General features: G+C 45.5%; 2 protein-coding genes, 1 long non-coding RNA gene and 1 pseudogene across 23 annotated transcripts; all 4 read left to right on the top strand.

Annotated features, from left to right (window-relative positions):
* The first annotated feature begins 20,787 nt into the window (after positions 1-20,787).
* LOC144581323 (ATP-dependent RNA helicase DDX3X-like) lies at positions 20,788-32,542 on the top strand. The gene is made up of 17 exons (XM_078364507.1): positions 20,788-20,881; positions 22,584-22,644; positions 23,631-23,678; positions 25,889-26,003; positions 27,284-27,439; positions 27,520-27,619; positions 28,257-28,392; positions 29,109-29,194; positions 29,424-29,522; positions 29,607-29,767; positions 30,175-30,319; positions 30,424-30,568; positions 30,804-30,985; positions 31,062-31,179; positions 31,465-31,618; positions 31,977-32,110; positions 32,317-32,542. The coding sequence occupies exons 1-17, from the start codon at positions 20,846-20,848 to the stop codon at positions 32,394-32,396; spliced, it is 1,956 nt and encodes a 651-aa protein (XP_078220633.1). The 5' UTR covers positions 20,788-20,845; the 3' UTR covers positions 32,397-32,542.
* A 65,230-nt stretch (positions 32,543-97,772) lies between these two features.
* Positions 97,773-186,231, top strand: LOC118150887 (uncharacterized). Of its 19 annotated transcripts, none has more exons than XR_013531852.1 (11): positions 97,773-98,159; positions 148,304-148,343; positions 148,963-149,018; positions 149,761-149,784; positions 154,502-154,564; positions 157,213-157,260; positions 161,790-161,841; positions 162,469-162,504; positions 165,549-165,665; positions 181,898-182,013; positions 182,401-186,231. XR_013531852.1 is itself a non-coding variant. In XM_078364426.1 (10 exons), the coding sequence occupies exons 1-10, from the start codon at positions 97,788-97,790 to the stop codon at positions 181,933-181,935; spliced, it is 852 nt and encodes a 283-aa protein (XP_078220552.1). In that variant the 5' UTR covers positions 97,773-97,787; the 3' UTR covers positions 181,936-186,231. The 19 variants fall into 19 exon arrangements, 13 of the variants coding, with proteins under 13 accessions (XP_078220552.1, XP_078220555.1, XP_078220554.1 ...); XR_013531850.1 differs by having other exon boundaries at positions 181,892-182,013; XR_013531851.1 differs by lacking the exons at positions 161,790-161,841; positions 181,898-182,013; positions 182,401-186,231 and adding exons at positions 160,143-160,240; positions 162,812-163,035; positions 169,371-169,392.
* LOC118150957 (small nucleolar RNA U13) lies at positions 166,081-166,194 on the top strand (annotated as a pseudogene).
* A 2,896-nt stretch (positions 186,232-189,127) lies between the features above and the next one.
* Positions 189,128-232,571, top strand: LOC118150894 (uncharacterized). 3 transcript variants are annotated; one of them, XR_013531929.1, is made up of 6 exons: positions 189,128-190,277; positions 196,234-196,660; positions 197,225-197,340; positions 200,012-200,167; positions 216,556-216,656; positions 231,009-232,571. It is a non-coding gene; the product is annotated as an uncharacterized LOC118150894 (long non-coding RNA). The 3 variants fall into 3 exon arrangements; XR_008479032.2 differs by having other exon boundaries at positions 215,584-216,656; XR_013531928.1 differs by lacking the exon at positions 231,009-232,571 and having other exon boundaries at positions 216,556-222,131.
* The last annotated feature ends 24,031 nt before the right edge of the window (positions 232,572-256,602 follow it).

Here is a 256,602-nt window from a genome sequence, read left to right as displayed (position 1 = left end):
GAGTGAACAAGGGAATTCATGCGTGCCTGCGTGAGTGAGTGAATGCATTCATGCATGCAGGATTGAATGAGCACGTGAAGGCATGCATTTATAAAACAATGAATGTGTGTGAGTGCATGAACAGGATACATGACAAGTGAATACGTGGATGAATGAGTGAGTGAATGAATATGTATGAGTACCTGAGTGAGCTCAACCAACTAGCATGTGTGTTAATGCATACACACATGACTGAATGAGTGAAGATTGCATACATGTCATGAATTAATGTATTATGCATCAGTGAATAAATAAATTGAATGCATGGACAAGTTAATGGTGGACGAATGAATGAATAAGTAAAAGTGTGAATGCATGCATCCGAGCATCAGTGAATTAAGTGAATGAATACGTGAATGTGTGAATGCAGGCCCGTATGGGTTGAATGAGTGAATGAATGTGTGAATGCATGCCTGTATGGGTTGAATGAGTGAATGAATGCGTGAATGCATGCCTGCATGAGTTGAATGAGTGAACGAATGTGGGAATGCATGCATGTATGAGTGCATGAATTCAGTGAGTGAATGAATGTGTGAATGCATGCCTGTATGAGTTGAACGAGTGAATGAATGCATGAGTGCATGCCTGTATGAGTTGAATGAGTGAATGAATGCGTGAGTGCATGCCTCTATGGGTTGAATGAGTGAATGAATGTGTGAGTGCATGCCTGTATGAGTTGAATGAGTGAATGAAGGTGTGAATGCATGCCTGTATGAGTTGAATGAGTGAATGAATGCGTGAGTGCATGCCTGTATGGGTTGAATGAGTGAATGAATGTGTGAGTGCATGCCTGTATGAGTTAAATGAGTGAATGAATGTGTGAATGCATGCCTGTATGAGTTGAAGGAGTGAATGAATGTGTCAATGCATGCCTGTATGGGTTGAATGAGTGAATGAATGTGTGAGTGCATGTCTGTATTAGTTGAATGAGTGAATGAATGCGTGAGTGCATGCCTGTATGGGTTGAATGAGTAAATGAATGTGTGAATGCATGCCTGTATGAGTTAAATGAGTGAATGAATGTGTGAGTGCATGCCTGTATGAGTTGAAGGAGTGAATGAATGTGTCAATGCATGCCTGTATGGGTTGAATGAGTGAATGAATGTGTGAGTGCATGCCTGTATGAGTTGAATGAGTGAATGAAGGTGTGAATGCATGCCTGTATGAGTTGAATGAGTGAATGAATGTGTGAATGTATGTCTGTATGAGTGCATGAGTTGAATGAGTGAACTTACTTGGAGAAGAAGAGCCTTCGTGTGACCATCAGAAAGAGACAGCAAAGGAAACCAGATTCTTCCCCAAACTGTCAATGGCGATCAATGCAAGCTACAGCCAGGCCTTCCCGATTTAGATTAATACCTAGGATGATCCATGGTCTGTGGGTACCAGGCACTGTGCTGAGGGCTGCCCCTGCATCAGCTCAGCCTTGGGGACAGGTATTGGTGGTGTTTTTACCTCCACTTCATAGATGGGCCGAGAGCTGTTAATAAACAGTGGAGGCTATCTCTGACCTCCCACAGGCTACGTGCAAGAATTTAACTCATGACTACTGGGGCTTTGTAAGATATCTGCAGGACATAGTAAGCCTCAGGAAGGCACATTCATTGATTTTTTTACATGTTATGCAAAGGAAAAAAACAACATGATTTTTTTCTGCATTTGTATTAAACAGGTTTATATGTCAAATTTTATTGATTGATATACTTTATTTTATTTGTATAAATTTATGGGGTACAAGTGCAATTTTGTTACATGGATATACTGAGTTGTGGTGAAGTCTGGGCTTTCAGCATCACCATCCCCTGAATAGTGTACATGGAACCTATTAAGTCACTGCTCATTCCCCACCATCCTCCCAGTCTCTCACCCTTCTGAATCTCCAAGGTCTATTAGTCCACTCTCTGTGTCCATGTGGACATATTATTCCACTCCCACTTATGAGTGAAAACATGTGGACTGCTGTGCTCTTGCGCTGGGTAAGGGAACCATCCTATGGGAAAGGGTCTTACCAGTGTTCTAACAAGCGATGCGCTGACAAAGGACTCAGACAGCTCCTGCCTGCTGAACTGTTGAGAATGACGTGCTTGTCAACCTGATCCCTTCCCCACGGTTAGATGGAAGTTACTACTGGAGTTTTTCACCAAGGCATTTGTGGCATCGGGGCTGGACTCTCTAGGATGTTGAGCAGCCTCCCTGGGCTCCATTTGCCAGATGCATCAGCACACTTTCCCAGTAGTGACAGTTAAAACTGACCTCAAACACGGCAAAGTGTTCCCTGGTGGGGGCAAGGGCAGAATTATTCTTATGCTGTGAGCCACTGTTTAGATAGATGATAAGTAAATGGATAGATGATGGATAGAGAAATAGGTCAGTAGATGCATGATAGATGATACACAGATAGATGATAGACAGATGAGATAGATAGGCTGGACAGATAGATGATAGATAGAATGAAAAGAGAGATAGGTGATAAATAGGTGATTGATATATAGATAATTGATAGATACATAGATGGAGATAGAGATAGATGATAGATAGGATGGAGAGGTAGATAGGTGATAAATAGGTGATTGATAGATATATAGATAATTGATAGATACATAGATGGAGATAGAGATAGATGATAGATAGGATGGAGAGATGGATAGGTGATAAATAGGTGATTGATAGGTACATAGTTGATAGATACATAGATGGGGATAGAGATAGATGATAGATAGGATGGAGAGATAGATAGGTGATAGATAAATAGATGACAGATATATAGATAATAGTAGTACGAGATGGAGATAGATAAAATAAGTAGATCGCTGATAGGAAGATAGATAACAGATAAACATGATAGGTTGATAGAGATAGATACATACATGAGACATAGATGGAGATGATAGACAGATGATAGATTGATGGAGGTGATAGATAAATAGACTATAGCTCTGTCTCTGTGGTGGACCCATCCTGTGCACTGTAGGATGTGGAGCAGCGTCCCTGGGCTCCACCCACCAGATGCCAGGAGCTCCCACCCCCTCCCAGTTGTCACAACTAGGAAGACTTCCAGACTTTGCCCAATGACCCCTAAGGGTGAAATTATCCCCTTTGAGAAACCCTGCTGAGTAACAAGAGAGCAGCTTCTGGGTGGGAGCAACTTGGGACTGCAGCAAGCAGAGCCCCTTCTATGCCCTGAGGAAAGACACGAGAATGCTTCCCCTTCCTCAACCTTCCCACGGCATCTTCACCTTGTGTTTCCAAGTATTCCCAGAGAAGAGTGGCAGGTGAAACTCAGTGAACACCACCCCAGGCCGGCCTCCTCAAGATAGATTCTCTCTGCTGTCAAGCAGCTCATTGGCAGGGTAGACAGGCAGGGGGCTGCCTCCTGCCTCCCTCTAAGCAGCTGTTATCTCCAATGCCTGTGAACACACTTTTCTCCCCATGAGGAGCAGAAGCCTCTGAGCTCCTTAACACACATCATGCACCCCGGACATCTTATCCAGAGCAAAAGTTGGGCAACACCCAGTTTCACCTTGGAGTCCCCATCCTGATGGAATTGAGGTCTTTGCTGTGGCATCATCCTGTGCACCGCAGGCTGCTGAGCAGCATCCCTGGGCCTCACCCACCTGACACCTGGAGCACCTCCACACAGTGGCGATGTCCAAAAGCGGCAGCAGACATCACCGAGTGTCTCCCCACAGAGCAAAAACGTGGGCTTCTATTTCCTTGTGACGTTTCTAATGCACACCCTAAATTAACAAAGCAAACTAAACAGAGCTTTCCTGTGCTTTAGCAAGGGTGTGTAAAACTTCAAAGCACACTAGTGGTTTCTTTAGCCTGTGGCCGGCTTTCTCAGACTCTTCACTGTGGATATATGGGGCTAGAGGTCCTGTGCACTGTACATAGTTTAGCAGACCCCTGGGCTCCACTCTCTGCATGCAGTAGCACAGCCCAGCTAACAAGTGTTCTCTGGCGTCAAAATCACCCAGGTGACAACCACTGCCAAGATTCGATTTAGAGAGATGGATGATAGATAATAGAAAATAGATTGTAGATAATCAATAGCTATAGATAAATCGATCATAAGTAGATGGTAGAAAAACTATGATAAACATAGATGGATGACAGGTAGACAGATGACAGATACAGAGTTAGACAGATTAAAGATTATAAATAAATGATGTTTGATAGGTTACAATAGATACAGATAGAAAATAATAGATAAATGATGATTATAGACAGAGAATAGACAAATGATGAAGACGACAGATAGATAATAGGTAAATGATGATGATGGTGGGTAGATAGGCAGACAGACACATAACAGACAGATGTAGAAAGATAAATGATGGATAATAAATGATCATGGATGGATGAATAGATAGATGGATTAATTGATGATAGATGAATAACAGGTAGACAATGCATAGATAAACGATGATGTTAGATCAGTTCGAGAGACAGAAAGATCAGTTGGAGAGACAGAAAGACAGGCAGGAAGACTGACAGATAGATAATAAATAGGTAGATTGATGAGGATGGTGAGGATAGGAAGACAGATAAATGATAGATAATAGATAAATAATGATGACGGATGGATAGATGAAGATAAATAGATAGATAACAGATAAATGATGATGACAGATGAATGGATGAATGATTCTCTGTGGGGGGCCGTCCTGAGCACGGCAGGCTGTTTGAGCAGTGTCCTGGGCCCCACCCACCGGCTGTCAGGAGCATTGGTCTTCTCTCAAGAACACGGGGTCTCCAAAACAGAATCCCAGGCTGCGTTTTGCTGAACACCCTGGCCCCATCTTTTGATTTGGAACTCGGGGTGAGATGCACAGGCTCAGTCCTGGTCCAGCAGCACTAGCATCACCTGGGAAACTGTGTCATGCACATTCTCAGACGTCTGCGGGCTTCCCCCGACAGCCCTTTGTGAGCCGGGCCTTCCCGAGTTCCTAAAGTGCAGCCAGGCTTGAGAGGCACTGCTTACGTTTCTGAGATTTGAGGGTCATGGGGAGGGGTAGCTGGCACCAGGAGGACTGAAAAGGGTGGGGCGCGGATTTGGCAGAGATAGAAAGGGGTTGAGGCAGCCAGAGAGCAAGAGAGGTTGGCGAAATCGCAGGGATGTTTAAACAGCATGTTTTTAGCTCATGCAGGAGGCCTCGGTCTCCCAGCACAAACAAGCATAGGTGTTGCACCATTCTCTGCCCCATAAATCACCCCACTCCTCCTCACCCGACCTTTCTGCCATTCCACTGAGAATCTGTGCTCTGAAAGCAGAGCACAAGGCACTAGGGCACAAGGCAACACTCATGATCCCCGGGCAAAAGGATAGCTCCGTTTTTAAACCCGGAGGAGGCATCTTCCCCCGGGCGTCGTGGGGCTCCTGTTCCTGTGTGTGTTGGTCTCCAGGAAGCCACGGAGAGCTTGGAAGCGGGTGAGCTCTGTCATGGGCGCATTCGGAGTAAATCTTTCTCTCCTCCCTGATGCCAGGGAATAGGTGTGTGCCAGTTTTCCTCGGTAGGCATTTGCAGAAAACATCAAGATGTTTTTACGCCTGGGACAATGTTATGGAGAGGTAGTTATAGGACCTTTTTAGAGTTCCATGTGTGTTCAGAAAGGGAGGATTGAAACCCAGAAGGCAGCCAGGCATGGTGGCTGCCACCCGTCATCCCAGCACTTTGGGGGTCAAGGCAGGAGGATTGCCTGAGCTCAGGAGTTCAAGACCAGGCTGGCCAATATAGTGACATCCCTCTGCCTTTAGAAAACATTAAAAAATATATAGCCAACAGTGTTGGTACACACCTGTTGTCCTAGCTACTCAGGAGGCTGAAGTGGGAGGATCGTCTGAGCTCAGGAGTTCAAGACCAGCCTGGCCAATATAGTGAGGTCTACTTCACCAAAAAACACAAAAAACCCTTATCTGGGTGTGTTGGCACATACCTGTAGTCCCCGCTACTCAGGAGGGCAAAGTGGATGGACTGCTTGAGCCAGCGAGGTCAAGGCTGCAGTGAGCCATGATCACCCTATGGCGCTCCAGCCTGGGAGACAGAGCAAGCCTTTGTCTCAAAAAAAAAACACGAAACTCAGAAGCACAGAACAGATGTTTGCGCCAAGCTCTTTGATTGCCCAACATGATTGTTCCACCACCTGCTCCTCCTCCTCTGCCACCACCTCCTCCTCTTCCTCCTCCTCCTCCACCTCCTCCTCCTCCACCTCCTCCTTCTCCTCCACCTCCTCCTTCTCTTCCTCTTTTTAAGATGGGAAACTGAGCACTCTTTCACTCAGGCTGGAGTGCAGTGGTGTGATCTCTGTTCACTGCAACCTCTGCTTCCTGGGATCAAGTGATTCTTCTGCCTCAGTCTCTCGAGTAGCTGGGACTACAGGTACCCACCACCATGCCTGGCTAAATTTTGTATTTTTAGTAGAAATGGGCTTTTACCATATTGTTCAGGCTCATCTCAAGCTCCTGATTTCAGGTGATCTGCCCGCCTCGGCCTCCCGATATGCTGGGATTACAGGCGTAAGCCACCATGCCCGGACAGTTTTTAGTCTAAAAACGCAGGTATGCTTCAACATACACAAATCGATAAGTGTGATTCACTACATAAGCAAAATTAAAAGCAAAAATTCTGTGGTCACCTCAATAGATGAAGAAAAAGTGCTTGATAAAATTCAGCATGACTGCATGATAAAAACCCTTAACAAAATATGCATAGTCAGATTTTGAAGATGACACAAAAAATGGAGAAATAATTCCTGCTTTGAATTGAAAATAAAAATCAATATTTAAATGATCATCCTGCCCAAAGCATTATACAGATTGAGTGCAATTTCCATCAGGGTTTCTTTGTTAACTACCTGCCTCTTTGATTTGCCTAGTGATGTCAGTGGGATACTGAAGTTCCCCTTAATTACTCCATTCCAAGCCCCCCACTATTTCTCCATTGTTATCAGTGTGTTTTCTTAGAACTGCAAAACTAGAATACCTAGAAAAAAAAGGATGAATTTCTGGAAACAAGCAATTTCCTATGATTGAAACAGGAAGAAGAAATCCTGACAGACTAATAATGGGTAGGGAACTATCAGTAATAAAACTGTCTTCCAATAAAAATACTCAGGACCATACTGAGTACTTGTCTTTGTTGTCTTTAATAGTATTTGTCTTATGAATTTGGATGCTTTAGTGTTGGGTACATATATATTTAAGATGATTGAATCTTGGATTGAATCCCTTAATGTTATACAAAGCCCTTGGTTTTTGTTGTTATTGTTGTTGTTTCTACTGTTGTTGGTTTAACAAATCTGTTTTATCGGATACTCTTTTCTGTTTTTACTTTCCATATGAAGAATTTATATTTTCCTGTTCCTTTACTATGACTCTGTAGCTGCCTTTAGCCATCAGTGTAGGTCTTTTGTAGACAGGAGATGGTTGGGTCTTACTTTCCCCATCCAATTTGACATTTTATCTTTTAAATGGAGCACTTAGGCTATTTACATTCAAGATTACTATAGGTATGCAAGGTTTTGTTCTTGTCACAGTGTTAGCTAGTTGTCTTGGAGTGTCAACCATGTGTGGCTGCTTTAAAGGATCTCTGAGATTTGTACTTATGTATCTTTTTATGATAGTATCATTCTTTCATTTCCAGGTTTAGAACTTCTTTGATCATTTCTTATTGACCTTTTCTACTGGAGATAAACTCCTAAGCATTTGTTTGTCTGGGAAAGACTTTATTTTTCTTTCATTTATGAAACTTAGTTTGGCAGAATATAAAACTCTTGATGGGGTATTGTCTTTTTTATTAAGGAAGATTAAAATAGGCCCTTTTGCTTCTGGCTTTTAGGGTTTCTGTTCAGTAGCCTGTTGTTAGTCTGATGAGATATCCTTTATGGAAGATTGAGGCTTCTCTCTTGCCGCCCTTAGGAATTTTTCCTTCCTATTTATGTTGAATAGTCTCATGACTAAATGACTTGGTGAGGTTCTTCTTGGAATTTATCTTCCAGAAATTATCTGGGCTTCTTGTAGTCAGATGTCTAAATCTCTCCCTAAGCCAGAGATGCCAGAGATTTTGTGAGTTATTATCTTAATTAGGTTTTCCATGTATTTTGCTTTTTATTCTTCTCCCTGTATAATATCTAAAAGTCCTATGTCTTAATGCTTTACATAATCCCATTTTCTAAAGGTTTCGCTCATTTTTAAAAATTATTTTTTGTTAACTTTGATCTGACTAGGTTAATTTGAAAGACCTGTCTTCCAGCTCTGAAATTTGTTTTCCCACGTCATCTGGCCTATTGTTGTTTATCAACTCTATTTAGTAATTTCTTTGATTAATATCCTGAGTTGTCTTCATGATTTCTTTGTGTCACTTTTTAGATTTCTGTTGCATCTCTTTGAGCTTTATTTATTTATGTTTTTATTTATTGAGACAGGGTCTCACTCTGTTGCCCATGCTGGAGTGCAGTGGCATAATCTCGGCACGCTGCAACCCCTACCCTCTGGGTTCAAGCAATTTTCCTGCCTCAGCCGCCTGAGTAGCTGAGATTACAGGTGTGCATCACCATGGCTGGCCTCTCATTGAGCTTTAAGATGAGTATTTTGAATTATCTGGTATTTCAAAGGTTTCATTTTGGTTAAAATTAACCGCTGGAGAGTTAGTGTGATTCTTTGGGAGTGCTTTAACAATCTTCTAAATACACTTTTGGAGTTTTTCTCTGCTTGTCATCAGGATAATTTCTTTCTTTTTATTTATTGTTTCTAGTCTTGTTTGCTCACCTGTGTCCCACACCCATCCCACCCGGATCGCACATACACCCCTTGGGGAGGCGTCTATGATGTACAATGTTGTCTTTGACTTTGGTACGGTGTGCTTTCAGTGGCAAAGGGTCTACACAAGTAGTTGCAAGAGTACGACTCACTGTTCAAGTTAGGTGGCACGGATAATAGCTGTTGCTAATGCGGATGTGTATATACTCGATGCCTGTTTATTCAGAGAAACTCTACTGCCTAAGGCAATCGGCTGATCTGTGAAATGCACTGTGGTCTGAGCTCCCTGCTTAGCCCCACATGTCAGGATGGCTGGGACAACATGGGCAGGGCTGAACCGGGAAGGGCCACCTAAAAGTCCCCTAATAACAGGCAAAAGTGTAGGTTCTGAGGGAATAGGGGTCTACTGTACAGCTGCCAAGTGCCCAGAGGTGTGTCTAGGCATGGAGTTGTTAAACCTCTGCTGCCCCAAGTTCTGCCAACAGGAAGTGGGAGCAGCCTAAATTTTGTAATCTAGGAGTGGGTGCTCCAAGTGCCTGAGGATATATGAGGGTATCAAATGAAGAGAGTTTTTCTGCACTGAGATCTTTGCAGCAGAGGGAAGGTTTGGCCCACGCTTCTGAGCCAGGCAAGCAGAAGTAGGGTCTGCCTCCCTTCTTCCCACACCACTTCAAGTGGTGAGGCATGCTTCACCAACAAGCCAGGGAAGAAGGGTGGGCCATCCAGCAACATGAACAGACAGGTTTTGGGTCACAAAGCCGAGGTTTCTCCGGGGCTGCAAGTCGCTGCCCCTGACAAACCTTGGCTTTAGGCACTCTTTGCCTGCTTCAGTTCTGCAATGATGTCTTCCTCTCAGTTCCGGATCTGGAAAAAGGCCTATAGTTTTTCCTGGTGTCTTTCTCCCTCACTGTCTCTCAGCCTCTCCACAAGTTGCTCTCTGGCTTGGGAGAAACAAGGTGGTGTTGTCCCTTGGTCTGAGTTCCACAGATCCACAATGGAACAGTGAGTCACAGAGTGGACTCTCTGCCTTTCTCACACACTGGGGCTTCACTCACTTTATTTCAGCTGAATTCTCTCATTGGGTTTGCTTACACACCTTCTCCTACGCAGGATCTCTGGTGTCCTTCAGTGTACCCTATGCTGGTGAATTCTCATTTTCTATATCATATTAAAGCTTGTGGAATTTGTCTTTCTTTACACATGATTTTTGTTATTTCCAAATGGCTGAGGCACATTAGAAGCCTCTAATCTGCCATTATGGAAAAAATCTATTTTTCAAATTTTAAGAGTTTTAGAAGTGTCAACGTTAATATTTCTTTAAATATTTGGTTACATTCATTAGTGAAGCCACCTAGGCCTGAGCTTTTCTTATTGGGAGTTTTTGATTTTCGATTCGTTATTGAATTCACTGAAGGACACCACAGGTCCTGCAGAGGAGAAAGTTGGTAAGCAAACCCAATGACAATAACCTCCTTTCTGTTACTCTGTTTTTCTAGGCACGGTGGCTCACACCTGTAATCCCAGCACAGTGGTAGGCTTAGGCAGGAGGATGACCTGAGCTCAGGAGTTCCACAGCGGCTTGAACATGTCAAACCCCGTCTTTATAAAAATTAGCCTGGCGTGTGCCTAAGCTTATGACTTCATCCTTCAATCTTGATACTTTATATGTTTATATAAATGTATCAATTCTTTTGTTATCTAGTCTATTGGCAAATAATTGCTCATTGTAGTCCCCTTTGATCCCTTTTGTATCTCAGCCATTCATTGTGATGTCTTCTCTTTTATTTCTTGTTATTTGAGTGTATTGTTTCTTGGTGTAGCTCAGAATTATTTCTCCTTTTCAAAAGGTTAACTTTGTTTTGTTGATTCCTTCTATTCTTCTATTCTCTAATTGATTTCTGTGACAATCTCTGTTATTTTGATTTATAATTGCTTCACTTGGCTATGTTTGAACTTTGTTTCCTTTCCAGTTACTCTGTATGTTGTATTTTCATTTTCATCTGAGTTTCATTTTCTTTGTTTTTCCCTTGTGACAGGGTCCTGCTGTGCCTCCCAGGCTGGACTGCGGTGGTGTGATCTCTGTTCACTGCAACCTTTGCTTCCTGGGTTCAAGTGTTTTTCCTGCCTCAGCCTTCCAAGTAGCTGGAAATTTCAGGAGTGCTACCACATCTGGCTAATTTTGGTATTTTTAGTAGAGATGGAATTTCACCATGTTGGCCAGGCTAGTCTTGAACTCCTGACCTCAAGTGATCCACCCACCTTGGCCTTTCAAAGTGCTAGGATTACAGGCACCGGGCCTTGCCTGTTTTGAGGTATTTTTAAATTGCCATTTTAATTTATTCTTGTTCTAGTCATTTCTTTTTAAAAAGAGTGTATTATCTTAAATATATTTGTGAATTTTCTACGTGTCCTTTGTTATTGATCTTTTATTTCTCTTATGCTCAGAAAATCTATCTGATTATATTCTCAATCTTCCCACAGTTTAAGACTTTTTTGTCAAGTCTTTCTAAAAATTATTCTGTGTAAATGTCAAACCCATTCTTGAGGGATACTAAAGTCTACTATTACTGGTGTTTTGTCCAATTTTCCTTCTGCTCTCTCATCACTTGCTTTATGTTTAGATGCTGTACACACATACACACACCCTGACACACATATATACATACATACATATATATATACACACACATATACATACACACATACATATATAAAGAAATATGTATGTAGATGCATCTATATATCTGTATGTATATATATAGGGATACAGACATATGTCTATATATGTAGATCTATGTATGTAGATGCTAGATATAGATGCTTCTTCATATATAAAGGTTTCTTTCTTAAAAAACATCATGAACTATAACCCAAATAAAACTGTAAAGACTGTAGCCTATTCTTGTGCCAGTCAGTGAGTTTTGGCTCATAAAAGGCAGCCACTGTACAAACTGTGTTCCAATGGGGAAAACGCTGAGCTGTGACCATTCCAGCTGTTTCCATACCTCACTTCTGTTTTCTGTAAGTCACTTTCTTTTTCTGTCCATAAATCTTCTTCCACCAAGTAGCTTCACTGGAGCATCAGAGGCTACACTAGCTAAAGAGACTATCCAACTTATGAATGAATTATTCTTTGCTCAGTTAATTCTTTTTCTTTTAACACATAGGTAGGGACTTGTATTGCTGTTTTGTTTTCTATTTTATAGTCCTTTTGACCCTCTCCTCTGGGTATCTTTGTACTTGCTGATTTTTGGTGTGTATGTTTAGTGACATGACGTTAATTCTTTTCCCCTTGTTCTTTCTGCATTTACTATCGGTATTTTCTTCACAGTTATTCTGGAGGCTTATATAAAACACCTTATAAGTCTGTCTTAAGCTGGTAACTGACCTACGGTTGCATTACCACGTTTACCTTCCCTCCCCTTTTGTTACATTTTTATATGGTGTGTTCATTTATTATTCTGATTTATATAAGAACATTAAAGTATTCTATATATTTACCCTTATCACACAGTTCTTTTAGTGATACCATTTACTATCACTGTTTTTGACCTAACTTTCTTTCGCATTCCCTGTAAGGTAGTTTCGTTTGTGAATACCCTTAGCTTTTGTCTGGAACCTCTTTGTTTTGCTTTTGTTTCAGAAGAACAGTTTTTCTGGGCTTGACATTATTGGTTGGCATTTTTCTCCCAGCACTTTAAATAAATAATTCCGCTGACTTCTGGCCTGCAAGATTTCAGCTGACAATTCTTTCAATAGTTTTATGAAGACTTCCCATGTGTGACAAATTGCATTTTTCTTTCTGCTTTCAAATTTCCATTTGCGTAGGACTTTTGACCATTTAATGATAATGTATTCTAGCGTAGATTTGGTGTGGTTCACCTGATTTAGCATCTGTTGAGTATCGTGAATCTGGGTCCATTTCCCTCCCCGGAATGAGGAGTTTTTTTTTTTTTTTTTTTTTTTTGAGACGGAGTTTCGCTCTTGTTACCCAGGCTGGAGTGCAATGGCGCAATCTCGGCTCACCGCAACCTCCGCCTCCTGGGTTCAGGCAATTCTCCTGCCTCAGCCTCCCGAGTAGCTGGGATTACAGGCAAGCACCACCGTGCCCAGCTAATTTTTTGTATTTTTTTAGTAGAGACGGGGTTTCACCATGTTGACCAGGATGGTCTTGATCTCTTGACCTCGTGATCCACCCGCCTCGGCCTCCCAAAGTGCTGGGATTACAGGCTTGAGCCACCGCGCCCGGCCCGAATGAGGAGTTTTGAGCCATTAGTCCTTCAAATAAAGTATCTTTTTTCTTTCTCCTTTCCCCTGAAATTCTCATAATGTGCTATGTTGACTTGCAACATAAGTGGTGTTCATCAGTCAATTATGCTTTCCTTAGTCTCTTCATCCTTTATTCCTTTTGTTCTTGGGTGGCTGATTTCAAATTTTATGTTCTAGAGTTCACATTTCTTTATTCTCTGTGTTCTGTTGCTCACGCTATTGAATTTTTAAAATTTCAATTGTCGTATTTTTCAGTTTCAGAATTTGTTTTGTTCTTCCTCACATCCATCTCTGTGCCATTCTTTTTGTGTATCACTTTCCTGATTTCACTTAATCATGTGTGGGTCCTCTTGTAACTTACTAAACTTTTTGACAGTGACTTTTAAATTCTGTCAGGCAATACACAGATCTTCATTTCTTTATTGTCGGTTTCTAGAGATACGTTCTCATTATTTTATTTTTTTGAGACGGAGTCTTGTACTGTCTTCCAGGCTGTAGTGCAGTGGCACGATCTCAGCTCACTGCAATCTCTGCCTCTTGGGTTCAAGCAATTCTCCTGCCTCAGCCTCCTGAGTAGCTGGCACTACAGGAGTGCACCACCACACCTAGCTAATTTTTAGGTGTTTTCCATAGAGACGAGATTTCACCGTGTTGACCCAGGTGATCTTGATCTGCTGACCTCGTGACCCACTCGCCTCCTGATCCGCTTGCCTCGGCCTCCCCAAGTGCTGGGATTACAGGCATGAGCCATGGCACTGGGCCTGTTTTCTTCTTTTTATCGTGTCTTATTTTCCTGAATCTTCATGTTCTGTTGAGCTTTGTGTTTGTGTCTGTGCATTTGAAGAAACAGTCTGTCTCAGTCTTTTCAGACTGGCTTTCACTAGGAAATATATTTGCAAGTCATCCTAATGAGAACTCTGGATCTTTATTCCTATCTGCCCTGGACAGTTTTGTTTTGTTAGTTGTTTTAAAAAACCTGTAATATCCTGCTTCTAAAAACAAGTGTGACTGTGTTATACCTGTCTGATGTGTGCAGTAAGACAGAAACGGAACTTTCGGTTGGCACACAGGAATGCTGTGGGAGTGAATATATACACTGCTCTTTCCCCTTTCCTGCAGAAGAAACCTCAGGCATGCATCATTTAAAAATTTTATGTACTTACACTGGTCACAAAAACATGCCTGTCTCCTTAGCAGCCCTGGGCATCCATACTGTGCCAATTCTTTCTGTGTTCTCTCTGAGAAAAGACAGAAGCTAGAGCCTTAAGAAAGTGTACTGAATGTCCAGGGACACTGAATTTTTGCCACCCTCTCTCTTTTCCTTCACCCATCGCCTTTTGCTATGAGCTGTGCTGGAAGCTGGATAAGAAGCTAAACTAGGTAAAAGAACACTGTCCTGCTGGGCCAGGTGCGGTGGCTCACACCTGTAATCCCACCACTCTGGGAGGCTTAGGCACATGTATCACTTGATGCTGGCAGTTCGAGACCAGCCTGATCAATGTACAAAAATACAAAGTTAGGCAGGCACGGTGGTGCACCCCTGTCTCTAAGAAAAACACAAAATTAGGCAGGCACAGTGGTGCATGCTTATGTAATCCTACCTACTCAAGAGGGTGAGGCAGGAGAATTGCTTGAACCAGGGAGGCAGAGCTTGTGGTAAGCCAAGATTGTGCCACTGCACTCTAGCCTGGGCAACAAGAGCAAAATTCCATCTGAAAAAATAAGAAAAAGAAAAGTAAAGTAAAGAATACTGTTCTTACTGTTCATTTTAGTGCAGCTGTTCTCAGTTTGTGATTATCCAGGATATTGCAAATGCTGAAAGGACTCTGAGCTTCTCAAAAGGCAATTCTGATATATTATTTTAAATCTGTGTTTATGTGGTGAAACAATATCTGAGACTTCTATATTACTGCCTGGCTGATTTGGCAATAATTTAAAGTAAGTTACTATATAAATATGTTAGCAAGCAATTACAAATTTCTTAAAATTATTAATAAATTTCAGCAAAGAAATGAGTAATAGACACGAAATGTTAGCTACAGAAATAAAAAATACAGGAATCAGAACAAAAGATAGTGTATTGGCTCAATAGTAGAATGTATAAGACACAGAAAAAAAAAATTCATTGACAAAGAGAATTTCCTCTTTATTGTATCTGACCATGAAAGAGAAAATAAGCTGAAAAAAGTGAACAGAGTTGCAGAGACCTGTTGTTTCAGGATCCTAAGGGTGTTGCTTTTCTGGCCAAAAACCTCTGTGGGTGGTGGTGCTTTTGCCCAGGTTTTGCTCAGGCCTACTGTGCTTGCTCCACCCACTCAGCTTGGCAGGCTGCGCTTGGCTCACATCACTGGCTTGGGTCCCATGCTTGCCACGGGCCAGCCAGATGTAGAGGGGCGAGGGTTGTGTGAACAAGTGAATGCAGGATCTGGCTACTGCACACAGCACGCTGGCTGCTGCACAAGGGTGGCTAGCTCCAGGTGCTGGGACAGGCACCAGCTCTCTGTGAGGCTTCAGGTGAATCAGGCACACGACAAGCAGCTTCCACAACTGCCACTGAGGAACACAGTGGTAACCGGAAGCCTGGAACCTCCAGAAACCACAAGGCCCCAAAGAGGGACTCACAATCCTGGCTCAGGGAGCTCCCAGTTCTGGGATCCCTGAAAAGCTGCAGCTCTTCTCTCCTCTTCACTCACAAAGTGGTGAGCAAGGGGCAGGTGTTACCCCTGTTTGTTTTAGAGCTCTTTCAGCCCCACCATGCAGCAGGTTTCAAGTTCCTGTCCTGTGTCCGGGAAGAATGAAGCATGCAGACGGAGGGTTAGCAAGACCAAGAGCAGCTTTACTGAGCAACACAACAGTCCTGGAGTGGGAAGATCCTCTCTGGATGCAGGCTGTCCTGTCATTTCTGCAGCTCTAAGCTACTGTTCCTGGCTGAAAACAGTTTATGGGGGGAAGAAAAATCAATAAAACTTCACAAAAAAACAGTAGAAGACACAAATAAAATATAATTTTGCTTAAAAAACAAACTGGTGAGTGAAATCACAAAATAGCAATAAGAAAACATGTTACTGCAGATACTAAACTACTGAATAGATAATAAACATTCTATGAGGAATTTTGTAACTTAAAAGAAACAACACTTCTTCAAAACTCAAAAACTGGCAACTCAATCAAGATGAACAAGGTAATCTGAATAATTCTGTGGCAATTACAGAAATTGAATTTGTACATGAAAAGTCCAAAAAAGAAGACCCAGAATATTACTGGATCATCGAACCAAAGATTTTTAGGAATTTACATCAAGTTTACACAATGTCTCCAGAAACTGGGCAGAACACTTAAATTCAAAATAAGACCATTCATACGCTGATACAAAACTAGAAAAGGACAATATTAAAACAGAAATTACTAATGTATTCATGTATATAGGTGTTAAAATCAACAACATTTTAGCAACGTAAGCTAAGCAAATACAAAATGAAATGTGCATACAACGCAAAGAGTGGGGTTAAGTCTCATCTATGCAGAGCTACCTCAACACTGATACTTCAACACTGAAAATCAGTTAATGTAATCTGTAAAAAAGAAAAGTAATATGCTTTATATCAACAGATGCAGAAAAGTGACAGCACCTGAAAATTTCAACACTCAATAGTAGAACCTGCTAGGAAACTAAGAATGAAGGAGAACTTATTCTTAATAGAGAGCATTTCCTAATAAATCCAGAATGTACAAAGAACTAAAACAGATTTACAAGAAGAAAACAAACAAGCCCATTCAAAAGTGGGCAAAGGATATGAACAGACACTTTACAAAAGAAGACATATATGAGGCCAACAAACATATAAAAAAATGCTCATCATTATTGGTCATTAGAGAAATGCAAATCAAAACCACATTGAGATACCATCTCACGCAAGTTAGAATGGTGATCATTAAAAAATCTGGAGACAACAGATGCTGGAGAGGATGTGGAGAAATAGAAACACGTTTACACTGCTGGTGGGAGTGAAAATTAGTTCAATCATTGTGGAAGACAGTGTGGTGATCCCTCAAAGACCTGGAAATAGAAATTCCATTTGACCCAGCAATCCCATAACTGGGTAGATATCCAGAGGATGATAAATTGTTCTACTATAAGGACACATGCACACAAATGTTTATGGCAGCATTATTTACAATAGCAAAGACCTGGAACCAAGCCAAATGCCCATTGATGATAGACTGGACAGAGAAAATGTGGCACATATACACCATGAACTATTATGCAGCTGTCAAAAAAGATGAGTTCATGTCCTTTGCTGGGACATGGATGAACCTGGAGACCACCATTCTCGGTAAACTGACACAAGAACAGAAAATGAAATGCTGCATGTCCTCACTCATAGGCGGGTGTTGAACAATGAGAGCACCTGGTCACAGGGAGGGGAGCACAACACACTGGGGTCTGTTTCAGGGAATAGGAGAGGGACGGTGGCAGGGGTGGGGGATTAGAAAGAGAGCATGGGAAGAAATGCCAGATATAAGTGAAGTGGAGGAAGGCAGCAAATCACACTGCCATGTGTGTTCCTATGCAACTATCTTGCATGTCCTTCAAATGTACCCCAAAACCTAAAATGCAATAAAAGATATTTAAAAATTAGAAAAATATTATTTTGGGACCACAAGTGTAATCATCACGTCCTCAAAACACACAAAAAGCATAAAGCTTCCTAATTGTTCACATTGGAAAAGAAAAGTTGATTGAGAAGAGACTTAGATTTGCTATCTTACAAAGAATTGACCAACTAGGAAAGCGTTTTTAACCAAGGAAAATTCTGCAGGGTTATAACACAAATGAAAATTAAATCATCAGCCCAGAAAGAGAGAAACATAAAAAAAAGGCCATCTTCAAGTCTGTTCTGTGTCACTTTGACCGTTTTGTCATGTATACACAAAACATGCTTAATATTATTTTTCTGAAGGACAGCTGGGTCAGCATGTAAGTCCCGAAGTAGAGGCAGTACCCTCTGTGTCCAGTTGCTTGACACACTATTCTTGAAAGGTTGCATAGACAGAGCTTTTAGTTAACAGCTTTATGAAACGGCTACAAATCCAGTGGTGCAGAAGTTTTGAATTTCTGAAGAGCAGAAACGATCTCATTTAATAGTCACGGAACGATATCAAGATGAGGATGATAATGAAAGAGCCTAGAAATAAAAATAAGTTAAGATTTTGTTATATAAATCCTGAACAGTGCTCACTAGCTCATGACTGTAAAGGACAGCCACTTTGTGGTGTGGGTTGACAAGAAACACGAAAGCTGAAGTTTTCTGAGATGCTTGCTTTCTCCATTAGAATTAGCTCTCTAAGACTGCTGTACAATTTCTTCCATTTTCCATCATTTAGTCAATAATATTTGGAATACTGTTAAAAGTTTACCAGTTTTTTAGACTGCTAAAAGAGAAGTTGTGTGGAAAAATAATTGTAAACGTTAATTAAAATTTCACTAGCTATTGGCTTATGGAAATGCCACAGCTAGATGACATGTAACACATTTTTCATGAGTCTTACGTATCATATCATCTAGTCAAGCTCCATTAAAAGTGTTAGCCTTTCCGGTTAACACTTCCAGGAATCTTTAAAACCACAGAGTATATGAAAATGCCCCGCACAACTTTCAGATCATTACCACAGAAGCATTAAGTAACCTACACACACAAGGGTTTTATAAGTTATGTAAAGTGGCAGAGAACTATGAAAATATTCTAAAAACATGCAGATTTACAATGTAATTACTGTACCTTCTTTGGGGGTATTATCAGTAAGCAAAAATGCTAATAAACATCAGTTTCACACAGAAAAATTAACATCAAGTATGAGGAAGGCTACATACATTTTTCATTATGCAGTGTGTATTGCACCTGTGGAAAATTTAAGTATCTTCTTAAAACGTATTTTTCAGTTAGCAAAGTGAAAGATCATTGTTTTAAACCCCCCTAAGTGTACTCACGTATCGTTCACTTCCCAGTTTAAACCGATCATAGACTTGGATTAGGTCCTCCGTTTTGTACTGTTCTAGCACCACAAAATTTTCCAAACTTCTGCTTGTTTTTCGTGCACAATCTTGGCAATGTACTATGTAGGTTTTTTGAGTATTGCTTTCAATAGTGACCAAAAGCAGATTGAAAACCTCCACCTATATTACATAAATAAATACATACATACATACATACATACATACATGCATGCATACATACATACATACATACATAGTAGTGGACAGTGGTATCTGAATTTACTTTAGCACTATAACGATGGGAAATCTACTTCACGTGGAACTGGATGGTGATTTTTGGTTAAATGTAAGTACTTAAGAAAACAAAACAAGACTATGGTTGTGGGTTTGAGACACCAACGTTTCTTTTGTAGCACATCCAGAGAAAGAATTATGTGGTATGTTCAGACATTGTCACGAAAGCTCAATTCAAGGTTAGATGAACATCAGTATAATTTTATTTTACCCAAAATACCCGTGTACCACCAGACAAAAGTGACCGTAATTTGTTTTTCACTTTTTTGTGAGACTATTCACAGAACCTGTTCTGTGTCAGGTTTGTGTTCCCCCAGTGACTGAGCTCCACAACGACTACGTTTCATTTTTTGGATGTCTGGAGCACTTCATTGTGCTTAATTTTCAGCAAAGCTAAAACTGTAATTTAAAAAACCTTGGAATATGCCCATAATCCGATTTTTTCAAGGGAAGAAAACTGAATAACAAAAAGGGTTGTTTTAAGTCTCATATTAAAAAGTATAAAAGTGTATTCGTTAACACGCGCGTAACAGGAGAAAGAAATGTACATCTTATCGACAAAGACGCGTTGCAAAAGCTCAGCAAGAGTAATAGACAATATTGAGGAATACAACGGTTGTTTTGAAGTTCCAGAGAGAGAGATAGATTCACTTTTCGGAAGGCAAACACCTAACTGAAATCTACTTGAGCTCACAATAATATACTTCGGTGAGTTTGCACAATTTGAAAGCTGCCAATGAATTTAGTAAGTTTATCTCAGAATTACAAATTTAAAGGTTCAGAGTGAACTTTTACTTTCTTAGCCAAGCATCCCTGCTCGGACTCTGGGGAAATGGGAAAGAAACTGTGTGAGACCATGACAGCCCACGTACGGGAGACCGGACGGTGGCCACAGCGTGAAGGGTGGTGTTTACGCGGTATTCTCCTAGGGTAGTGGGCCGCCCGCAATGGCGGCTTCTGGGCGTGCATGAGCGGTCCCGCGGAGACGCGCATGTGCGACCACTGACCGGTTAGTCAACAGGGGCGGGGAAGGCGGCGGTTCGCAAAAAAGGGACTTTTTTTTTCCAGTCTAGCGGTTAGACCTTCACGAGGCGCCCGTGACATATGCACGGAAGTCTCGTTTAGGCAGAAAGTGCATGCAGGCCACCCAGTCACTGTGTGTAGCGAGGACAAAGAGTATGGTGTTGGCTCCGGCGAGTGGCCACAGTCTTGGATGCGGTTGTATGAGTTGAGTAGCGCTGTGGTCCTTGCAGGGGCCGGGCCTATGGAATTCTTGAAGGCGAGTGACTATGAAGCCCAGGGAAACAAGCGTCCTGTATCTTGTTTTGCCCGCTTCCCTTACGGATGGAGCAACCGCTGACCGGATGCTGAGCGTGCCGGGTCCGCGTTTCCGGTGTGGCAGTTTTGTGACGTAGAAGAACCTGAAACCGACAGCGGCGAGGGGAGGGCGAATGGCCGCCACCTGCTTCTCTTGACCTGCCTTAGAAAGAATGGAAAGCAGAGGCCAGCGGGAAGACACCTTGAAGGTTAGGGATCCAGGATTGCGCTACACCCCTTTCTTAACTCGGAGAGCCACTGGATAGCCGGCTAGCCGAAAACTGTGCGCCTTTTGTGTAGTATTGTGCCTTTGCGTTAGGCGATACGGGAACTAGGCCCGTAGGAGATTAACCGGTTGATTCGCGGGACAGGTTATTTGTGGTTTACTCTCTTTTTACCGCAGAAGGAATGTTGATATAGGTCTAACTCTGTTTCCATTAAGGGCAGATCCTTTACCTTTGAAGTCTGCCCGACGACGGGGCAGGATATGTGGTGTACGTGTGAGATCAGGCTCCTATACCGTGTCAGGAACCTACTGCAGTTTGCACTGCAGTGCTTCGGACCCTTATGCCTGCATTTTTGCCTCCCACGCCTGGGGGAGAGAATGAATAAAGGATAAAGCTTAGGTGCGGTTTGAGGGATTTAACGGTCTGCCTTTTGAGATAGTTTTTCACTGCGTCGTATTAAGGCCTGCAACTTACTGATTCTTAATATGTTAAATAGACCGTAGAAACAGAGAACTAAGGAATAGAGAATTCGGCGGTACGAGTTTACAATGTTTTCTATGTAACTGGCAACACTTAACTCTTGATAAAGCGTACTGTCTACTTCGCTAGAATTAAGTAGTAACCAGATTCAGATGGCGAAGTTTTAAAATACAGTATCTTAATCGATGATGCATTTAATTTGATAGTATCTTGAACTTTCAATACATATGTAAGCGTGTTATGGCGTAGAAGGTTTGTTCAGAGAGGTGACAAAGTTGCTCTGGGCGTTGCACTTGTTTCTTGCAACCTATTTTGACGTAGGTGATTGTCCGCCCCCCCCACCGCCACGCCCCCCCCACCGCCACGCCCCCCCACCGCCCGCCGCTACTGAGTACTTCTTGGTAAAGCATTATGCTGCAAGCCCATAAAGCGAAATCACCTTTTCCCCCTATAGTTTTAAAATCTAGCCGTATAAGGAGGCAGGAGTTAAGAATGGGTATGTCATTTTAGAAGCATTAAAGAAAAGATGTGTCGCTTTTTAACTTTGTCACCAAAGACCTCTGAAGTTGATGTTTAAAATGGGAGAAATGAATACTGCCACCTTCATAGAGCGTCAAACATGAAATGACAGCTGTGTAAAGCTGCACAGTACTCAAAACATAGTGAAGTTGGTTTATTATTTTAACTTTTGATGTCTAGGAATTTATCTGCCTTAAAAATAGTTGCACAGTCTTTGGCGCCAGTCGACCGTAAGGAATCTTCAAATGTTCCGGTGTCCATTTATTTTTAGGTTTAGGATATCAAGAAAACCACTGTCTTTGGGAACATTTTACTATTAACGACTGTAGCTAAATTGAATGTTTGTTTAAGTTACTGAGAAATGGATGGTAGATTTTTTTTTTTTTTTTTTTTTTTTTTGTTTGGAAAGCTTTTACCATGGTAAATTGTTCAAGAAAATTTGTTTGGAGTGAATGAATTTGAACTTTGTTGGTATGAAACTGCCGGTATTCAGGTGGTGCCATTTGCATTTGTCATGGTTGATAGACTTAAGCATCTTTAAAATCTTGTCGGGTAATGCCAGGCAGTCCCAGCAGCCAAGTGTATGGTACAGGATAAGATTGGAATCCAGGTCTTCTTATTTGTCGCTTGTGATCTTATCTGTTCTTGTGTGTCAGCATGTGAGCTATTGATACCTCTTTTCTAGCTTGCGGATCTGGACCTGAACTCCTCTGAGAAACAGAGTGGAGGAGCAAGTACAGCAAGCAGTAAGTAAAACCTTTGTTTTTGGCCCAGCCTCGCTCTGTAGCCGAGGCTAGAGTGCAGAGATGCCATCTCGGCTCCCTGCAGCCTCCGCCTCCCTGGTTCAAGCGATTGTGCTGCCTCATCATCCCGAGTAGCATGGATTACGGGCGCGCCACGCCTGGCTAATATTATGAGGAGAGAGACGGGGTTTCCCCACGTTAGCCAGGATGGCCTGGATCTCAGATCTCCTGACCTGCCCACGTCGGCCTCCCAGACGACTGGGATTAGAGGGTGAGCCCATCGCTCCCCCGGCCCGAAAACTCTTTTTTAAAAACGGAGCCTTGGGCTGGGCTCGGTGGCTCAGGCCAGTAATCACAGCACTTGGGAAGGACGAGGCGGGTAGAGCCTGAGGTCAGGAGATCGAGACCAGCCTGGCCAAGGACGGTGAAACGCCGGCTCTACTAAAAATACAAAAAAATTAGCCCGGCGTGGTGGCTCGTCTCTGCACTCCCAGCTGCCTTCGGAGGTTGAGGCAGGAGGATCCCTTGACCTGGGATTCAGAAATTTCCAGAAAATTTTCACTCTCCAACTTTTCATGTGTTTTTATGGTATCTCCACTTTAATCTTTGGACATTTTAAAAAAGCCTCTTCCTGGGTAGATGATTTAGTATAGCACATAGAACCTTTTTTTCCTCTCTCTCTACGACACTGTTACGTTGGAGTAATGGCCGCGTTTAATGATCAGTGTTGATTTCATGTAGCAGTTATCTGAAATAGAGCCTTTTAAAACATGGTTATTAAATAACCACTACTAGCTACTGAAATACATTTGGTTCTCAGCGTATTTTCGAGTAAGCATTTTTTCCCCTTCATCTTGCAAAGTAGTTTCCTGTATGAAATACAGGTTTTAGAAGTTTGTTTTCCAGGACCTATCTTTTCATAGACGTTTTCTGAATAGGCAGCGTCGTGGTGATGTCATAGGCTTCTAATTTTACATTTTCTCTTTTAGAAGGACGCTATATACCTCCTCACTTACGGAACAGAGAAGCGTCTAAAGGTATGTATTTAAGGCAAGTTTGTAGATGTAACCTTTAGCAGCTCATCAAAGCCTAGGGAAAAAGAGTGACTTGAGGAAGTCTGTGAACACTTTTTGTCCCCTCCTGTGCCTCTTTTGGACTGTCTTTAGGAACTAGCACTTTCTGTCCTCGGAAAAGTTCCTCGAATGTTGAATGATGGATACTTATTGTGTCCTGTGGCAGACTGAGCCCAAAGAATTTGGGTTTGTGTCGTTAACCTACCAAGTAGGTTAACTATGGTACTGTATCTGTTGGTAACATTTATGGTGTGGTTTGAATTTGAAAGTGGCATATTTTTGCGAATGCCTTATGTCAAAGAAACTGTCTGGTGGTAAAGTTTCTGCTTGCTGCTGTCTTGAAAAGTTGCCACAGTGAAATGGTGTTTTGTTTTTCTGGACTAGTTAACAGTTGTAAAATTATCACTTTGGGCCACATTCAATGAGCTGGGGATATGTTTCAACCCAGACAACTTCATTGGAAAGGTGTTGTATGAAATGCATTAAAACACCTAGGGTTGTTTCCTATCAAATTTGTAAGGTAGAAGAGTTCATTAGAAAAGTTTAATTGGGGTGATGTTTTGAGTGCCTCACGCACATCAAAAAATTTCTAGGAGAAGGAAATGTCAGGAAAAATATTTAAAACCAAAAGGAAAGAAGCTAATGATAAAGGGGTGTGGAGTGGGTAGAGTACTTGCAGTTGACTTTGTTTTTCTCTGTTTAGTCTGTACCCTGTTTTTAAGTCTGTATGTGTTTATCAGAAGACCACTTTGCTAAGGATTGTTTTCTTTTTTCAGAGTAACTGCAGAGTTTCTTTTATCACAAGCATGCTAAGTGTTGTATCTGGCTGGAATTGCACCCGAGGTGTCTTAAGTGCCTTAAGAAGAGTTGGCAATATTTTAGTATTTGCGGGGATGGAAGAGACGTTAACCATCTAACTTCCTTAATGTGGGAAGTACTATGGGTCATTTGTCTAATACTGGATTTTTAAAAGCAGGGGAGAATGAAAAGTGACAACTTTATAAACTTGTAACTTTAAACATTTAATTAAAAGTTTGGATTAGGGAAGCCCTCCAGCAAGTTTGCTCTTGTCATTCCTTTGTCAGTTTGTAGACAATGAAAGTAGGTAATAATGAGGGTTTTTAAAACTCAAGTATAGGTTTATTCTCACTGAGGGTATTAAGATGACACAATTATGTTTGGACTCTTGGTAGGCCAGTAGTGTGTGTATGAGCGTAGCACACAGTGATGTTTGTAACAACTTAGTTTTAGTTGTTAACAGTAAAATAGAAAGTCTTGACCATCTCTGAATGCGAGATTGTGTTAAAATAACTTTATGTGAATAGTTCGAGAAACGTTGTTTTTAGGTGGTAGGATGCCATAGTGACTTAAGAAATGGGTTGTGATGTTCAAAGTTAGAGCAGTGTCAATGGGAAAACCTAATTTGCTGTATCTTTACTGTCCCCTGCCTGAAATTTTCAAAGAGTAATTAGAAATTCTCTGTCTTAATAGGCCTGACATATTTTTATCTGATTATGTAGATCTCTTCTCTTAGTTCAAGGTAATCCACAGTCCCTGAGGTAGTCTTTAGCTGGGCCTTTCCAAAATGTGTATTATACATAGCTTACGTTAAATGTTTAGGTTTAACACCTTTTGCGTTACGTTATTCAGGATTTGTCAAAGATGTCAGGATCATAGCTAGGAAACTAACAGAAGCATCGCTTGCACTAGCTACAAGTTGAGCTTAAAAGTGAGGGAGTTGGAATCCCTCCTAATCAGTCATAGCTTAAAAAAAGACATCGTAAATAATTGCATTGGAGTAGGTTTACGTGTTGGACACATAACATTTATACTTAGGGGGTGAATGAAAACAATTACTATTGTGGTGATAGTATCATAGCTGTGTTACATGCAGGCTACGTTGTTCTCAGGTCATGAGATTACTTTGCCTCATTTAATCATCTCTGGTAGAAGAACACATTAACGCTTGTAAAAATTCTGCTTATGGGACCTGTTGGTTGACCTTTGTTCCCACAAGGATAAGATAAAGGAAGACTACATGTGAAGCACCTGTTGACCTTTGTTCCCAGCAGGATAAGATAAAGGAAGACTACATGTGAAGGACTTCGTATTTGGGAAGATGGAAATCGTGTAAACGTCTCATCAGCTTTCAATTTTTGCTTTTTTTATTGAAGGATTCTCTGATAAAGACAGTTCAGGTTGGAGTTGCAGCAGAGATAAGGATGCATATAGCAGTTTTGGGTCTCGAGAATCAAGAGGAAGGTCTGGTTATTTCAGTGATCGTGGAAGGTAAATCCCAGCTTGTGTGTTTATACAGTAGCAGTTTAGGAATCTTAATTTGGCAAGTTCTCATTCTTCATACTTACACTGGTCCTTGAGCATATCTTTAAGAGACTACTCATGGATTTAAAGCAGAGTGATGGTTTATCATTGCTCTGTTGGCACTGAGAGTTCTTTACTAAAAGTAGTTTATTAATTTAGACGAATATACTATTTGACACAATGAAGTCTGTTTCAACTTAAATGATACAGTCTGCGACAGCTTTAAATGCTTCGTGTGTGTGCGTGCATGCGTGCGTGCGTGTTTCTTGAGACAGAGTCTTGCTCTGCTGCCCAGGCTGGAGTGCAGTGGCACGATCTGGGCTCATTGCAGCCTCCACCTTCTGGGTTCAAGTGATTCTCCTGCGTCAGTCTCCCAAGTACCTGGGACTACAGGCGCCCACCACCTGGCCGGCTAATTATTCTTTTCTTGGTAGAGACGGGACCGGGTGGGTTGGCTTATGCCTGTAATCACAGCACTTTGGGAGGGCGAGGTGGCAGGATCACAAGGTCAGGAGTTCGAGACCAGCCTGACCAACACGGTGAAACCCCATCTCTACTAAAAATAGAATGATTGGATGGGTATGGTGGAATGTGCCTGTAGTCCCAGCTACTCAGAAGGCTGAGGTAGGAGAGTCACTTGAACCCAGGAGACAAAGGCTGCTCTGAGTTGAGACGGCACCACTGCACTCCAGCCTGGGTGGCAGAGCAAGACTCCATCTCAAAACAAACAAACAAACAAACAAACAAACCCTAATAATTGAATTTGATCCTGTCTTGTTTTTCAGAAACAGGAATAAAACTCTAAGAAAAATGTTCTCTTGTCACGTGTCTTCTACTTTTTTATATCTAAAAATGTTATATCTAAAAAATTTCATGTGTTATTCCTGCTTTCCTGCCAGTAAATATATTTAGATGATACCAGTAAATATGTTTAGATGGTACTGTCTTAAATGAAGATGTAAAGTATGCACTAGTTGTAAGTATCTAAACCTAATTCTTAGCATGAGATGTCTAAGCTGTGTAATTTTATAAAAATTTTTATAATTTTCTTAAGAACGAAGACACAGATTACACATAAGCGCTGGTTAATTAGAGGGGCTTATTTCACACGAGGTAAACACTGAGTTGCTGACATCGTTTAAGGGTGGTTGTGTTCAGTAAGTCAGCTGATACCCAAGGACATTTCTAGAGGGGTGATAATCCGATATCGGCTAAATCGTGTATTTTTGATTGCTCGTGCCATTCAGATTTGATGATCGTGGACGGAGTGAATATGATGGTATTGGCAGTCGTGACAGAACTGGCTTTGGTAGATACGAACGGAGTGGACACAGTCGTTGGTGTGACAAGTCGGATGAAGATGATTGGTCAAAACCACTTCCACCAAGTGAACGCCTAGAGCGGTAAGTTTTTGAACAACATGTTATACTAAGCCATAAGTTTCGTAACAATTTATATACATGTAATAATTGTCTGATTTCAGGGAACTGTTTTCTGGAGGAAACACGGGGATTAACTTTGAGAAATACGATGAAATACCAGTAGAGGCAACCGGCAGTAACTGTCCACCACATATTGAAAACGTAAGTTTTTGTTTGACTCTTAAAGTTCTTAATGCAAACCCATTGGATTATGAAACATTAATGCCACTATTAAGAATAGTCTCGGAATTGGCCGGGCACGATGGCTGACGCCTGTAATCCCAGGACTTTGGGAGGCTGAGGCGGGCAGATCATGAGGTCAGGAGATAGAGGCCATTGTGGCCAACGTGGTGAAACCCCGTGTTTACTAAAAACACTCAGGTGAGCTGGGCATGGTGCCACGCACCTGTAATCTGAGCTATGCAGGAGGCTGAGGCAGGAGAGTCCCTTCAACCCAGGCATCGGAGGTTAAGGTGAGCCAAGATTGCGCCCCTGCACTCCAGCCTGGCCACAGAGTGAGATTCTGTCTGAAAAAGAAGAAGGACGACAGGCACGAGCCACCATGCCTGCCTCCAAATGCTGTTTCAATTTTTTAAACCCAGGAGTCCATTTTGTTAAAAAATGCCACGATTCTTTAACTGAAATCATAGCATCTGTAAACCAAATCACAGACAGTTTGGTTACTTCCATTAATATGGTAGTGTAAAACAGAAATTGCAAAAGATACAGCATTTTATATCTGTCATGTTTACTTCTATATTTACTTGTATTTGATTAACCCGGCTACATTTCCTGACAGTTCAGTGATATTGACATGGGAGAAATTATCTTGGGGAACATTGAGCTTACTCGCTATACTCGTCCTACTCCAGTGCAAAAACATGCCATTCCTATCATTAAGGGAAAAAGAGACTTAATGGCTTGTGCCCAGACAGGTAAGCTTAGTTGATAAAAAGCAAAAGTTAAGACTATCTAATTGGGCTTACTTTAAAAGTAGTATGTTCTGAAGGGATGTCTGAGTCCTGTGTTTAGCATTTGAGAGAGCTTGGGGATGTGCCTTTTTGTCTGTACCTCTGGATCCTTGGGATGTATCTGGGCATCTTGAGGAAGCGCATGGCAAATTGTCAGCTTGAATACCTTCTTTAAGAAACAGAACTGCATCTTTTTCGGTTAACTCCACGGGAGTTAGCAGACTGCAGCCTGATCTGAAACCTAGCACTTGTGTATTTTTCAACAGCCATATTCGAATATAAATACCCATTTGTTATGTCTGTGCTGTAGAGGTTAGCCAGAGATTTGGCACAGATAAAAAGTGTTCTCTTGTAGAGACTGGCCTGCAAGAGCCATGTACTGTTAGCTCTTTACAGAAAGTTTACTGATTCCTGCTTTACCTTCCAACACTATAGAGCCACTACAAAGAAATGTTGCACTTTTCAGACAAAATGGTTGTGTTTTGTACAAATTAAAATGTACTGTTTGAAAGTAGAGCACAGAAGTCGCTTTACTCCTTAGGTTTGCCGTATAAATTTACTGTACGTCCTAGAAAATTGGAAATGGAGTAAGAAAAAATTTCCTGTAATTCTCGAGAGCATCGAGAACACTTTATCAACGATTAATATTCAGAAATGATAAGTCAGTGTTTTGTCTTCAGGTTCTGGGAAAACGGCAGCATTTCTTTTGCCCATACTGAGTCAGATATATACAGATGGTCCAGGAGAAGCTTTGAAGGCCGTGAAGGTAAAGGTATTGCTGTAAAATGAGACATTTTTGTTTTAAAAAGGCTTTGCAAATGCCTGTTGACTTTTCTAAACAAGGCCAGCTACACCTTATTTTTATTTTTTCACCCCGTTCACCCAATGAAAATAAGTCTGTAGGTGTAGTCTGCACATTATAAAAGGAAACTGGTAAGTTTTAAAAAAGAATTACAGTTTTTGGCCAGAAAGTGTAAATTATTTTCATTTTTTAGGGAAACGGAAGGTGTGGGCGCCGCAAGCAATATCCAGTTTCCTTGGTTTTAGCCCCAACGAGAGAATTGGCTGTACAGATCTATGAGGAAGCCAGAAAAGTAAAATACTCATTTTAGTGATTGTTGCTTTTCTCCTTGATCAAACGATGTTTTTATGGCCACTGACATGTTCTTTGCTTACAGTTTTCATACCGATCTAGAGTTCGTCCTTGTGTAGTCTATGGTGGTGCTGATATTGGTCAGCAGATTCGGGACTTAGAACGTGGATGCCACTTGTTAGTAGCCACTCCAGGACGTCTAGTGTATATGATGGAAAGAGGAAAGATTGCGTTAGACTTCTGCAAGTACGTCAGTTTTTACATATGGGATGCGCCTCTTTTTGTATTAGAAGTTGATTACTTCTGTAGTATTTTTACTAGGGCTGCCTGAGCTTCGATAATTTAATTTTCCACATAGTTTTGAAAATTGCAGTTAACCTTTTTGTTTAAAGAGTAAGTGAAATTTTAATTGAGGCTCTAAGCTTTATTTTAACAATCAACATGTGGCTAATTTGGTTGTAATCTTGAGCCATTTTGTCTCTGTGTGTGTGCGTGCGCGCATGTGTGCATGCATGCGTGTGTGTATCTGTTTGTGGCACTGGAATATTCCCTTATGGAGGGGAGTACATTAGTGTAATTAGTTAGGCAACATACCGAGTAATTAGTGTGTCAGATCTAATGATCCAGGATCAACTGAGGGTTTTTCATAACAGGTACTTAGTGTTGGATGAAGCTGATAAGATGTTGGATATGGGATTTGAACCTCAGATACGTCGCATCGTTGAACAAGATACCATGCCACCAAAGGGCGTTCGTCACACCATGATGTTTAGTGCTACTTTTCCTAAAGAAATACAGGTATTGTTGGATGTTTTCGTTTTTGATTAGAGCATATGTGTTTATTATATTTAGATAATTTGTGTACTAAAGTAGGCAATTGAGTATTTTTCTCACTTTTTCAGATGCTTGCTCGTGACTTTTTGGATGAATATATCTTTTTAGCTGTCGGCAGAGTAGGCTCTACCTCTGAGAACATCACACAGAAAGTAATTTGGGTGGAAGACTTAGATAAACGGTCGTTTCTGCTTGATATCTTGGGAGCAACAGGTAAAATTATGAATAATAATAATAATAGTGTCAGTTACATGTAAGGAGAATCTCTTTACATCTCTTCTGTTCCTTCCCTTGCCTTTTCCTCATTCTAAACATAGTTATAACAATGTTTACATTAATTGCTTCCAAGATTTATTCTAGCAGAAGGACTAGAATTAACCCAGTTAATATTTAGATTAACCAGCGATGCTAATTCATTATGAGTAAACAAAGCCTTCTGATTTTTCAGGGAGGGATTCACTGACTTTGGTGTTTGTAGAGACCAAAAAGGGAGCAGATTCCCTGGAGGATTTCTTATACCATGAAGGACATGCTTGTACTAGTATTCATGGAGACCGATCACAGAGAGATCGAGAGGAGGCCCTTCGCCAGTTTCGCTCGGGGAGAAGCCCAATTCTTGTGGCTACAGCTGTATGTAAACGTTATTTTTTAATTAATCATGTTTGTACAGTGCTTTTTTTTTTTTAAAATAAAAGTTATTTTTCAGGTTGCAGCACGAGGACTAGACATTTCAAATGTGAGACACGTTATCAATTTTGATCTGCCGAGTGATATTGAAGAATATGTGCATCGTATTGGCCGTACAGGACGTGTAGGAAACCTGGGTAATAATTTTGTTAGGGAGTTTTATTTATTTTGGTTTTATTATTGTGATGCACCCAGCAAAGATTTGACAAAGGACCTTAAAAATAGAACGTTTATATCTGAGGAAAAATTTTAGATTAATCAGCCAACTAAATTTTTTTTTCCGTCCGTTTGATTTGGTTGTACTGCAAATCACAATGTCACGTTTTAGTTTTGGACTTACAATATTTTACATAGGGATATAGGAATGTAAGAACAGCATGCTGCTTTATGGAAACTTCATGTGCTTTTTTTGATCTATGTAGGCCTTGCCACCTCATTCTTTAACGAAAAAAATGTGAATATTGCAAAGGATTTGTTGGATCTTCTTGTAGAAGCTAAACAAGAAGTGCCTTCTTGGTTGGAAAGTATGGCTTACGAACACCACTACAAGGGTGGCAATCGTGGACGATCTAAAAGGTACGCACTGTTGTGAGCCTTCCCTCTTGGTATTACCTATTGGGGGCAGTAAGCTTTCAGAGTTAGCTTTTCCCCGAGTAACGGGTTAAACAGTTATTTTCAACTATAATACATAAACGTTTGGGCAAGGGGTAATTATTAGAAAGGTTGACATGGCGTTAGGTGTCAGTTCTTCACTACTGAGTACTTTAGAAACTCTGCTAGAACACCTGGGACATTAATGGTACAGTTCCCATGAGAACATAATGGCACTGAACTGAAAACTTAAATGGGGAACTGTGAACTTGAAGCAGGAATTTGCTGTTTAATCCAACTTTGGACTTACAGTGCCATGCTATATTTTTGCTTTCAATAATAGATTCAGCAGAGGATTTGGTGCTAGAGACTGTCGACAGAGTAGTGGCTCCAGCAGTTCTGGCTTCAGTAGTAGTCGTGCAGGCAGCAGCCGCGGTGGTGGAGGTGGTTACGGCAACAGCAGAGGATTTGGTAGAGGTAATGTTAATTTTTCCTTGAGGAAGGGCTTTTTCTTTTTCTTGTGAGTCCTGTTTTTCATACCATAATTCATTGGGGAAATTTAATTTCTGAGGGACACAAACTCTTAACACTAGATTTCTTTTGTTGGGTTTACGTTAGAGTACTTGAGAAAAAAAAAAGAAAGGTGACTTAATGTTTCTCTCTTTAAACATTTTTCTTGATAGGTGGCTATGGAGGCTTCTACAATAGTGATGGATATGGAGGAAATTATGACTTCCAGCGGGTTGACTGGTGGGGCAACTGAATCTGCTTCACAGCAAAGTCACCCTTACAAACAAGCTAATATGCAAACCACATGTAACTGAGCCAGACTGTGTCGTGTCACCTCAAGAACTTGCAGGACGTTACCAGCAGTGATTGTCCTGAAAATTCAAGGGAGCTCAAAGTCACAAGAAGAAGAATGAAAGGAAATAAAACAGCAGCCCTATTCAGAAATTGGTTTGAAGACTTAATTGCTGTGATTTGGATTTAACTCTCCCCTCCTGCTTCAGTCCCACCCCAAACTGCATTTATAAGTTCGTGGCTAAGGATCGTTTTGTTTGTTAACATACTGTGACTTTAACTTTAGACAGCTTCCTACTTTGATGTCCTGTTGGATCAGTCATGCTCACGATACCCACTGTTTTGACAAAATAAATTTACTAACCTCGGCCTAAAATCAAACCGTGGCACACAGGTGTGATACAACTTCAACAGGAATCATCAATTCATCCGTGAATATAAACGGGGAGAAAACAAAACAAAACATCTTCAGACAGTAGCCTGCATTCGGACCGCTTGACTCTTGCAGTCTTGGGGGGTGGGGGATCATCTTAAAGCATTAAAGCATAGTTTGTTTGTTTTTTTTATGTGGCCAACCTATAGTAAGTTCTGATTTTCTCAGTGTATCCTGGAGGGGCGCTTAGAAACTTACCCTCTTTAAATAAGCCATTCCAGTGGTGAGGAGGTGGAATGTATCACCATACCCATTAATATTTTTGAAAGAGCTCTTAAAGTTAACTGAAATAAACACAGCAGTTTCTCTTCTAAAAAAGTTTGAGAAGTTTATTCTAAGCTAGGCAAATGTGGCACTATTATGCAGCCGTCAAAAATGATGAGTTCGTGTCCTTTGTTGGGACATGGAGGAACCTGGAGACCATCATTCTTGGCAAACTGACACAAGAATAGAAAATGAAATGCTGCATGTTCTCACTCATAGGCGTGTGTTGAACAATGAGAACACCTGGTCACAGGGAGGGCAGCACTACACACTGGGGTCTGTTTCTGGGAATAGGGGAGGGACGGTGATGGGGGTGGGGAATTTGGGAGAGAGAGCATGGGAAAAAATGCCAGATATAGGTGAAGGGGAGGAAGGCAGCAAATCACACTGCCACGTGTGTTCCTATGCAACTATCTTGCATGTTTTTCAAATGTACCCCAAAACCTAAAATGCAATGAAAAATACTGAAAAATTTAAAAATTTATTTTGGAACCGCAAGTGTAATCATCATGTCCTCAAAACGCGCAAAAAAAAAAAAATAAATAAATAAAAATAAAAATAAAAAGGATAAATTCCTGGACGCTTGCGTTTTTCCAAACCTAAACTAGGAAAATGTTGAAACCATGAATAGCACAATAACGGAGGTTGCAGTGAGCAGAGATTGCGCCATGGCACTCCAGCTTGGGTGACAGAGCAAGACTGTCTCAAAATTTAAAAATTCCCAAACTGTCCCTCCATACCAGCACCATAACTTTCTCAAAAGACAGACATACCAAGAAGATTCCATGGTTTTATCAACTTGACATTTAACAACAATTTTTCTTTTTTTTGAGATGGAGTCTTGCTGTGTCTCCCAGACTGGAATGCAGTGGCCTGATCTCAGCTCACCACAACCTCTGCCTCCTGTGTTCACGTGATTCTTCTGACAGCCTCCCCGGTAGCTAGGATTACAGGCACCCACCACCATGCCCAGCTGATTTTTGTATTTTTAATAGAGACAGTGTTTCACCACGTTGACCGGGCTGGGCTGGAACTCCTGACATCACAATCTGCCCATGTTAGCATCTATTCTTGTAACAATCATGTGCCTTGATTTAAGAATTCCCATGTGGTCAGCCTTCGTGACCATCAGAGCGATTATAAGATCGGGTAAGCAAGCGCGATACACCATGAGGTCTCAGTGGGGCCAGGGGGGATGTTTGGGAAAAACCAAAATCAAAAATAGGCCTTGTGGGTTGGTCACCGACCCTTTCCTGGTGTTTCCTGAGTGTTAGGACATTTTACACAGAGCCACTGTCTCTCAGCTAGGTATGACTATGTCCCATTTACAGATGAAACAGTGAGGCCAGGAAGGTCAAATCACCCGTGTGAGGGAGAAGTGTTGGCATAATTTAGTGTCAATAGAAGAAGGAACACGTTCTGTCTCTAGAAGGGTATAAAGATACTGGCCTGGCGTGGCAGCTCACGCCGGTAATCTCAGCACTTTTTGGGGCCGAGGCAGGTGGATCACCTGAGGCCAGGGGTTCGAGACCAGCCTGGCCAACATGGTGAAAGCCCACCTCTACTAAAAATACAAAAATTAGCTGGGCACGGTGGCAGGCACCTATAATCCCAGCTACTTGGGAGGCTGAGGCAGGAGAATCGCTAGAACCTCGGGGGCGGAGGTTGCAGTGAGCCGTGATTGCACCAAAACACTCCAGCCTGGAGGACAGGGGGAGACTCTGTCTCAAGTATATATATATGTACATGCATGTGTATATATGGATAAGTGTGTATATATGTATGCATATGTGTATATGCATGTGTATGTATGTATATGTGTATATATGTATGCATATGACTGTGTGTATGTATGTGTATGTGTGCGCACATATGTATGCATGTAAGTGTATATATGCACGTATATGTATGTATATATGTGTATGTATATATGTATGTATATATGTGTATGTATATATGTATGTGTATGCATGCATGCACACATGTATATGCATGTGTATGTGTGCGCACATGCATGTATATGCATGTGTGTTGTGTGTATATGTGTGTGCATCTATGTATGTGTATCATATACATATGTATATGTATTTAAGTCAAACATAAACGCGCTGTTTGTGATGTCCTCTTTCTTTAACACGAATCTTAATTTCTCAAGTGTAACTCCAGATGTTGATGCTCATTCGCAGTGTCCAAGCCCTCATTATCCCAAAGTGCTTCATAGTGCTGCCTGCAGAAATGTAAATATTTACTCTGTAATCATCCTTTAATTTTTTTCCTGCCTCACAGAGTTTTTGACTGGCTGTTTTGGAAGACTATGTCTTAGTGTCCCTTAACAGTGGGGGAACCTGTGTGTGTGTGTGCAGACCTGACAAAATTCTCAGGCTTGGGGTTATCTTCTAGGTGAAGCTACTGATGGGGAGAGGGAGCTTTGATTTAGTTAAGGCTTGTCTGACTGCTCCACCTACCGGCTATGAAGGCAATATGCTACCCGCCTTTGAGGTTTTCAGCGTGGCTGGCTGCGAACACCCAATAAAAGTCGGGCATGGCGCATACCTGTCATCGGAGCACTTTGGGAGGCGGAGGCGGGCGGATCACCTGAGGTCAGGGGTACGAGACCAGACTGGCTTACATGGTGAAACCCAGTCTCTACTAAAAATACAAAAATTAGGTCTGGTGCGGTGGCTCACGCCTGTAATCCCAGCACTTTGGGAGACCGAGGCTGGCAGATCACCTGAGGTCACGAGTTCGAGACCAGCCTGGCCAACATGGTGAAACCCCGTCTCTGCTAAAAACGCAAAATTAGCCGGGCGTGGTGGCGGGCACCTGTAATTCCACCTAACTGGGAGGCTGAGGCAGGAGAATCACTTGTACCCGGGAGGCTCAGGTTGCAGTGAGCCGAGATCATGCTGTTGCACTCTAGACTGGGCAACAAGAGCGAAACGCCATCTCAAAGAACAAAAGAGTGTTTGTGCTCCTGGGTCCCTGTACATGGACGTTATGTGAGACGTGGGTTACTACCTGCAGAAGTCCGTCCTGCAGACCCCAAGTCAGCGACAGACCAACGAATGCACTCACATCATTCAGTGAATCAGGTGGGCTGGGGCTGGCCTTGAGGCTTTGAGAGACAAAATGCAGCCCATCCACCAAGACCCTCTGTGCATCCAGACTTTTATTCATACAGAGTTCTAAGTCAACACACTTGTGGATAATTAACATGGTGAAGAGAATGGTTCTCTAAACATTTTCCATAATAGTTTGCCAACCACCCCACGTGAATTCCAAGAGCTATCCACCATAGCCACTTGTCATAGTTTTCAAATCTGAGTAAAGTAACCCCTCCCCCCCACCAAAAATGCTCTTACTGTGTTCAGATGGATTTTAGAGTTTTCAAACTGGCTTGCTGTGGGAGACTTTTCAGCATTCAAACTTTTATATATTAAGTATCTTTTTTTTTTTTTTCAGAAGGAATCTTGCTCTGTCACCCAGGCTGGAGTGCAGTGGCTCAATTTTGGCTCACTGCAACCTCCACCTCTGAGGTTCAAGCGATTCTCCTGCCTCAGCCTGCCAGGTAGGTGGGATTATAGGTTCACACCATTATGCCTGCTAATTTTTTGTATTTTTAGTAGAGATGGGGTTTCACCATGCTGGTCAGGCTGGTCTTGAACTCCTGATCTCATAATCTGCCCCACCTCGGGGTCCGAAAGTGCTGGGATTACAGGGGTGAGCCACTCTGCCCAGCCCTTTAGTACAATTTTTTTTTTTGAGATGGTGGGTCTTGCCCTGTCACCCAGGCTAGAATGAAATAGTAATATTATAGCTCACTGCAGTCTTGACTTCCTGGTTCCAACACTCCTCCTACCTAAGCCTCCAGATTGGCTCAAATCACAGGCTCGTGCAAACACACCCAGCTAATATTTTCATTTGTTTGTTCTATAGAGACAAGGTATCACTATGTTATCCAGGGTGGTCTTGAACTCTTGGACTCAAGGAATCCTTCTGCATTAGTCTCCCAAAGTGCTAACACAGCATGTTACCAGGTGCAAGGTGATATTTTACCTTAGAAGAGTAGGGAGAGGAGAGAAGAGTGAGGAAGGGGGAGATGGGGACACAAAGGAAAGGAATGCAGAGAGAGATAAAGAGACAGAGAGGAGAGAGACAGAGACAGAGACAGAGACAGAGAGAGAGAGAGAGAGAGAGAGAGAGAGAGAAAGGGATAGAGACCCCCACACACACAGAAAGAAAGAGAGACTGATGGAAACTCTTTTTCCACCAGCCAAGAAGAGAACCAGCACCCCAGAAGAGGGGTTTGATTGAAACCATCAACTGTATTACATCATGAGAACTGACTGGCTGTGTGACTATATATATATATATATATATATATATATATATATATATACACCGTGTGACTCTATTGTGGCTTAACAATTAAATAATTATTTCCCAGTTATTCATTTGTCCAGTGAGGTATCCAGGAAACCCCGAGAAGACCACCAGCTCTCAGCACAGACAGCACAATACCAGGGATGGGTGGCAGGCATTTTGGTGCATGGCCAGCTGGTTCCCCTGCACCTGCCCAGGGATGCTGCTCTCCAGGCTACTGGTTTCCCAGCCTCAGCACAGATGCCTTCATCCCCAGAATTTTAAGGGAGGGGATGCTGGAAGCTGGGGCAGGAGATGGGGGTGAGAATGAAGGTTTTCAGAGCAGAGACCATGACGGACCAATTTTCAGACTGCCTGAAAATGGAGCGTAACCCAAATTCTTAGGAGACTCTAGGGAAGAGTCAGAACCATGGCAATAGCCAAGATTGCATTTCCCGGGGCAGGAGTCTAAGAGTCAGAGTTAGATCTGTTTAGACTGAAACTTGAAAAATACAGGGATGGGAAAGTCTGATCTTTCCTCAAAGGGTGAACCGAAGACCATATGTATTAGTCTGTTTTCACACTGCTGATAGAAACATATCCAAACGGGGCGAATTACAGAGGAAAGAGAGATTTAACAGACTCACAGTTCCACATGCCTGGGGAGGCCTCAGAATCATGGCAGAAGGCAGGAAGGCGCAAGTCACATCTTACATGGGTGGTAGCAGGCAAAGAGAGAGAGCCGTGCAGCGGAACTCTCCTTCTTTAAAAAGATTGTATTTATTCATTATTATACTTTAGGTTCTGGGGTACACAGGCAGATTATGCAGGATTGTTTCACAGGTCTATATATGCCATGGTGGTTTGCTGCATGCATCCCCCCATTGTCTACATTAGGTAATTATATACATAATATTATATCATAATGATTATATGTAATATTATATTATAATTATATTATATACTTCTATAACATTCATATATAATTATATAATACAAGTACCCTGTCCCTCAGGCTGGAATGCAGTGGTGTGATCCCAGCTCAGTGCAGTCTCCACTTCCCAGGTTCAAGCCATCCTCCTGCCTCAGCCTCCTGAGTAGCTGTGATTACAGGCTCCCGCCATGGCATGCAGCGAATTCTTGGATTTTTGTAGAGACAAGGATTTTCCAGGTTGGCCAGGCTGGTCTGGAATGTCTGACTCAAGGGATCCACCTGCCTCAGCCTCCCAAATATTTTTATATTTTTTAATTATGATTTTTTTTATTTCCATAGGTTATTGGGAACAGGTGGTGTCTGGTTGAAGGAGCGAGCTCATTGGTGATGATTTGTGAGATTTTGGTGCACCCATCACCTTAGAAGTATACACTGCACCCTGCTTGTAGTCTTTCATCCCTCAGCCACTCCCACCCTGTCTCTGCCATTCCCCAAGTCCATTGTGTCATCCTTATGCCTTTGTATCCTCATAGCTTAGCTCCCACTTGTAAGTGGGAACACACGATGTTTGGTTTTTTCATTTCTCTTTACTTCTCTTAGCATAATAGTCTCCAATCCCATCCAGGTTGCTGAGAATGCCATTAATTCATTCCTTTTCATGGCTGAGTAGTATTCTTTCATATATATAGCCACAGTTTCTTTTTCTTTCCTTTTTTTAAGACAGTCATGCTCTGTCGCCCAGGCTGGAGTGCAGTTACATGATCCTGGCTCACTGCACCCTCTGCCCACTGGGTTCAAGTGATTCTTCTGCTTCAGCCTCCAGACTAGCTGGGATTACAGGTGCTCACCACCATGCCTGGCTATTTTTTGTATTTTTTATTAGAGACGGGGTTTCACCATGTTGGTCAGGCTGGTGTCAAACTCTTGACCTTGTGATCCGCGCCGTCAGTCTCCCAACGTGCTGGGAAGTCATGAGGTTGTTAAGTGGAATTCATGCCTCCTGCAGGAAGGGGTTAGCTACTGTGGGAGTGTGGCCTCCTTATTTCTTTTGGGCGTGTTCCTTCTCACCTCTTTCACTTTCTCTCCATGATATGAACTACACTGAGGCCCTCACCAGATCAGCTGGGCATCTTGGGCTTCCCAGCCACCACAACTGCAAGGTAAAAATACCCTCTTTTAATTTTTATTTATTTATTTAGAGACAGAATCTGGCCCTGTTGCCCATGCTGGAGTTCAGTGGCGTGATCTTGGCTCACTGCAACCTCCTCCTCCTGGGTTCAAGCAATTCTCTGCCTCAGCCTCCTGAGTAGCTGGAATTACAGGTGCTTACCACCATAGCAGGCTAATTTTTTTGTGGGTTAATAGTAAAGATGGGGTTTCATCATTTTGTCTAGGCTGGTCTTGAACTCATGACCTTGTGATCCACCCACCTCGGCCTACCAAAGTGCTGGGATTACAAGCGTAAGCCACCACACCCAGCCATCAACCTCTATTTTAAATAAGTGTCTCCGTGTGTGGTATTCTGTGATAGCAACAGAAAACATACTAAAACATACCCTTTCTGCTCCTGGTGCTAATCTACACTGTCCCCTTCTCACAAAGGCCTGATCTGACACCCTCAGGGAGGGAGAGGTCTCCTCTTTGTTAAATATGGTTGTGATCAGGCCAGACGCTGTGACTCATGTCTGTAATCCCAGCACTTTAGGAGGCCAAAGCAGGTGGATCACTTGAGATCAGAGATTGAGACCAGCCTGGCCAACATGGTGAAACCTCGTCTCCACTAAAAGTACAGAAATTAGATGGGCATGGTGGTGCATGCCTGTAATCCCAGCTACTCAGAAGGTGGAGGCAGGAGAGTAGTTTGAATCTGAGAGGTGGAGGTTGCAGTGAGCCTAGATCGCACCACTGCACTGCAGCCTGGCAACAGAGCAAGACTCTGTCAAAAAAAAAAAAAAAAAAAAAGACAGAACTAATAGTAGAACTCCCATTTGATCCAGCAATCTCACTACTGAGTGTTTTCTCTTTTCTTCCTAAGTGTTTTTCCTTCTTGCCAGCAGGCCGCCACTGCGGACAGCATGTCTGTAGGGTTTGATCAGCTGCATTTGCTCCCAAGGCACCTGATGAAAGGGGTTTTCCCTCGTCTTTCTGCTAATGCATTTCTTCATCCTTCACGCATTCCTTCCCTCCTTTGCACCTACTGTGTTCTTGTGGTCAGGGAAGTATGTGCAAGGGAGTTCTGATGGCCGAAGCATTCCGGTTCCTGGAGAAGAGAGGCATCGAAATAGGCAGACAGCATGAAAGGCACCGCCATGCTTGCATCAGGAGAGATGGTTTGCAGGAGTGCTGGTTTCTATGGCACCCCTCAGATTTCTTTCATTGAAGCCTCCTTGTTCGGCCTTTCCTATTGAAAAGTGCCTCAAATGTAGCTGGGGTTTGAAAAGCTTGAAACCAGAAGGCACCTCTGACATCGTGGTGAATGGTCAGGTCAGTGTGTGGGGCACATGTGGGCTGGGAAAGCCACGTCTTAGACGCCCTCCAGCCCACATCTGCTCACAGTAATCTGTTTGCACATCTTAGGGTCTCCCTCACAACAGCTGTTGGGAACATAGGAGGAGAGGATGGTGGGTGAGGGTTTGGCAGGAGACACTTGCCAGCAGGTAGAGCTGGCATTCCAGCCTGGGACTGGTGCACCATTGATTTGTAAATTATTTTTTCCTGTACCCCCCTTTTCTCTCTCTCTGTCTCCCCTCTTTCACCTCTCTCTCACCTCTTTCCTTCTCTGTCTCTTCTCTCTCTCTCCCATCTCTCTCTTCTCCCTCTCTCTTTCTCTGTCTCTCTTACCCTCTCTCTTACTCTTACTCTCTTATTCCCTCTCATACTCATGTTTTACTGTTTTCACCTGAGGGAAGAGTGATGTGAAACTAGAACTTCGCTTTTTCTGGGGTATTTAGGAATGTGGGGCCGTGGGGTTTTCTCCACCTGTTTTGGGTCATTGCTTCCTGATTTCTCAGAGCTTTGCTATTAACAGCTCATTTCCCTCCCTTGGGGGCTGACTTTGACTTTCCTGGTGGAGAAAACAGTGAATAACTTTTCAAAGTCTCTTGTGTTGCTGACCTGGTTATTGTCATCAAATTCTTATGATTTCTGAGACATCTCTTTGGCATGTTAAGCAGATTGAGTTTGGACAGTGGGAACATAGAAAGTGTAAGTATTGCTTGTTTTTGTTTTTGTTGGACTTTTGGTTCTTTTTATTTGAAACAGAGTTTCACTCTTGTTCCCCAGGCTGGAGTGCAGTGGTGCAAACTCAGCTCCCTATAACCTCCACCTCCCGGGTTCAAACCTGCCTCAGCTTCCTGAGTAGCTGGGATTATAGGCATGCATCTGCAGGCCCAGCTAATTTTTGTATTTTTAATAGAGTCAGGGTTTCTCTATGTTGGTCAGGCTGGTCTTGAACTTCTGACTTCATGATCTGTCTGCCTCGGCTTCCCATGGGGGATATTGTAGTACTTCCTGGTCATACATATAATAGTAGCACTTCCTGTTCACAGGGACAGTGCAACACTTCCTAGTTCATTCGGATAATTATAGGACTTTTTGGATTGCAGGGACATTGTCATACTTTCTGGTTCATATGGATAATTATAGAACTTCCTGGATCCTAAAGATATTTGCAACCCTCTGATTCATAGGGGTAATTGTAGCACTTCCTGTTTTACATTGTAGTACTTCCTGGTTCATACGGATAATAGTAGTACTTCCTGGTTCCCAGGGACATTGCAACACTTCCAGTTCATACAGATAATTGTAGCACTTCCTGCTTTGCAGGGACATTGCAATACTTTTTGGTTCATAGGGAATATTGTAGCACTTTCTGTTTCTTATGAATACTGTAATACTTTCTGGTTCATAGGGATATTGCAGTACTTTCTGGTACATATATATAATGGTAGTGGTTCCTGGTTCATATGGATAATAGTGGTACTTCCTGGTTCACAGCGGCATTACAAAACTTCCTAGTTCATTCAGATAATTGTAGACTTCCTGGTTTTCAGGGATATTGCTACACTTTCTGGTTCATATCTATCATTGTAGAAATTTCTGGTTCATTAGACATTTGCCACCCTCTCGTTCCTAGAAGTAATTGTAGCACTTCCTGTTTCATAGGCACGTTGTAATACTTCCTGGATCATATGGATAATTGTAGCACTTCCTGGTTCATATGAATAATAGTAGCACTTCCTGGTTCACAGGAACATTGCAACACTTCTGGTTCAGACAGATAATTGTAGCACTTCCTGCTCTGCATAGACATTGCAAAACTTTTTGGTTCATTGGGAATATTGTAACACTTCCTGTTTCATACGAACATTGTACTTCTTCCTGGTTCATAGGGACATTGTAGTACTTCCTGGTTCATACGGTTAATGGTAGTACTTCTTGGTTCGCAGGGTCATTGCAACAATTCCTAGTTCATTCAGGTAATTGTAGACTTTCTGGTTTGCAGGTATATTGTCACACTTTCTGGTTTATATCGATAATTGTAGAGCTTTCTGGATCATAAAGATATTTGCAACCCTCTCGTTTCTAGGGGTAATTGTAGCACTTCCTGTTTCATAGGAACATCGTAATACTTCCTGGTTCATATGGATAATTGTAGCACTTCCTGGTTCATGTGAATAATAGTAGCACTTCCTGATTCACAGGGACATTGCAATATTTTGGGTTCATACAGATAATTGTAGTGCTTCCTGCTTTGCAGGGACATTGCAATACCTTTTTGGTTCATAGGGAATGTTGTAACACTTTCTGTTTCATATGGACATTGTAATACTTTCTGGTTCATAGGGACATTGTAGTACTTCCTGGTTCCCACAGATAATGGTAGTACTTCCTGGTTAACAGAGACATTGCAACAATTCCTAGTTCATTCAGATAATTGTAGAACTTCCTGGTTTTCAGGGCTATTGTCACAGCTTCTGGTTCATATGGATAACTGTAGCACTTCCTGGTTCATAAAGACATTTGCAACCCTCTGGTTCCTAGTGGTAATTGTAGCATTTCCTGTTTCATAGGGATATTGTAATACTTCCTGGTTCATATGAGTAATTGTAGCACTTCTTGGTTTATACAGATAGTAGTAGCACTTCCTGGTTCACAGGAACATAGCAACACTTCCTGGTTCATTCGGATAATTGTAGAACTTTTTGGTTTGCAGGGACATTGTCACACTCTCTGGTTCATAGGGATAATTGTAGCACTTCCTGGCACATAGGGGAATTGCGACACTTACTGGTTCATAGTGACAGTGCAACACTTCCTGGTTTATATGGATAATTGTGTCACTTCCTGGTTCATAAGGACATTGCAACACTTCTTGGTTCATCCTGATAATGGTAGCACTTCACGGATCATAGGGATATTGCAACAATTTCTGGTTCACGTGAATAATAGTAGTCCTCTTTGTTTCATAGGAACATTGCAACACTTCCTGTTTCATCATCCCCTATTCTGCCATTTGCCTCAGACCTAGGAAGTTACTCACAAATCTATTTCCTATCCCATGGATTTGACTATTAGGGGCATTTTGAAGAAATGGTATCCCACACCATGCAGTTTTGTGCTTGGCTTCTTTCACTCAGCATCACATTTTTGAGGTCCGTCGATGTACTATGCATCTGAATTCCATTCCTTTTGATGGCTGAATGACATTCCATTGTATGAGGAGACCACATTTTGTTTATCTGCACCTGTTGATGGGCAGTGAGTTCTTTCCACTGTGCAACTACCATAAATAATGTTTAGCACTTAGTGTACAGTTAGGACGTCTATGTATGTAGTTGTCGGAGTGCGTGTCTTCAATTTTTTGGGTAAATACCCAGCAGGGGAATGGCTGGGTCGTATGAAAACTCTGTTTAACCACTGAAGGATCCACCAAGCTGCTTTTCAAAGCAGCTGCACCATTGCACCATCCCACAAACAATACGAGAGAGTTCCAGTTTCTGCACATCTGAGCCCACAGTTGTCCCTGTCCATCTTTGTCATTAGAGCCATCCTAGTGTGTAAAATGGGCTATCTCACTGTGGTTTCGATGTTCATTTCCCTGATGACCAAATAGGTTGGTTTTCAAGTTTTCTTGGTCTTTCTTTTTCTTTATCAAGGAGATGACTAATGAGTAATACATAAATAAATGTTTCTTACCCACCGTTTTGATGAATTTTATTCATCGTCATAATAATGCTTGACCTTATTTGCTTCTCTGTCAGCTATGGGTATCTAAATGTTAGTTTCAGGAATGAACTGTGCTTTCTCTAACCCCCAAAACCCCAGATCTATCCAGGACACTGCCTGAAACACAGAAAGCATTAAACAAATACAGATTAAATATAATAGCAAACGCATGTTTTATTTTAAAATATCAACAGTTGTTCCATTTGCAGTGGCTCACACCTGTAATTCCAGCACCTTGGGAGGCTGAGGTGTGCGGATCACCTGAGGTCAGGAGTGTAAGACCAGCCTGGCCAACCTGGAGGAGCCCCATCAGTACTAAATATACAAAAATTAGCCTAGTGTGGTGGCAGGCACCTGAAATCGTAGCTGCGCAAAAAGCTGAGGCAGGAGAATTGCTTGAACTCTGGAGGCAGAGGTTGCAGTGAGCCTAGATCCCACCATTGCACTCCAGCCTGGGTGACAGAGTGAGACTCTGTCTCAAAAAAAAAAAAAAAAAAATTCAACGTGAAGACTAAGATACTGTTGACAATTTATGCGTGTATACTTATATATGTGTATATACACATATATACGTGTGTGTATATATGTACGTATATATATATACACACACATACACACATACAAGCGTAAATATATATACAACCATTTATATACATATATAAGCATACCCACATTATATACATACATATAATAGAGACACACACACATACGCACATATAGTTACACATGTCTTTATGAAACGCAGACCTAGGATATCTTCCCCAGAATCAGGTCCAAGGCAGATAGTTGAAAATGCCTTATTTCTAATTTGTGGTTAAAATAAAACTGAGAAGATTTCATTATTTTTGTCAGAGACCTTTTTCAGTGTTTGTTTTAGACTAGGGGGTTCGTACACAGGTGTGTTACCTGGATGTACTGTCTGGTGCTGAAGTTTGGGGTGTGATGGATCCCATTACACAGGGAGTGAGCATAGCACCCAATAGGTAGTTTCCAGTTCTTACCCCGTCCCTCCCTCCCACCTCTAGAAGTCCCCAGTGTGTGTTCCCATGTTTGTGTCCATGAGTAACCAATACGTAGATCCACTTGCAAATGAGAACATGCAATATTTGGTTTTCTGCGAAGACCAGCTCGGTCGTAGAGACCCCAACCCAGGCGGCACTGGAGGAATTAAGAAACGGACACAAAGATAGAGTGAAAAAGTGGGGTCAGAGTGGGGGTCAGAGTGGGACGTCAGGGGACTGACAGCGTTTCCTAGCTGAAAGCCCAGAGCGACTCTGACCCACGTATTTATTTGTGAACAAGTGATTATTTTGAATAAGCAGGTGCGCAGTGTTTCTTCATAGAATAAAGATAGACTCAACAGGCAGATAGTTCCTGTTCTCTACTAAGATAGAAATAACCTGGAAAGCACTCGTTGCGACTTAACAATGGGGACAAGTTTATGTATTCAGTGTTTTGGGGGCTGGCTTAACTTGTGTGTGACCAGTATGCACTGCTTGCTGATTCTAGCAGTTTTCTGCCTGGGGATGGCTTCGTGTTCCTTGCCATCACCTCTCAGCAAACAACATATATTCCATCACACACATGTAAAGAGCTCCTCCTAACAGTTTTCTGTTTCTGGATGAGTTTGATGATGATAAGAAGCTCCAGCTCCATCCATGTCACTGCAGAGGACGTGGTTTTGTTCTTTTCTATGGCTGTATCATATTTACGTCACGGTGTCTGTGGTCTATGTTTTTTTTATCCAATCCACCAGTGATGGACATTTAGGTTGATTCCATGTCTTTGCTATTGGGAATAGTACTGTGGTAAACATATGTGTGCAGGAGTCTTTTTGGGAGGGCAATTTATTTTTCTTTATGTATAGACCCAGGAATCGGATTGCTGAACTAAATGGTAGTTCTCTTATTAGTTCTTTGAGAAATCTGGAAGATATGTTTTGCAATGAACTTCTTGCAGCTTTTCACTGCCTCCCTTTTAAAGTACATCCAGAAGGGTGACCCTACTTTGGTGCACAGAACCTGGGTAAAAAATAAATGTGACCAGCTGGGTGTGGTGACTCACACATGTAATCTCAGCATGTTAGGAGGCCAAGGCAGATGGATCATCTGAAGTCGGCAGTTTAAGACCAGCCTGGCCAACATGGAGAAACCCCATCTCTATTAAAAATACAAAAAAATTAGCCAGGTGCGGTGACAGGCGCCTGTCATCCAAGCTACTCGGGAGGCTGAGGCACAGGAGAATTGCTTGAACCTGGGAGCCAGAGTTTGCAGTGAGTTGCGATGGTGCCTCTGCACTCCAGCCTGGCCACAGAACGAGACTCCATCTCAAATAAATAAATAAATAAACAAACATGACCTGCTGCGGCCACCTCCAAGGGTCCTGGATAGGAGCAGAAGGAAGTGAAAAGAAGGAGATGAAAATTTCAAACCTTGCAAGCTGGAAATGTTCTTCCTGATATTACCGATGCTTGTGTAGTCAGGCACGTTGAAAGCGACTCTAAGGCTTCCTGCCGTCCTTATGTTCTGAATATGTACAAGGTAGAAAATTATCCTGCACTTTTTTCCCAGCTCATTGAAACATTTTAGGAAGGAACATTTCCACATGGACAGCAGGTTTAAATACTTAATTAGTTAGTACTATGAACAAACAGAAGAATCTCTGAGGCAGAAGGGAAATAAAAAGGAAACTTGGTCTCCGTTTAGTTATGTTTCTCATAAACGTTTTCCCGAGAGCAAAGATGTTCTCTTTTATATTAAAAATACAGAGAAACACTTGATTTCTCATTAGCCCAAGGAAATACTGTGGACATTTTTATTACCCTAAAAAGGCACATTTTCCAAAGACACCAAACAGAGATGGAACATTGTGTTTGCCTGTTTCTGGCTAGCATGTCTGGCTACTGACTGGATTTAATTAATTAATTAATTTTCTTGAGACAGAGTCTCACTCTGTCACCCAGGCTGGAGTGCAATGGCATGATCTCGGCTCACTGCAACCTCTGTATTCTCAGTTCAAGTGATTCTCCTGCCTGAGCCTCCCTAGTAGCTGGGATTACAGGCTCCTGCCACCATGTTCAGCTAATTTTTTGTATTTTCAGTAGAGACCGGGTTCTGCTATGTTGACCAGGCTGGTCTCAAACTCCTGACCTCAGGTATTACACTGGAAGCTTTGCCTTCCACTTTGTCTGGGAATTTATTTTTCAATGACTAAAATAATATATTAACTTACTGGTAAAATTCATATTCAGCAAGGGCTTGTGGGCACCTGAGGCTTTTGGCTGGCTCAGTCACCTCTGCCAGTGAAGAAAGCAAAGAGATAGGGTATTCCACTCAGGGACAGCTTGAAAAGAGAGATGTCAGAGAGCTTCCTGGTTCCGTTAGCGGAGTGGGATTTTGGCTGTCACTCTTCAAGGATGAAAAGGTGGAGAGGACACTGGGCTACAGATAGGACACTCATTTAAATGATTTTAAAAGTTCCCATTTGGCTGGACACAGTGGCTCACCCCCTGTCATCCCAGCACTCTGGAGGCAGACATGGGATGATCACTTGAGGTCAGGAGTTCGAGACCAGCCTGACCACCATGGTGAAACTCTATCTTGACTAAAAATACAAAAATTATTTTTATATTTTTGAATATAAAAATATTTATATTAAATTTCAAGGTGTAAGTAGCAGGGATTTCAGGCATGGTGGCGAGCCGCCCATCATCCCCACTACTTGGGAGCCTGAGGCAGGAGCATCACTTGAATCCGGGAGGCAGAGTTTACAGTGAGCCAAGATCACACCTCTGCATCACAGCCTGGATCACACAGTGAGACTCCATCTCAAAAAAAAAAAAAAAAGAAAGACAGAAAGGAAAAAAGGAAGGAAGGAAGGAAGGAAGGAAGGAAGGAAGGAAGGAAGGAAGGAAGGAAGGAAAGAAGGAATAAAAAGAAAAGGTTCCATCTTAGCGAGCTCTGCTGGTTCTCCCCACCTGTGACCTTAGCCTCCGAAGTCAGCCTGGCTTTGCCCCTTGGTGCTGCTTTGCAGCCATACTGTTGGGTGAACGTCTCTATGAGACCTGTGGCTAGTCACTACTAAATCCGAGTCTGCGAGGTGGTTCACACCTGTCACCCCAGCACTTTGGGAGAATGAGGCCAGCAGATCACGAGGTCAAGAGATCAAGACCAGTCTGGCCAACATAGTGAAACCCTGGATGTTGTTACTGGTCAGGGACGGCTTTTTCATGAGTCAGGTTCATGAGTCAGGACCTGTCAAGCGCTTTACTGCCCGGGTCCAGGAGAGGGACTGAATGTCTCTGTCCCGGCATCCTCTAATTTACTTGACATGTATGCATGTTCTCCAGTGTCAGAGTTATTTTTTTTTTGTTTGTTTCTTGTGGGGTTTTTGTTGTTGTTTGGTATTTTATTTTATTTTATTTTTTTGAGATGGACTCTCACTCTGAAGCCCAGGCTGGGGTGCAGTGGCACGATCTCAGCTCACTGAAACCTCCGCCTCCTGGGTTCAAGTGACTCTCCTGCCTCAGCTTCACAAGTACCTGGGATTACAGGTGTCCGCCATCATGACTGGATAATTTTTGTATTTTTGTAGAGATGGGGTTTCACCATGTTGGCCAGGCTGGTCTTGAACTCCCGACCTCAGGTGATCCGCCCACCTCAGCCTCTCAAATTGCTGGGATTACAAGCATGAGCCACCATGCCCAGCCAGGTATATATTCTTTTTCTCAGCTCAAGAATGAACTTTTCTTAGAATCCTCTAGCTAAAATGGTGCTTCTCCACTTTTATTTATTAAAAATACCTAATGCTAGTGATCACACTTTTGGGCTCAAACATCCTAGTTATGGAAAGAGGAGATGCCACAATGAATGCCACACTAAAAATGTGCCCTGGAGAGTTTCACAAGGGAAGAAAGTGTCATCTCAGGGAGGGCAAACTAGACATGCTTTGCACACACTGGTCATTCATGGGTATGATTAGAAGAAATCCCACACGGTGGCTTAATGTGCCTTTCCCTGATGATTCATGATGTTCACACACACAATAAAGAAGTCCCACACAGACCTCAGAATAGACACAGACGGGGTCTCCAATACTCTAATGCCAGTATTAGACTCTAATACTCCAATGCCATCTGACATAAGAATTTATCACATTACCCTAAGAATTTTACACATTACAAAGGAAATTTGTGTTGTCACAGTTCCAGACCCCAGAAGTCTGAGATCTAACTGAGCAGGACTGTGCTCCCTCACGAGGGTCATTCCTGCCTCTCTCAGCTCCTGGGGACTCCAGGTGTCCTGGGCTTGCAGCCACATCACTCCATTCCCTGCCTCATCTCCACAAGACCTTCTCCTCTGTGTCTACAAATCTCTCTCTCCTTATAAGGACACTAGTTATTGGATTTAGAGCCCCCCTCCACCTCTAAGATGATCTCATCTCAAGAACCGTCACTTAAATATGTCTGCCAGGACCTTTCTTCTAAATAAGATCCTTTTGCTAGCTTTTCAGGGTGAGGGCATGCACATCGCCTTTTATGACTCACAACGATATGCAGCCCTGGCATGCAGTCATGCAAGTGGAATACTTAGGTAGACTCTCCAGGCCTGCGTGGGAAGGGAGTGTGTGGTGGGGGGATCATACCACAGCAAAGAGGAGGAAGGAAAACCCCTGTCCTCCTCCAGCTTTTTGAGGTCCCAGGAAAGAGCAAACACAGCTATTCAAGGGCAATGGTCAAAGTTTGTAAGTATAGATCATGAGAAGCCATGAGCACAGAAGCTGGTGCTGAAGGGGGCACAGACGTGGTAACGGACACTGGGGATATTAGGGGATCACCTGAGGTGGGGCCGACCATCATGGGGGGAATGGCAGAAAGTAAAGGTGATTGAAAGGGAGGATGGGCACCTGTAACATCAGCTCCAGCTCAGGAAAGTCGAGACGTGGGTCCCAGCACCTGAGGAAGTCTGCCCTGCAGACCCTGAGTCAAGGACAGATGATTGAATGCATTCTCACACCGTTACAGTGATACAAGTGAGCTGGGGATGGCCACTGGCTGCTTTCAGAGGGCAAAATGCAACCCATAGACCCAGACCCTCTGTGCATCCACACGTTTATTTATAACAGAGGCTCTAAGTCAATACACTTGTGGATAATTCACGTGGTTAAAAGAGTGAGTTTTTTAAAATTGCATTTTAGGTTTTGGGGTACATGTGAAGAACATGCAAGATAGTTGCATAGGTACACACGTGGCAGTGTGATTTGCTGCCTTCCTCCCCTTCACCTATATCTGGCATTTCTCCCCATGCTATCTCTCCCCTGCTCCCCACCCCGCACTGTCCCTCCCCTACTTCCCCCCAAGAGACCGCAGTGTGTAGTGCTCCCCTCCCTGTGTCCATGTGTTCTCATTATTCAACACCCGCCTATGACTGAGAACATGCGGTGTTTGATTTTCTGCTCTTGTGTCAGTTTGCTGAGAAAGATGGTTTCCAGGTTCATCCATGTCCCTACAAAGGACATGAACTCATTGTTTTTAATGTCTGCATAATATTCCATGGTGTATATGTGCAACATTTTCCCTGTCCAGTCTATCATCGACGGGCATTTGGGTTGGTTCCAGGTCTTTGCTATTGTAAACAGTGCTGCAATGAACATTCATGTGCATGTGTCCTTAGAGTAGAACGATTTATAATCCTTTGGATATATACCCAGCTCATCATTTTTGATGGCTGCATAGTATTCCCTGGTGTATATGTGTCACATTTTCCCTGTCCAGTCTATCATCGACGGGCATTTGGGTTGGTTTCAGGTCTTTGCTATTGTAAACAGTGCTGCAATGAACATTCATGTGCATGTGTCCTTAGAGTAGAACGATTTATAAGCCTTTGGATATATACCCAGTAATGATTTTACAAACAATAGAAGCTTTAGGTTCTGGGGCTCAGAGTAAACACTATTAACGGGTAATTCCCCTTTGACCTTCCCCAGAGGGGAGCACCCAGCACAAAATTCACATGAGTGACCAGTGAGAGTGGAGAGAAATGCATGGGGTGTGAGGTCTTTGATCGGCTCTCTCTCTTTCCTATGCTAACGTTAATGAGCAGCTGCCTTCAGCCTGCCCCAATAAAACCTTCTCGGCCTTCCAACATGTTTGAGACTATCAGTTATAACTTTCCCTAAATATTTTCTGTGACATGCTTGCCCGTCCCCCCGCCCCGAATGCATAACAACAGAAAGTGTAGATGGGAGCTCCGTTTCCATCCAAGACTGAGCCTCATTCACACTTTGGTGCATGGTTGCTGACACTCTCATAGAAAGGGTGAAGCATGGGGGGGGTGGAAAAAAAGGAGGAGGAGGAGGATAGGGGCTGTGGGGAAAGGAGTGAGCAGAATCACAGAAACAGACCACTAACTTACTTCTAGGAAGTATTCAAAGGCCAGGTGCAGTGGCTCATGTCTGGAACCCCAGCTACTCAAGGGACTGAGAGAGGAGGATCGCTTGGGACCAGGACTTTGACATTAGCCTGAGCTAACATGGTGAAACCCTGTCTCTACTGAAAATACAAAAATTGGCCGGGTGTGCTGGCAGGCACTTACAATCCAGCTACTTGGGAGGCCAAAGCAAGAAAATTGCTTGAACTCAGAAGGCGGAGGTTGCAGTGAGCTGAAATCATGGCATCGCACTCCAGCCTGGGCAACAGAGTGAGATTGTTTCATAAAAAAAAAAAAAAAGAAGACACAGGTTGTCAAAGAAAAAAAAAAAAAAGATATAGGGCGGGGACACTTGCTCATGCCTGTAATTCTAGCACTTTGGGAGGTTAAGGCAGGAGGATTGCTTGAGACCAAAAATTCAAAGCCAGACGGGGCAACATAGTGAGACCCCATCTCTAAAAACAACAGCAACAACAAAAAAACCAGAAATATACATGGTGACACCTGTATTCACGCTCGTCACATGCTGCAGATACATGCTGTTTAGAAGGGAGGGAGCCTCGTTCCTGAGTGGGCTGTGAGGATGTGTGTGTTGTTGTGGCAACAAATGGCCAACACTGAAAACAACAGGTTTATTTTCTTACCTGTATTTCTGTAGGTCAGGAGTCTGAAATGGATTGCAGTTTTCATAACAAGGTGTTGGCAGGATTGCAGTGTCTGCAAAATCTCTAGCAGAGCATTCATCCTTGCTTTTGAGGTTTTAGAAGGTACCTGCCGTTTTTATCTCATTGGCTGTGACCCCACCATTAAGGCATATCACTCTGAGCTCTGCTTCCAGCCTCACATTCCCTATTTCTGTGGTCGAATATCTCCCTTCTCCTCATAAAAGCCCTGTGACCCCATTGTGATTCCGTGGAGAATTCAAACAATGTCTTAAGATCCGTACCTGGATCCCATCTGCAAATTGCTCTTTGTCCTAAGAATTAGAACATCTCCAGGGATCAGGATCATACCTGCCACATCGGGTTTGGACACTTGATGGGATCAGGGAGCCTGATGAGGGAGGGTGTCATCTCTGAGGGTCTGGGTCAAAGTGAGCCAAGTAGCTGGAACAGGTGGACACAGGACACCATTTTGGCAGAAGTAAGAAAGGCAGCTGGGGACATCTCTACCTCTAGGGTCATAGATTGGGACACAGGCACTGAGAACCTCCCACCAGGAGAGGGAACCATCTACATATAAAGAGAAAGACAGGCAGAGTCCAAGGGGAGCACTTTGGGAGGCTGAGGTGGGCAGGTCACATGAGGTCATGAGTTCAAGACCAGCCCGGCCAAACCAGCTTAAAGATGATGAAACCCCATCTCTACTAAGAATACAAAAATTAGCCAGGCGTGGTGGCATGTTCCTATAATCCCAGCTGCTCGCAAGGCTGAGGCACAAGAATTGCTTGAAGCTGTAAGGCAGAGGTTGTAGTCAGCTGAGGTTGTGCCACTGAGCTTCAACCTCCGCAATAAAACAAAACTTAGTCTTAAAAATAAAGATACAAAAACTAGCTGGGCGTGGTAGCACATGCTTGTGATCCCAGCTACTTGGGAGGCTGAGGCAGGAGAATTTCTTGTACCCAGGAGGTGGAGGTGGTTGCAGTGAGCCGAGATCACATCGCTGCACTCCAGCCTGGATGACAGAGCAAGGCTCTGTCTTAAAAAAAAAAGACAAAAATTAGCCGAGAGTGGTGGCACACACCTGTAATCCCAGCTACTTGGGAGGCTGAGGCATGAGGTCAGGAGTTTGAGACCAGTCTGGCCAACACAGTGAAAACCCATTTTCACTAAAAATACAAAAATTAGCTGGGCATGGGGGTGTGCGCCTGTAATCCCAGCTATGCAGGAGGCTGCGGCAGGACAATCATTTGAACCTGGGAGGTGGAGGTTGTAGAGCTGACGTCACACCATTGCACTCCCGTCTGGGTGATAAAGTGAGACTCAGTCTTAAAAAAATTTAGCCAAGTGTGGTAGCACATGCTTGTAATCCCAGCTACTTGGGAGGCTGAGGCACAGAATCGCTTGAACTCGGGAAGCAGAAGTTGCAGTGAGTTGAGATGGAGCCACTGCACTGCAGCCTGGATGACGGAAGGAGACTTCATCTCTAAAAAAGAAAAAGCAAAGAGAAAGATACACATTGTTTATGCAGCAGGACCATGCCTACAAGCAGCTAAGACTAACAGAGAAGCTATCCAGCCTCAGAGAGATGGACCCAGGTCGTGTCACTGGATTCTTTTCAAGGAAAGATTTGGTTTTTAGTTCCTTTAGCTACCCTCTTTGGGGCAACCCAGCAGACTCTTATAAACTCAGATGGAATAAATGTTGCAATTAATCACTCCGAGAAACAATTCCATTAGCAATGGGTACCTAAGTGGAAGCAACAGCACTGTGGGATCAGAGCCAGGATCTGAGAGATGCAGAGCTGGGAGGCAGGAGGGAGCTCTCTGGGAGCAAGCAGAGGCACCCGGTACAAGGCACATGGCAAGCAAGGCTGGCTCCTGGGGATGGTCAAAGGGAACTTTTCTTTTCTTTTTTGAGACGGAGTTTTGCTCTCGTTACCCAGGCTGGAGTGCAATGGTGCGATCTCGGCTCACCGCAAACTCCGCCTCCCGGGTTCAGGTAATTCTTTTGCCTCAGCCTCCTGAGTAGCTGGGATTACAGGCACGTGCCTCCATGCCCAGCTAATTTTTTGCATTTTTAGTACAGATGGGGTTCCACCATGTTGACCAAGATGGTCTCGATCTCTTGACCTCATGATCCACCCACCTCAGCGTCCGAAAGTGCTGGGATTACAGGTGTGAGCCACCAAAAGGGCCCTTTTCAAGGTTGAGGGTTGACTGTTTCCTCACTTCATTCCCCTCCATGCCACACCCTGCCTGATTTTCTCTTTCCCTCCTCACTGGGCCCTCTGGGATGCTCAGTTCCATTGACCACAGGCCCTTTGCACGTGCCACACTTGCTACACAAACCTCCTTCTGCCTGCACTTTGTGCTGCTGTCATTATTCTTCAGCTGCCAGCTCACCTGTCACTTCCCCTTAAGGATTCACATCTGTGTCCCTGCCTGATGCAAGCTGATCACATTGTAAGCCTCTAGAAGCCTCACCTGCTCACCACTGCTCCGACCACAGCACTGCTTTTAGGTCACAGTTTTGTTTAAATTTCTGCTTTCCCTGTTAGACGCTAAGTAACATGAGAGTGAGTGTCTGGCCATGGTTTGCCCATCTGTGCATCTCCAGGACTGGATGGGTTCCGGGACATGCAATAGTGTTCAAAGCTGGGTGACCTGGCTTTGAAGAAGGAGAGCTTCACACACATGGGTGAACGTGTGCTTATTCTCACCACTACACTGCCTAGATTTTATTTTATTTATTTATTTATTTATTTATTTATTTATTTAGACACTCTCACTCTGTCCCCCAGGCTGGAGTGCAATGGTGTGATCTTGGCTCACCTCAACCTCCACCTCCTGAGTTAAGCAATTTTCCTGCTTCAGCTTCCCGAGTAGCTGGGATTACAGGCACATGCCACCATGCCTGGCTAATTTTTGTATTTTCAGTAGAGATGGGGTTTCACCATGTTGGTCAGGCTGGTGTTGAACTATTGGCCTTGTGATTTATCTGCCTCGGCCTGCCAAAGTGCTGGGATGACAGGCATAAGCCACCACGGTTGGCCTTGTTCCCTTCCTCTCACCTGGAATGCTTACTGTGTACTTCGCTGCAGTGCTTACTGTGTGCTTCTCTGCAGTGCTTACCGAGTACTTCTCTGCAGTGCCAGCATTGTCATTCACCACCTGTTCAGCTCCCAGGCATCCTGGAAGCCTTTCCCACCCACAGGAACAGTTTTGCTGTGTGGGCACTCTCACTTGCTACCATGACTTTGCCATTAGGATATTGAAAAAAGATAGCCCAGTGCAGTGGCTCACACCTGTCATCCCAGCACTTTGGGAGTCTGAGGCGGTTTAGCTCACCTGAGGTCGGGAGTTCAAGACAGGCCTGATCAACATGGAGAAACCCCATCTCTACTAAAAACAAAGTTGGCCCAGCATGGTGGCCCACACCTGTAATGACAGCTACTCAGGAGGCTGAGGCAGGAGAATCGCTTGAACCCAGAATGCGGAGGTTGCGGTGAGCCGAGATCGAACCATTGCACTCCAGCATGGGCAACAAGAACGAAACTCCATCTCAAAAAAAGCAACAAAAAAAGATATTGAAAAAGACATGAAAACACACACAGCTTCCTATCATTAAATTATTCAGTTGCAGGCACATCACCCGATGCTAAGAATGTGCTGTGTTTTAAATCAACACCTGCTGGCTCTTCAGCTTCTGGGCAGGGTTTCTTACGTTCCCTTTCAGCTCTGAATCATGTTCCTCCTAATCTTGGTAACTCTTGTGGCTTTTGCACCAGCCAAAATCAGGTCCTGGGTCTTGAGCAAAACCAAGAGCACGGGAAAAAATCCCCCATGAGAATCTGAGACATCACTCAGTAATGGGATCGCTGGGTCAAATGGAATTTCTATTTCTAGGGACCTTGAGGAATCACCACACTGTCTTCCACAATGGCTGAACTAATTTACACTCCCACCAACAGTGTCAAATTGTTCCTGTTTCTCCACATCCTCTCCAGCATCTGTTGTCTCTAGACCTTTTGTTTTAATTCTTGCATAGGTTCAGAATTTAGTTCCAGGTACATGAGAGGTCTTTGTAGATCTTTTTCGTGGTGAGTCAGCTGGCTTAGTAGACCTCATCTGGCTTCTCTGGCTTTATCTCCCCAACAGCTCAGCACCTTGGTGCAGTGCAGGGTCCCAGTGGCGGGTCTTATTTCCCACCACTTACTGGACATCGGCAGGCTCAGTGCACCAGTCAGGGACTGGGGTGTCTTGCCAAGAATTCCCTCTTTAGGGGCAGGAATGAAATTTACAATAACAGCCATGCTGCTTGGTAGAGCCCTTTCCACGTGGAAGGTGCTTTGCAGGCACTTTAAAAAAATCTGCGCCAGCCAGGCGCAGTGACTCACACTTGTAATCTCAGGACTTTGGGAGGCCAAGGAAGGCGGATTGCCTGAGATCAGGAGTAGAAGACCAGCCTGGCCAACATGGCGAAATCTGTCTCTACTGAAAATACAAAAATCAGCCAGCCGTGGTGGTGGGTGGCTACTATTATCCCAGCTACGCAGGAGGCTGAGGCAGGAGAATTAATTGCTTGAGCACAGGAGGCAGAGGTTTCAGGGACTGAGATCAAGCCTCTGTGCTCCAGCCAGGAAGAAAGAGACAGAGCAAGACTGTCTCAAAACCAAATCTGTCCCCAACCTCATAGTAAGAATGAGCGCTGTCATTGTACAAGAAACTGTCAATCAGATTGGTGACATGTTCACCAATGCACTGCTAATAAACAGCAGAAGTGAAATTCAGATATCAAGACATTCATCCTCAAAGTCTATGCTTGACTTGAACTAGATATATGGCCCTGATATTCTAGGGATGAATCAGCTTCAGTTTCCCCTCCTGGATCCCCAGCAAGTAGCACATTGGAATTATTCTAGTCCAGCATAGTGGGGAGCAGTGTGAATACATAAGGTTTTCTGGGGTCCCGGTTTGGGCACATAAATCTGCATCATTATCTGGCTTCTTCAAGCAGACCTCAGACTTGGTCTTGCTTTCTAGATTTTATTCTGCCCAATGGAAAATAGTGTTTGTATCTTTAGAAAACATAATATGCAATTTTCACCTCTCAATATGTTGCAGGGCAGAGATATTGCTTTGATCTATTTTCACATAATAATTATTATTTAAGGTCTCAATTAAGACCAGTGTCTTAATCTGTGTGTGGCTCTGAGTTAAAGGCTTTCCACAGACTCACTGCTGAAGTTTATCCTAACTCCCTTGAGCAGAGGCCAGCATCAGAGAGACTTGATAAATAATGCAGGTGCTGCAATCCCTGAGTCCTCTAAGAAATGAAACACAAATGAAGGACTCCAGGGACATTCCCACAAATGTGCCCAATTCCAGTGGGTCTAGGTTTCCCACCCTGCTGTAGGTACTCTGCCACCCATTCATGATTATCTGGCTACAAAACAGCAAGCTGTGCATGACTGATATGGGCTCATGGCCCCACGGATGTCTAGAGATGGCTAGGTGTCCATCTGCAGGACTGAGGGAAAGTGAGAAGGAGGGAGGGAGGGGCAGGTGAATAGATGGATAGATAAATGGATGGAAAGGTGGACAAATGGATAGATGCATGGATGGATGGTGAATTGGCAGATGATACGGAGGGATAGATGGGTGTTTGGATGGATATTTGGGTGGATGGGTAGATGGATAGATGGATGGATAGGTGGATGCGTGGATGGATAGATGAGTGAATGGCTGAGTAGATGGGTACTCAGGTGCATGGATGGAGAGATGGATGAGTAGATGCATACATGGATGCACAGGTGTTTGGGTGGATGTATAGGTGGAAAGGTAGATAGATAGACAGATTGATGGATAGATAGGGAGATGGACAGATGAACCAGTGAATAGATGTGTTGATGAATAGCTGGGTATGTAGATGGGAGGGTGGATGAATGGTTTGGTGGATGAGTGAATGGATGGCCAGATAGTTGGATGGATAGATGCTTGAATAGATGGATGGATGGTAATGTGGATGAGTACGTGAGTAGGTGGATGGATGGATTGATGGATGGATAGACGGAGGGATAAGTGGATGATTGAATGGCTGGCTGGCTGGCTAAATGGATAGATGGATGCTTGAATAAATGGATGGATATTTATGTGGATGAGTACATGAGTAGGTGGATGGATGGATTGATGAATGGATAGATGGATGGTTAAGTAGATGATTGAATGGATGGATGGAAGAATGCTTGAATAGATGAATGGAAGAATGCTTGAAGGGATGAATGGAAGAATGCTTGAAGGGATGGATCGATGGTTAGGTAGATGAGTAGGTGAGTAGGTGGATGGATGGATAGATGGATAGGTGGATAAGTGGATACTTGAATTGATGGATGCATGCAAGCATATATACCTTCATGGATGGGTGGATAAGTGCATAGATGGATAGATGGGTGGATGGATGTGGTTAGATATGTAGATAAATGCAAAGGTGAATGCAAAGAGAAGTGTAGATATATGAAACCCTGCCTGCTTCCTGTCCTGTGTGACCACCAAATCTGCAACCTTGTTTTTCAAACTGTGGCTTCAAGGCTTTTCCTTGTCTCTGTGTGTGTTTGTCTGTCATCCACCAAGCCTCCCAGGGAACCCCTTCCTGCCTCCCCTCTGCCCCTTTGACCTGCTCTCCAGACCCAAGATTGGCCTCAGGGTTCATCTGTGGAAGTCATTTATGGGAGCCCACACTGGAAATGCCTTCACTCTTTATTCCACCCTCTCATCTCTGCCAAGTGAGCTGCCCCTGCTGGCGGCAGTGACCTCCTGACACGGGGATGGCTGTTCCGGGCATACTGAGTAGGCACTGTCTCCTGAGTGGGAATCGGCTTTGCAGAGGCGACCGCATGCCATTTTTTTCAAAAGTCATTCAAATTCTTTGTCTTTTACATCCTGTCTATAAACACATTTATACATTCCCTCCTCCCACCACCTCCTGCCACTGGGCAGGCTCTTACCCTTGCCCTGCGGTTCTGGTGCTAGGAGCTGTCTGTGCTGTCCACTGGGTGGACTGAAATGTCTCCCCCATGAAAAGGGGAATCCGGGTCTTCATAGATCTCTGAGGAGCCAGGCATTTGGCACTGGGGATCATGACCAGCTGATTTCCGAAGGGTTCCCGGGAGAAGCTAAGTTGGTTACTGATAAGAAGATGGTCTGGGATAAGAAGAATTGGGATAGTGAGGCATCAATTTCCTTGCCCAGAAGATCCAACCCCTGGATCTCCTGAGGCCCTGGGGCCTCTTTTTCCTCTTTCTTATTTATTTATTTATTTATTTATTTATTTATTTGAGACAGAGGTTTTTTTTTTTTTTTTTTTTTTTTTTTTTTTTTTTGAGACCTAGTTTCGCTCTTGTTACCCAGGCTAAAGTGCAATGGCGGGATCTCGGCTCACCGCAACCTCTGCCTCCCGAGTTCAGGCAATTCTCCTGCCTCAGCCTCCCGAGTAGCTGGGATTACAGACACGCGCCACCATGCCCAGCTAATTTTTTGTATCTTTAGTAGAGACGGGGTTTGACCATGTTGACCTGGATGGTCTCCACCTCTTAACCTCGTGATCCACCCGCCTAGGCCTCCCAAAGTGCTGGGATTACAGGTTTTAGCCACCGGACCCGGCCCCTTTTTTCTTTATATATTATCCACTCCTAGTTATTTCTTTATAGCAATGTAAGAACTAACTAGTGATACTGGTTTCCTCAAGGAAACCCCCACTCCCATCTTCCCACCACCCCCCTCTTTCTCTCTCTCTCATCTTTTTGTGACAGAGTCTTGCTCTGTCACCCAGGCTGGAGTGTGGTGGCACGATCTTGGCTCACTGCAATCTCCACCTCCAGGGTTCAAGCAATTCTCCTGCCTCAGTCTCCTGAGTAACTGGGATTTCAGGCACTTGTCACTATCCCCAGCTAAGTTTTGTATTCTTAGTAGAGACGGGGTTTCTCCATGTTGGCCAGGCTGGTCTCAAACCCCTGACCTCAGGTTATTTGCCTGCCTTGACCTCCCAAAGTGCTGGGATTATAGGAATGAGCCACCACACCTGGCTTTTATCTCTGGTGGACAACAAAGTGTATTTTCCTTTTGCTGGTCCACGGGGATGTCACTTAACTATGCACAGAGAGTGTAATGGCACGATCTCAGCTGACTGCAACCTCTGCCTCCCAGGTTCAAACAATTCTCCTGCCTCAGCCTCCTGAGTAGCTGGATTATAGGTGCCTGCCACCAAACCCAGCAAAGTTTTGTATTTTTGGTCAAGAAGGGCTTCACTATGTTTGCCAGGCTAGTCTTGAACTCCTGACCTCAAGAGATCCACCTGCCTTGACTTCCCAAAGTGCTGGGATTATAGGCATGAGCCACCGCACCTGACTTGGGATTCTATTTTATCTCTGGTGGACAATGAGGTGTTTTTTCCTCTTGCTTGTTCAGGGAAATGCCACTCAAGTGAGATAGGGCAGCAGATGGAAAAGGAGACTCAAGTGCTTGGGGGACTGCGTGTGTGTTCTTCCTCACCCGCCATGGTACCTGCTGTGGGAACTCACATAATACAGATGTATAATGATGGCACAGAGCACATCCTGGTTGGTGGACTCTCCTACTTCAAATGCACTGCCCATTAAAATGATTATAACAGGCTCTGGCTGGGCACGGTGGCTCACCTTTGTAATCCAGTACTTTGGGAGTCTGAGACGGGCTGATCATGAGGTCAGGAGTTCAAAACCAGCCTGACCAACATGGTGAAACCCCGTCTCTACTAAAAATACCAAAATATGCCAGGCGTGGTGGCACATACCTGTAATCCCAGCTACTGAGGAAGCTGAGGCAGGAGAAACGCTTGAACCTAGGAGGCAGAGGTTGGGGTGAACCAGATCACGCCACTGCACTCCAGCCTGGGTGACAGAGTGAGACTCGGTCTCAAAACAAATGAACAAACAAAAAACCATGAGTATGTAGCTAATATGTTACTTGTAGTTAGCCATCCCACAATGGCTACATATTTCAAACGTGATGTTGTATTGACGAAAAGAAAAGCTTCGTCAACACTGACTGGCTTAGGCTACAACAGATACACTAAACACACACACAGCCTACTTTTATTTCTGCAGTTACTCTTTTGTGCTATGTCTTAAAATGATCCATTGCAATGGCATGTAGCTTTGAAGATACAAACTCACCAGCTGATCTAAGACTTTCCAGCTCTGGAAGAATTGCAAATGTAAAGAGAGAGAGAGAGAGAGAGAGAGAGTTGATCATGTTTGCTTGCTTTTGCATATTATGTCTGGTCATCACAATAAGCGAATATAGTCTGAAATGTCCCCCCAACTTTGCAAGTGTTTTCATCCAAGCATAGTTTTTAAAACAGCCACAAGACAACAGCCTCAACTTCACTGCCTCATCCTTGGTCTAAGGCAAATTTAGAGAACAGCAGAAGGAAACATCAGCCAAGAAGCCGAAAACAAAAGCAACTGGCAAATGCAAAAACCCACTGGAAAATGCCTGAGCCCAGTGATCTGCAGAGTCAGCTCTGCTCCCAAAGCAGTCAGCTGGAAGGGGACAGGGCTGGGAGACAGCGTGGGTGTGTTTTATCTGCTTCTTTTGTAAATTCACTGCAGGATGTGTTTGCTTCTTAGAGGTCCCAAAGCAAAGAAACAAAGTCCCACAGAGTTCACCCAGGAGGAGAGCCTTCGCTGGGCCAGGCTGTAAGACAAGGATTCTCCCCTGAGAAAGATAAATACATATTTCAGCTCCCATGTTTACAGAAGAAGGAAGAACTAAGCCTTTCCTGTAGAAACACTTACTTATTTCATGATTTGAAAATGGACTTTTATGTCTTAGGAATTATGTGGATGGGATGTTTTCTTGGGTGATAGGATTTGAAAAAACAGAAAGGACCAGGTGCCCTGTGCTAGTAATTGTTTTCTTTTTTTCTTCCTTCCTCTCTGCCTTCTCTCTCTCTCTCTTTCTCTCTTTCTTTCTTTCTTTCTTTCGTTCTTTCTTTCTTCTTTCCTTCCTTCTTTCTCATTCTTTCATTTCCTTCCTTCTTTTTTTCTTCCTTATTTTTCCTTCCTTCGTTTCTTTTTTCTTTCTTTCTCTCTTTTTTCTCTCTCTCTCTTTCTACTTTGCTAACTTGTGTGTATTTTGTTTGCTTTCTTGTGTGAGAGGAAAGAGGAGGAGAAACACAGTTTTAGGGTTTTTTTTTTTGTGCCTTTATTATAAGGAGAGAGTGAGAATATCGTGATAGGCAGATGCAGGGTTCTGAGAAGACAGCCCCACCCTGCTTAGTTCTAAAGGCATCTAGACTTTATCCTGAGCACCTAGATTTTATCCTGAAAGCCACAGAGATGCCCACATCTTGAAATAGCCTCTCAGAAGAGGATAGAATGGGTTGCCACTGTAGGAGGGAGAGACATCTAACTTAGCTGACTCCATCTTGCTTCTGACTCCTCAAGCTAACTGCCCTCAGGCACTTCTGTACAGCCTCCACGTTAGTCATAGAAAGAACTTAGATTTCAGTTTAACTCAAAAGCAAGGATGATAGTTCCTTTCCTAAACTAACCCCCGAGGCGATAAGAAGGGTCCGCACACAACCAACAGTGTTATGTTGAAGATTTGTAGAGCACTGTGACCTGACCAAGGACAGAGAAGTTTTGCAATCTCCTTGGGCCCCTGCTGATACCCGAGTGTCTGCGATCACCAGTCATCCCTCCCCTCATTCTCCTCCCTCTTCCCCCTTCTCAATGTCAAAAACAAACACTTGAGATTCGTGACTTTAAAGATGGTTCCTTAGCACATGGGCCTGCTATCTTCTTGGCTTGCTGGCTCTCCAAGTAAACATGTTTTCCTTTTCTTTTCTTTTTTTCTTTTTGACACAGCCTCTCACTCTGTCATCTCAGGCTGGAGTGCAGTGGCACGATCTGTGCTCATTGCAACCTCTGTCCCCTGGGTTCAAGCGATTCTCCTGCCTCAGTCTCCCGAGTAGCTGGGATTACAGGCACCTGCCACTATGCCCAGCTAATTTTGTATTTTTAGTAGAGATGAGGTTTCTCCATGTTAGCCAGGCTGGTCTCAAACTCCTGACCTCAGGTGATCCACCTGCCTCGGCCTCCCAGAGTGCTGGAATTACAGGTGTGAGCCACTGCGCCCGGCCATAAAGATGCTTTTCTTGGTCCAACTTCTTGTCTCTCGAGTGATTGGCTGTTACTCAGTGAGCGTCAGCAACTTTGGACTCCACAGCAGCAGGATGACTCTCAGGATTCCTAGTCTATTCTGGGTGCAGGAATCACTGGGGAATCTGGCTGAAATGCAGACTCTGATGGAATAGGCCTGGGGCACACAGCCTGAGATTCTGCGTCTCCAGTCAGCACCCAGGGGTGCTGATGCTGCTGATCCAGAATGCATACCTTGGAGAGCAGTGCTGAGAAGATGGTGGAAGAGCCCAAGCTGATGAGGATCTGAATAGGGTCCATAGCAGGGAGGTTAGGAAAATGAGATAAAGTGTTAAAAATGGCAGAACTGGCCGGGCACGGTGGATCAGGCCTGTGATCCCATCACTTTGGGAGGCCAAGGAGGGAGGATCACCTGAGTTCAGGAGTTCGAGACCAGCCTGGCCAATGTGGAGAAACCCTGTCTCTACTAAAAATACAAAAAAATTAGCCATGCATGCTGGCAGGCATCGGCAATCCCAGCTGCTTGGGAGGCTGAGGCAGGAGAATCGCTTGAACCTGGGAGGTGGAGTTTGCGGTGAGCTGAGATTGCGCCATTTCACTGCAGCCTGGGCAACAAGAGTGGAACTCTGTCTCAAAAAAAAAAAAATACATAAATAAAATAAAATGGCAGAGTTACCTTCCTTGGGGAGAAACAAATGGCTTTTCCATTCCTTGTTACTCTCATTTCCTTGGGCGCTACCCCCGGTGTTCTCCTTTCTGTTATATGTTCTCTACCTGCGGTTTCCATGTTCTCATGAAGGAAGAATTTCAAATATCAAAAAACAGAGAGAGAGGAAGAGAAAGTTGAGCATGTTTCATTGCTTTTGGTCATGTTCATTCATCACAAGAAGTAAATAAAATCTGAAATTTCCCCCGACTTTGCAAGTGTTTTCTTCCAAGGAGAGCAATAGGAAGACATGTGCCCACCTTGTGGGATTTCTTTGGTTCCCAAATTGCCTCCCATGAGGTATGAAGAACACATGATGTATTATGTAATGGATGAGAACCAATGTCTTCCAGATGTTGGGTGTCTCATCCCAGTGTGAGCAGTGTGAGGATATGCTTTTAAAACTTAATGTCCCTTTAGAAAAGAGAAGTTAACATACATGTTAGATATTTTAATTCACCTTGAGTAAAAGTTATCTTTTCTAATATGAATTTATAAAGTTATTAATTGGTTCAAACATTTTTGTGTGATACACCTCTAAATGTTTTCAGCAGAGGGAGCAGCAAGGAAAAAAGGCCATTTTAAAGGCAAATGAGAGAGATGACTTGAGTCACGGTATTTATTCTCCATGCATGGTTGTTAACCAATGTTTCCTGACTTCTTACCTGTCAAAACACTGGAAAGGAAGAATGTGTGGTCCCAGGACGTGACAAAATTCCATTTTACTTTTTTCCCCTTTCTAATCATACTTTAAGTTCTGGGGTATGTGTGCAGGATGTGCAGGTGTGTTACATAGGTATACACATGCCATGGTGGTTGCTGCACCCATCAACCCATCAGCCACATTAGGTATTTCTCCTAATGCTATTGGTGGGGGATTCCTCCCCTATCCCGCCACCAAAACCCCTGACAGGCCCCAGTGTGATGTTCCCTCCCTGTGTCCATGTGTTTTCATTGTTCAACACCCACTTATGACTGAAAGCATGCAAATCTCTTTCTTATTTTAAAGGAAATATTAGAAAACAGATTACATGCCCAGGTCAAAGGGCTGACAGACAAAGAATTTCATGGGAGTTCAGCGATCTTTTTCTTCCCTCAAATATAGTGATTGTAAGGCTTTTACGAAATAGCATGTAAAGTCCACTGTGCTCTCAATGTTTGTATCTCCCCAAAATTTCTGTTTTGATGTCCTCACCTCCCAGGTGATGGTGTTCAGAGGTGGGAGCTTTGGGAGGTGATGAGGTCACGAGGGTGGGGCCTCATGAATGGGATGAGTGCCCTTATAAAAGGGGCCCCAGAGAGCTCCCGCACCCCTTCCACCATTTGAAGTCACAGCCAGAAGGCATCGTGTATGAACCAGGAGGTGGGTCTCCACCAGACACTGTCTTGAGCTTCCAGCCTCCAGGACCATGAGCAGTAAATCCCCAATGTTGTTAAAGGGCTTTCTCCTTGATCACAATAAGCCAAGTGTTTGTTTCCCCTAAATTTCTGTTTCTGTGTGGAAACCCTAACCCGCAAAGTGAGGGCGCTAGGAGGTGGAGCCTTTGGAAGGTGCGTGATCATGAGGGTGGAGCCTCATGAATGGGATCAGTGCTCTTCTCAAAGGGGCCCCAGCAAGCTGGTCCCTCACCCCTTCCTCCTCATAAGGACTCAGCCAGAAGGCACCATTTAAGCAGCAGGAAATCCTCAGCAGACACTGAATCCACCACACCTTGACCTTGAACGTGAGAAACACATTTCTGCTGTACGCAGGGTGCACTTTTCATGGTGTTTTGCTACGGCAGTTTGAATGGACTTACAAAGCCACCCTCTCAGGTTGAGTTGCAGAGGATCTGAACAATCTTTCCCTGTAGGGGACATCCTATGCTCTAGGGACCCGGGTGCAGAAACAACATCGTATATTTGAGAGTCAGATTCCCTAGTAGCCAGGGGGAAGCCCATCAGACATCGGTACCCAGATGTTCTTCCCCCAGGCTTTCCATGGGGAGGTCAGGCCATAGTTGAGTAGTGACTGGGAGAAGTCTGTCTGGAGGTGCAGACGGCACAGCAGGACTGAGTTCCTGGGGTACTGAGTAGTGATGACTGGGACAAATCTCTCTGGAGGTGGAGACAGCACAGCAGCACTGAGTTCCTGGGGTACTGAGTAGTGACTGGGAGAAGTCTCTCTGGAGGTGGAGACGGCACAGCAGCACTGAGTTCCCAGGGTACTGAGTGGAGCTGGTGTGTGAGGAACACATGATCATGCTTAGCAGTCACCAGACAGGTGTCCTTGCAGATGATTCTTATTATTCTCTAAAATCAGGTTTGATTTTAGAGCTTGGCCGCAAAATCCCAAGCCTGGTCCTTCAGCTGTGTTATTTTTCTGTTGATGCGTAGTGCGTTGCAACAAACATAGCATCTTGAAAATGTTGTGCATTGACTGACTGATGGATTGACTGATGGATTGCTGTCTCTGTGGGCCAACAGCCCAAGCATGGCTTATCTGGGTGCTCTGTGTCAGGGTCTCAGTTGCAATCTCATCGGAGGCTCAACTCGGGTGAGACCCATTTCCAAACTTCTTGAGGTTGTTGAAGGAAATTTTGTATTTTTAGTTGTGTGTGTGTGTGTTTTGTTTTGTTTGTTTGTTTTTTGCAACTTCAGGAGTGAGGCTTTAGGGTTTTTTTCCAGATGAGGTGTGAGGCTTTAGGGTTTTTTTTGCAGATACAGGAGTGAGGCTTTAGGGTTTTTCCAGAGGAGGAGTAAGGCTTTAGGGTTTTTTTTGCAGATGCAGGAGTGAGGCTTTAGGGGTTTTTTGCAGATGCAGGAGTGAGCCTTTAGGGTTTTTTTGCAAATGAGGAGTGAGGCTTTAGGGTTTTTTGCAGATGCAGGAGTGAGGCTTTAGGGTTTTTTTGCAAATGCAGGAGTGAGCCTTTAGGGTTTTTTTTGCAGATGCAGGAGTGAGGCTTTAGGGTTTTTTTGCAGATGCAGGAGTGAGCCTTTAGGGTTTTTTTGCAAATGAGGAGTGAGGCTTTAGGGTTTTTTGCAGATGCAGGAGTGAGGCTTTGGGGTTTTTTTGCAGATGCAGGAGTGAGGCTTTAGGGTTTTTTCCAGATGCAGGAGTGAGGCTTCAGGGTTTTTAGCAGATGCAGGAGTGAGGCTTTAGGGTTTTTTGCAGATGCAGGAGTGAGCCTTTACTGTTTTTTGCAGATGCAGGAGTGAGGCTTCAGGGTTTTTAGCAGATGCAGGAGTGAGGCTTTAGTTTCTTGCTGGAGACAGTCCTCAGCTTCAGAGTTTTTGTGTAAACTTCTACAAGCTGATCACTTATTCATGGAAGGTTGTTTCTCCAGTGCTAGCAAGAGAGAGGGGAGCAGGGTGGAAGAGAAAGAGACTAGGGTGTTTTTGCTAACAAAACTATGTTTTCTCAAATCAGTTCAGGCTGCTATAGCAGAATGCCATAGTCTTGGATGCTTATAAACAGCAGACACTTACTCCTCACAGTGCAAGAGGCTGGAAGTTCAAGGTCAAGGTGGGGCAGATTTGGTGTCTGGTGAGGGCTTCCTGGTTTGTAGTCAGTGCCTTCTGCCTGTGTCCTCACTTGGTTGAAGGGGAGAGGGAGCTCTCTGGGGTCCCTATTATGAAGGTATTGATCCCATTCATAAGGCTTCACCTCATGACCTCATCTCTTCCCAAAAACTCCACCTCCTGACACCATCACTTTGGGAGTGATAGATAATTCCTCTCTCTCTGTCAGATAAATCATTCCTATCTATGCACATAGCAATTTTGAGGGTACACATTCATTGATGGTGCATCATATTACATCATGTTCTGTAATCACAGGCGTGATAGCCATTCTCCTTTTCTGTAGCCTCAGGGCTAGAAACAAGTCACTCCGAAGAGAGGGTATAAATGATTCAGGGTCTGTGCTCCAGACCAGCAGTCCTAGAAATCCTGCCTGTGCCCAAATGTCCTTTCAATAAATTCTCCTTCTTTTTTTCATTTAAAATTATTTAGAACCGTATTGTGCTGCTTACACTTAGGAAATGTGATTAAGAAAGAGGGCAGTTCCAAACCAAGCTGGAAACCATCATTTTCAGCAAACTAACACAAGAACAGAAAACTGAACACCGCATGTTCTCACTTGCAAGTGTGAGTTGAACAATGAGAACACATGGACACAGGAAGGGGAACATCACACACTGCAGCCTGTTGTGGAGTGGGGGATTGGGGAGGGAGAGAAGGGGTTGGGGGATTGGGGAGGGAGAGCAGAGGGTGGGGGATTTGTAGGGAGAGCGGGGTGGTGGGGGATTGGGATGGAGAGCAGGGGTGGGGGATTGGGATGGAGAGCAGGGGATGGGGGATTGGGATGGAGAGAAGGGTGTGGGGGATTGGGAGGGAAAGCAGGGGGTGAGGGATTGGGGAGGGAGAGCAGGGGGTGGGGGATTGGGGAGAGAGAGTTAGGGGTTGGGGATTAGAGAGGGAGGGCATGGGGTGGGGCATTGGGGAGGGAGAGAAGAGGGTGGGGGATTGGGGATAGAGAGCAGGGGGTGGGGATTGGGGAGGGATAGCAGGGGGTGGATAATTGGGGAGGGATAGCAGGGGGTAGGGGATTGAGAAGTGAGAACAGGGGATGTGGGATTGGAGAGAGATAGCAGGAGGTAGGAGATTGGGAAGGGAGAGCAGGGGGTGGGGGATTGGGGAGGGATAATAGGGCATTGGGGGATTGTGGAGGGAGAGCATGGGGAGAAATACCTTACATAAATGATGGGGGATGTGTGCAGCAAACCACCACCCTGGTGCATGTATACCTATGTAACACACCTGCACAAGCCGCACATGTACCCTAGAACTTAAAAGTATAATAATAATAATAATAATAATAATAAGAAGAAGAAGAAGAAGAAGGTGGGTGCAGGCAACACGTCATCAAGAACAGCACTCAGACTGGCTTTTCTGGAAAGCACATTCGAATGTGTTGCACCCGCCTGTCTCTGTGTCCCGGGGATGCCGTAGGTGGCTTAAAAGTGGGATTCCTGCTGTGGCAGTTTTGGAAGCAGAAGTCCGAGATCAAGGTGTGGGCAGGGTGGGCTCCTCCTAGAGGCTCTAGTGGGAAATCTGTTACTGACTGCAGCCCTGAGCATAGTCCCATGGCCTCAAAGGCCTCCCAGGCAGTGCCCAGGATGGCCTCACCTCAGAGAATGATTCAGACTCAAATGTCCACAAGACTGAGGCCAAGAAATCCTGTCTTAGCTTCAAACACGCACACCCTCTCTCTGTCTCTGTCTCTGTCTCTGTCTCTGTCTCTGTGTCGCCCCCGCCCCCCCCACTGGCTTTCTGTCCCATCTTTTTTTTTTTTCTTTTTTTTAGACAGACTCTCTCTCTGTTGCCAGGCACCAGGCTGGAGTCTCTCACTGCAGCCTCCACCTCCCGGGTTCAAGCGATTCTCCTGCCTCAACCTCCCAAATAGCAGTGACCATAGGTGTACACCACCATGTCCTGCTGGTTTTTAAATTTTTTGTAGAGATAGGATCTTGCTATATTGCCCAGGCTAGTTTCAAATTCCTGGGCTCAAGCAATTCATTTGCCTTGGCCTCCCAATATGCTGGGATTACAGGACTGAGCCATAGCACTTGTATTGCCATGTATTTGTGTCTCTGTCTGATCTCTGTATCTATCTGCTCACCCATCTATTTTATTTATCTATATCTATCATCAATCTATCTGTCCATATCTGTAATCCAACCACCTACCTATCCATTTGTCTACTCTCTCTCTCTCTCAATCTATGTACCTGTCTGTGTATCTGTCGGTCTATCTCCATCCATCCATCTACTGACCTACCTATCTGTCTGCCTATTCATCCATGTATCTACCTCTATCCATGATTTATTTAGCCATGAATCCACTTCTATCTATGTATCTATATTTCTATCTATATATTGATACATGTATCTATATCTATTTATGTATCAATCATATACCCATGTATCTACTTGGATCTCTTTATCACTCCATTTATCTATATTATGTGTCTATGCATTCATGTACCTATGTCTATATCCACTTATTCGTGTATCTAGCTCTATGTGTCTCTGCATTTAACATGAATGTGCACTTCTTATATATGCTATGTCTCAAACATGTGCACACTCACACATGCAGTCTGGATGTATACACATACACACATATATATAGTCATGGTATATACACATATATATTTAGCGATGCAATATACTGCACACACATGCAATCTGGATTCATATATACACACTTGTATATATAGTGATGGCATACGCACACATATATTTAGTAATGTATATACACAGACACACACATATGTAATCTAGATGTATACACACGTGTATATATAGTGATGGTATACACACATATATTTAGTGATGTATATACACTGCACACACATGCAATCTGGATGCATACATACACACTTATATATATAGTGATGGCATACACACATATATTTAGTGATGTATATACACTGCGCACACATGCAATCTGGATGCATACATACACACTTGTATATATAGTGATGGCATACACACATATTTAGTGATGTATATACACTGCGCACACATGCAATCTGGATGCATACATACACACTTGTATATATAGTGATGGTATACACACATATATTTAGTGGTGTATATACACAGACACACACATATGTAACCTGGATGTGTACACATCTGTATATATATAGCAATGGTATACACACATATATTTAGTGATGTATATACACTGTGCACACATGTAATCTGGATGTATACACACACAGGTATATATAGTGATGGTATACACACATATGTTTAGTGATGTATATACACTGCACACACATGTAATCTGAATGTATACACACACAGCTATATATAGTGATGGTATACACACATATATTTAGTGATGTCTATACACTGCACACACATGTAATCTGGGTGTATACACACAGGTATATATAGTGATGGTATACACACATATATTTAGTGGTGTATATACACTGTGCACACATGTAATCTGGATGTATACACACACAGGTATATATAGTGATGGTATACACACATATATTTAGTGATGTGTATACACTGCACACACATGTAATCTGGATGTATACACACAGGTATATATAGTGATGGTACACACATATATTTAGTGATGTATATACACAGATACACACATGCAGTCTGGATGTACACACACACAGGTATATATAGTGATGGTAAACACACACACATATATTTAGTGATGTACACACACACACGCACACACTTCGTGAAGGGGCATCCTGACTTGATTCGTACATATCTCAGCGCTGACACTCATCAGCAAGAAGCGTCCCCGAACCCGGGCTGACCGCGTGCTTCCCAGGCCCCAGCCCGAGTCCCAGCCATTGCTGCGGAGGCTCACAGAGGAGTCGGCCCAGCCAAGGCCGCCCCCGAGACTCTCCTCACTGAAGGCGCCTCCTTCCTTTGGCTTCCGTTTCTGTCCAAACGTCACAGTAAACAACCACACTCCTGACGTGGCCTCCGAACATAAAATCAACCACGGCGGCTGGCCCTGTGGGTACCACGAGAAATGAGGCAGTTTCTACTTCCCGTCATTTCCACGCAGTGGCATCTGAAACGGAAATGGTTTCCATCGCTAAACATTTTCTGTGACTTTTGGCTGCAATATCTTGCTTCTTACGCTCCTTTTTCCCCTCATATTTCTCCTCCCTGCTTACATTTCTTTACACTAAAATTTTTCTGTACATTAAAAGTGTCCTTTATATGCCAAGTATAAAGAATATTTCAAACACCCTTCTATAAATTAAACAAAAAATAAGCTGAATTTTCCAATAGAAACCTGCACTACAACAGCATCACCGCAGACAGACGAGAAAAAAGTTATTTCTCCCGACAGAAAATGCCGACGGTAAGAAAGTACGCCCGTGTTTTTATGTGAAAACTCCCAGTTCAAAACCGCACACATGAAACCTCATGTGAGGAGAACTGTCCACCAAGTTCATCTCTCTATTGTATTTGCCCTTCTGGAGGATAATGTGGAATACAATCTGCCCTCTGCCAGGATAATTTTTATTTATTTCTGTATTTATCTATTCTCACTCTATTTATTCCAAAGCATGTGAGAAGCCTTCAGATGAGACGGCTTTAATTTGACCTTTAAAGCAGAAGAGCAACATTCTAGGATTCAGGGCCAGAAATCAGTGCCTTTTATAGCTATCTGTTTTCAAGGGTTGAATTTTCCCAGCCCAACACGTCTGGAGGATAGAACCCCCAATGAAGGGGCTTTTCATTCTTAGTCCCGTGACCTTCAAGCAGGGACAGCCCTTGCCATGTGGCCTGGCATATTTAATTTTTGTGCTGAATCTGCATCCCTGGATGGTGGTTCTGCTTTCACCCTTCCACGTCCTCTTTCCACCCTGGGAGTTGATTTTTTGAGACTGTTTTCGAGGGGCTCATGCCTGCGAGTTTCTAAGCAATGTTGGCCAATCTGGGGGACTGTAGTTTGACAGTAAAACCTGAGATGGAGCGAGACTCCATCTCAAAACAACAACAACAACAAGAATGGTGCATAGGGTGAAACCTACATTCAGTGAAAGGTGCCTTCTTAGGAGACAGAAGAAGACACACAGGTGCAGAGAAGAAAGCCACATGGAGTTGGTGGCAGAGGCAGGAGTGATGCAGCCGCAAGCCATGGGATGCTGGAGCCCCCAGCAGCTGGGAGAGGCAAAAAGAAACCAGCCTGGCCAACATGGTGAAACCCAGTCTCTGCTAAAAATACAAAAATGAGTCAGGTGTGGTGGTAGTCACCTGTAGTCCCAGCTACTTGGGAGGCTAAAGTAGGAGAATTGCTTGAACCCAGGAGGTGGAGGTTGCTTTGAGGTGAGATCATGTCACTGAACTTCAGCCTGGGCAACAGAGCAAGACTCCATCTTAATGCAGGTGAAGAGGGGATGGATGTGGCAAACTACCGTGGCATGTGTATATCCATGTAAAAGTCCTGCATGATCTGCACATGTGCCCCAGAACTTACAGCATAAAAAAAAAATCAAGATGGAATCATAATGCCATAACCCAAACTCTACATTCAATGACAGGTATCTTTCTAAGAGACACAGATGCAGAGGAGAAGCCCATGTGCAGACAGAGGCAGAGACTGCAGGGATGCAGCCACAAGCCCAGGGATGCCGGAGCCCCCAGGAGCTGGGAAGGGCAGAGGGAGTTTCCCCGGAGGGAGCTCCAGTCTGCGTCTCAATGTCTTCTTCTGAAAAGGACAGTAATCATATCAGATTAGGGTGCACCGTAATGACCTCATTTTACATGAATCACCTCTTCAAAGATCTTATCTCCAATGGCACATATACACCATGGAATACTATGCAGCCATGAAAAACGATGAGTTCATGTCCTTTGTAGGGATATGGATGAACCTGGAAACCATCATTCTCAGCAAGTGACTCTAGAACAGAAAATCAAACACCACATGTTCTCACTCATTGGCGGGTGTTGAAAAATGAGAACACATGGATACAGGGAGGGGAGCATCACACGCCGAGGTCCGAGAGTGGGAACTAGGGGAGGGACAGTGGGGGGTGGGGAGAGAGAACATGGGGAGAAATGCCAGATATAGGTGATTGGGAGGAAGGCAGCAAACCACATTGCCATGTAGGTACCTATGCAGCAATACTGCATGTTCTTCACATGTACCCCAAAACCTAAAATGCAATTATATATATATATATATTTGTAAAATATATATATAAAATAAAAAAGATTTTATCTCCAAACACATTCATACCCTGAAGTCCTGGGAGTTAGGGCTTCAACTGATAAGAGTTGGATAGAATTCGGCTCACAGGTCTTTTCAGTTGAGGTCACTAAGGTGGGTCCTGATTTAGTGACTCCTGTATTTATAACAAGAGGAGATGAAGACACAGACACAGAAGAGAAGGTCAGGTGGAGATGGAGGCAGACACTGGAGTAATGGGGCCACAAGCCCAGGGATACTGGAGCCCCCAAGAGCTGGGAGGAGCAGGAAGGGTCCTCCTCTAGACCCTCCTGAGGGAGCACAGCCCTGCTCACATCTTGATCTCAGCCTGCTGCTCTCCAGAAGTGGGACAGAATAAATTTCTGGTTTTGTTTTGTTGAGACAGAATCTTGCTCTGTCACTCAGGCTGGCATACAGTGGCACAGTATCAGCTCACAGCAACCTCTGCCTCCTGGATTCAAGTGATTCTGCTGCCTCAGTCTCCCAAGTAGCTGGGATTACAAAAGTGCGCCACACCAGGTTAATTTTTGTATTTTTAGTAGAGACGGGTTTCATCATGTTGGCCAGGGTGGTCTCGAACTCCTGACCTCGTGATCTACCCACCTCAGCCTCCCAAAGTACTGGGATTACTAGAGTGAGACACTGTGCCCAGCCCCCAAATTCCATAATATTATCCTTATGCCTTTGCATTCTCATAGCACAGGTTCCTACTTAGAGATGAGAAAATACTGTATTTGGCTCTCCATCCCCCGAGTTACTTCACTTTGAATAATGGCCTCCAGCACCATCCAACTAGCCGCAAAAGACACTGCTTCATTTCTCTCTATGGCTGAACAGTAGTATTCCATGGTGTATATGCCGCATTTGTTTATACACTTATTGGTTGCTGGTCACTTAGACTGGTTTCTTATCATTGCAGTTGTGAATTGTGCTGCTATAAATGTGTGCACAAAAAGTGTCTTCTTCCTAAAGTGACTTTTTTTGTTTTATTTTGAGGTGGAGTTTTGCTCTTGTCGCCCAGGCTGGAGTGCAGTGGTGTGATCTCAGCTCACTGCAACCTCCGCCTCCTGGGTTCAAGTGATTGTCCTGCCTCAGCCTCCTGAGTAGGTGGGATTACAGGCATGTGCCACCACACCCGGCTAATTTTGAATTTTTTAGTAGAGACTAGATTTTATCATGTTGGCTAGGCTGGTCTCAAACTCTTGACCTCAGGTGATCCACCGCCTCAGCCTTCCAAAGTGCTGGGATTACAGGTGTGAGCTGCTGTGCCCAGCCCCAGCACAGCTTTTTAATATTACTCATGCATGGAGCAACAAGACTCTTCAGCATTGGCCTACAAAAACTCCTTCGGCCCTCAAGATGGAAGACGTTGCAACACGACCCTATAAAACAATTTCTGGGTATGTCAGAACCCAATAGAGCACTGGCCGGTCCATAAATAGTTCTGGATTGGTTGATAAATAATCCTCTGTAATGCTTTGTGTATACTGGAGTTGATGAAGATGTGTTGATTTAAAGCAGATTACACTTGTGACAACTGATGGATGTCCATAGCCTTGTTATCAGAAATGCACCTGTGCTTTTTTCTTGTAAATCTGCTTTAGTTCTTTGTAGATTCTGGATAGTAACCCTTTGTCAGATGGGTGAAGGATATGAACAGACACTTTTCAAAAGAAGACATTTATGTGGCCAAAAAACATATGAAAAAATACTCATCGTCACTGGTCATTAGAGAAATGCAAATCAAGTCCACATTGAGATACCATCTCATGGCAGTAAGAATGGTGAGCATTAAAAAATCTGGAGACAACAGATGCTGGAGAGGATGTGGAGACATAGGAACAGTTTTACGCTGCTGGTGGGAGTGTAAATTAGTTCAACCATTGTGGAAGACAGTGTGGCCATTCCTCAAGGACCTAGAAATAGAAATTCCATTTGACCCAGCAATCCCATTACTGGGTATATATCCAAAGGACTATAAATCGTTCTACTATAAGGACACATGCACACGAATGCTCATTGCAGCACTGTTTACAATAGCAAAGACCTGGAACCAACCCAAATGCCCATCCATGATAGACTGGACAAGGAAAATGTGGCACATACACTATGAAATACTATACAGTCATAAAAACAAGAAGTTTGTTTCCTTTGTAGGGACATGGATGCATCTGGAAACCATCATTCTCAGCAAACTGACACAAGAGCATAAAACCAAACACCGCATGTTCTGACGCATAGGTGGGTATTGAACAATGAGAACACATGGACACAGGGAGGGGAGCATCACATACTGGGGTAGGTTGAGGGTTGTGGGGGCTAGGGGAGGGACATTGCAGGGGCAGGGAGGCTGGGAAGGGAAAATGCTGGGAGCAATGCCTGATGTAGGCAACAGCGGGACGTAGACTACAAACCACCATGGCATGTGTGTACCCGTGTAACAACCCTGTGGGATGTGCACGTGTACCCCAGGGCTTAAAGTACGGTAAAAATGAAATAAGCACGTGCACCTGCGTTGGTGATCTGGCTTGGATATTGCACTCCAGGCATGATAGAACATGAAGTTGGGTTAAGGGCAAATGAAACTCTGCGTGTGGGTTTTATGTCCTTAGACTCTTAGCATCTTCCTTAGACTCTTTAATCATTTCAAAAGGAAATTTAAAAAAATATATATATAATTATAATTTATAGTAATTATACAGAAAACTAATTTGGAAAAGTGGTACATTTGACCATTTCTTGTTATATTTCAAAATCTAAATTTCCTTGGGTGTCATGAAATTATCCTGTCTGGAACCAAAAGCTTTCCCACCTTTATTATTTATTTATTTATTTATTTTTGCGATGTAGTCCCATTCTGTCGGCTGAGATGGAGTGCAGTGGTGCTATCTCTGCTCACTGCAACCTCTGCCTCCCGGGGTAAAGCGATTCTCCTGCCTCAACCTCCCAAATAACTGGTATGACAGGCACCTGCCACCACGTCCATCTAATTTTTGTGTTTTTAGTACAGATGGGGGTTTTACCATGTTGACCAAGCTGGTCTTGAACTCGTGACCTCAAATGATCCACCTGTCTGTTTCTGCCTCCCAAAGTCCTGGGATTATAGGCGTGAGCCACCACGCCCAGCCCCATTTTTACCTTTGAAGTTGACTTAACATTTCCTGTAGAGAAGAGGTAGTTTTTTTTTTTTTTTAAATTTTTTATTGGATTATAGGTTTTGGGGTACATGAGCAGAGCATGCAAGACAGTTGCGTAGGTACACACATGGCAGTGTGCTTTGCTTTTCTTCTCCCCTTCACCCACATTTGGCATTTCTCCCCAGGCTATCCCTCCCCACCTCCCCCTCCCACTGGCCCTCCCCTTTTCCTCCCAATAGACCCCAGTGTTTAGTACTCCCCTTTCTGTGTCCATGTGTTCTCATTTTTCATCACCCACCTATGAGTGAGAATATGCGGTGTTTCATTTTCTGTTCTTGTGTCAGTTTGCTGAGGATGATGTTTTCCAGATTCATCCATGTCCCTACAAACGACACGAACTCATCATTTCTGATTGCTGCATAATATTCCATGGTGTATATGTGCCACATTTTTCCAATCCAGTCTATTATCAATGGGCATTTGGGTTGATTCCAGGTCTTTGCTATTGTAAACAGTGCTGCAATGAACATTCGTGTACATGTGTCCTTATAGTAGAACGATTTATAGTCTTTTGGATATATACCCAGTAATGGGATTGCTGGGTCAAATGGAATTTCTATTTCTAAGGCCTTGAGGAATTGCCACACTGTCTTCCACAATGGTTGAACTAATTTACACTCCCACCAACAGTGTAAAAGTGTTCCTTTTTCTCCACATCCTCTCCAGCATCTGTTGTCTCCAGATTTTTTAATGATCGCCATTCTAACTGGCGTGAGATGGTATCTCAATGTGGTTTTGATTTGCATCTCTCTGATGACCAGTGACGATGAGCATTTTTTCATATGATTGTTGGCCTCATATATGTCTTCTTTCGTAAAGTATCTGTTCATATCCTTTGCCCACTTTTGAATGGGCTTGTTTGTTTTTTTCCTGTAAATCTGCTTGAGTTCTTTGTAAATTCTGGATATCAGCCCTTTGTCAGATGGGTAGACTGCGAAAATTTTTTCCCATTCTGTTGGTTGCCGATCCACTCTAGTGACTGTGTCTTTTGCCGTGCAGAAGCTGTGGAGTTTCATTAGGTCCCATTTGTCTATTTTGGCTTTTGTTGCCAAGGCTCTTTGTGTTTTGTTCATGAAGTCCTTGCCTACTCCTATGTCCTGGATAGTTTTGCCTAGATTTCCTTCTAGGGTTTTTATCGTGCCAGGTCTTATGTTTAAGTCTTTAATCCATCTGGAGTTAATTTTAGTGTAAGGTGTCAGGAAGGGGTCCAGTTTCTGCTTTCTGCACATGGCTAGCCAGTTTTCCCAACACCATTTGTTAAACATGGAATCCTTGCCCCATTGCTTGTTTTTGTCAGGTTTATCAAAGATTGTATAGTTGTATGTATGTTGTGTTGCCTCCGGTGCCTCTGTTCTGTTCCATTGGTCTATATCTCTGTTTTGGTACCAGTACCATGCTGTTTTGATTACTGTAGCCTTGTAGTATAGTTTGAAATCCGGTAGTGTGATGCCCCCCACTGTGTTCTTTTTGCTTAGAATTGACTTGGCTATGTGGGCTCTCTTTTGGTTCCATATGAAGTTCATGGTGGTTTTTTCCAGTTCTGTGAAGAAAGTCAGTGGTAGCTTGATGGGGATAGCGTTGATTCTGTAAATTACTTTGGGCAGTATAGCCATTTTCACGATATTAATTCTTCCTAACCATGAACATGGAATGTTTCTCCATCTGTTTGTGACCTCTCTGATTTCGTTGAACAGTGGTTTGTAGTTCTCCTTGAAGAGGTCCCTTACGTTCCTTGTGAGTTGTATTCCAAGGTATTTTATTCTTTTTGTAGCAATTGCGAATGGCAGTTCGCTCTTGATTTGGCTTTCTTTAAGTCTGTTATTGGTGTAGACGAATGCTTGTGATTTTTGCACATTGATTTTATATCCTGAGACTTTGCTGAAGTTGTTTATCAGTCAGGAGTTTTTGAGCTGAGGCGATGGGGTCTTCTAGGTATACTATCATGTCGTCTGCAAATAGAGACAATTTGGCTTCCACCTTTCCTATTTGAATACCCTTTATTTCCTTTTCTTGCCTGATTGCTCTGGCTAGAACTTCCAGTACTATATTGAATAGGAGTGGTGAGAGAGGGCATCCTTGTCTAGTACCAGATTTCAAAGGGAATGCTTCCAGTTTTTGCCCATTCAGTATGATATTGGCTGTTGGTTTGTCATAAATAGCTTTTATTACTTTGAGATACGTTCCATCGATACCGAGTTTATTGAGGGTTTTTAGCATAAAGGGCTGTTGAATTTTGTCAAATGCCTTCTCTGCGTCAATTGAGATAATCATGTGGTTTTTGTTTTTGGTTCTGTTTATGTGGTGAATTACGTTGATAGACTTGCGTATGTTGAACCAGCCTTGCATCCCCGGGATGAATCCTACTTGATCATGATGAATAAGTTTTTTGATTTGCTGTTGCAATCGGCTTGCCAATATTTTATTGAAGATTTTTGCATCTATGTTCATCATGGATATTGGCCTGAAGTTTTCCTTTCTCGATAGTTTTTTTTTTTACATTGAGTAACAAATCCGTTAACTTTTTTGAAATCAGGGTTCAGTATTTCCTAGAACCCATGACCGAGTTAAAGTGCTGGATGCATAAACACACACACACATACAGACATGCGTGTACACCTGCAGCCACACACGTCAACTGAAACTCCATTTATTTATTTGCTGATGAAGAGAACCTGCAAATAGAATGTGCAGGTGTCCTTATCTGACCCTGGAAGGGAGAAAAACGTTCAAAGATGAGCTCTTTTAATTTCAAATTATGTGTCAACTGCCTTGGATTCACTTTCTTGCTTTTTCTTTCTTTTTTTTTTTTTTAAGTATTAAGGCTGTCAGTGACTTCCTCGTAAGTTGGTGAGCAGAGGTAGATGGTTTGAAATGTATTGTCAGTGTGGTATTAAAATGTGTATTATACATTTGAACTACTGGGCTCAAACGATCATCCCGCCTCATTCTCCCAGGCAGCTGAGACTACAGGCGTGCACCCCTACGTCCTGCTATTTTTTAAAATAGAAATACAGTGTATTTCTTACTGCTCATTTAAGGTTCTAGGGAAACAGAAATAAACAATACATGGCTTATAATTCAAGCAGCTGTACGTGTGATCCTGTTGGGTGTCTGTCTGCACATACATGGCCAACCAGGACTGAATAAGATGTTCCTATAATGTTGGGAGAATCTGCGGACCACAGCCAGTTTGGCCTTAGGCTCCAGAAGATGATTAAACATGGAAATGAAAGCCAGATAAACAGTTGATGATAATGAAGTGAACATGTGTGTGTGTACCTCCTTTTCTCCAACCCCCCAAAAGACTGTAAAGCCCTTGAGGATGCTTTATTTTGTGTCCCCCAAGGTGCCTTGAAGAGTGTTGAAAATTTGGCAAATTCTCAATAACGTCTGGAATGGGGAAGCAGGGGCCTTGGGAAAGTCATTAGATACACAGCGATTAGCTTTTGCAGCTAATCCACCCCAAAACGTGGTGGTTTAAAACAAAACACAGAGCTGGGCATGGTGCCTCATGCCTATTATCCCAGCGCTTTGGGAGGCCGAGGTGTGTGGATCACCTGAGGTCGGGACTTCGAGACCAACCTCACCAACATGGAGAAACCCAGTCTCTACTAAAAATACAAAATTAGCCAGGCATGGTGGCCCATGCCTGTAGTCCCAGCTACTCGGGATGCTGAGGCAGGGGCATTGCTTGAACCCACTAGGAGGAGGTTGCATTGAGCAGAGACCACTCCATTGCACTCCAGTCTGGACAACAAGAGCGAAACTCTGTCTAAAAAAAAAATACCCATTTCATTAATCACGAGTCTGTGCCTCAGCTACTTGGGTTTGGCTCAGTGAGGCAGCTCTGGTGTCAGCTGGATTTACTTGTGAGTCCGTGCTCAGCTTCCAGGAGGCCAGGAGTGGACTGCTTTGGATGACTCAGCTGGGGTGGCTCGGTATAGCTCCAAATGGTCTCTCAGCCTTTATGGAGGCAGCTCAGGCTTATGCATATGCAGCCAGGAAGGTTTCCAAGCCACAGAGCTAAGGGGTGAACAGCCTCTAAAAGCTCCAGTGCAGAATTAAAAAAATATATATGTGGGCTAGGCCCAATGGCTCCTGCCTGTAATATCAGCACTTTGGGAGACCAAGGTGGGAGAATCATGAGGTCTGAAGTTCAAGATCCATCCTGGACAACATGGTGAAACCCTGTCTCTACTAAAAATACCAAAAATTAGCCAGCCGTGCTGGCAGGTTTCTGTAATCCAGGCTTTTTGAGCAGCTGAGGCAAGGAATTGCTTGAACCCGGGAGGCGAAGGTTGCAGTTAGCCGAGATTGCGCCACTGCACTTCAGCCTGGGTGACTGAGAGGGACTCTGTCTCAAAAAAAAAAAAAACTCATTTGTTTTTAGCAACAAGATCTCACTCTGTCACCCAGGCTGGAGTGCAGTGACACAATCACAGCTCACTGGAACTTTGAACTCCTGGACTGAAGTGATCTTTTCACGTCAGCCTCCCAAGTAGCAGAGACTACAGTGTGCACCACTATGTCCTGCTAATTTTTTTTTTTTTTGAAACGGAGTCTTGCTCTGTTGCCCAGGCTGGAGTGCAATGGTGTGATCTGAGATCACCACATCCTCTACCTCCCCGGTTTTAAGCAATTCTCTGCCTCAGCCTCCCGAGTAGCTCAGATTACAGGTGCCCGCCACCACGCCTCCCTGATTTTTGTATTATTACTAATGACGGGGTTTCACCAACTTGGCCAGGCTGGTCTTGAACTCCTGACCTCATGATCCACCCACCTCGGCCTCCCAAAGTGTTGGGATGACAGGCGTGAGCCACTGCACCCAGCCTGTCCAGCTAATTTTTAAAAAATAGACATAGGGTGTCATGTTGCCCAGGGTGGTCTCAAACTTCTGGCCACAAGAGATCCTCCCCCTTAGACTTCACAAGTGCTGGATTTATAGGAGTGAACCACGGAAAGCACAATCATGTTGACCTATTTTCACTGCATTCCTCTGGCCAGAGCAAGAGGTGACATCAGTGCAGATACAAGGGTCCCACATATGGCTGAACCTCTTCAGCAGAGCTGATTCACAGAAAGAACTAACAGTCTTCATAACACCCAAGAGAGCTTCAGAGCACCCTGTGCTTCTGAAGGGCAGACCTGGTTGATGGCATTCAACCTCGGTTAGAGCTCAAGTTTCTGCGATGACATTAGCCTTATCTAGGGCAAACTTTACCTTTATGAGTGTAGGAGTTTGGGAGAATGAGGCAGGTGGATCACCTGAGGTTGGGAGTTCAAGATCAGCCTGACCAACATGGAGAAACCCTGTCTCTGCTAAAATACAAAATCAGCAGGGCGTGGTGGCGCATGCCTGTATTCCCATCTTCTCAGGAGGCTGGGGCAGGAGAATCGCTTGAACCTGGGATGCAGAGGTTGTGGTGAGCTGAGCTCATGCCACTGCACTCCAGCCTGGGCAACAAGAGTGAAACTCCATCTCAAAAGGAAAAGAAAAGAGTATCGGAGTGGGATGGAGTGTGACAGTTTAATCAACAAATCCTCCTGAGTTGACTCTCCACTATAATGAATTTGGTCTTGCTTCAAGCTCCTCTGGTGAGGTCTGGCAGACGTGAATGAGAAGGGGCTGCAAAGGTATCCAGGGTCCTTGGTTCTGGTCATGCGGCTGCAAGCACAGATGCTGCAGAGAGGGGCTGTCAAAACCCTGAACTAGGAAGCTATCTGAAGGGGGCCGTTACAGGGGTGGGAGCTGTCTTTCCTGAGGACTCCTGCAAAAATCTTTCAGGTCACAAGGCACATCCCATGGAACCACCCACCTTTGAAAATGGCTTATGGCCACCGTCTTGGGTAGAGCTATTCTCCCTGCAGCACCATTCTCCAAGCTCTCACCAGCCGGTATTCCAAGTGGGGCATAGTCAGGAATAGGCTCACTACTCTGGCAAGTTCCGGAAAACCCAGAAGAACTGGCAGGACCAAGTGGGAATTTCACTTTCTGCAGAAAGAAGAAAAAGTTCTACAAAGTCAAAGAGACAGAGAAAAGACCTCCTGGCTTGTTAGGGTGTCTGCTTTGTCCATAAACAACTAGGATTCGAATAATCGTGATAATAATAATAGTACATCGTCTTCTTCCAGAAGTCCCTGGCATTGGTCTTCTCCTGCTCCTGACCCCTACACCTTTGCCTAACACTCAGAGAATCTCTCTCCGGATAGAAACAGGGACAGACACTTCCTAGATTTTCCCCTTTCCTCTTTCCCTCCATAAAGCCACGGATATTACTTAGGACTTTCTGGAGAAAGAGAACCAGTAAACTTTGGGACAGCTAGTTATACAGAATAACTCAAACAATCGGGCATTTTAGAACACATATGTAAAAGCTAACTTTTGCTGTGTAGCATTTTCACTCATATCCCTATAAAATGTGTGTGTTTGTGGTGTGTGTGTGTATTTGTCTTTGTGTGTTTGTGTCTGTGTGTTTGTGTGTGTGTGTTTGTGGTGTGTGTGTATTTGTATTTCTGTGTTTGTGTGTGTGTATTTGTGTTTCTGTTTGTGTGTGTTTGTGTGTATTTGTTTCTTTGTGTGTGTTTGTGTTTGTGTGTGTGTATTTGTGTTTCTGTGTTTGTGTTTGTGGTGTGTGTATTTATGTTTCTGTGTTTGTGTCTGTGTGTGTGTGTGTTTGTGTGTGTGTGTGTGTGTGCGCACACACATGCAAAAGAAAAGAGAGAAGGAGCTTCCTTACTGCATAGTCTTTTGTGGTCAGCTCACTTTTGCGTTGCCGGCACTCGGCAGAGGAATTAAGCACTTAAAGTTCCCAGTCTGTACATGGGGCTGTCTGCCAGGTACCACGTTAAAACACAGAGATGAGCCTACTCCCAGCTTGTTGCAAAGCTCAGATAAACACAAATAAACAGCCGCAAATTCGGACAGCTCTCCTGTCAGAGTCTGTGTTTAGGGACACCCTAGGATGCCTTTCCCAGATTCAGCACTGTGACCCACACAGTCATCGTTCGTCATAATCAAGACTCAACCTCGGGTCTTGGATATGGTCCTAAGGTGCCACTGGTTCTAACTCAAAAGGTTGATTATCTATCTAAGCAGACTTAGGGGTAAGCAGGGTTCCTGTTTCAAATACAGGATTCTGGGAAGTTGATGCTTTCTTGACTCGGAGCCAAACTAAACGCCAGCATAGGCTTCATCACCAGAGCAGCTGTTTGTATATTATGCAACTTCCTTAATGCCTTTAAATTCCTGCTGAAGACTCAACCAATGCTACAGATAAGAAAAGTTAAAAGACACACAGACATAGCATCACACATCGAGATTTTGCCAAATTAAATTACTGTTTTAAAAATGATTTTCACCACTGATGGGTGCAAACCATAAAATTTCCAGTATATGAACTCGGGGCTACAAGACACTGTTTATCTTTGGCTGCTGTGAACACTGAGGGAAATTCCAGGGGTTTTGAAGCAGTCACAAGGCAATGTTCTGCAAATGGCCTGGACTCAGAGTCAAAGGGCTCTTGCTTTTAATCCCAGCCCTCTGCCCAACAGCTCAGTGGCCCCAGGATGGTTCTTCATCTGCAGAGGTGGGCTAATGAATCCAGAATCCCTGTTTCACAGTTGTACCTCCATAAATGAACACCTAGAAAGTTATACAACAATACAAAAATATCAGGTAAAAATTTACTTGTTTGTAAATCTATCAGTCCATCCATCCACTCACCATCGATCTGCTCATCCATCTATTTTTCTAGCCACCCATCCATCTATCCATGCACCTATTTATCCATCCATCCAATTATCCATTCACCTATCCACATATCCATCCACTCACCCACCACCCATCTACCCATCCATCCATTCATCGATACATTCATTCATCCACACATCCACCCACAAATTCACCAAACTCTTCATCCATCCATCCATCCATCTCTGAATATGTCCACTCACTTGTCCATGCATTCACCCACCCATTTATCCATCCGTCCATCCATCCATCCATCCACCCATCCATCCATCCATCCATCCACCCATCCATCCATCCATCCATCCATCCATCCTTCCATCCATCCATCCATCCATCCATCCATCTGTCCATCTACCCACCCACCCATTGCCCCATTCATCCATCCATTTATTCATCCATCCACACATTCAGCCACCCATTTACCAAAGCCCTTAACTATCCATCCATCCATCCCTTTATACACCCATCCACTCATCCATCCATGCACCCACCTACCCATGTTTTTATCCATCCATTCGTCCATCCATCCACACATCCACCCACCCATTTATCCAACCCTCCATCTGTCCACTCCTCCATCCACCCACCCATCCCTCAATCCATTCAGCCACACATCTACCCATCTACCCATCCATTCATCATCCATCTATCCACTTACCCACCCATTTGTCCGCACATACATTCATCCAGCCATTTATTCATTCAGCTACCCATTTATATCTCAATCAATCCATGCGTCGAGCTGTCTGTCCATTTATTTATATATCCACAACCCCCAAGCATCCACCCATCTGTACATCCATCCTCCCACTGACTCAGGAAACTAAACTTGAGCATCTGTATGGCAGACATCGAATGTGACTCAGACACCTCTTAACTGCCTTGGCTGCCCACAGGAGCTCACAGGAGGTCTCTACCGTACACTGAGCTCAGCCGCTGGCAATGGAGACCAGAAATGAAAAGTGATTAAAGTGACACTGAAACAAACCTGACTTTTTAAACCGTAAGATTAAACACGTACTCCTCTGTCCTGTAGTGAGATCAGGAGTGTTGGTCTGGGCCTGGCATGGCTGTCTTGCAGTGTCACCAGTCACCCTGGCACCTTTGCTCCATATATTCTTAGAGTAGGATTTCTACCCTCTAGAGGACTTCCTGTTCTAAGCTAGCTGCTGGTGCTCCAGACATCATGTCATTATTCCAGGCAGGCCCAGTATGATGCAGAGAAAGCGAAAAGTGGGCTTGGTCATCGTCAGTCCCCCTCTTAAGGGACTCCTCAAAAGTTTCACCCAATAACTTTGGTTCACATTGATTTTATTTATTTACTTATATTTATTAATTTATTTATTTATTTATTTTTGAGATGAAGTCTCACTCTTGTTGCCCAGGTTGGAGTGCAATGGTGCAACCTCGGCTCACTACAACCTCCACCTCCCAGGTTCAACAGATTCTCCTGCCTCAGCCTCTCAAGCAGCTGGGACTACAGGCACCCACCACCAGGCCCAGCTAATTTTGTAACTTTAGTAGAGATGGAGTTTCTCCATGTTGGTCTGGCTTGTCTCAAACTGTCAGGTGATCCGCCCACCTTGGCCTCCCAAAGTGCTGGGATTACAGGTGTGAGCCACCGCGCCTGGCCCACATTGATTCTGTTAGCCAGAACATAGATTTTTGTTACCCCTGACTGCAAAGGAGAATGAGGACATCGCATTTCAGCTGTCACATGGCCTACCTGAGTAACTTCAAGGTTCCTTGATGTAAAGGAAGAAGGAAAAGATACAGGATAGGCAGCTGTAGTCTCACAGGTGCATGAGAAATGGATGGATGGGCAGATGGTGGAAAGGGGTGTGTATGTAAATACTGTATTAGTCTTCCCAGGCTGCCATAATAAAGTAGCATAGACTGGTGCTTAACACAGATTTATTTTCTCACAGTTCTGGAGACTGGCATGTCCAATATCAAGGGGCTGGCTGGTTCAGTTGCTGGCAAGGGCTCTCTTCTGGGTTTGCTGTGTTCTCACATTGGGGAAAGAGCAAGCAAACTCTCTGGCATCTCTTCCTATAAAGGCACTAACTTGGCTGGGTGCGGTGGCTTACATCTGTAATCCCAGCACTTTGGGAGGTTGATGAGGGCGGATCATCAGAGGTTGGGAGTTCGAGATCAGCCTGACCAACATGGTGAAACCTCGTCTCTACTAAAAATACAAAATTAGCTGAGCATGGTGGTGTGTACATGTTATCCCAGCTATTTGAGAGCGTGAGGCAGGAGAATCCCTTGAACCTAGGAGGCAGAAGTTGCGGTGAGCCGAGATCGGGCCATTGCACTCCAGCAGGGGCAAGAAGAGTGAAATTCCACCACCCCTCCAAAAAAATGGCACTAACTTTATTGCATAGGTCCTAACTTTATGATTTCATTTAACCTTAATTATTTTCTTGCTGCAAATACAGACACATTGAAGGCAGAGCTTCAACACAGCTCTGCCTGTGTTGGGGAGGAGACACAACTCTGCTCACAGCACACATGCATGCATGCTACATGGATGTGTGTGCACGCATGCTACATGGATGTGTGTGCTCTCTGTGAATGTGAAGACAGGAACGCATGCACGCACGCTACATGGATGTGTGTGCTTTCTGTGAATGTGAACGCAGGAACGCATGCTACATGAATGTGTGTGCTTTCTGTGAATGTGAACACAGGAACGCATGCACGCATGCTACATGGCTGTGTGTGCTTTCTGTGAATGTGAACGCAGGAACGCATGCACGCATGCTACATGGATGTGTGTGCTCTCTGTGAATGTGAAGACAGAAACGCATGCACGCATGCTACATGGCTGTGTGTGCTTTCTGTGAATGTGAACGCAGGAACGCATGCATGCATGCTACATGGCTGTGTGTGCTTTCTGTGAATGTGAACGCAGGAACGCATGCACGCATGCTACATGGATGTGTGTGCTTTCTGTGAATGTGAATGCAGGAACCCATGCACGCATGCTACATGGATGTGTGTGCTTCCCATGAATGTGAAGATAGGAAGGCTCATTAATAGCACATATACACACACATACTATAAGTGTGTGTGCCTGTGTGTATGGGAAGAGAGGAAGCCTATTATCTAAATGCCTGGCCTTTGGGGTGAGCTAATTTTTGTTGTGTATGCGTTCAATTGAGCAATAAGCTTCTCAAAGGCTGCGTTTCTTTGTTGAGCTTTTTGCCAGGTGCCAAGGTACAAACAGAGATGCCACTGCTCTACAACTTCTTAGGAGGCTCAGGTAAACAGGAGTAAGTCTAAATAAATACACATAAATTAAGGGCTATTATAATAAACACTTGCTGCTCTCAGAAGCAGAGCCACAGCTGTTTGATTTCACTGCCATATCTCACAGAGCAGATGCTCAAAGAGCTTTGCTGTAGCCGGGCATGGGGGCATATCCCCATGATCCTAGGATTTGGGGAGGACTGAGACTAGAGAATCACTTGAAGCCACGGGTTTGAGACCAGCCTGGGCAACATAGTGAGGCCCCATCTCTAAAATTATAAAATAAGCTGAACATGGTGGTGCAGCCCTCTGGTCCCAGCTACTAGAGAGGCTGAGGTCAGAGGATCACTTGAAACCAGGAGTTTGAGACCAGCCTGGGCAACATAGAGAGACCCATGTCCAAAATTGTAAAATCAGCTGGACATGGTGGCACATTCCTGTGGTCCCAGCTACTCGGGAGCCTGAGATGGTAGCATCTCCTGAGTCCAGAAGTTTGAGACCAGCCTGAGCAACATAGAGAGAGCTCGTCTCTACAAAAAAATTAAAATAAGCAAAAATAAAATGTTAAAAACATGAAAAAGCTTTGTTGAATAACTGGACATGTTGAGAAATCACCAAGAATGGAGCACCGTAGTAATCTGGGAATAAAAAACGGAGTTGTCTGTGTAGGAGCCAAGCAGTTGGGGGCATGTGGAAGAAAGTCTGTGGTGAGCTGTGCCCTGAAGAACGCACCTGCACAAAAGATCTCATGCTACTCATTCTGAAGGTCACACACATATATATATATGAGACTGAGTCTTGCTCCATCACCAGGCTGGAGTGCTGTGGCGCAATCTGGGCTCACAGCAACCTTTGCCTCCTGGGTTCAAGCGAGTCTCCTGCCTCAGCCTCTCGAGTAGCTGGCTCTACAGGTGTGTGCCACTAAGCCAGGCTAGTTTTTGGTATTTTAGTAGAGATGGGGTTTCACTATGTTGGCCAGGATGGTCTTAATCTCCTGACCTCATGATCCACCTGCCTCGGCCTCCCAAAGTGCAGCCACAGGCATGAGCCAGTGCGCCTTCCTCCTGAAAGTCACATTCTTAAGCTCGAATGGCTGGCAGAGTTGACCTGACTCAGGATAATGGTAGAGTAATGGACATGTGCATATATATCATACTGCAAAGGTATCAGTTTTGAATCTGACTCTCTAAGAATAATGCAGACATCGGGAGAACATCTGCTGCTCACAATTTGGGAGAATGGGAAGATAAGAACATCCAGCCAGCCATCCATGTATTCATCCATCTATCAATCCAAGCACCCACCCACCCATCCATCCATCCATCTGCAACCATCCATCCATCCATCCATCCGCATCCATCCATCCATCCATCCATTCATCCATGCATACATACATACATCTATACATACATACATCCACCCACCCATTTATCCAACCCTCCATCTATCCACCCATTCATTCATTCATTCATTCATTCATTCATTCATCCACCCACAATCCACTCCTCCATCCACCCACAATCCACTCCTCCATCCACCCACCCATCCCTCAATCCATCCTCCCACACATTCACCCACTCATGTATCTATCCATCCATCCATCCATCCATCCATCCATCCATCCATCCACCCACCCATGCATCCATCCATCCACTCACCCACCCATTCACCCACACATTCTATCTGAATTGTGTCTGTGAGATTCCTTCATGGTGAAATTACTCTTTTCCTAACGTTTCCAGGTTGTACACTTTGGAAGAAGTGGGGATCTGTGTTCCCCTCCTTGATGGTTAGAGCAGCAGTCCCCAACCTTTCTGGTACCAGGGACCGGTTTCATGGAAGAAAATTTTTCCATGGAGCCGAGGATGGGAGGGATGGTTTCAGGATGATTCAAACTTTATTTTTATTGTGATTGCATTGTAATGTGTGACGAAATAATTCTACAACTCACCATAATGTAGAATCAATGGGAGCCTGTATTAGCCCATTTGCACACCGCTATAAAGAACTAAGACTGGGTAATTTATGAAGGAAAGAGATTTAATTGACACATGACTCCAGAGGCCATATAGAAAGCTGGGAGGCCTCAGGAAACTTACAATCACAGCTGAAGGTGGAGAAGCAGGAGGCATGTCTCACATGGCTGTAGTAGGAGAGAGATGCTGAAGGGGGGAGGTGATACACACTTTTAAACAACCAGATCTCTTGACAACTCACTATCACGAGAACAGCAAGGGGGAAGACCATCCCCATGATCCAATCATGTCTCACCAGGCCCGTCCTCTGACACTAGGGATTAGAATTTGCACAGGAGATTCGGGGGGATAAAAATCCAAACCATATCAGAGCCCTGAGCTTGTTTTCCTGCAACTAGACAGTCTCATCTGGGGGTGTTGGGAGACAGGGACAGATCATCAGACTTTGGATTCTCATAAGGAGCGCACAACCTAGATCCCTGGCATGTGCAGTTCACAGTAGGGTTTGTGCTCCTGTGAGAATCTAATGCTGCTGCTGATCTGACAGGAGGCAGAGCTCAGGCATTCACGCAAGTGATGGGGAGCAGGTGTCAACACAGATGAAGCTTCTCTCACTTGCCCACTGCTCACCTCCAGCTGTGTGGCCTGCTTTCTCTAGGGCCATCGACAAATACTGGTCCATGGCCAGGGGTCTGGGGACCTCTGGGTTCGAGTGGTTCATCAATTATTTGGGATCATTCTTCACGGCGGGGAGGTTGTCTCTTCTTATTTACGTATCTATTCAAACAATGCTCTTGATGTGTGGAAGTTGTCGGGCAGTCAGATCCCCAATCCCTTATTGAAGAGCTGTCCGCCTGTAGCCCTTGTTTGCAGAAGCTGGGTTTCATCTCTGTCCACACTTTGTGCCCTTGTCATCTGCGTGTTTTTCTAGAATATACAGACAGCATATCCTGGAATGCCAGTGGCTCCAAGGATGCATCTCCTGTGGATGGTCATTCTCAGATTCCTTGTCCTGTATATATAGAAACAGATAGATATACACACACCTATATATGTATATATACAAACATTATATTTAACATATTGTTATACTTAATAAATCAAACAAACATATTTAATTTAGTAAATATCAACAACACATTAAATATAATAAATATATTTATTAAATATAATAAATTATAGTTATATAATTTAATATTGTGTGTGTGTGTATATATGTATATTTGAAAGTTATTGGATTCTTTCTCACCTTCTCCATTCAAGATCATGTGAAATTCTTTCTTCCTGCCTCAGAGCTGTCTCTGGGCTTGACGTGGTTGAATGGATGAACTTGATAATAACCATGGCATCTCTTTATTTACTGAGGGTGTTTGGTATGCTTGCCTTGAGATTAAAATATGAAACTATTTTGGTGGGAAAGTTATCTTTGAGAAATGAAAATTTACGTTACTTGTACTATCAGGACTCGAATTAAGACAATTATTGGATAAACATTAACAGGAATCCTTGAATTGACATATTAGAATCTGCTTAAATAGGCTGGGTGCGGTGGCTCACACTTGGAATCCCAACATTTTGGGAGGCCGAGGTGGGTGGTTCACCTGAGGTCAGGACTTCGAGACCACCCTCGCCAACATTGTGAAATGCTGTCTCTACTAAAAACACAAAAATTAGCTGGATGTGGTGGTGTGCACCTGTAATCCCAGCTATTTGGGAGGCAGAGGCAAGAGAATCGCTTGAACCCGGAAGGCAGAGGTTGCAGTGAGCCAAGATTGTACCATGGCACTCCAGCCTGAGTGACAGAGCAAGACTCTGTCAAAAAAAAAATGAAGAATCTGCTTAAATGAAAGGAAACCTGATCGTGTGCTTTCTGGGAAGTGTGAAATCTGCAGAGGCATTTGATGAATGAAATACTCCTGTGCCCATCGGCCAGGTTCCCTCCTGCAGAGGAGGGTGTGTTCACATTCAAACTTTGCCGGGCATGCGTAGACATCTTATAACTCCAGCTGCAGACCTAACCCCTGTGTCTTGCGGGGTTCCTCAACTCAAAATTCCCAGGTGACAGTTCCAACTCCCAGGACCTCAGAATAAGACTGTATTTGGAGACGGGGGTCTTTAAAGAGGGGACCAGGGTAAAATGAAGTCACTAGGGTGGGTCCCGATCTAATAGGACTGGTGTCCTATAAGAATAGGAGATGAGGACACAGACACACACAGAGGGAGGACCCTGTGAGGACACAGGGAGAAGACAGTATCTGTGAGCCCAGGAGAGGGGCCTCAGGAGGAGCCAGCCCTGCCCACACCTGGATCTTGGACCTCCAGCCTCCAGGATCGTGATGGGATAAATGTCTGCTGTTTTAGCGGCCCCGAGCCTGGGATTTGGTTTAGGCAGTCTGAGCAGGTGATCGCACTGTGAAATCTATGATGACAGGAAATGATGGCTGCCCCTGGCCTGTCCGAAGCTGACCACTGGCCAGGGGTCTTTGGGAGGTATCGGCAACCTGGGCAGAGACTCGGTGCCAACCGCAAGCTGTTGTTCTCCAGACGCTCTCCCTCCCGTCACACCAACCTCTTCTTTTGACTTCTGAAAACAAGTCTGCCTTTGTTTTAGATGAAGTCTCCCCAGTACTCCCCAGAAAGTCTCCCTGGCTCCCCCAAACTGAAGAGAACAGTAGGGTTCCAGGTGCACAGAAGAAAGTAATGTCAAAACTCACCAAATGTAACCCAGAGAGAAAACTAGTATTTCATCGCTGATGGAACCAGAACACAACCGCACCCGCCTCCTGCAAATCCTGAGAAGAACAGCAACAGGAAATATGGACAATCTGAACCAAAAACAAGAGGAAGCTGAGGGAAGACCCTCCTCCTGGGACCCGGAAACGATTTCTCAAAAATTATTATTCAGAAAGAAAGAAAGGGGTGGGTGCAGTGGCTCACATCTGCGATCCCAGGCAGGTGGATTACTAGGTCAGGAGTTTGAGACCAGCCTGACCAACATGGAGAAACCCCATCTCTACTATAAATACAAAAATCAGTCGGGTGTGGTGGCAGGTGCCTGTAATCCCAGCTACTCAGGAGGCCGAGACACGAGAATTGCTTGAGCTGAGGTGGAGGTTGTAGTGAGCCGAGATCTCGCTGTCACACTCCAGCCTCAGCAACAGAGCAAGACTCTGTCTCGAAAATAAAAACGGGCCAGGTGCAGTGGCTCACATCTATAATCCCAGCACTTTGGGAGGCCAAGGTGGGTGAATCACGAGGTCAAGAGATCGAGACCATCCTGGTCAACATGGTGAAACCCCGTCTCTACTAAAAATACAAAAATTAGCTGGGCATGAGGCAGGAGAATTGCCTGAACCCAGGAGGCGGAGGTTGCGGTGAGCCAAGATTGTGCCACTGCACTCCAGCCTGGGTAACAAGAGCGAAACTCCGTCTAAAAAAAAAGTGCGCAAAGTGGCCACTTGGGTCCCTTGGAAATGGTCAGAACTTCTTTATTTCCTGAGCTTCCCCTGGTGAAAAAAACAGAACACATGGAGGCTGCCCCCGCAGGGAGCTCCCCATCACTCGCTTAGCCTGGCTCGGGGCCTTCAAGAGATGCTTCTCATGGCGTCTGGATACATTCAGAATTCAGAAGGCCTTTTCAATTAATTTAATTCTTCCGGATACAATTCAGAAGGCCTTTTCACTTAACTTAATTTTCATTCTGCAGGTGAGAGTCTCTTGGGGCCAGCTGCAGAGTGTCTGCAGAATATTACGGAAATTCGCATTTTGAGCCAAGGAAAGGTAGCATTAAAAACAAGACAGAAAGCACAGAAGGCCAAAGGCATCTGACTAAATGAATCACAAACAGACGCGTCCCCTTGCTTATCTGTGTGACCATAAATACAAAGCCTCAAAGCCTGGCCTTCAGAAGCCTCTGTTGTGTCTTTATTATAGCGGATGACAGCGACCTGTGGCCCTCCCTGAAAGGCAGCCAGATTTCAGGCTCTGCTGGAACAGGACAGATGGTCAGAGAGAGGCTTCTGCTGCAGAGCCATCCAAATATCAGAGGCTGGAGGCGGTCCAGGCTAGGGCATTTCTTTTGGAGGTGACTAGGGAGAAAGAAGCAGCAAGCTCTTGGTGGGGGGGCGGTGTTTGGCGTTTGAGACAGCACGGAGACCCGGGTTTCTCTTGCTTCATGATGCCAAAATCCCTAGCGAGCTGAAGCATCCCCCTGCTTCTCTGAGAGAGCCCCAAGGTCCTCCTGCTTGCCTTGACCTAGGGTCCATTCCCTCCCTCGACCCCAGCCCAGGACTACAGCCATGGAAAAAGAAAGTGCTGACTGGGAGACAGTCAGTGGCATATGGGGGTTGGGGGACAGGTGCGGGAGAAAGTGTCAGGGAAGCGTCCCTGGGTGGGTAGTTCATGCAGAGGCATGAACTTTGAAGCTCATATGAAGTGTTGCAGAGGCAACACTTTGAAGGTGATGCTTCCATGGAGAATGGTTGCATTTTTCCTCATGCTTCTACAGTGCAATTACATCGCTGGGGTGTTGCTGGCTGAAAAGAAAACAAAAAAGAAAAAATTTATCCTCCTTATATGCAGGTGTGCAAGGTCAGACTGTCAGTTTTGAAGACACGCATCACTCACACAGCTGAGCCGGTCCCTGGGGTGCAGGTTTCTGACCTAGGGGCAAAGGTGGCCTAGGAAGGGGTGGGCATGGCGGCAGGGAGGGGACAGCTCAGAGCACCAGGCTCAGCTGGCTGCACAGCAGGTGTGCCGGGCCAGAAATGGGCCAGTAGATGGCACAGGGTTTTGTAAACCAAAAATATAAGTTTTCGGGAGGCCGGGATGGGCGGATCACTTGAGGTTAGGAGTTCAAGACCAGACTGGCCAACATGATGAAACCCCATCTCGACTAAAAATACAAAAATTTGCCAGGCTTGGTGGCGGCACCTGTAGTCTTGGCTACTCAGGAGGGTGAGGCAGGAGGATCCCTTGAACCCGGGAGGTGGAGGTAGCAGTGAGCTGCGATCATGCCCCTACACTCCAGCCTGGGTGATAGAGTAAGACTCCACCTCAATAATTGAGTAAACAAATAATAAAATTCTAAGCCCACCCTCCCCGCCAGTCCCACCTTCAAAACCATCTGAGCGGACTTTCTCCTCAGCCACACAGCTTTTAAAGTTTAACCAGAGAGACCGTTTGAGGCGGTGATAGGAAGTGAGGTGGAACATGCCTCATGACACCTCTGTGGTGAAAGAAACCGTTTTACAGCCTCTTCTCTCTGACGCCTGGCAGCTGAAGGCTGCCTGCTGGAATAAGAACTTGGGTCTCCACAATCGTTTCCCTTCACTCATTCCTTTCCATTGATCCCAGGTCTTTAGAGAAACGCGAGCAATTGTCAATCAGAAAGTTCTACAGTCTACCTACAAGCCAGAAGCCCCGCTGCTTCCAGTCGCCCTGCTTTTCTGGATAAACCAACATGCATGTTAAATGTATTCGATTGCTGTCCCATCCACGCCTCCCTAAAATGTGTAAAACCAAGCTGCGACCCGACCACCTTGGCACATGTTCTCAGGACCTCCTGAGGGCTGTGTCACAGGTCGTGGTCACTCCTATTTGGCTCAGAATAGATCTTTTCAAATATTTTATTTTGAGATGGAGTCTCACTCTGACACCCAGGCTGGGTGCAATGGCCTGATCTCTGCTCACTGCAACCTCCACCTCCCCGGTTCAAGCTTTTCTCCTGCCTTGACTTCCTGAGTAGCTAGGACTACCGGTGCAAGCCACCACATGCAAGATGGGGTTTCACCACGTTGGCGAGGCTGGTCTCGAACTCCTGACCTCAGGTGATCCGCCTGCCTTGGTCTCCCAAAGTGCTGGGATTACAGGCCTGAGCCACTGCGCCGGGCCTAGCTGGACTCCTTTCGCGGGCAGTTTGAAGGGTGGAATGCAAGGGAGGGATGCTTCTCAGTCTGCAAAGTTGTTCCGCTGCCCCTCAGGAAAATGGCTAGCATTGTATAGGCTTAGGTGTTCACAGAAAGCAGATTGTTAGTGTGGGGAGGCCTGCAGTGCAGCTGTGGCCGGCGGCGCGACTGGGGATCTCCAGACTCAAAGGCCATTGGAAGGCGAGTCGCCAACGCCCAGGGCTAGGGCCCAGGTGCCCCAGAGACTGAGACGGCCGATGGAGTTCCCTATTGTCCCCCACTAATCCCCATGACCAGGAGTCCTCACTCCCAACCTTGTCCTGGGTTTTTTTTGGGGGGGTGGTTAAACTGCCTGAGCGCAGAGGCACCTCCAAGGGTCCTGTTGGTCTTGTGCAAAGGGGGTGTCCGCCCCCGCCCCCGCCAACCCTCCTGGGTTCCGCCCCAGCTCGGATGCGCCAGAAAGTACATGGGGTGGGGGTTGCCTGTGGAGGCGGCGGGGGCCCACGCCTTCCTGAGCAGGGAGGGAATTGCTCTTTGCTCCTCTTGGGGACCCCCCATCCTCCCGAGCAGCTGGGAGGGGACCCCATACTTTTCCCAGCAGGGGAGCCTGGAGAGTGTCCTTTGCAGAGCAGGGGAAGGTCTCTGTTAGGGGCGGAGAAGGGGCTGCAGGGGCGAGTGTGGAGGGCTAAGTGTTTCCAAGAAGCGCTGTAGTTTCGCTTCGCTGCAGTTAGAGGCGTGCATTTTAGGGGGTGTAGACAGGGAGGGACCCGCACTTTCCCAAGCTGGGGGCAAAGTTTCTTTTGCTGCCACTAGAGACAAGGGTGTGGGGGTGCGAGTGTGGGGTTGGGATGGGGGTGGGTGAGGGGTCCTTGTGAAAGGGGCGGAGAAGGGGCTGCAGGGGCAAGTAGGGGGAGTTATAGGTTTTCAAGAAGGGCGGCAGTTTTGTGTTGCTCTAGTTAGAAGCGTGCATTGAGGGAGTGCAGGGAGGGAGGGGCCCCCACTTTGCTGAGCAGGAGACTTGGGAGCTTCTTTTGCCCCCACCACTGACCAGGGGGCGAGGAAGTCCTCGTGCAAGGGGCGGAGAATAAGCTGCAGGGGCGAGTCGGGAGGGGATTTGGGGGCTACAGGTTTTCAAGAAGCGCGGCAGTTTTGTGCCACTATAGTTAGGGGCCTCCCTGGGGCGTGCAATTTACGGGGATGCAGACAGGTGGGGGACCCGCACTTTCCTGAGAATGTTGGATTTCTCTTTGCTCCGGGTCGGCGCCCCCTGAGGGTCCTGGAGACGGGCTCGCGGATGTGTGGACTCCACGGTTTGCTGGGAAGGGAGCGGGGTGTCCAGTGCTCCCTCGTCCGCCTCCTTCTCGGTCCCCTCCCCCGGCCCGGCGTTCCCGCCCCTCCTAAGCGCGCCGAGGCCGGGGTGGGGCGGGGCCGGGCGGGCGCGGCCCGGGCTGAGCCTGCGGGGCGGCTCCCCTCACCCGCCCCCTTCGGGTCCTTCCGAGCTCCGCCCTACACGGCCCAGGGGTGCCAGTCTCGCTGCCGCCGCTACCGCCCGCGCGCTGCACTCGGGAGAGCGTCCCTGCGCGCACTGGGCGCACCATGGCCCGCGGGTCCGCGCTGGCGCTGCTGCTGCTCCTCGGCCTGCTCGGCGCTTTGGTGGCCGCCCCGGGTGAGCCAGCGGCGGGATTCGGGTGCGGGGGGGACTCGTGGGGCGCGGGCCGGGCCTGGGGATCCGCTTGCGGGTGCGGAATTGGGGGGCGCCCCGAGGGGACACCGGGACCCCCCTCCCTAACCGCGGCGGGACGCGCTGTGGCCAGGGGGGCCCAGGCATGGAGGAGGCGCCCACTTTCTCCCCAGTTCTCTCCTGGGGCCGGGTGGGAGTCGCATTCCAGAGGGAGAAGGTCAGCGTTTGTTGTCGGAGGCCCAAACTCTTAATTTTGGGGGTGACCTTGGGAGAGGTGGCATTTCATTCTTCCTAATCCCGGCGACTTTCTAACGGATCTCTCTGCCCGTTGGCATCAGCCCCTGACCCCACCCCGCTCTCTCCCCTCGGGGTCTGGGACTTGCGTCTTTAGGCCGCGCGCGGAGGCCGCCCCGGAGTCGCCTCTCGCAGCCACGCCCTGCGTCCCGGGCCTAAATTTGGAATCGCTGGGAGCCCGGAGGATGGGGGGAGGGGAAGGAACAGTTGGAAACAAACTTTGAGCCCTGAAACCGTTCAAAACTCCGGTGTGGATGCAGGCCCCGGGAATTTCTGAAAGAAACGCGTGGTTACCAGATTGTCCATGTGTAGCGCTGGAGAGTTGGGAAAACAGAAAAAGTATCCAGAGACGGGGGAGCCACGGTCACCCTCCCGCGCCCTAAACCGGGCCTCGTTCTGGTTATTATTTTCTGGTGGTTTTCTGTTTCCCTCGCGTCGAAAGGAAAACGGGGACCCCGCTGGGTGTGATGTGCTATCAATTCCACTAGACGGTGCGTTTCTGCCCCTTCCTGTGGGCAGGCTTTTAAGGAGAGCGGCTTGCAGGCAGTGTAGACTTGACCAGCCTTATCAGGGCTGGACAAACTGAGGAATGAGAGGCGGGAACGCCCAGCTCTGGGAGGGCAGAGGAGGCCCGGTTTGTGCCGCGAAATTTCCTGCTGGTGTTCATAGGGTCGCGCTCAGCCCGGAGCTGCGGTGACGAGGCCTGGTCTCTGTTTGTAGGGAGGAGCTGCTAATGGGTTTACACGCTCTTTATTTTATTGTATTTTTTTTGAGACGGAGTTTCGCTCTTGTTACCCATGCTGGAGTGCAATGGCGCGATCTCGGCTCACCGCAACCTCCGCCTCCCGGGTTCAGGCAATTCTCCTTCCTCAGCCTCCCGAGTAGCTGGGACTACAGGCACGCACCACCATGCCCAGCTAATTTTTGTATTTTTAGTAGAGACGGGGTTTCACCATGTTGACCAGGATGGTCTCGATCTCTTGACCTCGTGATCCACCCGCCTCGGCCTCCCAAAGTGCTGGGATTACAGGCTTGAGCCTCCGCGCCCGGCCCGCGCGTCCCGGGTATCCTGGAAATTGCGCTTTCCCTTGGTGGAGCTGACAGTGTGGCTGGCTCCGTTTTGTAAAACTTGGAGGCGTGTACAGCCCGCAGGGAGGTTCCAAAGGCGGCTTCCTGTTTCTCTTTTTTCCTTAGCAGGGAGGGCTCTGCAGGGTTTGATCAGCTGCATCTGCTCCCAAGGCACCTGCAGAAGGGCGTTTTCACTCGTCTCGCTAACGCATGTCTGTCCTTCATGCATTCATTCATTCCCTCCTTTGCAGCTGCCGTGTGCTTGGGGCAGGAAAATATATCCAAAAGAGTTCTGGTGTCTGAAGAATTTAGTTTCCAGGAGAAGAGAGGCATCCAAACAGGCGGACAGGACACACAGGGCGACAAGGACCGCTATGGTTCCATCACGAAATAACTCAGGCGTTCCAAGTGGTGGAGCTTGATGAGGGCCTTGGCTGGGTTTTGAAGACCTGGGGACAGAATTGCCAGCTGGTCCGGCTTTACAGGTCAATGGAGGAGAGAGGGGGCTAAAGCCTTATCTTCTCTGAGCTCACAACAAGGCGTTGCACACTTTTTAATCCCGCAGTAGTGTTCATCTGGAGCTCCCTAGTTTTGGAAGCAGACTGGGCTTAGGAGCCCTGAGACGGCGGAGACTTCGCGTCCGGGGAAGGGTGGCTGCACAGGGGTTGGGTGGGTGGTGAGGGCGGCAGACAGGCAGATAGCAGGGGCCAGTCTGTCCTTCCAATCGCAGAGGAAAGCCGGGCCCTCAGCACTGCTGGATGTCCTTGGGGGACCCTTGTCACCCCCGCTTTCCAGTGCCACCCTACTAGAGATGGAGATGGAAACCCCCTGTCCCGGTCATATTAATACACGTGTTGTTTCATCAGGAAACTTCAACTTTGAGTTGGTGATGCTCAGAACGCACTTTTCCTGCAGCAGTATGCATCGGGCTGCAAAACCCCACGGAGCCTAGGGGGAGGGTCTCTCACAGAGGCCGACAGCCCTGCCTGATCTCAGCGTTTCGGGGAACCAGGCCCGAATGGCAGTTCGGGCTGAGATCAGGCAGGGCTGTCGGCCTCTGTGAGATGGGATGGATGGAGCTGGGGGAAGGCTGCAGAGGAAACAAGGAGGCACCAGCTTTATAGAGAGCAGGACTTCCCAGGGTGACGTTGGCCCTCAGGAGACCCTTTGCCAAGGTTGCAGACAGTTTTTGGTGGCCACCCTGGGGTGGGACCTGCCACCATCCTGCTGTGGAAAAGGCTGCTCAGGGAAGCCTCTCAGAATCCTTTGAGGCCCAGGACAGACCCCAGCACAAGGAACTCATCTGGTGCCAAGTGCCAATTGTGTTGAGGGAAGAAAACCGGGAGGAGGGCTTGGGAGTTATGCCTAGGCACAGATTTAGGGCTGGCTCTGCGGTTGGGAGTGTCCCATCCCTGACAGTAGCGTAGAACACACCCGATGCATCCCTGCTTTCCAGAAAAGGCTTTTTTGACCCCAGCAGGCACAGTGGCCTGGGCAGTTTGAAAAATTCCAAACCCCTACATGGGCCCACATCTGTGGAACAATACCAGGTCTCTTCGGGATTCCCTCACCGCAGCAGAGGAAGCCTGCGCTTCGCTTTCTCAGCCTCTCCGGAGCTCTGTCTCCTGCCCCTGGGTGTGTATGCAGAAGTTATTAGGGGAACGTTGCTGCCTTCTGGGCAGAGGAAGTGGGTTTTATCCTTCAGCGAGTTTGCCTTGATTTTCTGCCAGCTTTTGGCTGTGGTAAAAGTTGATTGTTTTGTATTTAACCTCCTGCTTTAGGTCGGGTGAGGTGGCTCATGCCTGTAATCCCAGCACTTTGGGAGGCCAGGGCCAGTGGGATCACACGAGGCCAAGAGTTCAAGACCGGCCCGGCCAACGTGGGAAACCCAGAGTCTACTAAAATGACAAAAATTAGCCGGGCGTGGCGGTGCACGCCTATAATCCCAGTTACTTGGGAGGCTGAGTCACGAGACTTGCCTGAGCTCGGGAAGCAGAGGTTGCAGTCAGCCGAGATCGTGTCCCTGAACTCCAGCCTGGGCGACACGGAGAGACTCAGTCTCAAAAACAAACAAACAAACAAACAAAAAACCTCCCTGCATTCACTCTTTCTCCTTTCTCTGTCTGTGAGACACAGTTTTCATGTGAGGACAAATACGTGCCTTTACACTTTGGAGGTATTCAAGAACGTGATTTTACATTTGTTTGTTTGTAAGTCACTTTTCTTCTGGAAGGCCCTACGCTGGTTACATGCTGTCATTTAGAAAGAAATGCAGCTCATACGACACTTTCACCAATTGGGCACTTAGGAAGATCCTGGCAGGATTTCATGGATACGGTCTGGAATGCTTTCTAACTTAGGTGTCTTTTCCCCAAGGGAGGTGGACTTCTCACTAGCTACATGGAGCTTGTGGTGCTTTTCAGTCGGGCTGAACGTTTTCAGATCACTCTCCTTACTTTAGGGGAAAAGAATCGTGTCCTTTGTGATTCACAGACATGGTAAGAAATAAGACCTACGTGTCTTTAGGGGTGCAAAGGAAGAAAAGTTCTGTTTTGTTTTTTTATAGATGGAATCTCTGTTGCCCAGGCTGTAGTGCAGTGGCACCATCTCGGCTCACAGTTCAAGCAGTTCTCCTGCCTCAGCCTCCTGGTTAGCTGGGATTACAGGCATGCAATGCCATGTCTGGCTATTTTTTGTATATTTAGTAGAGATGAGGTTTCGCTATGTTGGCCAGGCTGAAAAGTAATTTTGTGAGGTGGAGGTCTCGCTCTGTTGCTCAGACTGGAGAGCAGGGGTTCGACCAGAGCTCACTGCAGCCTCCACCTCCTGAACTCAAACAGTCCTCCCACCTCAGCCTTTGCAGTAGCTGGGACTACAGACACACACCACCATGCCTGGCCAGTTTTACGTTTCTTTGTAGAGACAGGGTCTTGCTATGTTGCCCAGACTGGAAAAAACAATGTTTTTTGGAGACAAGAGCCTGGCTGTGTCACCCAGGCTGGCGTGCAATGAATGGCAGGATCTCCGCTCACTGCAACATCTGCCTCCTGGATTCAGGTGGCTCTCCTGCCTCAGCCAGCCAAATAGCTGGGATTTCAGGTGTGCATCAGCACACCTGGCTAATTTTTGTATTTTTAGTAGAGACGGGGTTTCACCCTGTTGGCCAGCCTGGCCTCGAATTCCTGGCCTCAAGTGATCTGCCCACCTCAGCCTCCCAAAGTTCTGGGATTACACGTGTGAGCCACCTGAAAAATCATTTTTAAAATCAACTGTCCTACATTCTTACTGGGAAGGGACTCCTGTAACCAAAGACAGCTTAACAAGGGGAAAACAAAGCAAACTGTATTGTCATGCGCTTTTCACTGATACATGGCAGGGACCCAGGCATGGGTCGTTTTCAAGGAGGGGGGTTGGAATTCTAGCTGCTCTAGCGTCCTCAGCAAAGAACAGTCCGTTTTTAGAGCATTGGCAAGAGAAAGACAAAGGACTTTTGAGTCTTCGCGGGAGAGAATGAGATGGCAGGGAAGCTTCTTCATTCCGAGTCCTGAGGTTCAGCATCCAGGCTCGTGAGGTTTTATTTTCACCTGTCGTCAGTGGTTCCCCTGCGTTCTCCCTGCTGGGAACGTGGGGTGGGGATTGCTTGTGAACGTGGTCTCCTGGTGCTGCTGTAGCTGCAGGCTGCACACTGTCCAGGGCTTGAGGCTTTGCTGCTGCTGTTTTTTGATTGAATCCTGTCTCTTGGCTGAAACACAGTTATCCACCACCATTTCTAGATACTGTTTGTCCAACAGGTATCTTTCACATCTCTAGAGACCAGAAGGACTTCCTCTTCTTGCATTTTCTGTTGGGTATTCTTTCTTGGCGTGGTTCCTTGGCGAGTTTTGGGGAGATGGCCATGGGCGTGTTTTCGGGTTTGTTTTTAGAATGACTCAGGGTTGCCACCACGCCTCGCCTCATACGGTCTCCTAGTCATCACAAGAACATTTCCCCCAGCAGGAAGCCAGAAACTTTCTTTCTTCTCCCCGGCGAGTCAGATTCAGACCAGCACTTTTCAAGTGGGCTGTGAAAGGACCATGCAGCCACCCGGCTTTGCAAAGAAAGTTCATCCGAGGAGAGGAGAAAATCCGCGTGGGCTGCGTGGAAAGCCTTGCTGAAGAAGCAGGATGGGCAAAGCTTGCTTTCGCGCTGTCTGTCTGGGTGGGCTGGGCTGAGATCGAAACCCTGTTTGTCGCCACAGGCGGCAGCTGGATGAGTTTGAAAGCGGTCGCAAACCCCTTTAAAGCACTTTGCTTTCTCAACTTTTAGAGGTGTTCTAGGCTGGGGCGGGTCCTCTGCTTTTGAGAAGCACCTGTAGGAGTGCTGTGCTGCCGCTTTTCAGGGAGCCAAGCAAAGCGTTTCTCCGAGGGCGCTGTTTAAAAGCTGTTAACAATGTAACTAGGGCCAGGCGAGGTGGCTCACGCCTGTCATCCCAGCACCTTGTGAGGCTGAGGCAGGCAGAGGATGAGGTAAAGGGATCGAGACCAGCCTGGCCAACATGGTGAAACCCCATCTCTACTAAAAATACAAAAATTAGCCAGACATGGTGGCAGGTGCCTGTACTTCCAGCTACTCTGGAGGCTGAGGCAGGAGAATCGCTTGAACCCGGGAGGCAGAGGTTGCAGTGAGCCTAGATGGCGCCACTGCACTCCAGCCTGGTGACAGAGTGAGCCTCCGTCTCAATAATGATAATAATAATAATAATAATGTAATTGGTTGAGCTGACAGTCCTTCCTGAGGAGGTGGCAGACCAGCCAGAGCCGTTACATTGCAGAGACTCTGCAGACATTACTCATGGGACACAGGGCAGCCAGACAAGCCTCTTGTTTGTGTCTGCTTTGCCTGACCCTGCAAAATTATTGTCTAAATACGCCTTGGCAAGCATTGATCCACGAGGGGATGCTGACCAGAAGGAGCCTTCGTATCTGCAGGAAGACGATGGACGGGAATGCTGACAAGAATAAACAGACCGCATTGTCCTTAAGGGCCAAGGGACTTGTGGAGGCATAGAGATTTTATCACTACTGCCGGGTCTCAAAGATTGCCAGTCTGCCTCTCCTGCGGCGGCTGCTAGTTTTCTTCTTCTGCGGGGAGCAGGTTTGCTTCTAAATGTGAATTAACACGGGGCTGTCTTCGATGAATTCAGCACAAAACGTTCTCAGCAGTTGAAGGGACACACACAGAGAGGAAAGTGTCAGGCATTTAATGCAGAGATTCATACCTAGAATAGCAGGACGGGGAAGTTTTGGATGTGGCAAGCAGGAGACAGATATGAACACGTGACTTCTGTGGACCCTGCAGAGGCCATCATGAAGGTAGCGGCCCCACCCTGTGTTGAGGTCTTTACTCAAGAGGCTGTGGTTGTGGTCTAACACAGCATCCAGCAGACACACAACACGGACAGCCACAGCTGTCCACAAGCTCCTTACACACTCTTCATATCATAAATGTATTACTTGGTGGTGGCTTGTAATCTTTTTTTAAATTTTATTTTAAACTTTCCCAGGCTGGAGTGCAGTGGCATGATGGTAGCTCACTGCAAACTTGACCTCCTGGGCTCAGGGGTATCTCTCACCTCAGCCTTTTGAGGAGCTGGGACCACAGGCATGTGCCACACTCAGCTAATTTTTTAAATCTTTTTGTAGAATAGGGGTCTCACTATGTTGTCCAAGCTGGTCTCGAACCCCTGGGCTCAAGCAAATCTCCCACCTCCACCTCCCAAAATGCTGGGGTTGCAGGCGTGAGCCACCATGCTCAGACCACAAAATTATTATTATTTTTTGAGCCAGGATCTTACTCTGTTGCCCAGGCTGGAGTGCAGTGGTATGATCTCAGCTCATAGCAGCCTTGAACCCCCGGTCTCTGAGCCTCTTGTGTGTAGTTAGAGACAGAGTTTCACTCTGTTGTCCAGGCTAGTGGGCATATTTTAATATTTTAATCCTACAGAGTGCAGGCTAAGAATACACCGGCATCTGTGGTGCCCGTCCCTCCTGCATTCCTGATTTCTGGGTGACGGTTTCAGATGCAGACCTGCTTGACCCCCATCCATTGGCTCTTGCTGACCTAGAGCCAAGGTTCTCAGCTTTGGCCCCGTTGCAGGAAGCTTGGAAAAGTCACTCTTGCCCAGGACTTTCTGGGTAGCCTGCTTTATAGACGTGTTATGTGTTTTTATTTTTAATTTTTTGAGGCAATATTTTGCTCTGTCACTCAGACTGGAGTGCAGCGGTGTAGTCATGGCTCACCGCAGCCTCAACCTCCTGGGTTCAAGCAGTCCTCACACCTCAGCCTCTCAAGTAGCTGGGACCACAGGCATGCCTCACCATACCAGCTAGTTTTTTTTTTTTTTTTTGTAGAGACAGGGTGTTTCTCTGTTGCCCAGGCTAGTCTTGAACTACTGGACTCAAGCCTTCCACCTGCCTTGGCCTTGCAAAGTGTTGGGTTTATAGGCGGGAGCCACTGCACCCTGCTATTAGGAATTTTAAAAGCCCTGCAGAGGTTCTGCGTGGCTGAGTTGTCAAACACCGCTGAATTGTTATTCTACCGGATGTTCTGCTCATCCCCTCCTACCTGTGACTTCCCATGACTGGTTCTCGAATGTGAATGTCTGTGCTGTGGACTACATTTTTCAAAGAGCATTCAGTTTGTTCTCTTCAGCAAGCCCTTAAGATGTATCTCATGGGCTTTTTGTAGATAAAGATGCTGGTGTTAGAGAGTTCAGGAGCTTACTGGTGATCTCATGATCAGCGTGGGGAAAAATGCTCATGGACATGAGTCCATCCATCCACCCACCCATCCACCCACCAACTCACCCACCCAGCTGTCCACCCACCCATTTATCCATCCATCCATCCATCCATCCATCCATCCATCCATCCATCCATCCATCGGTCCGTCCGTCCGTCTATCTATCCATCCATCAACCCACTGGGCATAGGGGCTGCTGGGCTTGGGAGTTGGTAGCTTCATGTGCAGGGTAAACAGACCTGCCTTCACCACTTGTGTGACTTGAAAGGGAGGAGAATGTCCTGAATCACCAATGGGCATTTTTATATGGAAGAAAACTCCCTTGAGTCTTGTCTCAGACCAGTCACTAAGGCCTCTCCGGCTCCTCAGGGTCTCTGCGTTCTAGGTGTCCATATGTCCTTCCAACCATTTACCCATTCGTTCATGCATGCATGCATGCATGTATGCATCCATCCATCCATTTATCTATTCACCCATCAATCCATCCTGCCATTCACTTACTCATCAATTCATTCATCGATGCATGCATCCATCCAACCTCCATTCATTTATGTATCCATTCATGCACCTGTCCATCCATCCATCCTCCATCCATCCTCCCATTGATTTACCCATCCATTCATGCATCTGTTCATCAGTCCATCCATTCATTTACCCCTCTTTCCATCCACACCTACATCCATCTATTCATCCATCCTTTTAGTTCATCCAGCCACTCATCAATTGATACAGTCATCTATCCATCACTCATCTATCCATCCATTCACCCATTCATCAGTTTATCCATCCACCCATCCATTCACCCATTTATCCATCCATCCACTTATCTATTCATTCATCCATCTATCCATCCATCCACCTACCTACCAATCCATCCATCCACCTGCCATCTATACACCCGACCATCCATTTACCTATCCAACCATACTTCCATCCATCTACCCACCCACTCACCCACTCAACTGCCCGTCCATCTTTTTATTCATCCATTCATGTATCCACCCATCCACCTATCCATCCATCCATCCATCCATCCATCCATCCATCCACCTATCCATCTATTTATTCACCTATCCATCTTTTAATCCATCTACCCATCTATCCACCTATCTATCCATCCATCCATCCATTCACCTACATACTCACCCACCCACTCATTAGTCCACCCAACCATCCATCCACCTAGCCACCATCCATCCCATCACTGCCCATCCTTCCACTCATCCAGCCAATTACCCATCCATCCACCCAGCTATCCACCCAACTATCCACCTACTCACAAATTTATCCACCCATCCACCTATCCATCCATCCATCCATCCACCTATCCATCTATGTATTCACCTATCCATCTTTTAATCCATCTACCCATCTATCCACCTATCTATCCATCCATCCATCCATTCACCTACATACTCACCCACCCACTCATTAGTCCACCCAACCATCCATCCACCTAACCACCATCCATCCCATCACTGCCCATCCTTCCACTCATCCAGCCAATTACCCATCCATCCACCCAGCTATCCACTCAACTATCCACCTACTCACTAATTTATCCACTCACCCACCCATGCATCCATGCATCCATGCATCCATCCATCCATCCATGCATCCATCCACACACACACCCACCCACCCATGCATCCACACACCCACCGCCACACCCATCTATGCACCCTCCCACCCATCCATCCACGCACCCTCCCACCCATCCATCCATGCACCCTCCCACCCACCCTTCCATCCATGCACCCACCCATCCATCCACGTACCTGCCATTCATGCTCCCTCCCAGTCCTTGGCTCTCTTGTGTATTCCTTTAGCCAACATAGGTTGAAGTTAAATGCTACCTGTGTTCTTGGTGCTGTTTGCTGTGGGCACAGAGAAGACATACCTGGTCCCTGTTCTGTGTTCTCTGCCTGGGCAGTAACGACCAGGGTATCAATTTGGGCATGGAAGCCCTGGCGGTCTGGAAGCACAGAGCAGGGACCACACTCGCTCAGGGCATCAGAGAGAGTTCTCCCAGGAGGGGCCCTCCCTGGACGCTAAGCTTCCAAGAATGAGCAGAGGAAGACAGACGTAAGGAAGAGGAAGACTGTCTCACCCTGTAGAGAAGCAGTAAGTGAGGGTGGGGAGGCTGCAGTTCATCTCGGACTATAGGAGCTGCAGAGCCGTATCATGGCTGCTTCTGTTGCCGCTGCCAAGGAGTGCAGATGTAAGTTCCCCTGAAGGGTTTGATGCAGACAGCTCTGCAGGGACACTTAACCTGCTGAAGGCCCCTCTTTGGGTAATAGCATGGAGAACAGGTTGGAGGGGCCGGCGCTATTTTTAGCAGAGCGTGGGTAAGTCAGCAGAGGTAGAAGAGAAGTTACAAGCCCTCTTAAGACATACTAAGGAGGTAAGAATCTGTAACAGGTGCCTCCTGCGGAGTCGATCACACGTTTGCATCACATGGGTAGGCTTTAACATATAGACACCTGCGTCTCACCTCGGAAAGTTTCTGATTTAATTGGCCCGGGCATCAGGACTTAGGAAAACCCCTCAGATGTGTGTCATTTGCTGCTGGAGTTGAGAACTGGAGACTGCAGCTGTGCTCCTTAAACTGCAAAGCCCTTACAAATCGCCTCTTACAAATGCTTGTGAGAAAGAATGTGGGTTGGCCAGGGAAGAGGATCACAGAGGACTTCCTGGAGAAGGTGACATTCTGCCACAGCCTTGAGGGGTGAATAGAAGTTTTCCCGGTTCAGAAAGAAGGGATACGCTTTCATGGCCTGATAGAGGATGCAATGAGGCAGATGAGGGGCCCAAATTCTGTGACCCTTCCCTCCCCCGACTAGGACACCCCTGTATCAGTCCCATGGTGTAACAACCTAATTCACAGGATATTGCAAGGGTGAGGGATTTTAAATTTTCTGAGAAAGACAATGATATATTTTGGACACCATGACAAACACTCTTATTGTTTTAATCTGTGTACACACAACCTTCATCGTTCAAGGATTCTGTATTTGTGAACTTGCCCCCTTGCTAAAATGCATGTGTAATCCTCTGATCAATATTCCCGGCACGTAATTTTTTTTTTTATTTGGAACTTTCATTTTTGATTCGGGGATACACGTGAGAGTTTCTTACATAGGTAGACACATGTCACGAGGGTTTGCTGTGCAGATTATTTCATCACCGTGGTATAGAGCCCAGACCCAGTCGTTACCTTTCTGTTTCTCTCCTTACACCCGGCATGTTTTCTACATACACAGAACAGCAGAAAAACTGAAGTTCTTTTTTGTTTCTTTTTCTGAGACGGAGTCTCACTCTGTCAGCCAGGACAGAGCTGGAGTGCAGTGGCATGATCTCAGCTCACTGTAACCTCCGCCTCCTGGGTTCAAGCGATTCTCCTGCCTCAGCTTCCCAAGTAGCTGGGATGACAGGTGCCTGGGTAATTGTTTGTGTTTTTAGAAGGGAGAGAGTTTCGTCATGTTGGCCAGGGTAATCTCAAACTCCCGGACTTAGGTGATCCACCTGCCTCGGCTTCCCAAAGTGCTGGGATTACAGGCGTGAGCCGCCACGCCTGGCCAGAATTGAGCTTCTCAATACCCCGTGTTCTCAGTTGAAGTTCAACAAAGCATAACACTCACTGCCTTCTTGTGCCACCGCATACGGTCAACAGGGTTCTCTTCAAGGTCTACTCGAGTGCTGGGTTTTGTGTTTTCCCGCTTTTTGTCAGAGAATTTGCGCTTTCAAATATCCCCAGGTCTTTGCTGAGGTGGTACCTCACGTCCCTAAGTATGGGGAAGCTAGGATGCTCTCCTGCGGAAATACACACCTGATGAGCTTCATTTAGGCACAAGTTTCAGTGCTATCAGCTTCAAGACCAATGTGAGTGACTCCACGATGTGTATTCACTACGGTGTCTTCAAACAGAAACCCACGCAAGACGGGCTTAGGTGTTGATGGGTTGATGACCTCTGGGAAGCTAGCCCGGTCTTTCCCTAGGAGCAATGGTTTGCTGTGCGCTAATTCAGTGTTCGCCGAGACTTCGTGAAATGTCACTGCTTTGAATAACAAAGCCGTAATGAACAATCTGAGCTGCTTTGTGTGTGTCTGTGTGTCTCTGTGTGTGCCTGTGTGTCTGTGTCTCTGTGAGTACGTGTGTCTGTATGTGTCTCTGTGTGTGTCTGTGTGTCTGTGTTTCTGTGTGTGTATGCCTGTCTGTGTATCTGTGTATATGCCTGTGTGTGTGTGTGCCTGTGTGTGTCTGTGTATGTCTGTGAGTGTGCCTCTGTGTCTGTGTGTGTTTGTGTCAGTATGTGTCTGTGTGTGTTACTGTGCGTGTGTGTCTCTGTGCGTGTGTGTCTGTATGTGTGACTGTGTGTGTGTGCCTGTGTGTCTCTGTCTGTGTGTGTGTTTGTGTGTGCCTGTGTCTGTGTATGTGTGTGCCTGTGTCTCTGTGTATGTGTCTGTGTGTCTGTGTTTGTGTCTGTGTGTCTGCCTGTGTGTCTGTGTTTGTGTCTGTGTCTCTGTGTGTGTGTATGTGTGTCAGTATGTCTCTGTGTGTTACTGTGTATATCTGTGTGTCCGTGTTTCTATGTATGTGTCTGTGTGTGTTTGTATATGTGCCTGTGTGTCTGTGTCTGTATGTCTGTGTGTGTGTTTCTGTGTGTGTGCCTGTATGTTTGTGTCTGTGTTTCTGCATGTATGTGCCTGTTTATCTGTATGTGTGCCTGTGTGTCCGTGTGTGTGTGTGTGCCTGTGTCTCTGTATGTGTCCTGTGTGTCTCTGCATGTGTCTGTGTATGTCTGTGTCTGTGAGTGTGCCTGTGTCTCTGTGTGTGTGTCAGTATGTGTCTCTGTGTGTGTTACTGTGCGCGTGTGTCTTTCTGTGTGTGTTTGTCTATGTGTGTGTCTGTATGTCTGACTGTGTGTTTGTGTGTCTGTGTGTGTGCCTGTGTGTCTGTTTCTGTGTATCTGTGCCTCTGCCTGTGTATGTGTGTGCCTGTGTGTCTGTGTGTGCCTGTGTGTGTGTCTCTGTGTGTGTCTGTCTCTGTATGTGTCTGTATGTGTCTCTGTGTTACTGAGTGTGTGTGTCTGTGTGTGTTTGTGTGTGTGTCTGTGTTTGTGTGTTCCTGTGTCTATGTCTGTTTCTGGTGTGTGCCTGTGTGTCTGTGTTTCTCTGTGTGTGTGCCTATGTGTGTATCTTTGTGTGTGCCTGTGTGTCTGTGTATGTGTGTGTGCCTGTGTGTTTGTGTGTGTGTGTCTGTGTATGTCTGTGAGTATGCCTCTGTGTCTGTATGTGTGTCTATGTATCGTGTGTGTGTGTGTGTGTGTGTGTGTGTGTTGGCCTTGCATCATTTTACAGAGACACCAAGGGCTCTGCAAAGGGCTAACAGTTGGGACCGGGACCGGTGGAGGAGGGGTTATTTGGAGCTATTCCCAACCAACAGGGCAGAGACCAGTGTGAGACACCAGCTGGGAAGTGGCTGGGGATGAGGCTGGAAAAAGTGCTGAGGACTCTAAGTCAGTTTCCCGTTTCCACATTAGCCTTGGGAGGTAATGACTCAGTTTCCTGTAGGGACGTGACCTGGAGCTAGCATCTGCCTGCGGAAGGGGTGACAGGGACAGAGAGTGGGGAACCCCGGGTAGCCCTGCCTTGCTGTCCTCTGAGCCCCAAAACTCCTGAAGGTAGAGTCCTTCAGCATCACCCTGAAGTTTGTTAAAAATGCAGGTTCGGCCGGGCACAGTGACTCATGCCGGTAATCCTGGCACTTTGGGAGGCAGAGGTGGGTGGATCATGAGGTCAGGAGATCGAGACCATCCTGGCCAACATGGTGAAACCCCGTGTCTACTAAAATACACACACACAGAAGTCAGCCGGGTGTGCTGGAGTTGCCTGTACTCTCAGTTACTCAGGAGGCTGAGGCAGGGGAATACCTTGAACCCGGGAGACAGAAGTTTCAGTGAGCAGAGATCGTGCCAGTATACTCCAGCCTGGGGACAGAGCAAGACTCTGTCTCAAAAAAGAAAAAATATGCAGACTCATGAGCCTCACCCCAGACCACAAAATCAAAATGTCTGGGGCTGAGACCCGGGGTTCCTTATCTCCCCAAGCCCCTCGCTGGGAGATTCTGAGAGCCGCTGGTGTGAGACGTGCTGAGCCCAGACCCAACCTTCATACCATTCTCTGGCTTTATGTAAAACTTGGCACAGCTCAGGGGACGGTCCCAGAGTGATGGCAGGAGAACAAAAGAAAGCTTCCCACTTCTTACCTAACGTGTAGTAAAATTACAGAAAAGAGCTTAGCTTGTTACATCACCTCTGCACCCTCGTGCTGTCATCACAGGATGAAGCCAAGATGTGACCTTGGGCCACCTCAGACAAGGAATTATAATCAATTTAACCATGTACACACACAGAAACACACGCACACACAGAAATATATACATATAAAAGGCATGCTCAGCCCAGCCCAAACAAAACTCCTACCTGGAGGAGTTTTGAGGCTCTCTCTATATATATATGTTTTTGAAACACACACACACACACACACACACACACACACACACACACACACAGAAATAAATACATGTAAAAGGCATGCTCAGCCCAGCCCAAACAAAACTCTTTCCTTCAGGAGTTTTGAGGCTCAAAATATATATGTTTTTGAAATACATACACACACACGCGCGCGCGCGCGCGCACACACACACACACACATGCAGGTGGTTAAACTGCATATAATTCCACAAATAACTGTAACGTATATATATTTCTGAATATATGTATGTTTCCAATTATATATATATTTCAGAATGTATATATACACATACACACACACACACACACACTTTTCTTTTGAGACAGTCTTGTTCTGTCACCCAGGCTGGAGTGCAGTGGCGCAATGTCAGCTCACTGTAACCTCCACCTGCCGAGTTCAAGAGATTCTCCTGCCTCAGGCTCCTGAGTGGCTGGGACTACAGGCACACGCCACCATGCTCAGCTAATTTAGTAGAGAAGGGGTTTTGCCATTTTGGCCAGGCTGGTCTCCAACTCCTGACCTCAATGATCTGCCTGCCTCAATCTCCCAAAGCGCTGGGATTACAGGCGTGAGCCACCACATTCTGCCTATTTTTTTGAGGCAGGGTCTCTCTCTGTTTTACAGGCTGGAGCACTGTGGCACAATCTCAGCTCCCTGCAACCTTAACCTCCCCAGACTCAGGCCATCCTCCCACCTCAGCCTCCCAAGTAGCCGGGACCATGGTGTGCACCACCACACCTGTCTAATTTTTGCATTTTTTTTTTTTTTTGTAAAGACGGGGTTTCATCGTGTCGCCCAGGCTGATCTTGAACTCCTAGGCTCAAGCGATCCTCCCTCCTCGGCCTTTCAAAGTGTTGGGATTATAAGTGTGAGCCATGGTGCCTGGGCACCTGTATATAGTTTTCAAGCTTGTAAGACAGAGAGGCGAGTTTAACTACGGCTAGAGACACAAAGCCCATTCCTATGTGTAGTTCACAGGCAGAGAAAGTTTCCAGAGCCCAGGGGCCACTGCCAGCCCCTGCTTTCATGCCTTTCCCTGGCATGAACAGTCTGTGTGTGACTCAGCGGCCACATCTAAAGTGTAGGCTGTTGGGTGCATGTGGAATTCCTTGCTCTCGTCCCTGATCTGTTGCAGCGATTACGTCGTGTTTTCTATACTCAGTTATTCAGTTGCTGGCACAAGTCCACTTACTGACAGGATGCTGGAGGCAGCCCTGGGGTAGTTCTGCAACTATGGTGCTCTGGTGTATTTCAGAAACTATTTATGACACCAAAGATCTAGGAGCCAGATTTATTTTAATGATGTGTTTATTTCTTTTAATTGACAAATACACATTGTATCTATGCAGTGGCACGTGGTGTCTTGATGTACATGCATTCATGGTGGAATGGTTTTAAATATGCATGACCTCACAGACTTTGCAGGATTTTGTGTGTGTGTGTGTGTGTGTGTGTGTGTGTGTGTGTGTGGTGAGAACACTCACGAATGGACTCCTGGTCATTTGCAAATACTCCAGGCGCTGGTGATAACTGCAGTCACCATGGTGTGTCTGAGCTGCCCTGAAGTTACTTCTGTCTCCTGGAAACTGTATCCTGTGACCAGTCATCTCCCCGGTGACACATCTTGAAAAAGAGGACAGCACTTCCAGAGCAATTGCGTTTTTAGCAACAGAAAAATAAGGGTGTTTCAACCAGTTGAATAAAATGTAAGAAATGTATCAACTGCCTGCTGCTATTCCCACATGAGACTTCTGCTGCTCCATCCGGTGTGCAGGCATTTTCTTTTTTCTTTTCTTTTTTGCTTTTGAGACGGAGTCTCACTCTGCCGCCCAGGCTGGAGTGCAGCGGCTCAATCTCGGCTCACTACAACCTTCGCCTCCCAGGTTCCAGCTATTCCCCTGCCTCAGTCTCCCAAGTAGCTGGGTCTGCAGGCGCTCACCACCATGGCCAGCTGATTTTTTCTTTGACACAGAGTCTCGCTCTGTTGCCCAGGCTGGAGTGCAGTGGCACAATCTCGGCTCACTACAGCCTCCGCCTTCCAGGTTCAAGCTGATTTTCCTGCCTCAGCCTCCTGAGTAGCTGACATTACAGGTGCCTGTCACTATGCTCAGCTGATTTTTGTTTTTTGTTGTGGTTTGTTTGTTTTAGTAGAGGTGGGGTTTCACCATGTTGGCTGAGCTGGTCACGAACTCCTGACTTCCGGAGACCCAACCAACTCCTCAGCATCCTGAAGTGCTGGGATTATAGGCAGGAGCCACTGTGCCCAGTCCCCCTTCTCCCCTTGTATATTTTAGTAGAAATGGGGTTTCACCACATTGTCCAGGCTGGTCTGGAACTCTTGACCTTGTGATCTGCCTGCCTCAGCCTCCCAAAGTGCTGAGATAACAATCTTGACTGACTGCGCCTGGCATGTGGAGGCATTTTCTCTTTCACTGTTCTGAGCTTTCCTTGTACTGCAATTATCTTTAGGTTGGGGCCCCTTCCAGAGGCCTCCCAAACCTAGAATGAAAGGGGCAGACTATGTGACTGGTTCCACCCCACCTCCAAAAAAACACACCACCAAAAAAACTCTTTGCCTGGCATCAAAGCACACTGCAGTGAGTGAAGAGCACAGATGTGCCCTCTGCACCTCCTCCTCCTTCTTTTCTAGAACGTTCAGAAAGTTTCCGTGTTTAGTGGGCTTTGGAAAAGGGTGTGGAAAACCAGCAGGGGCAGGTGAGGATGGAAGTGGTCATCAGCAGGTGCGGGCATCCAGAGTGATGCTGGGGCTGAGCGAACTGGACGCTGGCCAGTGTCGGGGAGTGAACAGGACATTTCCGTCAGGGGCACCCAGGCCAGTGGTGGTGGGGTGTACATCCTCCCACCATTAATGCAGAATGAATGTTACTATGGAGAAGCCTGCAGGCACCCAGAGAGCACTGGTAAATGACGTCATTGGCTATGCTGTTCCTGTGTAATGATTATGTTCTTATGAAAACCCAAAAGTGGGAGGAATCTTGGAACCGCCTTATTTTTATTTTTATGTGGAACATGTGAATGGTGTCACGATAGGGTTTAAGAGAATGCAAGTGTCCGGGCGCAATGACTAACGCCTGGAATCGCAACACTTTGGGAGGTCGAGTCAGACAGATCACTTGAGGTCAGGAGTTTGAGGCCAGCCTGGCCAACATGATGAAACCCCGACTCTACTAAAAATACAAAAATTAGCCGGGCATGGTCGTGGTGCCTGCCTGTAGTCCCAGTTACTCGGGAGGCTGAGGCAGGAGAATCCCTTGAACCCCAGGGGCAGAGGTTGCAGTGAGTTGAGATTGTGCCACTGTACTCTAGCCCTGGCAACAGAGCAAGACTCTGCCTCTAAAGGGAAGGGAAGGGGAGGGGAGGGGAGGGGAAGGAAGGGGAGGGGAGGGGAGGAGGAGAAAGGAGAGGAGGGGGAGAGGAGAGGAGGGGAGAGGAGAGGAGGTGAGAGAGGAGAGGCGGGAGAGGGGAGGGTAAAGAGGAGGAAGGGAGGGGAGGGGAGAGGGAGAGGAGGAGAGGACGGGAGAGGAGTGAAGGGGAAGAGAAGAGGTGAGGGGAGGATGAGAGAAGGGAGAGGGAAAGGTAGTAGAGGGGAATCCAGATACTGGAGGGGAGGAGAGGGGAGGGAGGGGAGGGGAGAGGTAGAGAGGAGATTAGCAGGTGGAGGAGAGGAGAGGGAGACAGAAGGGGAGAGAGGAGGGGAGGAGAGGGGAGAGGAGAGGAGGGGAGAGGTGAGGAGAGGTGGAGAGGGGAGAGATGGGAGGGTAAAGAGGAGGAAGGGAGGGAGGGGAGAGGAAGAGGAGGAGTGGAGGGGAAGAGAGGAGGTGAAGGGAGGATGAGAGAAGGGAGAGGGGAAGGTAGGGGAGGGGAATTCAGATACTGGAGGGGAGGAGAGGGGAGGGGAGAGGGAGAGAGGAGGAAGGGAGAGGGAGAGAGGAGGAGGGGAAGGGGAGAAAAGGGAAGGGGAGGTAGATGGGGAGAAGAGGCAAGAAAGGAGGGGAGGGGAGTGGGGGGAGGGAGAGGGGAAGTTAGGGGAGGGGAGGGGAGAGAGGAGGAGAGGAGGGGAGTGGAAGGGAGGGGAGAGGGAGAGAGGAGGAGAGGAGGGGAGTGGAAGGGAGGGGAGAGGGAGAGAGGGAGAGAGGGGAGTCCAGGTAGTAGAGGGGAGGGGAGGGGAGGGGATGGATGGGATGGGATCGGATCCAGGTAAGGCCTCTCTGAGTTTGCCCAGGTGGAGCGCCTTCCTGCCATCGCCAGGGTGGAGGGCATTTGTACTTTGTACAAGCCCTGCTCACCTTGCGCAGGAGCTCAAATGCACCACATGGCCTTGGGGACTTCATTGTGGGTCCCTCCTGCGTTTCAAGTTGGCTGGCTGATGTGAAGTGAAAAACACGGTTTGAGTCAGTAGAAAGTGTGTTCTCAGGGTGACTCATGACATCTGTGGTCCGTTCCACCTTGTGCTGATGAGTTTCCTGGCCTTGTCCCGGAAACATCTGGAGCTTTGAGTGGGCCTGTTAGAAACCTCAGTGGAGGTCGGGGCTTCTGCTGACGGTGTGGTCTCTTCGAAAGTTTGCAGAGAAGCTGAACATTCCATGCAGGCACCTGTGTTCTCTCCCAGGCTCCCTCTTCTGAGGGCCTGCTTGCAGCTCCTGCTGGGTGGGTTTTGCTGCTCTTTTTTTTCACATCTGTGGACCCTGGAGGTCAGTTTCAGGAGTGAAAAGGGAAGTAGGGGGCCCACAATTTCCTGCCCACCACCCAAAAACCCAGGGAATGTGATGAATTGGAAGATGAGGCCTTCGAAATGAAGAGAGCAGTGGACTTTGTGACGGGATGGAAGATTCATTTAGAGAGGTTCGTTTACTCACTGTTGGGATCATTGACTGGGTTTGCTTCCCCGTGAGGCTTCAAGCCCATAGCACGTGTATCTGCATCCATTTATACACACCTGGGAGACTGCATCCCTCACACACCTGGGGGAGTCCATTCCTCACACACCTGGGGGAGTCCATCCCTCACACACCTGGGAGACTGCATCACTCACACACCTGGGGGAGTCCATCCCTCACACACCTGGGGGAGTCCATTCCTCACACACCTGGGAGACTGCATCCCTCACACCTGGGGGAGTCCATTCCTCAAACACCTGGGAGACTGCATCACTCACACACCTGGGGAGTCCATCCCTCACACACCTGGGGAACGCCATCCCTTACACACCTGGGAGACTGCATCTCTCACACACCTGGAGGCATCCATCCCTCACACAACTGGGGGAGTCCACCCCTCACTCACCTGAAAGACTGCATCACTCACACACCTGGGGGAGTCCATCCCCCACACACCTAAGGTATTCTATCCCTCACACACCTGGGGACTCCATCCCTCACACACAACTGGGGGAGTCCATCCCCCACACACCGGGGGGACTCCATCCCTCATACACCTGGGGGACTGCATCACTCACACACCTGGGGGAGTCCATCCCTCACACACACACCTGGAAGATTAGCCTCAGAGGTGTCTGCAGCACCAGAGTCCAGCAGGGAGTGACTGCCTCAGTATAAGTGATAAAGGCCTCTATGTGAAATCGAGAGCTTCTCCCCTCTTTTTCTTCCCTACTCTCTATCACATGGCATTTGGGGAGCTGTCTTAAGTGTTTCTCAGTCCAGGAGAAAACTGTGAGGGTGGAACTCTGGGGAAAGGAGGCGTTGCAGGCAGCGGAGGGCCTGCCCCAGCTGTGGGAGATGGAGTCTGAGGTCGAGGGCCCGAGGTTCCTGATAGAGTGCTTGGGCTTGTCTCTCCTGTGGTGACCTTGTCCTTCAGCCATCCTGGAGTGAAGCCAGCCCACAGATAAGACTGGGAGACAAGCTCCTGCTGCGGGACTCGGGGAGTTCTTCAGGGACAGGGGCTGAGGGCAGACGGCGGGAGAAGGGGCGGAGGCTGGGAGGGCACACTGTGTCCTTTGCCATGCACTACCAGACTTGTCTTGGACCCTGTTGGCTGAGCATAGGGTCCAGGGAGCAGTGGGTTTGGGCATGCGGTGGTGACATCAGCCGTAGTCCTGAAGCACTGGGAAAGCTGGCAGTGCAGACTTGTGTGGGGGTGATGCTGGTGCTGGCAGGGCCTGTACCCTCCCCTGCTAGTGGGTTTGTGTGACAGCCATGGAAGAGGGGTTGGGGTCAGTGGAAGGAACACTAAGTGGGCCTGGGAGTCCTCACTGTGGGTGCAGCCTCACTGTGGGAGGGCAGGTGGAGCAGGGAAAGAAGGGAGCTTCCCAGTGATACCGGGTTCCAGGTCAGTGGCTATGAGCAGGATGGGAAGTCATGTGGAGGACGAGGCCGGTGGATTCGGGTGATGACGGAGGAGGATGGGAGGGGCAAGCTGGGCCAGGGAGGTGGCGGGCCATGGAGACAGTGTCATCAAGCAGACGGACAGACACAGGTGTGCATGCACACATACACAGGCATGCACATAGATGCACACTCATGCAGTGCATATACACGTGCGTGCACATACAGCAAGCCACACATACACAGACACACAAGATGCACACATGTAATGTAATTCACGTGCATGTACACGTGTGCATTCACACAGCAAGCCCCACGTGCACACATGAGCACACATGAAAACACAAACACATGCACATACTCCCGTAATGCACAGGCAGGCACATATATGCATGCACACTGCTGAGGATATTTCTCACACATGCACACAAGCACACAGGTGCACATACACACATGAACGAATGCACACATACATTCATGCAGTGCATTTGCACACATACGTGTGCAAACAGGTGTGCATTCAGCACACTCATGGGCGCACATGAACATGTACACACGTGTGCACATACATGCAATGCACACACATATATGCATGAACACATATGTGCCCATACCACACACCCACACATGCCCACCTGAGCACACACATGTGTTCACACACAGAAACCACATGAACACATAAGCATGCATCTATGAAATACACGTGCACACATGAGCACCTCCTTACGACATGTGGTCACACATGCAATGCACATACAGACACATAGGTATGCACATGTGTGTGCCCACACCACACACTCATGCATACACACATGGACACACACATTCCTGCACACACAGAAACCACATGAATGCATAAGCATGCATCTGTGAAATACACGTGCACACACAATCACATCCACACGTGCACATGCACGTACACAGACATGCACACATACACCCAGGGCCTGCGTTGGAAAATTTGAAAATGTGGCTTGGTTGCAAAGAGCACATGAGGAGCTGGTGAAGCCAGAGGCTGGCCAGCAAGAAGCATGGATGGAAAGCCCAAGGTGGTTGGGGGAGGATTGGAGACATCTGGGTGGGCAAAACCTGCCCCCTTCCCCCAGCACACCCCCCTGCATCCCCTTCCAAGGCCCAGGGACAGATGCAAAGACTCAGCAAACCAGGAGCCCTTTCCTGCCCGAGGGGAAGCGTCGAGATCATGCTTTGTTTCCCTGGTGCCCTGCGATTTTGTACCTGACACACCCTTTCGGTGGAAATGTGTAGCCATCCTCAGGCTTGGACTGCGTATTCTGTGTCAGGCAGCTGGGCATGGATGGCAGTGAAGGGGGTGGGAGGGAGCCTGAGAGGAGAGGTCCTGCTTTGACCACCGTCTTCCGGCCGTGGGGCATCCTGGGGAATGAAGGCCACCTCCTGATACCTGAGTTTCTTGGGTTCTGCTGTGAGTGAGAGAAGAAGTCAGAACGATGGTATTCTTTTTTTAACTTTTTTTTTTTTTTTTAAGACAGAGTCTCACTCTGTTGCCCAAGCTGGAGTGCAGTGGGGGCGTGATCTCAGCTCACTGCAACCTCCATCCCTTGGGTTCAAGAGATTCTCCTGCCTCAGCCTCCTGAGTAGCTGGGATTACAGGCGCCTACCACTGTGCCTGGTTAATTTTTGTATTTTTAGTAGAGACGGGGTTTCAACATCTCGGCCAGGCTGGTCTTGAACACCTGGCCTCATGATCTGCCTGCCTCAGCCTCCTACAGAACTGGGATTATGTGCATGAGGCACTGCACCTGGCCTTTTTTTTTTTTTTTTTTAATTATACTTTACGTTCTGGGGTACATGTGCATATAGTGCAGGATTGTTACATAGGTATACACGTGCCATGGTGGTTTGCTGCCTCAATTGACCCATCATCTACGTTAGACATTTCTCCTAATACTCTCCCTCCCCGATTCCCCCACCCCCTGCTATCTCTCCCCTAGCCCCCCAAACCCCAACAGGCCCCTGTGTGTGATGTTTCCCCTCCCTGTGTCCGTGTATTCTCGTTGTTGAACACCCACTTATGAGTGAGAACATGAGGCATTTGGTTTTCTGTTGTTGTGTCCGTTTGCTGAGAATGATGGTTTCCAGCTTCATCCATGTCCCTGCAAAGGACATGAACTCATCCTTTTTTATGGCTGCATAGTATTCCCTGGTGTTCGTGTGCCACACTTTCTTTACCTGTGGTCTTAGAAACCTTCCAAGGAATGTGTCTCCCTTCCCCTTGACTACTGTTTTCTGAGTATTTCCTGAAGTTTTCGAGGATGAGTCACTTGAAGGGGATTGTCCTATTTTGCTTTGTTTTGTTTCTTTAGCGATGGTGTCTGTGATCATCTTCTCTTTATGAGGGTGAAATTACAGAAGTAAGAAGGATGATACATTAAAAAAATATTTGTATTTCACTTTCACAAGTGTGGGCTTTTTGTTTGTTTGTTTTTGTCATTGCTGCTGCTTTTTTTTTAAAGCATTCTGAGGGTTCTCTCTGTTTATTACTAAGTCCTCCTATCTTTCTAAAGAGCTCATCTTTCTAAAGAATATGTTATCTACTCTTGGAATCTCTTTGTTGGGTGGAGAGGGTGGGGACCCACCGTCACTTGCTGGTAATACCGGTAAGGTTAAGAAGTCATGCCTACCGCTGAGGCAGTAACAGAGGTAAACCTTCAAGGCAGCTCATAGTTCTGTCATTTCTGGAGAAGAGAGTTTCAAGGAAATAGAAACAGTTAGGAATTGATCTAGCAGTCTCTCTGTTATATATATCTACATATATAGACATGTAGAGGTGACTTCTAAGCTTTCGGGCATTCCCAGCAAGTCAGGGGCAAGCCCCATATATAGGTAGTTGGAATAAGAAAAGGAAAGGAGGCTGAACGCTGTGACTCACGCCTGTAATCCCAGCACTTTGGGAGGCCGAGGCGGGTGGATCACGAGGTCAAGAGATCGAGCCCATCCCGGTCAACATGGTGAAACCCCGTCTCTACTAAAAATTAGCTGGGCATGGTGGCGCATGCCTGTAATCCCAGCTACTCAAGAGGCTGAGGCAGGAGAATTGCCTGAACCTGGAAAGTGGAGGTTGCGGTGAGCCGAGATCGCACCATTGCACTCCAGCCTGGGTAACAAGAGCGAAACTCCATCTCAAAAAAAAAAAAAAAAAAAAAGAAAAGGAAAGGAAAGGAATTCAGTATGTCAGAGGGACACTCTGCCTTGCCATGTTTATGGCATGCCATTCACAGCAGCCAAGACACACAGTCCACATAACGGCTCATCAGGGGATGAACGCGTAAAGAAAACGGGCACATCAACTCTGTCCATTCAGTAAAAGTCAGGAATTTGCACACCTAGAATGAGTGCATTTCATGGTAGGTAAACTCTGCCCCATAAAGCTATTAAATGAAGAAAGAAAACGGGATATAGTCACAGTGGAATAGTATTCAGCCTTGAAAAAGGAGGAGGTCTTACCATTTGCAACAATGTAGATGGAACTGGAGGTGATGGTGTTTAGTGAAGTAAGCCAGGCACAGAAACGCTAACACACTACGACGGAAACACACTCACAGGTAATCTATAAACGTCCAACTCATAGGAGCAGCGTGGCATGGTGGTTACCAAGGGGCTGGGGGAGAAGTGGGGAAGTGATGTTTAATGAAAGGAGACAACTTTCCGTCAGAGAGGAAGAGACCAGTTCAAGGAATATATTGTACTCTCAGTGACTGTGTTAGTAAGAATGCATTGTATGCTTTTTTTTTTTTTCTTTTTATTGCATTTTAAGTTTTGGGGTACATGTTGCAGAGGTGCGCACATGGCAGTGTGTTTTGCTGCCTTCCTCCCCTTCACCCACATTTGGCATTTCTCCCCATGCTATCACTACCCAGCTCCTCCACCCCTCTGTCCCTCCCCTATTCCCCTTAGTAGATCCCTTCCCTGTGCTCCCTTCCCTGTGTCCATGTGTTCTCATTGTTCATCATCTGCCTATGAGTGAGAATATGTGGTATTTCATTTTCTCTTCTTGTGTCAGTTTGCTGAGAATGATGTTCTCCGGATTCATCCATGTCCCTACAAAGGACACGAACTCATCGTTTTTGATTGCTGCATAATATTCCATGGTGTATATGTGCCACATTTTCCCAATCCAGTCTATCATCCATGGGCATTTGGGTTGGTTCCAGGTCTTTGCTATTGTAAACAGTGCTGCAATGAACATTCGTGTGCATGTGTCCTTATAGTAGACCGATTAATAGTCCTTTCGATATGTACCCAGTAATGGGATTGCTGGGTCAAATGGAATTTCTATTTCTAGGCCCTTGAGGAATCGCCACACTGTCTTCCACAATGGTTGAACTAATTTATGCTCCTACCAGCAGTGTAAAAGTGTTCCTTTTTCTCCACATCCTCTGTAGCATCTGTTGTCTCCAGATTTTTTTAGTGATCACCATTCTAACTGGCGTGAGATGGTATCTCAATGTGGTTTTGATTTGCATCTCTCTAATGACTGGTGATGATGAGTATTTTTTCATAAGTTTGTTGGCCTCATGTAAGTCTTCTTTTGTAAAGTGTCTGTTCATATCCTTTGCCCATTTTTGAATGGGCTTCTTTGTTTTTTTCTTATAAATCTGTTTGAGTTCTTTGTAAATTCTGGATATCAGCCCTTTGTCAGATGGGCAAACTGCAAAGATTTTTTTTCCCATTCTATTGGTTGCCGATTCACTCTAGTGACTGTTTCTTTTGCCGTGCAGAAGCTGTGGAGTTTGATTAGGTCCCATTTGTCTATTTTGGCTTTTGCTGCCAATGCTTTTGGTGTTTTGGTCATGAAGTCTTTGCCTACTCCTATGTCCTGAATGGCTTTGCCTATATTTTCTTCTAGGGTTTTTATGGTGTTAGGTCTTATGTTTAAGTCTTTAATCCATCTGGAGTTAATTTTAGTGTAAGGTGTCAGGAAGGGGTGCAGTTTCTGCTTTCTGCACATGGCTAGCCAGTTTTCCCAACACCATTTATTAAACAGGGAATCCTTTCCCCATTGCTTGTTTTTGTCAGGTTTATCAGAGATCGGATGGTTGTAGATATGTTGTGTGGCCTCCGATGCCTCTGTTCTGTTCCATTGGTCTATATCTCTGTTTTGGTACCAGTACCATGCTGTTTTGATTACTGTAGCCTTGTAGTATAGTTTGAAGTCTGGTAGTGTGATGCCTCCCGCTGTGTTCTTTTGCTTAGAACTGACTTGGCTATGCGGGCTCTCTTTTGGTTCCATATGAAGTTTAAGGTGGTTTTTTCCAGTTCTATGAAGAAAGTCAATGGTAGCTTGATGGAGATAGCATTGAGTCTGTAAATTACTTTGGGCAGTATGGCCATTTTCACGATATTGATTCTTCCTAACCATGAACATGGAATGTTTCTCCATCTGTTTGTGTCCTCTCTTATTTCGTTGAGCAGTGGTTTTTAGTTTTCCTTGAAGAGGTCCCTTACGCTCCTTGTAAGTTGTATTCCTAGGTATTTTATTCTCTTTGTAGCAATTGTGAATGGCAGTTTGTTCTTGGTTTGGCTTTCTTTAAGTCTGTTATTGGTGTAGACGAATGCTTGTGATTTTTGCACATTGATTTTATATCCTGAGACTTTGCTGAAGTTGCTTATCAGTTTCACTCAGGAGTTTTTGGGCTGAGACGATGGGGTCTTCTAGATATACTATCATGTCGTCTGCAAATAGAGACAATTTGGCTTCCTCCTTTCCTATTTGAATACCCTGTATTTCTTTTTCTTGCCTGATTGCTGTGGCTAGAACTTCCAGTGCTATATGGAATAGGAGTGGTGAGAGAGGGCATCCTTGTCTAGTGCCAGATTTCAAAGGGAATGCTTCCAGTTTTTGCCCATTTAGTATGATATTGGCTGTTGGTTTGTCATAAATAGCTTTTATTATTTTGAGATATGTTCCATGAATACCGAGTTTATTGAGGGTTTTTAGCTGTTGAATTTTGTCAAAGGCCTTCTCTGCCTCAATTGAGATAATCATGTGGTTTTTGTTTTTGGTTTTGTTTATGTGGTGAATTACATTTATAGACTTGCGTATGTTGAACCAGCCTTGCATCCCTGGGATGAATCCTACTTGATCATGATAGATAAGCTTTTTGATGTGCTGTTGCAATCGGCTTGCCAGTATTTTATTGAAGATTTTTGCATCTATGATCATCACGGATATTGGCTTGAAGTTTTCTTTTCTTCTTGAGTCTCTGCCGGGTCTTGGTATCCAGATGATGTTTGTCTCATAAAATTATTTGAAAAAGATTCCCTGTTTTTAGATTATTTGAAATAGTTTCAGAAAGAATGGTACCAGCTCCTCTTTGTGTGTCTGGTAGAATTCGGCGGTGAACCCATCTGGACCTGGGCTTTTTTTGTGGTGTAGGCTCTTAATTGCTGCTTCAACTTCAGACCTTCTTATTGGTCTGTTCATAGTTTCGGCTATGAACAGCCCTGGTTTAGGCTTGGGAGGACACAAGTGTCCAGGAATTTGTCCATTTCTTCCAGGTTTACTAGTTTACGTGCATAGAGTTGTTTCCCCTTTATCGTTTTTTATTGCATCTATTTAATTATTCTCTCTTTTCTTTTTTATCAGTTTGGCTAGTGGACTGTCTATTCTGTTGATCTTTTAAAAAAAAAAAAAGCAGCTCTTGGATTTACTGATTTTTTGAAGGGTTTTTCCTTTCTCTATCTCCTTCAGTTCTGCTCTGATCTTAATTATTTCTTGTCTTCTGCTAGGTTTTGAGTTTTTTTTATCTTGCTCCCCTAGCTCTTTCAATTTTGATGATAGGGTGTCAATTTTGGATCTCTCCACTCTTCTCATGTGGGCACTTATTGCTATATATTTTCCTCTAGAGACTGCTGTAAATGTGTCCCAGAGATTCTGGTATGTTGTGTCTTCATTCTCGTTGGTTTCAAAGAACTTCTTTATTTCTGCCTTCATTTCATTGTATATCCAGTCAACATTCAAGAGCCAGTTGTTCAGTTTCCATGAAGCTGTGCGGTCCTGTGTTAGTTTCTGAATTCTGAGTTCTAACTTGATTGCACTATGGTCTGAGAGACTGTTTGTTATAATTTCAGTTGTTTTGCATTTGCTGAGGAGTGCTTTACTTCCAATTATGTGGTCAATTTTAGAGTAGGTGTGATGTAGTGCTGAGAAGAATGTATATTCTGTGGATTTGGGGTGGAGAGTTCCGTAAATGTCTATCAGGTTTGCTTGTTCCAAGTTCTGAGTTCAAGCCCTGGATATCCTTGTTAATTTTTTCTCTGGTTGATCTGTCTAATATTGACAGTGGAGTGTTAAAGTCTCCCACTATTATTGTGTGGGAGTCCAAGTCTCTTTGTAAGTCATTAAGAACTTGCCTTATATATCTGGGTGCTCCTGTATTGGGTCCATATATATTTAGGATCATTAGCTCTTCTTGTTGTGTCGATCCTTTTACCATGATGTAATGTCCTTCTTTGTCTCTTTTGATCTTTGTTGCTTTAAAGTTTATGTTATCAGAGATGAGAATTGCAACTCCTGCTTTCTTTTGCTCTCCATTTGCTTGGTAAATCTTCCTCCATCCCTTTGTTTTGAGCCTTTGTGCATCCTTGCATGTGAGATGGGTTTCCTGGATACAGCACACTGATGGGTTTTGGCTTTTTATCCAATTTGCCAGTCTGTGTCTTTTGATTGGTGCATTTAGCCCATTTACATTTAGGGTTAATATTGTTATGTGTGAATTTAGTACTGCCATTTTGATGCTAGCTGGCTATTTTGCCCGTTAGTTGATGCAGAGTCTTCATTTTGTTGATGTTCTTTAGCATTTGGCATGTTTTTGAGGTGAGTGGTACTGGTTGTTCCTTTCTATGTGTAGTGCCTCTTTCAGGAGCTCTTGTACAGCAGGCCTGGTGGTGACAAAATCTCTGAGTACTTGCTTGTTGGCAAAGGAGTTTATTTTTCCTTCACTTATGAAGCTCAGTTTGGCTGGATATGAAATTCTGGGTTGAAAGTTCTTTTCTTTAAGGATGTTGAATATTGGCCCCCACTCTCTTCTCGCTTGCAGAGTTTCTGCTGAGAGATCTGCTGTGAGTCTGATGGGCTTCCTTTTGTGGGTGACCTGACCTTTCTCTCTGGCTTCCCTTAGTATTTTCTCCTTCATTTCAACCCTGGTGAATCTGACGATTATGTGCCTTGGGGTTGCTCTTCTTGCGGAATATCTTTGTGGTGTTCTTTGTATTTCCTGGACTTTAATATTGGCCTGCCTTGCTAGGTTGGGGAAATTTTCCTGAATAATATCCTGAAGAGTATTTTCCAGCTTGGATTCATTCTCTTCATCACATTCTGGTACACCTATCAAACATAGGTTAGGGCTCTTCACATAGTCCCACATTTTTTGGAGACTTTGTTCATTACTTTTTGCACTCTTTTCTCTAATCTTGGCTTCTTGTTTTATTTCAGTGAGTTGATCTTCGACTTCTGATATGCTTTCTTCTGCTTGGTCAATTTGGCTGTGGAAACTTGCGTATGCTTCGCGAAGTTCTTGTGTTGTGTTTTTCAGCTCCTTTAATTCACTCATATTCCTCTCTAAGTTGTCCATAATTGTTATCATTTCCTCAAATCTTTTTTCAAGGTTCTTAGTTTTTTTGCTTTGATTTAGAACATGTTCTTTTAGCTCACAGAAGTTTCTCATTACCCACCTTCTGAAGTCTGATTCTGTCATTTAATCACACTCATTCTCCATCCATCTTTGTTCCCTTGCTGGTGAGTAGTTTTGTTCCTTTGTAGGAGGCGAGGTGTTCTGGTTTCAGGTGTTTTCCTCCTTTTTGCGCTGATTTCTTCCCATCTTTGTGGATTCATCTACCTGTCGTCTGAGTGGTTGCTGATTTTCGGATTGGGTCTCTGAGTGGACGTCCAGATTGTTGATGATGAAGTATTTCTGTTTCTTAGTTTTCTTTCTAACAGTCTGGCCCCACTGCTGTAGGACTTCTAAGGTCCACTCCAGGCCCTGCTTGTCTGGGGAACTCCTGTAGCAGCTGCAGAATAGTGAGCGTTGCTACCAGATTCTTCTTCTGCTATCTTTGTTCCTGAATGATGCCCGCCAAATGTCAGTCTGATCAGTCCTTTGTGAGGTGACTCTTTGGATATGTGGGGGTCAGGGAGCGGCTTGAGGAGACTGTCTGTACTTTATAGGAGCTCAAGTGCTGAGCTGTGAGCTCCATTGTTCATTCAGGGCTGTTCATTTAAGTCTGTTGCAGCAGAACTCGTAAAGCCCCTTTTTTTCCCCTGAGGTGCTCTGTCCCAGGGAGTTAGGCCTCCATTTATGAGTATCCGTTGCACTGACCTGCCCAGCAAGGGGGCAGTCTAATCACTGCTTGCCTGCAGTGGCTATGCTGAGCTGCCATGGGCTCCACCCTGTTGCTGTGGGCTCTGCCCTACTGTCGTGGGCTCTGCCTTGCTGCCCACCCTGCTGTCATGAGCTCCACCCTGTTGCTGTGGGCTCCTCCCTGCTGCCGTGTGTAATTCCCTGTAGTCCTGTTTATATGGGTGTGGTTAGAGCTGCCGTGGTGATAATGGCCCACCTCCGTAGTGGCAGACTCTCTCTGTTATGGTGGGTTGCCCCAGCAATGGCGGGTTGCCTCGGCAATGGCAGGCTGTGTCAGCAATGGCAGTGTAGCTCGGTAGGGGTCGAGTGCCCCGGTAATGGCGGATGCCCCTCCCCCTCTTAGCTGCACTGTCCTGGGTTCCTCTGTGCTTGCTGTAAAACTCTCAACCCCGAGGATTTCCAATGGCTTTTTTGTTTGTTTTTGTGGGGGTGGGACCCACCGAGCCTGATCACCTGGCTCCCTGCCTTAGAGCCCTTTTTTTTTTTTTTTTTTTTGAGACAGAGTTTCTTGTTACCCAGCCTGGAGTGCAATGGCGTGATCTAGACTCACCGCAACCTCTGCCTCCTGGATTCAGGCAATTCTCATGCCTCAGCCTCCCGAGCAGCTGGGATTACAGGCACGTGCCACCATGCCCAGCTAATTTTTATTTGTATTTTTAGTAGAAGATGGGGTTTCACTATGTTGACCGGGATGGTCTCGATCTCTTGACCTCGTGATCCACCCACCTTGGCCTCCCAAAGTGCTGGGATTATAGGCTTGAGCCACCACGCCTGGCCCAAAAATGTGTCTCTTCTAACACTTCATGGGGATACAACAGGTTTTCATGTATAAAATCATAAAAAATGTATCTATTCCTTTGTTAAGAACATTTGTCAAGAATGGGTATTAAATTCAATCGAGTGCTTTTGTGGGGGCATCATGATGATTGTATGGTTTTCTAGCCTGGCCCATTAATCCGGTGAGTTACATAAAATCACATAATGCATCACCTTATGTTAGCCATCTTTCTGTTCTTCAGTCTTATCTGGTGTTACGCTTTAGTTTTGTTATTTTCTTCAGGATTATTGTGTCAATATTCACAAGTCAAGTTCCTGTGTGTTATATGTTTGCATGTAGCATAGTTCAGTATTGTGCTGCATATATAGATTTTGATAGACTTTCTTCTTTCTGTTGTGCAAAATCTGATTGGCTAAAGTTGTCTTGCCATGGGGTGTATTTGTGTGTGTGTGTGTGTGTGTGTGTGTGTGTGTGTTTTACAGGGGGCAAAGATTTTTTCTTTCTCTCTGATGGAGAGTTTTTGTTTATTTATTTGTTTGTTTTGAGACGGAGTCCCACTCTGTCACCCAGGCTGGAGTCCAGTGGTGCCATCTTGGCTTACTGCAACCTCCCACTTTCAAGCGATCCTCCTGCCTCAACTTCCTGAGCATCTGGGATTACAAGCATACACCATCACACTCTGCTGTTTTTGTATTTTTAGTAGAGACAGGGTTTCACCATGTTGGCCAGGCTGGTGGTCTCAAACTCCTGACCTCAAGTGATCTCCCAACTTGGCCTCCCAAAGTGCTGAGATTACAGGCGTGAGTCACTGTGCCTGGCTGGGACATGAATTTTTTAAAAACAGCTTTCTGTATTTCTACGCTTCATTGGAAAGTCATCTATGGTTACGTAAGTTTTCAAATACCACACCCAGCTAATTTTTGTGTTTTTAGTAGAGACAGGGCTTCACCCCATGTTGGCCAGGTTGTTCTCAAACTCCTGACCTCAGGTGACCCATCTGTTTCTGCCTCCCCAAGTGCTGGCATTGCATACGTGAGCCAGGGCGCCCAGCCAGAAATGGTTTTTATGTGTCTGAATAATTTTTAAAACTCGAAAGAACAGCAATATTTTGTAATACATGAAAACTATGTGGCGCTCAACTTTCAATGTCCATAAATAAAGTCCAGTTGGCACACAGACATTGGTTACATATTGCTGCAGAATCCGTGCAGTTTGCAAAGATAAACACCTTTACTGTCTGACCTTATACAGAAAAGCCTATCTACTCCTACCTGAAGCATGTAGAATACTACGACACTGTCCAGCACGTGTTAGGGTGGTGGAAATCGTAGCAATTATTTGACATCTTCATTTCATCTGAGAGAATTGAACGTAATTCCTCACTTTTTTTGAGAAACATCTTTTTTTATTAAGGCGAAATTCACAAATCATAGAAATAACCGGTTTTATTTCTTTTTCTTTTTTGACACTGAGTCTCTATCTGTCACCCAGGCTGGAGTGCAGTGGTGTGATCTCATGTCACTGCAACCTCCGCTTCCCGGGTTCAAGCAATTCTCATGCCTCAGCCTGCCAAGTAGTTGCGATTACAGGCACGCACCACCACACCTGGCTAATTTTTATATTTTTATTAGAGATGGGGTTTCACCATGTTGGCCAGGCTGGTCTCGAACCCCTGACCTCAGTGATCCACCTACCTCGGCCTCCCACAGTGCCTGGATGACAGGAGAATTCACCATTTTAAAGGGAACAATTCAGGGCACTTTCTGCTTTCACAGTCTTGTGAGACCACCACTTCTGCCTACGTCCAAGACGTTTTCACTGCCACAAAAGAAGTCCCCTTAGCAGTTGTTTCCTAGATTGCCTTCCTGGGGCTCTCATGAAAACATGCTTCAGGCCGGGCAAGGTGGCTCACGCCTGTCATCCCAGCACTTTGGGAGGCCGAGGCGGGTGGATCACCTGAAGTCAGGAGTTCAAGACCAGCCTGACCACGTAGTAAAACCCCATCTCTACTAAAAATACAAAAATTAGCTGGGCATGGCAGTACATGCCTGTAATCCCAGCTTCTTGGGAGTCTGAGGCAGGAGAATCACTTGAATCTGGGAGGTGGAGGTTGCAGTGAGCTGAGATCATGCCCCTGCACTACAGCCTAAGCGACAGTAAGACTGTGTCAAAAAAAAAAGGTGCTGGGCATGGTGGGTCACGCCTGTCATCCCAGCACTTTGGGAGACCAAAGTGGGTAGATCACCTAAGGTCAGGAGTTCAAGACAGCCTGGCCAATATAGAGAAACCCCATCTCTACTAAAAATACAAAAAATTAGCTGGGCAGGGTGGCACGTGCCTGTAATCTCAGCTATTCAGGAGGCTGAGGCAGGAGAATTGCCTGAACCCAGGAGGCGGAGGTTGCGGTGAGCCGAGATCATGCCATTGCACTCCGGCCTGGGTAACAGGAGCGAAACTCCGTCTCAAAAAAAAAAAAAATACAAAATTAGCCTGGTGTGGTGGTGCATGCCTATAATCCCAGCTACTCGGGAGGCTGAGCCAGGAGAATCGATTGAACCTGGGAGGCGGAGGTGGCGGTGAGCTGAGATGGTGCCACTGCACTCCAGCCTGGGCAACAGAACGAGACCCGATCTCAAAAAAAAAAAAGTGATGGTGAAAACTACAATTACTTCTGCACCAACGTAATACATCTGCAATGATCTTATTTCCAAACAGAGTCACATTCTGAAGTACTAAAGGGTAGCGCTTCAATACAGGAAGTTTGGGGGGACATAATACAACCCATGATATATTCATTCCCACATCTCTCCAGCCCCTGGCAACCGGCAACGTGCTTTCTGTCTCTGCAGATTTGCCTGTTCTGGAGATTTCCAAGAAATGGAATCCTACACAATGCATCCTTCTGTGTCTGGCTTCTTTCACTCAGGATCCAGCTTTTGAGGTCCATCCACTTTGTAGCCGGTGTCACAGCTTCAGTCCTCTTTAGGGTCAGGGGAGTCTGAAAGAATCAAAATGCATCAACTGCTCTGTGGACTCTGCCACTCAGGGCTTAGAATTGCAGATGCTAACTGCCTTAGAGCATTTCCTCCATTCCTCCATATGCACACACGCACACGCACACCACACACACACACACCTGTGTGCACAGGAACTTAATCCACCCAAGTAACTTATCTTTATACAGATGTTGCTGTTAAGGCGCAGTGGATCGCCACCTGTCATCCCAGCACTTTGGGAGGCTGAGGCAGGTGGATCACTTGAGGTCAGGAGTTTGAGACCAGCCTGGCCAACATGGTGAAACCCCCCTCTTTACTAAAAATACAAAAATTAACCGGGCATGGTGGCACACATCAGTTTACCCAGGTGGCTGAAGCATGCTTGAAGGAGAATCGCTTGAACCTGGGAGACAATTAACATAATTTAACCAACAAATCAATTTAACATAACAGGTTAAGAAAAGGTTTGTTTCATGTGTCACAGTGGGAGCACGTGGTTGTGGACTCAATTTTTTTTCTTTTTTCAGCAAGGTCTCACTCTGTTGCCCAGGCTGGAGTGCAGTGGAGCGACTGTCACTCACCAAAACCTCCAACTCATCATTTAAGTGATCCTCCCACCTCAGCCTACTGAGTATCTGGGACCACAGGATCCTCTCTCAATGCTCCAGTGTTCCATAGAGCAACCACGGGCCCCAGCTTGCAGAACAAGAATCTGTATACAGCTTCTTGTAACCCTAGAAGCACAGCGGCTTCAAACACCTCATCCTACCTGGGTCAGGGTGGCTCATCAGGCAGTGACTGAAGCCGCCAGCCCAGCCCTAAGCTGTTGAGCCCCCTGCCATGCCTTCTTTCCCCACCCCCACCCCCCATCCCCTCACCTCCAGCTGTCAGAAGAGCCCTGGTCTTAAGATCCCAGAAGTCTGGCTTCCCTCTTGTGGACCCAGAGGGCCAGGAACAAAAATAACCCATTTATGCCTGAGGTTGCAATTTTTTGAATTTTTGCAATCAGACCTTGGCGATGACCTTGAGTAGTAGGATATGAATAACTCCCACATGTTCAGCGTTCCAATAATGGAACACTAGGCATCAATGGGAGTTTCAGTCGTTTCTCTTCCTGTATCTTATGCTTTCCACGGTTCATTCAGCTACGGAATAAACTGAGGTACAAACAGAACAGAGCTTGGGCTCAGCTTTCTTCACACATTGCCTACTATCTATTGCAACTTGGTTTTGGAATATGGGCTTATTTGTAAAAATGGAATGGATGGATGTCCATGAGTATTGGTTCAAATTCATACCCTACTCTGATGGTCAAGAAAGCACCAGATCTCTTTGTTAATTGCACTGTTGCATTCCAATTGCAGCGGCACTGAGGTCCATTCCACAGACACGTGGAAGCTGTTGGAAATCGTTCTCCAAGCCCTGCATAGACAAGTGATGGATTAGTGGAGACAATGTGACTTCCAGGGCACAGAGACTGTTAGGAGCCATCCCTCAGGGACTGTGAGGTTGAGGTTAGCTAATTTGCCTTTTCTCTGTGTCACTGAGGAATGGGGTAAATGTTGACTGGTCAGTAGTCTAGATAATTCATCGTAGCTGGTGTATTTGTCAGCTGGGGCTGCTGTAACCAAGTGCCATGGACTGGGTGGATGAAGCAACACATGTTTATCTTCTCACAGTTCTGGAGGCTGGAAGTCTGAGATCAAGGCTCTTGTGGCTTTGATTCCCGGGGAGGGCTCTCTTTCCGGCTCGTGAACGACCTCTTTCTTGCTGTGCCCTCACATGGTGGAGAAAGAGCTTTGGTGTCTCTTGTGTTTCGCATAAGGACCCTAATCTCATCACGAAGACTGTACCCTCATGACCTTATCTAATGCTAATTACCTGCCAAGGGTTACATCTCCAAGTACCATCCCACTGGAGTTTCGAGTTTCAGCATATGAATTTGGGGAGATGAGGGTTGACGACGTTCACGGGGTTGGTCCACACAGTGGCCCTGGGCTCTTCTTCCTAAGTGTCCTCATTACTGTCCACCTTCCTCTGCCCACGGACTTCGATCCTCCCAGCCTGCTCCCTTTACCCTCCCCATCCTGTGTGATCACCGCCCTCTGCAGAAACCTCTTCTAAAGCAAAGCTGAGTTTAGGTACCCTAAGACCTCAGTGCACATCCCTCACATCCTATAATATCACACTGCAACTGTCTGCTTTCGCTGTTTGTGTTTGTTTCTTGTTATAAACCTATTTTTTTTTTGAGACGGAGTTTCGCTCTTGTTACCCAGGCTGGAGTGCAATGGTGCTATCTCGGCTCACCGCAGCCTCCGCCTCCTGGGTTCAGGAAATTCTCCTGCCTCAGCCTCCTGAGTAGCTGGGACTACAGGCGTGCACCACCATGCCCAGCTAACTTTTTGTATTTTTAGTAGAGACGGGATTTCACTATGTTGAACAGGACGGTCTTGATCTCTTGATCTCATGATCCACCCGCCTAGGCCTCCCAAAGTGCTGGGATTACAGGCTTGAGCCAATGCGCCTGGCCCTATAAACCTACTTTTTCTTCTTTGTTCCATACCTGACACCTAGCACATGTGTGAGTCAGAAGAGACATGCATTGCTTGTATCTTCATTGCCACACTCTCCGTGGTACCAAAGACCTGAAATCAACCTAAATGTCCATCAGTGGTGGAGTGGAGAAGGGAAACGTGGGACATATGCAGCATGGAATTCTATGTAACCACAAAAAAGAAAGAAGCCGTGTCTTTGGCAGCAATGTGGGTGGAACTGGAGACCATTATCCTACGTGAACTAACACAGCAATGGAGAAGGAAATACTGCAAGTTCTCATTTATAAGTGGGAGCTAAACACTGGGCACTCGTGGACATAAAGATGGGAACAGCAGACACTGGGGACTCCACAAGGAGTGCAGAGGAAGGAAAGGAAGCATGGGTTGGAAAACTACCTGTTGAGTACTATGCTCACTATCTGGGTGTGATATATCCATGTAAACAAGCCTACACATGTACCCTCATATCTAAAATAAAAGTTGAAATTGAGGCTGGGTGCGGTGGCTCATGCCTGTAATCCTAGCACAAGACAGGTGGATCACCTGAGGTCAGGGGTTCGAGACAAGCCTGGTCAACATGACAAAGCGTGGTCTCTACTAAAAATACCAAAAAAAAAAAAAAAAAAAACAACAAACAAAAAAGGCCAGGCACGGTGGCTCAAACCTGTAATCCCAGCACTTTGGGAGGCCAAGGTGGGTGGATCGTTTGAGGTCAGGAGTTTGAAACCAGCCTGATCAATGTGATGAAATCCTGTGTCTACTGAAAGTACAAAAATTAGCTGGGCAAGAGGTTTCTGCAGGTGGGCACCTGTAGTCTGACCTACTTGGGACGCTGAGGCAGGAGAATTGGTTGAAAGGGGTGGGGAGTGGAGGTGGAAGAAAATAAGTTGAAATTAACAACGAAAAAGAGAGGTATGCCTTGGATGTTTGTTGAATGAATGCGTGAACTAATTAGATACTGCACGCTCAAAGCAAAAACCCACAATTCACAAATCTAGGACACTCCGCCACATCCAACAAGTCTTAAGTGAAAGGCACAAAAAGCCACGTGTCATCTGCTTTTCCTGAACCATGTCTCTGCTGAAAGATTAGTTCTGCCAACTACAAAGACCACTGAGGTCTGAGGATGATGAATGCCTCTTGGAAGTCACTGAATTTGTTAGGTATAAAAGCGAAGAGTTCAGCTGAGCTCTGTGCACTGATGTGTGTGTTGATCTCCACTGGGTATCACTGTGCCATGACGTCCTGCAGGAAGAGGACTGCAGGCGGGCGGTGTCTTCCCTGGTTTCGGGGTTGGTGACTTTGAACTTGCTGCAGCACCCACGCCCTCAGCGAGCAGACTTGCCAAGCAGGTGTGCCAGCCGCCAGAAGCCCAAGATGTCCGTTGGCACTTGGTAACCACCCCAGTTTCCCATCCTCTGCGCTGCTGCAGATTGGTTGGGGCGGTCGGGGTAGGCTGGCTCCAAGACATGACTGAGCATGCGCGCACTGGTCCCACACGTTTTCAGCTGTGGAGTTTGGGAGCTGGGAGCTGGGAGCCCATTTGTTTCTGGCAGTTCAGTTCATGTTTTCCACTTGAAGACATCGCCTCCCTTCCTTCCAGGCTGGGAAACCAGAAGTCGACAGGAGGAGGGTGGAGAGGCTGCATCTCACAACCCGCTTGGTTGGGGATTCCGCTGAGGATTTTGCCTCCTGAAGCAAAGCATGGAACCCCGGTGGTGACTCCATGGCCTGACAGTCCTGTGTTTCCTAATGCACGCCCGAAGTAAGAGCCTTCTGGCTTGGAGGGAGATCCCCACGGGGGATTAGAAAGGAGACTAAGAGACATGGGTGGCTGAGAGGGGAGGGAGAAGACTGGCTGCTCCAATTTGGGATTTGGGAATTAGATCCACGAAGGCACGCTGCTAGCCGATAGCACTTCGGTATTCACCGAATTTTCTGCTTTCAATCTGCGTGTCCCAAGCGTTTAAAAAAAATGGCCTATTTAGCTCCATGAATTAAGCACAACTGGGCATGTGGGGAATGCCAATCATTTCCTTCTGATTCAAAAATGAGTCCTGACCATTTCCATATGGCAAAAATAGAGTTGAAATGACTGTACCCCATGGGACAGATTACTAGAGATTCCTTTGCCGGAAAGGTTGCATTTGTTCAGATGTTTAAACCTTTTCGTAAACAATGTCATTCCTTCTTGCAAATCAAAACCACCTGAAATGTTTACATGAAAAACTTCAACATGAACCTGCAGGCTGGCTCTCCCACACTCCAAGATCAGAGTTTTTAGTGCCGCGCGAGAAACTCTAATGAACTCATAACGTATAGGATTTGAATAACAACTGAGTACGTTTCTCTGATCATTTTAATGTGGCGATTCCAGAGAAGGGAACACTCAGGCGAATCTCAAGAGTGAGACACCATCATTCTCAGCAAACTGACACAATAAGGGAAAACCAAACACCGCATGTTCTCACTCGTAGGTGGGTGTTGAACAATGAGAACAGATGGACACAGGGAGGGGAGCATCACACACTGGGGCCTGTCGGGGCGTGGGGAAATAGGGGAGGGATAGTGGGGGTGGGGAGATTGGGGAGGGATAGCATTAGGAGAAATACCTAATGTAGGTGATGGGGGGATGGAGGCAGCAAACCACCAGGCAGGCTACCTATGTAGTGTATGTGTACCTATGTAACAATCCTGCAAGATCTGCACATGTACCCCAGAACTTAAAGTAGAATAAAAAATATATACATATTTTAAAAATTTACCTCTGGAAAAGAAAGAACAAGGGAGCCTATAAAAACTTGAGGGATTTGTTAAAAAGAGAGAGAGAGAGAGAGTATTTCTGTTAGGAAATAAAAGACATCATTCAGATGCTCCTGAGGCAGCACTTCCTGTTTATCCTGTTGAAGGATTTGGATGTCAGGAAGGTAGGAGCCTGCGCTTATGGGCGGAGGCACTGTTGGGATAAACAGACCCTGGTGTTCCTCATCTATGATCTGCATCAATAATTTTGTATTATCCTTGCTGTCTTGAGATCTCAGCTAGTAAGTGGACAACTCGGCAATGCATTTATCAGTTTCTGTTTACAGGGAGACGTTGAACAGTGAACCCACCTTCCCAGGAAAGCACTGAAGAGCCAAAGGTTAACCAAAGACCCTTGGGCAAGTCAACTTCTACAAAGTGTAGCCTACACACAGCTCACACCTTACAATGGTTCGACTGATAATAGTGCAGAACTGGTATGCATTCGGCAGAAACTGAAACTGTACTGTCAGTACCCATACAACTTTTTTTTTTTTTTTTGAGATGGAATGTCACTCTGTTCCCCAGGCTGGAATGCAGTGGCACAATCTCAGTTCACTGCAACCTCCACCTCCTGGGTTCAGGCGATTCTCCTGTCTCAGCCTCCCAAGTAGCTGGGATTACAGGTGCCCGCCACCATGCCCAGCTAAGTTTTGTGTTTTTAGTAGAAACAGGGTTTCACCATGTTGGCCAGGCTGGTCGGGAACTCTAGACCTCAGGTGATCCACCCGCCTCAGCCTCCCAAAGTGCTAGGATTATCGATGTGAGCCACCACGCCCAGCCCATACAATCATTCTCTTTTTCAGTTTCAGTACAATATTCAGTAAATTACATGAGAGATGCAACATCTCATTATAAAGTAGAGTTTGTGCTAGATGATTTGTCCAACTCTTGGGAGGGTCTCCATGTGTCACCCAGACTGGAGTGTAGTGGTTCCATCATAGCTGACTGCAGCCTTCACCCCAGGGGTTCAAGCAAACCTCCCACCTCAGCTTCCAGAGTAGCTGGTACTGCAGTCATTTGCCACCATGCCTGACCATTTTAAAAAAATTTTTGTAGAGACAGGATCTGACTATGTTATCTAGGCTGGTTTTGAACTGCTGAGCTCAAGCGATCCTCCTGCCTTTGCCTCCCCAAATCTTGAGATCACAAATATCAGCCACCACACCCTATCCTGTGCTAAATTCTTTGAATGACAGCAGCACTTCTTAGGCACTGTGCATGTTTATTAACTTAGTTGATTGTCCCTCAGCCCGATGATGGGAGTGTCATGCTTGATGTCATTTTACAGATGGTGTATTAGTCAGCGTTCTCTCGAGGGACAGAACTAATGGAATCAATATATATAGAGAGAGGGGATTTTATTAAGTATTAACTCACACGATCACAAGGTCCCACAATAGGCTGTCTGCAGGCTGAGGAGCAAGGAGAGGCAGTCCAGGTTCCAAAACTGGTTAAAAACTTGGAGTGTGATGTTCGAGGGCTCCTCCAGCACAGGAGAAAGATGTAGGCCAGGAGACTAGGCCAGTCTCTCTTTTGACTTTTTCCTGCCTGCTTATATTGTAGCCACGGTGACAACTGACTAGACGGTGCCCACCCAGATTGAGGGTGGGTCCGCCCCTTCCATTCCATCGTCTCCAATGTTAGTCTCCTTCGGCAATGCCCTCACAGACACACACACGGTCCGGACTTTGCATCCTTCTTTCCAATCCAGTTGACATTCAGTATTCACCATCACAGATGGGTAAACCGAGGCACCGAGGATTTCGATGGGGGCATCTGGCAGCAGAATCTGAGCTGTCTTGCATGTCTCTCTGGGAAGACCCCCATGAGCATCCTGCTCTGTCACAAGCCTTGTCTTCTGGAAATCGAAATCATTCCTTCTCCAAGTGTTACAGGAAAGAGGTCCCAGTCCAGACCGCAAGACAGGGTTCTTGGAACCTGCGCAAGAAAGAACTCACGGCGAAGCATAAAGTGAAAAGCACTTTGTTAGGAAAGTAAAGGAATAGACGGCTACTCCACCGCCAGAGCGGCCCCGAGGCTGCCAGTGGACTGCTTTCATGGCGATTTCTTGATACACTAAGCAAAGCGTGCATTATTCATGCCTCCCCTTTTAGAACATGCAGAATTCCTGACGTTGCCATGGCATTTGCTAGTGTCATGGCGCTGATGGGGCTGTAACAGTGACGACAACCATAGGTCACTCTCGTCACTCTTGCTTTCGGTGGGTTTCTGGCAGCTTCTCCACTACCACCCGTTTTATCAGCAAAGTCTCTGTGACCTGTGTCTTGTGCAGACCGTCAATCTCATCCTTCACCATCTGGGAATGCGGCCCAGTAGGTCTCAGCCTTATATTACTCAGCCCCTATTCAAGGTGGAGTGGTTCTGGTTCCGTTGCCTCTGACACAAGGAATGTGCCATAGGGAGGTCGCAGGAGGGACAGGAAAGGAAGTGAGGTCTGGATCAGGTCACTTCTGTGTAAATGAGATGACGTGCATGCAGAAGCCGGGTGTGTCCTCGGTAATGAGTTACATGCATAGATGACCCTGCTACATCTCCAGCCATCACCAGCTAGAGATGGGGCACATTTGCAAGACCCCAAAAACATTCTGCAAGGCTGGTGGGAGGATTGCTACAAAGCACTTAAGGAAACAGAGTATTGAGAGTATTGATCAGGATAAATAGTTAATGCATGTGGGGCTTAATACCTAGGTGAGAGTTGACAGGTGCAGCTAACCATCATGGCACGTGTATACCTATGTAACAAGTCTGCATGTTCTGCACATGTATCCCAGAACTTCATATAAAACAAAGAGAACAGACTATTGTTAATGGTTAATGTACTGTAAAAAAATTATAATGACTAAATTATCAATACAAAGCAAGATAACAATATAACATATTTCTAATAATTAGAGGTTGACATTCTAGCAGCTCACGTTTCTGTTGTCTTTAACTGTTATTTTCTGTCAAATCCAGAGGGCTGTGAAGGAAAACGCCACACAATGTGGTCTTCTAACAGCCGATAAAACCAGAAGTCGGAATCCCAAAGGCCAGTGTATGAAATGTTATTTATCGAGGGGAAGACAAGAAAAGTGTAGGGTTTGATAGAAGAACTGGGTACTACTGTTTTTTAGATTCACAGGGTGACTTTAGTTTACAATAATCTATTGTATATTTCAAAATTGAAGAATGAGAGCGGTTCTAATATGAAGAAAAGGCAAATGTTTAAGGTGGATGGATATTCCAAGTACGTACGCTGATTTGATCTTTACGAATTATATAAATGCATTAAACTATGACATGTACCTTGAAGCTATGTACATCTGTTGTGCATCAATTAAAAAATACGTTAAAAGAAAGTGACATTTGTCCAAGACAGTCTCTTCCAATCTATTGTACATTATGACCAGATGTGAAACCGGGGAGTTCCCTGATTCCCTCACAGGATGTGTGGCACGGATTGGTTCATCTGTTCCACCACCGTACACTGAAACCTCTTACGGGAGGCAGAGTTTCAGATCGGCACATGCATCAGCTGGGCCAGTATTTTTGAAATAGAACTGATAAGATAGATTTTCATCTAAGTCGGAGAGTGTTTTTTAAATAGAACCAGTAGGATACATTTATATCTAACTCTCTATATACTTATATCTCCATTGGTCTTTCATCTGTCTCAGAAATATACCTATTTGTTTATCATCTATCCATCGATCTCTTCATCGATCTCTCTGTTATCCATCTATCTATTTATCTATCTTTATCTCCAATATCTATCTTCAATATCTATCTATCTATCATGTATCCCATCTACCTATCTACTGACCCATCTATATAAAATATGTATGTTTCCCTTATATGAGAGGCTGAGGCAGACAGATCATTTAGGCCCAGGAGTTCGAGGCTTCGGTGAGCTGATTACACCACTACACTGCAGCCTCAGTGCAGAGCTAGACCTTGTCAGTAGGAGGAGGAGGAGAAGGAAAAAGAAGAGGAAGGAGGAGGAGGAGGGAGGAGGAGGAGGAAAAAGAAGGAGGAGGAAGAGGAGGAGGAGGAAGAGGAAGAGAAGGAGGAAGAAGAAAAAGGAGGAGGAGAAGGAGGAAGAAGAGGAAGGACGAGGAGGAGGAGAGGGAGGAGGAAGAGGAGGAGGAGAAGAGGCGAATGAGGAGGAGGAGGAGGAAAAGGAGGAGGAAGTGGAGAAGGAGGAGGAGGAAGAGGAGAAGGAGGAGGAAGAGGGAGGAGGAGGAAGAGGAAAAGAAGAAGGAGGAGGAAGAGAAGGAGAAGGAAGAGGAGAAGGAGGAGGAAGAGGAGGAGGAGGAAGAAGAAGGAAGGAGGAAAGGGAAGGAGAGGAGGAAGAGGAAGAAGCAGAAGAATGAAAAAGAATGGAAGGAAGGAAGCAAGCAAGCGAGGGAGGAAGGGAGGGGAAAGAAGAAAGAAAAGAGAGAAAGAAAGAGAAAGAAGGAAAAGTGCATTTCAACCTAAGAACATTTCTTTAAACCTGAATGAATGCCTCCCGAGATTTTTCTAAAAAATATTCTCTTATTTTATTATAATGACAATAAAGTATCATTATAGCCCCACACAGATCTGCTGACCCAGAATCTGCATTTGGCCAGATTCTGGGCTGATTCTCACACCCTTCAGGGTCTGCGAGGCATTGAGGCGGATGTCCTGAGGCAGATGCCACAGTGGTTGTGTGAACCTGGCGCTCCACAGATGTGCGCTAGAAGCCTGTGTTTTTCCTCCAAGGCCCAGGACTGGGATGACTTCCAGAGTCATTGCTTAGCAGTCAGTGGGTTTCTATATGTTAATGGCAGTTCCTCCATGCTGAAAAACGTCTCCTTTTGCAAAGCTCTTTCCCAAGCCATCTGCCTACCTCTGCCCGCAGCCCTGGGTGTTCAGCACAATCATGGTTCTCCTGACTTTGCCAGTGCACAGAAGGAGACTGACATAACATAAAGGAACAGGCCGGGCACAGTGGCTCACCCCTGTCATCCCAGCACTTTCGGAGATCGAGGCACGGGGATCACCTGAGGTCAGGAATTTGAGACTGGCCTGGCCAACATGGCGAAACCCCACCTCTACTGAAAATACAAAATATTATCAGGGTGTGCTTATAATTCCAGCCACTCGGAAGGCTGAGGTGAGAGAATTGCTTAAACCCAGGAGGAGGAGGTTACAATGAGCTGAGATTGCACCATTGCACTGCAGTGAGCCGAGATTGTACCACTGCACTCCGGCATGGACAACTGAGTGAGACTCTGCCTAAAAAAAAAAATTAGCCAGGCACGGTGGCTCACACCTGTAATCCCAGCACTCTGGGAGGCCGAGATTGGTGGATCACGAGGTTAAGAGATCGAGACCATCCTGGTCAACATGGTGAAACCCCGTCTCTACTAAAACACAAAAATTAGCTGGTGTGGTGGCACGTGTCTGTAATCCCAGCTACTTGGGAGGCTGAGGCAGGAGAATTGCCTGAACCCAGGAGGCGGAGTTTGCAGTGAGCCGAGATTGTACCACTGTACTCCAGCCTGGGCAATTGAGCGAGACTCTGCCTAAAAAAAAACAAATTAAAAGAGAGTATTTTTGAGGGCGTGGGCCAGGGACAGGATGTCGATGACATGAAACTGTCCCGATACCCAAACCCTGGCTGTGTCCTCTGACCCAGGCTGTCCAACGGCACGCCCATTGCAGCCGACTACGTCCCGTGATTTAAATCTGTCGTGAGCCGAATCGTACCCTCCTCATTGTTATAAACGAAAGCCCTCAGGACCTCCCAGTGAGACTGTGTTTGCAGACATGGTCTTTAAAAACGCGATTCAGGTAAAATGAGGTCACCAGGTGCGGCCCTGATCCAGCTGGACTGTGGACCTTATAAAAAGAAGACGTGAGGACACTGACACGCACACAGAGCACCTCATGGAGACTCAGGGAGAAGACGGCATCCACAAGCCAAGGACAGAGGCCTCCGGAGGAGCCACCCGCCCACACCTTCATCTCGCCCTTCCAACCACCAGGACCTTGGGAGAATCAACATCTACTATTTAAGCTGCCCGGCCCGTGGGACTTTGCTACGGCAGCCCCAGGAGACAAACACGTTCCTATTGAGGTGAGGGAGTTATCTCTGTTAAGGGCTGAGTCTTGCACCTCCGAAATTTACACATTGAAGGCCTAATCCCCGGGACCTCGGAACATGACTGTGTTTAGAGAGAGGGTCTCTAGACGGGTGAGAAGGGTTCAATGAGGTCTTTATAAAAACAGGAGGTGAAGACACAGACACACACTGAGGGATGACCCTGTGAGGACACAGGGAGAAGACGGTGTCTCCAAGCCCAGGAGAGAGGCCTCAGGAGGAGCCAGCCCTGCCCACACCTGATCTCAGACCTGCAGCCTCCAGGACTCTGGGAGAATAAGACCCTGCTGTTTCTAAGCCACCCAGCCTATGGTGTTCTGTGATGCCAGCCTGAAACGGACTAAGATACGTCATAAGAAGAGGAGGTGACACAGACACACACACAGGGATGACCACGTGAGGACTCAGAGAGAAGATGGCATCTGCAGGCCCAGGAGAGAGGCCTCAGGAGGAGTCGGCCCTGCCCACACCTGGATCTGGGACCTCCAGCCTCCAGGACTGTGGGAGAATCCAGGCTGTTGTCTAACCTGCCCGCCCAGTCTGATTTTATTGTAGCAACTCCGGGAAGCCATTGCCAAGTCTGTGCCCTGCAAAGTGAGATGTATGGATCTGCAGCCTCAACATCCCCCAGGAGCTGATGAGAAACACTGTGTCCTCAGCCTAGCCAGACCTGCTGACGCATAGTCCGCGTGTCATCCAGGTCCTGAGGGACCATGTGCACATGCCACTCGGGGGAGACTGCATTGTCTGCCTACACTCCTCTTGGCCTCTCAGAGCAGTGGTCCTTCCTTCTGGGCATGGGGGCAGGACCCTTTCTGGGATGGGGGTCTTAGGACACCCAAAGCAGGCATGTCAGGGAACTTCCCTGTGGCCAGTCTTGATACAGATAGGATGGAGGGAAGGTTAGAGTCCTGTCTTCAGGTTTTGTGGCTGGCTTTGGGGGAAAGGCATTCTTGTTTCTAGGACCCGCCTGGGGGAAGAGACATTCTAGTTCCTATAGTGCCTCGGGGGAGGACGGGACTCAGACACAGGAGGGCTGGAAAAGTTCTGAGAGAAACTTCTGCTTCGGAGGCTGCTGCTGAGGCCTGCACTCAGGTATGGTTTCCTGAGCCCGAACAACTTGTAGGTCTGAATCCACGTAAAGAATGCGGGCAGCCAGCGAAGTCCAGTAAGAAGCATCTTTGAATCCAGCAGGGGTGGAATTTGAACCCAGGAGGGGTTCAGAGCCTGCGGTCTGCAGAAGAAGTCCTCCAAGCCGACATCTCATGTTTTTGCTCTGGAAGGTCCTAAGGTCAGCCGTACTGGAGGCTTCTTTGTCACTTGTGGCCCTCCTACCCAGCTACGGGAGCCATTTGATCGACATCTCCAGGACGCCAGCAACCAAAGGACCAATGTCATAGACCCAGCACAAAATGAGGTTGCGGATTCCAGAACACGAACGAGGATTTGGTTAAAAGCCGCTGAGTTCACTGAAGCAAATCAGCGAGGCAAATGGGAAACACATCTCCTGTTCCTGCCCCGTGGAAAATGAACCCGGGAAAGCAAAAGCATCACGTGTGGCTCCTGAGCTTGGAGCCAGACACCCCGGAGTCAGCGTGGTCTCCCAGCCCATGAGGACCCCGACCGTGGCTTTGCTGCAACCTGCCTGGAGAGGAGAGAGGACAGGGGGCCCTGCCTGTGAGATGGATTTCCTGCCTGGCGGGCAGGACTAGAGACTGTCTCAGTGCCCAGGCGGCCTGACGCTGCCAGAGTCTGCCTGATTTATATAATGAGGTCTGGGTGTGACCTACAGCGGCCTCGTGTGTGTGAGTCACACATGCAGCAACTTCTGGCTGCAGTGCCACCCCTGAGACCTAGCAAAGCTCCAAACCACCCTCCTCCACTTCCTCTGTGACACTCCACCCCCCCCTCCCATTCCTGCCACCACCCAGGGCCATCAGGACCATCTCAAAGCTGGAGGAGCCTCTCTGCAACCTGGCCGCCCGCTGCAGAGTGAACAGAGCTGCCACCTGCCTGGTTTATGCAACTGCATTTCAGAGAGAACGGTCTGGGAGGGGAGGCACCTGTGGTTCTTTAGGGAAATAGGAGGGAGGGGCCAGGCGCACAGACGGGAGGAGATTGTAATGTGATTGCTTAGCGGATGCCTGGAATTGCTGGGTTGGGCTGAGATTGCTCAACAGTGGATGGGGACTGCAGTCTAAATTATCAGGGTGCTGAACTCTGGGGTCCTAGACCGGTGTCTTGACTGGAACTGCTGACAGCCTTGGAGGGGAAATATCTCATGGATCCAAGAGGCTGACGTGGCTCCTCTCCTGCAGCCCAGTCTCAGCAGCTTGGACAATGATGGCCAAGGCAGCTGGAGGAGGCCAGGAGCAGTGGCTCACGCCTGTAATCCCAGCACTTTGGAAGGCCGAGGGAGGCAGATCAGTTGGGATCAAGAGTTCGAGACCAGCTTGGCCAACATGGTGAAACCCCATCTCTACCAAAAATACAGAAGTTTGCTGGGCGTGATGGCGCATGCAGTTGTAATGCCAGCTACTCAGGGGACTAAGGCAAGAGAATTGTTTGAACCCAGGAGGTGGAGGTTGCAGTGGGCCGAGATTGTGCCATTGCACTCTAGCCTGGGTGACAGAGCAAGACTCCGTCTAGAAAAACAAACATATAAAAAAAACCCAAAAAACAAAAATACAGAGAGAGCTGGAGGGAGCAAAGAAGAGCCGGGTTGTTCTTGAAGATGAACCTGTAGCAATCACTGGCGGCAGAGAATGTCATCTGAGAGGGACGTGTGTGCTCCCCAAGTTGGAAGGAAACGGCTGTGTGGGACCAGGGGCAACTGCTGTGTGCACTCCTGCCTGGGGGTACACCTTCTGCTCCGGAGAGGCCCTCATTACCTCCACAAGGTGCCGCAAAGCCTGCCCTGGTGGCATCTGGATGGAGCCATGCCACAGGCTGTACAAATCGATGTTGTAGCCCTTGAACCTTCCTCCAGAGCAAGCAACACCCAGGCAGACAGATTTCTGGGAGAGAGACAGACATCAGAGGTGGCGGAGACCCAGCACCGATGGCTTACCTGGTTCCCCCTGGCTTAGCCTCCTCCAGGGCTTAGTGTTTGAGCAAGAGGTTGTTCCCCCTGGACAATTCTGCAAATTCTGACTGTGCTCCTGCCTTGCCCTAAACCTCCCAGAAGATCAGGTTCTTCCTTTGGGAAATGTGCCTGCTGGTGATGACAACATCCTTGGGTGGGTGGATGAGCTGCTTAGATGCCTGGCATTACTGCAACAGAACTCAATGCATAAGAAGCGCTGATTCGATGCCCTCCCGCCTGCATCCTCTACCTCCCGATAAGTTCTCTGGTGGTGTTTTCTCTACGGGGTAATAGTGGCAGGGGGAAAGGGAGGAACAAAAGGCAAGGTGCACATATATGTCAGCAGGAGGGACACTTCATCCTTAAGAATTCTGCAGTGTGTTTTCAATGATGAGTCACAAAGACTCGAATGTTCTCATCTCTGCTGCAGACACATTCATTAGGTTAACTGCTTTTGGATCAGGTGGGAACCGCAGCTTGTGCACACAGGTTGCTTCCTGACCCCGTATTTGTCAGTGTAGGCTGGCTGCTGTAACAAACAGTCCCCAAAGAATTAAAAGTTTATCTCTTGTTTGCATTGCAGCCAGGTGAGGTGGCACAGGTGTCCTCTGCTCCATACAGTCTCTCAAGGATCCAGGATCCTCATATTGTTCTGCTTCACCTTTTTCTAGGGCAGCCCTTCTCAACTAGATTCTCTCTTTGTGTGTGTCAGAGAGAATGAGTGTGTGTGTGTATGTGTGTGCATGTATATGTATGTGTGTGTGCATGTATATGTATGTGTATGTATGTGTGTGTATATGTATGTGTGTGCATGTGTATTTGTGTGTGCATGTGTATGTGTGTATGTGTATGTGTGTGTGTGTGTGCACATGTGTGCATGTATGTTTATGGGGGGAAATGCCAGTCCTAAGCTGTGAGTGGAATGGTCCAGGAGAAGTCTATGTGCCCGGAGAGAGGCTTCGTTCAACGTTCCCTGGCCATGAGCAGGAATAAAATACTGGCTCGGGTTGCAATGTGGATGCATCTCAAAAGCCTCATGCTCAGTGAAAGAAGCCAGGCACAAAATACCACATATCGTGGGATTCTATTTATACGAAATTTGCAGAACAGGCAATTCATGGATCAGGCAGTCCAACAGGAGGTGTATTAGTGGTTGTCAGAGGCTGGGGAGGCAGCAGAGGGAGTGACTGCTGAATGGGGACAGGGGTCTTCCTTTGGGTGAGAAGTATGTTCTGGGAGGAGATAGAGGTAGTGGTTGCATCTCCCACGTAGCTCATGGTTAGTTGTAGTGCTCTGGCGACCCGGGGCTTGCAGGAGGAGGGAAGCAGCCTGAGGTGATGAATGAGGAGGATTCTGGCCTTTCCATCATGCTGTGACTTGTGACCTGTTTGCTCCCAATAGGTCAGAGACTTTGACTTGGCAGACGCCCTTGATGAGCCTGGTAAGTGCCAATATTTCAGGGGGAGCCTTCTCTTTGCAGCTTGGGTCTAATAGCATCAGCTTCATAGTTGCTTTGGAGTTGGTTTGGGCCGGTGTTTGGAATTTCTTGGTGTCGAGAGCTCTTTTCTTTACAGGAGATTGCAGACGCCTTGAGACAAACTTTTACACAGTCTCTAAAAGTCTCAGACTCATTTCTTGGTAGGTCTGTGCTTCTGAAGCCTGTAGTTTAGAAGTATGTAGTATTTTATTATTTTATTTTATTGAGATGGGAGTCTTTCTCTGTTGCCCAGGCTGGAGTGCTGTGGTGCCATCGTAGCTTACCACACAGCCTTGACTTCCTGGCTCAAACAATCCTCCCACCTCAGCCTCCCAAGTAGCTGGAACTACAGGTGTGTGCTCCCGTGCACAGCTCATTTTTTTATTTTTTTGTAGAGACGAATCTCACCATGTTGCCCAGGCTGGCCTCAAACTCCTGGGCTCAAGGAATCCTTCCACCTTGGTCTCCCAAAATGCTGGGATTACAGAGACACAGCAGCATGCCTGGCTCAGTTACTGCTTTTTTACGCTTAAGTTCATATCCGTCATTGTCCCGCACCCTGATCTGAATCTGTGGCCCGCAGTCTCCCCTCCCAGAGCACAGTGCATCTCCATTCTCCTATCGGAGCTGCCAGTGAAGGTGAGCACTCCCGACCTGATGTCCTCATCCACGCGATACACGTTTGCTGAATGAATAAATCCGTGAATGAAAGTGAGAGAAAAGCCATCATTCTAGAAGCTGTAAGGCTTTCTCCCTCTTTGCTTTTGCCTCCCTCCCCACCCCACCTACTGTCCGGCTCTGTGGTGGTTCTAGGGATGGGGTCACTCACTTGTCTTGGATGCTCTCAGCTTCTTTGGCCATCCTGTGGGCATCCTCACAGCCTCAAGGGCAGATTGTTTTTGAATGGATTTTAAGGGTATTTACTTGCTTTTTTACCCAAATAGACCATGGAATTTGTGTCCAGATCATTTACTTTGTCACTTACTTTTTATATTTCATTGGGGTGTTAATGGCCTGTCTTTTTATTTTTATTTTTTTGAGATGGAGTCTCACACTGTCACCCAGGCTGGAGTGCAGTGGCGCAATCTTCGCTCACTGCAGCAACCTCCATCTCCCAGGTTCAAGTGATTCTCCTGCACCAGCCTCCCAAGTAGCTGGGACTACAGGCTGACACCATACCCGGCTAATTTTTTGTATTTTTAGTAGAGACAAGGTTTCACTGTGTTGGCCAGGCTCCTCTTGAACTCCTGACAGTGTGATCCACCCATTTTGGCCTCCCAAACTGCTGGGGTTACAGATGTGAGCCACAGTGCCCAGCCCTTTCTTTGTGCTTCTGACGAATCTTCGATGCATATTGCATTTATTTTCTCTTTGTTCACAGAACCCACCAAGAAGCCAAACTCAGGTGAGTGACTCTTTGGCTGGGAGAAACTGAGGCAATGTCCTTGAACTGATGCTTATGGATGGATGCTTGAGGGTGTTTTACAGAATTATGTGGGTGTGTTAAGGAGATGCAAGAACTGTACCAGATAATAGATATTAAAAGCAAAATGTGGTGATTAGGGAAATGCAAATCACAACCACACGGAAGCAGCACTGGGATGGCTAAAATCTAAAATGGAAAATAACAAGTGTTGACAAGGTTGTGAGGAAACTGGAATGCTTGCACATTGCTGGTGGGAGTCTAAAATGGTACAGCCACTGTGAACAAATACTTTTGTGGATCCTTAAAAAGTTAAATACAGAATTATTCTATAATTCCACTCCTAGATGTATACTCAAAATAATTGAAAACAGGTATTCCAAGAACCACTTGTATGCAAATGTTCACAGCAGCACTATTCATTATGGCTCAAAGATAGAAATAACCCATGTGCTCATCAGTGGAAGGAATGGATAAACAAAATGTGGTCCACCCACATGATGGAGTATTATTTAGCCTTGAAGAGGAATGAAGCACTGATAATTGCTACAAAGTGGTTCAACCTCAGAAACATTTTGGAAAGAGAGAGAAACCAGACACATGTAAGATCACATAGTATATATTTTTATGAATATGAAATTTCAAGAACAGGCAAATCTCTAGGACCCGAAGCAGTGTTGTGACCGCCAGTAGCTGGAGGGGAAAGGGAGAGTGACTGCTTGATGAACTCCAGGGCTCCTTTCAGGGAATGAAAGTGTTCTGGAAGTACACAGAGGTGATGGTTGCACAACGTTATGAATGTTCTAAATGCCCCTGAAGTGTTCACTTTGAGATGGTTAATTTATGTGTAAATTTCACCTCATTTTATTTATTTATTTTTCAATTAAAAAGGTACCTTTTGTTCTAGGGCAGTGGCTTATGCCTGTAATCCTAGGACTTTGGGAGGCCAAGGTGGTGGATCACCTGAGGTCAGAAATTCAAGATCAGCCTGGCCAACATGGCAAAACCCCATCTCTAATTAAATATACAAAAGTTAGCCAGGCATGATGGCATGGGCCTGTAATCCCAGCTACTCCAGAAGCTGAGGCTGGAGAATCACTTGAACACAGGAGGTGGAGGTTGCAGTGAACCAAGATCATGCCACTGCACTCCAGCCTGAGTGACAGAGTGAGATCCTGTCTCAGAAGAAAGAAAAAAAGAAAGCCGTAGCTCAGAGACAGAGGAATTGAGCAATGCATAGGTTCAGAAGGGCTGGAAACAGAGTGACTAAATTGTGTCTTGGCATTTGAGAGAGGTTGCGGCTATAAAACAATGAAAGAAGAAAGCAAACTCTACGGAGGCAGGGCTGAGCCAACCGGCTCTTCTTGTGGATATGTGATCAACTGTCAACCTCGTGCCATCCTTTCGCGCAGGCTGGAGTGCAGTGGTGCCATCTTGTCTCACCACAACCTTCTCCTCCTGGGTTGAAGCAATTCTTGTGCCTCAGCTGGGACTACAGGCACGTGCCATCATGCCCGGCTAATTTTTGTATTTTTAGTAGAGATGGGGTTTGAACAAGTTGGCCAGGCTGGTCTCAAACTCCTGACCTCAGGTGACCTGCCCGCCTCGGCCTCCCAAAGTGCTGAGATTATAGGTGTGAACCATCGCGCCTGGCCTCATGGAATACTCGAAAATAAACTGCAGGTGGATTACAAACCTGAATGTAAAAGAAAATAATGGGTTTTTTATTGAAAAATAGAGGGAAATGTCTTATAATCTCAGGGTTAGGAGATTTTTCTTAGATAAGATAAGAAAAGCATGACCTCGCCTGTTATGTAACCTCCAGGTACTCAGGAGGCTGAGGCATGAGAATCGCTTGAGCTCGGGAGGTGGAGATTGCAGTGAGCCGAGATAGCGCCATTGCACTCCAGGTAGGCTATAGAGTGAGACTTCATCTCAAAGAAAAAGCATAACCTTTAAAAATGTGTAAATTAGACGATGTCTACATTTTTTAAATAACAATAATAATGTTACGACTTCGAGCTCTAAAAAAGTCAGATTAGCTGTCAAATGGAGGCTCCTTGCTGCTTATATCACCAGGGAAACCTTAATATGCAAATACAGTCACCCTTTATTGTTCGTGGGCACTAGTTGTAGGATCCCTGCTTCCCTGCAGACACCAAAATCTACAGGTGCTGAAGTCCCTGATATAAAATGGTGTAGTATTTGCATACAATGCCAGTATATGTTCCTGTATCTTTTGATTTATTTATTTATTTGACCCAGAATCTCACTCTTATCCAGGCTGAAGTGCAGTGGCATGATTTTGGCTCACTGTAACCTCCACCTCCCAGGTTCAAGAGATTCTCGTGACTCAGCCTCCAAGTAGCTGGGATTATAGGTATTCGCCACCACTCCCAGCTGATTTTTGTATTTTTAGTAGAGACAGGTTTTAATCATGTTGCCCAGGCTGGTTCCAAACTCCTGACCTCAAGTGATCTGCCCACCCCGGACTCCCAACGTGCTGGGATTACAGGTGTGAGCCACTGCTCCCTGCGTGAAATATTTTCAATACACGCATAACCTGGCTTGTAGTCCCAGCTACTCAGGAGGCTGAGGCACAAGAATCGCTTGAGCTCGGGAGGTAGAGTTTCCAGTGAGTGGAGATCATGCCATTGGATCTACAGATGCGGAAATTCTGGTCAGAGAGCACAAATTGTGGATACATAGCTCCTACCCCAAAACAGAAGGATGGCAAAAAGAAAGAAAAAAAAAATGGACGAGAGCGACTATGAGGGAACTGAGAGGGTTATGATCATTCCATTTGCTGAAAGAAAAATTCAAAGACAGAATCACACACAGTTGACCAAAATGGATAAAACAAGTCTACTGGGGTGGGCAGCGGTGGTGCCCTGGGAGGCGAGAGAGACGGAGATGGTGTTGGTTTCAGACAAGATAGTTGCACAGGAACTCGATAGGGAAAAGGGGAATGGGTTGTGGGGACCAGGGGAGCTGGAATTCTGCCTGGGGAATCAGCCAGTGCCAACGGGTGAACCAGGGGAGGGCAGGTGTAGGGTACAGCCCTATGGGGCTCTGTGAGCCCCTCCCTGCTGGTTTGAAGACAAGAAATTGTAGAAATAAAAGGCACAAGACATGGAGATTGAGAAAAGAGAGTTTGGGCCCAGGGGTCCACAGCTACTCAGATCGTGGAGACCAGCAGTGGCCCCAAATGCTGGGACGCCCTGACTTTTATTGAGTTGCAAATCTGGGGGCAGGGAAGGTAGGGCATAGGTAGGGCGTGGTCCTGGTGGTGGGTGACTGGGGACAGGGCAAAATAGGGCATGGCATACAGGTGGGGGCTCAGGAATTGATGGCACCCCAAGTGAGGTAAGGAGCATAATGCATCAGCACCTTTCCCATACTTACCAAGAAAGAACTAAAGCATTAAGGTTTGTGCTACTATTACTGATTATCTTTTCTAAGAAAAGGGGAACCAGGTGCAGAAGCAGAGCATGAGTAGCCATGGAACATGACCCCTGAAGCACAGCACCACACAGGGACAATTAAGTCCCGGGATGTCCGCGGGCCTCCCTGACAGCGGTCAGGCTTACCACGAGAGCTTGGAGAAGCGGAGTTTTCTCCTCACTCCCTTGAGGAAGGAGACGTCTTGGCCATCTTGGACATCTCCTTCCCTGGCTGGCTAAACAGCAGGTGCTTTCACAGCACTGACACTGTCGCACAGCTGAGGCACCCTCCAGCAGCTCTTTTTGCAGGCGTGACAGAGGACATAAAGCATCTTGCCTTAGGGTCATTCATTCCACGATGTCACCCCAGGTTCACACTTCCAACCTGAGAGGCATTAGTAAAAGAATTAAGATCACCTATAAATAACTAAGATTGCATATGAGTAACTACTAACTACGAACTACTGTTCATTTCTAGTTACTTTCTTCTTCATTATATATAGGGAGATAGGCTGAGGCCTTCTGCTCCTGCCTCCGCAGTTATGGGGTCTTTTCCCTACAGGCAGGGGGTTAGGAGCCTGCCTATGGTGATGCTGAAGCCCCGGGGCGGGTGCCTAGTTGAAGGGCCAAGAGGAGCCGTCAGGAGAGAAGGAAAAGCCCCGAGTCTCCTTCAGGCTTGTTTCAGGACTCGGGGCAGGATAGGAGATGATGGTGGAGGATTCTGAGCAGGGGACGGCCTGGGTGGGAGCGGGACAGAAGGAGAGCTGGACAGGGACGGGGTGACAGGCGACACCGGCTCATCCAGGAAGGAAGGCCAGGAGGGAGCAGAGGGAAAAGGGGCGTGCAAAGGTACAGAGCAGGAGCAACGGGGACATCCAGGGAAGGAGGGAAGTGCAGGGCATTGTGAGACGGGGCACCCTGAGAGAGGGGTCCAGGCAGCAGGAAGACACCACAGCCTGAGCTATACCCCAGCTCACGGTCAGCCCTGGGAGGGCTTTGAGCAGAAGAGGGGCGAGAGCCCACACCTTGAGGCCACCTGCCGCGGTCCTGGGCCCTGCACATGCCTCCTACAGGCTGGGCGGCTGCCCACGAGGTCATTTAATGCCTGGTGCCTGCGGGCATCCTGCCAAGAGCCCGTTGGCATCGGCATCGCAATGCTGTCCTCCAAAACCTGCCCCAGTGTCCCCAACGCAGACCTGCTGTGAAGGGGACCTCTGGAGAGGACGCGTTAGCAATGCCGTGTGCTCTGCCCACAGGTTATTTCAATGATGGGGACCGCAATGACTGACACTACCCACCCAGGCCCAGGCCACCTGCAGGTAGGTGCTGAGCCTCCCCAGGAGGGACACGTGGATTTGCTCAGAGAGGGCGGTGAGAGGCCTGAGGTTGGGGAGAGAGGGACGCCCAGTCCAGGGGCAAAGTTGGTCACGGGTGGACGATAGGCTGATGCAGGGGCTGACGCAGAAGGCCCCGTGGCTGCATCAGTGGCGTCGCGGTCTGGGCATCTGTCTGCCTCTCCAGGCTGGTGACGGGATGGAAACAAAATGAACAGATTCAACTGGAGGCTCCATGGACACACGTGTGGGCATTTCTGCTCAGACTCCACATGTGCAAGTGTGACCGTCTGTGCCTCGACACAGCTTCATGCACATGCGTGCTTAGCCCCCTCCATCAGTGTGTACACGAATGTTCCACGTCCGTATCTGTGTCTCTATATGCTTTCAAATATACATAAACACATTTACATATGCATGGATATGGGTTTTTATGTTTTTATATATTTCTGACTTTGTACACATGCTTGTATATCTTTATACATGTATATGTTTTATATTTGTGTATGTCTGTATATTTATATACCAATATAGGCTTTTGTATATAATTATGTATCTATATGTATATTTTTTAATATATCTTTATATATTTTTAATATATCTTTATGTGTATCTTTGAATACATATACATTTTATATACATATTTATATTTTATATATATATTTATGTATACCCATCTTTACATACATAATTAAGTATATCCCTTTACTTATACATATCTTTATATATGTACATATATACTTTTATGTGTATATGCTTTTATATGTGTATGTGTATATAGATTCACTTTTATATATACACATGTATATATCTTTGTATGTGTGTATAAATTTATGTGCACTGACGCCTTTTTGTGTATATACCTTTATTTACATTATAAATATATATACACACAAAGTTATATATACATGTGTATGTATCTTTGTGTAGGTATGTACATGTCTTTATATATGTTTACAAATATCTTTATATATCTATATACAGCTTTTATATATGTATACACACTTACATAAGTACATATTTTATATATCTGTAGATGTATATTTTATTTAATTTCTTTCCTTCTTTTTTTGACCTGAAGTCTTGCTCTGTCACCCAGGCTGGAATACAGTGGCACAGTCTCTCCTCACTGCAACCTCTGCCTCTCAGGTTCAAGTGATTCTCTTGCCTCAGCCTCCTGAGTAGCTGGGATGACAGGCGCCCTCCACCATGCCTGGCTAATATTTGTATTTTTAGTAGAGATAGGATTTCACCATGTTGGCCAGGCTGGTCTCGAACTTGTGTCCTCAAGTGATCCACCCACTTTGGCCTCCCAAAGTGCTGGGATTGCAGGCGTGATCCACCACAGCTGGTCTATATGTGTATCTTTTAATATATCTTCATGTACATATACATTTTATATGCATTTTGATATTTGTGTACATTATGTAAATGTATGTTTTATACATATATAAATATATACCTTTATTTATATATCTGTATATATGTACATATATACCTTTATGTACATGTGCTTTTATATAGGTATATGTATATTTATACAAACTTATGTCTTTATGTGCATATCTTTATATAGAGATATATGTATATATCCGTATATAGTCTTTATATATGTGTAAATATATAAGTATATATTTTATGTGTATATATGCATTCTTTGTACATGCACACATTTGTTCATATCTTTTCATATTTGTATGCATATATAGCTTACATGTTTCTATATTATAGATACATATGTACCTTCATATATGTATGCATACTTTTTTATATATGTGTATATATGTCCCTTTACATATGTGTATATATACTTTTAGGTATATGTGTGTGTGTGTATATACACCTTTATATGTGTACATATATCTTTATGCACACAGACATATGTAAAACCTTCTAATATAAAGTTTTCTCTGTAATTGGAGGTGAATGTCTACCAAGAATCTTTCATATGGAAATGCAAGCATGGACAATAGGAGGCAGAGATGCATGCAACACTGGGCTGAAGAGTGTGACGTTTGAGGCTTTAGTTTCAAGCACATGAGGTTTCTGGTGTGTTTAGTTCTGCAGCTCTCCTTTAGAAGACATAAAGGACTTGTCCTAGATATTTTGCAGAGCTGGGCATGTATCCTTCAGACACCCTGATTGCATCCAGTCATCTATTCTGCCACGTTTGCTTGCAGTAAATAAGGAGCATTGTCTTGGAATTTATGACATTTACAATCAGGAATAAACGAAAAATAACTAGTTATTTTTGAGAAGAGAAACTAAGATATTTGTGATTGAGACCATCTTCTGGAAGGTCCTTCTAATCCTGCCTCCCTGTGGCTGTTCTCATATCGGTTTCTCAGCAGGAAGAGGGTTAGCCTGCAGGAATTTGGAGTTGGCAGAGTAAGTGTTTGTTCTGTGATGGCAAAGTGTGTTTTATAGCCCGAGCTCAGTGTTGGCTTGAGTTTTCCCACAGGGACGAGGAAGCTTTGGTGTGGCCTCCCTTGACTCTCCCCAATGCTGATCACTCTTTGGAGCTCTCTTGGGAATGACACAGTCACTCGACTCCCAATGAGCTGGACAGACCACCTGCAGGAAATTCCATGCTCGGATCCCTCAACATCCTTCAACTCTACCTTCTCTAACAGGAGGCGGCAGCGGTGGTTACTCCAGTTATGACACCGGCGACACACACGGTACCCCCACATCTGGGCACGCGGTGGTGGGCGGAGGGTGGGAGGGGTTATCTCTCTGGGATCCCGGTTGCATTCTGCCCTGGGCCTTCTACCTGGAGTTTTTGGTGAGTGGGATGCTCTGTGCTGGTGCCTGGTCTTCTGAGAACCTATTTGTGCTGAGCTGTCCAGTTTCTGTTCCCCAGGATGGTGGGTGCAGCCACACACACACACACGCCACATACACACACACACACACACATACACGTACACTTACATGCACACACCACATACACACACATAAACACACACATACATGCACACATACACACACACACATACACACACACCTCTGTTTAGGTAAACATAAACAGCAAAGAAGTATACAACAGATTAGAGAGAGAGAGCATCCAACGAACGGAAATCCAACGAACGGGAAATTCTTTAGGGGTGCAGCTCACTTACATCAAACACAATAGAAAACACCTACTTTTCTTTTTTTTGAGACAGCGTTTCGCTCTTGTTACCCAGGCTGCAGTGCAATGGTGTGATCTCGGCTCACCACAACCTCCGCCTCCTGGGTTCAGGCAATTCTCCTGCCTCAGCCTCCCCCGAGTGGCTGTGACTATAGGCACGCGCCACCATGCCCAGCTAATTTTTCTATTTTTAGTAGAGACGGGATTTCACCTCCTTGGACCGGGATGGTCTCGATCTCTTGACCTCGTGATCCACCCACCTCGGCCTCCCAAAGTGCTGGGATTACAGGCATGAGCCACCACAACCGGACTCTTTTTTTTTTTTTTTAGATAGAGTGTTGCTCTCTTGCCCACACTGGAGTGCAGTGACGTGATCTCAGCTCACTACATCCTCCGCCTCCTGGGTTCAAACAATTCTCCTGCCTCAGCCTCCCAAGTAACTGGGACTACAGGTGTACGCCATCATGCCCAGCTACTTTTTGTATTTTTATTAGAGACGGGGTTCCACCATACTGGTCAGGCTGGTCTCACGTTCCTGACCTCAGGCAAGCCACCCGCCTCGGCCTCGTGAAGTGCTAGATTACAGGCGTGAGTCACTGGGCCCAGCACTAAACCGTGGTTTCTCATGGTGTAGCTAATTTGTTAGTCCTACAAAGGCAGATAGGTCCCCAGGCAAGGGGCAGGTGTTTTCAGGAAAAGGCTATTGTCAGTTTTGTTTCAGAGTCAAACCATAAACTAAATTTTCTCCTAAAGTTAGTATGGCCTATGCCCAGCAATGAACAAGGACAGCTTAAGGGTTACAAGCAACATGGAGTCGGTCAGGTCTAACCTCTCTCACTGTCATCACTGCCTCGGTTATGATATTTGCAAAGGTGGTTTTGCCATGTTGCTCAGGCTGGTCTTGAACCAGGCTTCAGTGATCTTCCCACTTGGCCTCCCTAAGTGCTGGAATTACAGGCCTGCACCACCACATCCGGCCCACCTTGGAGTGTGTTATATGAAGTGAGCTGTCCCCACATCCCTACAGCCTAGGAATGAACCTTCTGTGGAAATCCACTGTCTGTGAGGAGCTGTTCAGGACATGTACTTTTGTTCTCTGGCATACTCATGAATTAGAAAGAAATCACTCATCAAGCGGTTCTCCTGAGAGTCCTAATCATTTCCTGTTTTCCTGTGAACTTAGTCTCCGATGTCTGCGCTGTGCCATTTTTGGGGAGACCATTATCTGGGTCCCGAATGGATCAAAACATACAGGTCAGGGTGCTGCTCTATCCCTGGGGCAAAACTGAAGGGAAATGTCCCTGTGCTCCTTGGCAGGGCCAGGACCCCATGGAAGCACAGCCAGGTTGGGGGCATGATGCCCGTGCTTCTCTTTCGGCCGGGACACCTGCTCTCCAGCCCCCACAGAGCGAGGCTCTGAGTCAGCGCTGGGATTAGCATTAGCAGGAGGTACCTGCTGGGACGCAGGCGGCTGCCAGGGATGAGTCACCCAGCTGCTCCTCAGATGCAGCAGCAAAGCATGCAAGGCCTGTTCATGCCTCGTCCAGAGCAGTGAGGGGTGAGAGCTGACCTTGGCTGGCCTCCCTCCAGAGAGTGGGGAGAACATGTTTCACTCGCTGTTTTTAAATGCTAATGGCCAGGTTTCTCTCATACCCGCTGTTTTAGTCCGCTAAGGCCGCCCTACAAAGTAGTACGTACGGTCTGGAGTGCTGAAACCAAAGGGGCTTCATCTCCCACCATCCTGGAGGCTGGAGGTCTGAGATCCAGGTGTGGGCAGGGCTGGCTCCTCCTGAGGCCTCGCTCTTGAGCTTGTAGACACCGTCTTCTCCCTGTGCCCTCACTGGGTTGTCCCTCTGTGTCTGTGTTTTCACCTCCTCTTCTGTTGATATCTCTTAGTCCATTTCAGGCTGCTGTCACAGAACACCATAGACTGGGTGGCTTAGAAACAGCAGACGTTGATTCTCCCACAGTCCTGGAGGCTGGAGGTCTGAGATCCAGGTATGGGCAGGGCTGGTCCCTCCTGAGGCCTCTCTCCTGGGCTTGGAGACACGGTCTTCTCCCCGTGTCCTCACCGGGCCATCGTGTGCCTGTGTCCTCACCTCGTCTTCTCATAAGGACTATCGTCCTTTGGAGCAGGGCCCACCCTAGTGACCTCGTTCTACTTTAATCACCTCTTTAAATACCTTGTCTTCAAACACAGTCACAGTCCTGATCCCCTGGGGGATAGCACTCACTCTGAATTTGGAGGGGGACACAGTTCAGCCCATAGAACCCACCATCCATATAAGTCATTCCACTTCAAAATCAGCACAAAGCATTTTTTTCTAATCTCAAATCTGTATTTTAGAAATTGCTTTTAACACATTAGAAAAATAAAGAAGAACTTTTTTGTTGTTGTTTTTTCTGAGACAAACTCTCACTCTATCCCAGCCCGGAGTGCAAGGACGTGATCATAAATCACTGCAGCCTCCACCTCCTGGACTCAAGCAATCCTTCTGCCTCAGCCTCCCAAGTAGCCGAGACTACAGGTGCACATCCCCACATCCAGCTAATTTTTTTTATTTCTGTTTAGTAGAAATGGGGTCTTCTCTGTGTTTCTCAGGCCGGACTCCAACTGAGCTCAAGTGGTCTTACAGCCATGGCATCCCAAAGTGGGAGGATTACAGGTGTGAGTCACCACACCCTACCCGGAGAAACTCTTTTTTGTGTGTGTGGATTTTCACTCTTGTTGCCCAGGCTGGACTGCCGTGGAACGATCTCAGCTCACTGCAACCTCTGCCTCTCAGGTTCAAGCGATTTGCCTGGTTCAGCCTCCCGAGTAGCTGGGATTACAGGCGCCCACTACCATGCTTGGCTAAGTTTTGGTATTTTTAGTAGAGATGAGGTTCCACCATGTTGGCCAGGCTGGTCTCGAACTGCTGACCTCAGGTGATCCAGCCATCTCGGCCTCCGAAAATGCTGGGATTATAGGCGTGAGCCACCGCACCCAGTGAGCAACTCTTTTTTTAATGGGCTTTGATTACCATTTGTGGCCTGCGGTTTCACCCTATTGTTTTTTTTTTTTAACAAATTTGCTGGCTTTTTGTCTTTTGAATGTCCAAGAAAACACCTTTTCCCATCTACGTGAGGCCCCCAGACCCTCAGGGATGCACATCTAATGCAGCTTCCGCCACCAGGCTCGTGAACAGTAAACAGGGGCGAGACGACACCTGCACTCCTCCCCTGCCCTGGAGAGCCCATAGGAGTGTCTGCAGCCTTTCAAACCATGTCACTCAGGTTTGCTGACCCGTTTGCTTCTGTGAGGTCATGTGGACTTCTCGGCCATGTCTTGCATTTTATGGTCTCTTTTCTACGCTGAAGAAAGTGAGCTGTAGAGTCAACTCTCTTTATGGAAATACTGATGGTGAAGGAATGATGTCTTACAGAATGTGGCAAAACTGTCCATTTGTGAATAAGGAATACACTGTCTGGGTGCTGATGGGAAGCTGGCGCTTTTATCCAGTGCACAACAGCCAACTGGCCATCCGGGACCAATGTGCATCTTCCTTTGGCATCCATGCTGGGGGAGATGCTGTGCATGCCATGAAGACTTAGCTTCTTGAAAGGAACCATGGCCCACTTATAAGTGTTATTGGGTGCATGTATGTGCACGTGTGTGTATGTATGCATGTGTGTTTGCGCAAGGTATGTGTGTGTATTGTGTATACATGAACGTCCACGTGTGCATGTGGATTTTGTAATCATGTGTGTAAATGATGTGGATGAGTGCATGTGTGGAAGTGTCTGTGCACACAGGCAGATTGAGTGCCTGCATGTTTGTATAAGTGGAATTTGCATGTGTGCATATATGTGCTTGGGTCACATATGTATTGCCTGTTTCCCATGTGTGTCCATGTGCATGCATTGAGGGGTGTGCTACCACATGAACACGTGGGTACTGCATGAATATAACATATGCATATGTGCATGTGGAGTGTACGTATACATGCATAAGTACAGGTATGCGCATACAGACGGATGTGTTTATGTGTGCATATTTGTGTGTGAATGAATGTGTTTATGTGTTTCTGCATACAGGTGCACACATCGGGATGTGCATATGCACACGTGTCTACAGGTGTATGTTTAGGTAAATCATGCTTTATATGTGCTTATGTTGCCTGTGTGTGTGTATGCATATGTGTGTTTGTGCGTATGTGTGGGTATGTGCGTGTGTGTGAATGTGTGCACTGAATGCATGTGTGCTTCTGTGTTGCATTTGCTTTTATGTGTTGCACGGGTGTAAATGTGTGTGTGTATGCACGTCTATATGTGTGCTTGCCTGCCTTTTGTTGCACAAGCTTGTTACATGCTACATGGTGTATGCACCTGCACACACATTTGTGCATGTCAGTGTGTGTTGCCCGTGCGTGTGTGTATCAACGGCATGTGTGCGTGTGCATGTGTGTCAGTGAGCTTGTCCGCCTGTGTGTGTTTCACATAGGCATGTACATAGACTCCCAGACCCTGAAATAAAAGCTGGTCTCCCTCTCCCTGGTATCATCCCCATTGCGCTAATGACTGTTAGACAAAGCACACACATTCACCTTCCTCCACCTCATGCTGCTTGGCTGTCCCCTCCCCCAACAAGACTGTAAATTCCCTGAAAATAGGTATGTGTGTGCTGTGCCGGAGTCGCATTCTCAACAGGGCCGGGCAATAGAAGGCACTGCATAAGCTCTGCTGAATAAACACGAGTGTCCTTTTCCGTTTACAGGTGGAGATCACCATTTGGGGCATGCCTCCTCAGAAGGTAACTGATCGACTCACCTGGTCCCAACCTTTAAGAAGCGCACACACTCTTAAATCAATGCCTCCCAACCCCACGGCTTCCGTGGATCACTCACACTTCCTATGTATGTACAGTAGCCTCTTAACAAAAACGTCTGAGCATCTTTGTTCAGAGGCTACTTGACACACACACGCAACCCATCAGAGTTCAAAGAAGGGGCAAGCATTGGTATTCACTGCAGAAGAGGCCTCCTCGCTCTCAGAGCAAGACCGTGAGTGCTGAGACTGCTGGATTTCTCCCGGTACCGCCATTACTCTCCTTTCACCAGCGCTAACTTGAAACCCAAGCACGACAGGAGAAAGGAAGTTATGAACGCTCTGCCCAAAGAAGTCCTCAGAGTGCACCATCAACCCCATGTCAGGTCACAGGAGGGAGAACTGTAAGAGCAGGGGCTGATTGTATCCTGTGTGGCTGGGAGAACAGGCTCCTCATTCCCTGAGTCTGACTTAGAGATCTGGGCTGACACCTGCTTGAGTTTAAGCTGAGTTGACGGTAAATACCCTCAATGCAAGGCTCTTGTGAGTTTTCAGTTATGGGGGAGGAGACAGTGATTGAAGGTGACCTCTACATTTCAATGCAGAGTACCAGGATCAATGTTTTTGGGTATGCTGGCATCCTTAGAGAAATTCATTGATTCTCCTTTTCCCCTCTGTGGTGTAAAGTGACGTTCAGAGATGGAAAGGGCTAGGCAAATGAACAAGCGATCGCAGCCAACTCTGACAAATAATGTTCTGGAACATACGTGATCCTGTAGACTGGGTCAGGTGACCGAGGTAGGGCTTCCTGGACAGAACAATATCCAAGTCGAAGCCCAAAATATGGGTTGGGGGGTGCCCAGGAGCAGAGCGAGGTGGCAGGGAAGAGAGTGTGCTGGGTAGAGCTGCATTCGCACGTGGGAACACCAGAAATTGTGTAGCCGGGTGTGGGATGCAACAGGAACCAGGGAAGGATGCAGTGGTGACTGGGGAAGATGGCCAGGTTAGCGGAGGTGGACTCTGCGCTTCATAGAACCTTCAAAGGAAGGAGTCTGCCTGCCCCTGTTGCTGTGTGGGTGAAGAATGGATCTGAGGGGGCGCCCTAAGACCCAGGGAGACCCCCTTTCAGAGCACTTCAGCACTCCCTGGAAATGACAACAGGCTGAAATCAAGCCCAGGTGAGGGAGGAGAAGAGAAGCGGTCAGCTTGGATGACCACTTGGTAATGACAAGTGATTGTCCTTGATTGATTTGTAAGAGATGGCAAAGAGGAAAAGGCGTGAATCAGTCAGTTATGCTGTGTTACAAAAGACCCCAAAACATAGTGGCTAGAAATAACAACCATTTGTTATGTTTATGATTACGTGAGCCAGCAATTTGGGCTAAAACCCATCTAGTGTTCCTTCTGTCTCTTCTGAGCTCCCTCTTGTCTGCAGTCAACTGTAGGCATGGCCAGCGCTTTGAAGATGTTTTCTGGGTCTTGTTAATGTATCTGGGGCCCTAGGTGGAATGGCTCATCTCAGCTTCATGTGGGTTCTGACATCCCTCCAGGAAGCCAGGCCAGGTTTCATCACATGGTGACCAGGCAGAATACCAACATCACGAAGAGAACCGTGCCTGGGCTTAGAGCCATCACGTCTTCACTTCTGTGGCACTCTGTTGGCTAAAGCCTGGATTCTCAGAATAAAGATGCGGTCCTCCTCTGGATGGGAAACACTGTGAAGTCGTATTGTGCAGTGTGTGCACACAGGGAGGGGAGGAATACAGGGCTATCTCTCGCAGGAGGCAGGAGGCGGCAGGTGGCAGCACCAGCTGTAGAGCAGCTTCTTGCATTCAGTGACAATACTCTTTCCCCCAGCATGGCAGCCTCATTCATTGGAGCAGCCTCGTGTCCCTCAGCTGTGTCATGCCACGTAGCAGCCCAGGTGTTCAACCCGGTCTGAAGAAAGGCATGCATGGAAAGGTGGCTATTTCAAATGGAAACAGTGATTTCTTCCTTTTTTACCCTATGGAAGTGTCAATTTTTGTCACATCAAGGTCGTTCTTGTTCTTTGTGCAGGAGTACCGAAGGTCTGGGATGATTTGCCGTCGAGGCATTGAAGATGCATAGTCTGGTGTGTGGTTGGGTCTAGAGTTCCCGCATGCCTTTGAAAGTGGGCCTATCTGGCGGTTTTTAATTGAACAATATTTTTGCATGAGTAAACATTCTACATCTAAAAGGACACAAAATAGTTTTGACGCATGCCTATCACCCCAGCTACTCAGGAGGTGAAGGCATGAGGATCACTTGAGCCCAGGAGTTCAAGACCAGCTTAGGCAGCATGGTGAGAGCCCATCTCTAAAAAAATAAAGAAATCAGGCCTGTAATCCCAGCACTTTGGGAAGCTGAGGCGGTGAATCACTTGAGATCAGGAGTTTGAGACCAGCCTGGCCAACATGGTGAAATCCTGTCTCTACTAAAAATACAAAAATTAGCCAGGTGCAGTGGCACACATCTGTAATCCCAGCTACTCAGGAGGCTGAGGCAAGAAAATTGCTTGAGCTCAGAAGGTAGAGGTTGCAGGGAGCCAAGATCATGCCACTATATTCCGGAATAAGTGACAGACTGGGACTCTGTCTCAAAATAAGAATAATAACAAATAAATACATCAAATTAATAAAACTGTACACACGAATTCAACAAACAAACAAAAATGCCGAGTGCCTCCTCTGCAAATCCTGGCCTTGGATGTCTTCAGTGGTAAAATGTGGTTGACAAGCTTGGCTCTTTGTGAAAACAGAATTACTTTCTAAGTTTTTTTCTCTCTTTTGCTTATTTTTTAAAATGAAATTTCTCTTGTTTTCTGTGGACACAGGGGTGGGAAGAGATATGATGGAGAAGTTGTTAGATCGATGCAACAGTGATTGGAATTTTTGCTATTACTTTCAATGGCAAAAACCACAATAACTTGCACCAATCTAGTATTTAAGCAGTATTCCTGCCTGCCATGTTTTTTTCTCAGGTGAGCTTGCCTTTTCTCCACTCCTGCAGGCAATATGGCGGCAAAAATCGTGTCTCCCATTGTATCCGTGGTGGTGGTGACACTGCTGGGAGCAGCAGCCAGTTATTTCAGACTCAACAGTAGGAGGAATTGTTTCAGGACCCGTGGTAAGTCTTGCTCTAAACCTTGTTTTCCTTGTTATTAAGCCTGATTTAAAGAAAATTATTTTCTGATTTCTGTCACTAGTAAGGTTATTTCTGGTTAAGTTCAATATACATAACTTGACTGATGTGTTTTTTAAACATTTATTTTCAGTTTTCTTGAGTTGGAGTTTCACTTTGTTGCCCAGGCTGGAGTGCAGTGGCACAATCTCAGGTCACTGCAACCTCCACTTTGCAGGTTGACAAGATTCTCCTGCCTCAGCCTCCCAAAGAGGTGGAACTATAGGCTCACCACGTGCGTCACCACGCCTGGCTAATTTTTGTATTTTTAGTAGAGAGGTGGTTTCACCATGTTGGCCAGGCTCTTCTTGAACTCCTGACCTCAAGTGATCTGCCCTCCCCGGCCTCCCAAAGTGCTGGGATCATGAGCATGAGCCACTGTGCCCAGCTGACGATTGGGTTTTCATGGTCATATGTGAGTTGTACCTTCCTCTAAACTTTGTTACAATGACAGCGGCACATTATCTGTCTCATGTAAAATAGGAGGAGAAAAAAAGGAAAGAAAAAGAACCAAAAAGAGGCTGGGTGCGGTGGCTCACGCCTGTAATCCCAGCACTTTGGGAGGCCGAGGTGGGTGGATCCCAAGGTCAAGAGATCGAGACCATCCTGGACAACATAGTGAAACCCCGTCTCTACTAAAAATACAAAAAATTATCTGGGCACGGTGGCGCGTGCCTGTAATCCCAGCTACTCAGGAGGCTGAGACAGGAGAATTTCCTGAACTCAGGAGGCTGAGGCAGGAGAATTGCCTAAACCCAGGAGGCGGAGGTTGCAGCGAGCCGAGATCGCGCCATTGCACTCCAGCCTGGGTAACAAGAGCGAAACTCCGTCTAAAAAGAAAAGAAAAGAAAAGAAAAGAAAAAGAACCAAAAAAAAAAAAAAGTTTTTAAGCATGACGGTTGATTTAACTAGACAAATACAGTTCCGCTTTGTTTTGTATCCAGTGAAACTTTCATCACAGGTGAGTCAGGAAATATCAGGAAAAATATCTGGGTTGAATGTGAATGTTTTGCACAGACCCCACCCACAAAGAAAAATACAGAACACTAAATTATAAGCCTGTCTGTGGAATTCCGAGGCTGTGCTCAGACCATCAGGGAAACAAAGATCTGCTGTGGCTTCCTGGTTCAACGTTGGCTCCACACTCCTGGGTCTGAAGAAAAACTTCGGACTTGAGAGCACAGAATACCATAGTCAGAGGAGGTAGAGGGAGGCTTTATAGCCAAAAGAGTGACTCAAATCTTAACTGAGGGTCTCTGCAGGTTTGGTTTAAACCTTACGCCACCCACATCAGAATCTGCCTGGAGTTTGCCCAGGGCCCTGTAACTCATACTTTCTTTGCGTCCCTGAAGGAAACTGGAGAGGGAAGTCCATTCCTAAGATGTTTTCTTCAGAATGTGCATTTGGCCTCAAAAAATCCTAAAACCTTCCCATGCGCGCCCTCTGCTGGTGAATGGGCAGAACCTTCCCATGCGCTTCCTCTGCTGGTGAATGGGCAGAACCTTCCCATGCGCGCCCTCTGCTGGTGAATGGGCAAAACGTTCCCTTGCGCGCCCTCTGCTGGTGAATGTGCAGTATCAACCATTGGCTAATGAACCTCCGTTTGGGGTGAGCCTCCGTCTACATGACTGTCCTGAAATTTTGAGAGTAAACTGAGTTTCTGAAAAACAGCCGTATTTCCCTGGCAACCTGAGAGCAGGTTCTTGGGTTCAGTGGCAACACTCTTTCACCCGACATGGCAGCCATCATTAACGAGACACCACATGTTAATTTCAGTAGCATCTGTGGCAGTGATTCCTAAGCCTTTGTTAATCAAGGGCTGAAACTGAGTGAGCAGAGCGAGGTACTCACCTCCACAAGCACAAAATGTCCCCACAGGGGCCAGGGTTCATCCACAAACTCAATAATCAGGACAAACATATTTCAGTGCAGTGTTTCAAAAGGAAAATCAAATCTTCAGACAACAGCCTGCAGGCCAGCTGTCTGTTCATGTCAATGAAGCTTTATCGGAATGGGGCCAGTTGAGTTTCTGAAATAGGTGTAGTTTTGAAAATGTGGACCATGCCTGCCCCATTGATCTGAGCTGGAAGCACGTTTTTGCTAAAGAGATGTGATGCCTTAAAGCTCTTTCATGTCTTTTGGCTACCCTTGCACGTCAGTGTTACCTTTACCAAGTATTTCCAAGCACCAAGTTTAACTTCCCCTCGCTCAAAAATTCCTTAAAGGGATCAAAAGGGAGGAGGATGCAGACAGAGTGAGATGATGTTTGGGGAATCTCTTCAAGGTGAGCAGTGACTTTTATGGGGATCCTGGGCCTATATCACCTCGCTGGCTATAAAACCTTTATACTATGAAGGAAATACGCGTATGACAGCACTATGTATGGGTTTGGTACCAAACGGGGCTTAGGGATCTGCAGATTTCACTCTAAGTTTCCAGGCTGCTGCCAATGGTACCTGGCTGTCCATCTTTCCTTAGTTGGGTCATTAATTTTATCTCTCCTAAAGGATGATGTGCATGGTATACTAACACTATCAGTGGAGAGGCAGTGCAGTGCACAACCTGTGGAACTGTATGCATGCTGAGGCCATACACCGAAGCTTGCACAGTTTCTAGAGAAAGAGTTGTAGTAACGGAGCTACACAGATAGCAGCAGATGTCTGTCACTTGATGTGGACCTTTAAGAATCATACTTTGCTTTTATTTTGTAAAGCGGAGCAAATGACATAAAGAGCAGTGAGGCCACATTCAAAACACGAAGTTTCTACAAAGATTAGTTTTAACCAAAGAGAAAGTTATGCAGTTCATTTAAGATCATCAAAATCCTTAACAAGTGGCAAAACGTAAAAAGCAATGTTTTGAAAGCTAATATTTGTTTGCAGATACAATTTTAACAGTTTTAAAATACTTTTAATTTTTAATTTTCCAGGTTTGTTAATGTGTAGTTGACAGAGAAACATTGTGTATATTTAAGATGTGCAACTTCATTTCTACATCATTTATTTCTGTTCTAATCTGTTTCCTTCTGCTGAATCTAAAGCAGGTCTCATGTAGACAGCACATCGTTGGCCGTTGGTTTTCTTTTTTTAAAATAGGTGTTTCATTCCTCTCACTTTCTTAAGGTGTAATAGACAAACCATGTATGTATTTAAGATGTACAACTTCATATCTGCTTTTTGTTTTTTTGTTTTTTGGTTTTTTTTTTGAGTCAGAATCTTGCTCTGTGGCCCAGGCTGTAGTGCAGTGTCACAGTGTCACAATCTCGGCTCACTGCAACCTCCACCTCCCGAGTTGAAGCAATTCTGTTGCCTCAGCCTCCTGAGTAGCTGGGATTACAGGCATGTGCCACCACACTCAGCTAATTTTTGTGTTTTTAGTAGAGACGGGGTTTCACCATCTCGGCCAGGCTTGTCTCAAACTCCTGACCTCATGATCTACCTACCATGGCCTCCCAAAGTGCTGGGATTACAGGCATGAGCTATGGTGCCTGGCCCATTTCTGCTTCATTTCTTTCTGTTCTAATCTACTTCCTTCTTCTAAATCTCGAGCAAGTCTTCTGCAACAGCATATAGTTGGATCTTGTTTTTTTTTTTTTTTTTAAGAAACTTTTTTTGTCCCCATGATGACATTTGTTTCCAATCTTCCTTTCAGAACCAGAAAATGTCTGAAGATTTTAAGATCCCCTGATTACTTTGAGCAAAACTCAAGCAAAACAAGAACCCTGTTTATCACTGTTGTAGAAATTTCCTTTTATTCTTGACAGAATTTGATGAGCTAAAGTGTGTTTTCTTCTGTGTGAAGTACATGAGCTGCCTAACTCATTGGATGTGATGTGGTTATAAAGATGAGTTAGGCAGCTAGACCCTGCATTGTAGAAAGAAATTGCTTTCTCTGTCCATTTGTCATTCATTCACACACAGAGACTGTGGCTCTCTGTTCCGAAAACTTCAGGTACTTCATGGTGCAGTAATGCACACACGCTTCACCATGGTGATGTGACACAGCAGGAAGCATGAGGGAGGCACAGGATCTTGGTGGGGAGGAGATTTTATCAGCTTCTCGGAGGTGAAGAATATTGTTGAGGTTCCAAGGATGCTGGACCTACACTAAATTCTTCAGCGATGTCCAAAATCATGGGGCATTCGTCATTGCTAATGAAGTGGGTATGAATTATTTATGACACCCACAAGCAAGGTTTGAACCTCCTTTCAGCTCTGTTGTATCTGAACGTAAAGTTATTATTGAGAAAATAAGGCTGCATTTTGAAATGTTCAGTGCAGAACGACTTATGTTAAAACCATCTGGGGGAAATTTTGGGATAGTTTTTCCCGGGAAATCATATAGTTTTGATGTGTTTTGGCACATAGGAGACAGAAATGGTGATTATCAGAAGTATTTTCAGTCTTTGAAATTCTGTAACTACTGGTTCCTAGGGCAAAAACATTGCTTTCCTTGCTTTAAACTTTTTCAGTTCACCAGAGTAGGAAGTCTTAAATCCCCAGACGTCCAGGAAGATGCCAGCTATTTGCTTCTCTTTTAGAAACACTTGTGGGCAGAGGGAAAAGGGTGGTTTGGGCCCATTTGCACAGATTGATTAAACTACAGTTAATGTTCATAAAACATTTAGATCTTGCCCTAAATATCAGAACCAAAGATTTAGACGTTCATGTACACTCTGGAATGTACATACAGGACCCATAAAAATTTCCAGTATTTATGCTTTGTGCTCCCCATTATGAATTGGGGTCTTCAAAGAGGGAAGGGTGAAAGTGGAAGCCACTTAAAAGAGCTCCCCAATTTGTAAAATACCTTCAACTAAGAATTCACATTAGGTCACTCAGAGTTGTGTGTCAAATTGTGGATTCATGCATAATGCGTGCAATTTGAAGACAGCCCGTATTTCCTGTCTCAGTATTCGGTCCTGCAACACTTTTTAATTGTCGTAGAAGTTCTCTTGTAGAAATGGTGAGGTCTGATGCTTCATTACTATTTTCTCTATAAGAATTTCAACATGAGCTTAATTAAATTCTTGTGAAAAAGTCTTTGCATTTTTAGTAACATACACACACACACACACACACACACACACAGCCCTACTTAAATGGAATCTAAACATTTTAAGCCTTTAATCCATTCCATTGTCTAAACTGTCATAAACGATTTTTAATCATTTTAAATAAAAGTAAGAGAAAAAATACTGGATTCGATTGTTGCATAGTTTTGTCTGTATTTCATAAATAAATTTTATGGAACAGCTGTAGAAGTGGCCCCAAAATTATGAACCTTGATAGCTGTAGGTAATATGCAACACATCTCTTAAAGCTCCAGATAGATGGTGAACCTATGGAATACACAGCATTACCTAATAATGAGATAAAACTTACCTGGGTGACAAGGATAATATTCAAGCCACTTAAAATGAAAACGTTTGAATACTCATTGCTTGGGGTCCTGAGGACCACCTTTAGGGTACTCTTTTTATGCTGAGAAGGTGATAATTGAAGAGATGAGAAAAGCCTTGATAAAACACCATGTCCTTGATTGCATAGTTGATCCCTGAACAACACAGGGCCGAACTGCACAGTCCACCTGTATGTGAATTTTCTTGTGGCTCTGCCATTGCTGAGGCAGCAGGACCAACCCTCAGTCTCCTCAATGTGAAGATGATAAGGACGAAGACCTTTGTGGTGATCCACTTCCACTTCATAAATAATACATTCATTCATAGTAGTGTCCTTATGATTTTCTTCATAACATTTTATATCCTAATTAGTCATGGCTTCTCTTCATTCCAACGTGAAGATATTTATCCATTTACCATAAGATGCAGTCAGGTCCCCACAAAGAGGGAGCAGGTGTGGCTTTTGAAACTGTTGAAATCCCATGTATAACTTTTTATTTGTTTATTTATTTATTTTGAGACAGAGTTTTGCTCTTGTTACCCAGGCTGGAGTGCAATGGCACGATTTCAACTCACCGCAACCTCTGCCTCCCGGGTTCAGGCAATTCTCCTGCCTCAGCCTCCCGAGTAGCTGGGATTACGGGCACATGCCACCATGCCCAGCTAATTTTTTGTATTTGTAGTAGACACGGGGTTTCACCATGTGGACCGGGATGGTCTCGATCTCTTGACCTCGTGATCCACCCACCTCAGCCTCCCAAAGTGCTGGGATTATAGGTGTGAGCCATCGCACCCAGCCATGTATAACTTTTGACTCCAAAAACTGTCAACTTACTGCAATAAAATAAGCTAGAGGAAAGAAAATGCTTTTAATGTTTTCTACACAGACTTAAAAATAACAACTTTTTTTTGCCCAAGTAGAAACCACTATATGAAATTGTTCTAGTAGTAGGAAAGAGGAAAGTTTGATTCAGCTGATTCAGCTTTGACTACTGGAATTGGAATATCCAGTTACACACACACACACAGTATTCACACACTGATATGAGTTGAATTATGTTTCCTCAGATTCATAAGTTGAAGTCCTAACCCCTGGCCCCTCAGACTGTGGCTTTATTGAAAATAAGGCTGTTGCAGAGGTAATTACTTTATTGAAATGAGGTCATACTGGAGTAAGTGGGTCCCTAACCCCATATGCCTGGTGTCTTTATAAGAACGTGGGATTTGGATACAGGCAGTCACATAAGGAGAATGTTGTGGGAAAATCGGAGTGATGTTACCACAAGCCAAAGAACTACCCAAAGGAAGCAGAGGACTCTGGAACAGATCCTTTCCTAGAGCCTTCAGAGGAAACATAACCTGGCAGACACCCTGGCTTTGGACTTCTGGCCCCAGAGCTGTGCAAGAATAAACAAATTGTTTAGGCCACTCAGTTTGCAATTCTTTGCTATAGCAGCCCCAGGGAATGAATACATACATTAACACATGATGTGTGCATGTTTTTATTTTTCCCCTAATTAAGAAATATGATGGGGGAATTCATTTAGCTTGTCTATAGAGGTAGTAGGCAAGATTAGGCAGGGTTAAATTTTGGACCCTGAGACTCAATTTATAGATTCGCATCCTGGTTTTTCAATTTCTAGCTGTGCTTACTTCACAAGTTATACAACCTCTCTGGGCTATGGTTATTCCATTTGGGAGAAAAACAAGGGAGGTATCCTAAGAGGATCTTCCTCTCCAAGCTGTGTTGAGGATATAAGACAATGTGTGAAGGTTGGGTGTGGTGTAATCCCAGCACTTTGGGAGGCCAAGATGGGTGGATCACCTGAGGTCAAGAGTTTGAGACCAGCCTGGCCAACATGGTGAAACCCCACCTCTACCAAAAATACAAAAAATTAGTCAGGCATGGTGCTGCACCCGTGTAATTCCAGCTACTCGGGAGGCTGGGGCACAAGAATCACTTGAAAACAAGAGGTCAAGGTTGCAGTAAGTGGAGATCACACCACTGTACCCCCAGCCTGCGTGACAGAGTGAGACTCTATCTCAAAGAAAAAATGAACAAACAAAAGAAGACCAAACATTTCATGTTCTCTCTTATAAGTGGGAGCTGAACAATGAGAACACATGGACACAGGGAGGGGAACAACACCCACTGGGATCTGTGGAGGGATTGGATGGGGAGAGAAAGCATCAGGAAAAATAGCTAATGCATGCTGGGCTTAATACCTAGGTGGGGGGTTGATAGATGCAGCAAACCACCATGGCACGTGTTTACCTATGTAACAACCTGCACATCCTGCGCATGTACCCTGAAACTTAATAAAAGAATTACTTCAGAAGTCAAGACTGCTCAACCTAACCAAAAACACAGAGCCTTAGAGAATGCACATGTCGTCCACCCAAATCCCTTCTATCTGTCTTGATAGTTTCAGTGGTTGTTGTATTTCTTGTGTATGGAGCTGTGGTCATGGCTCCCCAGCTGAACTACCTTTCCCAGCATCTCTTGTGGATAAGTGAAGTCACGTGACTGCACTCTGGCAAATGGTGGGTCACCTCTATTTCTGAAGCTGAAAGATACTTTCATTATTTCACAAAAAGTTGTCTTCTAGCATGAGGAACACTATGGTGAGTCAGTCTTGCATTTGGGGAGAAATTGCTGTCATGACTCAGTAGATCTAATGGATTAATCTTTTCCCTGTGTTTCTTGAAGGCAAAAAAAAAAAAAAAAAAAAAAATCTGAGGAATAATTTAAATTTACATTTTTCTCAGGATTTCAGTTATCCAGAGAATTCCTGGGACCGCTGTGAGAACTTTTACACATCCCCCATCCTTGCTTTACTTGAACACCAAGAACATGAAGATACCTTTCGAAAATTTAATTTCCCCCTCAATTTTTTTTTCTGTCACATACATTTTCTTAAGTTAACCAAGTCCCCAAATTTTCTCATTAAGTCTTCAAACAACATGAGCTTTGTCCTCTTAGGATAATTGCTAAGAATAATAGTTTTTTCCAGTGTTTTTCGCTGGAAGAATTTTTGCTTGAATTCCATAGGCATTCAGTTCCCTGAATGCATAGATGATCTTTTGAGTTGCTTGGGATAGATTCCCCTCCTTCATTCCAGGATAAATTCACCTTAAATATTTGCTGATCTTTCATCATATTGATGGGAGGAGTACAACTTACTAAGAGTTTATCTTTCTGTAGACGTTTTCCAATTTGACTTTCCAGGTGTGTGTGTGTTTTCTGACTTGTTCGTTTTGGAGACTTTTCATATACTCTGTATGTGCAACTGCCATTTTATCCACTTTCAGATAATTATATGTAGATTTGGTTGCTTTTTCTTCCAGAGACGTTAAAGACTCATTTATTTTAACACATAAATCCGTTTTATCAACATTCCTTCTGATTTCTAGCATGTCTCCACCTTCTAATGCTTTTAGCTTTACTGGCAAGAGCTCACGATCCACCACATGATCTCCAAGAATGTTAGCCTTATCTGTCTTCAGCAAGGGTTTTCTAACATTGTTTGCGTGTTCATTAAATTCACTCAATCTTTCTTTGCATCCGTTGGCTTCCCGGGAAATAAGGTTTATACAGCTATGAAAATGGAAATTTTCATTCACACCATCTTCTATTGCCATCTTAAGTGAGACTTAAATCTCATAGGTGCCGGGTTCGGTGGCTCAAGCCTGTAATCCCAGCACTTTGGGAGGCCGAGGCGGGTGGATCACGAGGTCAAGAGATCGAGACCATCCTGGTTAACATGGTGAAACCCCGTCTCTACTAAAAATACAAAAACTTAGCTGGGCGTGGTGGCGCGTGCCTGTAATCCCAGCTACTCAGGAGGCTGAGGCAGGAGAATTGCCTGAACCCAGGAGGCGGAGGTTGCGGTGAGCAGAGATCGCGCCATTGCACTCCAGCCTGGGTAACGAGAGTGAAACTCCGTCTGTAAAAGAAAAGAAAATCTCATAGGTATTTCCAGTTTACTCATTGACGTATGTCATGTTGAAGTGTATTGTGATGGGGCCAGTGGATTTCAAATACCATCATACTTTTTCCTTTTGAGTATTTTGAAACAATAACATTTCTTTTCCAGCATGCACAGATATGGTTCTGTTCATTTTAACCGTTCTTTAGGATTCACATTCTAAAACCATCTGTAGTAAACCATGTAATTCTTTCACCAAAAGCAAACTCTTGCTGTGAATTCATCAATGTTTTTCAGTACATGTTATTTTCATGCAGCCATTTTTTTTTCCAAATGGGTTTATTGAGATGGTCAGAAATGTCAGCTAAGCAAGTCATTTGAAGGTAATAACTCACCTTCAAAAATTAGTGGCTTGGGTATAGTTTTCCAAAAAATTAGGCTGGGTGTAGTGGCTCACACCTGTAATCTCACCACTTTGGGATTGCTTGAGCCTAGGAGTTCAAGACCATCCTGGGCAACATACTGAGACCCTATCTCTAGTAAAGATTAAATAATTATCTGGGTTTCATGTTGACCTGTAGTCCCAGCTATGTGGGAGGACCACTTAAACTCAGGAATTTAAGATCGTAGTGAGCTATGATTGTATCACTGCACTCCCGCTTGGGCAATAAAGTGAGACTGTTGGAAGGAAGGAAGGAAAGGAAGGAAGGAAGGAAGGAAGGAAGGAAGGAAGGAAGGAAGGAAGGAGGAAGGACAACAGAGTGAGACTGTTGGAAGGAAGGCAAGGAAGGAAGGAAGGAAGGAAGAAGGAAGGAAGGAAGGAGGGAGGACAACAGAGTGAGACTGTTGGAAGGAAGGAAAGGAAGGGAGGAAGGAAGGAGGAAGGACAACAGAGTGAGACTGTTGGAAGGAAGGAAAGGAAGGAAAGGAAGGAATGAAGGAAGGAAGGAAGGAAGGAAGGAAGGAAGGAAGGAAGAAGGAAGGAAGGAAAAGAAATTAAATTCTTTTTGCCCATAACCTTGTGATGAGACACCAGCTTTGGAAAGCTGCCTTGCTTTGGTAGAAATAGCAGATGGCAAGATTCTGATATTATTTTCTGCTATGAAGTTCAAAACTGTCAGAAGTGGGCAGCTTTTTTTTTCCCTGAAATTTACCATTCTGAAATCAGATTCAGACCTACAGGAGACTTTTTAATGCCATTGGACAGATGTAAAACGCATCTTCTAAGAGTCCCGTGCCGAAATGTCAGCTGTCCTGTCTGCTTGGCTTCACTGACCCAAACCACAGGGTGGACAGTTTCCCTTCAAATGGATAAAGTGAGGGATTGTGCAATCACATCAGGCCTTTGAGTCAGGGTGACACTTGCTTCTTGATTTCACAGATGTCACATGTTGCCTTTGAGGACTTGCTAAAGAGTTGGGACTTTTTCGACTGTATGTTTTCTGTGCAGAAGTCATGTTTTGTGGGAGGACCATGGATTTTATCTCATTTAATAGCCTTTCTATGCAAATGAGACCTGCAGGGGAAAAAATTATTGGGATGCACAATTCCAGATGGAATTAGGCTCATTAGTTTAGCTGAGGAGAACACTTCTGTTATCTTGTGATTCTATTGACATTCAAGCTTTAATCAGAAAATTTTTAGTACAAAGGGAAATATATATGTATTACAAATGTGTATGTGTTTGTGCGTGTGTGTCTCCTGTAAAAATAAATACATACATTGTATTAAGGAGGCCTTATAGCTTTGGGCCTTATAGCTTCAGAAAGTTTATTTTTTTCAATATGTTATTCTTAGGTCTGTAGTATGAAAGTTCTTTTAAAATAAGCTGTATAACAATTTTAAAAAATAATCAAAATTATTGGATATTAATTGCCACTAAATTTAATAATTAAAATACTAAAAATTTTACAAAGGGGTGACCACACTAGAATTCATATATACCCAAAGATCTCTTAAAAACTAGATTTTTCAGGCTGGATGCAGGGGCTCATGTCTGTAATCCCAGCACTTTGAGAGGCCAAGATAGGTGGATCACTTGAAGCCACAGGTTGGAGACAAGTCTGGGCAACAGAGCAAGACCCCATCTCTACAATTTTTTTTTTAATTAGCTGGATGCAGTGTGTGCCTGTAGTCCTAGCTACTTGGGAGGTTGAGGCAGGAAGATCACTTGCACCCAGAAAGTTCAAGGCTGCAGTGAGCTGTGACTGTGCCACTGCACTCCAGCCTGGGCAACAGAGTAGGACTCCATCTCAAAATTTAATTAATTAAATAAATAAATAAAAATAAATTATTTTAAAAGCGCATTTTCCTCTTATTTTCCTAGTAAAGTAAAAGGAATAAGCAAATGGTATCATTATTCTCTACTATTCTTACTGGCAGTAGGCCTTCCTAATAAGAACATCATTTATTTCATTAGCTTTCTAAAGCACAATTTCAGGCCACTGCAACCTCTGCCTCCTGGGTTCAAGCAATTCTTCTGCCTCAGCCTTTTAAGTAGCTGGTGCAATGACAGGCATGCACCATCATGCCTGGCTAATTTTTCTATTTTTAGGAAAGAGAGAGTTTTACCCACCATATTGGCTAGGCTGGTCTTGAACTGACCTCAGGTGATCTGCACGCCTCGGCCTCCCGAGGTGCTGGGATTACAGGTATGAGCCACCACGCCTAGTTTTTAAAAATAATTTAAATACTTTACAGATGTACACATATAAATGGATGTTAATTGGGTGTGGTGGCTCATGCCTATAATCTCAGCACTTTCAGAGGCTGAGGTGGATAGATCACTTGAGCCTTGGAGTTTGAGAGCGAGCTGAGCAACATATCAAGACTCTATCTCTACAAAAAATTAAATTAAAAATTAGCTGGGCATGGTAGTACATGCCTATAATTCTAGCTACCTGGGAGGCTGAAACAGGAGAATTGCTTGAGCCTGGGAGGTTGAAGCAGTAGTGAGCTCAGGTAACGAAGCAAGACCCTGTCAAAAAAAAGATGTCAGTGATAATGAGTTGTTTACAAAGATAGAATTAGAGCTCCAGGGATGACTGGGGAGGTATGGTGTGTTATCAGCCCTACCATGTGCCCGTCAGGAACTGGTACTTAGAAGTCAAAACAGTCATTGCAGAATTTGAGAGCCGTACACAGAGAATCTCTCAAATAGTGCTCAGTTCTGGTTCACTCACGGTCAGTTTGTGCATAGCTATAAAATTAGCTTATCACGGTAAAAAGTGTGTAACCATCACTATCTTGTAGCATGCAGTTTGTCAGCAGGGCCATGCCACACTCAGACATTTCTGCGTTGAACATTCAAAAAAGTTACTATTGGCTGCAATATTGTTTTCATTTAACATAAAAGTTAGTCTTGGAGCTGTCATTCAGTGACTTTGCTGCTTCCTTCAGAATTACAAAGGCTTCCACCACCACTTTGATCTAAGCCTACTTATGCACTTTATACAAAACTGCACAGAGGAGCTGTCTGTTGAAGAAACGCCCACAAGATCCCATGGTAAGGGGAGAGGAGTAGGAGTAAACTGAGGGAGAGTGGCAGCTTTCCAGGGGCTGAGTCCGGAAGACCAGACTTGACAGAGAACTAGCTTATCCAGTCTCAGCCCATTAGACTTGTTTCACACCACGTGCTTTTCTGGGTTCCGAACATTGGAGCACTTGGGTGACTTGGAATGGCCTCCATCTAAGCTGCAACTTCCCCCACAGTTCCAAATATAAATGCAATGCATTCCCTGGGTTCCTGCCAGCCACTGTCACATTTTTGCTTCACAGCTGCCTCCCTGCTGTGCATCTGCCCCTTGCAAAACAGATATTCATGAAACATGACTGCTTGTTTATGAATAGCTGGGATGTAGACCTGACACATGGAAAGAGAAGCTTTCCCCAACCAAAAGTGAAAGCAGTGCTTGGACCTGACAAGCGTAGAACATTTGATCCCACGGCAGAGCTGGTGGGAAGGCTGGGGGTTAAAAGTAATACAGTCCACCATGGGCTGCAGGCCATGTCAATCACCGGTCCCCACCCACTACAAGCACTTCCCCGCCCACATCCTCTGCTCTAATCTTTACTCTCTATCTCATATCGACTTACAACATATGATAAAATAGCACCTTTTCTTGTGTCTGTTTTGGCTCCACTAGAATGCAACTGCTACAAAGGCATGGATTTGTCCCCAGTTTCCAGAAACATGACTGGCATGTAGTAGGTGCTCATTAAAGACTCATTTATTTATTTATTGAGACAGTGTCTTGCTTTGTTGCCCAGGCTGGAGTGCAGCGGTGTGATCATGGTTCACTGCAGCCTCAAACTCCTGCGCTCCGATAATCTTGTCACCTCAGCTTCCTGAGTAGTTGTGATGACAGGCATGTCCTACCATACCTGGCTAATTTATTTATTGTTTTTGTAGAGACGGGGTCTCACCGTGCTTCCCAGGCTGGTCTTGAACTCCTGGGCTCTACTGATTCTCCCATCTTGGCCTCCCAAATTGCTTGAGCCACCACGCCTGTCCCTGAAACTTATTAAACACATGGGAAAATGAATGAATAAAGCCCTCGTTTTGGCCAAAACTTGAATAATATTGAAGAGGAGATATTTTCTGTTGGTATTCTAGCTAAAGACTTTTGGGATGAGATAGATAGGGATTTCAACAAATGTGTTTTAAAAAAAAAAAATAAATATATATATATATATTTATATATATATATATATATATATTTATATATATATATATATATATATATATATATATATATTTATATATATATATATATATTTATATATATATATACACATATGCCAGGCGCAGTGGCTCACACCTGTAATCTCAGCAGTTTGGGAGGCCAAGGTGGATGGATCATGAGGTCAGGATATCAAGATCAGCCTGGCCAAGATACTGAAACCCAGTCTCTACTAAAAATACAAAAATTACCTGGCTGTGGGGGCAGGCACCTGTAATCCCAGCTACTCAGGAGGCTGAGGCAGGGAATTGCCTGAACCCAGGAGACAGAGGTTGCAGTTAGCAGAGATCACACCACTGCACTCCAGCCTGGACAACAGATTACGACTCCATCTCAAAAAAATAAAAAAAAGATAGGATTTTGGATTCCACACTACCTTATCTTTAAGAAGCGATTGATGATCAAGTTTTGTCATACATTCACAGTTACTAAAAGATTTTCAAAATACTTTCTCTAACTATGTATCTTTGTGAGGCTAGATTTTCTTCGTCTACTTTAACCTGAACCACATAAGAGTTGATCTGAGAAGCTGGTTGTTTCCTCATACATCAGATAGTAACAAGATTTGTAAGCACGTAAAACATTACACTCTTCCCCTATGAAAATTTTTGTTTGAAAAGATATATTTCAATTTTTCATAAAAGTATGTTACTTATGTAAAATGTAGTGGGTTTATTATTATCTTTAAATTTATTAGTCAAAAACTTTTCATTTTAATTTCAGAATTTAAATTTATTGCAGCATTAAATTTAACGCAATGTGATTTAATTACAGAACATATGGACACCTATAATGCACAGAAACAAAAGTTCTTCTAGGCCCTTAGTGATTGTTAACAGGGCAAAGGAGGCCAGGTGTGGTGGCTCATGCCTGTAATCCCAGCACTTTGGGAGGCCAAGGTGGTCAGATAACCCAAGGTCAGGAGTTCAAGACCAGTCTGACCAGCATGGTGAAACCCCGTCCCTATTAAAATATGAAAGTTATCTGGGCATGGTGACACACCCCTGTAGCCTCACCTACTGGGGACAGGAGAATTGCTTGAACCCAGGAGGTGGAGGCTTCAGTGAGGCAAGATCATGCCACTACAATCCAGCCTGGACAAGACAGACTGAGACTCGGTCTCAAAACAATGCAAAGCAAAAAAAGAGGGCAGAGGAGTGCCGTGAGCAACATGTTTCACAATCTCTACTCAATTTTATAAATGATGACATTTTTCCCCTGACATCTCTGCAGTTTCATCAATCTCCCTCCCCATGTGACCGCCTCAACTCTTCTCTATCTCTGCCAACTAAAAATGGTTGAAGCAATAAAGACAGCATCCGTAACAAGATGTACTTAGATTCAGGACCTCTGGGCTGGGTCAATTTGAGGGCTTAACAATGTCTTCCAGTAGCCGGGATCTCTCTGTCTTGCAGTCCTGTGTCTCATAAGTCATTGGCCCCTTTCAGTCATGGCAGAAGATGACTGCTGTACCTCCAGCTCACCTGAGGTCCGGAGTTCGAGACCAGCCCGGACAACATGGTGAAACCCCATCTCTACTAAAAATCCAAAAATTAGCAGGATGTGGTGGGGCAGGCCTATAATCCCAGCTACTCAGGAGGCTGAGGCAGGACAATTGCTTGAACCCAAGAGGTGGAGGTTGCAGTGAGCCAAGATCATGCCATTGCATTCCAGCCTGGGGGACAGAGTGAGACTCCATCTCAAAAAAAAAAGAAGTGTTCAGGTGAGAAAGCACGAAGGAAGCTTGGGAAAAAGGACAGGTTCTGCCAACAATAAAAAAAAAAAATGGTGGTTGACTGGGTAGCCAGTAGTACATGCTGCAAATCACTTGCTTATTTTTGTGTGAAGTTGTTTGCCAATGTAGTTCTTTATATATTATTATGTTAATCTTTACCAAAAGATAAAATATTGAAATGTAATTCCAATTATGACACACATACATGTAGACACATGTTCTGTGTAGCGCAGATATGTCTCTCATTCTGAACTTGTCATCAATTCTTAGAACCTTTGTCACAATCATGTTGGGCAATCAAAGAGCTTGGCGCAAACATCTGTTCTGTGCTTCTGAGTTTTCGTGTTTTTTTTTTTTTTTTTGAGACAAAGGCTTGCTCTGTCTCCCAGGCTGGAGCACCATAGGGTGATCATGGCTCACTGCAGCCTTGACCTCGCTGGCTCAAGCAGTCCATCCACTTTGCCCTCCTGAGTAGCGGGGACTACAGGTATGTGCCAACACACCCAGATAAGGGTTTTTTGTGTTTTTTTGGTGAAGTAGACCTCACTATATTGGCCAGGCTGGTCTTGAACTCCTGAGCTCAGACGATCCTCCCACTTCAGCCTCCTGAGTAGCTAGGACAACAGGTGTGTACCAACACTGTTGGCTATATATTTTTTAATGTTTTCTAAAGGCAGAGGGATGTCACTATATTGGCCAGCCTGGTCTTGAACTCCTGAGCTCAGGCAATCCTCCTGCCTTGACCCCCAAAGTGCTGGGATGACGGGTGGCAGCCACCATGCCTGGCTGCCTTCTGGGTTTCAATCCTCCCTTTCTGAACACACATGGAACTCTAACAAGGTCCTATAACTACCTCTCCATAACATTGTCCCAGGCGTAAAAACATCTTGATGTTTTCTGCAAATGCCTACCGAGGAAAACTGGCACACACCTATTCCCTGGCATCAGGGAGGAGAGAAAGATTTACTCCGAATGCGCCCATGACAGAGCTCACCCGCTGCCAAGCTCTCCGTGGCTTCCTGGAGACCAACACACACAGGAACAGGAGCCCCACGACCCCCGGGGGAAGATGCCTCCTCCGGGTTTAAAAACGGAGCTATCCTTTTGCCCGGGGATCATGAGTGTTGCCTTGTGCCCTAGTGCCTTGTGCTCTGCTTTCAGAGCACAGATTCTCAGTGGAATGGCAGAAAGGTCGGGTGAGGAGGAGTGGGGTGATTTATGGGGCAGAGAATGGTGCAACACCTATGCTTGTTTGTGCTGGGAGACCGAGGCCTCCTGCATGAGCTAAAAACATGCTGTTTAAACATCCCTGCGATTTCGCCAACCTCTCTTGCTCTCTGGCTGCCTCAACCCCTTTCTATCTCTGCCAAATCCGCGCCCCACCCTTTTCAGTCCTCCTGGTGCCAGCTACCCCTCCCCACGACCCTCAAATCTCAGAAACGTAAGCAGTGCCTCTCAAGCCTGGCTGCACTTTAGGAACTCGGGAAGGCCCGGCTCACAAAGGGCTGTCGGGGGAAGCCCGCAGACGTCTGAGAATGTGCATGACACAGTTTCCCAGGTGATGCTAGTGCTGCTGGACCAGGACTGAGCCTGTGCATCTCACCCCGAGTTCCAAATCAAAAGATGGGGCCAGGGTGTTCAGCAAAACGCAGCCTGGGATTCTGTTTTGGAGACCCCGTGTTCTTGAGAGAAGACCAATGCTCCTGACAGCCGGTGGGTGGGGCCCAGGACACTGCTCAAACAGCCTGCCGTGCTCAGGACGGCCCCCCACAGAGAATCATTCATCCATTCATCTGTCATCATCATTTATCTGTTATCTATCTATTTATCTTCATCTATCCATCCGTCATCATTATTTATCTATTATCTATCATTTATCTGTCTTCCTATCCTCACCATCCTCATCAATCTACCTATTTATTATCTATCTGTCAGTCTTCCTGCCTGTCTTTCTGTCTCTCCAACTGATCTTTCTGTCTCTCGAACTGATCTAACATCATCGTTTATCTATGCCTTGTCTACCTGTTATTCATCTATCATCAATTAATCCATCTATCTATTCATCCATCCATGATCATTTATTATCCATCATTTATCTTTCTACATCTGTCTGTTATGTGTCTGTCTGCCTATCTACCCACCATCATCATCATTTACCTATTATCTATCTGTCGTCTTCATCATTTGTCTATTCTCTGTCTATAATCATCATTTATCTATTATTTTCTATCTGTATCTATTGTAACCTATCAAACATCATTTATTTATAATCTTTAATCTGTCTAACTCTGTATCTGTCATCTGTCTACCTGTCATCCATCTATGTTTATCATAGTTTTTCTACCATCTACTTATGATCGATTTATCTATAGCTATTGATTATCTACAATCTATTTTCTATTATCTATCATCCATCTCTCTAAATCGAATCTTGGCAGTGGTTGTCACCTGGGTGATTTTGACGCCAGAGAACACTTGTTAGCTGGGCTGTGCTACTGCATGCAGAGAGTGGAGCCCAGGGGTCTGCTAAACTATGTACAGTGCACAGGACCTCTAGCCCCATATATCCACAGTGAAGAGTCTGAGAAAGCCGGCCACAGGCTAAAGAAACCACTAGTGTGCTTTGAAGTTTTACACACCCTTGCTAAAGCACAGGAAAGCTCTGTTTAGTTTGCTTTGTTAATTTAGGGTGTGCATTAGAAACGTCACAAGGAAATAGAAGCCCACGTTTTTGCTCTGTGGGGAGACACTCGGTGATGTCTGCTGCCGCTTTTGGACATCGCCACTGTGTGGAGGTGCTCCAGGTGTCAGGTGGGTGAGGCCCAGGGATGCTGCTCAGCAGCCTGCGGTGCACAGGATGATGCCACAGCAAAGACCTCAATTCCATCAGGATGGGGACTCCAAGGTGAAACTGGGTGTTGCCCAACTTTTGCTCTGGATAAGATGTCCGGGGTGCATGATGTGTGTTAAGGAGCTCAGAGGCTTCTGCTCCTCATGGGGAGAAAAGTGTGTTCACAGGCATTGGAGATAACAGCTGCTTAGAGGGAGGCAGGAGGCAGCCCCCTGCCTGTCTACCCTGCCAATGAGCTGCTTGACAGCAGAGAGAATCTATCTTGAGGAGGCCGGCCTGGGGTGGTGTTCACTGAGTTTCACCTGCCACTCTTCTCTGGGAATACTTGGAAACACAAGGTGAAGATGCCGTGGGAAGGTTGAGGAAGGGGAAGCATTCTCGTGTCTTTCCTCAGGGCATAGAAGGGGCTCTGCTTGCTGCAGTCCCAAGTTGCTCCCACCCAGAAGCTGCTCTCTTGTTACTCAGCAGGGTTTCTCAAAGGGGATAATTTCACCCTTAGGGGTCATTGGGCAAAGTCTGGAAGTCTTCCTAGTTGTGACAACTGGGAGGGGGTGGGAGCTCCTGGCATCTGGTGGGTGGAGCCCAGGGACGCTGCTCCACATCCTACAGTGCACAGGATGGGTCCACCACAGAGACAGAGCTATAGTCTATTTATCTATCACCTCCATCAATCTATCATCTGTCTATCATCTCCATCTATGTCTCATGTATGTATCTATCTCTATCAACCTATCATGTTTATCTGTTATCTATCTTCCTATCAGCGATCTACTTATTTTATCTATCTCCATCTCGTACTACTATTATCTATATATCTGTCATCTATTTATCTATCACCTATCTATCTCTCCATCCTATCTATCATCTATCTCTATCCCCATCTATGTATCTATCAACTATGTACCTATCAATCACCTATTTATCACCTATCCATCTCTCCATCCTATCTATCATCTATCTCTATCTCCATCTATGTATCTATCAATTATCTATATATCTATCAATCACCTATTTATCACCTATCTACCTCTCCATCCTATCTATCATCTATCTCTATCTCCATCTATGTATCTATCAATTATCTATATATCAATCACCTATTTATCACCTATCTCTCTTTTCATTCTATCTATCATCTATCTGTCCAGCCTATCTATCTCATCTGTCTATCATCTATCTGTGTATCATCTATCATGCATCTACTGACCTATTTCTCTATCCATCATCTATCCATTTACTTATCATCTATCTAAACAGTGGCTCACAGCATAAGAATAATTCTGCCCTTGCCCCCACCAGGGAACACTTTGCCGTGTTTGAGGTCAGTTTTAACTGTCACTACTGGGAAAGTGTGCTGATGCATCTGGCAAATGGAGCCCAGGGAGGCTGCTCAACATCCTAGAGAGTCCAGCCCCGATGCCACAAATGCCTTGGTGAAAAACTCCAGTAGTAACTTCCATCTAACCGTGGGGAAGGGATCAGGTTGACAAGCACGTCATTCTCAACAGTTCAGCAGGCAGGAGCTGTCTGAGTCCTTTGTCAGCGCATCGCTTGTTAGAACACTGGTAAGACCCTTTCCCATAGGATGGTTCCCTTACCCAGCGCAAGAGCACAGCAGTCCACATGTTTTCACTCATAAGTGGGAGTGGAATAATATGTCCACATGGACACAGAGAGTGGACTAATAGACCTTGGAGATTCAGAAGGGTGAGAGACTGGGAGGATGGTGGGGAATGAGCAGTGACTTAATAGGTTCCATGTACACTATTCAGGGGATGGTGATGCTGAAAGCCCAGACTTCACCACAACTCAGTATATCCATGTAACAAAATTGCACTTGTACCCCATAAATTTATACAAATAAAATAAAGTATATCAATCAATAAAATTTGACATATAAACCTGTTTAATACAAATGCAGAAAAAAATCATGTTGTTTTTTTCCTTTGCATAACATGTAAAAAAATCAATGAATGTGCCTTCCTGAGGCTTACTATGTCCTGCAGATATCTTACAAAGCCCCAGTAGTCATGAGTTAAATTCTTGCACGTAGCCTGTGGGAGGTCAGAGATAGCCTCCACTGTTTATTAACAGCTCTCGGCCCATCTATGAAGTGGAGGTAAAAACACCACCAATACCTGTCCCCAAGGCTGAGCTGATGCAGGGGCAGCCCTCAGCACAGTGCCTGGTACCCACAGACCATGGATCATCCTAGGTATTAATCTAAATCGGGAAGGCCTGGCTGTAGCTTGCATTGATCGCCATTGACAGTTTGGGGAAGAATCTGGTTTCCTTTGCTGTCTCTTTCTGATGGTCACACGAAGGCTCTTCTTCTCCAAGTAAGTTCACTCATTCAACTCATGCACTCATACAGACATACATTCACACATTCATTCACTCATTCAACTCATACAGGCATGCATTCACACCTTCATTCACTCATTCAACTCATACAGGCATGCACTCACACATTCATTCACTCATTCAACCCATACAGGCATGCATTGACACATTCATTCACTCCTTCAACTCATACAGGCATGCACTCACACATTCATTCACTCATTTAACTCATACAGGCATGCATTCACACATTCATTTACTCATTCAACCCATACAGGCATGCACTCACGCATTCATTCACTCATTCAACTAATACAGACATGCACTCACACATTCATTCACTCATTCAACCCATACAGGCATGCATTGACACATTCATTCACTCCTTCAACTCATACAGGCATGCATTCACACATTCATTCACTCATTTAACTCATACAGGCATGCACTCACACATTCATTCACTCATTCAACCCATACAGGCATGCACTCACGCATTCATTCACTCATTCAACTCATACAGGCATGCATTCACACCTTCATTCACTCATTCAACTCATACAGGCATGCACTCACACATTCATTCACTCATTCAACCCATAGAGGCATGCACTCACGCATTCATTCACTCATTCAACTCATACAGGCATGCACTCATGCATTCATTCACTCGTTCAACTCATACAGGCATGCATTCACACATTCATTCACTCACTGAATTCATGCACTCATACATGCATGCATTCCCACATTCGTTCACTCATTCAACTCATGCAGGCATGCATTCACGCATTCATTCACTCATTCAACCCATACAGGCATGCATTCACACATTCATTCACTCATTCAACCCATACGGGCCTGCATTCACACATTCACGTATTCATTCACTTAATTCACTGATGCTCGGATGCATGCATTCACACTTTTACTTATTCATTCATTCGTCCACCATTAACTTGTCCATGCATTCAATTTATTTATTCACTGATGCATAATACATTAATTCATGACATGTATGCAATCTTCACTCATTCAGTCATGTGTGTATGCATTAACACACATGCTAGTTGGTTGAGCTCACTCAGGTACTCATACATATTCATTCACTCACTCATTCATCCACGTATTCACTTGTCATGTATCCTGTTCATGCACTCACACACATTCATTGTTTTATAAATGCATGCCTTCACGTGCTCATTCAATCCTGCATGCATGAATGCATTCACTCACTCACGCAGGCACGCATGAATTCCCTTGTTCACTCGCTCATACATGCACTTGTACATGCGTGAATTTACTGAAGTCACCCATGCACTTAGTCATGCATTAATTCACTCACTTATACACTTGGCTCATGCAGGCGTGAATTCATTTGTTCACTCACTCATCCATTCACTCATGCCCTCGCTCTTGTGTGCATGAACTCACCTTTCACTCGTTCCAGCACTCATACAGGATGAATTCCCTTGTTCACTCACTCATGCAGTCACTCATGCGTCATAAATTCATTCAGTCATTCATGCACTGTCAGTTACGCATGAAATCACTTGTTCAATCACTCGTGCATTCAACTCATTCATTCACTCATTCATAGATTCGTGCCTTCATTCATGCATGTATGCATGCACCTGGTTTTCGGCACAGTCACTCCTCCATTCATGCATATATGTTTGAATTCATTCTTACGTGCATTGGCTCATTCATGCCGTCAACTCCCGCATTCACCTGTGAATGCATTCATTCCCTCCCTGGCGCAGACACTGATGGTTCATCCATTTCCTCGCTCGCTCATTCACGTGTAGTTGTCCATTCACGCCTCACATGCATTCACACACACGCGTCCTCCACTCATCCATGGAAAGACACCGCGTGCAGACAGCCAGTCACTCGCTCGCTATGCATGCAACAGCCGAGGCCTGAACACTCAGTTATTCTTTCATGCACTCATTCATTCATTCAGGCGTGCAAGTATGCACACGTGCGTTTTTCATGCATTCAGTGAGATCGGGTACGAGCCCTGCCTTCTCCCTCCCGGACGCTACCAGAGGAGCGGCCTCCACCCGGGCTGCGCGCTGGCCTTGGGCCCAGGGCCTTAAGCCATCGCAAACATTTACTTCGGGGCCGGCTGATGGAAGGTTAAATGTTCAAACCGGGAAACCGCGGGCTGCATTGGGGGCCGCGGCGGGCGAGGGGCGGGGCGCGGCACGGGGCGCAGCCCCCGGCCGTTCCCGGGTGTCTCTCCCCGGCAGCCCGGGCTGGGCACCAGGCGGCGCGCGGGCTTGTTTGCGGGCGGGGGCTGCAGCCGGGCGGAGACGACCCGCGCCCGCGGGGGTGGGCGGAGGTGGGGCCGGGCTTCCGGACAGAAGCCAATCGATGCCCTCGGAGCCTGTAGCGCCGGCCCAGGGCAGAGGCTGCGGGAGCGCGGAAGAGGTGCCGTGGGCTGCCGGGGGGTGCAGGGGGCCGTGGGTAGCGGAGGAAGCCTGGGTGCAGGGGACGGCCGGGGTGCGCAGAGGCTGCCTCAACACCTAGAGGTCTGGGGTGGGGGGGGTTGGCGTACAGCGGGGTGGCGAGGCCGAGGCTGGGTGCTGGGGGAAGGGCGACGGCTTGGAGTGTAGAGGAGGGGTGAGGGGCGTAGGGCGCTGGAGGTCAGAGGTCTCTCAAGCGCGAAGGAGGGGAGGGTTTTGGAGCTCTTGGGGGTGGGTCCGCCGAATGGGGGCGCCGAGTGCTGGGGAGTACAGGTCCAGGCGCTGCGGGTCGCGGGGACACCGGGGCTGCCCCAGGACTGAGGACAGACGGAGGCGGGGGCGCAGGCTGGGAGGCTGGGGCTTGGGAGCGCGGTCAAAGGCAGAGGCTGTGGTTGCGCGGGGGAAGGGAGACGTGCAGGGCGTGGAACGGATTCGGGGGCTCTCGGGGAGGAGGGCGAGGGGCGCAGGGGTGGGCCGGGGGGGCCTGGAGTGACGGGGGAAGGGGCGTCTGGCCGGTGGGCGCGGGCAGAAGCAGCGCAACCAAGCTCGGAGGAGGTGCAGATCCCGGGGTCCGGGAGCTCAGGGGTGGGCCAGGGAGTGGACGGGGCGGGGTAACCGGGGAGCGCCAGCTGGGGTGGGGAAAGAAGATGCCCAGAACTCCAAGCAGGTGCGCGGGGCGGCGGGGCGGCTGCTCATACCGCAGAGGTCGCTCGGGGTTCCGGGGGCGATGTCGTTGCTGGGCACTTGAGTAATTAAACGCAGCGGGGTCGCAGGTGACAGCGGGGAGGACAGGGGATCAAGGGGACCCTGGCCAGAGGGCAGGAGGCTGACCTTGAGCGCCACGGAGGCAGTGCGGGGAGGGCCGGGGTCCCGTGGGGCGCAGTGACACCGGGTGCGTAGCTGGCCGGGGGTGACGCTGGCGGCGCCTGAGGCTCAGGGTGTCGAGACCGCCACGCGGTCGCCCGCAGGCCTGGAAGTCCACGCCGGTTCCTGGAGACGGCGCCTCTGCTCTGAGGGTTCCGTGGTGGGGAAGTCTACCCACTGCACCCCGGCGCCCACTGCACGCGGCCCGGAGGACCATGTCGGGTGAGTAGCTCAAGCTCCTTCAGTTCGGCCTGCCTGTTCCTGCCGGCTTGGGTGAGATTGGTCTGCGCTGCGGAGAAACCCAGTTTGACCCAGGACTGCCCCAAATCCGAGTCTCCCCTCATTGACTCACCCAGGTCTCTGTGGGTCTGGAGGGACTGGTCCATCCGACGCTGCTGGAAATACCGGTGGGCTTCAGCTGCTGGGAGGGGGTGATTGGTAGCAAGTGAGGGTGGCGTTGGGATTTCACCAGTTCCACTTGTAAGATGTAGTCCTGGAAGTTTCACTGGGCTCGTTTCTTGGGAATAGCATTGAACTGTCTGAGATTCTCACTGCGTGGAAGGCCGATGGTAAGAAGTCTGTTCTCCTAAAATGGCCCTAAAACTCTGGGAAGAGGCGGTCTTCCGGTTCTTGGAGTTCAGGCCATCGGTTTAATTTCCGTGCCCAGCACAGACGCAGGGATGGCCTGGCTTGGTGGCTCGGGCCTGTAACCCCAGCACTGTGGGAAGCTGAGGCAGCAGGATCGCTTGAGGCCAGGAGTTTGAGACCGTCCTGGACAACATAGGCAGACCACATCTCTAGGAAAAATAAAAATAAAAATTAGCTGGGAGTTGTGGCATGTGCCTGTGGTCCCAGCTACTAGGGAAGGTGAGGTGGGAAGGTCCTGAGCCCAGGAGGTCAAGGAGGCACCACTGCACTCCAGCCTGGGTGACAGAGTGAGATCCTGTCTCCAAAACCACCAAGAAACAAAATAGGAACCCAGGTCAATCCTCCTGCAGGCAGCAGGCAGCAGGCAGGAAAGGCCGGAAAGGCCTGCCCCTTGAGGACTGGCGAGCCCCATCTCTCTGCACTTGGTTCTGTGGACATCAGATAGACCGGTTGACTTCAGATGCCTAGATATGAGAAGGTAGATTGTACGTCATCCCATAATAAAGATGCTGGTTCTATTTTTTTATCGTTAAATCATTAAGGCACCTCCTTGTACCAGACCAGACTGGATCATTCCTGAGTGCATTTTATGTATTTCTTTTCAAAAAAAATTTTTTTTAACTTTGTAGAAACAGGGTCTTACTATGCTGCCCAGCTTGTAGGCTCAAGCAGTCCTCCTCCATTGGCCTCTCAAAGTGCTGGGATTATAGGCAGGAGCCACCGCACCTGGCACACACAGAACAGATTACTCTTTTATTCAGAGGAGAGATTCAGTAAATCCCAGAGCTGCTTCCATCCTGTTTTCTCCCACTCTGGACTTAGAGACGAAAATCATCAGGGGAGGGACCTTAAGAGTTGTTTTCATGAGGTGTACTGGCAAACTCTGTCCCAAGGAATGGCAAAAAGGGTCTCTGTTGTAGGGCTGCGTTCGGAGCTCTCTAAAGTGAAAGCCACACGGTTCCCCAAGGCTGCTAGGGTATGTATAATAGCAGCATTCAAGATGGACATTCGGATACATCTTGCTCAGCCTCCTGCCTGAAGAGAAGATTCAGCTGTGCAGAAAACAAAAGCCACCTTTGAGTAGAGAAGGGCTGAGAAGGAAGCTGCTAAGGTGATTTTGATGGGTGATTAGAAGATGCCTTGAGTGCAGAGGGCAGGCGAGGGGTAGAAACAAACGGTTGTCATGGATTCATAAATTCTTAGCCCCTGCCATCTCCAGGCTGGACTTAATTTTGTGACAATAACTCCTTTTTGTGGGCTGGAGTGCAGTGACAGATTTTCTTGCTGTGTTTCTACTCCATGCTGCTGCTGAAAGTGCCCCCTTCAAGGCAGCCGCAGCCGCATTGGAGAACTGTGACTGTTCTCCAGCACCACACCAGGACTTGATCTCCAGTCGTTTCTCTGGGGCAAGGCGATGTGGAAGCTCAGCACCTGTCAATCACTGTTCCTGCCACCAAAGTTCCGGTTATGCAGATGAAGCCTCCAGGTAGAAAGCGTCAGAGAGTATAGTTTGTAAATCAGATTTTAAAAGGTGCCAGACTCTTAGTTAATTATCTTCTGAATCTGATAAAAGGACTGGAAAGTGAAGGAGATTCTCTACAGAATGCAGATTTTTTTCTCCCCACAAAAGACAGCTTTGCAGGACCATTCCAAAAATATGTCGCATAAATATGTTTTGGGGTAAAATACTTGGATTTCTCTCAGGACCTGCTATCTGTCCTGTTGGTTATGGCTACGAAGAGTCTGTTTCATCAGTCTGAAGGTCTCTGTTTTAATGTGAATGCTGGTCAGCCATGCCTGAATTCCAAAGGAAGGTAATGTGAATGCCTGAATTCCAAAGGAAGGAGAACCTAATGATGCATGTCCAACCCCCACTTCCAATTATCGTGTGAACTAGCTTTTCAGGTTTACTTCGGAATGCCTTTGGCTGAGGAGAGGGTCCATTCAGAGGGTTGAATTTTATTATTTTTATTAAGCTATTCAGATGGCATTCTTCTCCGTCTGGCCAAGATTTGCCAATCACAACATCAATGACCACCGAAGTTGAATTTTATTCCATAGCATTGCCAGGATGGCCTGACAGCCTGCTCCCCATCCATCCTGTCCCTTTATGGGACTCCCTCTAGCCAAAGTGAGAGAGTGGGAAGGAAGAAACGAGTCAGGCAGGCAGTGAGCGTGGATCCGCAGTTGAATCCCTTCAAATGAAAGAACAATCTGCAGGCACAGGTAAGGGAACTTGCACAGGGTGGTTGCCCAAGACATGCCCACAGCTACACAGATAAGAAAGGCCACACAGGTGGCTTGCCCAGACATGCCCGCAATGGAAAACTCTGTGCCTTGACACACACGCAGTAAGCAGAATAAAACAATATGGAGTAACTTAAGCTAAGGTGAGAAGTTCAAGACCGGCCTGACCAACACGGCAAAATCACATATCTATTAAAATATATTTAAAAAAAAAATTCGCTGGATGTGGTGGCAGCTCCCTGGAGGCTGAGGCGGGAGGATCACTTTAACCTGGGAGGTAGATGTTGCAGTGAGCCGAAATTGCACTACTCCACTTCAGCCTGGGCAACAGAGCAAGACTCTATCTCAAAGGAAAAGAAAAGAAAAGAAATATATGAAAGCAAATCAAAATACTTTGTCCCCAAATATATTTCTTTCATATATTGGTGAGTAGCCCTGAAATGCTATCTTTACACTTCTCGAAAGAAGACATTCATGTGGCCAAGGAACGTATGAATAAAAGCTCAACACTGCTGATCATTAGAGAAATGCAAACCAAAGCCACCGTGAGACACCATCTCAGATTATTAAAAAGTCAAAAAAAACAACAACAGATGCTGCTGAGGTTGTAGAGAAAAAGGAACAATTTTCCTTGTCGGCGGGAGTGTAAATTGGTTCATCCATCCTGGAAGACAGCATGATGATTACTCAGCGACCTCAAGGCAGAATTACTGTTTGACCCAGCAATCCCATTACAGGGCATATACCTGAAGGAAAAATCATTCTGTTATAAAGATACATGTACGTGTATGCTCTTTGCTGCACGATTCCCAAGAGCAAAGACATAGAATCAACCCAAATGCCCATCAACAAGAGACTGGATAAAGACAATGGGGTACATAGACACCATGGAATACTATACAGCCATAAAAAGGATGCGTTCCTGTCCTTTGCAGGAAGATGGATGGAATCGGAACCTGTTATCCTCAGGAAACCAATGCAGGAACAAAAATCAACCACCCCATGTTCTCACTTATAAGTGGTAACTGAAGGAGAATAACACATGGACACAGGGAGGGGAACAATATTCACTGGGGTCTGTCAGAAGGTTGAGGGAAGGGGGAGGGAGAGCCTCAGGAAGGAAACAGCTAATGGATGCTGGCTTAATGTGTAGGCCACGGGTTGATCTGTGCAGCAAACACCATGGCACATGTTTACCTATGGAGCAAACCTGCACATTCTGCATGTGTGCCCTTGAACTTAAAACAAAATGTAAAGAAAAACAAAGAAGAAAAATAAACTCCATCTTTGTGGGGGAATCTTGCATCAGCAGCTCTGTGGAGTCTGTGGCAATGCAGCCAGCCCTTCTCTTGCACGGCTCTAGAGAGACGAAGTGAATGTTTGACACCTTAAAACTTCTAAAAGGAAACAGGAACCATCTCTTCTCTCTGAGGCCTGCTACCTGTGATGTTACATCTATGTAGCAAGCCCAGGTTTGCCAGGCCAGCCTTTTCCTTTCTCCCTCCCATGACCTGTCTTGCAGCTAAAACCTGTCTTTGGCAGTGCTCTGAGTCAGCATTCTTGTTCATGCTTTTATTTTGTTTTGTTTTGAGGTTTTGTTTTGTTTTGAGGTCTGAGTCGCCCAGGCTGGAGTGCACTGGTGCAATTACATCTCTGTAGTCCCCACCTCCCAGGTTCAAGCAGTCAGCATGCCTGGCTAATTAAGAAAACATTTTGGGGGGACCAGGCACAGTAGCTCATGTCTATAATCCAAGCACTTTGGGAGGCTGAGGCAGGCGGATCACCTGAGGTCAGGAGTTTGAGACTAGCCTGGTTAACTGCTGAAACCCTGTCTCTACTAAAAATACAAAAATTAGCCAGACATAGTGCTGCACGCCTGTAATCCAGCTACTCAGAAGGCTGAGGCAGGAGAATTGCTTGAATGCAGGAGGTGGAGTTTGCAGTGAGCCAAGATCGTGCCACTGCACTCCAGCCTGGGTGGCAAAGCTAGACTCCATCTAAAAAAAAAATAAAATTTTTTTTTTTTTTTTTTTTGGTAAAGATGAGGCCTTGGTTAGTTTCCCAGGCAGGTCTTGAACTCCTGGCCCCAAAGCAATTCTCTGGCCTTGACCTCCCAAAGACATTACAGGCGTGAGCCACTTTACCTGGCCTTGGAAAAGGAGAGAAGGTCTGAAAAGCTTTTCTACTCATTGTGCAATGGCCTGTGCAGGTGGCACATTCAAGAAGTCATGAGGTTATCAAGTGGAATTCATGTCTCTTGCAGGAAGGGGTTAGCTACTGTGGGATTGTGGCCTCCTTATTTCTCTTGGGCATATACCTTCTCTTGTCTTGCACTTTATCTCCATGATATGAACTACACTGAGGCCCTCACCAGATCAGCTGGGCATCTTGGGCTTCCCAGCCACCACAAGTGCAAAGTAAAAGTACCCTCTTTTGATTTTTATTTATTTATTTAGAGACAGAGTCTGGTGATGTTGGCTCACTGCAACCTCCTCCTCCTGGGTTCAAGCAAATCTCTGCCTCAGCCTCCTGAGTAGCTGAAATTACAAGTGCTTGCCACCACGCCAAGCTAATTTTTTTGTGTGTGTTTTAGTAGAGTTCAGGTTTCACCATCTTGGCCAGGCTGGTCTTGAACTCATGACCTTGTGATCCACCCACCTCGGTCTCCCGACATGCTGGGATTACAAGCCTAAGCCACCACATCCAGCCATCAACCTCTATTTTTAATGTGACTCAGTGTGTTCTATTCTGTGATAGCCACGCAAAACAGACTAAAACACACCCTTTCTTCCCCTGGTGCTAAACTGCACTGTCCCCTTCTCACAAAGGCCTGATCTGATGCCCTCAGGGAGGGAGGGGTCTCCTCTTTGTTAAATATGGTTGTGATCAGTCCAGATGCTGTGACTTGTATCTGTAATCCCAGCACATTAGGAGGCCAAACCAGGTGGATCACTTGAGGTCAGGATATCGAGACCAGCCTGGCCAACATGGTGAAACCTTGTCTCCACTAAAAGTACAGAAATTAGATGGGCATGGTGGTGCATGCATGTAATCCCAGCTACTCAGAAGGTGGAGGCAGGAGAGTAGTTTGAATCCGAGAGGTGGAGGTTGCAGTGAGCCTAGATCACACCACTGCAGGGCAGCCTGGCAACAGAGCAAGACTCTGTCAAAAAAAAAAAAAAAAAAAAGACAGAACTAATAGTAGAACTCCCATTTGATCCAGCAATCTCACTACTGAGTGTTTTCTCTTTTCTTCCTAAGTGTTTTTCCTTCTTGCCAGCAGGCCGCCACTGCAGACAGCATGTCTGTAGGGTTTGATCAGCTGCATTTGCTCCCAAGGCACCTGATGAAAGGGGTTTTCCCTCGTCTTTCTGCTAATGCATTTCTTCATCCTTCACGCATTCCTTCCCTCCTTTGCACCTACTGTGTTCTTGTGGTCAGGGAAGTATGTGCAAGGGAGTTCTGGTGGCTGAAGCATTCCAGTTCCTGGAGAAGAGAGGCATCGAAACAGGCAGACAGCATGAAAGGCACCGCCATGCTTGCATCAGGAGAGACGGTTTGCAGGAGTGCTGGTTTCTATGGCGTCCCTCAGATTTCTTTCATTGAAGCCTCCTTGTTCGGCCTTCCCAATTGAAAAGTGCCTCAAATGTAGCTGGGGTTTGAAAAGCTTGAAACCAGAAGGCACCTCTGGCATCATGGTGAATCGTCAGGTCAGTGTGTGGGGCACATGTGGGCTGGGAAAGCCACGTCTTAGACACCCTCTAGCCCACATCTGCTCACAGTAATCTGTTTGCACATCTTAGGGTCTCCCTCACAACAGCTGTTGGGAACATAGGAGGAGAGGATGGTGGGTAAGGGTTCGGCAGGAGACACTTGCCAGCAGGTAGAGCTGGCATTCCAGCCTGGGACTGGTGCACCATTGATTTGTAAATTATTTTTTCCTGTACCCCCCTTTTCTCTCTCTCTGTCTCCCCTCTTTCACCTCTCTCTCACCTCTTTCCTTCTCTGTCTCTTCTCTCTCTCTCCCATCGCTCTCTTCTCCCTCTCTCTTTCTCTGTCTCTCTCTTACCCTCTCTCTTGCTCTTACTCTCTTATTCCCTCTCATACTCATGTTTTACTGTTTTCACCTGAGGGAAGAGTGATGTGAAACTAGGACTTCGCTTTTTCTGGGGTATTTAGGAATGTGGGGCCGTGGGGTTTTCTCCACCTGTTTTAGGTCATTGCTTCCTGATTTCTCAGAGCTTTGCTATTAACAGCTCATTTCCCTCCCTTAGGGGCCGACTTTGACTTTCCTGGTGGAGAAAACAGTGAATAACTTTTCAAAGTCTCCTGTGTTGCTGACCTGGTTATTGTTTTTGAATTATCATTTCTGAGACATCTCTGTGGCATGGTAAGTGGATTGAGTTTGGACAGTGGGAACATAGGATGTATAAGTATTCTTTATTTTTGTTCTTGTTTGATTTTGATTTTTTTTGAGATGGACTTTCACTCTTGTTGCCCAGGCTGTAGTGCAGTGGTACCATCTCGGCTCACTGCAACCTCCACCTCCTGGGTTCAAGCGATTCTCCTGCCTCAGCCTCCCAAGTTGCTGGGATTACAGGCATGCACCCGCACGCCCAGCTAATTTTTGTATTTTTAATAGAGACGGGGTTTCTCGATATTGGTCAGGCTGGTCTTGAACTCCTGACTTTATGATCTGCCTGCCTCAAGCTCCCATGGGGGACATTGTAGTACTTCCTGGTCATACATATACTAGTAGCACTTCCTGGTTCACAGGGACATTGCAACACTTCCTGCTTCATTCGGATAATTGTAGGACTTTTTGAATTGCAGGGACATTGTCATATTTTCTGGTTCATATGGATAATTATAGAACTTCCTGGTTCATAAAGATATTTGCAACCCTCTGATTCATAGGGGTAATTGTAGCACTTCCTGTTTCATAGGGACATTGTAGTACTTCCTGGTTCATACAGATAATTGTTGTACTTCCTGTTTCATAGGGACATTGTAAAACTTCTGGTTTATATGGATAATAGTAGCACTTTCTGGTTCCCAGGGACATTGCAACACTTCCGGTGCATATGGATAATTGTAGCATTTCCTGCTTTGCAGGGAGATGGCAATACTTTTTGGTTCACAGGGAATATGGTATCACTTCCTGTTTCTTAAGGATACTGTAATACTTCCTGGTTCATAGGGAGATTGTAGTACTTCCTGGTTCACAGGGGCATTGCAACAATTCCTAGTTCATTCAGATAATTGTAGACTTCCTGGTTTGCAGGGATATTGTCACACTTTCTGGTTCATAAAGACATTTGCAACTTTCTGGTTCCTAGGGGTAATTGTAGCACTTTCTGTTTCCTAGGGACATTGTAATACTTCCTGGTTCATACGAATAATTGTAGCACCTCCTGGTTCATATGAACGTTGTACTACTTTCTGGTTCATACAGATAATGGTAGTACCTCCTGGTTCACAGGGACATTGCAACAATTCCTAGTTCATTTAGATCATTGTAGACTTCCTGGTTTGCAGGGATATTGTGACACTTTCTGGTTCATATCGATAATTGTAGAACTTTCTGGTTCATAAAGACATTTGCAACCCTCTGGTTCCTAGGGGTAATTGTAGCCCTTCCCGTTTCATCGGGACATTGTAATACTTTCTGGTTCATACGGATACTTGTAGCACTTCCTGGTTCACCTGGATAATATTAGCACTTCCCAGTTCACAGGAACATTGCAACACTTCCAGTTCATACAGATAATTGTAGTGCTTCCTGCTTTGCAGGGACATTGCCATACTTTTTGGTGTTTCCTATGGACATTGTAATACTTCCTGGTTCATAGGGATAGTCATAGCACTTCTTGGTTCATATGGATAATAGTAGGACTTTCTGGTTCACAGGGACATTGCAACACTTCTGAGTTTATTGAGATAATTTTAGAACTTTTCGGTTTGTAGGGACATTGTAACACTCTATGGTTTATGTGGATAATTGTAGAACTCCCGGGTTCATAAAGACATTTACAGTCCTCTGATTCATAGGGTAACTGTAGCACTTTCTGTTTCATAGGGACATTGTAGTACTTCCTGGTTCATACAGATAATGATAGTACTTCCTTGTTCACAGGGACATTGCATTGATTCCTTGTTCATTCAGAGAATTGTAGAACTTTCTGGTTTGCAGGGCCATTGTCACTTTCTGGTTCACATGGATAATTGTAGAATTTCCTGGTTTATAAAGACATTTGCAACCCTGTGCCGATGAATGGATTTAACCAAATATGTTATATCCATACAGACAGAACAATATTTAAAGTACTGACACATGCTACAATGAGGGTGAAACTTACCAACCTACACTGGCCAGGGGCAGTGGCTCACGCCCATAATCCAGAACATTTGTTGGCCAAGGCAGATGAATCACTTGAGGCCTGGAGTTCAGAACCAGCCGGGCCAACATGGTGGAACCCCATCTCTACTAAAAGGAAAATGCAAAAACTAACCAGGTGCACTGGTGCACACCTGTACTCCCAGCTACTTGGGAGGCTGGGGCTTGAGAATTGCTTTAGTCTAGGAGATGGGGATTGTAGTGTGCAGTGAGCCAAAATCATGTCACTGGCCCTCTCAAAAAAAAAATTGGGGAGGCTGAGGCAAGCAGATGACAAGGTCAAGAGATCAAGACCATCCTGGCTAACATGGTGAAACTCCGCTCTACTAAAAATGCAAAAAGTAGTTGGGTTTGGTGGCACATGCCTGTAATTCCAGCTACTTGGGAGGCTGAAGCAGAAGTATTGCTTTAATCCAGAAGTCAGAGGTTGCAGTGAGCTGAGGTCCTGCCATTGCACTCCAGCCTGGGCAACAAGAGCACAACTACATCTCAAAAAAAGGAACACATTAAGACTAATGATGGCTGATGAGCTTTTTAAAAGATTACAATTTTACCCTTCTAAGTCATATTTTGGTGTCATTCCTTGGTCTCCAAAGTCATATTTTGGGTGGTATATCTCATTATGATATACAACATTTTTTAAAGTATTGCCCATTTTCCCAAGGTGGCAGATTCCTGTGGATTCCATCATAAATCAAGGACATGGATGGAGACCATATTCTATTCCCTCTAGTTACGAATAAGCCTGGAAAAGACTCAGGAAGGACCACGTTCCACAGGACTCCCATAGTTCTGAAACATTCTGCTTTTCTTCACAGAGGTGTGTCATGGGACATGCTTGCTTATAACAACCGCTTTCAGTTTAGCAAACCAGGCTAAGCATCTAACTGCCAGGGGTGTTCACTATGTCTCCAGAATAATGTATGCATGCACATTTGTTTCTTCATAGAAGGGATGTAAATATGTATGTATGCTGGGATGTGGGGGACAGGCCAGGCACATTGGCCCACCCCTGTAATCCCAGCTCTTTGCCTGTCCGAGGCAGGTGGATCACAAGTCAGGAGATCGAGATCATTCTGGCCAACACAGTGAATTCCATCTCCACTAAAAATACAACAAATTAGCTGGGTGTAGTGGCTTATACCTGTAGTCCCAGCTACTTGGGAGACTGAGGTAGGAGAATCACTTGAACCTGGGAGGCGGAGGTTGCAGTGAGCCGAGATGGTGCCACTGTACTCACAGCCTGGGTGACAAAAAAAAATTGCAATATTGGTTTTGTAAGTCATATTTCCTAAGTCAAAATATGACTAAGGAAATCAATACTGAGACTCCAGCCCATCTCAAAAATGAAAACATTACCTGTCAATTACATTCTCAACACACTTAACACTTTTAAGAGGCCTGCAAAAACCCAGCAGACTTTCGATGTCCCCCACATCTTTTTTTTTTTAGATGGAGTCTAACTCCAGTCACCTAAATACTCTAGTCACCCGGGCTAGAGTATCTCAGCTCAGTGCAACCTCCATCTCCCCAATTCAAGTGATTCTCCTACCTCAGCCTCCCAAGTAGTTTAATTACAGGTGCCCGCCACCACGCCTGGCTAATTTTTGTATTTTTAGTCAAGACGGGGTTTCACCATATTGGCCAGGCTGCTCTCGAACTCCTGCCCCTGTGATATGCCCTCCTTGGCCTCCCAAAGTGCTGGGGTTACAGGCATGAGCCCGGGGAACAAGAGCAAAACTTCTGCAAAAAAAAAAAAAAAAAAAGGGAGGGAATGTGTTTCTCATATGTTTCTGTGGCCAAGAACCTATGCATGAATGTAACAATGAGAGAAATGTAACATGGCTCACTCCATCTTGCTTCTCCCCTCACAAGCTAACCGCCTTTGCTCATTGCTACAAATAGGTCAAGCTAACCATGAATTCAGTCTACAGCCTAGCTTTAAAGCATGAATGATCATAGTCACTTCCCAAAAAGATTGCCTGAGGGGATCAGGAGGGTGTGCAGAGATGTAGCACACAGATGTCTCTGGTGATGAAAGCTATTTTCTAACGCTGGTGTGGAGAGGAGTCCCCTCCCAGAAGAATCTTTATGTTTGCTGCCTGCAGGAAGAGACAGGTTGGCCAGCCCTTTCTGAAACGACAATTTCTGCAGTGTTTTTGACTCAAAATATGCAGGATACCAATCCGGCATATTTTGAGAAGGCACGTCCTTCACTCCTTCAACAGCACAAATAGGTAATTATATCCTAGGGTATATGTGAGCTACCCTGGTGATGTCTACAAATCCCAATGTCTAGAAGACATGGGAACTCTCTGCAGACTTTAATGTAAAAGGAGAGGTGGGCAAGAGGGAGAGATACAGAGAGACAGAAAGAGAGAGAGAATAAGAAAAATGAGAGACAGTTAGAAAAGAGAGGGAAAACAGGAGGGAGAGAGGAGGAGAAGAGAGAAAGAGAAGGAGAAGAAAAAAGAAGAAAGGAGGAAGAGGAGGAGATGGGGAAGAAAAGGAGGAGAGAGATAAAAGAAAGAGTAAGAAAGATAGAAAGGAGAGAGAGTGGAGAGAGAGAAGAGATAATGAGAAATGCAATGTGAAACAGAGCGAGAAGAGAGAGAGAAGAAAGTAAGGAGAGACAGGAAGACAGGTAGAGAAAAGAGAGTTGAAGGAAGCGGAGTAAAGGAAGAGGGGGTCAAAGTGTATGAGAGAGAGAAGGAAAGAGTGACAAAGAGAAAGAAAAGGAGAGAGAGAAAGAGAGCTCACACAAGCACCTGGGGTAGCTATACTTAAAAAGCCAACAGGCCCAGGACTAGAGGCAGAAAACAAATCCCTGTACTCTATTAGTTTCACATATTTTTCTCTTCCCTAAAACATTATGAATTTTTTCACCCCAACTCATAGGAATGTCAATGAAAAGAGTCAAACTCTATAAAATATTTGAAGAGATTTATTTTGAACAAATATTACAGGAAAGGGGTCCAGGAAACAGACCCCGCATAAGGATTCTTAGATTTGTCACAAGAAATAATTCAGGGCAAGTCTACAGAGTAAAGTGAAAGCAAGTTTATTAGGAAAGTAAAGGAACAAAAGAACAGCTACTCCATAGACAGAGCAGCCCCGAGGGCTGCTGGTTGACCATTTTTATGTTATTTCTTATTGAAATGCTAAACAAGGGGTTGATTATTTCAATCTCCTCTTTTTAGACCATATAATTACCTGATGTTGCCAAGGCATTTGCAAAGTGTCATGGCGCCGGTGGGAGTATAGCAGGGAGGACGATCAGACATCACTCTACTCACCATCTTGAGTATCTCAGTCCCATTCACCCCCAAGGCACCATAGAAACTAGAATTCCTCCTCCCCAAGAGGACCACCTTTTCCCCAAAGCCAGGCATAAAACCAAAAATATGACTCAAATTCCCTCCACCCGCCTTTCCTTGTAAAAACTGGCCATAAAGAAATGATCTGAGGGCCAGGCACAGTGGCTTACACCTGTAATTACTGCACTTTGGGAGTCTGGGGTAGGAGGATCCATTGAGTCCACAAGTTCGAGACCAACATGGGACACTTCCTGTTTCTTCCATGTAAAAGACAAACTTTCTGTTCCTTTCCAGTGCAGAACACACTTCCTGTGTCTCCCCTGTGACGGACACACTTCCTGTCATTCTCCTAAGAGAGATACACTTCCTGTTCCTCCCCTGTGCAGAACACACTTTCTGTTTCTCTTCTGTAAAAAAACTACATTTCTTCTTTTTTCCCTATGCAACACACATTTTCTGTTTCTTGTCAGTGCAGGACGCACTTCTTGTGACTCTCCTTGTGCAGGAGAAATTTCCTGGTTTATACTCTGTGTAAGACACACTTCCTGTTCCTTCCCTGTGCAAGATACACTTCCTATTCCTCCCCCGTGGGACATACGCTTTCTGATATTTCTCTGTGAGGACAGACTTCTTGTAACTCTCCTGAGATAGGCACACTTCCTGTTCTTCCCCTGTACAAGAAGTGTGTCTTACACTTCTTGTGTCTTTTTTGTAAAAAACGCACTTCCTGTTACTGTCCTGAGAGAGACACAGTTCTTATTCCCGTCCTGTACAGAACACACTTCTGTCTCCCTGTGAAGGATACACTTTCTGTTCCTCCTCTGTGCAGAACTCATTTTTATTTCTCTTCTGTGAAGGACACACTTCCTGTTTCTTCTCTGTGCAGGACACACTTCATGTTACTCTCCTTAGAAACACTTCTTGTGTCTCTCCTGTGCAGGACACACTTCCTATTTCTCCCCTGTGAAGGGGATAAACACTTTCTGTTTATCCTTTGTGCAGGACACACTTCCTGAACCTCCCCTGTACAGGACACACATCCTATGTCTACCTATTGCAGGACACACTACTGGTGTCTTTCCTGTGCACAGCACACTTCCTGTTATTCTCCTGAGAGACATACTTTCTGTTCCTTCCTTGTGGAAGACACACTTCCTGTGTCTCCCCTTGTGGAACACACTATCTGTTCCTCCTTTGAGGAGCATACACTTTCTGTTCTTTCCCTGTGCAGTTCAGACTTCTTGTTACTCTCCTGAGACAGACACACTTCCTGTTTCACCCCTGCAGGACACATTTCCTGTGTCTTACCTGTGAAGGACATATTTCCTGTTACTCTCCTGAGAGAGACACAATTCCCGTTTCTGCCTTGTGCAGGACACACTTCCTGTTAATCTTCTTAGACACACTTTCTTTGTCTTTCCTGTGCAGGACACACTTCATGTTTCTCCCCTATGAAAGACACCTCTGTTTATCCTCTGTGCAAGAAACACCTTCTGTTCCTCCTCTGTGCAGAACCCATGCTCTGTTTCTCCCCTGTGCATAACCCATTTTCTGTTTCTCCCTGATGCAACACACACTTTCTCTTCCTTCCTGTCCAGTACACACTTCTTGTTTCTCCCCTGTGCAGCTCACACTTGCTGTTTCTCCTCTGTGCAATACATATAGGACAATATGTCCTATATGTCTCTTTTGCAGGACACATCTTCTGCCCTGTCCAATACACACTTTCTGTTTCTAACCTGGGCATGACACACTTCCTGTTACATTCCTGAGAGAGCCACACTTCATGCTCTTCCCCTGTGCAAGAAACGCTTCCAGTGTTTCCCCATGCATGACACACTTTCTGTTACTTTCCTGTACAGAACACACTTCCTGTATCTCCCCTGTGCATGACAAACTTTCTATTACTCTCCTCAGATAGACACTTTTCCTGCAGTTTTCCCGTGTAGGACACACTTCCTGTTTTTATTCTGTGAAAAACACACCTCCTGCTCTTCCTTTGTGAAAGACACACTTCCTTATCTCCCCTGTGCAGGACACTTTAGGTATCTCCCTTTTGCAGGACACACTTCCTGTTCTTATCCTGCCTGGCACACACTTTCTGTTTCTGTCCTGTGCAAGTCACACTTCTTGTTACTCTTCTGAGACAGACAAACTTCCTGTTCTTCCCCTGGGCATGACACACTTCCTGTGTCTCCACTCTGCATGACATACTTCCAGTTTCTTGCCTGTACAAGACACACTTAATGTTTCTTTCCTGTAAAGAACACAGTTCATGTTCCTTCTCTGCACAGCACACACTTTTTGTTCCTGTCCTGTGCAGGACACACTTCTCATTACTCTCCTGAGACAAACACATTTCCTGTTCTTCCTCTGCATATGACACACTTCCCGTGTCTCCCATGTGCTGGAAATACTTCTTGTTACTCTCATGAGACAGACACACTTTCTGTTCTTCCCTGTGCATGACATACTTCCTGTTTCTTACCAGTGCAAGACACACTTCATGTTTCTCCCCTGTGAAGGACACACTTCATATTCCTACCCTGTGCAGCACACACTTTCTGTTTCTGTCCTGTGTGGGACATAGTTCTTGTCACTCTCTTGACACACATTTCCTGTGTCACCTCTGTGTAAAATACACCTCCTGTGTCTCCCCTGCATTGGATACACTTTCTGTTACTCCCATGAGACAGAAAAACTTTCTGTTCCTCCCCTATACAAGATACACTTCCTGTTTCTCTTCTGTGATAGACATGCTTTTTCTTTCAGCTCTGTGAATGACACACTTTCCATGTCTCCCCTATGCAGCACACACTTTCTGTTCCTCCCCTGGGCAGTACACATGCCCTGTGTCCCTTTTTCACAAGACACATTTTCTGTTTCTGCCCTATCCAATACATACTTTCTGTTTCTATTCTGTCCATGACACACTTCCACTTAGTCTCCTGAGACACTTCCTGCTCTTCCCACTTAGTCTCCTGAGACACTTCCTGCTCTTCCCCTATCCAGGACACACTTTCTGTGTTTACCCTGTGCATGACACACTTCCTATTATACTCCTGAGACAGACACATTTTCTGTTCCTCCCCTGTGCAGTACACACATCCTATGTCTCTCCTTTGCAAAACAGGTTTTCTGTTTCTGCCCTGGCCAGCACACACTTTTTGTTTCCATCCTAGGCATGAGACGCTTCCTGTTACTCTCCTGAGACAACCACACTACCTGCTCTTCCTGTGTGTCAGTCACATTTTTTGTATTTCTCCTGTGCATGACACACTTCCTGTTACTTCGAGAGACAGTCACAGTTCCTGTTCTTCCCCTGTGCATGACACACTTTCTATTACTCTCCTGAAACAGACACCTTTTTAGTTTCTCCCGTGAAGGACACACTTTTTGTATCTTTCCTGTGCATGACAAACTTTCTGTTACTCTCCTCAGACAGAATTTTCTTGTATTTCTCTGTGCAGGACACTCTTCCTGTTTCTCTTGTGAAACATTTCCTGATTTTCCTCTGTGAAAGACACACTTCCTGTTTCTCCCATGTGAAGAGCACACTTCCCGTGCCTCTGCTGCAGGACACACTTCCTGTTTTTATCCCACAGAGCACACGCTTTCTGTTTGTATCATGTGCAAGACATACTTCTTGTTACTCTCCTGAGACAGACACCGTCCTGTTCTTCTCCTGTGCATGACACATTTCTGGTATTTCCCCTGTGCATGACACACTCCTGTCCTATGCAAGACAAACTTCCTCTTTCTTCCCTGTGGAGGACACACTTCCTCATCTCCCCTGTGAAGAACACACTTTCTGTGTCTCCACTTTGCAGTACACACTTCCTGTGTCTCTGCATTGCAGGACACGCTTTCTGTTCCTGTCCTGTGCAAGACACACTCCTTGTCACTCTTCTGAGAAGGACACACTTCCTGCTTTTCCTTTATGCATGACACAGTTCTGGTATCTTTCCCGTGACACAAGAACATATTCCTTGTGTCTCCCCTTGTCAGGGCACACTTCCTGTGTCTCTGCATTGCACTACACACTTTCTGTTCCTGTCCTGTGCAAGACACGCTACTTGTTACTCTTCTGAGAAAGACACGCTCTGTGTTCTTCCCTTGTGCATGACACACTTCTTTTGTCTCTCCTGTGCATTACACACGTCTTGTTCCTGTCCTGTGCAAGACCACTTCTTGCTACTCTCCTGAGAAAGACAAAGTTCCTGTTCTTCCCCTGTGAATAAGACACTTTCTGTGTCTCCCCTGTGCATGACACACTTCCTGTTTTTTGCCTCTGCCGGGCACACTTTCTGTTTCTCCCCTGTGAAAGACATACTTTCTGTTCATACTCTGTGAAGCACACACTTTCTATTCCTGTACTATGCAGGACAGACTTCTTGTAACTGTTCTGAGACAGACACACTTCTTTATGTTGTTGTTGTTTTTAGGTTTCTCTGTCACTCAGGCTGGAGTACAGTGGTGCAATCATGGCTCACTGGAACCTCCACTATCTTGATTCAAGAGATTCTCCTACATCAGCCTCCTGATTAGCTGGGATTACAGGCCTGTACCACCATGCCAAACTAATTTTTGTATTTCAGTAGAGATGGTGTTTCACCATTCGGTTAGACTAGTCTCAAACTCCAAAACTCATGATCTGACTGATTTAGACTCCCAAAGTGTTCAGATTACAGGCGTGAGGCTCCACGCCAGGCCAATACATACTTCTTGTTCTTCCTCCGTACAGGACATACTTTCTGTGTTTCTCCTGTGGAGGACACACTTCCTGTTGCTCTCCTGAGACAGATGTACTTCCTGTTCTTCCTCTGTGCAGGACAAACTTCCAGTGTTTCTCCTGTGCAGGACACACTTCCTGTTGCTCTCCTGAGACAGATGTACTTCCTGTTCTTCCTCTGTGCAGGACACACTTTCTCTGTTTCTCCAGTGCAGGACACACTTACTGTTGCTCTCCAGAGACAGACCTACTTCCTGTTCTTTCTCTGTGCAAGACACACTTCCTGTGTTTCTCCCATGCAGGACACACTTCCTGTGTTTCTCCTGTGCAGGCCACACTTTGTGTTGCTCTTCTCACACAGATCTACTTCCTATTTTTCCTCTGTGCAAGACACACTTCCTGTGTTTCTCCTGAGACAGACCTACTTTCTGTTCTTCTTCTGTGCAGGACACACTTCCAGTGTTTCTTCTGTGAAGGACACACTTCCTGTTGCTCTCCTCACACAGAACTACTTCCTGTCCTTCCTCTGTGCCAGACACACTTCCTGTGTTTCTCCTTTGCAGGACACACTTTCTGTTTCTCTCCTGAGAGAGACCTACTTTCTGTACTTCCAATGTGCAGAAAACACTTCCTGTGTTTCTCCTGTGCAGGACACACTTGCTGTTTCTATGAGACAGATGTACTTCCTGTTCTTACTCTGTGCAGGACACACTTTCTGTGTTTCTTCTGCACAGGACACACTTCCTATGGTTCTCCTGACACAGGCCTACTTCCTGTTCTTCCTCTGTGGAGGACACACTTTCTGTATTTCTCCTGTGCAGGACACACTTCCTCTGTTTCTCCTGTGCAGGACACACTTCCTGTTGCTATCCTGAGATGGACATAACTTCTGTTCTACCTCTGTGCAAGACACACTTCCTGTGCTTCTTTAGTGCAGGACACACTTCCTGTTGCCCTCCTGAGACAGACATACTTCTTCTTCCTCTGTGCAGGACACACTTCCCGTGTTTCTCCTGTGCAGGACACACATCCTTTGGCTCTCCTGAGTCAGACGTACTTTCTGTTATTCCTCTGTGCAAGACACACTTCCTGTGTTTCTCCTGTGCAGGACACACTTCCTGTAACTCTCTTTACTTCCTGTGCAGAGCACACTTCCTGTGTTCTCCTGAGACAGACCTACTTTCTAATCTGCTGTGCAGGATACACTTTCTATGTTTCTCCTGTCAGGACACACATCCTGTGGCTCTCCTGACACATGCCTACTTTCTGTTCTTCCTCTGGGCAGGACACACTTCCTGCATTTCTCCTATGCAGTACAAACTTTCTGTTTCTCTGAGATATACCTACTTCCTGTGTTTCCTCTGTGCAGGTTACACTTTTTTTGTTTCTCCTGTGCATGACACACTTCCTTTGGCTCTCCTGAGAAAGACATACTTTCTGTTCTATGTCTGTGCAGGACACACATCCTGTGTTTCTCCTGTGTAGGACACATTTCCTGTTACCCTCCTGAGACAGACATACTTCCTGTTCTTCCTCTGTGCAGGACACACTTCCTGTGTTTCTTTAGTGCAGGAGACACTTTCTGTTGCTCTCCTCACACAGACCTACTTCCTGTTTTTCCTCTGTGCAAGACACACTTCCTGAGATTCTGCTGTGCAGGGAACACTTCCTGTGCTCTCCTGAGACAGACCTACTTTCTGTTCCTTTTCTGTGCAGGATACACTTTCTGTGTTTTTCCTGTGCAGCACGCACTTCCTGTTGCTCTCATGAGACAGACACACTTCCTGTTTTTCCTCTGGACAGGACACACTTCCAGTGTTTCTTTTGTGCAGGACACACTTCCTCTTGCTCTGCTGAGACAGACGTACTTCCTGTTCTTCCTCTGCTGGACACATTTCCATTGTTTCTCTTGTGCAGGACACACTTCCTATTATTCTTTTCATATAGAGATGCTTCCTGTTCTTCCTCTGTGCCAGACACACTTCCTGTGTTTCTCCTGTGCAGGACACGCTTCCTGTTGCTCTCCTGAGACAGACATACTTACTGTTCTTCCTCTGTGCAGGACACACTTCTTCTGTTTCTCCTGTGCAGGACACACTTCCTGTTGCTCTCCTCACACAGACCTACTTCCTGTTTTTCCTCTTTGCAAGACACACTTCCTGAGATTTTGCTGTGCAGGACACACTTCCTGTGCTCTCCTGAGACAAATCTACTTTCTGTTCTTATGTGCAGGACACACTTCCTATGTTTCTCCTGTGCAGGACACGCTTCCTGTTGCTCTCCTGAGACAGACCTGCTTCCTGTTCTTCCTCTGTGCAGGACACACTTCCTCTGTTTCTCCTGTGCAGGACACACTTCCTGTTTCTCTCCTCACACAGACCTACTTCCTGTTTTTCCTTTTTGCAAGACACAATTCCTGAGATTCTGCTGTGCAGGGCACACTTCCTGTGCTCTCCTTAGACAGACCTACTTTCTGTTCTTCTACTGTGCAGGATACACTTCCTGTGTGTCTCCTGTTCAGGACACACTTCCTGTTGCTCTCATGAGACAGACGTACTTTCTGTTCCTCGTCTGTGCAGGACACACTTCCTGTGTTTTTCCTGTGCAGGACACACTTCCTGTTGCTCTCCTCACACAGAACTACTTCCTGTCTTTTCTCTCTGCAGGACACACTTCCTGTGTTTTTCCTGTGCAGGACACACTTCCTGTTGCTCTCCTAAGACAGACCTATTTCCTGTACTTCCTCTGTGCAGGACAGACTTCCTGTGTTTTTCATGTTGAGGACACACTTCCTGTTGCTCTCCTGAGACAGCCCTACTTTCTGTTTTTCCTCTGTGCAGGGCACACGTTCTGTGTTTCTCCTATGCAGGACATACTTACTGTTGCTCTCCTGAGACAGACATGCTTTTTGTTCTTCCTCTGTGTAGGACACATTTTCTGTGTTTCTCCTGTGCATGACACACATCCTTCCTCTCTCCTAAGATAGATGTACTTCCTGTTCTTCCTCAGTGCAGGACACACTTTCTGTGTTTCTCCTGTGCTGCACACACTTCCTGTGTTTCTCCTGTGCAGGACACACTTTCTGTTTCTCTCCTGAGACAGACCTACTTCCAGTTCTTCCTCTGTGCAGGAAGCGTATCCTGTGTTTCTTCAGTGTAGGACACACTTCCTGTTTCTCTCCTGAGACAGATGTACTTTCTGTCCTTCGTCTGCACAGGACACTGTTACTCGGTACCTCCTGTGCAGGACACACTTTCTGTTACCCTCCTGATACAGACGTAATTCCTGTTCTTCCTCTGTGCAGGACACACTTCCTCTGTTTCTCCTGTGCAGGACAAACTTCCTTTTGTTACCCTGAGACAGACGTACTTCTTGTGTTTCTCCTGTGCACGACACACTTCCTGTGGCTCTCCTGACACAGGCCTACTTTCTATTCTTCCTCTGTTCCAGACACACTTTCTGTGTTTCTCCGGTGCAGGACACACTTCCTGTTGCTCTGATGAGACAGATGTACTTCCTTTTTTTCCTCTGGGCAGGACACATTTCCAGTGTTTCTGTTGTGCAGGACACACTTCCTATTACTCTCCTCACACAGAGATACTTCCTGTTCTTCCTCTTTGCAGGACACACTTCCTGTGTTTCTCCTGTGCAGGACACACTTCCTGTTGGTCTCCTGAAACAGACCTACTTCCTGTTCTTCCTCTATGCAGGACAGACTTCCTGTGTTTCTCCCGTGTAGGACACACTTTCTGTTGCTCTCTTGAGACAGACTTCCTCTTCTTTTTCAGTGCAGGACACACTTCTTGTGTTTCTCCAGTGCAGGACACACTTCCTGCTGCTCTCCAGAGACAGACTTACTTTCTGTACTTCCTCTGTGCAGGACAGACTTCTTGTGTTCCTCCTGTGCAGGACACACTTTCTGTTGCTCTCCTGAGACAGACCTACTTCCTGTTCTTCCTTTGTGCAGGACACAATTCTGGTGATTCTTCCATGTGGAACACACTTCCTGTTTTACTCCTGAGACACATATTTTTCTGTTCTTTCTCTGTGCAGGACACACTTACTGTTGCTCTCCTGAGACCGAGGTACTTTCTGTTCCTCCTCTGTGCAGGGCACACTTCCTGTGTTTCTCCTGTGTAACACACACTTTCTGTGTTTCTTGTTGCTCTCCTGAGACTGGAGACTTCCTGTTGCTCTCCTGGGACAGACCTACTTCCTTTACTTCCTCTGTGCAGGACAGACTTCCTGTGTTTCTCCTGTTCAGGACACACTTTCTGTTGCTCTCCTGAGATAGACCTACTTTCTGTTCTTCCTCTGTGGAAGACACACTTCATGAGTTTCTCCTGTGCAGGACACACTTCCTTCTGCTCTCATGAGACAGATGTGCTTTCCATTTCTCCTCTGTGCAGGACACACTTCCTGTCACTCTCCTGTGCAGGACACACTTTCTGTCACTCTCCTGAAACAGATGTACTTCCTGTTCTATCTCTGTGCAGGACACACTTCCAGTGTTTCTCCTGTGTAGGACACACTTCCTATTGCTCTCCTGAGACAGACCTACTTCCCATAGTTCCTCTGTGAAGGACAGACTTCCTGTGTTTCCCATGTTCAGAACACACTTCCTGTTTCTCTCCTGAGACAGACCTAATTCCTGTTCTTCCTCTCTGCAGGACACACTTCATGTGTTTCTCCTTTGCAGGACACACTTCCTGATGCTCTCATGAGACAGACATACTTCCTGTTCTTCCTCTTTGCAGGACACACTTCCAGTGTTTCTTCTCTCCAGGACACACTTCCTGTTGCTCTCCTCACAAAGAACTACTTTCTGTCTTTCCTCTGTATAGGACACATTTCCTGTGTTTCTCCTGTGCAGGAAACACTTCCTGTTCCTCTCCTGAGACAGACCTTCTTTCTGTACTTCCTCTGTGCAGGACAGACTTCCTGTGTTTCCCATGTTCAGGACACACTTCCTGTCACTCTCTTGAGACAGACCTACTTCCTGTTCTTCCTCTGTGCAGGACACACTTCCTCTGTTTCTCCTGTGCAGAACACACTTCCTGTTTGTCTCCTGAAACAGACGTACTTCCTGTTCTACCTCTGTGCAGGACACACTTCCTGTGTTTCTTTAGTGCAGGACACACTTGCTGTTGATCTTCTGAGACAGACGTACTTTCTGTTTTTCTGCTGTGCAGGACACACTTCCTTTGTTTCTCCTGTGCAGGACACACTTTCTGTGTTTCTCCTGTGCAGGACACACTTCCTGCTGCTCTTCTCACACAGACCTACTTCCTGTTCTTCCTCTGTGTCGGACACACTTCCCGTGATTCTCTTGTACAGGACACACTTGTTGCTCTCCTGAGACAGACCTACTTTTTGTTCTTCCTCTGTGCAGGACACACATATGTTAATTCTCTTATGTGGGACACACTTCCTGATTCTCTCCTGAGACAGACATACTTCCTGTTCTTTCTCTGTGCAGGGCACACTTCCTGTGTTTCTCCTGTGCAAGACATACTTCCTGTGTTTCTTGTTGCTCTCCTGAGACTGGAGACTTCCTGTTGCTCTCCTGAGACATACCTACTTCCTGTTCTTCCTCTATGCAGGACACACTTCCTGTGTTTCTCCTGTGCAGTACACACTTTCTGTTGCTCTCCTGAGACAGACGTACTTCTTTTTCTTCCTCAGTGCAGGACACATTTCCTGGGTCTCTCCTGTGCATGACACACATTCTTTGTCTCTCCTAAGACAGATGTACTTCCTTTTATTCGTCTGTGCAGGACACACTTTCTGTGTTTCTCCTGTGGTAGACACACTTCCTGTCACTCTCCTGAGACAGACAGATTTTCTGTTCCTACCCTGTGCAAGACAGACATATTTCCTATTTCTCACCCGTGCAAGACACACTTTCTGCTTTTCTTCTGTGAAGGACACTCCTCTTCTTTCAGCTGTGTGAATTACACACTTTGTGTGCCTCTCCTATGCAGCACACACTTTCTATTTCCCCTCTGTGCAGGACGCACTTCCTGTTTCTTTTCTGTGCAGAACACACTTCTTGTCTCCCCTGTACAGGACACATCTCCCATTTATCCTCTATGCAGGACACATTTTTTGTTCCTACCCTGTGTGAGACATACTTCCTGTGTCTCCTTTTAGCAGGACACACTTATTTTTCTTCCCTTATGAAGCACACACTTTCTGTTCTTCCCCTGTGCAGGCCACATTTCTTGTTACTCTCCTAAAAGGTGGACACACTTCCAGTTCCTCCCCTGTGCAAGACTTATTTCCTGTGTCTCTTCTTTGCAGGACATACTCCCTGTTTCTATCCTGTGCAGCACACACTTTACATTGCTGTTCTGTGCAGGACACACTTTTTATTGCTCTTCTGAGACAGACATACTTCCTTTTTCACCCTTGTCTTTCTTTTTCTTTGTTTTTTCCTCTCTCTGTCCTTTCTATATTTTTCTGCTTTCTTTGTCTCCTTCCTTCCTTCCATTCTTTCTTTCTTTTATTCTCTTTCCTTTTTTTGTTTCTTTCTTTTCTTTGTTTTTTTCTTTTCTCTTCTCCTCCTCCTCCTTCTTTTTCTTCCTCTTGTTCTTCCTCTCTTGTAGAGTCAGGGTCTCACTATGTTGCCCAGGCTGATCTTGAACTCCAGGGCTCAAACAATCCTCCTGACTTGGCCTCCCAAAGTGCTAGCATTATAGGTGTGAGCCAATGTGCCTGGCTCAGCCTTTTTATCAATATTTGTAGCCACAGATAATTATTTCAAAACAAGTAAGTAATATTTCCCTCAAAAAAATCTTTGTCTTTCTTCTCCACCTCCCCAAATATTCACATAGTTTCCTGTTAAGAGCCACTCAGAGTGGTTGGCAACATATTAAGGGAATAATTAGGGAAGTTATAGGATAATTGTCTCAAACCTTTTGGAAGGCAGAAAGATTTTTATTAAATAATGGGACAGGCTGAAGACACCCGGTTCTTATCTTAGAGCATTAGGTTATAGGGTGAAAATTAGAAATAACAGAAACTTCCCCAGTTAAGTCTGTTTACCCAACATTCCTTTGTGACTAACTGTTTACTCATCTCCCTGTTGGGGAGGCCGAAGAGAGATTACCCATTAATGGCCTTTACTTTGGGCCCTAGAACCAAAAGCTTTTATCATTTGTAAAACCACTATTTTAACCATGTTAATTATCCATAAGCATGTTGACTTAGAACCTCTGTTACTAAATCTATACTGAACAAATGCGAGGAGAAACAGCTAGCAAGGGGTTGGATAGCTGCAATCGCCCTCTGGGAACACCTGATGACTTCCCTAGCCCATTTGATCACTGTGCTGTGTGTTTGAGTGTATTTATTCATCCACCACTGAGTCAGGGTTTGCAGAATAGACCTCCACAGGTGGTATCATCATCTCATTTTCCTATGGCATGTGAATTTCCATTGCAATGCTACATTCCCAAATAAATATCTTTTCTTTTACAGAGTCTTTCTCTGTTATTTAGGGTGACACCAGTTTATTTCAACACACTTAAATATTAAACCTTTACACATTTTTGTTTTCCATTGATGGCTTGATTTAAATCAGCATAACCTGTTTGTCAGGAAATCCTGATTAACAACTCTAAAAGTCCATAAAGGTGGTGTTCAAAGTTATTAATAAAGTTAAGAAAATGTCCAAGAATGATTGACTTTTACACACTTTCGTGAAAGAAAACTCTGCAGAAATAAAGTTTTAAGACATTTTGTCGCCTACCTGACGTGCGTGTCTCAATACTGATTTGTTTGCATAATAAAGTTGAATTCTTTTTTTTTTTTGAGATGGATTTTCACTCTTGTTACCCAAGATGGAGTGCAATGGCGCGATCTCGGCTCACCGCAACCTCCGTTTCCTTAGTTCAGGCAATTCTCCTGCCTCCGCCTCCTGAGTAGCTGGGATTACAGGCACGTGCCACTGTGCCCAGCTAATTTTTTGTATCTTTAGTAGAGACGGGGTTTCACCATGTTGACCAGGATGGTCTCGATATCTTGACCTCGTGATCCACCCGTCTTGGCCTTTCAAAGTGCTGGGATTACAGGCGTGAGCCACCGGGCCCGGCCTAAACTTGAATTCTTAACTAATAAAATTGGAGAGAATTATCGTGGGATTTATCAACATACTGTGCTGAGATTTTTTTTCTGTCTTTACAGCATTTATATGAGAAGAGGCTTAAAGAAACCAACAAAAATAAACGTTTCTCTTTTGGAAGTGATTATAGAAAAACCACACCCACCACGATGATGTGATTCAAAGCATTTGGAACCTACAATTCATACTGGATATGTCATTTTTTTAGGATGAGCTTTATGAGCTGGAAAAGAAATGACTTTGATACCAGAGTAAAATACAAAAAATCTAATTAGAAAAGTTTTTAAACAACTTTTATTTCTAGTCTTTGGAGACTAACAGAATGACTTGCATGGATATCCTGTGTAAAATGTTGGATAGCAGAAATGACAGAATCTAAGAGCACATTAGTTAACAGTCTTTACTACTGAAACCCCAGTCTGTGTTGAGAATACAAAATGGTAATCATGTACGCATTTTAGCACTGTTGTTTTCTAACCTCACTCTCAGCGATGCCCAGAGGCTACCCTCATGTCTTTGGGTAGTTTTTTATTCCCATTTTTATTCTTCCCACCCACCCTTAATCTCCTGTTGCCTATGAGAGCAATGGTGGCCAACGTCTTGTACAACATTAGATGCCAGAAGTAGGAAATTGCAAAGCATGTGATGTAACTGTTTTCTGTTTGTCTTTGCATCCACATTTGCACTGTGATCACACAGCAATTTACCTTGATTGTCTGCATAGTATAAGGACCACCTCCGAGCTAACAACGTTCTTTGCTTTATTTTGAATCTGTCTTCACCATCTGTAATTTTTGGCATACTATGGCTATTTCGATTAAGTGGATGCTCCTTTTTGCTATCCTATACCCGTATTTTTCTTCCGCATTTTTCCCATTTATTTTTTGTTTTCTTGGGAGTCTTCTTCTGTCACCAGGCTCACTGTCACATTGTCTTACCAATCTCAGGTTATCCTCCCACTTCCGCCTCCCGAGTATCTGAGACTACAGATGTGTGCCACCATGCCCAGCTAAGTTTTTTGCATTTTCTTGTAGAGATGGTGTTTCACATCTACAAGATGTTTTCCAGGCTGGTCTCAAACTCCTGGGCTCAAGCGATCTTCTTGCCTCAGCCTCTTAAAGTTCTGGGATAACAGGTATGAGCTACCATGCCAGGCCTGCATATTTTCATTCAAGCCCTTTCTTCTATTGAAGTGTCCACCCTACTCGTGTTGTGTTTGTGTGAATGTGTGTGTGTGTGTGTGTGTGTGTTGTACTTCCTGCATAAATGTCTTCTCTCTGAACTTATTCTCCTTTTCTGTCTCTGGTACCTCACTCTTGCCCAAAAAACTTGAATTTCTCCATAGAAGTTACATTTTCCCCATAGAAATTAGAATCTCTTTATTTTTCAAAGGGGATCATAGAATTCAGAATCTCTTTACTTCATGACCAGCCATAAGAGCTGAAAATATTACTGTAGCTCCCCACTGCCTTTCTGGGTAAAAACTAGCTCATCTCCATATTTCGTTTAAACCCAAATGAACTTGGTAGAAGTTGACTCAAGTGCATGGTTACTGTAATATTAATTTGGTAAAATTATGCCTAAGCATTTTCATAGAAACACAACTGATCACAGCAGCAAGTATGCACCTCTCACTCTCCTTAATTACAGTTAGATGTTGCATTTCCATCTTTGTGTATTTGTAGCAAGAAAGTTACACAGATTTGGAATATAAGTGTAGGCTAGGAAGAGGTGTCACCAGTCATTGACTCTGAGAAAGGTCCCTACAGATGCTGCCTGAAAAGCATTTCAATCAAGAGGATGCTGTATCCGGAATTCCAGTGTGAATTCATGCATCCAACACAATCCAGGGGAACAGAGACTCAGAGAGTTTCTCGGAGCTTCTTGGTGGTATCTCAACACTCTTGTGTATCCAGGTAATGCAGGTAGACTATTTCACTGACTAAATTAGGTCCTCTTGTGTCCGATTTCTCTTACTACTAACTCTGTCTATATGAAGCATTTCTTCAAAATTTTTTTGGTCTTCCTCACTTGCACATCAAACATGCAATAAAACAGAATATCAGTGATAATAAAACATGAATTGTTTATAGGAATGGCCTTTCCCTTATTCCTCAAAGAGATGATCACTCATAAGAACATTTGTTTGTCTATCTATCTATCTATTGATCGATCGATCGAGACAGGGGCTCACTCTGTATTCTCTTGCCTCAGCTTCTCAAGTAGCTGAGATTACAGGCGCACACCACCATGCCTGGCTAATTTTTGCATTTTTAGTAGAAACAATGTTTCGCTTTGTTGGCCAGGCTGAACTTGAACTCCTGACCTCAAGTGATCTGCCCATTTCAGCCTCTCAAAGTGGTGGGATTACAGGTGTGAGCCGCCATGCCCAGCCTGCTCATAAGAACATTTTTTGTGTAGGAAATCTCGACTTGATGGTGGCTTCAACCTGTCAAATGGCACATGGATAGAAATAAATGAAACCTAAGGTCAAAGTCAAGATCCAAGTATTCTGATGGTCAGTAGCAGACTCAGAGTTTTCAAAACAAATATAGAGTCAACAGCAGGGGTCTCAAAAGTAAGGAAGCTCACATGCATACCTGCCCCAATTTCGATCCTCTGAGCTGTACTGTAACATAAGGTGGTGAACGCTTTATTCACAAAAATGTTAATAACTTAATTAAGCAAGATATATACAATGTCTGACACACAGTAATTATTTAAACATCATCCTGGCTAAAAAATAATGTTTTCTTTTCAAAAGAAATAATTCAGAATTTTATTTTTTAAAGTTAACTACCTGCTGCATGCTTTCAATTATATGATGTTCTGGAAAGGACAAAACTTTGGAGACAATAAGATCAGTTGTTGATATGGGTTGGTGGAGGAGCGATATAAATAGGTGGAGCACAAAGGATTTTAGAGAACGTTAAACTATACTGTGTGATAGTATAGTGTGGGATGCATGTCATGGATTTGTCAACACTCTCAGAATGCACAACACCAACTGTGAACTTTAACTGTCAACTTTGGGTCATGATGATGTGTCAGTCCCATGAATTGTAGCAAATGCACCACTCTAGTGGGAGATGTTGACTGGTGGAGGCTGTGTCTGTCTGGGGGCATGGAGTATGTGGATACTCTCTGTACTTTCCACTCAATTTTGCTGTGAACCTAAAACTGCTCTAAAAATAAAGGTATATTAAAAATAATAATATGGTGGTTGAGCACGGTGTCTCACGCCTGTAATCCCAGCGCTTTAAGGGGCTGAGGTTAGCCGATCATTTGAGGTCAGGAGTTCAAGATGAGCCTGGCCAACATGACAAAACCCTGTCTCTACTAAAAATAGAAAAAATTACCCAGGAGGGTGGTGTGCGCCTGTAGTCGCAGCTACCTGCGAAGCTGAGGCACGAGAATCACTTGAACCCAGGAGGAATAGGTGGAAGTGAGCGAAGGTCATGCCATTGTACTCCAGTCTGGGTGGCAGAATGACCCTACATCTCAAAATGATAATAATAAAAATATGGCAGAAATATTGCTTGAAGCCTTGGCAAGATGATGAGACCCCATCTCTATATAAAATAGAAAAATTTGCTGGGCATGGTGAAGTGCACCTGTACTCTCAGCTACTCAGGAAGCTGAGGTGGAAGGATTCCTGGAGCTTAGGAGGTTGAGATTTCAACGAGTCATGATCACAACACTACACTCCATCCTGGGAAACAAAGCAAAATCTCATCATGAAAGATAAATTATTACTACTACTACTAATAATAATGAACACCTACATGCTTGATGGAAACTTTGATGTCTATTAAAAATTCTTGACCAGGCATGGTGGCTCACGCCTGTAATCCTGGCACTTTAGGAGGCTTAGGCAGACAGATTGCTTGAGCCCATAAGTTCAAGACCAGCCTGGGCTACATGGCAAAACTTCATCTCTATTGAAAAAAAAAACTTACAAAAAATATTGGTGCGTTGTGGTGGTTGCATGTGCCTGGAGTCTCAGGTACTTGGGAGGCTGAGGTGGGAGGATCAGCTGAGCCTGGGAGGTGGAGCTTGCAGTGATCCAAGATTACACCACTGCCCTCCAACCTGGGTGACAGAGCCAGACCCTGTCTTAAGAAAGATAAAAAATATCAGTGTCTTAAATCATTTGGCAATCAACATCAGGGATTAACACCATTAATTTCAAATTCTTTGTTGATTCTCTCCATACACTCTTGATGTCTATTGTATGATATAACAACTCTAAGTGTAATGAATACAAGATTAAAAAAAACTTCTCAATATTTTCATCTAAAAAAGAAAGCTATAAAGTAAGTCAACACCTCTTTAAGAAAATCACTTAAATGTTTGAGTAAATTGCTATTTGTGCAAATTGAGCTGTGCTGGCAGGTCAGTTTTGACTCACTCGAAGTGATGTGTGTGAAACAAAGCCTTCCTGTATTTGAATGTTCACACTGCAGTCTAACTGGCATGCAGTTGACATTGTGAAACAAAGCCTTCCTGTATTTGAATGTTCACACTGCAGTCTAACTGGCATGCAGTTGACATTGTGAAACAAAGCCTCCCTGTATTTGAATGTGTACACTGCAGTCTGATTGACATGCAGATAATATTGTGAAACAAAGCCTCCCTGTATGTGAATGTGTACACTGCAGTCTGATTGACATGCAGATGACATTGTGAAGAACAGTACCCATCATGTAACAGGGTATCTCAGAGGTGCAGGGAGGCAGGAGGATATGTTGAAGATCGCATGTTCACTGAGCTTTAAAGCTGAGATTAAAGTGCAGGTCTGACTAGCTTGCAAGTCATGTTGTTTGTGCTACCTCAGATATCACCAAACTGTTCTTTTCTCAAGGTTGGGTCAAGGTTGGACAGAAGCAAGCAGAAGTTTTAAAGGTTGGGTCCAGGTTGGACAAGCAGGAGTTTTAATCCTCTGTCTCCATCCTTGTATGCTTTTGTGAGCCAGAAAGGACTGTGCAGAACCCACAGGCCAGGGCCACCTTGAGTAGGACTGAAGTCACACAGAGCATCGATGCAGCCAGCAGACTTGCAATGATGGCTGTCACCTGCTCTCCAGCCTCGTCCCAATCCACAGTGTTGACAGCTTTCACGTTCTTTCTTTAAGATTGAGTGCTAACCTGCAGATGTCTCTTGGATTGGGAGCTCGGGCTGTGACTCCTAGTGCTAAACAGAGCACCTCACTGCTGAGAACGAGGAGGTCTCAGTGTGAGGAATAAGGGAATGAAAATCGAGGGACCCTCTCCTGTATCTGAGAAGGGCTTTGGCTAGCACTGTTTCAGAGGCATATGGAGAATTTAGGGACAATAACTTCTGTTATTTATCCTGTTGTCCAGACCATTTATTCTTTCTATTTCTATGTTTTTATGTATGTATGTATATATGTATCATCTATGTGTGTATGTATGTATCTATCTGTCATCTACGTGTGTATGTATGTATGTATCTATCTATGCATCTCTCTATACATCTCTCCGTATGTCTGTTTTCAGGTTGCTGATAAAGACATACCCGAGACTGGGTAATTTATATGGGAAAGGGGGCTTATTGGACTTACAGTTCCGTGTGGCTGAGAAATCCTCATAATCATGACAGAAGGGAAGGAGGAGCAAGTCCACATCTCATGTCTTACATGAATGGCAGCAGGCAGAGAGAGGGCTTGTGCAGGAAAACTCCCCTTTTTAAAGCCATCAGATCTCATGAGAATTATTGACTATCATGAGAACAGTGCAGGAAAGACCTGCTCCCATAATTCAATCACCTCCCACTAAGTTCCTCCCACAACACATGGGAATTGTGGAACTTACAATTCAAGATGAGATTTGGGTTAGCACACAGCCAAACTATATCACTATCCAGCTAGCTACCAACCCACTGAGCTACCTACCTATCCACCCATCCATCCATTGATTTCATCTATGTATTCCATCTATCTAACCATTCATCCATGTATTCCATCTGCTTATCTCTGTATCTAGCTACCATCTATCTATCCATCCATGTAATCTTTCTCTTCTTTCTTCTATCTACCTATTTTATCTATCTATCCATGTATTTATCTCATCTATCTGTTAATTATCCATTATCCATCTCATCTATCGTCTGTCATTCATTCCTCTGTCCATCTATATGTATCTCTACCTCTCTAATTAGGTATTTCACCTATTTGTCATCTCTATCTATCTCATCTATCTCTATCTATCTATCTCTATCTATGTATCTATCTTTCTTCTCTCTCTGTCTCTCTCTCTCACCACCCCCCCGCCCCCACTCCATATCTGTTGGTAAAATTTTATCACTTTTCTAAGCTACTGTGTGGAAGTGACCACGTGAAACAAAGTAACCACTACATTGTCAACAGAAGGCCCTGTGTAGGATGTATTTGCAATGAGTTCCCCTTTGTCTCACTCCGGGAAGTGATTGAAGCCATTTGGCGTTTAAGTCACCTAAACTGCGATTCCATTTGGACTTAATCAACATTTCCATGTAACTCTGCAAAAACTACAAGTGGCTCTAGAAACTCTGGGATATGCATTAGCTAGAAGCAATGATTAACTTAACATTTGCATGGTATAAATAAAACGTGCCATGGGTCATTGTGTGTTTGTGTGTGTGGATTCCAACTGTAGTTGCATCATTAATTTTTAAAATGACTCTGTCATGCATTTGGGGACGGTTACTCATTCCGTATGATTATGTGATAGCCATCGGTTAAAAGGTTTTCAATATTTAAACAATTTCCCTTAATATTTTAATTCTATAACTGATGATCAGAGAGCTAGAGAATTTGGATTCTGAGTTGATTCCATTGTTTCAAAAGCACCTATTGGAATTATGCTATTTTAAGTGGAAGTTTATTTTTTCATGTGATTGGAATCTCCACATGCTTTGAAAAAATGAGCTGTGATTCATGAGTTTCCCCATAACATATTCCCCAAAATTGAAGCTGGGTGTCCACCAAGTATTTTCAAACCCAAGAAGCCATGATAAAGAAGACTTTATTTAATTTTACCAATAACCAAAATAAGTATAGGTAGATGTTTTTCTTTGTACACCAAATCCTGCACAGCATGAGTAAAAGCATAAGTCTGTCTGCTAACATGTAATGAATGTAAATAAATCAGATTCACATAGCATATGAAACAGGGAGTTTCAAAGAAAAATTTTAAAATCCCTTTCCACTAAGGTTACCTTATATTTTCACCTATTCGTTTACTTCTCATATCAGTGTTTCCCTCCAAATCTGATAATTCTTTCCTTTACAAAAAAAAAGTGCTTCATTTTCTTTTATCTCTGAACCAGTAAGTTTTGTTTTTTCAATGAAAGAAAATCTCAAAAATTACTCTCTGTTCATTTTCCTAGGGTTTCCAACCCAGCTGTTTTTTCCGTTGATGTAGATGTGCACGTGGAATTCTCCTTCAAAAATTATATTTCATGTGCTGCTCCTGAAGCATTACAGGTGTCTGGTGAGCTAGCAGGAGGTAGTAAGATTTTAAGAGCTTTTTACTTTTTCCCTTAATTCATCCAACTCTCGAATCTCACCCATGATAGTTAATTCCCTACTACTTATTCTAAAGATTCATTGAGCAAATCGGGGAAACGTTTATTTTGCTAAAATACTCAGGGTATTTCAGGAATGATAATTATTCCTCCCTTTTCAGCTCTTAAAAACACACAGAAATCCTGTTTACATCACTGAATGCTGGACAAATATGTCCCATGGAAGCTGTAGTAGGTTGAATGGCAACATTTAAAATAAAACTTCACATCTTAACCACAGAACCTTGGAATAGGCCCTTATCTGGGTATTTGCAGATGTAATCAGACGGGATCATCTTGGATTATCTGGGTGGGCCCTAACTCCAATGACCACTGTCCTTCTAAGAGGTATCCTCTTGGGGTCACATGCAAAGCAGACAGCTTGTTCTTGGTGAACACAGCACACTTGTTTTTTTTCTTCCTCATCTTTGGGCTTCTTCTTGGGAGTATAACTTTTATAGCCAAGCATCAAAGTGCCCCGATGGCGGTCAAGCATGGTGACTCGTAACTATAATCCCACCATTTTGAAAGGCCAGTGTGGGAGGATTACTTGAGGCCAGAAGTTCAAGCCCAGACTGGACAGCACAGCAAGACCCCATCTCTGTTTTTTAAAAAGAGCTCCACTGGGAAAATTCTCTTTTTTCACTTGCTGCCAGCATCTCCCTCTCAGATCTTTGGCACTCTCGGCTGCATAGAATATAAGCATGCTGCCCTCTCTCTCTTGCTGTTTCTCTGTGAGAAGACCCTAGAAACCTCGCTCACACCCAAAGCCTCACGTAGATTGCAATGTGCCATCTCTTTCCTCTCTTCTTGTACCTTGTTATTACTTCCTAAAAGGACTACAGATGCTGATTCAAACACTGACTAACAGTATAACCCCATTCACAGAAAATCTCTACATTGTAGTTTGTTTTGTTTTATTTTTGAGATGGAATTTCTCACTCCATTGCCCAGGCTGGAGTGCAGTGGTGCAATCTCAGCTCACTGCAACCTCTGCCTCCCAGGTCAAGCCATTCTCGTGCCTCAGCCTCCTGAGTAGCTGGAATGACAGGTGTGCACCACTATACCCGGCTAATTTTTCAACCTTTAGTAGAGACAGGGTTTCCCCATGTTGGCCAGGCTGGTCTTGAACTCCTTACCTCAAGTGATCCTCCTTCTTGACTTCTCAAAGTGCTGGGATTACAGGCATAAGCCACTGCGCCCGACCTGGAAGTTACAATTATTAACAAGATAAAATGACAGATAGGTCACAGGTATGAAAATCAAGACAAACTCTTTTTTAGCATCCTCAGGTTTTGGTAGACATGTATTCAACTTTTGGTCAAGCGTGGATGCCTATTTTAAGAAAATATTTACTTGGAGAGGACACAGAGAAGGTAAAGGGGTTGGCGAATGCAGATGGGAAGAATGTTTAATGTCGCTTGGGGAGAGTGGAGGCAAGGCCTGCGATCTAGTCACGGGTTTTATGAGAGCATCATTAAAAGACGGCATCAGAATCCTTATTGCCTGTCTCCACAGATGTTGAAAGCTGGGGAGAGAGGAAGCTGCATTGTCTTATTAGAATGGAGGCAGCTACAGAGGCACATGAGCGATTTCTTCTATGAAAACCAATCAGCAGTGGGATCTCTAGAGCTCTTTGCAAGCTCCCTTCCAACCGTGTATTTCCACAGATGTGCCCCAGGTTATAAAATCAGCTTCAGGACGAGGGTTCCCAATCCCTTGGAGCCCACTTAGACGTGCATTACAGAAAACGACAGTGGTCCTCAACTCTGTCTTTGAAAAATAAATATGGTCCTAATTATACTAATTACCTTTCCAAACCAGGGGTTTTATCCATTTCATCTTTAGGATGTGTCTGGGAAAGGAAAACCCTACATGTGGAAGTCATTTCTCTACAACTTACTAGGTGACCACAGTCTTCATTTCATCAAACCATTTTTCTACAGTAGCCTCATAAAATTCCCAGAGATACCAGGGTGAGGAGTGACTGACCATTTGCTGCTCGGGTCCTTCCTTGGTTGGTTCCATTATAGCCCTTCAAGGATAGAGCCGCCAGGCAGTGGCTCATGCCTGTAATCCCAACACTTTGGGAGGCTGAGGTGGGTGCATCAATTGAAGCAGAAGTTTGAGACCAGACTGGCCAACATGGCAAAACCCCATCCACACAAAACATTGAAAAATCACCTGGACGTGGTGGTGTACACCTGTAATCCCAGCTACCTGGGAGGTTGAAACAGGAGAATTGCTTGAACCCGGGAGGTGAGGTTGCAGTGAGCCAACATCACGTGACTGCACTCCAGCCTGCGTGACAGAGTGAGACTCTGCACTGTAAAAAAAAAAAAAAAAAAAAAAAAAGGACAAAGCAAAAGAAGACCTTCATAGTAATCCAACTTCTTTCTCAGAGATGTTGGTCTGAAACAAGAAAACAAGAATGAATCAGTAAAGTTGATTTATTGGAGGCTGTGATATGATTTAATCACACATGATTTAATCTTCCTGTCCTGTGCCTTGATTCTATATAGCTTCTGGATCAGCCTGCATCATTCCAGCTCGCATAATGCCAGGAGCCAAGTGGAAGCTTTCACCATCTCTTACTTTCTTCATTGCAGCATCCTGCTAACTGGTACTGCCTCAGTTCCCAGCCTTATTCTCCTCTAGTGCAAAATCCTCTTGACACTGTGGAAGATGAGACTGTAGACCTGACCGTAGGGAAGAGGAGATTGTAGGCCTGACCTTAGGGAAGAGGAGATGGTAGACGTGATCATAGGGAAGATGAGACTGTAGACCTGACCATAGGGAAGAGGAGATTGTAGACCTGACCCTGCTGTGCTCCGAGTAGAGCCATGTCATGGTTTTCCACTGTTCCTGGAATACAGCACAAGCTTCTGATCTTGGACTATGAGGTCTGAAACGTCCGCTACCTCTCCACCTTCAGCGTCTGCCACCATTTACCTCATTCTGTGTCTCCCAGCCACACAGGGTTTCTTACCACTCTTCAGGGTTGCTTTGCCCATTCTGCTGCTGAGCAATGGACTTGCCCGTAGACATGCATATAAGCCAATGCTAGGACACTGCTTTGGGGGTTTTGGTTTTTGTTGTTGTCAAGACAGGGTCTCACTCTGTCACCCGGGCTGGAGTGCAGTGGCATCATCTTGGCTCACCACAGCTTTTGCCACAGACTCAAGTAATCCTCCTGTCTTAGCCTCCGGAGTAGCTGCGACCACAGGCACACACACCATGCTGGTTAATCTTTAGATTTTTTGGTAAAGACAGGGTTTTGCTGTTTCCATGTTGGTCTCCAACTCCTGAGTGCAAGCAATCTGCCCGCCTTAGCCTCCAAAGCACTTGGATTACAGCTGGGAGCCACCATGCCGTGCCGTACAGTATGTTTTTTTTTTTCTTTTTAGCACTTTATTGTGAGGTCAACTGGCAAGGGGACAGGAGGCAGGGCTGAAATCTGTCTCTCTGATCTGGGGGTTAGCTTAAATGTTTATGGGTTAAGAAGTATGTGACTGGGCACAGTGGCTCATGTCTGTAATGCTAGCACTTTGGGAGGCCAAGGCAGGAGGACTGCTCAAGGCCAGGAGTTCAAGACCAGCCTGGGCAACATGGCAAAACCACATTCTACAAAAAAATGCAAAAGCTAGGCAGGTATGAGGATGTATGCCTGCCATCCCAGCTACTCAGGGGGCTGATGTGGGAGGATCAATTCAGCCTGGGAGGATGAGACTGCAGTGCGCCATGATCACGCCACTGTAATCCAGCCTGGATGAAAGAGCAAGAAACAAAACAGAAAGAAGTATGTGGAAGTGCTGCTGAAGTAAGTTTTAATTAAAGGGCTTTAGAGTCGGCTATTTATAGCAAGGTATGGAATAGTGGATTTCAGCACAAGCTTCTGAATAGGTTTCTGCAACCTGGTTACGGTCACGCCCAGGTGTTTTTGGTTCCACATTGCCCAGGCTGGTCTCCAACTCAGGTGAGCCTCTCACCTCGGCTTCCCGAAGTGCTGAGATTACAGCCATGAGCCACATGCCCACTCAATGAAAGTGTTTCCTATTCCATTTTAAGAGAACGCTCTTTCGTTTAAATGCACTATCTTGCTTATTTTTTTTTTTTCCTTTCTTTTGAGATAGGGTCCCACTCTGTCCCCCAGGCTAGAGTATGGTGGTGTATCCATAGCTCACTGTAGCCTCGACCTCCCAGGCTCAAGCCATCTTCCTGCCTCGGCCTTCTGAGTGCTGGGCCCACAGGCATGAGCCAGGGTGACTGACTTTGTTCTTCAAAGAAGTATATACTGGAGCTTTTGTAGCATCAGAGGAGTAAAACAAAAAGCAATGACGACAAAAGAAATGTGTGGGGCCAGACGTGCCTTGAACTAGTATGAGACATAAATTTACATGCTAAAGAAAACCATCCAGCATAGCTGAAGCCTGGAAACCACCCAGTGCAGCTGAAGCCAGGATCCCCGAGTGCCGCTGTCTCACCTCCAGACCAACAGTCTCCTGTCATCCAGCCTTCACCTTCCACTGTCTCTCCGGCATTTCCCCTGAGATAGCTCAGTGGCATCTCCAACGCACGGCTTACAACACATAGCTTCCTCCATCAGATTTCTGCCAGTGGCACCAACATTCTTCTAATAGCTAAAGCAAAAAAAAAAAAAAAAGAGAGAGAGGCTCACACCTATGACCTATGGCCCCAGTTACTCTGCAGGCTGAGGCAGGTGAGGTACACCTATAGTCTTAGCTATTTGGGAGGCTGAGGTGGGTGGATCGCTTGAGCCCAGGAGGTTAAGGCTGCAGTGAGCTATGATGGTGCCACTGCCCTCCAGTTTGGGTGATAAAGTGAGAAACTGTCTCTAAAAGAAATAAATAATAAAGATAAATAAGTAAAATAAATTTAACAGAGTTTAATTGAGTAAAGAAGGATTCACAAATTGGATAACCCACTGAACCAGAGCAGGTTCAGAGAGATGCCGGCACTGTCTTATGGTGAGAGGAGGTTTATGGACGAGAAAAGGAAAGTGACAGAAAGAGCCATATTCATTGCAGCTCACCACTGGCCTTGTCTGAGCATGGTTTGGACAGTTGACTTCCTTCGGACAAAGCTTTGTGATTGGTACAAGAGGAGGTTCCTGCTTACACATCCAGTTAGGTTAGAAACTTCTAGGCAAACCTTAAAATATGTCAGGAGGCAGCTTTAGGCTAAGCTTAATTCAACACATCTTTTGGTGCTCAGCTTAAGTAAAGCTCTTACCTTAAACATGACCAGTCGAAGAACAGGGCTGTGCCTGTGTAGTCAGACCTGAAACTTCAGCCGTGTTTTGGAAAACAGTGACATTTGCCCCAAGTTACCGTGAAGCCCGCAGCTGTGGTCTGGGGTGATATTATCCATGTTCAGGGTGACCTTCATGATGCAGGAGCTCCACTGTTGCACAAGGCCCTGTCATCAGAGAGACCAAAATATATGCCCCTTTAGCAACTAAAACAGGCCTGGAGGTTACGGAAAGAAAAGTTAGCTACGGCTAAGAGTTCACAGAGAGACTTGCGTGCTAACTTCCTCAATTCCTATGGCTGTAAGAGAAACCTCACTTCTGCTAAACTCCCTAAGAAGTGGAGCTACCAGGCAAATTATCAGACCCTTCTAACTCTCTTGTTTTAAACAGGGTCTCGCTCTACAGCCCAAGCTGGAGTGCAGTGGTGTGATCATGGCTCACTGCAGCCTCAACCTCCTGAACTCAAGTGATCCTTCCGGGTCAGCCTCCTGAGTACCTGGGACCACAGGTTCATGTCACATGCTCAACTAATTTTTTTGTGTGTATTTTTTGTAGAGATGGAGTTTCACCATGTTGCCCAGGCTGTTCTCAAACTCCTTAATTCAAGCAATTTGCCCGCCTCAGGCTCCCAAAGTGCTGGGATTACAAGCATAATCTACTGTGCCAGACACCTTGTAACGCTTGACAACCCAGACCACTATTCCCACAGGGGACCAGCCTTACACACGTTCTTTCCTGATAAGTAACTGCAGCCCTTACTTCAGGTTCAGCACCGCATAGAGGCTTCACACAAACTGTCTTCACACACGGAGCCAAATTTCTTTTTTCTTTTTGGATATGCAGTTCCACTTTGTCACCCAGGCTGGAGTGCAATGGTGGAGTCACAGCTTATTGCAGCCTCTACCTCCCGGGCTCAACCGATTCACCTACCTCAGCCTCCCAAATAGTTGTTACCACGGGCGCGTGCCACCATGCCCAGCTAATTCTTTTATTTTTATTTGTTGTACAGACGAGGTTTCACCCTGTTGCCCAGTCTGGTCTCAAACACCTGAGCTCAAGTGATCCACCTGCCTTGGCCTCCCAAAGTGCTAGGATTACACAGGCATGAGCCACCATACCCTACCTCATTTTAACGCAAAAACATAGCCCTAAAGTGGACATGGGACATATGTTATGTATATGTTTACCCATCAGGCATGCAGTCAGCTCCCCTCATAAATATGTATAGTTCCCCCCAAACCTGCTGGATATGCATGACTCCATTGTGTAATATGATCCCTATGAGGCATGAGGCCCCAGCCTCTCTTCCCTCTTCAGCGAGAGAGAGAGCACCTTCTGTTTATGCCAGGGACTCTAACTTCACAGTCTGCAACCCAACTTCACCAATGCAACTCTCCTTTCTATTACACTCTTTGGTCATCCTGGTGGTCTTCTGCAAGACAGCTCCAAACTTTGCTTAAGGCTGCTGTAGGAGAGCAGAATAGGTCACCCCAAAAGATATCACTTTGACATAAGGGTTATTTTGAGCTGAAGACAATTGAGAAACAAGATCTGCTAAAAGAAAACTCTCGTAGGGGTTTTTTATACAGATTATTTCATCACCCAGTTGTTATGTTTAGAAACTATGAAAAGGTAATATATACTGGGGGCCCTGGGAACTGCTTAGGGCCAACCTGCCTCTCATTCTATTCAAAGTCACCCCTCTGCTCACTGAGATAGATGCATATGTGATTGCCTCCTTTGGAAAGGCTCATCGGAAACTCATTAGAATGCAACTGTTCCTCTGGGACCTGGAAACCCTCTCCCGGCTTCGAATCTTCCTGCTTTTGCTTGAGTCTCCCAGCCTTTCTAGACCAAACCAATGTACTTCTTACATATATTGATTGATGTCTCATGTCTCCCTAAATGCATAAGACGAAGCTGTGCTGCAACCACCTTGGGAACATGTGGTCAAGACTTCCTGAAGCTGTGTCACGGGCACATCCTCAACCTTTGCAAAACTTTCTAAGTTCACTGAGACCTGTCTCAGATGTTCTGGATTCACATACCCATTAGCTGTTTTCCCTGATGCTCTCCCTCCTCCCACCCTCCACCTTCCCAATGGCCCCGGTGTGTGTTGTTCCCCTCTTCGAGTCCATGCGTTCTTATCATTCAGCTCCCACATATAAGTGAGAACATGCAGTATTTGGTTTTCTGTTCTTGCGCTAGTTTGCTGAGGATAATGGCCTCCAGCTCTATCTGTGTTCTTGCAAAGGACATGATCTCATGCTTTTTTTACTCAACACGATATAAGCAAGTCAGGTAAGGGAGTGGAAAAAAAAAATCCCAAAACTCTCTGCACTCTTCTATTTGCCTAAAAGTAAGCTTAGACTGTTAATTACCAGAGACATAGGCCTAGAGAAATCTACATGTAAGAAAGCTTACTCAATTTCCCATTCATTTCCCTCCTGTATTTATCTTCCCAAAATTTGCAGCTGCTAGAAGCTTAAAAGGCCTTTTTCTTTCTTGACAAAGGTATTCTTGGGTGATTTGTTCTATGCCCTCCAAGCTCTAACCACATTTTTGAGTTACTCGTCACTGAGTTTCACCCCATGTGGATGTGCACGGCATGTCTGAATAAACTCTGTTTTTCTTTTGTTCTTTTGTCAGTTTAATTTCCAGGGCGGTAGCTGGAGAATTGAGAAGGAGAGAGGAAACAGTTGTTATTGTTGTTGTTTTTCCTTCTGCTCTGCTGGCACCCTGTGGAAATTCTTAAACATTTTGGTTAGGAAGAATTAATATCGTGAAAATGGCTATACTGCCCAAAGTAATTTACAGAATCAACGCTATCCCCATCAAGATACCATTGACTTTCTTCACAGAACTGGAAAAAACCACCATGAACTTCATATGGAACCAAAAGAGAGCCCGCATAGCCAAGTCAATTCTAAGCAAGAAGAACACAGCGGCGGGCATCACACTACCAGATTTCAAACTATACTACAAGGCTACAGTAATCAAAACAGCATGGTACTGGTACCAAAACAGAGAAATAGACCAATGGAACAAAACAGAGGCATCGGAGGCAACACAACATATCTACAACCATACAATCTTTGATAAACCTGACAAAAACAAGCAATGGGGAAAGGACTCCCTGTTTAATAAATGGTGTTGGGAAAACTGGCTAGCCATGTGCAGAAAGCAGAAACTGGACCCTTCTTGACACCTTACACTAAAATTAACTCCAGATGGATTAAAGACTTAAACATAAAACCTGGCACCATCAAAACCCTAGAAGAAAATCTAGGCAAAACCATCCAGGACATAGGAGTAGGCAAGGACTTCATGATCAAAACACCAAAAGCATTGGCAACAAAAGCCAAAATAGACAAATGGAACCTAATCAAACTCCACAGCTTCTGTACGGCAAAAGAAACAGTCACTAGAGTGAATTGGCAACCAACAGAATGGGAAAAAATCTTTGCAGTTTACCCATCTGACAAAGGGCTGATATCCAGAATTTACAAAGAACTCAAACAGATTTACAGGAAAAAAACAAACAAGCTCATTCAAAATTGGGCAAAGGATATAAACAGACTCTTTACAAAAGAAGACATATATGAGGCCAACAAACATATGAAAAAATGCTCATCATCACGGGTCATCAGAGAGATGCAAATCAAAACCACATTGAGATACCATCTCATGCCAGTTAGAACGGTGATCATTAAAAAATCTGGAGACAACAGATGCTGGAGAGGATGTGGAGAAATAGGAACACTTTCACACTGTTGGTGGGAGTGTAAATTAGTTCAACCAGTGTGGAAGACAGTGTGGCGATTCCTCAAGGCCTTAGAAATAGAAATTCCATGTGACCCAGCAATCCCATTACTGGGTATATATCCAAAGGACTATAAGTCATTCTACTATAAGGACACATGTACACGAATGTTCATTGCAGCACTGTTTACAATAGCAAAGACCTGGAATCAACCCAAATGCCCATTGATGATAGACTGGATTGGGAAACTGTGGCACATATACACCATGGAATATTATGCAGCAATCAGAAATGATGAGTTTGTGTTGTTTGTAGGGACATGGATGAATCTGGAGAACATCATTCTCAGCAAACTGACACAAGAACAGAAAATGAAATACCGCATATTCTCACTCATAGGTGGGTGATGAAAAATGAGAGCACATGGACACAGGGAGGGGAGTACTGAACACTGGGGTCTATTGGGGGGAAAAGGGGAGGGCCAGTGGGGAGGGGGAGGTGGGGAGGGATAGCCTGGGGAAAAATGACAACTGTGTGAAGGGGAGAAAGGCAGCAAAACACACTGCCATGTGTGTACCTATGCAACTGTCTTGCACGTTCTGCACATGTACCCCAAAACCTAAAATGCAATAACAAAATAAATAATAAATAAAAAAATAATAATAAAAAAAAGGAAACTTGAGACAAATGAAAATTGATGGAGTTTCATTGAGCAAAGAAGAGAAATGATTAAATTGGGCAGCCTCCAGAATCACAGCAGATTTAGAGAGACTCCAGGGGTGCCTCGTGGTCAGAACAAATCCATAAACAAAAAAAGTAAAGTGACGGACAGGAACCAGAAGTGCGGTACAGAAACAGTGAGTTTGCTTCCAGCTTGGCATTGGCACTTGCCTGATTTAAACCTACAGTTCCCAAACCCAGTCTGTATTGTGCATAATTATGGAAAAACTCATTAGTCGCAAATGTGTCCAATTCTGTGTGTTCTACTGTTGGTTATCTCAGATAACATTACATTAACATTCCTAAAGTACTGCATCTTAGAGATTTTCTAGAGCCAAGACACACAGGTAAGGACAAGACTAAGAAATAATTTATATTTTTAAATACTTCAAAAAAATTACCACAATACTTTTAGCAAAACTCACACTGAAATTGAGCCAAGAGAAAATGATCAATGGATGTTAAACCTGGCACTGAAAGTTTGATAAAAACCAAGATATTGGCTTCCTCTCAAAGTATTTCCCATAAAATTGTTAATAATTTCAAATTAATAAGTAATGAGAAAATAAGTAACTTTACAGTGGAGAAAACGGGAAGATACCACTTAATCAAGTGATGATAAGTGTTTAACCAATGTACTGTTGTTCACTATTTTGGTTAATTTTCATACTTTGCCATAATTTAAAATGCCATAATGAACAACTTTTGGCATTAATAATAGTTCATTTTCTCAAGACTCTGTCTCTAAAATATATTCAAACATACACAATAAAATTTATTTTTAAAAACAAAACAAAGTAAGTGGGAGCGTAGCATCAAAAACAATCGATACTGTGGACTACCAGTAGGGGCAAGGGTTGAAAAACTAACTATTGGGTGCTATGTTTAGTGTCTGGGTGAAGGGTTTGATCATATCCTAAACCTCAGCATCACACAATACACCCGGGTAACAAATCTGCACATGTAGCCCCTGAATCTAAAATAAGAGTTGAAAATTTGAAAAAGAAGGTCTAATTTGTGGTCTGGCCCGCACTGGAGATGCAGTCAAGTAGACAAAGACCCCAGTTACTAAGCGGATGGCATGCAAAGAAAGGAGAGGAACTGCATATGGTATTTTTCTGACTTTCTCAATTGCTTGCAACTATTAGCTCATTTACGTCTCAGACAAACCGTGTCCCATGGTTATAATTCTCTTCACTTCACAGGTTGACCAAGAGCAGTTTTCAGTGTCCTGTACTATCAGAACACGTTAGTTTCTGTCCACTTAGGTCCTCCGACTTACCCACCATGGAGTCCATCTCTTCCACATTGTCCCCATATAAGCCATGCTTGCTGGTGCCAATGAAATCGTCTGTGGTGGGGAGAGGTACGTGCACGTGAAGAAAGGAGAAGAAGAGGAGGAAAGGTTCCTCACGGTGCCTGAGAAGACATCAATGACACTACTTGTGAATTTTCAACATCTATGAATGTGAAAAACAATGTGTTTTGGCTTCTCACAGACGTGACGTCTTTCCTTCTTCTCCATGCTGCAGAAGATAGAGTGGGTCCACCCAAGGGCTCCATCCTGCATGAAATGGATTCCAAGATCCTCCAGCACCTCAACTGCTCCCCAACCCCTTTGGTGATGCTACTGAAACGGTTTCTATAAACTTCATAAAGTCAATCAGAGAGGAAGGGATGGGGAGAAACAAAATGAACTAAGCTTGCAGTATACTCATCTTTGATCCTGAGGTCAATTTGCTCTCTATGTCTTCCTATTAGTTTGGTAACTGTTTGTCCTAGAATCACATAGACCCTGTTACGGGATGATAACAAAACATTATGAAATGTTAAGTTTTCTATTTGCGGTAACCTCTCAGGTCCTACATACCAGAAAAACTACTGATGTCAGCTGCTCTCAAGGACCCTATGACAAGCTGACTTAACAAAGCATGCCATTTCTATATTCTGATTATTTCATTCCCTCTTACCCCAACCTATCAGTGACCCCAAGACCCTCCATGATTTTCCTAAAAAACCCAGCCCAGAACTCTTTGGAAAGATAGATTTGAGACCAGGCACAATGGCACACACATTGTAATCACAGAACTTTGGGAGGCTGAAGCAGGCAGATCACCCGAGGTTAGGAGTTCGAGAGCAGCCCGGCCAACATGGTGAAATCTTGTCTCTACTAAAAGTATAAAAAGTAGCCAGGCATGATGGTGGGCTCCTTTAATCCCAACTACCAGGGGGGCTGAGGTGGGAGAATTGCTGAACCCAGGAGGCAGAAGTTGCAGTGAGCTGAGACTGCACCACTGCACTCCAGCCTGGGCAACAGAGTGACACTCTGCCTCAAAAAAATAAAAATAAAAAAGATGGATTTGAGGTCTCCTCTCATGTTTGCACCGATTGTCCTGAAATTATTAAATTCTTTCTCTGCTGTAAACCCTGCTATCTCAGTGTATTGGTATGTTACTGTGCAGCAGGCATATGAACCTGGTAGTCCTGTGAGACCATCACAGTTCTTTTGATTCTCAGATGACGGGACAGCTGTAGAATATACTGCAAGCCAACACAGACCTCCCATATCATGAAAGTGCAAAAAGTCAAATCTAGCTCTGTTTGGTTGATGTTCTCACTGTTCATGAAGCCTCAAACTATAGTCACACCCTGAAAGATATCAAGAGATAGTGGTATGGAAGTCATTTCTTAGCAAGATCAAGAGTTTCATGAGCCATGAGCCAGGACAAACAGAAATGCCTTGGCATTTGCACACTGTAGGTTCTCACAAAAGGATACAGGGAACTCGGCTGACCCACTTTTACTTCGATAATCCATGTGCATCAATGGTAAGTCCCCAGCTACCCAGGGAAGCACACACCACAAATGCCATTTGTTGGGAAATTTTTGCTCTGATGAAATGTCAAAATATAAAAAAGAAAAATAAATGAATTTAAAAAACAAGACTTGTGTCATGGTGTCTTGAACAGTGACCCCTCAGAATTCATGTTCACTTGAAACCTCAGAATGGGACCTTATTTGGAAACGGGCCCTCTGGAGATTTAATTAGTTAAGAGGTGATCATTCTGGATTAGGATGAATCCCAAATTCAGTTAGGCTGTCCCTCTAAGAGAAGAGGAGACACAAGCACAGAAGAAAAGGCCATGTGGAAATGGAGAAATAAGACCACCAGCCAAATAAGACCTCCAGTGTCTGGAGCCACTAGGAGTGGGAGGAGGCAGAAAGGATCTTTCCCTAGAGCCTCCAGAAGAAACTGGATACCATTGTAGTAGATTGAATGGTAGCCCCCAGAAAGATATGTCCATATATTTAAAGCCAAGAACTTGAAATGAAGTCATTAGTTAGGGATCTGAAGATGAGGTCATCCTGGAATTAGGATGGGTGAAAACAGAACCACCATCCAGGGATGCAGATTCAGCACAAAAATTAAATAGGCCAGGCCACATGGCAAGGGCTGTCCCTGCTTGAAGGTCACGGGACTAAGAATGAAAAGCCCCTTCATTGGGGGTTCTATCCTCCAGACGTGTTGGGCTGGGAAAATTCAACCCTTGAAAACAGATAGCTATAAAAGGCACTGATTTCTGGCCCTGAATCCTAGAATGTTGCTCTTCTGCTTTAAAGGTCAAATTAAAGCCGTCTCATCTGAAGGCTTCTCACATGCTTTGGAATAAATAGAGTGAGAATAGATAAATACAGAAATAAATAAAACATTATCCTGGCAGAGGGCAGATTGTATTCCACATTATCCTCCAGAAGGGCAAATACAATAGAGAGATGAACTTGGTGGACAGTTCTCCTCACATGAGGTTTCATGTGTGCGGTTTTGAACTGGGAGTTTTCACATAAAAACACGGGCGTACTTTCTTACCGTCGGCATTTTCTGTCGGGAGAAATAACTTTTTTCTCGTCTGTCTGCGGTGATGCTGTTGTAGTGCAGGTTTCTATTGGAAAATTCAGCTTATTTTTTGTTTAATTTATAGAAGGGTGTTTGAAATATTCTTTATACTTGGCATATAAAGGACACTTTTAATGTACAGAAAAATTTTAGTGTAAAGAAATGAAAGCAGGGGAGGAGAAATATGAGGGGAAAAAAGAGCGTAAGAAGCAAGATATTGCAGCCAAAAGTCACAGAAAATGTTTAGCGATGGAAACCATTTCCGTTTCAGCTGCCACTGCGTGGAAATGACGGGAAGTAGAAACTTCCTCATTTCTCGTGGTACCCACAGGGCCAGCCGCCGTGGTTGATTTTATGTTCCGAGGCCACGTCAGGAGTGTGGTTGTTTACTGTGACGTTTGGACAGAAACGGAAGCCAAAGGAAGGAGGCGCCTTCCGTGAGGAGAGTCTCGGGGGCGGCCTTGGCTGGGCCGACTCCTCTGTGAGCCTCCGCAGCAATGGCTGGGACTCGGGCTGGGGCCTGGGAAGCACGCGGTCAGCCTGGGTTCGGGGACGCTTCTTGCTGATGAGTGTCAGCGCTGAGATATGTACGAATCAAGTCAGGATGCCCCTTCACGAAGTGTGTGCGTGTGTGTGTGTGTACATCACTAAATATATGTGTGTGTGTTTACCATCACTATATATACCTGTGTGTGTGTACATCCAGACTGCATGTGTGTATCTGTGTATATACATCACTAAATATATGTGTGTACCATCACTATATATACCTGTGTGTATACATCCAGATTACATGTGTGTGCAGTGTATACACATCACTAAATATATGTGTGTATACCATCACTATATATACCTGTGTGTGTATACATCCAGATTACATGTGTGCACAGTGTATATACACCACTAAATATATGTGTGTATACCATCACTATATATACCTGTGTGTATACACCCAGATTACATGTGTGTGCAGTGTATATACATCACTAAATATATGTGTGTATACCGTCACTATATATACCTGTGTGTGTATACATCCAGATTACATGTGTGCACAGTGTATATACACCACTAAATATATGTGTGTATACCATCACTATATATATACACATGTGTATACATCCAGATTACATATGTGTGTGTCTGTGTATATACATCACTAAATATATGTGTGTATACCATCACTATATATACCTGTGTGTATACATCCAGATTACATGTGTGTGCAGTGTATATACACCACTAAATATATGTGTGTATACCATCACTATATATACCTGTGTGTATACACCCAGATTACATGTGTGTGCAGTGTATATACACCACTAAATATACGTGTGTATACCATCACTATATATACCTGTGTGTATACACCCAGATTACATGTGTGTGCAGTGTATATACATCACTAAATATATGTGTGTATACCATCACTATATATACCTGTGTGTATACACCCAGATTACATGTGTGCACAGTGTATATACACCACTAAATATATGTGTGTATACCATCACTATATATATACACATGTGTATACATCCAGATTACATATGTGTGTGTCTGTGTATATACATCACTTAATATATGTGTGTATACCATCACTATATATACCTGTGTGTATACAGCCAGATTACATGTGTGTGCAGTGTATATACACCACTAAATATATGTGTGTATACCATCACTATATATACCTGTGTGTGTATACATCCAGATTACATGTGTGCGCAGTGTATATACACCACTAAATATATGTGTGTATACCATCACTATATATACCTGTGCGTATACATCCAGATTACATGTGTGTGCAGTGTATATACATCACTAAATATATGTGCGTATACCATCACTATATATACCTGTGTGTATACATCCAGATTACATGTGTGTGCAGAGTATATACATCACTAAATATATGTGTGTATACCATCACTATATATACCTGTGTGTGTATACATCCAGATTACATGTGTGCACAGTGTATATACACCACTAAATATATGTGTGTATACCATCACTATATATATACACGTGTGTATACATCCAGATTACATATGTGTGTGTCTGTGTATATACATCACTTAATATATGTGTGTATACCATCACTATATATACCTGTGTATGTATACATCCAGATTGCATGTGTGTGCAGTGTATATACATCACTAAATATATGTGTGTCTACCATCACTATATATACCTGTGTGTGAGTATATATCGGGACTGTATGAGTGTGTGTCTATATACATCACTAAATATGTGTGTGTATATCATCAGTATATATATGTGTGTGTGTGTATGTATACCATCACTATATATACTTGTCTGTGTGTATACATCCAGATTGCATATGTGTGTGCAGTGTATATACATCACTAAATATATGTGTGTATACCATCACTATATATACAAGTGTGTATGTATGCATCCAGATTGTATGTGTGTGCAGAGTATATACATCACTAAATATATGTGTATATACCATGACTATATATATATGTGTGTGTATGTGTATAAATCCAGACTGCATGTGTGAGTGTGCACATGTTTGAGATATAGCATATATAAGAAGTGCACATTCATGTTAAATGCAGAGACACATAGAACTAGATACACGAATAAGTGGATATAGACATAGGCACATGAATGCATAGACACATAATATAGATAAATGGAGTGATAAAGAGATCCAAGTAGATACATGGGTATATGATTGATACATAAATAGATATAGATACATGTATCAATATATAGATAGAAATATAGATACATAGATAGAAGTGGATTCATGGCTAAATAAATCATGGATAGAGGTAGATACATGGATGAATAGGCAGACAGATACGTAAGTCGGGGGATGGATGGATGGATGGAGATTGACCGACAGATACACAGACAGGTACATAGATTGAGAGAGAGAGAGTAGACAAATGGATAGGTAGGTGGTTGGATTACAGATATGGACAGATAGATTGATGATAGATATAGATAAATAAAATAGATGCATGAGTAGATAGATACAGAGATCAGACAGAGACACAAATACATGGCAATACAAGTGCTATGGCTCAGTCCTGTAATCCCAGCATATTGGGAGGCCAAGGCAAATGAATTGCTTAAGCCCAGGAATTTGAAACTAGCCTGGGAAACATAGCAAGATCCTATCTCTACAAAAAATTTCAAAACCAGCAGGACATGGTGGTGTACACCTATGGTCACTACTATTCGGGAGGCTGAGGCAGGAGAATCGCTTGAACCCGGGAGGTGGAGGCTGTAGTGAGAGACTCCAGCCTGGTGCCTGGCAACAGAGAGAGAGTCTGTCTAAAAAAAAGAAAAAAAAAAAAAGATGGGACTAGTGGGGGGGGCGGGGGCGACACAGAGACAGAGACAGAGACAGAGAGAGGGTGTGCGTGTTTGAAGCTAAGACAGGATTTCTTGGCCTCAGCCTTGTGGACATTTGAGTCTGAATCATTCTCTGAGGTGAGGCCATCCTGGGCACTGCCTGGGAGGCCTTTGAGGCCATGGGAATATGCTCAGGGCTGCAGTCAGTAACAGATCCCCCACTACAGCCTCTAGGAGGAGCCCACCCTGCCCACACCTTGATGTCAGACTTCTGCTTCCAAAACTGCCACAGCAGGAATCCCACTTTTAAGCCACCTATGGCATCCCTGGGAAACGGAGACAGGCGGGTGCAACGCGTTCAAATGTGCTTTCCAGCAAAGCCAGTCTGAGTGCTGTTCTTGATGATGTGCTGCCTGCACCCGCCTTTTCCTCCTCCTCCTCCTCCTCCTGCTCCTCCTCCTCCTTCTTCTTCTTCCTCTTCTTCTTCTTCTTATTATTATACTTTTAAGTTCTAGGGTACATGTGCGGCTTGTGCAGGTGTGTTACATAGGTATACATGCACCAGGGTGGTGGTTTGCTGCACACATCCCCCATCATTTATGTAAGGTATTTCTCCCCATGCTCTCCCTCCACAATCCCCCAATGCTCTATTATCCCTCCCCAATCCCCCACCCCCTGCTCTCCCTCCCCAGTTCCCCACCACCTGCTATCCCTCCCCAATCCCCACCCCCTGCTCTCTATCCCCAATCCCCCACCCTCTGCTCTCCCTCCCCAATGCCCTACCCCATGCTCTCCCTCTCTAATCCCCAACCCCTGGCTCTCTCTCCCCAATCGCCCACCCCCTGCTTTCCCTCCCAATCCCCCACCCCCTGCTCTCCATCCCAACCCCCCATCCCCTGCTCTCCATCCCAACCCCCCAACCCCTGCTCTCCATCCAAATCCCCCACTCTCTGCTCTCCCTCCCCAATCTTCCACCCCCTTCTCTCCCTCCCCAATCCTCACCCCCTACTCTCCCTCCCCAATCCCCACCCCCTTCTCTCCCTCCCCATCTTCCAATGCCCTATTATCCCTCCTCAATCCCCCACCCCCGCTCTCACTCCCCAATCCCCCACTTCTTGCTCTCCCTTCCCAATCCCCACCCCCTGCTCTCCCTCCCCAATCCCCACCCCCTGTTCTCCCTCCCCAATCCCCTACCCCCTGCTCTCCCTCTCCAATCCCTCACCCCCTGCTCTCCCTCCCAATCCCCCACCCCCTGCTCTTCATCCCAATCCCCCACCACCCCACTCTCCCTCCCAATCCCCCACCCCCTTCTCTCTCTCCCCAATCCCCCACTCCACAACAGGCTGCAGTGTGTGATGTTCCCCTTCCTGTGTCCATGTGTTCTCATTGTTCAACTCACACTTGCAAGTGAGAACATGCGGTGTTCAGTTTTCTGTTCTTGTGTTAGTTTGCTGAGAATGATGGTTTCCAGCTCGGGGTGGAACTGCCCTCTTTCTTAATCACATTTCCTAAGTGTAAGCAGCACAATACGGTTCTAAATAATTTTAAATGAAAAAAAGAAGGAGAATTTATTGAAAGGACATTTGGGCACAGGCAGGATTTCTAGGACTGCTGGTCTGGAGCACAGACCCTGAATCATTTATACCCTGTCTTCGGAGTGACTTGTTTCTAGCCCTGAGGCTACAGAAAAGGAGAATGGCTATCACGCCTGTGATTACAGAACATGATGTAATATGATGCACCATCAATGAATGTGTACCCTCAAAATTGCTATGTGCATAGATGGGAATGATTTATCTGACAGAGAGAGAGGAATTATCTATCACTCCCAAAGTGATGGTGTCAGGAGGTGGAGTTTTTGGGAAGAGATGAGGTCGTGAGGTGAAGCCTCATGAATGGGATCAGTGCCTTCATAATAGGGACCCCAGAGAGCTCCCTCTCCCCTTCAACCAAGTGAGGACACAGGCAGAAGGCACTGACTACAAACCAGGAAGCCCTCACCAGACACCAAATCTGCCCCACCTTGACCTTGAACTTCCAGCCTCTTGCACTGTGAGGAGTAAGTGTCTGCTGTTTATAAGCTTCCAAGACTATGGCGTTCTGCTATAGCAGCCTGAAGTGATTTGAGAAAACATAGTTTTGTTAGCAAAAACACCCTAGTCTCTTTCTCTTCCACCCTGCTCCCCTCTTTCTTGCTAGCACTGAAGAAACAATCTTCCATGAATAAGTGATCAGCTTGTAGAAGTTCACGCAAAAACTCTGGAGCTGAGGACTGTCTCCAGCAAGAAACTAAAGCCTCACTCCTGCATCTGCTAAAAACCCTGAAGCCTCACTCCTGCATCTGCAAAAAAACCCTAAAGCCTCACTCCTGCATCTGCAAAAAACCCTAAAGCCTCACTCCTGCAACTGCAAAAAAACCCCTAAAGGCTCACTCCTGCATCTGCAAAAAACCCTAAAGCCTCACACCTCATCTGCAAAAAAACCCTAAAGCCTTACTCCTGCATCTGCAAAAAACCCCTAAAGCCTCACTCCTGCATCTGCAAAAAACCCTAAAGCCTCACTCCTCATTTGCAAAAAAAACCCTAAAGGCTCACTCCTGCATCTGCAAAAAAACCCTGAAGCCTTACTCCTCATCTGCAAAAAACCCTAAAGCCTCACTCCTCATCTGCAAAAAAAACCCTAAAGCCTCACTCCTTCATCTGCAAAAGACCCTAAAGCCTCACTCCTGCATCTGCAAAAAAAAAACCCTAAAGCCTTACACCTCATCTGGAAAAAAAACCCTAAAGCCTCACTCCTGAAGTTGCAAAAGACAAACAAACAAAACAAAACACACACACACAACTAAAATACAAAATTTCCTTCAACAATCTCAAGAAGTTTGGAAATGGGTCTCACCCGAGTTGAGCCTCTGATGAGATTGCAACTGAGACCCTGACACAGAGCACCCAGATAAGCCATGCTTGGGCTGTTGGCCCACAGAGACAGCAATCCATCAGTCAATCCATCAGTCAGTCAATGCACAACATTTTCAAGATGCTATGTTTGTTGCAATGCACTACGCATCAATAGAAAAATAACACAGCTGAAGGACCAGGCTTGAGATTTTGCGGCCAAGCTCTAAAATCAAACCTGATTTTAGAGAATAATAAGAATCATCTGCAAGGACACCTGTCTGGTGACTGCTAAGCATGATCATGTGTTCCTCACACACCAGCTCCACTCAGTACCCTGGGAACTCAGTGCTGCTGTGCCGTCTCTACCTCCACAGAGACTTCTCCCAGTCACTACTCAGTACCCCGGGAACTCAGTCCTGCTGTGCCGTCTCTACCTCCACAGAGACTTCTCCCAGTCACTACTCAGTACCCTGGGAAGTCAGTGCTGCTGTGCTGTCTGCACCTCCAGAGAGACTTCTCCCAGTCACTACTCAGTACCCCGGGAACTCAGCACTGCTGTGACATCTCCACCTCCAGAGAGACTTCTCCCAGTCACTACTCAGTACCCCGGGAACTCAGCGCTGCTGTGACATCTCCACCTCTAGAGAGACTTCTCCCAGTCACTACTCAGTACCCCGGGAACTCAGTGTTGCACCATCTCCACCTCCAGAGAGACTTCTCCCAGTCACTACTCAGTACCCTGGGAACTCAGCGCTGCTGTGACATCTCCACCGCCAGAGAGACTTCTCCCAGTCATCACTACTCTGTACCCCGGGAACTCAGTGTTGCGCCATCTCCACCTCCAGAGAGACTTCTCCCAGTCACTACTTAGTACCCCAGGAACTCAGTGCTACTGTGCTGCCTCCGTCTCCAGAGAGACTTCTCCCAGTCACTACTCAACTATGGCCTGACCTCCCCATGGAAAGCCTGGGGGAGGAACATCTGGGTACCGATGTCTGATGTCAGGGCTTCCCCCTGGCTACTAGGGAATCTGACTCTCAAATATATGATGTTGTTTCTACACCCAGATCCCTAGAGCATAGGATGTCCCCTACAGGGAAAGATTGTTCAGATATTCTGCAACTCAACCTGAGCAGGTGGCTTTGTAAGTCCATTCAAACTGCCATAGCAAAACACCATGAAAAGTGCATCCTGCATACAGCAGATGGTCAAGGTGTGGTGGATTCAGTGTCTGCTGAGGGTTTCCTACTGCATAAATGGTGCCTTCTGGCTGAGTCCTTATGAGGAGGAAGGGGTGAGGGACCAGCTTTCTGGGGCCCCTTTGAGAAGAGCACTGATCCTATTCATGAGGCTCCACCCTCATGATCATGCACCTTCCAAAGGCCCCACCTCCTAGCGCCCTCGCTTTGCGGGTTAGGGTTTCCACACAGAAATTTAGGAGAAACAACCACTTGGCTTATTGTGATCAAGGAGAAAGCCCTTTAACAACATTGGGGATTTATTGCTCATGGTCCTGGAGGCTGGAAGCTCAAGACAGTGTCTGGTGGAGACCCACCTCCTGGTTCATACACGATGCCTTCTGGCTGTGACTTCACATGGTGGAAGGGGTGCGGGAGCTCTCTGGGGCCCCTTTTATAAGGGCACTCATCCCATTCATTAGGCCCCACCCTTGTGACCTCATCACCTCCCAAAGCTCCCACCTCTGAACACCATCACCTGGGAGGTGAGGACATCAAAACAGAAATTTTGGGGAGATAAAACATTGAGAGCACAGTGGACTTTACATGCTACTTCGTAAAAGCCTTACAATCACTATATTTGAGGGAAGAAAAAGATCGCTGAATTCCCATGAAATTCTTTGTCTGTCAGCCCTTTGACTTGGGCATGTAATCTGTTTTCTAATATTTCCTTTAAAATAAGAAAGAGATTTGCATGTTTTCAGTCATAAGTGGGTGTTGAACAATGAAAACACATGGACACAGGGAGGGAACATCACACTGGGGCCTGTCGGGGGTTTTGGTGGCGGGATAGGGGAGGAATCCCCCACCAATAGCATTAGGAGAAATACCTAATGTGGCTGATGGGTTGATGGGTGCAGCAACCACCATGGCATGTGTATACCTATGTAACACGCCTGCACGTCCTGCACACATACCCCAGAACTTAAAGTATGATTAGAAAGGGGAAAAAAGTCAAATAGAAATTTTATCACCTCCTGGGACCACACGTTCTTCCTTTCAAGTGTTTTGACAGGTAAGAAGTCAGGAAACATTGGTTAATAACCATGCATGGAGAATAAATACTGTGACTCAAGTCATCTCTCTCATTTGCCTTTAAAATGGCCTTTTCTTTCTTGCTGCACCCTCTGCTGAAAACATTTAGAGGTGTATCACACAAAAATGTTTGAACCAATTAATGACTTTATAAATTCATATTAGAAAAGATAACTTTTACTCAAGGTGAATTAAAATATCTAACATGTATGTTAACTTCTCTTTTCTAAAGGGACATTAAGTTTTAAAAGCGTATCCTCACACTGCTCACACTGGGATGAGACACCCAACATCTGGAAGACATTGGTTCTCATCCATTACATAATACATCATGTGTCCTTCATACCTCATGGGAGGCAATTTGGGAACCAAAGAAATCCCACAAGGTGGGCACATGTCTGCCTATTGCTCTCCTTGGAAGAAAACACTTGCAAAGTCGGGGGAAATTTCAGATTTTATTTACTTCTTGTGATGAACGAACATGAGCAAAAGCAATGAAACATGCTCAACTTTCTCTTCCTCTCTCTCTGTTTTTTGATATTTGAAATTCTTCCTTCATGAGAACATGGAAACCGCAGGTAGAGAACATATAACAGAAAGGAGAACACCGGGGGTAGTGCCCAAGGAAATGAGAGTAACAAGGAATGGAAAAGCCATTTGTTTCTCCCCAAGGAAGGTAACTCTGCCATTTTATTTTATTTATGTATGTTTTTTTTTTTTTTTTTTTTTTTTTGAGACGGAGTTCCGCTCTTGTTGCCCAGTCTGAAGTGAAATGGCGTAATCTCAGCTCACCGCAAACTCCACCTCCTGGGTTCAAGTGATTCTCCTGCCTCAGCCTCCCAAGCAGCTGGGATTGCCGATGCCTGCCAGCATGTATGGCTAATTTTTTTGTATTTTTAGTAGAGACAGGGTTTCTCCACATTGGCCAGGCTGGTCTCGAACTCCTGACCTCAGGTGATCCTCCCTCCTTGGCCTCCCAAAGTGCTGGGATCACAGGCGTGATCCACCGCGCCCGGCCGGCTCTGCCATTTTTAACATTTTATCTCATTTTCCTAACCTCCCTGCTATGGACCCTATTCAGATCCTCATCAGCCTGGGCTCTTCCAACATCTTCTCAGCACTGCTCTTCAAGGTATGCATTCTGGATCAGCAGCATCAGCACCCCTGGGTGCTGACTGGAGAGGCAGAATCTCAGGCTGTGTGCCCCAGGCCTATTCCATCAGAGTCTGCATTTCAGCCAGATTCCCCAGTGATTCCTGCACCCAGAATAGACTAGGAATCCTGAGAGTCATCCTGCTGCTGTGGAGTCCAAAGTTCCTGACGCTCACTGAGTAACAGCCAATCACTCGAGAGACAAGAAGTTGGACCAAGAAAAGCATCTTTATGGCCGGGCGCAGTGGCTCACACCTGTAATTCCAGCACTCTGGGAGGCCGAGGCAGGTGGATCACCTGAGGTCAGGAGTTTGAGACCAGCCTGGCTAACATGGAGAAACCCCATCTCTGCTAAAAATACAAAATTAGCTGGGCATAGTGGCAGGTGCCTGTAATCCCAGCTACTCGGGAGACTGAGGCAGGAGAATCGCTTGAACCCAGGGGACAGAGGTTTCAATGAGCACAGATCGTGCCACTGCACTCCAGCCTGAGATGACAGAGTGAGAGGCTGTGTCAAAAAGAAAAAAAGAAAAGAAAAAAAAAAACATGTTTACTTGGAGAGCCAGCAAGCCAAGAAGATAGCAGGCCCATGTGCTAAGGAACCATCTTTAAAGTCACGAATCTCAAGCTTTTGTTTTTAACATTGAGAAGGGGGATGAGGGAGGAGAATGAGGGGAGGGATGACTGGTGACCACAGACACTCGGGTATCAGCAGGGGCCCAAGGAGATTGCAAAACTTCTCTGTCCTTGGTCAGGTCACAGTGCTCTACAAATCTTCAACATAACACTGTTGGTTGTGTGCGGACCCTTCTTATCGCCTCAGGGGTTAGTTTAGGAAAGGAACTATCATCCTTGCTTTCCAGTTAAACTGAAATCTAAGTTCTTTCCATGACTAACGTGGAGGGTGTACAGAAGTGCCTGAGGGCAGTTAGCTTGAGGAGTCAGAAGCAAGATGGAGTCAGCTAAGTTAGATGTCTCTCCCTCCTACAGTGGCAACCCATTCTATCCTCTTCTGAGAGGCTATTTCAAGATGTGGGCATCTCTGTGGCTTTCAGGATAAAATCTAGATGCTCAGGATAAAGTCTAGATGCCTTTAGAACTAAGCAGGGTGCGGCTGTCTGCTCAGAACCCTGCATCTGCCTATCACGATATTCTCACTCTCTCCTTATAATAAAGGCACAAAAAAAAAACCCCTAAAACTGTGTTTCTCCTCCTCTTTCCTCTCACACAAGAAAGCAAACAAAATACACACAAGTTAGCAAAGTAGAAAGAGAGAGAGAGAAAAAAGAGAGAAAGAAAGAAAAAAGAAAGGAAGGAAGAAAAAAGAAGGAAGGAAATGAAAGAATGAGAAAGAAGGAAGGAAAGAAGAAAGAAAGAAAGAAAGAAAGAAAGAAAGAAAGAAAGAAAGAAAGAAAGAAAGAAAGAAAGAGAGAAAGAGAGAAAGAGAGAGAGAGAGAAGGCAGAGAGGAAGGAAGAAAAAAAGAAAACTATTACCAGCACAGGGCACCTGGTCCTTTCTGTTTTTTCAAATCCTATCACCCAAGAAAACATCCCATCCACATAATTCCTAAGACATAAAAGTCCATTTTCAAATCATGAAATAAGTAAGTGTTTCTACAGGAAAGGCTTAGTTCTTCCTTCTTCTGTAAACATGGGCACTGAAATATGTATTTATCTTTCTCAGGGGAGAATCCTTGTCTTACAGCCTGGCCCAGTGAAGGCTCTCCTCCTGGGTGAACTCTGTGGGACTTTGTTTCTTTGCTTTGGGACCTCTAAGAAGCAAACACATCCTGCAGTGAATTTACAAAAGAAGCAGATAAAACACACCCACGCTGTCTCCCAGCCCTGTCCCCTTCCAGCTGCCTGCTTTGGGAGCAGAGCTGACTCTGCAGGTCACTGGGCTCAGGCATTTTCCAGTGGGTTTTTGCATTTGCCAGTTGCTTTTGTTTTAGGCTTCTTGGCTGATGTTTCCTTCTGCTGTTCTCTAAACTTGCCTTAGACCAAGGATGAGGCAGTGAAGTTGAGGCTGTTGTCTTGTGGCTGTTTTAAAAACTATCCTTGGAAGAAAACACTTGCAAAGTTGGGGGGACATTTCAGACTATATTCGCTTATTGTGATGACCAGACATAATATGCAAAAGCAAGCAAACATGATCAACTCTCTCTCTCTCTCTTTACATCTGCGATTCTTCCAGAGCTGGAAAGTCTTAGATCAGCTGGCGAGTTTGTATCTTCAAAGCTACATGCCATTGCAATGGATCATTTTAAGACATAGCACAAAAGAGTAACTGCAGAAATAAAAGTAGGCTGTGTGTGTGTTTAGTGTATCTGTGTGTAGCCTAAGCCAGTCAGTGTTGACGAAGCTTTTCTTTTCGTCAATACAACATCACGTTTGAAATATGTAGCCATTGTGGGATGGCTAACTACAAGTAACATATTAGCTACATACTCATGGTTTTTTGTTTGTTCATTTGTTTTGAGACCGAGTCTCGCTCTGTCACCCAGGCTAGAGTGCAGTGGGGTGATCTGGTTCACCGCAACCTCTGCCTCCCAGGTTCAAGCGTTTCCCCTGCCTCAGCTTCCTCAGTAGCTGGGATTACAGGTATGTGCCACCACGCCTGGCATATTTTGGTATTTTTAGTAGAGATGGGGTTTCACCATGTTGCTCAGGCTGGTCTCGAACACCTGACCTCATGATCAGCCCGCCTCAGCCTCCCAAAGTGCTGGATTACAAACGTGAGCCATTGTGCCCAGCCAGAGCCTGTTATAATCATTTTAATGGGCAGTGCATCCATCACTACTGAAGTATGAAGTAGGAGAGTCCACCAGCCAGGATGTGCTCTGTGCCATCATTATCCATCTGTATTATGTGAGCTCCCACAGCAGGCACCATGGCGGGTGAGGAAAATCACACATGCAGTATCCCAAGCACTTGAGTCTCCTTGTCCATCTGCTGCCCTATCTCACTTGAGTGGCATTTCCCTGAACAGGCAAGAGGAGAAAACACCTCATTGTCCACCAGAGATAAAAAAGAATCCCCAGTCAGGTGCGGTGGCTCGTGCCTATAATCCCAGCACTTTGGGAAGTCAAGGCAGGTGGATCTCTTGAGGTCAGGAGTTCAAGACTAGCCTGGCCAACATGGTGAAAGCCCTTCTTGACCAAAAATACAAAACTTTGCTGGGTTTGGTGGCAGGCACCTATAATCCCAGCTACTCAGGAGGCTGAGGCAGGAGAATTGCTTGAACCTGGGAGGCAGAGGTTGCAGTCAACTGAGATCGTGCCATTACACTCTCTGTGCATAGTTAAGTGACATCCCCGTGGACCAGCAAGAGGAAAATACACTTTGTTGTCCACCAGAGATAAAAGCTAGGTGTGGTGGCTCATTCCTATAATCCCAGCATTTTGGGAGGTCAAGGCAGGCAAATAACCTGAGGTCAGGAGTTTGAGACCAGCCTGACCAACATGGAGAAACCCCATCTCTACTAAGAATACAAAACTTAGCTGGGGATAGTGACAAGTGCCTGAAATCCCAGTTACTCAGGAGACTGAGGCAGGAGCATTCCTTGAACCCTGGAGGTGGAGATTGCAGTGAGCCGAGATCATACCACCACACTCCAGCCTGGGTGACAGAGCAAGACTCTGTCTCAAAAAGATGAGAGAGAGAGAAAGAGGGGGATGGTGGGGAGATGGGCGTGGGGGTTTCCTTGAGGAAACCAGTATCACTAGTTAGTTCTTACATTGCTATAAAGAAATTACTAGGAGTGGATAATATATAAAGAAAAAAGGGGCCGGGCCCGGTGGCTAAAACCTGTAATCCCAGTACTTTGGGAGGCCGAGGCGGGTGGATCACGAGGTTAAGAGATGGAGACCATCCAGGTCAACATGGTGAAACCCCGTCTCTACTAAAGATACAAAAAATTAGCTGGGCATGGTGGCGCATGTCTGTAATCCCAGCTACTCGGGACGCTGAGGCAGGAGAATTGCCTGAACTCTGGAGGCGGAGGTTGCGGTGAGCCGAGATCGCGCCATTGCACTTTAGCCTGGGTAACAAGAGCAAAACTCCATCTCAAAAAAAAAAAAAAAAAAAAAAAAAAAGACTCTGTCTCAGAAAAATAAATAAATAAATAAGAAAGAGGAAAAAGAGGCCCCAGAGCCTCAGGAGATCCAGGGGTTGGATCTTCTGGGCAAGGAAATTGATGCCTCACTATCCCAATTCTTCTTATCCCAGACCATCTTCTTATCAGCAACCAACTTAGCTTCTCCCGGGAACCCTTCGGAAATCAGCTGGTCATGATCCCCAGTGCCAAATGCCTGGCTCCTCAGAGGTCTATGAAGACCCGGATTCCCCTTTTCATGGGGGAGACATTTCAGTCCACCCAGTGGACAGCACAGACAGCTCCTAGCACCAGAACCGCAGGGCAAGGGTAAGAGCCTGCCCAGTGGCAGGAGGTGGTGAGAGGAGAAAATGTATAAATGTGTTTGTAGACAGGATGTAAAAGACAAAGAATTTGAAAACATGGCATGCGGTCGCCTCTGCAAAGCCGATTCCCACTCAGGAGACAGTGCCTACTCAGTATGCCCGGAACAGCCATCCCCGTGTCAGGAGGTCACTGCCGCCGGCAGGGGCAGCTCACTTGGCAGAGATGAGAGGGTGGAATAAAGAGTGAAGGCATTTCCAGTGTGGGCTCCCATAAATGACTTCCACAGATGAACCCTGAGGCCAATCTTGGGTCTGGAGTGCAGGTCAAAGGGGGAGAGGGGAGGCAGGAAGGGGTTCCCTGGGAGGCTTGGTGGATGACAGACAAACACACACAGAGACAAGGAAAAGCCTTGAAGCCACAGTTTGAAAAACAAGGTTGCAGATTTGGTGGTCACACAGGACAGGAAGCAGGCAGGGTTTCATATATCTACACTTCTCTTTGCATTCACCTTTGCATTTATCTACATATCTAACCACATCCATCCACCCATCTATCCATCTATGCACTTATCCACCCATCCATGAAGGTATTTATGCATGCATGCATCCATCAATTCAAGTATCCACTTATCCACCTATCCATCTATCCATCCATCCACCTACTCACCTACTCATCTACCTAACCATCGATCCATCCCTTCAAGAATTCTTCCATTGATCTATTCAAGCGTTCTTCCATCCATCCATTCAATCATCTACTTAACCATCCATCTATCCATTCATCAATCCATCCATCCACCTATTCATGTACTCATCCATGTAACCATCCATCCATCCATTAAAGCATCCATCAAGCCACCCAGCCATCCATTCAATCATCCACTTATCCCTCCATCTATCCATCCATCAATCCATCCATCCACCTACTCACGTACTCATCCACATAACCATCCATCCGTCTATTCAAGCATCTATCCATCCATCTATCTGGCCATCCATTCACTCATCCACCAAACCATTCATCTACCCATCCAGCCATCCATCCATTCCATCATCCATCCATCCATCCATCTATCCAGCCATCCATTCACTCATCCACCAAACCATTCATCCACCCTCCCATCTACATACCCAGCTATTCATCAACACATCTATTCACTGATCCTTCCATCCACCCACCTACCCATCCAGCTAACCATCCACACACCCACCCATCCACCTAACCATCCACACACCCATTCAAACACCCACTCATCCCTCCATTCATCCATTCATCTACTCATCCACCAAGCCACTCATCCATCCATCCATCTATCCACCCACCTATTCATCAACACATCTATTCACTGGTTCATCTGTCCATCTCCCTATCTATCCATCAATCTGTCTATCTATCTACCTTTCCACCTATACATCCACCCAAACACCTGTGCATCCATGTATGCATCTACTCATCCATCTCTCCATCCATGCACCTGAGTACCCATCTACTCAGCCATTCACTCATCTATCCATCCACGCATCCACCTATCCACCCATCTATACATCTACCCATCCACCCAAATATCCATCCAAACACCCATCTATCCCTCCGTTTCATCTGCCAATTCACCATCCATCCATGCATCTATCCATTTGTCCACCTTTCCATCCATTTATCTATCCATCTATTCACCCGCCCCTCCCTCCCTCCTTCTCACTTTCCCTCAGTTCCTGCAGATGGACACCTAGCCATCTCTAGACATCCGTGGGGCCATGAGCCCATATCAGTCATGCACAGCTTGCTGTTTTGTAGCCAGATAATCATGAATGGGTGACAGAGTACCTACAGCAGGGTGGGAAACCTAGACCCACTGGAATTGGGCACATTTGTGGGAATGTCCCTGGAGTCCTTCATTTGTGTTTCATTTCTTAGAGGACTCGGATTGCAGCACCTGCATTATTTATCAAGTCTCTCTGATGCTGGCCTCTGCTCAAGGGAGTTAGGATAAACTTCAGCAGTGAGTCTGTGGAAAGCCTTTAACTCAGAGCCACACACAGATTAAGACACTGGTCTTAATTGAGACCTTAAATAATAATTATTATGTGAAAATAGATCAAAGCAATATCTCTGCCCTGCAACATATTGAGAGGTGAAAATTGCATATTATGTTTTCTAAAGATACAAACACTATTTTCCATTGGGCAGAATAAAATCTAGAAAGCAAGACCAAGTCTGAGGTCTGTTTGAAGAAGCCAGATAATGATGCAGATTTATGTGCCCAAACCGGGACCCCAGAAACCTTATGTATTCACACTGCTCCCCACTATGCTGGACTAGAATAATTCCAATGTGCTACTTGCTGGGGGTCCAGGAGGGGAAACCGAAGCTGATTCATCCCTAGAATATCAGGGCCGTATATCTAGTTCAAGTCAAGCATAGACTTTGAGGATGAATGTCTTGATATCTGAATTTCACTTCTGCTGTTTATTAGCAGTGCATTGGTGAACATGTCACCAATCTGATTGACAGTTTCTTGTACAATGACAGCGCTCATTCTTACTATGAGGTTGGGGACAGATTTGGTTTTGAGACAGTCTTGCTCTGTCTCTTTCTTCCTGGCTGGAGCACAGAGGCTTGATCTCAGTCCCCGAAACCTCTGCCTCCTGTGCTCAAGCAATTAATTCTCCTGCCTCAGCCTCCTGCGTAGCTGGGATAATAGTAGCCACCCACCACCACGGCTGGCTGATTTTTGTATTTTCAGTAGAGACAGATTTCGCCATGTTGGCCAGGCTGGTCATCTACTCCTGATCTCAGGTGATCAGCCTTCCTTGGCCTCCCAAAGTCCTGAGATTACAAGCGTGAGTCACTGAGCCTGGCTGGCGCAGATTTTTTTATAGTGCCTGCAAAGCACCTTCCACGTGGAAAGGGCTCTACCAAGCAGCATGACTGTTATTGTAAATTTCATTCCTGCCCCTAAAGAGGGAATTCTTGGCAAGACACCCCAGTCCCTGACTGGTGCACTGAGCCTGCCGATGTCCAGTAAGTGGTGAGAAATAAGACCCGCCACTGGGACCCTGCACTGCACCAAGGTGCTGAGCTGTTGAGGAGATAAAGCCAGAGAAGCCAGATGAGGTCTACTAAGCCAGCTGACTCACCACGAAAAAGATCTACAAAGACCTCTCATGTACCTGGAACTAAATTCTGAACCTATGCAAGAATTAAAAAAAAAAGGTCTAGAGACAACAGATGCTGGAGAGGATGTGGAGAAACAGGAACAATTTGACACTGCTGGTGGGAGTGTAAATTAGTTCAGCCATTGTGGAAGACAGTGTGGTGATTCCTCAAGGTCCCTAGAAATAGAAATTCCATTTGACCCAGCGATCCCATTACTGAGTGATGTCTCAGATTCTCATGGGGGATTTTTTCCCGTGCTCTTGGTTTTGCTCAAGACCCAGGACCTGATTTTGGCTGGTGCAAAAGCCACAAGAGTTACCAAGATTAGGAGGAACATGATTCAGAGCTGAAAGGGAACGTAAGAAACCCTGCCCAGAAGCTGAAGAGCCAGCAGGTGTTGATTTAAAACACAGCACATTCTTAGCATCGGGTGATGTGCCTGCAACTGAATAATTGAATGATAGGAAGCTGTGTGTGTTTTCATGTCTTTTTCAATATCTTTTTTTGTTGCTTTTTTTGAGATGGAGTTTCGTTCTTGTTGCCCATGCTGGAGTGCAATGGTTCGATCTCGGCTCACCGCAACCTCCGCATTCTGGGTTCAAGCGATTCTCCTGCCTCAGCCTCCTGAGTAGCTGTCATTACAGGTGTGGGCCACCATGCTGGGCCAACTTTGTTTTTAGTAGAGATGGGGTTTCTCCATGTTGATCAGGCCTGTCTTGAACTCCCGACCTCAGGTGAGCTAAACCGCCTCAGACTCCCAAAGTGCTGGGATGACAGGTGTGAGCCACTGCACTGGGCTGTCTTTTTTCAATATCCTAATGGCAAAGTCATGGTAGCAAGTGAGAGTGCCCACACAGCAAAACTGTTCCTGTGGGTGGGAAAGGCTTCCAGGATGCCTGGGAGCTGAACAGGTGGTGAATGACAATGCTGGCACTGCAGAGAAGTACTCGGTAAGCACTGCAGAGAAGCACACAGTAAGCACTGCAGCGAAGTACACAGTAAGCATTCCAGGTGAGAGGAAGGGAACAAGGCCAACCGTGGTGGCTTATGCCTGTCATCCCAGCACTTTGGCAGGCCGAGGCAGATAAATCACAAGGCCAATAGTTCAACACCAGCCTGACCAACATGGTGAAACCCCATCTCTACTGAAAATACAAAAATTAGCCAGGCATGGTGGCATGTGCCTGTAATCCCAGCTACTCGGGAAGCTGAAGAAGGAAAATTGCTTAACTCAGGAGGTGGAGGTTGAGGTGAGCCAAGATCACACCATTGCACTCCAGCCTGGGGGACAGAGTGAGAGTGTCTAAATAAATAAATAAATAAATAAATAAATAAATAAATAAATAAATAAATAAATAAATAAATAAAATAAAATCTAGGCAGTGTAGTGGTGAGAATAAGCACACGTTCACCCATGTGTGTGAAGCTCTCCTTCTTCAAAGCCAGGTCACCCAGCTTTGAACACTATTGCATGTCCCGGAACCCATCCAGTCCTGGAGATGCACAGATGGGCAAACCATGGCCAGACACTCACTCTCATGTTACTTAGCGTCTAACAGGGAAAGCAGAAATTTAAACAAAACTGTGACCTAAAAGCAGTGCTGTGGTCGGAGCAGTGGTGAGCAGGTGAGGCTTCTAGAGGCTTACAATGTGATCAGCTTGCATCAGGCAGGGACACAGATGTGAATCCTTAAGGGGAAGTGACAGGTGAGCTGGCAGCTGAAGGATAATGACAGCAGCACAAAGTGCAGGCAGAAGGAGGTTTGTGTAGCAAGTGTGGCACGTGCAAAGGGCCTGTGGTCAATGGAACTGAGCATCCCAGAGGGCCCAGTGAGGAGGGAAAGAGAAAATCAGGCAGGGTGTGGCATGGAGGGGAATGAAGTGAGGAAACAGTCAACCCTCAACCTTGAAAAGGGCCCTTTTGGTGGCTCACACCTGTAATCCCAGCACTTTCGGACGCTGAGGTGGGTGGATCATGAGGTCAAGAGATCGAGACCATCTTGGTCAACATGGTGGAACCCCATCTGTACTAAAAATGCAAAAAATTAGCTGGGCATGGAGGCACGTGCCTGTAATCCCAGCTACTCAGGAGGCTGAGGCAAAAGAATTACCTGAACCCGGGAGGCGGAGTTTGCGGTGAGCCGAGATCGCACCATTGCACTCCAGCCTGGGTAACGAGAGCAAAACTCCGTCTCAAAAAAGAAAAGAAAAGTTCCCTTTGACCATCCCCAGGAGCCAGCCTTGCTTGCCATGTGCATTGTACCGGGTGCCTCTGCTTGCTCCCAGAGAGCTCCCTCCTGCCTCCCAGCTCTGCATCTCTCAGATCCTGGCTCTGATCCCACAGTGCTGTTGCTTCCACTTAGGTACCCATTGCTAATGGAATTGTTTCTCGGAGTGATTAATTGCAACATTTATTCCATCTGAGTTTATAAGAGTCTGCTGGGTTGCCCCAAAGAGGGTAGCTAAAGGAACTAAAAACCAAATCTTTCCTTGAAAAGAATCCAGTGACACAACCTGGGTCCATCTCTCTGAGGCTGGATAGCTTCTCTGTTAGTCTTAGCTGCTTGTAGGCATGGTCCTGCTGCATAAACAATGTGTATCTTTCTCTTTGCTTTTTCTTTT

This window comes from Callithrix jacchus, chromosome Y (genome assembly GCF_049354715.1).
Source record: "Callithrix jacchus isolate 240 chromosome Y, calJac240_pri, whole genome shotgun sequence".
NCBI classification, from domain to species: domain Eukaryota; kingdom Metazoa; phylum Chordata; class Mammalia; order Primates; family Cebidae; genus Callithrix; species Callithrix jacchus.
Note: the sequence above shows the minus strand (reverse complement) of the source record. Positions and strands in the feature narration are given on the sequence as shown.

Excerpts from the sequence above, each read along its gene's own strand:
- LOC118150887 (XM_078364426.1), top strand. The coding sequence starts at position 97,788 with ATGTGTGGACTCCACGGTTTGCTGGGAAGGGAGCGGGGTGTCCAGTGC. Across the intron at positions 157,261-161,789 it reads TGACACCGGCGACACACACG|GTGCACACATCGGGATGTGC; the intron begins GTACCCCCACAT and ends TTCTGCATACAG. Across the intron at positions 162,505-165,548 it reads GGGGCATGCCTCCTCAGAAG|GCAATATGGCGGCAAAAATC; the intron begins GTAACTGATCGA and ends CCACTCCTGCAG.
- LOC144581323 (XM_078364507.1), top strand. The coding sequence starts at position 20,846 with ATGGAAAGCAGAGGCCAGCGGGAAGACACCTTGAAG. Across the intron at positions 27,440-27,519 it reads CCAAGTGAACGCCTAGAGCG|GGAACTGTTTTCTGGAGGAA; the intron begins GTAAGTTTTTGA and ends GTCTGATTTCAG. Across the intron at positions 32,111-32,316 it reads CAGCAGAGGATTTGGTAGAG|GTGGCTATGGAGGCTTCTAC; the intron begins GTAATGTTAATT and ends TTTTCTTGATAG.